The 288,358-nt window shown below is 42.6% G+C and overlaps 1 protein-coding gene across 11 annotated transcripts; it reads left to right on the top strand.

Annotated features, from left to right (window-relative positions):
- Positions 1–60,117: 60,117 nt before the first annotated feature.
- SGMS2 (sphingomyelin synthase 2) lies at positions 60,118–281,596 on the top strand. 11 transcript variants are annotated; one of them, XM_033956396.1, is made up of 9 exons: positions 60,248–60,370; positions 151,198–151,289; positions 155,110–155,152; positions 212,824–212,972; positions 225,936–226,638; positions 239,939–240,056; positions 257,869–258,022; positions 270,895–271,061; positions 280,740–281,596. In XM_033956396.1, the coding sequence occupies exons 5-9, from the start codon at positions 226,187–226,189 to the stop codon at positions 280,941–280,943; spliced, it is 1,095 nt and encodes a 364-aa protein (XP_033812287.1). In that variant the 5' UTR covers positions 60,248–60,370; positions 151,198–151,289; positions 155,110–155,152; positions 212,824–212,972; positions 225,936–226,186; the 3' UTR covers positions 280,944–281,596. The 11 variants fall into 11 exon arrangements, with proteins under 11 accessions (XP_033812296.1, XP_033812323.1, XP_033812353.1 ...); XM_033956387.1 differs by lacking the exon at positions 212,824–212,972 and adding an exon at positions 64,404–64,671 and having other exon boundaries at positions 60,304–60,370; XM_033956405.1 differs by lacking the exons at positions 60,248–60,370; positions 212,824–212,972 and adding an exon at positions 60,118–60,218.
- Positions 281,597–288,358: the final 6,762 nt, after the last annotated feature.

Genomic DNA, 288,358 nt, shown 5'->3' with positions numbered 1-288,358 from the left:
ATGAGATATAAATGTATTCTTGATCTTTTTGCCAATATTCCAACTCAGGCGATCAATTGGCTGACTATATTATTAAATTACACTTTGGAAACAGGATTTGTTTTGCATGATATGGGTATAATAAGTCTTACTCCCCTTCTGAAAAAATCAGATCTCGATCCAACTGTTACCTCCCACTATAGACCGATTGCTAATATATCTCTCTTAACTAAACTTATAGAATCAAGTGTTGCCACCCAACTCTCAAGTTATCTGGAGAAATTTTCTATTCTTTTGCCTTTTCAGCATGAGTTCCGTCCAAATTTCAGTACAGAAACTCTTCTGGTTTCACTTCTAAGATTCAACAGCTACAGTCTAGAAAGAAGCACGCTATCTTACTTCAGTTCAATCTCTCTGCAGCTTTTGATGCAGTTAATCACAATATTCTGCATTACCTGCTTTCAGAAATCGGCCTTGATCAAATTGTTCTAGACTGGTTTGACAAATTTCTATCTTCTCGCTCTTATTCAGTCACTATGAAAGACTCCAATTCAAAATCATGGAGAGCCCTCTGTAGTGTCCCCCAGGGCTCTCCATTGTCTCCAATCTTATTTAACATCTACATGAGTTCATTGAAATATTAGAATTTGAATACCCGAGAAACTTTACTAACATATGCTGATGATATCTTCATATTACTTGAGGTTGATCCACATCTCGATAATTTGATACCCAATATTAACCATTGTATTACTAAACTTCAGTCCTGGGCGACAATGGTCCAGATGAAATGCTGCAAAGACTAAGCTTTTATGGCTTGGCCCAAAGTCAGATTCTCTCCCTTCTGCTGTGATTTTAGACTCAGGAGAATCTTTGAAAATTGAGTTTTCCTCGTTAATACTAGGTATTGTTATCGATTCTTCACTTACATTTAAGGATCAATCAAACTCGCTTATTAAAAAGTGTTTTTTTAGCCTCCATGCTCTGAGAAGAGTGAGAGCACTTTTTCACCAACAACACTTCTCTGTTTTGGTTCAATCAATCATTTTGTCAAGGTTGGATTACTGCAATTCAATGTATTTGGGGTTTTCAAAGGTAAGTCTACAGAGACTTCAATTAATACAGAACACTGCAGCTAAACTTATTTTCGGTAAGAGTAAATTTGATCACATAACCCCTCTGCTCAAGAAATTACATTGGCTTCCAGTGTATCTCAAAATTCAATTTAAGTGCATTTGTATTGCATTTAAGATCCTATTTGGAATTTTTGCCACCTTGATTACTTTAGACTAGAATGTTCATAGATCTCATCTTGCCAGAAGTTCTCAAAAATTAAAAATTACATTTTCCTCTCTCAGTGGTAAAAACAGAACCTTTAAGAGATTTAGTTATTCTTTTGCTTTTAAATTAATTGAATTCTGGAATGCTTTAATGCTTACATTAAGAACTTTATTCCAGAAAGTTCTGAAAATTTTTTTGTTTGCTAAACATTTTGGAAATTAACTATTTGTCTACTTTTTCTTATCAAATTTATGTATTATGTTTTACATTATTGTAAACCAAGTCGAGCTCCTCTTGGTTGATGACTCAGTCTATAAAACTAAGTTTTAGTTTAGTTTAGTTCAGCACAAACAGTATGTACGTTAACTTTGGTTAAGGGTACGTATTGCACTGTTTAGCATAGGAGTGTCCAACCATGGTCATCGAGAACCTCAGTCCAGTTGGGTTTTCAGGATTTCTGCAATGAATATGTTTGAGATTATTTGTGTGCACTGCCTCCATTGTATGTAAAGAGATCTCATGCATATTCATTGTGGAAATCCTGAAAACCTGACATGGCAAGGGCCAAGGTTGGTCACCCCTGATTTAGCTCAACTTCTAAATCCGTTGCTATAAAATATAACCACTTACCACTGTGCACACCTAACTGCTATTCTATAATTATGCATTAACTTGCATAGCATGTAATCATCAGGGGTCATTTACATTGACAGGCCATAAGCAGGAATGACATTTATGCAGGTGACATTCGTAAATGTCATATCTAGATGCAACCATTTATATGAGCCATATAGACCTCTTGAAACTGTTTGTGTCTACATGTAGGTACACTGATGATTATGATAATAACCTTTAAGAATGCTTATGCATGTAAGTGTCCTTAAAGAATAGGCTGCCTGCCCACATTATTCTAGTGCCTAAATGGCGGATTAATTTAACTAAACAAGAAAAAATTGACAAAAGCTTTAAGCTCCCTGTTAAGAATCAACCAATGTAATAAAGAAAAATATAAACTATAAAGGAACCTCAGCACGGGCTCAGTCAACCCTTTGATTCATTTTTAGCCCCGGGCAAGTGCTTATAGATGACCAGCACCAGACCTATAAAGTCTAAATAAACACTGCCCCATACATCATGATGTCCCTGATGAATTTTTTCAAAAATTAAATATAGGTGCTCATAAACACTAAGGACTTTTTTTACAAAGCTGCGTCACGGCCTTAACGCACGGAATAGCACGCACTAGCTGCTACCACCTTTTTTTAAGCAGGCAGTAATTTTTCGGCTAGCGCATGCGCTAAAAACACTAGCGCACCTTTGTAAAAGGAGCCCTAAAATGTTAAGTATGAATTCAAAAACAGAAGGAAAAACGCTAAGAGGTGTTATAATCCCCCCCTGAAAAAAAGCTTCAAAAACAATCAAAATAATAATAAAGTGCAAAAATCATAATACTGAGAGCAATGTTGCTAAGATATAATTCAATTTAGCTGAGTCCCATCAAGTTCACATCGTCACTCTAGCTCCACTCGACAGAGCCCTGTTTCGGAATTTTCGTCAGGAGTAGGGATGAAATACTGGAGAGACGAAAGAGCAGCTAATCCACTCGATAAAAGCGGACAGCTTGGCACAATCACACTAGAGCTGAAGGCAGTAAGCAGGAATGGCGTCCAGGGCGTTTAAAGACGCCCTGGAGCTCCGCAGAAGGCAACGCACTCTCAACGTGATGACATATGAAATGACCTCAGAACATACACAGCTGAGAGTACGTTGCCTTCCGCAGAGCTCCAGGGCGGAGCTTCAGCTCTAGTGTGATTGTGCCAAGCTGTTATTTGCAGGATACATTATTGTCTGCCTTTATCGAGTGGATTAACTGCTCTTTCATCTCTCCAGTATTTCATCCCTACTCCTGACGAAGATTCCGAAACGGGGCCCTGTCGAGTGGAGATAGGGTGACAATGTGAACTTGATGGGACTCAGCTAAGTTGAATTATATCTTAGCACCATTGCTCTCAGTATTGTTATGATTTTTGCACTTTATTATTATTTTGATTGTTTTTGAAGCTTTTTTTCGGGGGGTGGGAGGGAGGGGGTTAAAACGCCTCTTAGCTTTTTTGCTTCTGTTTTGAATCCATTTTAGTGTTTATTAGCACCTATATTTAATTTTTGAAAAAATTCACCAGGGACATCATGATGTACGGGGCAGTGTTTATTTAGACTTTATAGGTCTGGTGCTGGTCATCTATAAGCACTTGCCCGGGGCTAAAAATGAATCGAAGGGTTGACTGAGCCCGTACTGAGGTTCCTTTATAGTTTATATTTTTCTTTATTACGTTGGTGTTGATTCTTAACAGGGAGCTTAAAGCTTTTGCCAATATTTTCTTGTTTAGTTTTCTCTTTTATTGGTAAAATTTTGTTTTGTTTGTTTGGTTTTTTTAAAGCCTATTTGGATTAATTTAAGAACATAAGAATTGCCATACTGGGACAGACCGAAACTCCATCAAGCCCAGAATTCTGTTTCCAACAGTGGCCAACCCAGGTCCCAAGTACTTAGCAAGATCCAAGTAGTAAACAGATTTCATGTTGCTTATCCTATGAATAAGCGGTGGATTTCCCCAAGCCATCTCAATAACAGCCTTTTAGGAAATTATTCAAATCTTTTTTTTTTTTTTTTTTTTAAATCCTACTAAGCTAACTGATGTCACCACATTCTCCGGCAATGAATTCCAGAGTTTAATTACATGTTGTGTAAAGAAATATTTTCTCTGGTTTGTTTTAAATCTACTACTTAGTAGCTTCATCACATGCCCCCTAGTCCCAGTATTTTTGGAAAGAGTAAACAAGCAATTCGCATCTACCCTTTCCACTCCATTCAGGGATCCTTTTACTAAGGTGCGCTAACGATTAGCCCACGTTAAGCTAAATGCTAATGCATCCACATAGACCAGTGGTTCCCAACCCTGTCCTGGAGGAACACCAGGCCAATTGGGTTTTCAGGCTAGCCCTAATGAATATGCATGAAGCAAATTTGCATGCCTATCACTTCCATCATATGCAAATCTCTCTCATGCATATTCATTAGGGCTAGCCTGAAAACCCGATTGGCCTGGTGTTCCTCCAGGACAGGGTTGGGAATCACTGACATAGACTATAATGAGCACATTAGCATTTAGTGGGCGCTAAATCACTTAGCACGCCTTAGTAAAAGAAGGGGTTCAGTATTTTATAGACCTCTATCATATCATCCTTGAGCCATCTCTTCTCCAAGCTGAAGAGCCCTAGTTGCTTTAGGCTTTCCGTATAGTGAAGTCGTGCCATCCCATTTAGCATTTTTGTCGCCCTTCTCTGTACCTTTTCTCATTCCGCTATATCTTTTTAGAGATACAGCAACCAGAATTGCACACTGAATTTGATGTGCAGCCATACCATAGAGAGATACATGGGCATTATAACATTTTCATCTAAGTTTTCCATTCCTTTCCTAATAATTCCTAACATTCTATTTGCTTTCTTAGCTGCTGCCACACATTGAGCTGAGGGTTTCAGCATATCCTCAAGGATGATCCCTTATCTACCTTTTCACTTAAAATGTGCAATTTGTATCATAGGTTTCTTTATGTCTCTTTTCCAATCTTATTTGTCTACTGAGTATTATAGATGTTTAACTAGCTATTTGCTGTATAACCAAGTGAATTTGGAACTGTGGCACCCTGATATAGAAGTGCCTTCTAAACAACAAAAACGTATGCAAGTAACGCATAGGAACATAAGAATAGCCTTACTGGGTCAGACCCATGGTCCATCAAGCCCAGTAGCCCGTTCTCACGGTGGCCAATCTAGGTCACTAGTACCTGGCCAAAGCCCAAGTAATATTCCATGCTACCGATACAGGGCAAACAATGGCTTCCCCATGTCTTTCTCAATAACAAACTATGGACTTTTCCTCCAGGAACTTGTTCAAACCTTTCTTAAAACCAGCTACGCTATCCGCTCTTACCACATCCTCTGGCAACACATTACAGAGCTCAACTATTCTCTGAGTGGAAAAAAAAAAATTCCTCCTATTGCTTTTAAAAGAATTTCCCTGTAACTTCGAGTGTCTCCTAATCTTTGTAATTTTTGACACAGTGGAAAATCGATTCTACTCCACTCAGGATTTTGTAGACTTCAATCATATCTTAAAATATACAGTTGATCTCTTACCCTCCTATATCACATGGAAAGTGCTGTTTCAATCCTACTGGTTCTCTTTCCCACTTTTCCTTGCTTCCTACACTTTCTTTTCCTGTTGTTCTATTTAGCATTGTGATCCACTATCAAATGCTCTCCTAGGCATCTACAGAGGGCAAATAAGCACCCATAAAACAATAACTGTGCATATACAAATATAAAGCTTTATAATGATAACTTATCCATATAAAGTTATGCAGGAGGCATTCTGTTTGATAAAGCCCTTAGTCAGCCCCTAAACAGTGAGTTAACTACATCAAGCACAACAGAGGATATGTTATTAATTCAAAGGGGCATATCCAGTGTGACTTTAGTGTTCAAGCTAAACCAGTCATATCACATCAGTAGACATGTGCTAAAATGATCAAGTTTATTAAAGTTTCAAGTTTATTAAAATTTTGATATAAACACAATATCATACAGTAAATGAGAGGAAATGGGATGCAAATCAGTTTTAAGTTAATAGTATGGTACACTATCCCTAATTGGCTATTTGTGGGAGAAAATTAACACCTGTCTTGGAATGTGTATTAAAATGTTTTGTGCAAATGCACTTATCGCATTGCATAAAGCCAATGTTGTCTCTTTACGATTTCCGCACAGTAGTTCAGGGAATGGTATTATCTAGACTTATTGCAGTGTCCTGTATCTTGGAATAACGTATGCAAGTTGTGCAGAACACAGCAGCAAGATTGATAACAGGCGTATCTAAATACGATCATCTCGCCCTATCTCCAACAATTGCACTGGCTGCCTGTTGTTTTTAGATCTCAATATAAAGCAATAATGATTTGCCATCAATTCTTGCACGGAATCATACCTTAATTGTTTAAAAGTAAGATGTCAAACTATTTAACATCTAGGTCTCTGTGTTCTGAGAATTTAGCACTATTAAAAACAAATGCTAAACCACAATATGCTGAGACCAGTAAAATGGCCTTTTGCTGTGCAGGGGTCAAATTGTGGAACTCACCTGTCGGTCAATTATGAAAATGTTATGACAAGGGTAATTTCAGAAAATTATTAGAAACGCAGTTATTTGGTTAATGCATTTGTCTAGGAACTGATCTTCGCGACTGTTCTTTTGATGGGCATTTTACGTGATTTTCTGATGATTATATGTTAATGTTTATTTTTTATTAGTCTTACTGAATTATGTATGTAACGATATGTAAACCGTTTAGGTTTAAACAGTATATAAATTTTTAAAATAATTCATAAATAAATAAAATTCTAGCATACATACTGTCTGGAAATCCCCCCTTTGCTAGACGACCCAAAGTGAAAGATGTAGTTAGCATAGGGAATTTCATCCCTCCTCTCACCTTCTCATTAAAATTTCCCTAGTTCTTCCTGATGCAGATCCTAATCCCTTGTTCAAACCCCAAATGCATGCCCAGAATCCTCAACACCAAGACAATCTCTCCCCTTCCCCCAAGACTAAGCCACCTTCCTAAATTCAAAATGGTTCAACTTCATGCCTCCCCTCCCATCCCTCTGCAATGAATCCTTTCCATGCTAGAGTTACAAAGAAAGAAAATCATGGAGGCAAATAAGGTCAAAGTCAAAGAGGCCTTAAAATGTTTTTATTAAACTAAGAGACAGACAAAAAAGGAGTTCAACAGGGTCTGCAGAACAACAAGCGAAGAGCAAAAAGCAAACTGCAGACTAATATGTACAAGATGCAGGCAGTGTGTTTATTATACCAAATATTTAATGCAGTTATTGATACCACCTTATTACAAACCAACTGATCCGACACGGTCCGTGTTTTGGAAAACATGCCTTCTTCAGTGGTCCATGGTTGATAAGGTTTGAAATAAACTGCAATAAAAGGTATAAAACAAACGCCTGTGTGGATTGGGTTCTCAAGCCAGCAGTATGATGCGAAAAAAATGATAACAAAAAATAAATTAAACTAAAATACTACCCAACACAGCTGTGTTTGACCATGCATGGGCTGCCTCAAGTTCGAGTGAAATTAATTTGATATACCGCAAATATAAAACCAAGATTAAAATTTATGCGGTTTACAATAAAAAGTGTATTATGTTACTTTAGTACTTTGTGTGTCTAAGTACTTTGAAAATGAGCCTATTTTTTTCAATAGCCTATTTTGTCATGTCCTCCAGCCTTCAACAAAAGTCTGCTTATTTGGCTTACACCTATATATCCAAACTCAAGTCCAAACCCAGTGTAGTTCTCGTGATCTAAAATCATTTGCACCCACCTGGCTCAGATCCTGGCTATGCCCATGCCCAGTGGTGTACTAAGGGTGGGGCAAGGGTGTGGACCACCCTGGGTACCAGCCTTAGAGGGGGGGATGCACAGCCGGCCGGGTCCAGAACCTCCCTCGCTGTTCTAAATAGCACCTGCACCTCAACGCGGCTGCCATACTGCCATACTGCCATAACCTACAAAATCATTCTACTCTCATTTAAAATTAAACATTCCATCAACCACTATTCCTCGATAAATTACTGATTCCACAATGTTCCCCTCGCACACTTAGATCTACTGACCAAAAACTCCTTTTCATTCCTTCTCTCAAAGATTTCTACTACACCCGAAAAACTAATTTTGCAGTAACCGCTCCTACACTATGGAACTCTCTTCCACAATACCTTCGGGACGAACAAAATCTAATTAATTTCAAGACTGGCTTAAAGACCTTCTTATTCCAAGACGCTTATGACCGTCCCTAGATCCCTTTCTCTCTTTTTTACTTCGTTTTTTTAATGCGAGTAAGTAATCGCTCCAACAATGCTACCATACCCCACTTGTTCAACCCTTCCCCCACCCTTTCCTATCTTAACTAATATATGTAACTTCTCCCTTCCTTCCCCTCCTATCCTCACTTTCCAGTTAGTCTAGTTAATGTCATTTTCGTTCACTTCATTGTATTTAATCATTATTTACTTTTACTATATTTTGTAAACCGGCCAGATATTCATTTGATGGTCGGGATATTAAAAAATTAATAAACTTGGAAACTTGGAGTCAGCAGCCGCACTGAAATGCAGGAAGGTCCCACGATGACTGAATCTGCTGCCTATGCTCCAGAAGACATAAGTGACATCAGAGGGGATGGACCAGCAGCCACAGTCATCGCGGGACCTTGCCGCAACTCCCTGCATCTGACGTCACTTACCTCTTCTGGAGCAGAGGCAGCAGAAGCAGTCATCACGGGACCTTGCTGGTTTGGAGGGAGAGAGGAGCATAGAAGGGTGGTGGAGGGAGAGAAAAGGGGGTCAGGATGGTATGGAAGAGTGGTAGAGGGAGAGAAAGGGGGTTAGGGTGGTGGAAGGAGAGAAAGGGGCAGGGTGGTATAGAAGGGTGGTGGAGGGAAAGGGGTCAGGGTGGTATGGAAGGGTGGTGGAGGGAGAGAAAGGGGGTCAGGGTGGTGGAAGGAGAGAAAGGGGGCAGGGTGGTATGGAAAGGTGGTGGAAGGAGAGAAAGAGGGCAGATGCTGATGGAATTGATGTGCAGGGAAAGAGGAGAGAGACATAAGGGGGTAGGATACTGGATGGAATTGGGTTGGAGGGAAAGAAAGGGGGGAGATGCTGATGGAATTGGTGTGCAGGGAAAGATGAAAGAGACATAAGGGGGTAGGATACTGGATGGAATTGGGTTGGAGGGAAAGAAAAGGGGCAGATGCTGATGGAATTAATGTGCAGGAAAGAAGAGAGAGACATAAGAGGGTAGGATACTGGATGGAATTGGGTTGGAGAGAAAGAAAGGGGGCAGATGCTGATGGAATTGGTGTGTGGGGAAAGGATAATGGATGGAATTGGGTTGGATAGAAAGAAAAGGGGCAGATGCTGATGGAAGTGGGGGGAAGGGAAAGAAGAGAGTGAAATGCCAGACCATGGGGGTGTGGGAGAGGGAAGGGAAGAAGAGGTGAGGAGAGAGATTCCAGACCATTGGAGGAGGGAAGGGAAGAAGATGGATGCCAAATCAATGGTGGTGAAGGGAGAGATGGAATGAGGAGACATAAAGTTTCTGGAAGGGGAATAGGAGAGAAGATGCTTTATAGAAGGGGCAGAGAGAGGGTAGACAGTGGATAAAAGGAAGAGAGTGACAAGAAGATGAGGAAAGCAGAAACCAAAGAAGACGGCTGGCTTTTACAGATCAAGATGGCGGCGGAGACGGACGCCTGAACGGGAGTAGCACTCCGAATCGATAGTGATCAGCGCTGCATACCTTCTTTCCCCTAATGAAATGGGGAAAAGAAAAGGGATCTCTCGCCCTAACCCTCCGGCGCTTGGGACCCCACAGCGTCTGGTTCAAACTACGATAACGACTGCCTTTTCCCGTCCATCTGAAGGAACCCTTCCTACCTCGGGGGTGAGCCCGGATTCATCGGGGGAACTCGGCGCAGGAGCTGCACGGGCGATACTGAGCCCGGAGCAGAGGTCGGTCCCTCCCCAACCCGGAAGTACTCAGATGCAGGGAGACACAGGAGTTCAGCTGCCCGAAGAGGAAGGGCTGTGCTCCAGTGAAGGAGGGACACCAGCACGGGAGACTCAGGAGGAAGGTGCAGGTGGAATATGTCAGCTATCTCCCAGCACCATGGAAGGAGAGGTGAGAGGTGCTCCGGGAGGGAATGCCATCTGTTTTGGGGAATTAAAAAGACCGCAGAAAATAGATATGGAGGCGCTCTGGCAGGCAATATCTATCATGGACGCCAACCTTAAGTTGAGTCGTTCAGTTATCAAATCTGACTATGGGACTATTTACTTCAAAGTAGAACAGCAAGGAGTGTGTCTGTCTGATTTAACCAAAAAATTGGAGAAACAAGAAGAAAATTTAAAGGAAATTAAAACTGTACAAATGGAAATGGTTAAAGAAAGATCATTTATTTCTCGTAAGTTGGAGAACTTTGAAAATTCTTTGAGGAAGAATAATTTAAGACTTTTGAATTTTCCTAAATGTCCCGTCATTTCACCTGTTGAGATGGTGAGAAAATATTTTCAAGAGGTTCTTTCCATTCCATTGGAAAATTTACCTCCAATTGTGAGGGCTTATTATCTGACCTTAAAGAAACCTCAAGGGGAATCTACAGCTGTTGAAGATCCGAAAGAAAATTTGGACATGAATTTGTCTTCATTTCTAGAAAGCTCCCTTGAGGTGGTAACCGACAGAACTACTTTGTTGCTGACATTGGCTTTGGAAAGTGATAGGGAATATATTCTTCGTTTGTATTTCCGACATATAAATGATAAGTTTTTGGGCTCTAATGTGAGAATTTTTCCAGACTTGGCTCAGAAAACCCAGAAGCGAAGGAAGGAATTCTTGGCCCTGAGGCCAAGAGTCCTAGCTCTTGGGGTTACTTTTTTGGTTAAATTTCCAGCAAAATGTTATATTACCTATCAGAGTAAGAATTTTCTTTTCTTTGAGCCCAAATAGCTTTTAGATTTTATTGGACCAAAAGAAAAGTTGGAATCTTAGTCCAATGATAAATGACCTACCATCCGGCTGTAGTTAGGGTTACCTAGGCCGTTACTCTAGTAAGAGTTATATTTCTAATTGTGAAAATTTCCTTTCTTGATCTCTATAATTGTGGACTAAATATTAGTTAATGTTTTCATTACATCTGATTGTATAATTAGGTGATTTCTTTTTGTTTGTTTGATTGTTTCCGATCTTTTTCAAGTTATGTATGCTTGATTAAATTTAAAAGGTTATAAATTAAAAAAAAAAAAAACAACAAAGAAGACAAAGTAGAAAAAAAATTCAATTTATTAATTTTTTTGCTTTAGGGAGATGCATCGCTGTTTCTGTGGTGTTGCATTGTATGCAGAGTCCAGCTTCTTGGTGGTTTAATTTAACCTTTGTCTACGTATTTCTATTTTATCCCCCCCTTTTACAAAAGTGTAGAGCATTTTTTAGCGCCGGCCATAGTGGTAACAGCTCTGATGCTCAGAATTCTGTGAGAGTCTGAACTGTTACCACCATGGCTAAAAATCACACAACAGTTTTGTAAAAGAGGGAAGGGTTAGTTTGTGATTACATATTCCATACTAGGTGAAGGTGTTTTCTGTGTGTTCGAAAGACATGGGACTAGATTCACGAACCTGCCTGATCATGAACGATCCATATCTGATCCGAACAGGTCTGATGCATTCATCAAACTTCAATATGCAGATGGGAGCGATCGGAGGAACGCCCCCATCTGCTGGCACGGATTGCTGGTGTGCGATCCCAACGCATGCGCAGACCATCTGTAGATGGTCTGCACATGCCCATCCAAGCCGCAACTTTTTTTTTCCTTTTAACTTTTTAGCCCACAGGCTCGCAAAATGGGGAAGGGCAGGAGAGTTTCGGGATGGCAGGCAGGAGAGAGCCGGGGACGAGCAGGCCAGGGTGGTGATTCAGGGCAGAGCAGGCAGGAGAGATCGGGGAAGAGCAGGGCAGCGATTCTCGGAAGAGCAGGCAGGAGAGATCTGGGGAAGAGCATCGGGGGGAGGGGAGGCAGCAGAGAGCAGGGTAGAGAGCAGGGCTTCAATGGTGCTGGAGAGTCGGAAAGCTGTTTGCGAGTGGTCTCCAGCAGTCGCTTCTTCAGTTGATCGGCCAGCCCAGTCGGTTTCAAAAATTTGTTTGGTGAATCGCGTCCCTGTCTACTTTGCATGCATTTCCCCTCATTTGCATGCACGGATTGGAAGCAGATCGCAGGAGAGGTTAGTGAATTGGGCCGGAGGGAAATTTGGTTGCAAACCGACTGGTACACGATCGGTTTGCTTTGTGAATCTAGCCCATAGTTTTCTGTTAGGATTGATCTGTACTAGTCTGACTTGTTTATTTTTACAATGGGTGTATTGATGTTGTACTGCTTACTGCAGTATGTAAGATGCTGCCTTTTCCTAGGTACACTCTTGTGTGACATGTGGATTGTTACTAAAAATCATGTTTTTCATACAGATGGGGGGGTGTAAAAAACCGATGGGCCCAGGGTGTCACATATGCTAGGTACGCCACTGCCCATGCCCAAACTCAAACCCCATAAAACAATAACTTGTGCATATACAAATGTAAAGCTTTATAATTCCAAAGTGCCCCCCTGACCTTCTTCCAAAGTGCCCTTCTGACCTTCTTCCAGAATAAATCCTTAGCAGCCAGTGCTGGACCTCCACTGGCAGGAGAGCTGCGAGAACCCTTCTCCCAGCACCACTGCATTCGTACAGATGATGCTGCCCAGTGAGGAGTCAAAGTCTGCATTGAAGATCAGGATTCTGAACTGGATGTGTGGGGGGGGGGGGGGGGAAGGGAGTATTGGAATTTGCAAGTGGGATGATGGATGGAACAAACTATGATGGGTCCTTTCACTTTGGACTTTTTAGCATGCATGCACAGTGAACATTTTGGGTTAGCATGTACATTGCTAGCAATCTGGTCTACTTGAGATCTTACCAGGTACTTGTGACCTGGGCTGGCCACTGATGGAAACAGGATACTGGACTTTGGTTGATCTTTGGTCTGTTCCAGTATTTATTTATTTAAAAATGTTCTACCCCGCATCATCTTTTTCATATCAAGGTTCTTCTTTATGGAATTCCCTTCCTACTACTATTTCTGCCCTAAAGGGTTATTTGACATTCCTTAAGATGTTTAAAACCTGCCTTTATTTTATTTTATTATTAATCGTTTACTTCTCACTATGTAAGTTATCTGTGAGTTTGAAAATGTTTACTTTTTTATTGTAAACCGCTCTTAAACTCTGAGTACAGGGTGGCATATAAAGTACCTGAATAGAATAGACTAGACTCTACCATTCTGGCCAGCTTACAATTCAAGCTGTGTCTTGTCAGGTAGAAACCAACGTTTCTGCCACCATGCTACGACTTTCCTCAGAGTATGCTGTGAGGTCTGCTGCAGTTTGTAAATAGTGGGTCTACTGACCTGATTGGGAGCAGAGCAGTCCATTGGGCCACCAATTTGAATTTTGATAGGAAAGTCAGTTGGTCACCAATTTGAATTTTGGTGGAAAAAAATATCTGTGCAACCAACTTCACAGGTTAAGTGTAATATCAGCACTGAACATGAGCGCTGACTGGGAAAAACTCAAGCCACATCCCACGACCATTTCCAAACACACCACTCTGAAATCACCAGGTATAAATTTTGAGTAGTAAATGGGGGCCGGAATTTAACAACAAAGATTTCTCTGAGTAACTCCCATATTACCCAGACAAATCTCTCCAGTCAGTCTTAATGTGTTCGGTATACATGCTTAATAAACATAAGCAAGGCACTCTTGAACCACCCATTTAAGATGTTGCAACACAGGACTCTGTCATTAAGTTGTACCTCTTGGTACAGAAACTTCAGAAACTAACCTTGAGTTTCCATACAACTTACACTTCCTGTTTTTTGTCGAGGTTTAGCAGTTCAGTGGGCACAAATACTCTTTTCCTGTATGCAAAAGTTTGTTCCTTTTTTTTTTTTGTCCCTGGTTTCTAAGGTAACTATATTTGTGAAGTCAAAAAAGAGGACACATGTCCCCACCCCTTACTCTGCCCCTCGCCCAGGCTGGGTCGTAGCAAGTTATAATTGCATTCCGTGCAACTTGCCCTCCATGGTGCCCCCATCCTTTCTTGTGCTGCACCGATGATATATCAGACTTTCAGTTGTGAGTCTATAAAATACTGAGTGGAGTGGACCAACCCTTGAGTTGATAACCATGTGGAAACAACATTAAACAGTTCTCCAGCTGTAACAGATCCAAAACATCAAGGGCAATTGAAACTACCAACCAAACACCAAAACAGCAGATATATATATACCCCCTCCCATTTTATTCAATCGCAAGAGTGGTTTTTAGCGCTGAATGCCCCTCGCAGCTCCTGACTCTCATAGGCTCCCTGCACTAAAAACCACTATCACGGTTTAGTAAAAGGGGGCCAAAGTGCAAAATATAGACAACAGATATCAATTCTCAAAAAGGACACATTTTGATCACTAAATTGAAAATAAAATCATTTTTCCTACCTTTTGTCTGGTGATTTCATGAGTGTCTGGTTGCACTTTCTTCTTCTGTAAATCCAATATTTATTTCTGCCCCTCCCCTTTTCTTTCTGTCTCTTTTTCTCTCTCTTCCTGCCTCCCTCTTTATTTCTATCTTTCTCTCTCCTCCTGCCTGTCTCTTTCTTTCTCTATCCCCTTGCCTGCCTGTCTTTCTTTCTCTCTCCCCCTGCCCCCCCCCAAGCCATTGCACCAATTTCTCCGATTCTTTCTCTCTCCCTGCCTGCCCCCCAACAAGCCACCACACCGATTTCTTCCTGCTTCTCCGAGCCAGGCTTGGCACGTACAAGCACCGGGCCCACAATTCTTCACCTCCGACATCATTGCACATAGATTTTTCCTCTAGAGTATTCAGTATTATCCTTGATTCATCACTTTCATTTTACGAACAGATAAATTCTTTGACAAAAAAGTGTTTTTTAGTCTCCATATGTTGAGGAAAGTTAGATCATTGTTCCATCAAGAACATTTTTCAGGACTGGTACAATCTACAGTGCTTGCCCAGCTAGACTACTGTAATTCAGTCTATCTAGGCATTAAGCAGGGCAGTCTAAAAAGATTTCAGCTGATACAAAATACGGCAGCTAAGCTTATATTCGAGAAGCGAAAAGTACAATCATGTTTCTCCTTTGTTGAGAAAGCTTCACTGGCTTCCAGTCCGCTTCAGGATTCAGTTTAAAAGTGCATGCATGATCTTTAGCTTCTCTATGGAATATTTGATCCTTTAGTTCCCTTACATTGGAACCCCTTCAGATCTTGCCATTGGAGGAATACAGAGAGATATAAACTATCTTTCCCTTCTTTTAAGAGTATTAAATCTATAGGAAAGCTTAGTCAATCTTTTACCTTCAAGCTGGTATAGATGTGGAATGGACTTCCTGACTCTATTAGACTGATAGGCCAGCTACAACAATTTTGTAAAACCCTGAAAACTCTGTTTACACAAAACTTAAATGGCTTAACTATAGTATCAAAGAACTGACGATAATCCAGTTTTTTTCTTCTATGCTCTCTTTCTTATGTACTCTAGTCTTAATTACATGTGAACTGAGTCGAGCTCCATTGGGAGATGACCCGGTATATAAATTGAAGACTAGTTTAGATTATTCAAAGGCCTAGGCCTACAAACTCTTCCATAACATGGTACTGAACTATATGGCCTCCAATTTCCACCCTACGTCCCAAATTGACCGCTTCACTTGAAAGAAGAAAACTGATTACACATGCCCTCGGGACGTGCCCTCTACCTTGAGACTACCTAGAAAAGATCTTACTCGCACTACCTACCGTGCCTCTGGAACAAACTACCTACCCACATACGATCATTAGAAGGTCTACTGAACTTCAGGAAAGCAATAAAAACTCACCTCTTCTCTTGACTCTCTATGAGAGTGCACCAACCCAAATTTCCCAGACTTTATAAAAAAGGGCACTGAGCCTCAAACGCTGATATGCTTCTTCCTACCTTTTTTTGTAAATCTTTATTGGTTTTCAATGCATATAAAAAGTGCAACAATTATACATTCAAAAATATGAAATAACAGCACTTACATTCTTGCAAACAACTGAAACAATTACCCTATCCCTTCCCCTTCCCTCCCCCCACATTCCTTTCATGTGTGTGGAAACCTATGGAACTAAGGAATTAATCATTCCATTGCTTGACAAATGCCTCCAATGATCTCCAAATCTCTGAACCTTTTACTATTTCCAGATTGTTCAGCTATCATCCTTTCATATCTATAGTACAAAGAAAGTGTTTCCCACCCCCAAAAAAATTCAACCTATCCCAATTTTTCAAATTTCTAGTTATTAATTGCATGGCCACCCCCGTCAAAATAATAAGAAGTCTATTTTTATATGTGTCAATTGGACTCTTAAGTTTCAACAATGTCCCAAATAAAACCACGTCATAAGACAATGGAATAGAGACACCTAATACCATATTAATTTTGCCCAAAATTGACTTCCAAAAATTGAGTGTCAACGGACAATAAAATAAGATGATCCAGTGTCCCTACTTCAAGTTGACAGTGCCAACATCTATTAGACTTTGAATTATCCAACTTTTGTAAACGAACTGGGGTCCAAAATCTATATATATAAAATCGGAGGTATGTATGTGTGTATGTATGTGTGTATGTGCCGCGATCACGCAAAAACGGCTTGACCAATTTGAACGAAACTTGGTATGCAGATCCCTCACTACCTGGGGTGATATGTTCTGGGGGTCTCGCGGCCCACCTGCACACGTGGGTGGAGCTACAAACAGAATATTAGATTTCACCCATTCATGTCAATGGAAAAAAGTAAAAAGCTGCCATTCTCACAGTAATTCCAACTATAAAACACTTTCTATGACACTATAACCGCAGATCCCTCACTACCTGGGGTGATATGTTCTGGGGGTCTCGCGCCCCACCTGCACACGTGGGCGGAGCTACAAACAGAAAATCAGATTTCACCCATTCATGTCAATGGAAAAAAGTAAAAAGCTGCCATTCTCACAGTAATTCCAAAACACTGATCCCTCACTACCTGGGGTGATATGTTCTGGGGGTCTCGCGGCCCACCTGCACACGTGGGCGGCCCACCTGCACATGTAGGCGGAGCTACAAACAGAAAATCAGATTTCACCCATTCATGTCAATGGAAAAATGTAAAAAGCTGCCATTCTCACAGCAATTCCAAAACACAGATCCCTCACTACCTGGGGTGATATGTTCTGGGGGTCTCGCGGCCCACCTGCACACGTGGGCGGAGCTAAAAACAGAAAATCAGATTTCACCCATTCATGTCAATGGAAAAAATGTAAAAAGCTGCCATTCTCACAGTACTTCCAACTATAAAACACTTTCTATGACACTATAACCACTAGGGACATCGTTTCTATTCTACCACGGACACCAAACATATAGAGTTTGTATGTTCTAACTGTGTTTGTAACTGTTTCCTTCATGCACCCCAGTTCATAAAGTTATTACATTACATGAGTACTCACATATGCTGAACTAGGAACACAGGTTCCATTCTGAACCGGGAAAAAACTGCATGGAGTTTCTTTTCAACCTGAGTTTCCACATATTGAGTTGTTTAAATCAATATACAAGTCTATTGATACAGTAGTAGATGCTGATGAGGTCATCAATTTCCCAACATAATTCCAAAACTCACTTGATCCAGCTGGATTACCACCACATCGTCTTTTACTTAAAGTGGGATCTCCAGTTATTTTACTTCGCTACCTTGACCCACCAAAACTTTGCAATGGCACAAGGCTTTGTGTAAAGAGGTTACTGGCCAATGTAATTGAAGCAACTATCTTAACCGGAAAGGGACAAGGTGAAACCGTATTTATCCCGCGGATACCACTTATTCCAACAGATCTTCCTTTTCAGTTTAAGAGATTGCAAATTCCAGTGAGACTTGCATTCTCTATCACAATCAACAAATCACAGGGACAGACTATTACATACTGTGGAGTGGATTTAAGATCCCCCTGTTTTTCCCATGGACAACTCTATGTTGCTTGATCAAGGGTGGGTTCACCCAAGAATTTATATGTTCTTGCTCCTGGAGGTGAAACTAAATATGTTGTTTATAATCAAGTTTTGTGTTAGTTGTATTGTATTCATTTTGTCAAATATTTCACATTATAATTTGAATATTGTACTTTTTATACAGCTGTAAAAAAATAATTTCATTCACCACTATAAGGTATCTTTATTTGAATCCATTTACAGTGTTATTGCTATAATTAAATACCCGTGCAACGCTGGGGCATCAGCTAGTATTCTATATAACAGAAAAAACCAAGTTTGTCTCATAGATGCTGAAGCTGTACATCTTGTTCTCCAAGTCCAAATCCGTGGCCATTGCGTAGCAGAAATATGCTGCTTTGTTTCTTAACTCCAAATGTCTCTTCAGCTTGTTTTAGGTTTTTTCGCCAAATATTCAGATATTAATTTATACCACTTGATGGCCTGATGTCTTCGAAAATCTGTCTGGAAACATAGACCCGGCAAACTATACTGATTTTTTAAAGTTGCGCCAGTCTGGGAACCCTTTCTGAATGCTTCAACTGTAACCATTTATAACCTTGAGATTTTGATATATCAAATGATTGTTGTAACTGTAATAAAGATACCATTTTCCCATTAAAAATTACATCATCTAGAGCACTGTTCTTCAACCGCCGGTCCGCAGACTGGTGCCAGTCTGCAGGAAATTTCTGCCGGTCCATGCAGGGCTGGCAAGATTAAGGTGACCATAGGTCCCGTTTTCAGACCTCCTGTCACGTTGTCCCCACACACAGCTTCGCGACAGCTTCCCGAAGCTGTGCTCGGGGACAACGGGACAGGCGATCATTTCCTGTCCCTGCCTGTCACGCAAAAGAAAAAAGCCTCCCTCCTTCCTTTCCCCGGGCCAGCTGCTATCTTACCGCCCTGCTGCTGCTGCTAAAGCCGACAGGAAGTCTTCTTTCTGACGTCAATTCTGACGTCGGAGAGGACGTTCTGGGCCAGCCTATCGCTGACTGGCTGGCCCAGAATTGATGTCGGAAAGAAGACTTTGTGTCGGCTTTAACAGTAGCAGTAGCAGGGCGGTAAAATAGCAGCCGACCCAGGGAAAGGAAGGAGGGAGGCCTTTTTTTTTGAGCAGCAGGGAGGGAAGGAGGTAGGCAGGCAAGCAGGCTGGCTTTGGCCAGGGAGAGAGGGAGAGAGGTAGACAGGCAGGCAGGCTGGCTTCGGGGGTGGGGGTGGGGGTGGGGGTGGGACAAAATGTGGAAGGCAGTGAGAGGGACATAGGAAGGAGGCACTGGGGGTACTAAAGACATGGGAAGGATGCACTGGTGGCACTAAAGACAGGAAGGGGCACTAAGGACATGGGAAGGAGGCACTGAGGGCACTAAAGACATGTGAAGGAGGTACTAAGGACATGGGAAGGAGGCACGGGGGGCACTAAAGACAGGAAGGGGCACTAAGGACATGGGAAGGAGGCACTGGGGGCACTAAAGACATGTGAAGGAGGCACTAAGGACATGGAAAGGAGGCACAGGGGCACTAAAGACAGGAAGGGGCACTAAGGACATGGGAAGGAGGCACTGGGGGCACTAAAGACATGGGAAGGAGGCACTGGGGTACTAAAGACAGGAAGGGGCACTAAGGACATGGGAAGGAGGACTTGGGGGCACTAAAGACATGGGAAGGAGGCACCGGGGGCACTAAGGACATAGGAAGGAAAGAGGGAGGGAATAGAAAGGGACAATCCTTGGACCTGAGTGCAGAAAGAAAGAAATGAAAGAAAGGATACACAGACAGAAGGAAACACAATCAGAGACTCATGAAATCACCAGACAGCAAAGGTAGGAAAAATGATTTTATTTTCAATTTAATGATCAAAACTTGTCAGTTTTGAGAATTTATATCTGCTGTCTATATTTTGCACTATATTTGTCTATTTTTTTATAGTTACTGAGGTGACCGAGCTTGAGGAAATGGGGCGAAAACGGGGTTTTTAAATTTTAGTCCTAGTAGTTTGCCGGTCCACAAAATAATTCTTTTATTTCTGCCAGTCCACGGGTGTAAAAAGGTTGAAAAACACTGATCTAGAGTACGTATGCCTGCCTGCAACCACTGTTTCCATAGGATTTTAGTCTAGCCAATTTGTATCTTGGAGTTCAACCATAGGGACTGACATTTGGTTTGCTGTATCGGAATAGGGGTTAAGGCATCTATAAATTTTAACGTAATCATAGCTGAGTGGAAAATAATATTATCCTTATATATTCTAGGAAGCTTGATACTCAATATATGGCTAAGATGAAGTGGGGCCATAAGATGACTTTCCAAAATCAACCAATCCGGCAGATTCTCCATGAATTCAGGAATGATCCAATACATACCCTGACGCAAAATAAATAAAAGCTTCATCCTACCTTTATATTGCCCATCATATAAGGCTCTACCGTACCAAGTCCCCTCCAGTTGTATAATGTATAGCCTCCACTGCTATGCAAGGTCCCACCATACTATGCACTATGTCTGACCATGTCATATTTTGTCGTGCTATAACCATTTCTCTCAAACTTTACTATACGTCGTATCTTCCACACTTCAAAATACTGATCAAAACAACAGACATTAAAGTGTTCCGAAAAGAAATAAAAACACTTCTATTCAAAAAATACTTCCCATCACTCTAACCACCACCTATTAGCTCATGGTTATTCCCTCGGGAATACCACCCCTATAGTAACACCTAGTCAAATCTTCAAACTAATCATCTCTTAAAACTATATCACCAACATTAAGAAACCTAAATAAGCAACCATCTGTAACTAGAAAACTTCTTCCTTCAATGTTATGTAACCATCTTCTGTAACTTGAATGTGTTATTATTCTCTACCGTAACCTGTAATATACTCACTTCCTATTATGCAATTCTACTGGAAATGCCCAGATATCTTCTAAATTGTAATCCGCCTAGAACCGCAAGGCACAGGCGGAATAGAAATCACTAATGTAATGTAATGTAATATATTTGTCATACTAGGTTTACCATGTTAAGATTTCTGCTACACAATGTTTGCCGTTCTATGTCTAGGTTTTATCATGCTACGTGTCATACTGTCGTGTCATACTAGGTTAGCCATACTTGTAATACTATGGGGTCCTTTTATCAAGCTGCGCTAGCGGGGTTAGCGCGTCGGACATTTCATCACATGCTAACCCCCGCGGCCGGCTAAAAAACTAACGCCTGCTCAATGCAGGCGTTAGCGTCTAGCGCGGCAGGCGGTTTAACACATGGTATTACATGCGTTATACCCCCTACCACAGCTTGATAAAAGGACCCTTATGTTTGCCATGCTACGTCTCACCATACCATGTTTTGTCATATTATGTTTTACCATGCTTTAACTGTTTTGCCATCTTTGTCAGCCAATGTTGTGCCATGTCATGTTTGCCATCACTTTATATAAATACGCTTTATTATGTATGTTACCTTGTGCTCTTCTGGCAGCACTAATGTATATTTTTTTTGTTCTTTTTACGATTTTAGTTTCAGTGTGTACATTTGGTTCAATTTTAGTTTATTTTATTTTGTATATGATCTGTATTTATAGGACTCTACTCTGAACTTTAACACTGCGGATTATAAATGTAATCATGAATGAATAAATTAACCAGGGAAAAGCTTGTGGTGGTCACACCTGAAAGTCATCCACATCTGTTTCACATCTGTCTTATAAAATGAGTGCTGTTAACGTGGAGTCTAGCTGAGCTTGAAGTTCAGCCATGAAAGCAGACAAGTAACAGGAATCTAATTTGAAAAGCAAGCTTTAGAAAAAAAAAAAAAAAATCTTTATTAAGTTTTCAAAGCTAACAAAAAGTGCAAAACAATATACATACATATATAAATAATCATAATAAGCAGTTATAATCCATCAGTAACAATACAGAAAGAATAAAACCCCCTCTCCCATCCAACATTTTCAATTAGGGAATAAAAACAATCAAAAGAGATACCCCCCCACCACCACCATCCCACCCTCCCCTGGATTTATATTAAAACATTAGAAAATAAAGATAAAAGACAACTATAACGAAGCCACAAAAGACGTCAATGGACCCCAAACTAATTTGAATAACTTATTATGCCCCAGCATGTCAGCGTTCATCTTCTCATACTTATAACATAAGCATAAATTTGCCCACCAAAAAGTAAAACTAAGGCGATCCCAGTTTTTCCAATTGCGAGTAACCATTTGCATGGCTATTCCAATCAGAGTAAGGAAAATCCGACATTTATATTTATCCAATGAGGGTTTAAGATGCAATATCATCCCACATATGACATTATATGTCAAGCTTTTGATAGCTCTGTTTTCACTTTGTTACTTTTTGTTGCTTGATGTACTCAGGAGATACTTGAGATCTTTCTCCCAGCTGCTTCACGGTTAGAATAATGTGAATCTCCAATACTGGAACCAGTGTTTTTCTTCCCCTTTGTTATGCTGTTGCTAACTATCCTGGTTGCTTTGCTTCCTTTTTAACTTAGGGCCGGATTCTCTAATATAGCAGGTAAAATCTGACAGGTCGCTGTAGCGGCCAAAGATGTAAAGATTTAAAAAGGATGAGCCATTCACAAAGAACCGTGCATGCAAATGAGGTTCGCGGAGGGTCGCCAAATTTACATGAGATCAGATGCTGGTGATAACGATTGGCACTTGCGCAGGATAGTCCACAGAAAGAGGCATGGGTGGATAGGAGGGGCGGAGAACTACTAGCAAACGTTACGTCATTGTGTCAATTATAGGCGTGCCAGTGTTACTGGATGGAGAGGAAGGGAGGGGTGTTGTAATTGGCGGCTTTCAACAAGCGCGTATAAGATACGCCTTGAATACACACCTTCAAAACATAAGCACGAGATCCATGCTTTTGAGATTTTTTTTCCCATCACTATCTATAATAATAAAACGCTAAGCGCGCATGCGCACTCTCACCGCATGTTCCCTGAGATCTGATCTGTCGGAATGTGCCAGCAAGAGTGCGCATGCGCGCTTACTACGTATCCGAAGGTGCGCTAGAGACACGACAGGCAGACAGCGGGAGGAAGGGAGACAGAAAGAAAAGAAGAAAGACACAGGGGCAGGGAGAGACACAGAAAGACAGACAGACAAAGGGGGCCAGGGACAGAGACAGACAGAAAGAAAGACAGCGGGAGGGAGAGAGAGACAGAAATAAAGACAGACAGACATATATTCTAGCACCCATTAATGTAACGGGCTAAAATACTAGTATTACTATAATTTATGTGAATAGTGTTTTATTTTGTTGGTTTTTTTTTTTTACTTTTTATCATGAACCACAGCCAGAAACATGCACCCGAGAGGTGTTTTTCACAGTACCAGTACTCCCAGACCAGCCGGTAATTTTTGGTTATTAAAAGCCGGCGCTTCATTTGGAGAATCACCCGGAGTGCTCATTTAAATATTAATTTTACTACTATTTTAATATAATGACCTCGTTGTACTACATTTGCATGGCAGTTGGAGGCTGCTAAGAAACTCGGAAAAGACCACAGTGAGCCGTTCTGATAATTGGCAGTAAAATACTGGCACTGTAAACCGGCTGGTAAGTTTTGAGAATCCAGCCCTTAAAGCAGGACTAAGTCTTGACCCTTCACACCTGACAGCACCACAAAGACAGCTCCAACCAGACTTTGATTTGCCATACCATAAGTGGGTGACATTAGACTGCCAATGTGCACCAATAACTCCTCCCTCCTTGTTCGCGGTTTTGGTACCCACAGTTTTGACTATTCGTGGATTTTAAGGTGCTGGCTCCTCCCAACCCCCACACAAATTATATCATCCAGGCCACCAACACCTATTCAAAATCAATTAAAAGGATAAATACCTGTCATTGCAAAGGGATGGGCTAAAGCCTCATTTCCACCTGGCCAAGTGCAACTGGGGATCATCTTCGCCAAGACCCTCGCATGACAGGCGGCGGTAGCCGCCCCCCTCAAACTCCTGTTGCCATGGCCCAGACTGGAGCGCCGCCCAGCCATTGGCTGAGACTGTCACGAGAGCGCCGCTGGAATTTGGGTCCATGGCTCTGAGGAGAGGAGACGGGCTGGGTGCGAGGGGGACCCGGAAGTAAGAGTGGTGGCTTGGTGGGGTGGGAGGGGTTGGAGCGACACGACGGGAGTTGGCAGGAGGCTTCTCTCTCTCTCCCCTGCTCTGTAGACGGGGCCAGGGTTAAGGAGAGACCCGGGCAGGCGGGGGGAGGAGGCAAATAACTTTCTCATGTGTTAGTCGTGGTTTTATCATATTCTCGAGGTTAACAGAAAACTGTGAATAACATATGAGAAAGTTATTTGCAGTTTATCCGTACTCACGGCTATGTTCCGCCCGTAACCACTGCAAATACGGAGGAAGGAATGTACAGTTAAATCATTTATATTCTACTATTGCCAACAAATAGTTCATAGCAGATTACATACAAAGAACAGGATTAATTAACTAGATTGTACATATAGAACAAGATATTATCCCAATCATTAACTTCAGGCAGTCCCTGAATTACAGATGCCTGACTTAAGTACGACTTGTACTTAAGAACGTGGATGCTGCTTCATTTGATTTCACTAAGAAGTATTTCCAGTGGCATAGACTCTTACACTTCTCCTATAGCAGATTCAGGACTGATGCATGGCCACATTAAGAACAGTATGTGGTTGTGCATGCTATACCTTCTTAGAGGGAATACTAGTAGGGGGCAGTTGGCCCTTTTGTCAGCTGGGAGCAGAGGTAAGCAGCAAGAATCTTAAAATTTACAAGTTTTGAGTTACATACAAATCCGACTTAACAGCTTTAGGTTCAAACAATTTTTATTGTTGAAAATGGCAAAACAGCAGAAGCAAACAAACGATAGCAAAGTCGAGTAAGGTACAATGAATCAGCTACCACAACAAAACAAACAGTCTTCAACATTTTGTAGATGCAGAACGCTCTTTCACCTACCTAACTAGATCACCTAAAACCTGGGTCCAATGACATGAGCAACTCTGATGAGCCCTGGTGAAATCCATCTATCGTTCCTTCCCCCGCTCCAACCAAGATTAAGAACAGCTTTCAAAACATAACTCGTTCTTAACCCGGGGACTGCTTGTACTAAGATTGAATTTCTGAAACAACAAAGTTCTGAGTACTTTTTTTAAAGATCATAAGCATTACTATAGATCATATTTGAATTGGCAAGATAGAACACACAGAAATGGCAAAACATCCTGAAAAAGAGAGAGCATACAATTTTTTAGATACAATTCCCTTTAAACTGGGGAATTGTAAAGTCAAAGTATTATGAACATTATAATATTGTCCAACCAATGGCCTGCAAATTAAATTGTTCATATACAGAGGAGTCAAACCATATAATACTTTAAACACCAAACAGCATAACTTAAACATGACTCTGGTTTCGAGTGGCAACCAGGAATATGGGCGTGGCCTATCCAGATGACATCCCACCACCAGCAATTTACTATAATTTCCTGGCTAATCCCTGATAAGTTATAGCTTTATTGACATAATTTAAGAATCATAAGTAATAATCCTCAGATTATATATTTCAGGATGTTACAATTTATATGAGTTATATATTGAGCCAGACATTCAAAGGGATTTAACTGGACAGGAGAGGTAGAACCACCACTCTCTAATTGGTTAGGTTGGTGGTACTCTGAGGGCGGAGTTTGGTTAGAGCTAAGTAACTGCATACCCCCGCCCCCCCTCCCCAAACCACGTAAGCGGTTTTTAGTGCTGACTGGCGCGCTGAATGGTCTGCGCTGCTCCATCGCTCATAGGAACTCTATGACCGTTGGAGCAGCGCAGAGCATTCAGCACGCTGGCCAGTGCTAACAACCTCCTTGCGCAGTTTTGCAAAAGGGGGAGAAAGTTAGTAAAAATACTGTCCTAATTTTATGCACCAAGATAGGCAGGCACATGTCTGAATATCACTGGTACTCTGTTAGAAAAAAAAAAATGAAGGCAGATAAAAACCATATGGCCTATTTAGTCTGCCTAACCATGCCATCTACTTTCCCGTCCTCTCACCCCAGAGAAAACATGTACTCGACCCAAGCTTTCTTTATTCAGATACACCATTTAATCTCTAGCAGGAGGCTGTTCCAAGCATTCGCCACCCTTTCCTTGAAAAATATTTTCTGTGGTTGTTTCTTAGTCTATACCCTTTCACCTTCATCTTGTGCCCCCTCATTCCAGAATTTCCTTTCAATTGAGAAACTTGTCTCATGTGCATTTATGCCATGTGGGTATTTTAAAATCTCTATCATATCTCCCCTCTCCCGCATTTGCTCCAAAGGATACAGACTGAGATCTTTAAATTTATCCTCATACGCTTTATGACAAAGACTACCAACCATTTTAGTAGCCATCCTCTGGACTGACTCTCTCCTGTTTATATTTTTTGATGGTGCAGTCTCCAGAATTGTATACAACAGGGGTGCCCACACTTTTTGGGTTTGCGAGCTACTTTTAAAATGACCAAGTCAAAACGATCTACTAACAATGAAATTTAAAAAAAAAAAACACAAAGTACACTGTACGCAGAGAAAATGTTAATTATCATTTATATTCTGCGGGTTTTCAAAGAAGTCAAGACAGATGACTTTATGCAATGTCACCTCAGTAACAACTATACAAAAATAGACAAATATACCCCCTTCCTTTTTACTAAACCGCGATAGCGTTTTTAGCACAGGGACTGCTCTTGATGCTCATAGGCTCCCTGCGCTAAAAACTACTATTGCGGCTTAGTAAAAGGGGGCCATAGTGCAAAATATAGACAGCAGATATAAATTCTCAAAACAGACACATTTTGATCACTAAATTGAAATAAAATAATTTTTCCTACCTTTGTTGTCTGGTGATTTCATGAGTCTCTGGTTGCACTTTTTTCTTCTGACTGTGCATTAAATATTTCTTCCCTTCTTTCAGCCTCCCATATGCTTCCTCTCCTCCAGATCTCATTCCCTCCCCCAACTTTTTCTTTCACTCTCCCTGCCCCTACCCTTTCTTTCTGTCTTTCTTTCTGTCTCCCTGCCCCCTTTCTTTCTTTCTTTCTCTCTCCAGGCCCCCTTTCTTTCTGTCTCCCTGTCTCTCTCTCCATGCCCCCTTTCTGTCTGTCTCCTTGTCTTTCTCTCTCCGTGCCCTCCCCCAAAGTACCGCCACTGCCATCGGGGAACAGGCCGCTGCCATTTAGAATATTGGAATAGAGGAATGGCCAATAGGAAAAAAGAGGCAATGATGTCCCTCTATAAGACTCTGGTGAGACTCCATTGAGAATATTGTATACTAGGGGTGCCCAAAGCAATGTGAGTCGATCGCGGAGCCCATCCCGGGTTCTGTGCAGTAGCATACCTAGCATATGTGATACTCGGGGCCCATCATTTTTTTTTTTTTTTTTATTTTATATTTATCAAATTTTACATTTTATAAATCAAGTATCCACTTGTACAGAAAGTTGAAGAAAAGCAGAAAAATAATACTCATAGGTAAAATACATAATAATCAACTAAATAGAATAAATGTTTAGCTTAAATTCAGCTCAAGTCCTCAAAATTAGATCCAAGATGGATGAGGCGGACATATTAACAGATGCTAACGAAAATCAAATCAAATATTAGGAAAACAAAGTCCCTTAGCTGAGGAAGGATATCATTTATTCAATTGGACCTCTCTTGATTTCCCTTCATCCAGTCGAGTTCCTGCCAGAAAAGCTGTCAACTGGAATGGCTCAAAGAATACATATTTCTTCATATGGTACTGTATTACACATTTGCAAGGGTGTCGTAGGAAAAAGGTCCCTCCAAGAGATATTACGCCTGGCTTCATCAAAAGAAACTCTCGCCTTCTTCTCTGGGTTTCCCGTGCCAAATCTGGGAACATTAATATTTTATGTCCAAGAAATTCTTTCATTTTATTCCTAAAGTACATTCTAAGCAACCAGTTTTTATCTGGTGCAAGGGCCACCGTAAGAAGCAATGTTGCCGGAGATGCTAGCTCTCTGTCCGAAAGTTCCAAGATTGCAGAAACATTAAGTGGTTGATTATCCTCCTGTTGTTTAGGTGGTAATTTAGTAGTTTTCATTGGTAAGTAATATACTTGAGTAAGTGGTGGTAATGTATCCTCTGGAATACCCAAAATCTCTACCATATAACGTTTCATCATATCTCTAGGTGTCACAGAGGCTATCTTAGGAAAATTAATCAAACGGAGATTATTATTACGAGAAAAGTTCTCCAAATTTTCCAATTTTCTGCGCAAACTTGTGTTATCTTTTACCATTGCTTCATTAAGCTGTTTTGATGCTTTTAACTCCTGTTGTATATTCAGAATTGAGTTCTTGGATTCATCAACTTCAACTTTTATATTTTTTATATCATTTTCTTGAAGAGTAATTTTATTTTCCAGCTGCAAAAGCTGGGGCTTAACAGATTTGGCTAGGTCAGCAACTAAATCCCAGATTGAGTCCAGTGTTACTTCTCTGGGTTTTTCAATAACATATGAAAGATTGGGAATTTGAATAGTCTCACCGGTTATCAGTTGATTCTGGCAATCCTTCTGCTGGGCTGAAATGATCCCTGATGTTTCCAAATCCTCTGTACTTCTTGGACTCACCTGAAAACTCAGGGAGTCCATCTCCACGCTCCCCTCTCTGTTTTTCCTGGCCTCCGAGGGTAGGTGCTTGCTTCCTTCCGGGAGCTCCTCCACTCGTGGGGAGCTGGTAACCTGAGGAGGTGGGGGAGGTGCCCTAGCGTCGGGGCTGAGCGTAGTCTCTAGCCCCAAGGAGATCACCTCGTTTCCGCCTCTCTGAGGCGTCTCCAGCGGGGGGGGTGCCGACGCTGCCGGGATATCCTGCATCCGACGCAGGAGCTCTTCAATATTGCCGAACGAGGGGACCGCCGAACGCCGCGAGGCTCCAGCGGCGCTGCGGCCTCTCCTCTTCGGCATTCTGAGTAAGTAACTCTTTCCTTTCTGAAAAGTTTTCAGAAAATCTCCGGCGTGCTGCTCAGCGTCCGGGACCATCGGCCATCTTCGGCCCATCATTTTTTGACCCCCCCCCCCATCTATATCAAAAATATGATTTTTAGTAACAATCCACATATCGCACAAGAGTGTACCTAGGAAAAGGCAGCATCTTAAACACTGCAGTGAGCACTAGAACATCAACACATACATTGTAAAACTAAACAAGCCAGATCCCACACAGTCAATTGATCCTGTAATCAATGCCAACTGAAAACTATGTCCTTTTCATACACACAGAACAGAGATACACCCTCTCCCAATATGAAATAATCAGAAACTAAAAATAGAAATATGTAGACAAAAGTTAAACTGAACCGCCAAGAAACCAGACTCTGCATACAATGCAACACCACACCACAAAAACAGTGACACATGTCCCCTAATACTGTGCAAAATGTAAAGACAGTAGATGTAAATTTGAAAAAACTGATACATAACAATCACCACTTTACAAATTAACAAATAAAATAAAACAAATAATGAGAAATAAGAAAATACCATTTTATTGGACTAATCCATTTTTCAATTAGCTTACAGAGGCCAAATCTTTCTTCAGAACAGTACAGTATATTGCTGTTATGGTATCCTGGCCTGAGGAAAGGGGTTTAGTCCAAAAAATTGCCTTATTTCCATTTCCTATTTATAAACTTTTATCAATACAGTTACAATACTACTTGATTCTAAGTAAAGCAACAAAAAAATCTTTCTTTCTTTTGTCGTTTCTGCTTTAATCATCTTCTTTGCTCTCTTTTTTCTATACAACATTTGTCCTCTCTCCTTTCCATGCAACATCTGCCCTCTTTTTGCCCCTTCCACCCAGCTTCTGCCCTCTCTCTCTACCACTTCCATCTACTGTCCACCCTCTCTCTTTTCCATATGGCATCTTCCCTCTTTCTATGTCCCTTCAATAAACTGTTTATCTGGGATCCCTTCTCTCCTTTGCACATGATTCATTTCAGCTTCACCCCTCTCCATTTTTCTGTCTCCACCCCCTCCCCTATGCTTTGGCATCTCTCTCTTTCTCTTCTCCTTTCCTTCCTTCCTTCCCACTCCACACCATGGTGTGGTATCTCTATCTCCTTCTCTTCCCTCATGCCATGGCATCTCTTCCTCCCCCTCCATGGTCTGGTATCTCCTTTACCTTTTTTCCTTTCCCTCCCTCCCATGGACTTGACATCTCTGGTTCCTCTCCCTTCTCCCTCCTTCCCTCTCTCTCCCCAATTGGGTGCTGCAGTAGCAGCATGTCTCCCCCCCTTGCCTTTGCAGCATTTCTCCCCCCCTTGCCTGTGCAGTATTTTCTACCCTCCCCCCTTCCCTGTGCAGCATTTCTACCCTCCCTCCTTCCCTGCCCAGCATGTCTGGCCGGCTCCCCTGCTGAAAGCCGCAGGCGTCCACTCCTCGCACGATCCATGGCTGCGTTGGAAGCCTTCTCTCTGACGCCGGTGAGCACCCGCAGACACCCTGTTTACTGCCGCTGCTGCTGCTTAAGGAAAGCAGCAGCGGCAGAATATGGAGGGTGGCCGGCTGTGCATTAGAGATTTGCACAGGGACAGAAGTCCCACCCGTCCCCTTGAGGAATCCTTCCGTCCCCACCCGTCCCCGTGAGGAATCCCTCCATCCCCAACCGTCCCTGCGAGGAATCCCCTCCGTCCCCACCCGTCCCCACGAGGAATCCCCTTTGTCCCTGCCCATCCCTAGAAATTCAGAAATAGTTATTTCATTTAATTATGCTACTGAATTAAAGGCTCTGGTAGAGACCCATTTACAAATAAGCAAAGACACTTTATTAATTTGGAAATATTAATTGGGAAGAATACATACTTTGTAAATGGGTTTCTACCAGAGCCTCTAATGTAAATATAAAATATAAATACTCAGCTGATGAGAACCCCCAAGCTGTCAGCTGAGGACTTCCTTTGCAGTTGGCCGGGGGTCCCTTTTGCCAAGCTTGGCAGGCAGCAGTAGCGTCTCTGAGTCACAGATGCTGGCACCTCAGTGGCTCATGGATGTTACCAGCAACTGCTGTGCTTGGTGGAAGGGAGTTCTGGCTGTCTCTAGAGGAGGTCCTCTGCTGTCAGAGCTTGGGGATTCCCACCAGTCACAGCAAAGGTCAGCAAGTACTTCAACACTGTAGAAATAAAACCAGAAATGCATTTCCTTTTCTTTTGAACACAATACAAAGACATCTGCTATATACATTTCCCAAAGCTAACATATTTTAGTCAATAGATTCTGGGTTTTTTTTACCTTTGTTGTGTGGAAGTGTCAAAGGCTTTGCTAAAATCTAAGTACACCACATCTAGCACTCTCCCTCAATCCAACTCTCTGGTCACCCAGTATAAGAAATTGATCAGGTTTGTATGGCAAGACCTGTCTCTAGTGAATACATATTGTCTCAGGTCCTTTCAAGTCAGCGCACATACATGGATATTCAATGCCAGGAGCTGCACATGTCCCAGCACTGAATATTAATTATTTATTTTATTAACTGCCTTTTTAATGATGAGATTCACCCAAAGCGATTTATAATATACTGAATACTAATCAGGTACTCTTAAGTATTTTCCATATCTGTCCCAGAGAGTTCACAAACTAAGGTGATAAACAGAAAAATAAAAGATGATCCCCTTTTTATTTGGTTTTACATTTTTTACTAGTTTTGAAAGGCCAGAATCCTCTTCCTCAGGTTAGGAATGAGTAAAAGAAGACTATCAGACTATGGGGCTCATCTAAAAAAAAAAAGATAAATGTCCAAAAGGCAGCATAAACCAGCACTTACTAGTCAAAATGTCCAAGTGGGTAGACTTTCTAGACATCTTTCTGGTTGTTTCTTCAGTGCGTCTAAATCTTAAGGGGGCATGTTAGAGGGTATTTTGGGCAGGCTTAGGACTTGGAAGCTTTATCGGGCATAATCAAACCGGTCCTGAGCTTTTTTCAGACAGCTGGAGCTAGACTTGTTTTAAAAACATCTAAATGCTAAAAAGGTGTCCAAATTGACCAGATGACTACTGGAGAGTAGTGCTGCCCGATTCAGGAAAAAAAGATTCAGCCTATATAATTGGTTTTTCAATTCAATTCGATTTTCCTGCCCAATTGGGTGTTGTTTTTTTTTCAAACATCCTGGTGGGTTTATTTTATAGCCTCTTCACTCCTTTTACCTTCTCCTAACCACACTGGCGCTGTGGTGTAAACAAAATAAACAAACAAAAAAAGACTTTTCCTCTCTCTCTTAAATCCTAGCTCACGTTTGCGGTCTAACATCAGCTTTGGCAGGATACACGTTTCAAATCTGACATATTGTAATCACAAAATGGAAAATAACATTAGTTTTTCTACCTTTTATTGTCTGGTCATTATACAAATCTTGTTGGTCCCAAGCTCTGGTTGTCTTCTGATAACTTGCTTGCCAGGGTCTCCTTCTTTCTCCGTTCTAACCATCCATCTGCCATCTCTGTCCTCCCCTTCCGTTTCCCTTCCCTCCCCCGGAGGTGTGGCATCTTTCTTTTTTTTTCGTCTCCATCCACAGATCCACCTTTTCTTAACTACCCTTTCATCCAGCATCTCTCTCTCCTTCCCCACCACCCCAGGATCCACCATCTCTCCCTTTATTTTCCCAACTACCCTCCTATCCAGTATCTCTATCCCCCCCTCCACACCATCCCTTGTGTCCAACTTCTCTCCCTTTCTGTTCCTTCCCTCCCTAAATCCCATTGTCCATCATCTCTCTCCCTCTCCTCTAATTTTAGACCCATTATTTCTTCCCCCCCCAAAGTCCGGCATATGCACGTCTCTTTGAACCCCCTTCCTTCCCTCCGTGTACTTCTACACCAGGGCCCCCCTCCCCTGAAGGTCTGTCCCCCCTGAAGGCCTGCACCTCCCCCCTGAAGGCCTGCCCCCTGAAGGCCTATGCCACCATCCCTGGCCTGTCCCCCCTTTGAAGACCTGTCTCTCCCTTTGAGACCTGTCCCCCCTTAAAGGCCTTTCCTCCCCTTGAAGGCCTATGCCACCATCCCTGGCCTGTCCTTCTCTTGAAGGCCTGTCCCCCCCTTAAAGGCCTGTATGTCCCCCCCTTAAAGGCCTGCCTGTCCCCCATTAAAGGCTTGTCCCCCCCTTGAAGGCCTGTCCCCCCATCCCTGGCCTGTCCCCCCTTAAAGGTCTGCACCCCCCCTTAAAGGCCTGTTCCCCCTTGAAGGCCTGCACCCCCCCAAGGCCTGTCTCACCCCCCACCCCCCGGGAAGGCCTCCGTGTTCCCTCTGGCCTCCCCACAGCATTTACCTTATAGCTGCAGCCTGCAGCGAAGATCGCGGTTACAGCGTCTTTGTAAACTTGCTTTCAGCTGTTTCCTCTGCTGCGGTCCCGCCCCTCCTCTGATGTCAGAGGCAGGATCGGGGCAGAAAGCAAGTTTACAAAGACGCTGTAACCGCGATCTTCGCTGCAGGCTGCAGCTATAAGGTAAACGCTGCGGGGTGGCCAGAGGGAACACGGATGCCTTCCGGGGGGGGGGGGGGGGTGCGTTGGGATGTGCAGTCCTTTGGGGAGCCAAGGGGGAATCCGACAGCAGCACTTCCCGATTGACCCTCCATCCTGCCCTCTAAAGCAGATGCAGCAGCGGCTGGCCAGCTCCTGCTTTAGGGGGTGAGGGGGGAGGGTTCGAATCGGGAAGCCAATTTTTTAAAAATTTAAATCGATTTGTCGATTCACCCGAAGTGAATCGGTGAACCGATTCGAATCGCAAATCGGGCAGCACTACTGAAGGGATTAAGGCATGACCCCCCCACCCCCAACATACACACACACACTTCCTTACTCCCCCAGTGGTCACTGACCCCCTCATACCACCCAAAGATGTTAAAACAAACAAACAAAAAAAACCCACAGTACCTTCTAGCCCAGGGGTGGGCAACTCGGTCCTCGAGGGCCGGAATCCAGTCGGGTTTTCAGGATTTCCCCAATGAATATGCATGGGATCTATTTGCATGCACTGCTTTCAATGCATATTCAGTGGGGAAATCCTGAAAACCTGACTGGATTCCGGCCCTCGAGGACCGGAGTTGCCCACCCCTGCTCTAGCCTGTATTAGGAGGGTGTGCTGAAAAGTTCTCAACCCAAGCAGCTTCAGATGTTCACACAGACATTTGAGCCCAGAGAACAGACGGGTAGTAAATTTCACATTAAAAGTACCAGGTACAGATGTCACCATATCATGCTTATATTGCATGATATGCCCCCAAAAACCTACTGTATCTACAATAAGATGATACCTGTAGGCATAAGGGCTATTGTTGTGGTGTACAGGTGATTACAGTAAGTTTTGGGCAGGCTTTGGAGGGCTCACCATCAATGTTCCCTCTAAGGATTGATGAGCTGTGTGCAAAAAAAAATATGCATGAGCGACAAGTTACATACTCCACAAATTTATGAGCAGGCGCGGAGGACGCATTTTTAAACAAATGTAGTTTATCCTTGTACTCCTTATGTATTTTTAATCATCTATGGATATGTTTGTATGTTTATTGTTCAAATGGTTTTATTTATTTCCCTAAATTTATTTTTGTTATACGCATTGAAAATATTTGATATTGCGTTTAAATCAAAATCTCAATAAACTTGAAACTTGAAACGAGTGCCCGTGAGATTGTGGGAGGGTTAAATACTCAAAGCTTAGAAGAATAACAATTTACTTAAAGTTTTTGCTATGCCAGCTTTCTGGTATCTTTACATACAGTGGCGTACCTAGCATATGTAACACCCGGGGCCCATCATTTTTTGGCACGCCCCCCCCCCCCAACATCTGTAAGAAAAACATGATTTTTAGTAACAAACCACGTCACACATGAGTACCTAGGAAAAGGCAGCATCTTACATATTGCAGTGAGCAGTACATCAATACACCCATTGTAAAACTAAACAAGCCAGACCAGCATAGATCAATCCTACACCGTCAATCCTAACAGAAAACCATGTCTTTCGAACACACAGAACACAGAAAACACCTTCGCCTAGTATGGAATATGTCATCACAAACTAACTAACCCCTCACTCTTTTACAAAACTGTAGTGTGGATTTTAGCCACAGTGGTAACAGCCCTGACGCTCCTAGAATTCTGAGCATCAGATCTGCTACCACTACGGCTGGCGCTAAAAAGCGCTCCACAGTTTTGTAAAAGGGGGGATAAAATAGAAATACACAGCTTCAACGCTCTAGCTCAGAGGTGCCCAAACTTTTTGGGCTTGCGAGCTACTTTAAAATGACCAAGTCAAAATGATCTACCAACAATAAAATAAAAAAACACAAAGCACACTATACGCTGAGAAAATGTTAATTATCATTCCTATTCTGGGTTTTTTTCAAAGAGGTCAAGGCAGATGACTCTATGCATTGTCACCTCAGTAACAACCATACATAAATAGACAAATAAACTCCCCATCCTTTTTATTAAACCACAATAGCAGTTTTTAGCACAGGGAACTGCGCTAAATGCCCAGCGCTGCTCTCGACGCTCATAGGCTCCCTGCGCTAAAAAACACTATTGCGATTTAGTAAAAGGGGGCCATAGTGCAAAATATAGACAGCATATATAAATTCAGACACATTTTGATCACTAAATTTAAAATAAAATCATTTTTCCTACCTTGTCTGGTGATTTCATGAGTCTCTGGTTGCACTTTCATCTTCTGACTGTGCATCCAATCTTTCTTCCCTTCTTTCAGCTTGTATGCTTCCTCTCCTCCAGACCTCATTCCCTCCCCTAATTTTTTCTTCCTCTCTCCTTGCCCTTTCTTTCTTTTTTTTCCTCTTGATGCCCCCTTTCTTTTTTTCTGTTTCCCTTCTGTCTCCCTGCCTGCCCCCTTTCTTTCTCCCTACCCTCCACAAAGCCACTGCTGCCACAGTCAATTCTGCCGTCGGAGAGGAAGTTCCGCCCTGCCAGGCAGTGATTGGCTGGCCCAAACTTCCTCTCCGACTGCAGCCTTAGGGCGGGTGCACAGCCGGGGCGGACCGCCCCCCCCCCCCTTGGTACGACACGGAAGACGTGGCAGCGGTTCCTCGCACGAATCCCCACCTGCGTCGGAAGTCCGATGCAGTCGGGGATCTTGAGAGGAGCCGCCGCTGCATCTTTTAACTTTAAAATACAGGCCGCCGCCGCTTCCTCTCACCTCCTCCCGCCCTCGAGTGAGCGACAGAGGAAAGCGTATGAGCGACGCCACTGAAAATAGTGAGCGATCGCTCATGCGCTCACCTTAGAGGGAACACTGCTCACCATACAATATAAGCAAGATATAGTGACATCTGTACCTGGTACTTTTAATGAGAAATTCACTACATTACTTCTTAGAATATATGGATTAGAATTTTAACATTTGTGAAATTATTTGTAAAGAATATTTTTCTGTATAATATAAATGTATTTTTACTTTATTCTTTAATAGTTGAACATTACTTCTTAGAAGAGCCTCTCTGCTATGTTCAGCTGTCTGAACAGTTTGCTAACAATACTGACTGCCTAGACGAAAACTTGCTTTTTGTGCATTTTTCATGTGGACATATTTATATTTGAGAATGGCCAAAAAATATAGACGTATTAAGGACCAAAACGTTTCCATAGGTCATTTAATAATTAAAAAAAAAAAAAAAAGATAGACATCCTGCTGTTATGAGAATGGACATATTCTCTACTCTGGATTTCTGGATATCTTTCCCAAAACGTTCAAACTCAAGACGTCGTATTGAAAATGCCTCTCCACATAAGTAGACTGAAGAAGTAAATGGAAACTTCTTAAGTGTCCAAATTGAGAAACTCAATCGATGAACGTGGAACACTTGTGTATATTGTATAATGTATTTAAAACAGAGGAAAAAGGACCTCAAAAAACCCCTAGATCACAATCAATAAAGTTATGAACAATCGGGGTTAGGTTTTCATCACTGGTCCAAAAACTCTGTATAAATCTTTTAAATATTTTTATCTTAATTTTTTCTTTTTATAAATTTTTTAATGCAATAAAATCATAAATAATGTATGTGAATATATTCTCTATATCACTTGAAGAGCAAGTATAAGTTTAAAGCCGGCAGGTTAATTTAAGGCTTTCTATGATGTAAGATAAATCAGGCACTTATCTCAATTGCCCAACGGAGGCCCAACCGTTTCGCTCTACGGGCTTCTTCAGGGGTAATGATAAGATACAACTCTGTGCCGGTACTGACTTTGCTCAAAATGTTCTTAAAGAAAAAGAGAAATAGAGAAAATAACATTATAACATTATTTTAACGACAAATAAGGACTATTTATTTAAGCAATATGCTATTATAGTGGCTGCTGGAACTTAACATAGAGTATTTTATATATCTCAATAGGACCATAGGCAACAAAAATAAATACTAATGGTGAAACATACATCATATCACCCATATAACTGCATGTTATTTATTGCTAACTGCATTTTAAATGGCATATATCACCCATATTTAGATAGAACCTAGTAACTATTTCTGTTAGTTTTCTAAGTTTTAAAAGTAATCTTGTGTAGTTTTGAAAAATACATAACTTGCCTGTGGTTTAGCTGCGCGTTTCCTTACTGACAACAATTTTGTAAACAAAATGGCGCCTGTATTTAAATGGGACGCCAAGACTAACTTAGCCAATCAAATTGTGAAATGACATCAGCAATTGTGGCACTACTTTTGCCTCACAAAATTAAATTATATTGTTGCTAACTCGCTCAAATGTGAACAATATATTTAAAGTATTCAAATGATCTTAGATGGCTTTAAGAAATATATATAGCTTGCCTGTGGTATAGCTGCATGTTCCTTTGCTAGCAACAATTTTGTGATCAAAATGGCGCCCGTATTTAAACAGGACGCCAAGATTATCTTAGCCAATTGAATTATAGAGTGACGTCATAGTTTGTGGCGCTGCATATGACTCATAGAATTAAAAATGAGATATATTTGTTTTAATCAAAACATTAAGACATTGTTAACTTATTTAAATGATAAATGAAATATTGATGCTGAAAAAGAACTTATAAAATTAAAATGTTACTGCTGACAAAAACGGAAGAACCAAAATCAGAAAAAAGCATGCCATTCGATATGGCTGTTTAAACCAATGGGTTCTAGTGAATGTAATCTGGATATCCACAGTTGTTCACGGCGTAAAAGTTGTTTATTTCGATCTCCTCCCCTGATGGACTTGGGAATATGGTCAATAACCCAACATTTGAATTGATGAAATTTATGTTGAAAATCAGAACAGTGAGCAACTAAAGGTGCTTCAGCTCTTATCCTTTTTAGGTTGGAACGATGTTCAGTTAATCTTATCTTGAGACTTCTAATGGTTTTCCCTACATATATTTTGTTGCAGGGACATATAAGGAGATAAACAATATAAGTACTATTGCAATTGCTAAAAAAATGTGTAGTATAAAGTTTACTATCAAAAGGATTGGAGAAATGATCAGATTGTAACATGATCTCACAATTTAAACAGTGGCCACATTTATAGTGTCCTTTTAGAATTGGTGTCTTTGATTTGATTGTCTTTAATTCTGATGGACTCAACATCTCTTTGAGATTCCTCCCCCGCGAATATGAACTACGTAAAGATGTGTTTTTAAATATATCCAATGTTTTGATGATTTGCCAATGTTTTTTGATGGTACGAGTAATTCTTGGACTAGCGTTGTTATATTTAGAAACAAAAGTACAAATGTCATGAGTCTCTTGTTGTTTTGATGAAGGATTAAGTAATAAAGCACGATTGTTGTATTTTGCCCTCCTGTATGCTGATTTCAAATTCTTCTTATTGTAGCCTCGTCTAATGAATTTATCCTTTAACGTTTTTGATTGAATTTTGAAATCTTGATTAGTGCTACAAATACGTTTGTACCGTAAAAACTGTGAATAAGGTAAACTTGATATACATCCCGATGGATGACAACTTGTTGAATGTAGAAGAGAATTTCGGTCAGTGGTTTTTTGATGTACTTTAGTGTTAAAACCCAGTTCTGTTTGGGTAATATTGACATCTAGAAAATTGATGTTATGATATGAAAAAGTATAAGTAAATTGGATATGATCATTGCATGTATTCAACCATTGGAAGAAATTTAAAAATTCTTCAACATTGCCAGACCACAAAAGAAAAACATCGTCGATGTATCGATGCCAGGATTTAATCTTTGAAACAAACGGAGATGACCAAATCCATTCATTTTCAAACTGATTCATAAAAATGCATGCAATGGAAGGCGCAAAAGTGGCCCCCATTGCAACACCAGACAATTGAACATACATTTTGTCTAAAAACAAAAAATAGTTTTCTGTTTTAAATACATTATACAATATACACAAGTGTTCCACGTTCATCGATTGAGTTTCTCCACATAAGTGAAACATTCAAGCTTTCCCACAAGAAATAGCAGAGATAGGGGTGAGAAACAGAGAGAAATGGATGGATGCCAGAAGGTGACAAAAAAGTATAATTTTAAGAACATAAGAATTGCTGCTGCTGGGTCAGACCAGTGGTCCGTCATGCCCACTGGTCAAAGACCAGTGCCTAACTGAAACTAGCTTTACTTGTGTACGTTCTTGTTCAGCAGGAACTTGTCTAACTTTATCTTGAATCCCTGGAGAGTGTTTTCCCCTATAACAGCCTCCGGAAGAGCGTTCCAGTTTTCCACCACTCTCTGGGTGAAGAAGAACTTCCTTATGTTTGTATGGAATCTATCCCCTTTTAACTTTAGACAGTGCACTCTCGTTCTCTCTACCTTGGAGAGGGTGAACAACCTGTCTCTATCTACTAAGTCCAGTGGCGTACCTAGGGTATGTGGCACCCGGGGCCCATCATTTTTTGACACCCCCCCCCCCCCTCATGGAAAAAATTTTTTTTTTTTTTTTTTTGCAATAACCATGAAATGGAATAAATGGTCAGAATAGAAACAGGCAGTGAAAATTTTCTTTTATTGAACCTCATTTATGTAACCATTATTCCAAACATAACATAACATAAATTATGTCGGAATTGTCATGACATCAGAAGTACATATGGAGTAGTTGCAGGTGATGCTTGGGACAGTTCTGATTATGTTAGTTTGGTTTTATGTGTTTTTTGAATAGAAGGGTTTTTATTTCTTTTTTTAAGGTTTTGTAGTTTGTGGTCGAGGTCAATAGGTTGTAGAGTTGGGGGTCAAGTGTTGCAGCTCGAATGGCTAGGAGGTTGTCGAACAGTTTTTTTCTTTTGACGTTTTTGGTTGGAGGGTGTGTGAATGGTGCGTGAGTTCTCCTATGTCTGTTTGAAGTGGATTGAATTATTTAGCTGAAGAAATTAGTTACCCCCCCATTCCACACACATTAATTCTCTTCCATTTTTGTTCCTATTATAAAAAAACACTGATAAGTTCCCAGGAAAAAAATACATTAAAATAAGAAGTGAAAACAAAGGCCCCTACAGATGAGAACATAACATAAGAATAGCCTAACTGGGTCACACCAATGGTCCATCATGCCCAGTAGCCCATTCTCATGGTAGCCAATAGTGCTGCCCGATTCAGAGAAAAATATTTCATTCGATTCGATTCACCCTGTTGAATCGATTTTTCGATTAGATTCACTGTTAATGACACCGCTTTTTAAGTTTAAACAAAGTATAACAATAAATTTCACAACAACAATAAATTTCACAAAGTACTTAAAAAAAAAAAATCACATTTTTCCATTAAAGCAGTTCTGGAGACATTTGCTTGAACAGTCTTTTTTCCCAGTCCATAAGCAAGCAATATGAAAAAGATTTCCTTAATTATCTACTCAAACATTTTTGCTATTTACTTTCATTGTACCTAGACTATTATTCAGTAGAAAAATTTAGTTTGTTCAATCAAGCAGAACATTCACTCATAGAAGTCCAATGTCCACACAGGATTTGATTGAACAAACCATATTTTTTCTACTGAATAATAGTTTAGGTATACTGAATAGCAAAAATGTTAAAGCCACACAGAAAAGCAGTAAAAGTCAATAGGTTCTCCAAGTGGGAACAACCTGATGTCTCAGCACTTGAGGAAAAGACCACGTAATAATGTTTATAAGATAAATCATATAAATGATTATACTGAAGCAGGGTGTCCTCAGCGTGAGAGGTAAGCGAGAGGAGAGAATTCTCCAGTGCTTTACACAATAAGGCTCCTCTGCCTGCAGTGCACACCATCATAGGACACCTCAGGTGTGCTCAAATTAATCAATGTGATAAATTAAACAGTGATAAACAATTGGTCAATCACAAGAGTGCAAGATCAAACAGGTTGTTCCCACTCAGAGAACCTATTGACTTTACTGCTTTTCTGTGTGAGTAGATAATTAAGCAAATTTCTGATAGCCTACAGAACTGATTCTCACCTTCCATCCCCAGCCCCCAAGACTTACCAGACCCCCCCTGCCGATGCATTTACTTACTGCCTGAACTGGATATTAAATCGTGGGGAAGAGAGGAGAAATGCGGGGAAAGAGCCAGCCAAAACTAGTATTTGTTGCTGCTGAGTGCACCAATCCAGGGCAAGCAGACGCTTCCCCCATGTCTTAATAACAGACAATGGACTTTTCCTCCAGGAATTTGTCCAAACCTTTCTTAAAACCAGCTACGCTATCTACTTTTAACATAACTTCTGGCCACTTCATTTTTAAGCTTAGATCTTTCCTTCCAAACAGAGACCTTGCTAGATGTCAAATACAGCACAAGGTAACTTCACATGGACTTAACTGTGCAGGAAATGAATCTCCTCATACACCCACCATATAGTGCAAAAATGTGCAAAGGTCTGTTTTTTTCTTTCGATCACTACATAGCCTAATGCCACACAAGCAGCGCTGTTACAAACATATTCTGAAGGTCAATGCTAAGGTTGACAAAGTTTCCTTCCTTGGACCAGAAGGAGATACTGACAAACCACTGGAAGAGATTCTAAAACAACTACCCAGAAATAACACCCAAAGACCCACTCAGTGTGTGAACCAGTTGAGTGGAGTGGACTAACTGGGGGTGGAAATGGGCCCAGAGTTTGCTCAGCAGAATTTCCCAGACTACCTCTTCCTCTCAACACACTGACATGCTACCACCACCACCAACACTAGGAACACCTCACCGAGTATGCCAGCAATGCTTATAAACTTTATAAAACACATTATTATATTTTCTTATAAAGCATATATTTTAACTGAACTCAGCCTTGCCATTCACAAAAATAGAAAAGTTCCCATTTCAAGCTGTCTCATGTACACTTTTCAAATCTAACATATTGTAATCACAAAACAGAAAATAAAATTATTTTTTCTACCTTTTGTTCTCTGATCAATATTCAAATCTTGTTGGTCCCAGGCTCTTGTTGTCTTGCTTGCCAGGGTCTCCTTTCTCCGTGCTAACCATCCGTCTGCCATCTCTGTTCTCCCCTTCCGTTTCCCTTCCCTCTCCCAGAGATCTGGCATCTTTCCTTTTTTTTGTCTCCATCCACAGATTCACCTTTTCTCAACTCCCCACCACCCCAGGATCCACCATCTCTCCCTTTCTGTTCCCAACTATCCTCCTATCCAGTATCTCTATCCCCCCTCCACACCATCCCCTGTTTCCAAGTTCTCTCCCTTTCTGTTCCTTCCCTCCCTAAATCCCATTATGCACCATCTCTCTCCCACTCCTCTGTTTTTAGACCCATTATTTCTAACCCCCAAAGTCTGGCATATGCACGTATCTTTGAACCCCCCCTTCCCTCTCTCCCTCTGTGTACTTTTACACCAGGACCCCCCTCCCCCGAAGGTCTGTCCCCCCTCAGAAGGGCTACACCCCACCCCTGAAGACCTGCACCCCCCGAAGGACTTTACCTCCCACCCGAAGGTCTGTCCCCCCCTGAAGGCCTGCACCCATCCCGAAGGCCTGCACCCACCCCGAATGCCTGCACCCACCCCGAAGGCCTGCACCCACCCCGAAGGCCTGCACCCCCGAAGGCCTGTCCCCCCCCTTGAAGGCCTGACCCCCCCTTGAAGGCCTGCCTGCTTGTCCCCCTTGAAGGCCTATCCCCCCTTAAAGGTCTGCCTGTCCCACCCCCTTGTAGGCCTGTCCCCCCTTAAAGGTCTGCCTGTCCCACCCCCTTGTAGGCCTGTCCCCCCCTTGAAGGCCTGACCCCCCCTTGAAGGCCTGCCTGCTTGTCCCCCCTTGAAGGCCTGTCCCCCCCTTGAAGGTTGGCACCCCCCCAAAGGCCTGCACCCCCTTGAAGGCCTGTCCCACCCCCTTGTAGGCCTGTCCCCCCCTTGAAGGCCTGCCTGCTTGTCCCCCCTTGAAGGCCTGTCCCCCCTCTTGAAGGCCTGCACCCCCCCTTGAAGGTTGGCACCCCCCCAAAGGCCTGCACCCCCTTGAAGGCCTGTCCCACCCCCTTGTAGGCCTGTCCCCCCCTTGAAGGCCTGCCTGCCTGTCCCCCCCTTGAAGGCCTGCACCCCCTTGAAGGTCTGCACCCCCCCCCGAAGGCCTGCACCCCCCCCGAAGGCCTGTCCCCCCACTTGAAGGCCTGCCTGCCTGTCCCCCCCTTGAAGGCCTGCACCCCCTTGAAGGTCGGCACCCCCCCTGAAGGCATGCACCCCCCCTGAAGGCCTGTCCCCCCTTGAAGGCCTGTCCCCCCCTTGTAGGCCTGCACCCCCTTGTAGGCCTGTCCCCCCCCCTTGTAGGCCTGTCCCCCCCTTGAAGGCCTGCCTGCCTGTCCCCCCCTTGAAGGCCTGCACCCCCTTGAAGGTCTGCACCCCCCCCGAAGACCTGCACCCCCCCTTGAAGGCCTGCCTGCCTGCCTGTCACCCCCCCTCCCCCTTGAAAGTCTGCCTGCCCGCCCGCCCGCCCCACCCTGAAGGCCTGATGCCCCGACCCACCCCGAAGGACCATTCGCCCCCCTGGCCTCCCCGCACTACCTATGAAGCAGCCGCAGCAGGATCGCGACGTCAGCTATCTTTGCGCTGCTTAGGAGCTGCTTCCTGCGCCGGGCTACCTTAAGCTACTGCCCCCCCCCCCACGCCCGAAGGACCGCTCGCCCCACTGACCTTCCAGCACACCTATGAAGCAGCCCGCAGCAGGATCGCGACGTCAGCAATCCCTCAGCTGCTTGGGCGCTGCTTCCTGCGCCGCGGTCCCGCCCCCTCCTCTGACGTCAGAGGAGGGACGGGACCGCGGCGCAGGAAGCAGCGCCCAAGCAGCTGAGGGATTGCTGACGTCGCGATCCTGCTGCGGGCTGCTTCATAGGTGTGCTGGAAGGTCAGTGGGGCGAGCGGTCCTTCGGGCGTGGGGGGGGGCTGAGCGGCAAGGCCGGGAACACCCCCTCAGGGCTGGTACCCGGGGCGGCCCGCCCCCCCCCCCCCCCCCCCCCCCTAGGTACGCCACTGACTAAGTCTATTCCCTTCATTATCTTGAATGTTTTGATCATGTCCCCTCTCAGTCTCCTCTTTTCAAGGGAGAAGAGGCCCAGTTTCTCTAATTTATCACTGTACAGCAACTCCTCCAGCCCCTTAACCATTTTAGTCGCTCTTCTCTGGACCCTTTCGAGTAGAACCGTGTCCTTCTTCATCTACGGCGACCAGTGCTGGATGCAGTATTCTAGGTGAGGGCGTATCATGGCCCGGTACAGTGGCATGATAATCTTCTCTGATCTGTTCATGATCCCCTTCTTAATCATTCCCAGCATTCTGTTTGCCCTTTTTGTCGCCACCACACATTGTGCGGACGGCCTCATCGACTTGTCGACCAGTACTCCCAAGTTTCTTTCCTGGGGGTCTCTCCAAGTACTGCTCCGGACATCCTGTATTCGTGAATAAGATTTTTATTACCGACATGCATCACCTTACATTTATCCACGTTAAATCTCATTTGCCATGCTGCGGCCCATTTCTCGAGCGTGTTTATGTCACATTGCAGGTCTTCGCAATCCTCCTGCGTCTTCACTACTCTGAATAACTTCATATCATCTGCAAATTTAATCATCTCACTCGTCGTACCAATTTCCAGGTCATTTATAAATATGTCCAAGCACCGAATCCTGCGGCACTCCATTTGTGATGCTTTTCCAGTCTGAGTATTGTCCATTTACCCCCACTCCTGTTTCCATTTATGTCCACTCTCTGGTTTATAATGTGATAGGAAACGCAGATTTCTAATAAGACCCGTTTTAAGATTACTCTTCAGTAAGCATCTGAACTGAGTTGTTGAAGTAATATACCTGGAAGCCTGGACATCATTAACTAAAACAATAAATAATGTTTAATGATGATTCATAGTCGGAAGAATGTGATTAGAGAAATCTTTAGAGCAGGACGACTCTGTGTTTGAGAAAAGTCTATACATAAAACTGCTGTTGCAACATTCCACTTAACTGTCCTGTCTTTGCCTCTGATGAATCAGGGACTTGAAGTGTCACTGCATAATCACCAAATCTTGATCCCATTGTATGAGCCTTGCAACATTTAAAGGTCAGAAGATGCCAAGAGATAAGATCTAAAAAAGGTAAGCATTTATGAGTAAACGGATAAAACATTTCCTTCTTTGGGCTAGATTCACAAAGCAAACTGATCAGTTTGCGACCCCTTAGCGACCAAATTCCCCTCTGGCCCGATTCACTTACCTCTCTGCCGACCATCCTCCGATCCGCGCATGCAAATGAGGGGAGGGACATTCAAAAGTAGGGAAGGCAGTGATTCACAAACCAAAATTCTCGATCCAACTGGGCTGGCCGATCAACTCCTAAAGCGACTGCTGGGGACCAGTCACACACCTCTCTACCAACTCTCCTGCTCTGTTGCCGCCCTGCATTCTGCCCAGCTCTCTGCTGCCCCGACCTCACTGCCTTTTCCAGGGGCTGCAGAAGCCCTGGGGCAGGGGGGAGAGCAGTGCCTGTTGGCTCCCTGACTTCCAATTATGCTGCATCTAGCAGAAATCGGTATTAGCAGCCTTCCCTGCAGTGCGAGCCCGCAGGTTTAAAGTGGGGCTGCACGCCGCAGTCCCGCTTTAAATCCGTGGGCTCGCACTGCAGGGAATTAGGGAAGAGGCTGCCACCGGCAGAGATAGGAGCAGGAGAGTCAGGCTCGAAAACCTGTTAAAAAAAAAAAAAGACACAAAATGCATGTGCAGACCCTGCGCATGCGAGGGGATCGCACACCAGCAATCCGGGCAGGCAGATGGGGGTGTTCCTCCGATCACCCCCATATGCATATTTGTCTTTTGTGAATTCGTCGGACCTGCCCAGATTGGGCAGGTTAGTGAATCTGGCCCAAATTGTTAGCATGTCAGTCTCTCAGCACTATAAGACTTGACATTAGCTTTGACCTTGAGGGATGGGGGGGAATCCTTCTACCAGAGCAGGCCTCAACTTTTGCGCAGCATGGATACTGGCATCGTATGGGCCACTACTATTCCAGTCCTCCTTAATGATGTGCGATGTCCGGCCAGAGCTATAGTGACAGTAGAGGACCACCATAAAAGCAAGAATGGCTCAATCACCTCAACTGTCCCCAAGGAATAGTCTTGTGGGGAACTTATCAATTTACTGTATTTTCTAAACTGTAGGATCTCATTTTACCAAGCAGAGCAATTTGTAATATCTTCTGTACCAAGAGGTCATGGTGAATTTATTCCCATGGCTTCCATCCCAGAAAATTCCTTGCACTTTCCCTTGCTATTTACTGACCTCAGTATACTGCATTTGGTACACTGTACCTTGCCTTGAGTTACTGAAATTGGGCATTTTCATTTTGGATTACAATGATTTAGTTCAAATTTAAACATTAAAGGGGAGGGGGGTGTTACACTAACTGCCAACATTTTAACTATACTATCTGTATTACACAAAGGGATTGAGGGGTACAGATAAGAGGAGAGGTAGGTACAGGGATAGGAGTGAGAGGCAAGTTATAGGAATAGACAGGGACCACAGATCAGGCAATGGGCCTGATGGGCCGTCACGGGAGCGGGCCGCTGGGCGAGATGGACCTCTGGTCTGACTCAGCGGAGGCAACTTCTTATGTTCTTATATGATATCCAGACTCTACTATACTTCTCTCCAGAAGGCAAGCATTGAAGGAAGTTGCTATCCCAGGTGGAGAATGCTTTAAGTCTCTGCTGCAAGATAAAGTATTTCAGAATTACAGAAGGATGCTATTAGATTTGCATGAAGTAGAGTGGAGGGGAAGATAAGAGACCAGGGAAGATTCTCAAAACTTTAATGTGGTTGCAGACCCTATTGTAGAAGTATAGAGCAGATCCAGATGATCTGGCTTTTAATAAGTCCTGATGAATGAAGATGCACATGGATGGAGGGAAACAAGGAAAAAGAGAAGGAGAATGAGAGGGGAAGGGAAGAGGATACAAATGGATTGGGTGAAGGGAACAGATGGAAAACTAGAATTGACAGAGGGTCAGAAAAATGGAAGAAAACTGAATCTGAAAGATCAGTGCCAAAGATCGTCCAATTATATAAGGTGGTTCTACAGTATTTCAAATGCTAAACAATATTCCCAACTGTTCACAATTATATTTATACAATTATGAACCAAACCTACATTGATTTAAATTTTTTGTATGGATCTTCAGAATGCCATCGGGGATAGAATACATCCGACTGCTTAAGACTCCATCGATCCAATTAATGTGCTTATTAATATATTTTCTTCTTATACATATATTTCCTTTTCTTTGTGGAAAAAAATAAAACATCTACACCACTTATCTTGTGTGTTTTTTCAGGTGCGTTAAATCTTCAAATTGCCATCTCTTAGGTAAACCTGGCCCTCAGTAAGCCTGACTTAGACCGGCAGAGGGCCTGGTGGAGAGAGACTGAGCAACTGGGAGAGTAGTGCTGTTAGAGCTTGGAGTGACCAGAGAGTAATCAAGCTTGACAATTGGCCATGACCAGTGGAGAGTTTGGCTGACACTGACTGGCAAGTAACCAGCAGAGTGACCAGAGGAAGTGGCCAAAAGCCCCAGAGAGAAGCAACCAGAAGAGTCAAAGATCCTAAGCTGATGGGGACTGGTGAGTGACTAGCAGAGGGACTGGCAGGGCCATTGGCAACCAGCAGAGAAACTGGTAATGGTAGCAGGAGTGGTCAGAAGACCCAGAAGGAAGCAGCCTTTAGAACCAGAGAGCATTGGCCAAAGGTGACTGGCGAGTGACCTTCAGGGGGAGCATTGGCCAAAGGTGACTGGCGAGTGACCTTCAGGGGGACCAGTCTGGCTGGTGGCGACCAGTGAAGAAACTAGCAATGGTACAGGAAGCAGCCCAAAGACTCGGAGGTCCAATGAGGGTTAGAGAGGACCTGGTGAAGAACGAGAGACCCTGGACTGACAGTGACTGGCAAGTGACCGGCGGGGCTGGTGACGATCAGTGGAGAGACTGGTAATGGTACCGGAAACTGCCTGAAAACCCTGAAGTCCAAGGGAGGGTTTGGAGAACCCGATGGTGACCAAGGAAGAGCTCGGAGGAGCCTGGTTGGGTTTTAGAAGTGTGTGAATGAGAAAAAAGACCTGAAGTGCCTGGAGGTGATGAAATGATGGGTAACGGCCGCTCGGCCCGATCACAATCGTCATCGCCATCCTTAATATGACTAACACTGGTCATAAGTGCTTTTGAAAATAAGCCCCCTAGTGTCAGATTCTAGTTGGACAAACTGAGTGCAAGTGCTTCAAACACTCTTATCTTTCTCATTTTTAGTATGGTTCCATCTGAGAAACAGACAAAATCAGTGACTAGTTATTTTCCTTTACATGTCTGTTCAGAGTCATGCCTCCTTTACCACATTCCTAGAGTGTTAGCTCCTTCTACTGCCATCCTTTCATTAAGCATCTATTCAGCTTATAATACACCGCAGATTCCAAGAGATGGTGCTAGGACAAAGCTTTGTGAGGGTGAAAGTCGGTGGAGATATTTAGCACTCCTTGCTTAGTGAACACTGCTATTTATTTAACCAAATAAACAATGGGGGGGATATGAATTCATAAAGCAGACAGTTTTGGCTGAGTGCCTTGCTCATAGCTGTTATGTAAGCGAGAAGTTTCCTTAATAGTCTGAAGCAGTGTTTCTCAAGTCGGTCCTGGAGCACCCCCCCCCCCCCTTGCCAGTCAGGTTTTCAGGATATCCACAATGACTATGTATTAGATCAGTGGTCTCAAACTCGCGGCCCACCAGGTACTATTTTGAGGCCCTCAGTATGTTTATCATAATCATAAAAGTAAAATAAAACAGTTTCTTGATCATATGTCTCTTTAGTTATAAATTACAATATTATTATTAAGACTTAGTCAAAAGGAAAGATTTATAAACTATAAAGAATTTTACCTCATGCAAAATTGTCATTTCTTTAATAAGACATTAACTATTTTTGCTGAGGCCCTCCAAGTACCTACAAATCCAAATTGTGGCCCTACAAAGGGTTTGAGTTTGAGACCACTGCATTAGATTTGCATATATTGGAAACCATTGTATGTAAATCTATTTCATGCATAGTCATTGAGGTAATCCTGAAAACCAAATTGACTAGGGGTGCCTCCAAAATGTGTAGTGCCTGATCCTGCCATTGAAATCAGTTCTGCAAGTCCTATAATGCACCAGGATGAGCTGTGCACAAATCCAGAACTGTCCCATAATCTCCAGACTGGAACTGGGTAACTTTAACATCTTAGGACGGGGTTGAGAAGCACTTGACAAGCAAAATAATAATAATAATACAAGGTTGTTGAAATACTTGATCTTCTGAAATTAGCCAGGCCCCTTTTTTCAGATTTCATAAATGAATTAGGAAATACATCCACTTAAGCTTATTTTTCCATATTATAAAGCTGTGTTCAGCCATCTCATACTATGGCTTTGACTGATGATTAAAGCAAAGCAGTGGTCAACGTGTGTTACACAGTGTTCCAAATGTGGTTCACGATGCACACTTTGTACTGATTCCCAAATAAACCCTTACTCTGGTGTTTTGTTCTTCTCTTTAATCATGAGTGTTATTTCTGAAAAGCAATACACTATGCTCTAATTTCATATATGTAATTATTTGGGGGTTGTGAATTTTCTCCTCCTATATTAAGTAACTGTGTAATATTAAGTAAAGTTTTAAACTTTATGCCAGCCACAGCCTCCCAGAGCTGCCAAGTTGCCCAGTTCCACAAAGGAGATTTTAGGCCAATCCTGGCTTTCTCACAAGCCTATGATGTTGCATCTTGGGAGCTACAGCACAGATTTCAATGGGTAGAATCAGGAACTGCAAATCCCACAGTTCTTCGGGAATTACTTCACAATCAAGACTAGCCAAAGTCTCCCTAATGGATTAGAAACTTGTCAATCCTGGACTCCTTCAGACAGTTCATGTCCTGCCTGCATTAACTGGTTCAAAGAGGGCAATAACTCCTTGTAAATACCTGTTTAGAAAGTATTATCTGTTATAATATTCAGTTTTGATCGGTCTAGAAAACGCTGCCGTACTAGCAGTGATCACAAGACATCAGTGTAACACAGGGGTTCTTAAGCCAGGCCTCAAGACATACCCAGCCAGCCTGATTTTCAGGATATCCACAATGAATATGCATGGCATAGATTTGCATACAGTGGAAGCAGTGCATGCAAATTTTATTATTTTATTATATGAAAACCTGACTGAGAACCCCTGGTATAACAGATTGGGAGGCTAGAGGCTGACTGAATTTCCGTTTCGGTTGTGGTTCCGAAGCTGGCCCAAATTCCTTTTCTGCCTGTTTCAGTTTCAGCAAAAGGTTGCAGCCATGGTTTTGGTTCTTGCAGAAAACTGACATACAAATGGAAGTAAAACCCAGATGTCTCAATCTGTCTTCCTTACTTCCATTGCTTTCAATGGAAGTAAAACCTAGATGTTTCAATCTGTCCTTTTTCTGGAGCCATATGGTAACCCTAAACTTACATTGTATTTTCAGTAAAAGCTCAAAATTTGTGATTTAAGAACATAAGAATTTCTGCTGTTGGGTCAGACCAGTGGTCCATCGTGCCCAGCTGTCCGTTCACATGGTGGCCCTTAGGTCAAAGACCAGTGCCCTATTTGAGTCTAGCCTTACCTGCGTACATTCTGGTTCAGTAGGAACTAGTCTAACCTTGTCTTGAATCCCTGGAGGGTGCTTTTCCCTATAACATCCTCTGGAAGAGCGTTCCAGATTTCTACCACTCTCTAGGTGAAGAAGAACTTCGTTACGTTTGTACGGCATCTATCCCCTTTTAACTTTAGAGAGTGCCCTCTTGTTCCCTTCACCTTGGAGAGGGTGAACAATCTCTCTTTCTCTATTAAGTCTATTCCCTTTATTATCTTTAATGTTTTGATCACGTCCCCTCTCAGTCTTCTCTTTTCAAGGGAGAAGAGGCCCAGTTTCTCTAACCTCTCATTGTACGGCAACTCCTCCAGTCTCATAACCATTTTTGTCACTCTCTCTGGACCCTTTTGAGTAGTACTTTGTCCTTTTTCATGTACAACAACCAGTGTTAGACGCAGTATTCCAGGTGGCGGGCGTACCATAGCCCAATACAACGGCATGATAACCTTTTCAGATCTGTTTGATCCCCTTCTTTTGTTACCGACATGCATCACCTTGCACTTATTCACATTGAACCTCATTTGCCATTTCGTGGCCCATTCCTCTAGTGTGTTTAGGTCTTCGCAATCCTTCTGTGTCCTCATTACTCTGAATAACTTTGTATCATCTGCAAATTTAATCACCTGATTCGTCCTATTTGTCCCTTCCCAGCAGGAGTTGCCCTCAGGCCTGTCTTACAATCCCTGGCAATCTAGGTTTAGTCAGGGCAGGAGTTTATCCCCAGTCACTCCTGCCCTTCCAGGCTCTGCTCTGAAAATGTCTGCTATAATCTCTAGTGGCAATCTTCCAAGACTGCCACAAGAGATCATGGCAGTCATTTTGAGAACAGAGCTGACATGGGTAAAAGCAATGGAAGATCACTCATACTCTGACTACACCAATAGACCACAAGGGATTGAAAGGTAGTCTTGGAGGGGGGAGCTACTCTTTTTGTGTGTGTGTGTGTGTGTGTGTGTGTGTGTTTTAATGCAATTGCAAATGGTTATGGTCTTACATTGTGGTTTATATAGTATCATGTTCCAAATAAATGTTTTTCCTACAAAGGTTTAGCAGAAATTTAAATCCATATATTTGGGATAATAACCTCCTTAGGAATAGCCTGTCTTGGAGATATGACATCAGCTGTCACTCCGAATGTGGCACAAAGTCAGCCATTGTAAAAGTACTGTGGCTTTTAGCTTCAGTTTTCATTAGCTGAGGTCCAGCTGCAGAAACTATTTTGCTACATTTTTCATTATTTATATTCTGGTGTAGATACTATTTGGATGATTAAAGAATTTCCAGGCTTTGTTGGATATGATGACGATACAGTGTTTTAAGCAGACTTGTGCTGTACATAGAGTTACCATATTTGTGAAGACAAAAAAAAGAGGACACATGACCTTACATTACATTCTGACATATTCTGTCAAAGCCCTTACGAATTCATAGCAGATAACAATATATTTCTATTACTGGGAACAAAACCCAATTAAACATAATGCAATGACAAATGTTCAAATATTAATTTCAAAATAATTTAAAAAAAAATAAGAATGTCTTTAAAAGTTTTCTAGAAGCAGTATATTGGCCTACTGATCTTATTCCTTGAAGGATGCCTTCCATTGAACAAATGATCTAATTGTCTTTGGTAAGGGAAATTGAAGATAGAATTGCTTCCGTATAATATGACCTGGTCTTCCTGCTAGTAATGAAATCAATTCAACTAAATATGTAACATGGCACCTGGCCATAGAGAATATTAAAAATTGTAATACAAAGCTTAAAATAAATCCTTGCATTTACTGGCAACCAATGTAATTTAATAAAATATGGTGTAATTCTATCATATTTACACATGGAAAAAATTACCCTCACTGTAGTATTCTGCGCAGTTTGCAATCTTTTCAATGATCTTTTAGTGCATCCTAAATGCACAATATTACAGTAGTCTATCTGGGAAAGAATAAGTGATTGAACCACAAGTGCAAAAACTGACTTATCAAAATATTTCTGAACTACCCGTAATTTCCTTAAAATAAAAAATGATTTTTTACTAACCAGATTAACATGATGCTCCAAGCTCAATTGGTGATCTAATTGAATGCCCAAAACTCTAGTTTGCATATCAAAAGTGTAATTACTTTGGCCAAAGTGTGATAAAAGATCCGATCTTGCCTGATTCTGTGGGCCTAGCCCCACCCATACTCCACCCACAGCTCTGCCAACACTCCACCCATTTCCTAGGTCCCCCTTCCTATCCTCTGTACCCTTTTAATAATAATAATAATAATAATATTTTATTTTGTATACCGCCATACCCAGGGAGTTCAAGGCGGTTCACAACAGATAGATGAATTACATACAGTGCGATTCGAAAAAAGAAGAACATAACAAGGCAATCGTAGGGTCAAACTCGTTTACATAATCGATTTAGGAGGGGGTAGGGCTAAATACGGGATACATACAGTGTGTGCTGCAGTAGGATACAATAGAGTTTAAGAGAGGAAATTAGATAAGAGCATATTAGATGGAAAAAGGGGGGGGCAACAAACTTGGAAGGGGGGGTGGGAAAGTAAGGGGGGGAGAGGGGAGAGGAGGGTTTAGATGGGGGAAGGGGGGGCTAAGGGATAGGTCTGTTGCAAAGGAGGGGTTTCATCAGTTTTCTAAGGTGGAGAGGGGGTAACGTTACGGCGGAAGAGGGGAGCGTTAGGGATTTGGTCCGTTAAAAAGTAGAGTTTTGAGCTTTTTTTCTGAAGGGGAGGTATGAATAGCTGTCAAGTATGATTTGGGCGAGCCATGAGTTTAGTTTGGCCGCTTGGAAAGAGAAGGTTCGTTCGAGGAATCTTTTAAGGTGACACGATTTCACTTTTAGTACTTCTCTCTCTCTCCCTCCCTCCAACCCTCCTCCCACATGGTTGGTTCTCTCTCCCGCCAACCCTCTTCTCCTGTGCATGCTTCTTTCACTCTCTCTGCTTCCAACCCTTCTCTCCTGTAGATGGTTCTTTCTCTATATCTCCTTCCAACCCTCCCCCCCTAAATGGGTGCCCCTCTCTCCTTCCAATCTCCTCTCCTGCTGTTTCTGTCTCTCCCCTCCCAACCAGCACTACCCTACTCTATGCTCTTTACTTCAGCACTCTCTCCTTTCCATAATGCTTCTCCAGCCCTGCCTCCCACATTCCATGCTGTTTCTCCCTCCAGCCCTACCTCCCTTCATGCTGTTTCTCCAACTTCCCCCCATGCTGTTTCTTAAGCACCATCCCCTCCCTCCCTTCTTTGATACTATTTCACCTCAACAACTAAATCTCCTGATTCCCCCACCTACTTCCTCCCTGAGCCCAGACACTGTAATTTAATCTTTGGGCAACTGGCAGCAGCAAAGCCTCTCCCAGAAGCCACCCCTCAGCAGCAACTTCCTGTTCCCATGTAAAGTGGGACCTGCAGAGAGGCAACTTCTGGGCAGGCTGCTGCTGGCTGCCCGAAGATTAAATTACACTGGCCAGACCCAGGTAGGAGGTAGGTGGGGGAGTTGGGGGAGCCAGCTAAACCTGGAAAGACTTCCCCATTTTTAAAAAAAACTATCAGGGCACCCGGATAGTTCTCTAAAAAGAGGAAATGTCTGGATTCTATGAGAAAGGAACCTGTAGTGATTTTTTTCAAGCACAAGTACTAGTCAAACTTATAGTGTTAGTAGGAAAATATTACAATGAAATGAAGTTATATATTAGAAATTAATTTGAAAAATTAATTGCTCTTAACTGTAATTTTTCAGAGCATATGGAGGGGCATAATAATTAAAAAAAAGGTCTAAGTCCCCTTTTGGCCTAGGCCCTAAACGTTGAAAGTAGAAGCAGGGAAAATGTCCATTCTCAAAAAAAAAAAAAAAAAAAAAACCTTCCAAAAGGAGGGTTTTGGTTTTTTTTTTTTAAATAATGGCCTGCCTCTACGTTCAGCTGTTTAAACGCCCAGACCACAACTACGTTTACACTAACAACATATAATCAACCAAAAAAAAGCCTAAGTCCCAAACGTCCAACACAAGAGCTTTTAGGCGAAGGAGGGGCCAGTCCTTCACCTAAAAGCTGGATTCTGTAACCGGTGTCTGTCAAAAAGAACACCAGTTACAGAATCCACCCCCCCCCCCCCCCAGCAATGATTGTGGCTGGAGAGATAGCCAATCTCTCCTGCCGCGATCCAACCCCCCCGCCCCCCGACATGATCGGGGCAGGAGAAAGCCCAACCCCTCCTGCCCCACCAAAACCCCACCCAGCTGACACGATCAGAGAAGGAGGGAGCCCAACCCCTCCTGCCCCACTAAAACCCCCTACCCCCACTAAGATACAGGCAGGAGGGATCCCAGGCCCTCTTGCCCTCAACACCTCCCTCACGATCACACCCCCTGAACCCCCACTCAACCCCCCAAACCCCGCGAACCCCCCACCTTGCGACACCCCTACCACGACACCCCCCCTGTACCTGAACAAAGTTGGACGAACGGGTCCCAAATTTGTCCATCCAGCCCACCATCCTCAGAATGGCAGGCCTTAGGGCCTGATTGGCTGAGGCGGCTCAAGCCCCGCCCAAAGGTGGGGCCTTAGGCGCCTGGGCCAACCGGAATTGGCCCAGTTGCCTTAGTTCCCTCCTGTGGGCAGGGTCTTAGGCACATGGGCTGGGGTGGGGTACTCCTGCCCATATCTTAGTGGGGGTGGGGGATAGGGGAGTTTCGGCGGGGCAGAAGGGGTTGGGCTCCCTCCTGCCTGATCTGATTAGGGGGGGTGGATCACGTCAGGGGAGATGAGCTATCTCTCCTATCGCGAGCATTGCGGTAGGGGGTAGGCAGGTTGCTGGGGCTGCTGAGCTGATCGCAGCAGCCGTAATCAGCTCAGCGGCCCCTTTTTCGGCACTTATACCTATTTTGACTTGGTCTAAATCAAAATGTATAAGTGCTGACTTGAAAACCTGTCAAAAGTTTTGGTTATACCTGTAGTATGCTTATGTCTAGGTCGGCCTACCTCCCGCCCCATTCCCCTCCTCAAAAAATCCTCTCTTCGTTCTATGCATTTAGAGGCAGGGGAAAGGCCTAAGCTGGTTTTAGATACGTCTAAAACTAGCTTTGGTTATGGGTAATTGGATGATCAGGCTATTAGAGTTAAAGTATACTCATCTAAAGTCTATGTGGAAGGGGAGGGGGGGTCAGTCCAACATAGAGCTATGTTTTGCCTATACTAGGCTTTATCAAGGATATCGCCATATAAATTAATAGACTTTATATTAGAAATATTTCTTATTAGTCTTTGCATCTTATCATAACATGTTGAAGAAAATCTGTTAGAAAAAAATACTTTTAGTTCAGCAGATACATATTCTCCGCTTTAGACCAGAAGAACATGGCCGCGGTTTGCTCTAATATAATAGTCCAGCCGGCTTGGACTATTGCTTTTCTGCTACCTATCAAGCAATCATGGGTTCCTGATAAAGGAATTTTGAATTTCTGAAACCGGGCTTGGTTGACCCCCACTTCCAGGGTTGTCTGGATGATTGTGTCACCTCCTTGTTCAGCTACATCTATGGACATATATTTTTTCAGCTAAGTGTAGGGTTTTTGGGGAGTTGGCTGGGGGGTTCTCAGAGTGGTTTCTGATGGTTGATTTCACCTGTTTGATTTTTAGTTCTCACTGTGACTTTTTCACTGTTTGTTTAGCACACGTGAGGTATCCCATGACGGTGTGTAGGCATAGGTTTGTTCACCTTTGCCGTGTTGTGTAGCGCTGGAGATCTTCTCCCTTCGCTGGCTTCTCACGCTGAGGATACCCCCTTCCTTAGTAATAAAATTTAGTATTATAATTCACGTTTTGTGTTGGTTCATCCAGGTTTACCAACCATTGGTTAACCACTCTCAGAACTTTTGACTTTTCTGCCTCTTTTGTCTGTCTAATATACATGTGACATCACTCACAACATACCACTCACTTACGCTAACCTATCTGTAGGCACGGTCATTCACCCATTAAATCAATGTCATCCACTCAATTTCTGCATTAAGCCCTAATGGTTTAACAGGATTTAAACTATAAATCAATTTCTTCTTTTTAAAATTAAGATGCTCTTTATAATTTTGGTGTCTGAGGAACGCCTGCATCAAGGGTCACTAAACATAAAAACATGTTTAGTGACCCCTGATGCAGTCGTTCCTCAGATGCCGAAACACAGTGCTGTGTCGGATCCACAGCTTCTGCTTGTGTCCTTTTAAGAAATAAACAAGTTGGTTTTACATCACTGATCTTCAGTGGAGTGTTCATTGTCCATTCCTACTTCCTTTTGTACTGTTTTATACCTGTGGGTTCTCTGTCCTGTTGGACTTTTTGGTGTTTACTTGGTGTTATTTGGATGACATCCTGTTTTTTGGGATGGGTCCCAGATTGAACTGGAATCTTTTCTGACTTGGATTAATGCCCTTGACCAGCATCTTATCTTCACTGTGACTTCGTGGCAAAATGGGTCCCGTCGGGGCATGCTAGAGATACTGCAATATTAACGATAAATAAAGAAAAGACTTTATGTGGTTATTGATTTAATTTTGAATAAATATTCAGTTAGAAAACAACAGTCAGCAAAAAGCTACATTAAACAAGGAGGCTATTACAAGGACCTAATTGGGACACTATTATCCAATATAATTTGGAAATACATTTTTAGTGTTGATTTAAATAATGAAGAAGGCCCTCTAGCCATCCTTTTATTGAACCCTGAGAAGTGGGGTGCTTTGTTTTTGTGGATATTTCCAGTTTATCTCACTTCATCATCTTCTGCATCCATTTAGTGATTCACCAAGTTTCTAAACCCTTCACTGCCTCAGATACAAAATAAGTACCTGTATCACCTTTTATTGGGGTGTTAACTGATTTGACCCTCTTTACCTACTATTGAAAGTTCTGTTTTTTCTCCCAACTTCATGTTTAACCTGGTTCTAGTTTTTAGGGCTCCTTTTATCGCACGCACCTTTTTAGCGCGTGCTAACCCCTGTGCTAGCCGAAAAACTACCACCTGCCCATGAGGAGACGGTAGCGGCTAGAGCGGCCGGCAAATTAGCGCTCGTTAAACCGCTAACACGGCTTCGTAAAAGGAGCCCTTAGTCTTGGGTGTGAGTAGTAGAGTGGAATGTGCATAGATCTCGTCTTGCAAGAAGTTCTCAAAATTTAAAACTTATTTCCTTTCCCTAGGCTTAGGGGAAATTATAGATCTAACCAGGAAATTCAGTTACTCTTTCGCTTTCAAATTGACTGAGCTATTGAATAACTTACTGCTTCTACTAAGAAGTTTAGGATCCTTCTTCCACTTCCAGAAAGCTCTGAAGACTTTCTTGTTTGTTAAACACTTTAGCCACTTTTGTTAATTTAGATTTTCTGCTTTTGTTCTCTTAAAGTGTTATGTTACCATTTACTGTTAAAAACAAAAGGAATTGACCCCAAAATATCCACAAAGAAGAAAATCCAGAGAAAACCAAAAAGAACTCTGTGGAGTGACGATGTTCCTAAATGGACTTTATTTGAAAGTGTCAAAGTTCCAAAGGTACACTGAAATCATCCACATAAAATAATTCCATCCACATAAAAGTAAATCATCCACATAAGAGCCTTAAAGGACCTAGTCCGCTAGGGATACAGGACCCAACACGGTCCGCGTTTCGACAAAAAGTCTTCTTCAGGGGTCCCTGGGGGTCCTATAAAGGTGAGTACTTTTTGTCGAAACGTGGACCGTGTTGGGTCCTGTATCCCTAGCAAACTAGGTCCTTTAAGGCTCTTATGTGGATGATTTACTTTTATGTGGATGATTTCAGTGTACCTTTGACACTTTCAAATAAAGTCCATTTAGGGTCATCGTCACTCCACACATCATTTACTGTTAACCAAGTCAAGCTCCATTTGGTTGATGACCTGGTCTATAAAACTAAGTTTTAGTTTAGTAACATGCATCCAATGCACTTTTCTTGAGCCCTTTGTGTGTGTGCTTTTACTTTACACATGCTCAAGTGTATGCAGGCATTTCTTTTGCATTTCTATTGATATTTGGAAGTGTAGCCTAATGGTTAAGTAGCAAGCTATAAGCTAGAGACAGGGGTTCAAATCCTACCACAGCTCTCTGTAGTCAAGCCGCTTAACCCTCCATTGCCTCAGGTACAAAATTAGATTAAGCTCTCCGGGACAGGGAAATGGGTACCCTAATCGGCCTTTAAAATCACTACAAAGGTCAGAGCTAAATACTAAAATGAATTATATATTCCAGTTGTAACAACAACTGGAATATTTTCAAAAGCAAGATACCCAGCTATTTTTACATGATTTCTCTGGAAAGAATAGAGTTGGGGTAATCATATTTGAAGAGGGGAGGGGGCAGATACCTTTGCATCGAGCCTGATTACATATACAAAAATAAATCAATAAAAAATAAATAATCGAATCCCTAGCGAGCTGCTGGAGTATTTGTAGGGTCTGGGAAAATCCTGCTTGGTTGGTTTGTTGTTTTTTTTTTTCTTTACCAGGATCTCAATACTATTCAATGAAGATCCTGGAAATCCTGGTTTTTCCCTTGTTCCTTATTTGTATTTCAAGTCCTTCAGGTAGTTCCGGGAACCAAAACATAAACTAATTATAAGGAGAGGAAAAAAAAAAAAAAAAGAGGCATTAATGTGGGAAAGTACACAAAAGCAACTGAAATCAAAGCTTGCACTTGGTAACATCTGGAAGGTTATGGCGCTTGCATGCTTTCTGGCGGGGGTCAGTAAAGGTGGCAGCTAAACGCTCCTTGCGGTAATCCAAAGCGGCCACCGAGAGAGGATGGTGTGAAGCCGGAGCCTTCCTTCCCCTCCAATCACCGTCCGCGTGTCCCTCCTCCCGGGCCCGCTGCCACGCCCCTCCCTTCCTCCACCTTCGGCAGTGTGCAGGAATGCCTCGGACGTCTTGCCGGCTGGGCTTTCACAACCTCGGCAGGCTGGGGTGAGTCAGTGTTTGGCAATAGAGAGAGTGGGAGGAGTAGGAGGGAGGGAGGGGAGGAGAGGCGCGCGTGGCCGAGGGAGTGGATGATGTCAAAAGCAGGACTGAGCATCGGACGGAGAACGGAGAGAGTAGCTGAGAGGGAGCTGTTGCCGGTGAGTGTGTGGCCGCTTTGCTCTTTCGTGGCAGTGCGTGGGGAGGGAGGGGATAACTTTGTCGCTGCCAGGCGGCGATTCGCCGGAGGGGGGGCTCCTGCTATCGGTGGCTGCGGCCGGGGATCGGGATCGGTGCTAGGGCAGAGCCGTTGCTGCGCCCCAGGGCTGGATCCACAAGTGTCGCTGCTTCCTTCCCCCTTCTTCCTGAAGAGGACGTTGGAAGGGAGCGATTTTCTTCTCTTTCCGTGGGCGAGTAACTGGAAGGATGTGGTTAGTGTCTCTTTCTTTCGTTTGTGTGCAGCCTAAGGAGGTCCTTGGGGGGGGGTCGGTGCACGGTTGTGATGTGATCGAAGGGACAAGGAGCAGGGTTACTGGAGGTTAGCTTTGCATAGACTGTTGAAAGAATTGGGCAAGTTAGGTGTGAGACGGCTGCCTCTCTTCCTTAAGAGGTGCATTTGAATCTACTTTTAAGCATGCACAGACCCCCCCCAAAAAAAAACAAACCAAAAAAAAAAACAACCCCCCCACCCAGTTCTTCAAATGCAAAGGTATCGGTATCAATGCTTAAACACTGAGGATGTGGCTGCACATCCTAAACTTTACCAGTTTTAAAAATGATGGCCTAACTTGTTCCCCCATATCAGGATGCTAGTTATACACGCAATAATCTTGGCACCTGTGACCCCCCGCCCCCTTCGCCCTTGCTTTTGCATTACTAAAACAAAGGATAACATCCAATTTGATGCTAACAATTTGTCTGCAGCTTTGATATACTACTACTTATCATTTCTACAGCGCTCTGTACATGGTATTTCTCTATCCCTAGTGGGCTTACAATCTAAATTATGTGTTGTTGTTTTTTTTTGGGGGGGGGGGTTGTACCTGGATCAATGGAAGATTTGTAACTTGCCCAGGGTCAAAAGGAGCTGCGGCAGGAATTGAACACAGTTCCCCAGGATCTCAGTCTAACCATTAGGCTTCTCCTCCACTCCATAACAATCAAAAATTGATACTTAAAAACTGAGAATAACAGCAGCAATGCTAACAGGTTTGGACAATTTCCTGGAGGAAAAGTCCATAGTCTGTTATTAAGACATGGAAGCCACTGCTTGCCCTGGATCGGTAGCATGGAATATTGCTACTCCTTGGGTTTTGGCCAGAGACCTGGATTGGCCACCTTGAGAACGGGCTACTGGACTTGATGGACCATTGGTCTGACCCAGTAAGGCTATTTTTATGTTCTTACACGAGGACTGTCCTCGCCCCATCCTTGCAGGCTCCGTTTCCATCCCTGCCCTATCCCCGTGAGCTCTGGGCCCATCGACTCTGTCCTCATTTGCACAAGCTTCAACCACTTATGATTTTAAAGTATATTTTAAATCTTTTTATTAAAGTATAAAAAGAGACAATATTCTGTCCAGCTGTTTATAAATCACAAAGAGAGCCTTCCATTTTGATCTGGTTTTGGTACAACTTTCCCAAAGATTCAGTTGCCTATGTTTTTACATCACCTGGGAAGGTAACTGGATTGTCTTTCAGACATGGGTGTAAAAGAGAGCCTAAACTGTGTAATGGATGAACATGAAAATAAGTGCCTGTTAAATGTTGGAAATGCTCCTTGATGCCAGCGACAATGGATGAGTCTGTTGCAGTAACAGTAAGATGCTTGAGTAGCTGGGCACATGATGGAAGGTCGTTGCAGATGGTAGGAGTCTGATCAGCCAACAAGACTCTTGTTGCCACATCAAAGACAGGCAAGACACAAATGATGTAGTTCATTTAAATCTGAAAGCAGATTCTACAGGTTTTTTTTAATCATTGAATTCAGTTGCCAGTTGTCTAAGATGTGTTTAGTTTTTACATATTGATACTAGTCTCAAGTTTTTAGAGAATGAGGTGGAGACAAAGTTTGTTCCCGTCCCCATGGGATTTTTTCTCTGTTCTGTCCCCGCTCCATGGGTTCCCTCCCAATCCCCACCTTGGCGGATAGCCATGGGTACCCATCTCTGGGTAATTCTCTAATACTGGAGCCAACCCAAGCTCTTTGCAAGCTGATAACACCTTAAAGTCCGCCACTTTATAAGCAAGACTGTGCCTCATGTGCTTTTCAACAGGGCGCCTCCTGCCATGCAGCAAGGAGGGCCCAACCCAAGGTACATCTAACCCCCAGCTGCTCCTAACATTCTGACAGTGAAACTGGGAACTGCTTTCATGTGGCCTTCCAGGCTCAGGTACTCCCACCAAGCAGGAAAACTGAGAAGATATCAACAGTCATCACAAGGTTGAACTGGAAGGGTAGCAGCTCTTCTGTCCCAAACTGCAAATGGTGCTTCCGGTGGTGGAGAGGCTCTTATTTCCCTGCCTGAAACACCGCCTTCCCCGCCAGGTGCCCAGATCATGGCGGGAAGCTTAGACCAATTGGCCTGGGCCACCCCTTGACCTGGTGCATGGGGCCATGCTGTGGTCAGCTCCTTGCACCCTGTCACTCCGCCTTGTAATTTTTTGAAAAAAAAAATGATTCCTAACACCCCTGAGGGCCTCTTTATTATGAGGCCCACTTAATGCATAGGGTGACCTGAACTTTTTACTAAGGTGTGGTAGCCGTTTTAGGTTTCCATTATCCTAAGTGCTTAAAGAATCATGGACTTGATATTCCGCCTTTCTGTGGGTACAGTCAAGGCGGTTTACATATACTGTATGCAAGTACTTTTTTCTGTCACTAGTGGGCTCACAATCCAAGTTCTGTTGTCCACCCCCAACCTTTATATACAGAGGGGCTGCACACAGAGAATTAACACAGGTGCCATATAATTCACTGCCAGCAAAACTCAGTATGATGATTGGCCTGTTAATATATACTTCTATCTTTCCAACCAATTGCTAATTCTTTTAAAAAAGTCTTGTCCCATTGTATGAGGAGAGACTGGAAGCCCTGAATATGTATACCCTAGAGGAAAGGAGAGACAGGGGAGATATGATTCAGACGTTCAAATACTTGAAGGGTATTAATGTAGAACAAAATCTTTTTCAGAGAAAGGAAAATGGTAAAACCAGAGGACATAATTTGAGGTTGAGGGGTGATAGATTCAGGGGCAATGTTAGGAAATTCTACTTTACGGAGAGGGTAGTGGATGCCTGGAATGCGCTCCCGAGAGAGGTGGTGGAGAGTAAAACTGTGACTGAGTTCAAAGAAGCGTGGGATGAACACAGAGGATTTAGAATCAGAAAATAATATTAAATATTGAACTAAGGCCAGTACTGGGCCTGTGTCTGCATATGGCCATTTGGTGGAGGATGGGCTGGGGAGGGCTTCAATGGCTGGGAGGGTGTAGATGGGCTAGAGTAAGTCTTAACAGAGATTTCGGCAGTTGGAACCCAAGCACAGTACTGGGTAAAGCTAAGAAGAAAAAATTAAAAAATTTAAATTGAATCAGGTTGGGCAGACTGGATGGACCATTCGGGTCTTTATCTGCCGTCATCTACTATGTTACTATGAGGCTGGTTTGAAAAGTTTGGTAAACGAAAAAACCCCCCACAAAAAAACAATTTTTTTTTTTTTTTAAACCAGTTAAATTTCTCAACATAGGGCTCCTTTTACTAAGGTGCGCTACGCGTTTTAGCACGCTCTAAATGCTAACGCGCCCATTGTAACGCGCCCATCTCCCTCAGCTGAACCCATGCTGACTCTGTCTCATTAAATTATGTTTGTCTATGTGTTCCACGATTTTATTTTTTATAATTTTCTACCATTTTGCCTGGCACCGAAGTGAGGCTTACCGGTCTGTAATTTCCCAGATTTAAAAATCATCGTAACATTGGCCACCCTCCAATCAGGTACGGCTAACGCACCTTTATAAAAGAGGAGGGATAGAGGGCGGTATGCTTTATCCAGTGAGTGTCCAGTTCTTTCATCCTGTCGAAAAAAATAGGTTTTGTCAAATTTTAAAAAAATATTTTTTTAACTTGTTTTTGTGGTTTTGGTTTTTTTTTTTTTTTTAACCGAACTTCTCAAATTGCCCCTTATATCTTTCAGTGGCTCCGCTGACGACAAAACTCTGGTTAATGCTGTTTGTGCAGGTCATTTCCTGTCTATACTTCCGCGCAAAATTCAGTGGTGGACTGCAGGTTGCCCAACCCCTGACAAAGCTGAAAGCAGGCAACAGAAATTAATACCATACTGACTTTTCTATAGCGCAGCGGACCATGCCTTTTCTGTGCTAGAGTGGAACTTGTGAGCTGGATTCACTCACCAACAGTAGGAAACAACCCCTCCCCTTTCAAAAATGAAGTTTCTTAAAGAGGTTTGTCTAGACATCTAAAAGCAATTGACATGCTGCCTGTTCATTTAAAATGACAGAAGTTAATTACTGTTAAGCAAAGCATATATATAGTGGGGGGAGGGGGGAAATGCATTCTTAATCATTGACTGCAGGAGATGCCTCCTTTTTTGGATTGGTGGAATAAATTTCATGCCCTGATGAGGTGGGAGGTTCAGAGTGTAAAAGAGGCTTTTTCCTAGTGTGGGAGTGCTCTTCACTACTACAACTTATAATTTCTTTACTGGTGCTAGACGTACGCAGCGCTGTATATTTGTCTCCAAAGACGCATAGTCTAGCCCTGAATGGGGCTTCCGTGGTAGCAGAAGCACAACCAGGTTTTGACATCAGGGGGAGCAGACCTTTTGTAAAAACACATAAGAACATAAGAATAGCCTTACTGGGTCAGACCAGTGGTCCATCAAGCCCAGTAGCTTGTTCTCACGGTGGCCAATCCAGGTCACTAGTACCTGGCCAAAACCCAAGGTGTAGCAATATTCCATGCTACCAATACAGGGCAAGCAGTGGCTTCCCCCATGTCTTTCTCAATAACAGACTATGGACTTTTCCTCCAGGAACTTGTCCAAAACTTTCTTAAAACCAACTACGCTATCTGCTCTTACCACATCCTCTGGCAATGCGTTCCAGAGCTTAACTATTCTCTGAATGAAAAAAAATTTCCTCCTATTGATTTTAAAAGTAACTTCATCTCGTGTCCCCTAGTCTTTGTAATTTTTGACAGAGTGAAAAATCGATTCACTTGTACCCGTTCTACTCCACTCAGGATTTTGTAGACTTCAATCATATCTCCCCTCAGCCATCTCTTTTCCAAGTTGAAAAGCCCTAACTGTTTTAGTCTTTCCTTATACGAAAGGAGATCCATCCCCTTTACCATCTTGGTTGCTCTTCTTTGAACCTTTTCTAGTGATACTATTGGCCTCTTCTATTAAACTGCGCTAGCAGTTTCTAGTGCGGGGAGCCACGCTGAATGGCCGGTGCTGCTTCCGACGCTCTTAGAATTCCTATGAGCGTCGGGAGCAGCGCTAGCCATTCAACACAGCTCTCTGTGCTAAAAGCTGCTACCGCAGTTTAATAGAAGAGAGGGGTATATCTTCCTTGAGATAAGGAGAACAGAATTGAACGCAATACTCCAAATGAGATCACAGCATTATGACATTCTTAGTCCTGTTAACCATCCCTTTTTTAATAATTCCCAGCATCCTGTTTGCTTTTTGGGCCGCCGCCACACATTGGGTGGAAGGTTTCATCGTATTGTCTACAATGATACCCAGATCCTTTTCTTGGGCGCTAACCCCCAAGGTTGGCCCTAGCATCTGGTAACTGTGATTCAGGTTATTCTTCACAATGTGCATCACTTGCATTTGTCCACGTTAAATTTCATCTGACATTTGGACGCCCAGTCTTCCAATTTCCTGCAATTTTTCACAATCCGCATGCGTTTTAACAACTTTGAACAGTTTAGTGTCATCTGCAAATTTAATCACCTCACTTGTTGTTCCAATTTCCAGATCATTTATAAATAAGTTAAATAGCACTGGTCCTAGTACAGACCCCTGTGGCACTCCACTATTTACTCTCCTCCTACCCTCTGTTTTCTATCCGATAACCAATTCCTAATCCACAACTGAACTTTTCCACCTATCCCATGACACTTTAATTTTCTTAGGAGCCTCACATGAGGAACTTTTATCAAAAGCTTTCTGAAAATCTAGATACACTATATCAACAGGCTCACCTTTATCCACATGTTTAGTCGCACCTTCAAAGAAGTCAAGCAAACTTGTGAGGCAAGATCTCCCTCAGCTGAACCCATGCTGACTCTGTCTCATTAAATTATGTTTGTCTATGTGTTCCACAATTTTATTTTTTATAATTTTCTACCATTTTGCCCGGCACTGAAGTGAGGCTTACCGGTCTGTAATTTCCCAGATTTAAAAATCATCGTAACATTGGCCACCCTCCAATCAGGTACTACAGACGATTTTAGCGACAGGTTAAAGATCACTTACAGTAGGTCAGCAATTTCATATTTGAGTTCTTTTAGTACTCTGAGATGTATACCAACCAGTCCTGGAGATTTATCACTTTTTAACTTGTTGATTTGGCTCAGTACATCTTCCAGATTCACCGAGATTTCTTTCATTTCCTCCGCATCATCACCTTTGAAAACCATTTCCAGTTCAGGAAGATCTCTTACATCTTCTTCCTTAAAGACCGAAGCAAAGAATTCATTCAGTCTTTCCGCTGTGGCCTTATCCTCCCTGAGCACCCCTTTTGCTCCTTGCTCATCCAACGGTCCCACAGATTCCCTCACAGGTTTTCTGCTTTTGATGTATCTAAAAAAATTGCTATGAGTTTTTGCCTCTTTTGCTAGTTTCTCTTCATATTCTTTCTTAGTTGTCTTTATCAATGCTTTGCATCTAACTTGCCAGTGCTTGTGTTTCTTCTTATTTTCTTCATTCAGATCCTTTTTCCATTCTTTAAAGGATTTTTTTTGGCTCTAATAGCCTCTTCCACTTTACCTTTTAACCACGCCAGCTCTTGTTTCCACATTTGCTGATACGTGGAATACATCTGGTCTGGGCTTCCAAGATGGTATTTGTAAATAACATCCACGCCTGCTTTACAGTACTAACCTTTGCAACTGATCCTTTTAGCTTCTTTTTAACCATTTTCCCCATTTTATCATAGTCGCCCCTACAGTAGATTTTTTTTTGCGATGTCAATGTGAAGCTGAAGGCCTGATCTGCATAGGCACCATTTTATTAAGAATCTGTTTAGGGGAGTACCTGCTCCCCTTGCACCCCACCTAGTTACACATCTGCATGGTAGGTTTTAATTTTATTCCCTTGGGGAAAAGTACTATTCTGCCAGTATGATATGGGAGGGGTGGAGGGGGGGGAAGTTTGAAGGCTTAGGTCTTTTTATATGTTGGAAGGGATGGTGGCCATAAAAGTCTAGGCTGGCTGGTAGTTCCTGGCATTTTCTCTGGAAGGAGGGAGGAGATAAAACACTGTAACAAATGCCAGTTTTTGTATGGCGCCTACCACACACACAAACACATGCGCACACGTGAGGCATATGACACACACACACATATAACATACCTGGTGCATATACACATGCAATGCACAGAGTTAGTTGAAGTGACTGGATATTTACTTGCTTGCTTGCAGTGCCTGGGGTATTTGGATTGGTTAGGTTGCCTCTTACGAAGGGGAAGGGGTGGATTTTCCTTTATGCTCCTAAATTAGAGCTGCAATTTTATGCTCAACGGATTTATGTTTGATGGTGTGATCTGTGTAATTCTAAGCTTCCTCTGTGGTTTCTCTCTTGTTTGATTGTACTATCGCTTGTGGTTCTGAATAGAAATTGTTTGCACAGCATTACATAATGCTGCCACTTTTGCAGATAAGAGAACAGTTAAGTGTGTAGGTGCCAGCAAGATGCCTAAGCTCTGTTCAACAATGTTGAACATGGGTGACATACCCTCGGATTCTATATAGGGTGCTCAAAATTGGGTGCGCAAATCGCCAATAATTGAGTGCTAAAAATATTGCATGATAATCGGCAACAAATTTAGATTTACACTCGCATCTTGCCAAGTGCTATTCTACAAGGATACACATTGAAATCTTTTAGCGTGCAACTGAAAAGGGGGTGTGGCCATTGGAGAAACAAGGGTAGGTTTACCAGATGTCTGGATTTTTCTGGACATATCCTCCTTTTGAGGACATGTTTGTGGGTCTGGACGGATTTTCAAAGCCCAGGATTTTGTCTGGGTTTTGAAAAGCTTCTATCAAATTTCCCTCCTGCCTGACGAGAGCGGGGGATGGGGCTAGAGTAGGATTGGGGGGCGTAATGGTGTGGGGATGAGTGGGCCTGGGGGCGAGTCTAGAGGGTCCAGAAAATCTGGTAACTCTACTCGCGGGTGTTTACTAAAGATGTGTACAGTATTATAGAATTGGAGGGGATCCATGACTAATTTACTTGCAAAGCTTTACACTTGGTTTCTGTTGGTGTAAATCCCTACACCCAAAGGTAAGCATAAATCTTGGTGCTACGCGCTTTTCTGTAAAGCGTGCCCAACTCGGAGCGTCGTTTATGCAGGGCCTAATAGGGAAACCTAGGCTTTTACTGGAGATGTTTTATTTCTGACTGGAAAACAATGGCAGAGTTTTGCAGTCGTCACTGTCCTCTTGAATGTGTAGAAATAGGGGTCAAGGAACACGCTGAAGAGTTACCTTTCTCTTGGCCTAATGCCTTGTAAACTACTTGCAGTACTGTATAGATCCTCGGTATGTCGGATAAAAACTTATATTGATAACTCTTGCACTGTAACTATGTCAAATTTTTTTTTTTTTTAAATCTTTATTCATTTTTAAACTTATAATAAGTGTGATAACATATCCATACAAATAACCATAAACTGTATATTATGTATATCGGTATTAGATCCCTAGTATGTGTCAAGTTAGGCTAAACACTTGTATAAAAAAAAAAAACAACAAACCTTATACTGTAACTATGGCAGATTGTAACTTGTTAACTGCATATTATGTATGTTAACCTATAACCCCTTCGGAGCTCTTTGGGGAGAACAGGGCAGAAAATGAATCAAATCACTAAATAATATATTGTGGTGTTTTATTTATATTATTGAGGGGCAGCTGAACTTGCTTAGATAGGTAATGGACTTGCAGGCACTGGTGCTGAATCTAATAGTTTCCTTTTTTATTTTTAATTAAAACGTCAAATGAGAATTGCAAACTCAATGGCAAAGTGTTAAGAAAACATATTCCAGAAGTCTATAGACACTGGCCCATTAGTGATCTATCGGAACAAATGTTCTTCCAGTGTATAAGAATGTCAAGTCGTTTTGCTCCAATTCAAAGTGGGAAAACAATCCCCTCCCCCCACCCCCCTGTGTACTGTTACCACAGTGTGTGTCTGCCAAAAAGATTGTACCCCTTGGGACCACAAGTCCAAAGAATTTCTCAGTGTCTCCAGAAAGTCGTAGCTGTGTTATGGGCTTCCTTCTTTTCTACAACCCAAATTCAATAACTCTCCATTTAAATAATTTGCTAAAATTGCTGTCCCACGAGACACCTATTACAGTGAAAGAAAAAAAACCTCAGGTCACTGGTGAGCCATTATAGAATTAGCTGTACCCTATTAGACATTATTGGCATTAAAAAAAAGACTTTTTGCCTATAAGGTAAAAAAATAAATAAATAAATATTAGGGGTGAAACAAACCACAAAAGAAAACAGTGTGTATAACCCATATCCTTCCCATTCCTGCCAATGTTTTGTGGTATTAGACCACTTCTTTAGGGCTCCTGGACCTCTTTGCACCTTAGTTTCTCCCACTTCTGCCTAGCTTTTGTATACTCTGCTAGCAATTTTCCTTGTCAAAAATATGCCATGGTTTATTTAGCCCAGTGACTTGCAACCCAGTCCTGGTCAGTCGGGTTTTCAGGATATCCACAATGAATATGCATGAGAGAGATTTGCATACCTTATTCAAATCTTCATCTCCTCCATCTCCCTCATGCAAATTTTCCTCTCCTCCCTCCCCTGTCTCCTTCCTCCATCTTCCACTCCAAATCTCCCTCCTCCCTCATGCAAATCTCCTGCATGCAAATCTTCCTCTCCTCCAGATCTCATTCCACAACCAACATCTCTCTCTGTCTCTCCATGAGTCCTCTCTCCCTGTCTACCCACCCCACCCCCAAAGCCAACCCTGCCACCCGACATACTCTATTCCCACCCACCCCTGCTGCCGCCACTGCAACAACCACCCAAAACGTTTCATTCTCACCCACCGCTGCCTCAACAGCCACCCGACACGCTGTATTCCCACCTCCCCTGCCACTGCCGCCACAACAGGAATGGGCCAGGTGCATGCAGCAACCGCACGTGGCCAGCTCACAAGCCTTCCCCCAATGCCAATTCTGACATTGGAGAGGTTCCGACACAGCCAATCCTGTATTAATAAGATTATATTGTGTGTATATGAAAAATGGCTGGAAGAAATTGCATTACAATTAGTACTATTATTATGAGAGTGGAGTCAGGGGCGGAGTTTGGGCGGGTCTTTGGTGGAGCTTGGGCGGGGGTACTCGGTTGGTATTTGTTAGGCTTAGGGAGTACTTGGCTTGAAAAATTTGAGAAACACTGCTGTAGAGCATTCAAATATCCATTTAATTTTATTACGGAATGTGTCATTTCTCCTGCAGCAGTATATTTATTTTGTGTGCTTTTCAGCTACATTGGCAGCATAAACAGAAATATAAAAGCATGTAGAAATAGCTAGTTACCGATGGAAAGAATTATCAGCTAAATGTGAATGTTGCATGGGATACCTTAATTTGTGTGTTCCCACAGACCGGTTACAATTTCTCAGGAGTGCCGAGCCTTCTCAAAACTACTTGTTGCTTGGAGAATCTGCTTTTATTTTCTGCTCATCTGCTACCAGATCTAAATTACTCAGATAATTCCAGGTCCAGACTTTGCTCCCATTGTACACATGGGCTTGAAATCTTCTTTCTTAATGACGCCGGAGCTGTGATTGCTGCATACAGTCGGGGAAGCCCTAGGACTTGGGCCGTCTTGCCTCCCCTGAGCCGGACTCATTTGGCAGTCTTGGTGAAAGTTAGCTCAGCACATTTTACCCTCCGAACACTCTATGGAAAATAAAAAAAATACATTTAAGTGGGACGCTTTCTCAAAAAAGTAGCATAGCCCAATGTCCGTAGTTTGCGTTTAAAATGTGAGTTTCCGGTTTGAGCACAGAAGAAATCCATTTGCTTCAAGTGTAAAGATTGCCCGGTAATTGTTCTGAATCACCTGCTTGTGATAATTAGAAGACAATGTGCGTTCTGTTGTGCTGTGTTGCTTTGATGCCTTTGAGCTCCAGCCTGGTAGAATTGTGTCATGCCTGTACTGCAAAGTCATCCTGTGGTAAATGGTGTTCAGACAGATGTTCCACCAAGTCTTATAAACATAGAGATCTATCTATGTAATATAGGGGAGTGTGTGTCGCAGTGGTTAAAGCTACAGCCTCAGCACCCTGGGGTTGTGGGTTCAAACCCACGCTGCTCCTTGTGACCCTGGGCAAGTCACTTAATCCCCCCTTTGCCCCAGATACATTAGATAGATTGTGAGCCCGCCAGGGAAAAATGCTTGAGTACCTGAATAAATTCATGTAAACTATTCTGAGCTCCCCTGGGAAAATGGTATAGAAAATTGAATAAATAAATAGTGTGAAAAGCTTCAGCCTCTGATAACCAGTACTGTGACATCAGAATGCCTCATTCTATCAGTGCTTAAGAGCCAACCTCTTCAGTGATGTCACAAAGACTTGATTGTCCTGTACTTGGCTACTTTTACTACATTTTGATTTCTAGAGTGGGGCAGTGGTTAAAGCTACAGCCTCAGTGCTCTGAGGTTATGAGTTCAAACCCACGCTGCTCCTTGTGACCCTGGGCAAGTCACTTAATCCCCCCATTGCCCCAGGTACATTAGATAGATTGTGAGCCCACCAGAACAGATAGAGAAAAATGCTTGAGTACCTGAATAAACTCATGTAAACAGTTCTGAACTCTCCAGGTAGAACGTATAGAAAATTAAATAAATAATAATTAAAAAAATATGTATTAGACTGAAGGGACCAGACAAACCAGACACCCTGTGGTTGATCGGTTGCCGCAGGGCATTGCAGTAATCCCCCCCTGCGGCTTATTTGTTTCTGGGTTTCTTTTTAGGGGGGAGAGAGAGAGGGTGCTAGAAGTTTCCCCCTGCTCCTTTTGGGGGGGGTCTCCAGCTCAGTCAGAATCAGACTGTGATCTGGTCTCATCAACTTTCATTTGTGACTAGCCGGGGATCTTTTGCTTACAATTCATATAGTCCCGACGAGGCAGTGAGACTTTTCAACCAGAGGCTGTTAAAACGCACGCAGGCTCTGAAAAATTGCAGGCCGACCTTTGGAAATTGGAAGATTGGGCATCCAAATAGCAGATGAAAATTTACCTCCTCTCCTACTAAGGCATGCTAGTTGATTTAGCGCACGCTATGCTAACGTGCCCATTATATTCTATGAATGTGTTTCGCATTTAACGTGCGCTAAATCAGTTAGCGAGCCTTAGTAAAAGGACCCCTTAATGTGGACAAATACAAAGTGATGCACATTGGGAAGAATAATTCAAACCATAGTTATCAGATCCTAGGGTCCGCCTTAGAAGTCAGCATCCAAGAAAAAGATCTAGGTGTCATTGTAGATAATACACTAAAAATCTTCCACCCAGTGTGTGGTGATGGCCAAAAAAGCAAACGGGATGCTAGGAGTTTATTAGGAAAGGGGCAGTAAATAAGACCAAGAATACTATAATGCCTCTGTATTGCTTCATGATGCTACATCACCTTGAGCATTGTGCTCAGTTCTGGTTGCCATATCTCAAAAAAGATACAGCGGAATTAGAAAAAGCTGAAAGAAGAGCTACTAAAATGATAAAGGGAATGGATCTGTTTTCATCTGTAGCAGGCTAAAGAGGTTAGGGCTCTTCAGCTTGGAAAAGAAAAGGCTATAAAAACCTGAGTAGTACAGGACAGAAAACAGTGAATTGATTGTAATTTTTGAAAAGAATAAAAAATAGATTAGGAAGTGCTCAATAAAGTTACAATAAAGTCTACAAAATCCTGAGTGGAGTAGAACGGGTACAAGTGGATCGATTTTTTTTTATTTTTTATTTTTTCCTCACTCCGTCAAAAATTACAAAGGCTAGGGGACCCTTGATTAAGTTACAGGGAAATACTTTTAAAACCAATAGGAGGAAATTTTTTTTTAACTCGGAGAATAGTTAAGCTCTGGAACGCATTTGCCAGAGGATGTGGTAAGAGGGGATAGCGTAGCTGGTTTTAAGAAAGGTTTGGACAAGTTCCTGGAGGAAAAATGCATAGTCTGTTATTGAAAAAGACATGGGGGAAGCCACTGCTTGCCCTGGATTAATAGTATGGAATGTTGTTACTCTTTGAGATTCCATAATCTTGCTATTCTTTAGGATTCTGAATGGAATGTTGCTACTCCTTGGGTTTTGGCCAGGTACTAGAGACCTGGATTGGCCACCATGAGAACAGGCTACTGGGCTTGATAGACCACCTGTCTGACCCAGTAAGGCTATTCTTATGTTCTTAAGTACATGGAAATACCTGTAAAACAAATAAGAGGAAATGCTTTTTCATTCAACGAATAGTTAAGCTCTGGAGTTTGTTGCCAGAGGATGTGGTTACAGTGGTTAAAAAAAAAAAAAAAAAAGGTTTGGGCAAGTTCCTGAAGGAAAAGTCTATAGTCTGTTATTGAGACAGACATGGAGGGAAGGCACTGCTAGCCCTGGGATTGGTAGATTTGAATGTTGCTACTACAGTGGTACCTTGGAATACGAGCATAATCCGTTCCAGGAGCATGCTCGTAATCCAAAATGCTCATTTATCAAACCGAGTTTCCCCATAGGAAATAATGGAAACTCGCTTTGATACGTTCCCCTCCCCCCACGAGAACCAGCATTGCTCCCCCCTGTGATCCGCTCCCCCCCCCTGTGATCCACCCCCTTGATCTGGCACCCTCCCCCCCGTGATCCGGCACCCACCCCCCGTGATTGGGCACCCCCCAACGCGATTGGGCTCCCCCCGCCACTTCTTACCGTCATCTGGGCACCGGCACCGGCATGTCCTGTGCTTGATGCCGGTGCCCGCAGATCGGCCTCCTCTTCTGCTGGGCACTGTATTTGGGTTTCTGCCAGGTGCTTGTGATTATCTATTGTTGGAAACGGGATACTGGGCTAAATGGACCATTGGTCTGATCCAGTATGGCTATTTTTATGTTCTTAGGCTAAGCCTTGGAGCTCTCTTTTCTTTTCTTTTTTTTTTAATTTTATTGTAAATCAAGTCAAGCTTTATTATATGAAAATGACCCGGTCTATAAATTCAAGTTTTAGTTTAGATTATGTGATGATCATAACTTCCCTTTTCCTCCAAAGGGTTATGTGTAGATTATGTGATAGTCATAACTTCCCTTTTCCTCCGAAGGGTTGTGTATGTACTACCTGTGCAACATCCCCAGCTGCAGCTATCCTGAACCAGAAGAGGAGCCCAGGTCCTCCACCTGACACCATGAGCCATTAGACTGGGCCCCACATGCATTCATCAATTGGCCTACCTGCCAAATTACCTAAATCTCGTACCACCTGTTGCAACTTATTGTAGAAGTGTAGATAAGGGTATTCTTGCCTCATTATACTATAAGAACATAAGAATAACCATATTGGGTCAGACCAATGGTCCATCTAGCCCAATATTGTGATCAGTCCAGGTCACAAGAACCTGGCAGAAATCCTAATAGTAGCAACGTTCCAAGTTACCGATCCCAGGACAAGCAGTGACTTCCCCTATGTGACTATGGACTTTTTCTCTATGAACTTGTCCAAACCTTTTTTTAAACCCAGATAGGATAACCACTGTTTCCACATCCTCTGGCAATGAGTTCCAGAGCTTAACTGTTTGTGTAAAGAGACATTCAGTGTATGACTCACAAAAAGCTCTAATGTGGTTCTTGGAATCATTGTAAAGAATACATTGAAATCCCCAGCTTATGGTGGCCACAAAAAGTAAAGAAAATAAAATTCAGTATATCTCAAATATAAGAGAACTAGCAAACCTTTCTGGTGGGCGAACTTATGCTCCAGCTACAAATATGAAAAAATGAATGCTGAAATTTTGGGGCAAAGTAATGTATTTAATTTGGTGGGGGTCCATTGGCATCTTTTATTGCTTCTATATAGTTGTCATTTCTCTTTTATTTTTGTCTGATTTCCTTATACATCCAGGGGGGGAATGTGGTATTATTTTAAATAAGAATGGGTTATTGGAAGAATAATTGTATTTATATTATTAAGTAAAAGGGGTGTGGGGAAATATTACTTTCAATTATTTGTATGTTCAAAGTGCTTTTCTTGATTTGTTATATGTTTGGATTCATATGTATTGCACTGTTACTATTCGAAAATCAATAAAGATTAAAAAAAAAAAGAAAACTAGCAAAGGTCCAGAGAAGGCAGCAAAATAATAAAAGGGATAGAATAGCTCCATTATGAAGAAAAATAGGAAGCAAAGAATAGAATGAAATGGTTAACTATACCATTGAAGGAAGCTGAATGCTCCAAGGATCTTAATAGGGCTGATGCTGTATTTTTTTATTAAATAATTTTTCCAGTTCAAAGATTTTCTATTGATTTTAATAAAATACAAAAATACAATAAATGTTAACAAGGCAAGATACAGACAAGTTGTACGAAGCAGAAAATTCATAAAATATTATCTATGCAATACAACAAGCTGTCCCCTGCCTATCCAAAAAGAGTGTCAGCACAACCTGCAGCCATAACCATATACAATATCCAAAGCACAGAGGAACACCGGAGTTATTATACCCCCGTATAAATATGGATAGCAACCCATGATATAATGCATAAGTTCTGTTGTAGATATCTATATCCTAGCACAATAACTGAATGCCATCAGTCTGTATTGCAATAGGAGTTGACTGGACTCCAGATTTTGATAAATGAGCTCATAGACTTGTGCCTTTCCGCTATGGCACTTTCATATTTTACTGTAAGGCAGAACGTATTCCACCAATTAATATAATTCACCATAGATAGGTCTTTCCAACAATGTAAGATATTTTTAAGGGCCAAAAATAGCAAGACGTTAAGCAGCCTTGCATGATGATGACTCAGTATGAAAATGCGCAAATTTAAGGGCTCTTGTATACTCGAGATTGTAGAAATGGTTTCCCAGACTTTGCTCCAATAGACTGATAGATGTGAACAGTCATAGATCGTATGAGTTAGCGTGCCTTCCTGTGAGTTACAAGACGAACACATTGTGGAAAGTCCATTTGAAATCTTAGCTACCTTAATTGTAGTCCAGTGCGCTCTATGCGTAAGGAAGAACAGAGATTGACTTACCTCACAAATTACCTAACTCTCGTACCACCTGTTGCAACATATTGTAAAAATGCAGATAACGGTATTCTTGCACAGTTATACTGTAAGAACATAAGAATAACCATATTGGTCCATAAAATTAGAAATAAAGGCCCCGCTTTTAAGGGTTTTTTATTGCTGGCTGTTGCGGTGAAAGCTGCTCATAGGAATTTCTATGAATATTGGAGCTTTTACTGCAATGGCCGGCGATAAAAACAATAACCCTAACACAGCTTCATAAAAGAGGGCCAAAGCTAGGTACAAAGTAAACTAGAATAATAAGCATTCTCGTATTAAAAGACAAGAAACCTACAAGCCCACGTCAAGGGAAAGAGAGCACACTTGAGCAAGGGAAAACATACAAAAATAAGAAATAAGACAAAATTGTCTAATTTTAAGTAGCTTAACATTTAATTTACTCCTAACACTGCTCAAGGTAATTTCTCATGACCCTTAAGAAAACCTTCTAATTGTAAAGAATCAGGCTGATGCTGTGTAACATACCTCCTAAAATGATCTGGAAAAGGGAACAAGTGAGATGATTAAACATGCAGAAAGCCCCAAATAGGTGTTAAATCGTGAGTAGGTGAAGAAGGATTTGGTGAAACTGCAGAATTGGGCATCTAAATGGCAGATGAACTATAACGAGGACAATTGTAAAGTGATGCTTGTAAGGACAAATTAGTCTTAGCTGTCCAGTGCTGGGCTCCATAATAAGAGCTGACATCCAGAAAAAGGATTTTGGGTCATATGGTCCACAAGAGCCATCCCTGTGGGTGCTGAGCACCCTCCGAGCAGATTCCTTCATGTTGTCCAGGGAGGGGGTAATTTTGTGTTGTTTGGCATCCCCAGTCTTTCCGAAATGTTGTCTGCTGTGTTTTGGACAATAAATTGACGTCCAATGTGTGCAGCAGGGGTAAAATAAACCCAAATAATCAGAACATTAGGAATTGCGAATAAAACAGAGATTATACTGTCCTATTTGTGCACTGATTCACAGCAGTGAGCTAAACACACTGGCTGTTCTATCAGCATACTCTGCACTGGGTGTTTGAGTGCAGTGGTCAGCTGCAGAAAGATATGGGATTTGAAGACTGAAACTGCGATTTTCTGTAAAAGGGTTTCCTAAATATACAAAACAGCAGAACAATTTCAGTAGCCCTTGAGAGGTAACTACGGGGAAATTACTTTAGATGGATGACTCCATGGAAGTATGGTACAAACTAAGAATGAGAAGTAACACTGATGTGCAATTGGTGAGATTGGTTTTCAGGATGGTGATGTTTGCTGGCTTCCCTGCAATTTCTTCTATAAAAACACTGGCATTTCTTTATTGCTTTGTGGAATACTGTAACAGCTTGTCTCTGGCAAGAAATATGTGTGTGTGTTTAAGAATGACAGTGTTTTAACTTTACAGTCATTTAGCTGTTTTAGTAGAGAATTAAAACCAAATAAACAGAAACCCAAGAATGTAACCAGGCTCAGAAAAATGATGCATGCATTAAAATGTATTAACTCAGCTGTCTTTTATTTGTAGCTATCTGTCCAACAGTACTCAGAAAAAGCAAGGCTCCTGTTTGTTTACTTTCAGCTTTCTTCCTCTGTATTTTGTTCAAAGTTGTGAATTTAGACAGTGGTTCCCAATCGCATATTTGCCTGGACATGGCCCAGGAGCCTGTGAGGCTCATTGTCGAAAAAGATAAATGTTCAAAAGACAGCATAAACTGGCACTTGGACATCTTACTAGTCAAAACGTCCAAGTGGCCATTTTCAAAACTGACTTTCTAGATGTCTTTCTGGTTGTTTTGTCTCCAGTGCATCTAAATCTGGGGTTTGACAGAGGCATCTTTTGGGTGGGATTAGCACCTGGACATTTTACAACAATAATCAAAACATTTTATAAAATGTCCTGACACCCTTTATGTGAAGTTCACCGCAGTGCCTTCTAATGTGCCCCACTGCTCTGCTGTCACCGGTCCATTAAAAATGCTGGCCCCTCCTGTATGCAAATGGTTTGTTTTGGGCATGTTTCATCTTGACGTTCTATTTTTCGATTATGGCCAAATAAAGATAGATGTTTTGCTAGGCTAAGACATCTAGCAGGTCAGTTTTGGGGGAAAAAATATTTGGATGTCTTGCGGGAAACGTCCAAAGTCAAACTTAGGGCTCCTTTTATGAAGCCGCACTAGTGGTTTAATAGCGCACGCTAAACCGCCGGCCACACTAGCCGCTACCGCCTCCTCTTGAGCAGGCGGTAGTTTTCGGCCAGCGCGGGGGTTAGCACGTGATGAAAAGTCACGCGCGTTACACCCGTTAGCGCGGCTTTGTAAAAGGAGCCCTTAGACTTTCTATTGAAAATGCCCCTCTGTATCAGTTACATTCTACCTATTACCAAATCTGCAGCCTAGGGGGGAGATGCACAAACCTTGCTGTGCTTGAAGCATTTCATCTAGACTGGTTTTAATCAGTGTGGATTTATAAACTTACCACCCTAACCAAGGGCAGTGGTATCCCATTCTAGGGTTAGCCCAAGGGTATCTAGTGCTGTCGGCAAACCTTCAGCCATGTGTCCCCCACTGTATAGTAGTCCAGCATGTAATCTTCCTTTCCCATCCCATATGTCCAGCATCTTCTCTTCCTTCTTCTCAACCCTCCGTGAGCTTTAGACCTGCAGCATCCTGCTCCTCTGGCACAAATCTCTTTTGGGAGGAGGTGTCAGATGCTGCCAGTCTACTGCTGCTTTCTGGCTTCTCTTGTTGACTTTGTGGGCACTAGGCTGCTGCCCTAGGCAGATACCCGATACTCCTATTGGCAGGGTCAGTCCAACCCCATTCAAAGCTAATTTCTCGGGGAAATCCAGATTCTCTTTACCTACCCATAGTGCCTCAGTCTTACAAGGATTTAATTTTAGATAATGGTCAGAGCCTTCGCACAATATTTTCGTAGCCACCTTGGAGTGTCCTAAATTCATACGGCCAGAAATGTTGTTGGTATCAACCTCCTCTGCCTCCAAAGACATAAAACCCAAAAGAAATTCCACATTGAACTAAACAAGATCCACCTCCCACCAACCTTGAGCATACGCGTCTACAGAAGTTGTCCATTGATATTTGTCTGGCTTCACTGATGCGCCTTCTTGCTTCATCGAGTGGGTACTGTAATCCCATAAATGTTTTGCAAAGTTTGTCATATCAGGTGCAAGTGATTAAGAAAAATTTCCAACATACTTTTACCTTGTTTGTGCAAGTGTGCCAGGACGCAGCGGCCTCATTTCAGATCCACTCGGGCAGTACATCACATGGTGCTCCATTCTTACATTGACATTTTTTCTGTACAGTTCTTTTGTATTTTGTTAATCTGCTCTACAACATTGTTTGCTTTCTTGGCACTTGGCAGCATTGCTCATTTTAAAATAGGTTCCAGGAGGTAACCCTATCAAAATCTAGTACTTATGTGTACATACCAGTTCAATCCTTCAGCTTTCTATGTGGTTTTCTTGTGTACAAAAAAAAAAAAAAGACAAAATGAAAATGCTACTATCTTATCCATATAACATCTCTCTCCTTCTGGGTTTTCTAGCCCCCCAAGTGTTCCCTCATTCTGTATACACATTGATAATGACTTCTAGTTGTTAAACCATTTTAATTTGAGCCCCAGATGCCATAATTAAAGTGAGTCCCTGGAAGACCAGCCCCCAAGTGTCCCCTCATTCGGTATACACATTGATAATGACTTCTAGTTAAAACATTTTTGATTTCAGTCCCAAATGCCATAATTAAAGTGGGTCCCTGGAAGGCCCTACACAGTTGGATCTCCTGCTCCTTTCTTGAGTTGCTGAACAGGTAGGTCTTGGGTATTTGTAGCCTGAAATGCACGTGGGCTCAGGGATACATGTTCTTAGGAGGTGCAGATGGAACACAGTTATCCCCTTGGGCACAGACTGAACAGATGCTCACACAGGTGTGGCACAAACTATTGCCAAACATTCCCAAGAGACCTAGCTTAGGGCAGATCTTCCCACAAGGCGAGATATGGAGTGACTCCCCCCCCCCCCCCCTCCCATGGTGCATACTCAGACAGATATTTCCATGATGCACATTTGGTTCAGACGTTCCCATGAGACATTCTTGGAGCAGATGTTCCCACCCATTTTGTTTGGGTGCATTTGCATCAGTTTTGGTTTGGACCTTTGCCTCACAGGCTATAAAAGTATGAACAAAATGGCACAGCTCATCCTGCTGTGGCTCTGTGTGCAGTTGGAGGTTTTCTGTAACCAAGTGACTTCAGCATGGCAATCCCATGAGGTATGCAATGTGCTAATTTCACTGATAAAGGCTCTGGGAGAAGACAAACAGATGCTTCATACTGCATATCAGATGTTACAGCATGCCAATTTAGTTTCAAGAAAACAAATATAATTTGCAGTCATGGACCTGTTTTGTCCAAATAACCTGGACCTACTTACCTGAGCATTGTTCCTTGGCATTCAAGCTAGGCTATATTAATTTCCCTCCAAAACCATAAATGATTTAGCACGCACCTTTTTTCTTTAGTAGCTCCAGGTGAAATACATTCAAGGTGCAGGAAGTATTTCCCTGTCACTGGTGGGCTCAACAGTCTAGGGATCCGATTATTCAGCCTGTGGCAAGCGGTATTTTGCTGACTCGGCCCGCCCGCATTTTAAGGGGAAATTCAATGCCAGGCCTGGCTGGGTACTAGCATTGACTATCCAGGTTTCCGGAACAGCTAACACACAGCTGGTTAACCCCCCCTTTTACTAAACTGTGCAAGAGGTTTTTAGCGCCGGCTGGCGTTCTGAATGCTCTGCGCTGCTCCGACGGTTATAGAGTTCCTATGAGCATTGGAGCAGCGCAGAGCATTCAGTGCGCTGGCCAGCACTAAAATCTTCTTGTGTGGTTTTGTAAGACGGGGAGTAAGCGTGATATTCAGCACTTAACTGGCAGTGGGTCATCACATAAAGATAGGACCCATTTTCATATGGTTCACCGCTTTTTGAAAATGGCTCGGCATTTTTAAGAATCCACCGGAGGGCTCATTTCAGTGTCGAAGAGCCCATTTGCATGGCAGTGTCGGAGACTGTGAGAAACCTGCGAGAAAGACAGAGTTAATCCGTTTTGATAATCCGCCACTAAACTGCATACAGGCTAAACCGCCGGAAAATAGTTTAGCGACAGTGTTAAAGTTTTGAGAATCTGGACCTGAGTACCTAAATGTAAAACTGCTTAGCCAACCTCCCTTGACAGTTGGTATATAAATAACTAAAGTTAAAAAAATAAACTTAACCAGCCAAGTGCTGGCTCCGCCCCTGGAACGCTCCCCAAATAACTGGTTTTCAGTTTGGTGCTAACCAGTTATTTTCAGTGACACTAACTGGTTAAATGCCATTGAAAATTAGTAGTTAGCCCCACACGGGCGATTTAACTGGATGGTTAAATCGCTTTGAATATCGACCCCCTAAGTTTGTACCTGAGGCAGTGGAGGATTTCGTGATTTGCCCAGGATCACAAGTTTATTAAAAGTTTGATATTCACCTAATTAGGCTTCAAGGCGGTTTACATATTAAAAACAAAGGGCGATACATGAAGTATTAAAATTAGTAAATGAACAACTGGAACAGGAACAAAAGGGAAAGAGGGGAAGAACTATAATCATTGGATAGAAAAAGTATAATGGGGAAGAACGATAGGGAGGGGAGACTTTTTTTTTTTTAAGTTCAATCATCTTTTTATTAAAGTTTTTTAAACATACAAAAAGTCATTGAACAAATGCAGATACAGATACATAACATAATGCAATTAAATGTGGTCAAGAACTTAGAGAGAAGAACAAAGAAATCAGAATAAATCCTAGAAACAAACAACCTTGTCAGTCGTATGTAATAGTATATAATAAAATAGTAGCACAAATGACAGAGTATCTTAAGCTAGTTTTACATAGTACATGTAAACATATTAGATTCATAACATAGCTCAAATACTGTGAATGATTATTTATGAGGGGAGACTTAAAGGGTGGCATTGGTGCCGGTCAAAAAAGCATGTACAGTATCCTTAAAAGGATGATCTTGCTAAGTTATGCTAACTTATCTGGGTGACCTACCAGAAGCTATCAGGAAAGAGACAAACTACACCACATTCAGAAAAATATATGAAGACTCACCTCTTTGACAATTAAGGCCCAAATTCACTAAGCAAACCGATCGTGTATCGATCGGTATGGGAGCCCTTTGCAACCAAATTTCCCTCCAACCCCGTTCACTAAAGCCTGTAGCAATCCTCCCATGCAAATTAGCAAAACCCCATGCAAAATAGCCAAGCAATTGATTCACTATTTTGAATTGGCTTGGCTGTTTTGAATCGGGTTTTACTATTAGCAAACCTGACTGCTGCAGACCTGTCGGTAACTGAGTTACTGTCAGGTCTGCAGGTATTTTTTGACAGGCCTTCCAGGCTTTTTTATTCATTTTTTTCCATGGCACAGATATTTTGTGCAAAATATCTGCCACATTAAAAAAAAAAAAAAATTAATAAAAGACAGGCAGGCCTGTCAAAAAAATGTACCCCCCACACACACAAACGTACCCCTCCCCGAAGAAAATGCACCCCCCAAGCATGGCCGCCCCCCCACCCCCGACCAGCATGGCCCTCGCCCTCCCTCCCTACGACCAGCACAGCATGGCCCTCGCCCCCCTTCATGGCATGGCCCATCCACCCCTGGCACCAAAAAGTTGGGAGCAGGAGGGGTGCTCAGTTCCTCCTGCTCCTAGGCCTCCCACCCCCGGCCGGCCCAGGTGGTCGGGCCCTGCCCAACCACCCACCCTGGTACCTTTAAAATAGGCTCCCAGGCTCCCTCCATCTTCAGGAGTAGGAGGGGGTGCCCGGACCCTCCTGCTCCTAAGCCAATCTTTGGGAGCAGGAGGAAAGTCCTCCTGCTCCTCCATCCGGCCGCCGCCCAATAGCAGCCTTAGGCATCGCCCCGGTGCATCATCTAATGTGCCAGGAGGGGCCTACGGCACTGATTGGCTGAGGCACCTCCTTGGGAGGAGCCTGAGGTGCCTCAGCCAATCAGTGCTGTAGGCCCCTCCTGGCGCATCAGATGATGCACTGGGGCAGGGCCTAAGGCTGCTATTGGGCGGCGGCCGGATACAGGAGCAGGAGGCTTTTCCTCCTGCTCCCGAAGATTGGCGTAGGAGCAGGAGGGTCCGGGCACCCCTCCTGCTTCCAACTATTTTAAAGGTACTGGGGTAGGTGAGCTGGGCCTGACCTGCTGGGGTAGGCCAGGGGTAGGCCGGGGGGTGGGAGACCTAGGAGCAGGAGGGACTGAGCACCCCTCCTGCTCCCAACTTTTTGGTGCCGGGGGTGGGTAGGCCGTGCCGGGAGGGGGGCGAGAGCTGTGCTGGGAGGGCCGTGCCAGGAGGGGGGCGAGGGCCGTGCCATTCTGGTCACAGGGAGGGAGGGCGAGGGAGATATCGGGGCAGAGCAGGGCAGGCAGGAGAGATCGGGGGTGTTGGACAGGGCCGGTGTGTAGGGCCGGTAGGTGCCATTCCCCGCAGTACAGGCCCGCTTTAAAACCACGGGCTTGCACTGCAGGGAATGGTGGCAGAGAGCAGGAGAGTCCGGTGAGCAGGCAAGAGAGATCGGGGCAGAGCTCTGACAGCAGTGACAGGAGGCTGCTTCTCCTGTCACTATTGTCAGGGTGTGCGCATGAGCAGGGATTGCTCTCTAGTGATCCTGGCCATGGGTAGGGGGCGTGTTAATGATCGTCCCCATTTGCATGCAGGCCATTAGTGAATTTGTCAGCCTGCATGCAAATGGAAACGGATCGCACATGGTTTGGAGGGTTAGTGAATCTAGGCCTTAGTTTCTGTATAGCACCCCCTCTTCTAAGTCCCTCCTCCTCCTGCTTCTCCATGCCCCCTTCCCCTACTACTTTCCCCTTCCTCTTTGAATTGATCTGTCACCTTAAGCCTGTATAGGTATGTACGACTCACAAATGGAAGATTAGATTATAGGTCAAAGGCGTCTGAACAGGAATGTTTTAAAATTAGATTTGAAGGTGTTTAGTTAAGAAGCAGCAGCGGTATTTGAAAAAAAACACACAAAACAACTCAACAGGAGCTCTTCATGGAGTCTGAACCTGCCAAAAGATCACAGCGCTTTCATTTTAGCACATACTGGTTCCCTTTTTTTTATGCTTTAAATGTTTAATCACCATAATCACTATTGCTACCTGTCTAAGTCCTTTCTAAATATTGACATTGTGGTTTCTGGAGCAACTTGAAAGCTCATGAGTGTCTTTTGAGTGTGTTTAGTTTATATATTTTACTAGTAAATGGTCCTGCCCAAAAAAAAAAAAAAAGATAAGGATAAAAAAAAGCATATAGGAACATTTAACCACTGCCGCAGCCTCTCTCTGCCAGCGGAAGAACCCCTTCTCTCTGTGACAGACAATGTAAAAGTGGGTACAGAGTTATGTAAGGAGATGCCAGATAGAGCAGAAGCATAGCTTATGCACGTATACATATGGGCACCCATGGGAAACAAGTAGAAAGCAAAAACACATTTTAATTATATTTCTTCAGTGTGAATTCCCAAGGGACTCTCTTTTTCAGTGCAATAACAAAAGCACAACCTATTCAAACAAGTTGTTCATTAAATGGCCCAAGAAAGCATCACAAATATGCTTTTTTTTTTTAGCACAACTAACAGAATAACCAAACCACATATGTAACAAATTATACGGAGAGGGTTTAAAATGTGTCGAAATAGGACAAACACAGAAAAAGGAATCGAATAAAAACCATATAGCCTATCCAGGTTGCCCATCCATACCAAATACTAAGCTTTACAATGTCTTCCTCTCCTGCAGAGATTCTCTATGCTTGTCCCATGCGCGTCTCTTCCTCCCCCACTGGGAGACCATTCCACGAATCCACCTGTAAAGAAATATTTTCTTAAGATTACTCCAGAGTCTGTCCCCTTTCACCCTAAACCACCTCATTGCAGAGTTTCCTTTCAGTTGAGAAAAGTTTGCTTCCTCTGCATTTATAACACAGAGGTATTTAAATGTCTAGCATATCTACCCTCTCTCTCTTATCATTTTCTTCCAAAGTATATATATATATATTGAGATCTCCTATATGTCCCCATCTGCTTTATGATTAAGACCACTAACCATTGTAGTAACCGCCTTCTGGGCTAACTCTTTGTGTTGTTTAGAATTGTGATTCTAAATGAGGTCTCACCAGAGACTTGTACAAAGGAATTATCAATTTATTTTTCCTTTTCCCTCTGGCCCCAAGCATCCCTCTGGCTTTTTGTGTCACCTTTTCTACTTATTTGGCCACCTTAAGATCTTCAGATACCAACATCCCCAAATCCTGTTCCTGTTTCATATACAGAAGTACATCATCCCCCGCACTGTACCACTACCTTGTGTTTTTGCAACCCAAATACACAACCTTGCACTTCATAGCATTAAAACTTAGCTGTCGGGTTTTAGACCAGTGTTTTTCAACCTTTTTACACCTATGGACCGGCAGAAATAAAATAATTATTCTGTGGACCGGCGGTTGAAGAACATGGGGCTAAGTCGTGGGCCAGACCCTGCCCATCTCTACTCAATCTCCACCCCAGACCCCGCCCCCATAATAGTACTAATTGCACCTTGCACATCCTGTGCCTCATCTGGAAACCTTCCCTCTGACGTTGCAATGTCAGAGAGAAGGCTTCTGGTTCAGGCGCAGGATGCCTGTAGGAGCCACTGCCCGTGGCTTTGTGCACTGAATCAGTTAGGAAGAGGGAGCTGGCTCGAAGATAACGCCGCATCGATCGCACCGTGGACCGGTGGTTGAAGAACACCGTTTTGGGCCTGATGTACGTGCTGGCCCTGTGGACCGGCAGGAAATTTCTGTGGACCGGCACTGGTCCATGGACCGGTGGTTGAAGAACACTGTTTTAGACCATTCTTCACTAAAATCCTCTTCACGTTGTCCATACTTTCCAAGGTGTCTGCCCAATTGCAGATTTGGATATCGTCTACAACAGCTGTCCTACAATTTTGTTTATGAAAATAAAAAAAGAACAGTATTGAGGACTGATCCCTTGCCCTGCCTTCACACTGAACTCCATTTATCAGTACATTCTGTCTCCTCCTATTCAACTAGTTTCTAACACAGATAGTTGCTTTAGGGCCCATATCGATGGCAGAACCATGTAATCTAATCTTTGCTTTTATATATCGATTCAAACCAGCAGGAGGGCTTGACTAAGTTAACAAAATATTAATAAATTATACAAGAGATTAGAACAGAAGTTATATCTTTTATGCCAAAATTTTATCTTTTATGGTTGATTATTTGAACCATGACAAAGGCCTTGCTGAAATAGGAGGAAGGTATGGCACTGTGGGTTCAAAACTCCATGCTGCTCCTTGTGACCCTGGGCAAGCCACTTAATCCTCCACTGCCCCAGGCACATTCATTGTATGCTAATAGATCTCATGCATATTCATTGGGGAAATCCTGAAAACCCGACTGGATTGCGGCCCTCGAGGAAGGACTTTGACACCCCTGGGTTAGAGGTACACGTACATTGAAGAAAGCCACATTTAACAACTCGGAGAAGAATTTGAAATGGTCAACTCGAATTGGGGTTGGTTTTGCTTTATATACACTTCCCCCTCTGTATTCGCGAATTCCATATCTACGAATTCGCTTATTTGCAGTTTTATACCACAAAATTCATTTTAATTTTTCGGGCTATTTTAAGCCCTGTAAGCCCCCCCTTAAGTTTTACCTGGTGGTCTAGCAGGGATCCCTGACCCCACTCCCCTTCCCGCGTTCTACCTTTCCAACATATCACTTGGCTCTTCCAAGACCGGCCTCGCACTTTTTGCTCTCTGCTGCCTCAGACACAATGCCCTTCCCTCAGCTTCTGCTTACCTTTACCAACTGGGAGCCTCCAGTTTAGGTGTCCCGAGGCTGCAAGTGGAAGGCTAATCTATAACAGAATCAGCTGCTTACAGAATTATCTATAAGATGAGGCTTTTGTTCTTGGATATTTATAAATCCCATTACCCTTACCCTTAAAAAATATGTAAAGGTAGAGACGAGAAATGAGGGTGAAAGGACGGAGGGAGAGCTAGGATATATGGGATATGGGATTTTAGCTGCAATATTATTTCTATTTATAATATGAGGAGGTCTGTTATTTTATTGCATGAGAGGGAACATTTGTAAAGCATTTGAAAACAGAAACTGTTAATAAAAATTAAGAAAGAAATGTAAATGTAGGGAAGAGGGAAAAGGTTTGTTCCCACCTTTTTCAGTAACAGCTCAAAGTAGTTTACATTCAGGTACACTTGGTATTCTCTGTTCCCAGAGGTCTTACGGAGAAATCTATAAATGGTCCTCAAAGTTAGATGCTGGAAACATCTGTGATAAAACTGCCATTCTGCAAAGGGTGCTCTATGTAGTGCACCATTTGTAGAATACTAATTTGGCATAGATCCCTAACTTTGGGAGCAGTTCCTATACCTGTTGAAAACTTGGACAGCATATATACTCAAATATAAACAGAGATTTTTGGACAAAAAAATGGGGGTCTCGGTTCATATTCGAGTTCCCTCCTAAAGCCCCTTTCCTATTGCCCTCTCTCCCACTAGTGTTCCTTCTCCTCTGCTATCATCAACCCCTGCTGTAGGTGCCCCCCCCGTGCCCTCCCCCCCGCCAAAAAAGGCAGTGCTCCCCATCCATCCCTGAACAGACACCACCAACCCTCCTCCCGGACCCAGAGGAAGGACCCTAGGCCTACCTTGTTTCCCTGATGGTCTAGCTCCTGCCCATGCTCTTTCAATGATGAAAATGGCAGCCATAAGAAGATTGCCATATTGGGTCAGGCCGGTGGGCCATCTTGCCCAGTATCCTGTTTCCAGCAGTGGCCATAGTACCTGATAGAAACCCAAGTACTATCAACATTCTATACTACCTACCCCAGGAGAAGCAGTGGCTTCCCCCATGTCTTGTCTCAATGGCAGATTATGGACTTTTCTTTCAGGAACTTACCCAAACCTTTTGTAAGCCCATTACGCTAACCCCTGTTACCACATCCTCTGGCAAGAGTTTGAGCTTTACTATTCTTTAAGTGAAAACATATTTCATAAGAACATAAAAATTGCCTTACTGGGACAGATCAAAGGTCCATCAAGCCCATTATCCTGTTTCCAACAGTGGCCAACCCAGGACCCAAGTATCTAGCTAGATCCCATGTAAATCCATTGAGTGTCCCTGGTCTTTATACTTTTTGAAAGAGAGAAAAATGTATTCACTTGTACCTGTTCCTATACCACTCTAGTTGATGGACTCTTTGATAATAAAAATATAATAGTGTTTATCAGCTTTTTCATGTCACAGATAATATTTCTGGGCTCCTTTTCCAGTGGAATAAATATGTATGTGAGTTTTTGAGGCACTATCAGCACAGAAAAAGTACAAAAACTGAGGGGGGAGGGAAAATATAAGACAAGCAAGAGAAGGGCTTATTTCCTAGTGTTTATCCAATAAACAGCTATTTTAATATTCCTGCATCCTGGACATTTTATCTGTATTCATTGGTTAAAACCTAAAATCAGGGACTCTACCCAGAGGACATCAAGTCGATATTCTTAGAACATGAAAATGGATGATGAAGCACGTTGCAGTGCATTGGGAAATTACCTTTCTAGAATAATGGAGGTAGTCCTAAAAAAAACATTTTGACAAATACTAAAGTGCTTTCCATGTAGGCTTTAATACAACATGTAAATTTGTGCATATACCACCTGCACATAAGTCTACCCAGACTGAGCAGAAGAAGCATTCTCAAGGTGGAGTAGCTGCATTTACATGTTTGTAAAATAAGCCAGGAAATTTTGTACGTACTAAATAGCAGGTGTAAATAACTGTGGGTGCTTTCTGTGAGATATTTTTTTTAGAACAAAAGTATACTTTCCTTTTAAAACTGACGTTCAAATTCGATGCGTACATTTGGGAGCCTATTATGTTTAAATTTGTTTATTGAAAATTATAAAGAAAGAACGGGTACTATTGTATCTTAAAGCTTCAAAAATACAACTTGGCTAAAGTTCAAATAGAAGCTGAGCGGTGTCATCCAATTCCCCACCCTCACCACTATCATGTCTGGTTCTCTCATTGGTAGGAGGAGCCCCTGGCTGTATTAGCAGTGGTTTTTGACCATTTGTAAGTGCTGTGAAAACCAAATCAAGCCAGCTTTGTTACTCAGTATCAGTACTACCTGTTATTATGCAGACTTTTCACACATTTCATCTTGCACGTTCTTGGATGGTTAGAGATGCTGTAAAAGCAAAACTCTCAGTCCTTGATGGGGAGTGAGTTGCAGGCATTGAACAAGAGTGACACCTGGTGGCTGGAGGGTAAAGGCTATGACCCAGGGTTCTGGAATGAACCCTGGTAGATGGCTACTGGCCTCAGGACCCTTATTGCAGCACCAAATTAGGAACATTCATTGGGAGAGAGGAGAGAAGGTGGGGATATTAAAACAGAAGCAGCAATTACATTACATTAGTGATTTCTATTCCGCCTCAACCTTGCAGTTCTGGGTGGATTACAAAAGAGACATCTGGACATTTCCAGGATGATTACAAAGATACTTCTGGACTTTTCCAGAAGAGTTACAAGAAGAAGAACATTTCCAGAGGAGTTACAAGAAGAATGGTGTAGTATAGTTTAGGGAATGGGATACGGCAAGGAGGATTGGGCTATTCCAGTGGATATACAATTCGGGATGCTGTACAGATAGGATATAGTGCAGTTTCAGTATATATGCAGTTAGGGAAGCAGTTGACAAGCTTGGGCTTTGAGGGGAAGGGTAACTGGGGAAGAAGGGAGGATGGGGGAGTCACACTGAGGGGAATCCAGGTTGGAGTTATGACATCTGTATAAATTTTTTGAATAGATGGGTTTTGATTTCTTTGCGAAAAGATTTGAATCTTTGGTGTTTGCAAAAGCTCATGGATCCCAGCCCTGGTTGCAACTGACGTGGAAGAGGAAGAAATTCTGTGGTCAGCATAAGAAAAAAAAAAAAAAAAAGACAGGAGCTCTGCTACAACATCATCAAATTCTGGAACCATTTATATTATTTTGGATCATGTCCAGTAAAGCAGGGAGCATACACTCAGTTTACATTCATTACCAGTAATTTTACTGTATTGGCAGCCACATTTATAAATTAGCCCTATAAGAAAGATTTTTAAACAAGCAGTGCTAAAGGAATGCCTACACAAGTATAATACATTTTAAAAGATCTGCTGTTGTAGTTTGAAATTAAATTGATTTGTGTGGGTATATCCTGTGAAGAGTGATGAGATAGCATGCCAATGTGGCTGTTTTCTTTGGTATTGGAGTGGCAGACATGAACATTCCCATAGGCATTACTGTTTGAGGATGCTTGTGTTCTTGTTTTACAGTTTTGGGGTAGTCTTTTAGGCCTCCTTTTACGAAACTGCGATAGCAGTTTCTAGCGCGGGGATCCGCGTTGCTCCCGATGCTCATAGAGTTCCTATGAGCATCAGGAGCTGTGCGGGCCACTCAGCGCGGCTCTCTGCGCTAGAAACTGCTATCGCAGTTTCGTAAAAGAGGGGGTTAGGGTCTGAAATTTTTAAAAAAGTCTGAGTTTGCATGTTGTGCCTTATTTCTGCCAAATGTAAGGAAGAGACTTAGATCTGAACTATGGGCAGGAATGGACAGACCGGATAGGCCAGTGGCAGATTTAATCGTCTATCATGTTCTCTGTTTTCTGTGTTTAGAGTAATCTTTGTTTATGTTAAGTTGAAAACATTATCACTAAAAGGTATTTCGACTTTTATTTGAGGGAAAAGTTTGTTCAAGATCAAATCAACTTGTTTGTAGTAAATTAGAATACTTGCTGTAGCAATCCCCGTGGATGCTTGCTTAATTACTTTTTTATTCAGATAACATAACTATGCCATGCTATGTCAACACAATAAAACATCTTAACTGATTAAGGCCTGGATTCTCAAAAACCTGCAATGCACACATGCAAGAAAAAACGTGTCAAGAACTCCCCCCCCCCCAAAAAAAAGAACCCCAACAACAGCAGGACGCCTAAGGCTCCTCCTTTGGGGCATCTGAGCCAATCGGAGCCTTAGGCCCCCTTCCCGTTGCATCCCAAGATGCACCGGGGAGGGGAAGGGACGCCGCATCCCTCCGGGTCATCTATTTTGAGGTAAGGGGAGATGGAGACAGAAGAGGGTGTCACATGTTAGTGGGGGAGAGTGGGCATCTCTCCTGCTGCGAGGGATTTTAGGGCAGCGAGAGAGTGTGGGCATCTCTCCTGCTGCGGGGGTGGGGGTAGGGGTCGTAGCCGGGATTTTAGAGCAGCAGGAGACTATGGGCATCTCTTCCGCTGCAGGGGGGGGTCGCGGTCGGGATTTTAGGGCAGCGGGAGAGTGTGGGCATCTCTCCTGCTGCAGTGGGGTGTTCGCCTCTGTTTCGGGAGGTGTGGGGTGTTTGCCGCTGCTGCAGGGAAGGGGTGTTGTGATGCAGTGGAGAGAATAGGCATCTCTCCCGTTGCATCACAACACAGGGGCTTTCTAACAGTCTCTAACACTGACCGGCATCCCTGGACCCAAAAGCCGACGTCCACTTTTGAAAATGGCTTGGCATTTTCTAAGAATCCATCGGAGGGCTCCTTTCAATGTTTTAGAGCCCATTTGCATGTCAATGTCGGAGTCTGCTAGAAACATCTCTAAAGACAGAGCTAATCTGTTTTGATAATCCGCCGCTAAACTGCATACAGGCTAATCCGCCGGAAAACAGTTTAGCAACGGCGTTAAAGTTTTGAGAATCTGGGCCTAAGTCTTCACCACTCTTTTTCTAAACTTTGGCAAGTTCACTAAAGCTAAACTTCCTCTCTGAGCCTACTGCTTGAGCCATGAGTCATAAGTCTTCAGGATTCCTGGTAATTGTCATGCACATTTCCTGCAGGCATGCCCTATCAGTGTACATGCTTAGCACAAACTTTTAACCAGCCAGAATATTTACAGATTTTAAACAAATCACTACTATTTGTTTTCATTACTTCTCAGTCTTATTTGCCACCTTCTCGCAGTTGCTCTCTCTAAATTAAGAGTTCTTCCCACAAGAGGGACATAAATAGCACTAACTCTATTCAGTTCACTTTGGTCAGATATTGTCTAAAGTAACTTCAGCATAGCCAGCTTCTGTTTTACTGTACTTCCAAGTAGCTAACATTAGCAAGAGTGCTATGGTACAGATAAGAATGACTCGTGATTCATAAATAAGATGACCCTGGTTTATTGATGAGATGGTAAAGTCAAATTTCTTGACTTTTAGATAAGTTTGTAGACCAGTATATACCATAATTCAGCAAATAAAATCTCAAAAATTGTTGGTGATATCTTAATCCTTTTGAACTAGCCTACGCTGCTTATTTCTCAATATAAAAATTTTTGTGGGGGCTCCCATGTCATAACCAACTTTTTTCTAAAAGTTTCTCTCATATTTCCATAACAGTAGAATTATAATTTATTATATCAGGAGGGTTTCAAGGATGTTTGATGCAACACCTCATTCAACACTAAGAACTGAAAGTATGTGATTAATCAGAAAGACTTTCCCTCCAACACCTGGGGATCTCTCTGGATCTGATGTTCAATTTTATATACGTTTTTCTCAATTCCAAGCCCTCTTTTTTTTTTTTTTTGGGGGGGGGCATAGAATAAACGATTGCTTCTCCTCTCAGCACCAACTTTGCTGTTTTCCAAAAGAAAATATGCTCAGTCCTACATAATCTTTCTATTTCTGGAATATACATTCTCTAAATTTCATCACGGTATATAAACCTTAGGGAAATTTCCACAGATATGGGCCTGGTGAATCTATTCCCAGTGTGATGTCAATTCACACTATTGCATGTTTTTCTTTTTTTGTATTTGTACTGAAGGGTGCTCAGTTTTGGGGAATTGATAACCACATTGATCTGTGTGGTGTATTGCCGTATATAAATGTTTGTTATGTTATGTTCCTAGATATTTTTTCACAGAATGCACAGTGGAACTCCAGCTAAAAGCTGCTTTTCACTAAATTTTAAGTTGCTTTCTGTATCTTTGCTCCACCCGGGTTCTGTAAGTAAACTTTGATTTCCTGCTTTTAAGAAATCATTATTTTCTCAGACGTGTTGAAGGTGGGTGTTGTGGAATTCATTGTGTGCTGCACAGTTGGGGTTCTGGTCGGCCTTACTTCCTACCCATCAAAACAACCCACACGCCCTTCCTTATTTTGCATAGAATAGCAGTATTCATTTCTAAACCTCTAAGGCTGCAAACAGGTCAGCTTTTCATGAGAGATTTGCATATAGCGGAGGTATGGTCTAACTTATTTATAGGTCCACTATATGCAAATCTCTAACATTCATTAGGAGTTATTCATTAGGAGTATCCTGAGCACTCATCATGTTTACAGCACCCCTCCCCCAGGACTGTTGATGAATAGCATGGATATAAAGACTGAACCTTTATTAGAATTGGGAATCTCTGGTTTGCCTTCCCATTTAGGCCCCGAAGTTCTAAACTTACCATGCCTTTAATTATAAATGCTAAACCATTTCTAACCGGTTTAGCACCAAAGCATTTTAGCGTCTGATGCAAATAATGGCCTTGCACGGTCTTCTCTGTGCTTCTTAGCATCCTTTGATAATACTACTTAAATGTAGTACGACGAGGTCATTAATAAAATGAGCACCCTGGGCAATGCCCAGACATTGCCTGCAGGTGCACGAAATGAAGTGCTGAACTTTAATTTTTTGCTCCAAAATTACTGGCAGGTTTGGAGGTGCTGGTAGTGTTGAACCATGTGTATTCAAAGTGTGTCTCAGGTGCATGTGTTGAAGGCGGGTCTCATGCACGCGCATCAAAAGTGTAGACCGGCAGGTCTAGGCTGCCAATTGCATGAGAGATGAAGATACATTTATCATACATGATGAGGGGTGCCATATATGCATGTCTTAAAAGCGTATCTCATGAGAGGTTTTTAAAAGCTTATATGCAAGCAGGTCAGGGGCTGTCAATTGCAAGAGAAATGGAAGTTTAAAAAAAAAAAAAAATATATATATATATATATATGGGGACAGAGCATATAAGTCCCGCAGAAGCAGCATAGAAAAAAAGCATTTGCATGGTTTTCTGGTAGTTCTCCGCCCCTCCCCTCTGCCTATGGCATCGACGGACACTTATTACGTGCACCTATGATGCGCTACAATAAGGCATGCCTATGGTTGACGCTCATGCGTTCCTACGATGTAGCATTTCCTGGCACATGCACACATATATGCCTCTTTTCCGCACACATGTCAAGTCGCTTTCTCCAACGACTGATCTGATGGAATTTCCATGGACCTCTGTGGCGTTCATTTGCATGCAAAGTTTTTGCAGCATCACTTGTCTTTTTTTGAAATTGAAAAATTTACCGGCACGATAACGAAATGGTAAGTTTAGTTGTTGAAGTTAGGTTAGTGAAATAACTCAAAACAGGCCACTGCATAAACATATAAGAACATAAGAAGTTGCCTCTGCCGGGTCAGACCAGGGGTCCATCGCGCCCAGCAGTCCGCTCCCGCGGCGGCCCATGATCTATAAGTGATCTTTTGTCTATAACCCTTTAATCCCCATTTTTCTTCTATCTATACCCTTTCATGATGTTAATTAAAGAGAGAGCAACCTTTACTATATAAATAAAATATATGACTGTCACATTACGTTAAATGTCAACTGTCTCTGTGAATATGCAGCCTATTGAACTTGGTGCACAGTTTCCTCCTGGATCACTTGACCCAATACTTCATGTCCCTAAAAATCAAAGGAATATTGGTTGAAAAGCACACGTAGAGGCTAAATGCACAGTAGTAGCTTCTCAGCATATTTCTTTTTTCAAGTAACCTACTGGGACATGTTCCCAGGCATAGGCGTCCAAACGGGGGTCATGCCCCCCCCCCCCAAAAAAAAAATGCAGTCACCATGTTCCCTCTAAAGTGCATGGCTGCACACCTCTTTTCACATCCTTGCACAGCCAAGAGCAGCACTTTCACTCCCTTCTGCTGACATCCAGCCGCTGCTGCTACTTCTTCATTCTCCAAAACAGCCTGCCTCATTCTACTGTGGGGTCACACTGGCAGCCTCTGTATGCTCAGCAGCCGGCTCTGCCCCGAAACCGGAAGAGAACATCAGAGGGGCATGACCAGCAGCAGTGTGTATGGAGGCTGTGAGTGTGACCCCACAAGAGAATAAGATAGATTGTTTTGCTGCTGCTGCAGCTCGTTTGGAAGAGAATCTGTAACAACAGCCAGGGTGACGGTGGGAGGGAGATGGGGGAAGTGCTGTTCTTGGTGCGCAGCAGCAGCCAGGTGTCAGGTGGGGGGAAGAAGAGACCCGGGGAGGGGGGGGGAGGAAAGGAGAGAGAATAGAAGATGCTGGATTGAAAGAGAGGGGGTTTGATGTTATATGGAAGGAGGGGAGAGAGATGCAAGGAGATACTGATGGAAAGGGAAAGAGAGGGCAGACACAGGAGATGATTGAAGGGGAGGACTGAAAGGGGAAACTCTGAATGGAAAGGATAGACGGGGAAAATGCTGTTTGAAAATGGAGGGACAGACAGGTGGCCAATACTGGATGGAAGGGGAGACAGACAGAGGAGGAAGATACTGATGGAAGGGGAGAGGGAGGGGTGCAGATGCTGTATAGAAGTGGGGAAGACAGATGTTGGGGAGGGGAACAGAGAGGAGAGAGAAGATGTAAGGAGGAAGTGAAAGAGGAGATGCAGGATGGAAAGGTGAGGAGGGGGGCAGACATTGTATGGAAGGGGAAAGACCAAACAAGATCGAAATGAAAGGTCTTTATTAAAAATACTCCCACACGAATATTAGGACCAGTTTTTAGATATAAATATATTGTAGTTCATGTACTCATTTTATATATGTGATATATGTTTTTATGATTTTTGGTGATTTTATTGGTTTTACTTAATAAATTCCTGTACCTGTACATTGCCCTGCAGTTTGGTTTGGTTTTTAGCTTTGCATTTTTCACTGCAGTTCTTGTTGGTTGTTTTTTTGTTTTATAATCTTTTACTGCACCTAAGAATAGACGTATCCCAGCAAACCATAAACGCAGATTGTTGTGTGAGGTCATTTTTTTAAAGAGTTTAACAAAGAGCAGGAAGTGGTCCAAGGGGAGGATAAACACACAAGAAAACAAAAATATATTAGATCACAGGAGAGAGTAAGATGAAAGGTGGAAAGACAGAAGAGGCTGGTGAATAGCAAATATTACAAAAACAAAATGGATTAAAATGGTACTGGAGGGGAATGAGGGAGAGCAGAAGAATCATAATTATATTTAATATTGTAAGAAAAATTAACAAGGTAGGAAGTAAGGGGGACCCTTTACAGGAAGATACTGGAGCATGGAAAAACGTGGAAAGTCGTGTGACCTTTCTTTCATTAGCAGACTTAGAAGTTCTAGAACAAAGGGGCATGCATCTGAGTTACAGATAACCATACACTGCAGTCACTAGTTCCTCCAAAACTAGGCAGAAGGGAAAGCATTTTCTCCACACTTGAAGCCGCCTCTTTATTAATGACTGCCAGATGTCTCTTGAAGTGGCTGAGGAGGCTCTTCCGTAAGAGGCCTACTAGAGTTTGAAGCTATCATGTTTTAATAGTAAGTCTCAATTTACTTGCCCATCCTTGGGAAGAGGGGAAGCCTACTCCATGCTTTCTCTTTGTCACAACACAGAAGTAAGTGTCTCTTTCTCTTGTTCACTCCCAGCTGAGTAGCACAGAAGTTCTGTAGTAACATGCAGTATGGAAATGCGTTTTGGTCTAAGAAAATTCATAGCTCTGAACATCTGCTCTGACTTGGACTAGTCCAACAAACAGACAAACAAGTTAATCCACGCATTTCTCTTTTCCTCATCTTTGCCAGGGTCACAGGGGACATCTTTATTTAAAAAAAACCAGTGGAAGTTGTACATTTTGCAAGATGTTCCAGAAATATATCCACAGTGGGGGTGGGGACAGCAGTGAAGCAGAATTTTGATACATCTGTTGTTCCTTGGCTTTCCAAAGAGCTTTGTCTGAATTTGAGCCAAGGCATTACATTATTATATTCCTGGCAAATCTAATCGAGCTCTTACTTGAAAACCAAAGACTGAAAGTATCAGCTCTCATTCAGAAAGGTTCCTGAAAGTGAAAATTACTATGGTGCAGATGGCAAATCTTAACAAGGGATCACCTGTCAAACATCAGTAACAAGCTGCAGAAAATACATTAATGCATCTTTGCATAGTACATGTACTCCAAATTGTTTTACATTCCTCCATCACTTCCAGAGGGTTCACTAGTGTGAAAAGCCCTGAAAAGTGGATAAAGAAAAACAAGGCCCTACTGTGTGCTGGTGAAACACAAACGTTAGGCATCCAACTCAGAGAAAAACCAAGGCTTGTACTGAACAAATGTTTGTCAGGTAATTAGCAGGAGAGATAAATGAGGATCTATAGAAAGATGATAGAATAAAAAAAAAATATCATAAGCTACTCTGAGGGAAACCACACTAAAAAGAGGTTCTCACATTCTTGAGCTGTATTTAGCTCACCAGATTTTTGGAATGCGCATAATAAAACATACATAATATTAAAAGAGGCAAGAAAATCCCCAAAATACAAAATCTAATGCTAATATTATTACATCCAAAATACAGCTCCTAACATATTAAACCTCGCAATCCTAAGGGACATAGCATAGCCTCAGAGAATAGTTAAGCTCTGGAACGCGTTGCCAGAGGATGTGGTAAGAGCGGATAGTGTAGCTGGTTTTAAGAAAGGTTTGGACAAGTTCCTGGAGGAAAAGTCCGTAGTCTGTTATTGAGAAAGACATGGGGGAAGCCACTGCTTGCCCTGTATTGGTAGCATGGAATATTGCTACACCTTGGGTTTTGGCCAGGTACTAGTGACCTGGATTGGCCACTACTGTGAGAATGGGCTACTGGGCTTGATGGACCATTGATCCGGCCCAGTAAGGCTATTCTTATGTTCAACCATCACACAAATAGTTGCGTTTTTAGTTGTTTTTTAAACCTAAAGCGCCCACATAGGCACAGTTCACGACAAAGGTGGGCACCGGGAATGTAGGCCTGGAAAACCATGGCCTACATTTCCAGCGCCTATCTTTCGCACAGGCGTCATTCTCTAGAGGGCACTGTTGTATGATTGACACATGATCGGCAGCCGCTTTTGAGGCTGCCACCAATATCGTCGCCCTACAGAGAATCCGGGCCAAAGTGCATTTACTCATTTTTTTCTGAAATTCTTTTTGGCTCCCAGCTCTTGCAGTGGGATCAAATGCTGCCATGCTAGTGTACTTCTATACTGAAACTGATCTTTATGCTTTTGTGCCAATGTCTTTAATTATCTGTGTATATCCTTGCAGACCCTTTTGCTGTACTACTGTGTACATTGAAGTTATTAAATATATTATAGTAAAGTTGTTTGTTGTTGAATGTAGTCTGTTCTTTGGTATATCCTGCAAAGGCATGATTCACAGAGCTCATGAAACTGTTCTCTCTTTTGAAACTAGCCATACACATTTTAACCAGCACAGGTCCTAAAACCCTGATTTCCAGATTCAGGAGAGCTCATGCCTGCATACCCAAACTCCCCATAACTGAGAACATAGTCTCCTGCATGGCATAAGCCAGGGGTGCCCAATATATCGATTGCGATCGACCGGTGGATCGCGAAGGCAAAGTGAGTCGATCGCGGAGCCCATCCCGAGCTCCATGATAGACTCGCGTTGCCTTCACAATCTACCGGAACTTCCTCTCTGACAGCAGAATTGACGTCGGGGAGAGGAACGCTGGTCGGCCCGAAGCAGGGAGAGCTTGGGGCGGCGATGGCTTTGGGGCTGTTCCCCGATGGCGGTAGCAGTTTGAGGGCCTGTTCCCCAATGGCGGCGGCAGTGGCTTGGGGGAGGGCAGGGAGAAAGAAAGAAAGGGGGCAGGCAGGGAGACAGAAGGGAAATAGAAAGAAAAAAAGGGGGCATGAAGAGAGAAAAAAGAAAGGGAGGCAGGGAGAGAGGAAGAGAAAGTTGGGGGAGGGAATGAGGTCTGGAGGAGAGGAAGCATACAGGCTGAAAGAAGGGAAAAAAGATTGGATGCACAGTCAGAAGAAGAAAGTGCAACCAGAGACTCATGAAATCACCAGACAACAAAGGTAGGAAAAATGATTTTATTTTCAATTTAGTGATCAAAATGTGTCCGTTTTGAGAATTTATATCTACTGTCTTTATTTTGCACTATGGCCCCCTTTTACTAAACTGTAATAGCGGTTTTTAGCGCAGGGAACCTATGAGCGTTGAGAGCAGCGCGGGGCATTCAGTGCAGCTCCCTGCGCTAAAAACTGCTATTGTGGTTTAGTAAAAAGGGAGGGGGTATATTTGTCTATTTTTGTATGGTTGTTACTGAGGTGACATTGCATAGAGTCATCTGCCTTGACCTCTTTGAAAAAAAAACCGGAATATAAATGATAATTAATATTTTCTCTGCGTACAGTGTGCTTTGTGGGTTTTTAAAAAATTTTATTGTTGGTAGATCATTTTGACTTGGTCGTTTTAAAAGTAGCTCGCAAGCCCAAAAAGTGTGGGCACCCTTGGCATAAGCGGTTGCAAGGTTTAACAAAAAAGGGAGCTGCAGGCCCAAGCTACAATAGAGAGTACGCTTAAATGAAGGTCCACAGTTCGCATATTTTCATAGGTGATACGAATGCAGATCCTCATTTTGAATTGCTGGATTTAATTTCTTGTCTAGGCTTTAACCTAGTCGCCGAATACTTTGCTCCAGTGTGTAGATATTTGAAAAATTTCGTATGAATCAAGTTCCACATATTAGGGTGACTAGCAGTCAAATGCAAGTTTAAAGGGACATTACAGAGCATGTGTCTGGAAATGAGGGTTATGCCATCAAGGAACATAAAACATGATAACTGAATGGCATTTTTAAACGAGAGGAAATTAAGGGTCATATTTTTTTTAAACTTAGATTTTCCGTTCACAAGCAGGACAGTTAGCCAGCCTACTACACATTGGCTCAGCCGATGCTCTATTTAGTCACGGCATTCAAAATTAAAGAGTGAAAACATTTTTTCCTTCTACAAAGTGGTTTCAGAATTCTGTGCAAATGTGTTCTGGGTGGGGATCTGGCTTGCCTTTGTCATCCTTTTTAGAAACGGTGAGGTTTCTTGGCACATAACTCATTTTTATTTTAATGAGAAAGCTGTGTTTTTGAGGGAGTTCCCCTTAGTAAAGTGTCAATTAGGGCATTCATCTACTCTGTTCTTAGCTAACCCCTTCAAAAAAAGGTTTATGTTATACTTCTAGCAACATAACTGTGGTAAAAAAAACAAAAACCTGTTTACTGTGATGTGGGTACATTTTTAACTAAGAGTAGAAAGCAATGCATATTTGTCTATAGGCAACTCCTCATAATGTCAAATCCATGACTAAATTGCATAGCTCCTAGAATTTAGATGTTCACTCCCCTGCAGATCTCACCCTAGCCTTGGCCAGCTCTGTTTTACAGTTGAATAGTTTAGGAGAGGCATCAGAAGACTGATTTCTTACAGACCCAGAGGTTTCCTCCCAGTCCTTTGGGCTTTCAGCTGAACTTGAACAAAAAGACTCCACTGTCTGGCTATTTCCCCTGCTCTTTTCATAGCCTCTCCCGATTTCATGTAGCCCATTCTTTACAGTGACAGTCCTTGGCCAAAGGTCCTGCAGTCAGGGGCTCCCCCGAATCTGGGATGCGCAGTGTAGGCCCTGGATGTGGTGCCTATTTTAAACCTATTTTGAAATAGAATAGTAGCCATCTAGGGATCGATATTCAAAGCTATTCAGTCTGCCAGAAGAAGCTCCTGCCTGTTTAAATTGCATGTAAAGGGCTATTGGGGATAATCAGCTGCACTTAACTGCTGCTACTCATTTCTATAACGCTACTAGACATACACAGCGCTGTACATCAAAACACAGACGAGACAGTCCCTGCTCACAAGAGCTTACAATCTAGTCAAGACAGACATATCCCTTCTGACTGTCTATGCCAAAAGCACCTAGTTTGTGGGTGGTCTGGGGGCAGTTATAGGGCGGAGTGGAAATGTAGCCAGTTAGTGGTGGTTTTAAGTTCACTGTCTGGCAAAAAAAATCACATAATTTGATATTCCTCCCTAATGTGGTAAATCAAAGAAATTTACATATATTATATGCAGGTACAGCTGTCCGAACTAGAGAGTTGTGCGGGGACAGAAATCCCACCCGTCCACGCCAAAATCCCACCCATCCCCATGAGGAATTCCATCCCTGCAAGGAATCCCCCCCGTCCCCACTCATCCCCGCGAGGAATCCCCTCCATCCCCACCCGTCCCCGCGAGGAATCCCCTCTGTCCCCGCCCATCCCTAGAAACTTCAGAAATAGTTATTTCATTTAATTATGCTACTGAATTAAAAGCTCTGGTAGAGACCCATTTACAAATAAGCAAAGACACTTTATTAATTTGGAAATATTAATTGGGAAGAATACATACTTTGTAAACGGGTTTCTACCAGAGCCTCTAATGTAAATATAAAATATAAATACTCAGCTGATGAGAACCCCCTAGCTGTCAGCTGAGGACTTCCTTTGCAGTTGGCCGGGGGTCCCTTTTGCCAAGCTTGGCAGGCAGCAGTAGCATCCCCGAATCACAGATGCTTGCACCTCAGTGGTTCATGGATGTTGCCAGCGACTGCTGTGCTTGGTGGAGGGGAGTTCTGGCCATCTCTAGAGGAGGTCCTCTTCTGACAGTGCTTGGGGATCCCCACCAGTCACAGCAAGGGGAGACTTTTTTTTCCCCATAAAGTTGGTCCCAGTTTCTTTTTTCCGCTTTCCCATCTTCTGTAAATTCTTCTGTTGTTGTCCATTGATTCCTCCTACCATGGTCCAGCATTTATCCCTTTCTCATCTTTCGGCTCTGCCTACCAGCCCCATGCCCAACATTTCTCCTTCTATCACCCCTCCAGCACCATGCCACATCTCTCCCTCCATTTCCTTCACCACTATGTCCAACATTCCTCCCTCTTGCATCTATTTCAATCAGTCCCATTGTTCCCTTTGCACCACAATATTTCTCCCTCTCATCTGTACCTCACTCCCTCCCTATGACCAAAAATTCAACTTTCTTCCATTCCCCTTGTACACAACCATCTCTTTCCTTCTCACTGACACACCCACGCCCAATTCTCCCTTTCTATTTCCTCCCCACCTCAGCATCTCTTTCCCTCCCTTCCTCCATCCTCTCTCCCAAGTTCATGCCTTGTGTCCAAAAACGCACTCCCTTCCCCCTTTTGTGTTCCGCGTTTGCCTGCCATGTTGACCTCCTTCTATCCCTCATTTGCCTCCCACGTTTGACCCTTTCTGTGTTCTGCGTTGCCTCCCACGTTCGTGCCCAGCCCTCATCTGCCAGCAACTTTCTCATCCAAATGGAGCTCTGGGAGGTAGCTGGAGCCGTAAGGCTCGTCTTCTATTTCCTGCCTGCCCTGCAGCAGCGGACATAGCCGACCAGAAGTCTTCCCCGATGTCAGCGCTGACGAAAGAGGGAGAGAGGGCTTTGCTTAAGCCCTCCCTCCAATGTCAGCGCTGACATCGAGGAAGACTTCCGGTTGGCTATGTGTGCTGCTGAGGGCAGGTAGGAAAAGAAGACAAGCCTCGCTGCTCGAGTTGCATTGAACTCCGCGGGATCCCCAAGACCACAAGGGGTGTCCCCACAGGATCCCCGTGACCCAAAGGGGGAACCCGCGGGATTCCCGTTGTCCCCATTCCCGTGAAGCTCTCTAGTCCGAACTTTATGTGGCAAGTTAACAGGGCACCAGTCTGAATATCAACTGGTGCCCAGTTAACTTCAGGGTCCGTGTTCCCACTCAGGATATTCAATGCTGGGAGCCCCACATGCCCCAGGATTGATTAGCCAGAGCTAGTTCAGCCCACAGTCAGGAGTGGTTTGCAAGCCACTCACCCTCGAGGTCTGAATTTTGATCCCATATTTTTTTTTCTCCCAGAATACTAGTGCAAGCATCAAAAAATGCCTTATATTAGGGTGCAATCGCTTACACCAACCCTGTATTCTGCCCACATTCAAGCCCACTTGAAAAGTGGGCTTGAATACATCAAATTATGGTGTATTTTTTGCTAATTAATATTTTACTAGGTTATCTATCTGCCTTCCCACAGCCTATAATGAGGTGCCACCTTTTAGAATTACCCCCTAGATGTTGTAACTGGTCTGTGACTAGGCTAAACCCCTCCCCCCATGGTGAATGCTATCTTTGCAGCAGTCCCACTATAGTCAATCAGAGGAATAGATGCCCTGAGCTGAGAATTAAACCTGGGTCTTTCTCCATTGCAGTGCACAGAAGTTCATTGGCCCACCAAAGCAGTCCATTGGCCAGTCCGATAATCTTGTTTAATTAGCAACAGGCAGCGGAATGATTTGGGCCATGGCCCTATCATTTTTTTTTTTTTTTAAATCTACACAGAATTAACAGGGAGATGGAGATTGGGACAGAGACAAAACTTGATTTATTTAGACGGCCCCCAATGCAAAAACATGTTCTCTTGCCCTTGAACATTCTCATTGGTAGTTTTTAAGTAAAACTTCTTCAGAACACAGCATCAAAGGCCAAAACTGTTATTTGTGACTCATAGTAATATAGTAAATGATGGCAGATAAAGACCTGAATGATCCATCCAGTCTGCCCAACAGTCGCATGCATTATTAATTCACGATTAAATTGTCTGTCTTTGGTATTTCTGGGACATAGACTATAGAAGTTTGCCTGGCACTGTTCTTAGTTTCTTATAATCTCATTATTATGGACTTCAAGGGACCTGGAAAAACAGTCCATTATATCCAGAGTCACATTTTTAAAAACTTTATTTAGGTCAACTTGAAACAACATACAATCAATGAACAACAATCTCTGCACAAGCATATCAGCAACATCAATAACAAAACTCAGCAAAACATTGGTATGGCACGAAATGATTGCAAAACCAGAACACTAAAAGATGTTCGAAAGCATTATGTCGTATTGTACTGGAAAGAAAAATACTCTTGTTATTTTCTTCTGGGCTGCATTTTGATACTATTTCACCGGCACATCACGTGCCTTGTAGACGGAGCCTGCATGTCTGTTATAGCCGAAGAAAACTACAGCTAAAAGCAGCTCTGGGGACCAAATTGTTTGTCCATTATATGCGAGTCCGCTATATGCAGTGATTTTCTGCATGTTCATAAAGGCGCATGGCCGGGACCAGTGTACCTCGTCCGCTATAAACGATATTCCGTTATAAGCGAGTCCGTTATAACGAGATTATACTGTATTGGAATTGATGTCAAAGCCCACTCCAGCCTATCCAAACTATCTTGTTATTTGTGGGATACAGACCATAGAAGCAAAACCCTTTCCAGCCCATCCTAAACCAAATTTCCATGTATGGGACTAAATCTGTATAAGTCTGCACAGTGCTGCCTCAGTTCTTCAAAGCCAAAGTCACCATCTGAGCACTACTCAACACATCAAACACACATGCAACCATTTAAGTTGTTTTTTCCACCGTTCATTTTCTAATTAGAGATTTTTATGTTTATTCCATGCCTTTTTGAATTCAGTCACCATTTTTGTCTCCACCACCTCCCTCGGGAGGGGATTCCAGGCATCCACCACCATCTCCTTGAAAAAGAATTTCCTGACATTACTCCTACATTTGCAAAAGTGTACAGAACTTAGGATAGATTATAATCAAATGAAAATTTAACCATGGGGTTCCAATATAATGCTTCCATACATTGTCATTTAGGAGAATCATTGCTCACTACTCAACTTAAAAAATACAGAGAGAAACATCAGACTTGTATATTTTTAATGGATCATCGGGCCTCCCTTAATACAAAGTTATTTCAGGTTCTGTTCCGAAGACCCAAGTCTCTAATCATTTCAGCCTTAACCCTTGGTCCTCAAAAAAGCCCTAATTGAGGCAACACGTCAAAATGTTCACAATGGATCATCGGGCCTCCTATAATACAAAGTTATTTCAGGTTCCATTCTGAAGACCCAGGTCTCTAATCATTTGAATCTCAACCTTTGGTCTTAAAAAGTCCTAATCGGAGCAACATGTCAAAATGTCCACAATACCCAAAAACATCACAAAAAGCTTACTTTTAGATGAGAAAAACAGTTACCCAAAACTGCCAAAAAAAACCCTCTTCATATATATCGGGCAAACACTTATCTATGAAGACTCCAGCACTGGTTTTATATACACTCCCGATGCTCACCAATCAGGTGTTTTGGTTTCTGCTTCGGAGAATTCATCACACCAAATAAATCCAAAAAAGAAAATGTACCGAATAAACCATGAACACCACTTAAATGAGCCCCCAACTTAAAAATAAAAAACACTAAATAATGTTTTACAAACTATCAAATTCACGAGTTGATATTGATGATCCCAGCTCCCACTCAACAATGCCAGCAAAATGCCAAAGTACTAAGATGGCGCCTAAGTCTAGCACACCACAACCTCAATTCATGTCCTCTAGTTTTACCATTTTCCCTCCACTGGAAAATATTTTTTCTATATTAATACCTTTCAAGTATTTAAATATCTATATCATATCTCCCCTGTTCCTCCTCTCCTCTATATACAGTACATATTTGGGTCTTCCAGTCTCTTCTCATACATCTTTTGGTGCAAGTCTCTTAGCATTTTTGTTGTCTTCCTCTGGACCGCTACAAGACCTTTACAAGGCCTCCAAAACTGAACACTTTACTCCAAGTGGAGCCTCATTAACATCTTATACGGGGCATCAGCACCTCGTTTCTTCTGCTGGTTAATGCCTCTATACCAGTGGTCTCAAACTCAAACCCTTAGTGGGGCCACATTTTGGATTTGTAGGTACTTCGAGGGCCGCAGAAAAAATAGTTAATGTCTTATTAAAAAAATGACAACTTTGCATGAGGTAAAACTCTTTATAGTTTATAAATCTTTCCTTTAACAGCGATTGGCTGGCCTGGAACTTTCCTCCCCGACGTTAGAATCGACGTCGGGTGGTGAGAATTGGTCGGCTCCGAGCTGGGGAAGATAATCAGGGAGAGCTAAGACCCCGGCGCTGGCCTGTTCCCCGATTCCAGTGGCTTGGGGGAGGGCAGTGAGACGGGAAGGGAAGCAGATTGGGGACCCCTGCTTTAGGTGAGCCGCGAGCCATTTGCCGACATTCCCTCCAGAGAGACTTCTGCAAGTCCAATTACAGCAGTCACGGTCTGTACGCGATTGTCCTCTCCATAATCGGAAAACTTGTGAAGTGGAGAGGACAGATCACGGGCCGCAAAATAGTACCTGGGGGGGCCACATGCGGCCCATGGGTCGCGTGTTTGAGACCGCTGCTCTATACAGCCTAGCATTCTTCTGGCTAGATTCACCACCTTGTCGCACTGTTTTGTTGCCTTCAGATCCCGACACTCTCTCCCTCCCCCCTTTTGCCCTTTCTGTTCATATCAGCCATTCTCATCCTTGCACATACAGCTCCCTTTGATTTCTGCTCCCCATATGCATCACTTGCACTGAATTTTAATTGCCAAACTTTAGACCATGCTTCTAAACAAAAAAAAAAAAAAAAATTACTGAAGATCCTATTAAGAAAACAAATAGTTGATCATAACTTTATTGCATTTGGATTATGTTTCATACACAGAAAGCATACCTACATAGTTCTTGTCAATAACTAGAAAGGATTGATACTAGGACTGATTCTGTTCAATTTATTTGTGAGCAACATTTCTGAAGTTAGAAAAATTTACCCTTCCAGGGATGACACCAAGATTCACATAAGAGTGAACAATGTTCAAGTTTATTGCATTTGATATACCACCTAAGGCCCAGGCGGTTTACATAAAATGAAAACATTTGTACAGATGTTTCAAACAAAGTACTAAAACTTAAAAGGGGGGAACAAATAATAACAACACAATATTAGGAAACATTGGATACAACCCGGAGGGAGTAGACAACATGAGAAGGGATGTACAAAAAATAGAAAAATAGTCTGTCTGGCAGCTAAAATTTTAATGCATAGTGATGTACTTGTGGTATAGAAAGCCAAAAGAGCAGCGTGTGCTAGAGACTGACCAGGATTGGGAGAGGAACCTTGAGTTGATAGTGTGAGAATCTGAAGGTGGCAAAACAACGTGACAAGGCAATAGTTGTAACCCAGGGATCTCAAAGTCCCTCCTTGAGGGCCGGAATCCAGTTGGGTTTTCAGGATTTCCCCAATGAATATGCATGAGATCTATGTGCATGCGCTGCTTTCAATGCATATTCATTGGGGAAATCCTGAAAACCCGACTGGATTGCGGCCCTCAAGGAGGGACTTTGAGATCCCTGTTGTAACCAGAAAGACGCTGGGCTGCATAGAGAGGCGTAACCAGCAAAAGTTATAACTGCAGAAGTTGTTGGCAAGTATTGTGTTCAATACCTGAAACAATTCAAAGGAAGTTGACAAAAATGGTATCAAAGATATATGAGAAGTGACTGGGAGACCTGAATGTGTTTACCCTAGAGCAATTCCGGTCCTCGAGAGCTGGAGCCAAGTCAGGTTTTCAGGATATCCACAATAAATATGCAAGAGATAGATTTGCATCTCAAGGAGGCAGTGCATGCAAATCTATCTCATACATATTCATTGTGGATATCCTGAAAACCTGACCTGGCCCTGGCTCTTGAGGACTGTAATTGCTTACCCCTGCCCTAGAGAAAAGGAGAGATAGGGGAGATATGACATCGACATTTAAGTGCTTGAAAGGTATTATTATACAAAGTCGAACTAGAGGACATGAGTTGAGGTTGCAGGATTGTAGACTTAGGAGTAACAACAGGAATGTCCTCCTGGTAGAGGAGGTGGAGACAAAAACAGTGTCGGAATTCAAAAATGTGTGGAATAAACACAGATAATTCTTAAACAAAAAGAAGATGGAATAAAAACATGGCTGTTGAGGTGTTGTGATGGGCAAGAGTGGTGCTTAATCGGTAGTAGTTGGGAGCTAAGATCAAATGGCAAAAGACAGATAATGGGTCACCCTTACATATTTTACATCACGCTAATATAAATGAGGGCGCTGTGCATCTCAAAGGGGAAGAGAAGGCATCTAGAAATTTAGCAATATTGTTGGCTTTAAACATATGTTGTTCCAATACTATGACATATTTAACTGCCTAGATGTAGATGGCATGATGGCAAATTGCCAACCAGAGTTTAATCATAATTGATCTATTATTAGCTGTAGTTATTATGGGAAATGGTAAGTGGGTCTCTTAGATGCAGCTTGGATATAAATTTATTTGTATTGGACTTGTGGGAAGTTTTAGTTTATTCTTTGATCTTCTTATATCATTGTCTAACTGGTTTCCAGTACCTGCATATATAACACAAAACAAGCATCCAGTAATAAACATATACACAAATTACAATACTATGACATATAAGCAGAAATGTTATATAATATTTCTGCTATTGTCACCCACCGGACATGCCAGACAACCCTGTTGCCCTGAAACAAAGTCCTGAGATATCTCAGAAGGGCTGTAGAGTCATATACACCTAGAAAAGGCCACAATCCTTGCAAGCATGAAGACCTTTTTCCCTTTAGCTCCCATAGGCACGTAAGGAGGAAGGGGAAGACATTGAACCAGGAAGAGGATTACACTCGTGGGGGTTGGGGACAGAGCCGGCCCTCGAATATGGAAAATTCACAAATAACTTTTGAGCTGACTCTGACCCACCCCCGCCTCCCTTCTGCATCCCGGATATTACCTGGTGGTTTAACGGTGACGGTGGGCGATCTTCCTACACTCCTGCCCCGTGCAGAGCCGTCGTCAAAAATGGCTGCGGGGCAGGAGTGTAGGAAAATCGCTCCTGCCCCACGTCACCACCAGGTAAGGTCGATTCACTAGGGAGCGGGGTCTCAGCACCAAATAACGCAAATAGTCGAAACCGCGGGTGCCAAAACCCAGTGGCCACAGGGAGCCCTAAAGCATAGCAGGTGTTCCCTCAGCCTAGAAGTGCAGGGCGGAGCACAAAGAGGGGAGAAGCACTCAGACTTCAAGGGCCTAAAAGGTTCACTGCCAGAGGCCATAGAAGAAATAGAATGCAGTTACCTGGAGAGTCTGAACCCTAAGCAGGAGTTTAGTTTAGAGGAGCCCATGGAACTCGGAGTAGAAACAGATTTCCAGAATGCCCAAACTGAGAGCATGGAAGTTTCCTGAGAAAAAGGCAAGTGAGAGGGTTTTTTTGTTCACCTCTGTTAAGCTAAGGAACCGCTATAGTTTTTCTTGAAATTGTGTTTGTTTTTTTGTGGTTTGAAGAAACTACTGCAATTGTTTTGGAACTGTTTGGTTTTCAAACTTGAAGGAATCGATACTGCTGCCATTTGAGACTGCTTGTCCTGCCAGCTAAAGGGACTGTTGGAACTGTTTGTGGTTTTTTTCCCCTTTTTGGAATTTACTGGACACTTTGAACTGTTTTTTCATTTTTTTATATTTGTTTTGTTTGGGGAGCTAAGTGCTCCAGGTCACTGCCTAAGAGTGGTGTGCACATAGGGTTACCAAATTTTACGTATATAAAATCTGGACTCCTAGACCGGCCCCAGGCATGCTCCAGCCTCGCCCCTAGCCCCAATCCCTCATCCTGCTCGTCTTGGTCAGGATGTGACATGATGATGTCACATGCATGCATGCGTGTGCATGAAGTTACCGCATGCGTGGATGCCACTTCCGATGCAATTTGCTTTTCAAAAAGAGGGCATGTCCGGGTAAATCTGGAAGTCTGGTAAATTGCGCACAGCCTTTCAGCCATTTGCAAGGCGAAAGAAAGGACTGCTCTGGACTGACTATTTTGGGAGTTAAGAAAGTTTTGAGAGTATTCTGACATTGATTGTTTTGTTTTTGAAAAGGGCTGAGAATAAAAGCCAGTATTTTGAAAAGCCACCAGAACTCAAGGGTGTCAGTGAGTTTCTTTAAAACTGAGTTTTGTTTTCCAGAGACCACCAGCAGCCTCTTCGGTTAAGAAGGGCTTATCTATATTGCCACCGACCAGCTCCTGGACATTACTGCCTGGGGTCGCTTGGTGACACTATATAATATTTCTGCTTATGTGTCATGGTATTGTAATCTGTGTGTATGTTTATTACTGGATGTTTGTTTATTTATTTTAAAAATTTCTATACTGTTTTAAAACTAAACAATTTAAATAATTTAGATACATACTTTTAAGCATAATTTGTTTTGTGTTACCGTAGCATGATTATACATATGCTCCAGTTTCTTATAGTAGATAGTGGTGTATATCACTCTGATTTGGTTTTGAAATATAAGGCATAAAACAAATGATAACTCTTGTTTGCCAACAGTTGATACTCAGAAGGGAACTGGGAAGCTTTGGAGTAAAGCCAGATATGATTTGACTAATGGACTTTTTTCACTCGGTTTCTCGAGGCAACACAGGGAGGAGAGCTGACTAAGACTACATGCCTAGCCACGTTCATTCAAGAGCCAGGCAAAGGCTGGACTGTGAAGTATTTTTTTCCCTGCCTGTCTAAAGATAATTTGTGTTTCCATGGTAGAGCTGTTCCTAGTTCTCTTTCAGGTCAGAGAGGAAAAAATTTCTAGCTTTAAAACAGGAGATTAATTTATCAGGGGGCTGAGTTTGTTTTTGAATTTTTCTGCAAGTTCCTAATCAGATAACCATGGAGAGAGCCTTGAGTTCTTGGACCCTGATCAGTTAGCAGACTTCGTAAAGGATAAAGTCAGCCAAGACTGCCTTCCCAGTAATAACATAACATAACTTTATTCTTCTATACCGCCAACAATCAAATGACTTCTAGGCTGTTTACACAGAAGAGAAACTGGACAATCAGTGAAGTACAAAATGTTACCTAGAGTATAGACGATATAAGATTTTTGTTAAGAATAAAACTTCAATTAAGAAATAAATTTATCAAATAGTTCAGTCTTAATCTCTTTTCGAAATGCGCTGTAAGATTGCATGGTTCCACTGATATAATTACCCAACCAGGACTGTTGTTTACTTGCTTGAAATGCTAGCATCCTATCCAAAAAAGACCTGTATCTACAGCCAGTGATCAATCAACTCCTACAGCCAAGAAATCAATCAAATCCTATCTCTTTGACAAATTCCTCAGCCCCCCCCCCCCCCGCCTTGTAACCCTGCCTTGTATCTCCGACATACCTCCGGATTCCCTGACCACTCCCTACTCGCTAAGCTATGCTGACTGACTTATTTGTAACATCACTGTATATGTACAGTCTCTTACTCTGGAAAATGGTGGGAAAGAAACTCAACGGCAACACAAGGAAGATGGAGTCCGTAGAAAAAGCCTGGCCCCTACTCAAGGGCACTGTGCACGAAGCACAGAACCTGTGCATCCCCAAGTTCAGGAAAGGGTGCAAAAAAAAATAGAACAAAAAACCCAGTGTGGATAACAAATGCAGTGAAAAAGGCGATAAGTGACAAGAAAGCATCGTTCAAAAAATGGAAAAAGGACCAAACAAAGGACAACCAAATAGAGCACAAAGAACACCAAAGGGAGTGTCACCGAGTGGTTAGGAAAGCAAAAAGAGAATACGAAGAGAGACTGGCGGGGGAAGCAACAAACTTCAAATCATTCTTCAGGTACGTTAAGGGAAAGCAACCCGCAAGGAGGAAGTGGGACCCTTGGATGATGGAGGCAGAAAGGGAGTGGTAAAAGAGGAAAAAGAGATAGCTGACAAGTTAAATGAGTTCTTCACGTCAGTCTTCACGAGGGAAGACACAACCAACATTCCGGAGCCCGAAGAGATCGTATATGGAGATCAAGAAGATAAGCTGGTCCAACTAGAGGTAAGCCAAGAGGATGTCCTCAGGCAGATAGACAGGCTAAAGAGCGACAAATCGCCAGGTCCAGACGGCATTCACCCTAGGGTACTCAAGGAACTAAGGAACGAAATAGCAGAGCCACTTCGACAAATATACAACCTATCCTTAAAAACTGGAAAGATCCCGGAGGACTGGAAAATAGCAAATGTCACGCCCATCTTCAAGAAGGGTTCAAGGGGTGACCCAGGAAACTACAGGCTGGTGAGCTTGACCTCGGTCCCGGGAAAGATGATAGAAGCGCTGATTAAGGACAACATCTGTGAATACATCGAAAACAATGGACAGCTAAAGCCGAGTCAGCATGGCTTCTGCAAGGGAAGGTCATGCCTCACAAACTTATTGTACTTCTTTGAGGGGGTAAAAAGTCAGGTGGATAAAGGGGAATCCATAGACATCATTTACCTTGACTTCCAAAAAGCCTTCGACAAGGTACCACACGAAAGACTGCTTAAGAAGCTATGGAACCACGGGGTGCAAGGGGAGGTCCACAGATGGATCAAAAACTGGCTGGCAGACAGGAAACAGAGGGTTGAAGTAAAGGGTCATTACTCAGACTGGCAATGGGTCACGAGTGGAGTTCCGCAGGGCTCGGTGCTGGGACCGCTCCTGTTCAATATATTCATTAATGACCTGGAGGCGGGAACAAATTGTGAGTTCATTTGCAGATGACACCAAACTATACAGCAGGGTTAAAACCACGGAAGACTGCGAAGATCTCCAAAAGGATCTAACGACACTGGAGGAGTGGGCCAAAAAGTGGCAAATGAGCTTCAACATAGGGAAATGCAAGGTCATGCATGTAGGGAAAAAGAACCCAATGTTCACTTACAAAATGGGGGGATCACTACTAGGGGTTAGTAACCTTGAAAGAGACCTGGGAGTTATGGTAGACACAACATTGAAGGCGTCGGCACAGTGCGCCACAGCCTCAAGGAAAGCAAACAAAATGTTGGGTATCATTAAAAAGGGTATCACGACCAGGACGAAGGAGGTCATCCAGCCACTGTATCGTGCAATGGTGTGCCCGCATCTGGAGTACTGTATCCAGTGCTGGTTGCCGCACCTCAAGAAGGACATGGCAGTGGTTGAGGGAGTCCAGAGAAGAGCAACTAAGCTGATAAAGGGTATGGAAAATCTCTCATATACTGACAGATTGAAACAGCTAGGGCTGTTCTCCCTGGAGAAGCGGAAACTTAGAGGAGACATGATAGAAACCTTCAAGATCCTGAAGGGCATAGAAAAAGTAGACAGGGACAGATTTTTCAAATTATGGGGAACCACAAGTACAAGGGGGCACTCGGAGAAATTGAAAGGGGATAGGTTTAGAACAAACGCTAGGAAGTTCTTTTTCACCCAGAGGGTGGTGGATACATGGAACGCGCTTCCGGAAGCTGTTGTAAGCAGGAGCACGTTACAGAGCTTCAAAAAAGGTTTGGACAGGTTCCTAGAGGACAAAGGGATTGAGGGGTATAGATAGGAGTAGACGTAGGTTATAGGGATAGGAGTAGAGGTAGGTTATAGAAATAGTCAGGGACCACTGCTCAGGCAATGGCCCTGATGGGCCGCCGCGGGAGCAGGCCGCTGGGCGAGATGGACCTCTGGTCTGCCTCAGCGGAGGCAGCTTCTTATGTTCTTATGTTCTTAACCACTCTGAACTGTTATGGTACTGCGGTATACAAAAATAAAGTTATTACTATTATTAAATAAATTGCAATTCCTGGTTCTTCTATACCGCCATAATCAGATGACTTCTAGGCAGTTCACAACAAAGAGAGCTGGACAATCAGTGAATTACAATAAGCAAATTATTAAAATACAACATTTCACACAAGAGTGTACATAATAGCAGTCTTAGAGTTAGTGAAACTTCTGTTTAGGAGAAAAATTTATTAAACAATGCAGTTTTTATTTCTTTCCTAAAGGCGCCGTAGGTCAGTCTAGCTCTATTAATGTAGTTACTTAACCAAGATTGCTGTTTCACTTGCTTGGTACATAAGAGTCCTATCCAAAAAGGATTTGTATTTACAGCCAGTAATGCTTAGGTATGCAAATAGATTACAGTTTCTGGTTATCCTTGTAGGACTATACAACACGAAATGAGATAGAAGGTAGGTGGGAGCTAGTCCCCAAACCAGCTTGAAACAAACGCAAGAAAACGTAAACATTATTTGTGCCTCCATTGGTAACCAGTGCAGCAATCTGTAGTAGGGAGTAACATGGTCACTTTTTTTCAATCCAAATATCAAGCAGACAGCCGTGTTCTGAACAATTCTTAATTTCCTCACTGCTTTTTTTAGGTATGCCCAAATAGACGATGTTAGATGGCACCAAAGATTGCACCAGTAATCTAAATGATAAAGGGTCAAAGTATTTTTTAATGGTCTTTAATTGCTATAGTGTAAAAAAGCACTTCTTTACCACTATATTTGTGTGTTCAACCATAGAACTGGCTCCTATACACCCTACCAGTTATACTGACCCGCCCAGACCTCCCAGAAGTTCCCAGACAAGAGGGAAGCAATGTGGTTGAGGAAACCACCAAACCTAGTTGTTAAGGCTTACTTAAATCAAGTAACAACCAGATGCAAGTTTGACCATTGTTCAAGGTCAGTGGTTCTCAACCAGTGTGCTAGGATGCATCGATGTGCCGCCAAAAGCTGGGAGGTAAGCCATCAAAAACATGCATAGACAACAAGTCGGTGCTTTTCTTAAGAACTATGTGTGCTTGCAAGCTGGTAAGAGGGGAAAGCCAGGGAGTCAGATATTGGAAATTCATGTAGCTGGTCCCTATTTCTACTTCCCCACTACTCTCAGTGATCACAGCAGCTGCCGGCCCCAATTGGAAATGTTGCATGTCTTTGGACTCTTCCTTCCTCCCCCTACCACTCCACTGGTGACTAACTGGATCTTGTTCCTACCGACACTGTCATATGCAAGAGATAGAATGGAATTGTCCAAACTAGAATGATGTGCACTAACAAAAGTGTCCTCCAACTCATCTGATAGTGTAAAAACCTTTATTCATTCAATAGCACAAAAGTTCATCCAACAACTCAATGACTCAACATGTACACGTTTCGGCCAACGGGCCTGCCTCAGGAGTCTTAAGAGCCTCCAACGCCAATGAAAACTGGCATGGTGTCAACTAACAAAGGTGTTGCCAAACTATGACAAAGACAAATAAGGAAAAAACAAGCAGAAAATGCTTGTGACGATTTCTGGAAACCAAGCCAGGTACCGGCGTACTACTGACACTGTCACCATAATTGCTTCTACCAGCCTGGCTGGAAAGGCAGTATTTTGATCCCTCCTGTGTGACCATGATCACCATTGATAACGTGAGGTCCCTTCCTTCTCTGTGGCCATAATCACTGCCATTTCTGGCTGCTGAGCAGGAGATGACTTGAGGAAATATCCCTGCTACTACTATTAAGAGCTCTGATTATTGGGCGAATAGGGAGAGCTTTAAAAGGAAAACTGGTGAAGAGGGAGGTATTGAAAGAGGAAATAGGGGATAAGCATGGAGTGTAGAAGTCTAGGAGGTTGAGAAAGAGGATGATTCTGGGGAACATGAGAGTGATGAGCCCGGTGCAATGTTATTGGCACAGGAGGTAAAAACTAGGGGTGGTAAGTGCCTCTCCCCCAGAAAAATGGCTTTCAGCATTAAGATTAGGTAGGGAGCTGGAGATGAGGGAAATAGGGATTCAGGGATTAGTTGAGGACTCATGGATTGGGTACTTGGCAACTGAATGAAGACTTGGGAGTTATGGGAGTGGGAATTCAGAAAATGAATGGTAGTGAGAGCGAGCAAGTGAGTGTGAGAATGAGTGAGATAGGTATGAGAGAAAAGAACAGTAAGGTGAGATGAAGTGATGTGAAAGATTTAGAGGTGCTGAAAAAGGGCTAAGAGACAGAGGAAAGGGACAGCTCAGAATGAGAGAAGGTGGGACATGGAGGAATTCTGGGTGGAGGTAAGAAAGGGGAGGAGGAAAACTGGGTGGTGGTAAGAAAGGGGAGGAGGTGAGTGACAGACGGCCATTTTACAACTGCAATAAAAATGGCCTGAGTGCATTTGAAGCATAAGGATATGCAAAGGTCACTTTCTACCGAAGCTTAGTAAAAGGACCCCTTGATTTGCTTTACTTATATAATTGCTGATATATTTTATTTTAACTCTAGATTTATTTTGTTATGCTTTATGCTTTATTTTATTTCATTTATATAAATTTTCAACATACTCGTCACTATGATTGTAGGTAACCTGTGCCATACTTAAGAGGAGATGTCTTAGCATGTAGTTTAGTTTAGCTGATTGATTTATGTTTGATATAACGCTCAATATCTAATCTAATCTGAATTTCTGTATAGCACGTATCTAGAATATGTTCAAAGCGATTGACAAGTGAAACAGAGAACATAGAAACATGATGGCAGAGGCCCATATATTATAATTTGTTTATTCTTTTGTACACCTCCATGAACTGAAAGGCATATGTGCGGTATAAAAATAAAGAATTAGGTTATGTTATACATTATAATGGAGAATTACAGTGACAGTGACCTTTTGATTACAATTTTTTTAAAGGCTTATAATAATGCATAGGGATAGTTTTGGCATACAGGTTTTAATTTTGAAAGGATTTCCATGGTGTATTTATAGTGTCTGAGATAATTTGTTGGTGTGGTACTAATAATGTTTTTCTTGGGATAGCAGCAGTGATTACGTTGTGGGTTATCGAGGTCTGTCATAAAGATGAGTTTTCAGATTTTTTCAAGATCTGAGGTAGTTCAGTTCACTCCTAATTTAAGAAATAACTCAATAAATTGGTAACAAGTAAAGACATGTAAAGCAGCTTCTGAAGATGGTTAAGCCTCTACGTGCAGGGGAGTTTCCATGGTTAGATCAAGGGAGTGAATATCCTCGTGGAGACTTGATTTGAAAATCTGTATGCGTACTTTTCCCTGTGTGCTCTTCCCTGGCCAGAAAAAAACACAGTCCTTTTCGTATCCACAGATTATACAGGATGGATTTGGTTTGGTTTGGTTTTTTTTAATATAATTTAGCAACAGGTATAACACCTAATCAAAAAATATTAACGTAATTACAAGAGATCCAGCATGGAAATCATGCATCACAGCAAAATTTTTAAAAGGCGAACTTAATTTTAAAACCCTGTGGACTTCGGCAGTGATTTTCAAGTGTACTCCTAATGTGAATGGAAATGAATATGCATGAGATCTATTTGCATACAATAGAAGCACTGCGTGCAAATAGATCTCATGCAAATTCATTGAGAAAATCTGACTAGATTGCGGCCCTCAAGGACCCACATTGGGCAACCCTGTTCTAAAATCTTGTCATCATTTTATTGGCTTGTTCTTTAAAATCATGTCATTCTGAGCATATTTTAGTTGATTCTCGGTAGATTATTTTTCAGGCTTTTATTATGAAAACCACTGTAATGAAGATATTTTTTGTCTGTTGGTTTTTGGAATGGTGTAATAAACCTGTATCTTGTTTTCTTAATTAGGATATCGAAATAAGGAATCTCTTGAAAGATATACTGCATTTTAAATGTGAGGTTCTCATTTCTGGTGTTTAACCAAAAATGAAATTCATTGAATCTATCTAGACTTCACATCCAAAGTAGAAAAATTCCATCAATGTAGTGCTGCTTATAAAACCTGATTTCCTTACTAAAAGGATGTTCTTTGAAGTTTTTTTTCAAAATAAATAACAAAGTTTAGTAATATTGGGTGCCCTGGAGGTTCCCATGGCAGTGCCTGTAATTTGATGGAAAAAATATTTTGAAAACAAAAATAGTTCTTAACATGAAGAGAGGATAAAGTAATTCTGTGGTGAATAGTTCTGTCCCTAAGTGAGTTTTTATATGATGGTTAATGCCTCGGTCTGCGGAATGTTTGTGTATAGGGAATCTATATCTACAGAGAATAGTTAAGCTCTGGAATGCATTGCCAGAGGTTGTGGTAAGAATGGATAGCGTATCTGGTTTTAAGAAAGGTTTGGACAATTTCCTGGAGGAAAAGTCCATAGTCTGTTATTAAGACATGGGGGAAGCCATTACTTGCCCTGGATCAGTAGCGTGGAATGTTGCTACTCTTTGGGTTTTGGCCACCATGAGAACGGGCTACTGGGCTTGTTGGACCATTGGTCTTACCCAGTAAGGCTATTCGTATGTTCTACATAAGAACATAAGAATCGCCTTCACCGGATCAGACCAAGGTCCATCTAGTCCGACGATCCGCACACGCGGAGGCCCATTTAGGTTCTCCTTTTTGGAGACCCGGTTTTCCCGTATCCCTCAATATGATCTGCAAGAAGGTGTGCATCCAACATGCGTTTGAAACCCAGCACAGTATTTTCTGCCACCACCTCCTCCTGGAGAGCATTCCAAGCGCCCACCACTCTTTGTGTGAAACAGAACTTCCTGACATTTGTCCTGAACCTGCTGCCATTCAGTTTTAAGCTATGACCTCTTGTCCGCGTCACATCTGAAAATGTCAGTAATGCTGCTTCCTGGTCAATTTGATCAAATCCCTTTAATATTTTAAAAGTCTCTATTAGATCCCCACGCAGTCTTCTCTTTTCTAGGGTGAACAGTCCCAGTTTTCCGAGGCGTTCCATGTAGCTTAAATTCTCCATGCCTTTGACTAGTTTCGTAGCTCGCCTCTGTACCCTCTCCAACAGAATTTTGTCCTTCTTAAGGTATGGAGACCAGTGTTGGACACAGTATTCTAAGTGTGGTCTGACCATTGTTCTGTAAAGTGGCATTATAACATCTTGCGACCTACTCGTGATCCCCTTCTTAATCATGCCTAACATCCTATTTGCTTTCTTCGCCGCCGCCGCACATTGAGCCGATGGTTTTAGGGTTCTGTCTATCAGCACCCCCAAATCCCTTTCCTGTTCGCATTTGGCTAATGTCACCCCCGACATCTTATATTCATGTTCTTTGTTTTTCTTTCCCAGATGCATCACCTTGCATTTGTCTATGTTAAAACTCATCTGCCACTTTATCGCCCACGTTTCCAGCTGATTTAGATCTTTCTGAAGATCCTCACAGTCCCATTGAGAGCCAACCGCCCGACATAGTTTCGTATCATCCGCAAACTTGATTATATTACAGGTTGTTTCTTCTTCCATGTCATTTATAAAAATATTGAACAAAATGGGACCAAGAACCGAGCCCTGGGGCACGCCGCTGGTCACCTTTTCCCATTCCAAGAATTTCCCATTTATGGTTACCCTCTGCGTTCTGTTCTCTAACCAATTTCCGATCCATCCGTGCACTTCTCCTCCTATTCCATGACTTAATAGTTTACTCATAAGCCTTGCGTGCGGAACCTTGTCAAACGCTTTTTGGAAATCCAAGTAAATTATGTCCACTGGATCTCCACTATCTATTTGCTTGTTAACCTTCTCAAAAAATTGAAGTAAATTTGTCAAACATGACCTTCCTTTCCTGAAGCCGTGTTGACTATCTCTCATTAGGTTGTGCTTATCCAAGTGTTGTACAATGGGTTCCTTAATTAGTGTTTCGATTATCTTCCCAGGAACCGATGCGAGACTCACCGGTCTGTAGTTTCCTGGTTCACCTCTTGATCCTTTTTTGAAAATTGGGATGACATTTGCTATCCTCCAGTCATCTGGTACTTGCCCGGTTCCAATTGACATGTTCTTATTTATTTATATATTAAATTTTCTGTATCATTTTCCCAGGGGAGCTCAGAACAGTGTACGTGAATTTATTCAGTTACTCGAGCATTTGTCCCTGTCTATCCTAGTAGGTTCACAATCTATCTAATGTACTTGGGATAATGGGGGGGGGGGTTAAGTGACTTGCCCAGGGTCACAAGGAGCATCGTGGGTTTGAACCTACAACCTCAGCTGTAGCTTTAACCACTGCACCATCAAAACTGTCTGTGTCCAAAAGGTTAATCATACTGGTAGAGTCAGGATTCTATCCATAGTACAAAGGGTCTTAGAACACAACAGAATTAGAAAGTGGTTCTTAAATAGACCCATTTCTACTATGCTGCTACTTATCATTTCTGTAGTGGTACTAGACATATATTGAGGGACATTAAAAACAAAACAAAACCATCTAAGTCTAACTTGGACATTTCCAGTGATTGCCCAAAGTTGGGGGAAGAAAAATGGCCATTTTCGAACAGCAAACTACTATATATATATATATTTTTTTTGTTTTTTGTTTTTTTTTTTAATCATCTACTTAGATGTCTTGGCCACCTGGATGTCTTAACTTTATACCCCATTTTTGATGAGAAAAATATCCATGTTGAAAATGTTCTTATCCTGACCATTTGGATGTGGATGGAGCCAGCATAGTAATGGATTGGCCACACAGACTTCCCGATAGAGCCAGGGTCTCTTTTCCCTGGAGAAGAGGAGACTTAGAGGGGATATGATAGAGACTTACAGGATCATGAAGGGTATAGAGAGAGTAGAGAGGGACAGATTCTTCAAACTTTCAGAAAATAAAAAAACAAGAGGGCATTCGGAAAAGTTGAAAGGGGACAGATTCAAAACGAATCCTAGGAAGTTCTTCTTTACCCAACGTGTGGTGGACACCTGGAATGCGCTTCCAGAGGACGTTATAGGGCAGAGTACGGTACTGGGGTTTAAGAAAGGATTGGACAATTTCCTGCTAGAAAAGGGGATAGAGGAGTATAGATAGAGGTTTACTGCACAGGTCCTGGAACTATTGGGCCGCCGCGTGAGTGGACTGATGGGCGCGATGGACCTCAGGTCTGACCCAGCAGAGGCAATGCTTATGTTCTTAGAGAGGGCAGTGCTGTGAATGTCACATAAAGGGTGACAGCTGTATATCTTACCATAACCCCTTATAATTTAGGGTGATCCCGCCATCCCCCCCAAAAAAAACCAAACAAACCACCTATTAAACCCTCCTGTGTACCACCCCAGTGCACTTATGGCTGCAGTTGGCACCTATATGCAGTATAATAGGGTATGAGTGGTCTCACACGTTCTACTATAAATGTAGTGGTTAGAGTGGCTTTTGGGTCTGTGTTCTCCTCTCTATGGTTCATTGGCCCACCCATAATGCTACTTAAGACACCTATGTACAGCTCTACTAGGCTTTCTCATACCAGATTCTGCTGTTTTAGAGATGGGTATGTACCTTTTTGTTCTCATTTCTGTGTGGTGGAAGGGGGTCTTTGAGCACTGTGGGGGTGTCTTACCTTGATGCATGCAGTAGTCATCTGGTCAGTTTTGGGCACCTTTGTGACACTTAGACCCTTCTAAAAAAGGTCTAGTTCCAAACGTATAAGTTCCATCCAGGATGTCTTGCAAAATGTTTGATTATCGCTGCAAGATATCCATGTCTAACCCACCCTTGAGACTGCCCAAATCCCACCCATAACATGCCTCCACCATGCCCATCTCATGCTCTGAATGTACAGAGGCTGGAATTCCTCGCTAGATGTACTGAAAGACGGTTTTGATTATCAGCATTTGGATGTCTTGGCGATTAGGACGTCCAAGTGCCAATTTAGAATGCTTTATGGACATCTGTTTTTTTGATTATGAATCTGATTACTTCTGGCAGAGTTGCCTGAGGTGCCTGAGCCAATCAGGGCCTTAGGCCCCTCCCCGTGCATCATATGATGCACGGGTTGGGGGGGGCCTAAGGCCTGCATTGCGCAGACAGTGGCCGGAGGAGCAGGAGGGTGTGACTGGGCACCCCTCTTGGTTTCAACTTAAAGGTATGGGGGGGGGGCCGGCAGCAGGAGGGAGTGGGCATCAATCCTGCCATATTTAAAAGTTTGGTGCGAGGGGGCCGATGGCAGGAGGGAGTAGGCATCCCTCCTACTATATTTAAAAGTTCAGCGTCAGGGGAGCGTCTGGTGGCAGGAGGGAGTGGGCATCCCTCCTGCCATTTGTGGGTCACCATGTGTCGTGTCGGGGGGGGGGTGCGCGTGTGTTTGTCGGGGGTTGTTGGGGGAGGGCTGGTGGTGGGGATTAAAAACTTTTTATTATGGGACGGATTTTTGCTTGTGTAATACATGCAAAATATCTTTGCCATTAAAAAAAAAACCCAGCAGACCTGTTATCAACAGGTCTATAGCAGTCTGGTTTTTAGGATTGTAAAACCCAATGGAAAATAGCCAAGCAATATAATTGAATAAATCACTTGGTTATTTTGCATGGGGTTTTACTAATTTGCATGACTGGATTGGAAAATGGGCAATTGAGGGGGAAAACACGCGGTGGGCCATTTTGTGAATCAGGTCGGTTAGCAGTGATCGTTGACTTTAGTGAATCAGGGTCAAAGTGGTTCTGTGATAATGGTTGAATGGTCTTATTTACAGTTTACAATACTCAAAAAACAAGGAATGGAGGGATAAATAAACAAGCAGCAAAAAAAAAAAAAAAATCACTCCATTAAAGACAAACTGTTATGTGCCCAGAATGATTATAACAAGCGAAAGAAAAGGCCTCAGATTATCGGAGAGGTGTACTCGCACTCTTCCACCCAAGCATCATATTTAAATCATTTTTGTTGATTTACAGAGAGTAAAAATGCAAGATACACAACACATATGCAAATAACTCCAAGGAAACAACAATAACTAACCCACCCATTCCCACCCCTACAAGAATTTGTAGTTCCGTTCCTTTTCTGTCGCTTGGAAAATATATTTAATCCCAAGTCGTATACCCAGTTTAATCATTTCGATGGTGATAGGAACGTGTAAATCCTGTGTCCACTTACGAGCAAGTTCCACATAATCCTGCTGTTTCCTCTAAATACTTATGATGAAATCTCTGCGGGATTGGAACCTGAGCTGTGGGACATAATGCTTCCGACATCTTTTCCTGTATCTCTTCATTCAACACAGCAGGTGATAAAGCCACCAGGTAATGATGCAGCTATCTATAAGCATACCAATCAGTAGCTGGTATCCGATATGTCCTTTGTAACTGTTCAAATCCAAGTGGTGCTCCCTCAGATGATACCACCTGTGACACATAATGAAGTCCATGGCATGCCCATGTGGTAAAAGTCATTTGAAGCAAGCTTGGACAAAAGTTACCATTTCCCAATAGAGGTTTGCAAGGTGTGGTATATGGGGAGATGTGTAAGAGTTTGCAAAGTCTTTTCCATGTTAATCACATAGCTGGTAAGAATAAATCATTCTGTAGGTGAGGTAAGTCTGGAAGTTTCTTAGCATGAAACAAATAACTAAGATAAGGGCTATGGGTAATACATTCTACCTCGGGTACTGAGAAATGTACTGTTACAAAACCAATCATTAATGTGTCTGAGTTGACAAGCTATATTAAATCTGGAAATACTCAGTAAACCCAAATCTCCCTAATCTTTAGGTAGCATCAAAATGGGCATGGGTATACGACTACATCTGCCCCGCCACAAGAAAGCAGACAGGGAAGTTACATGTTGAGCAGCATGGTAGTTGGTCAACATTAGGGGAAGCATTTGCAATAAATAAAGCCACTGAGGCACCACCATCATATTTTAAAGGGCTATGTGTCCCAATAAAGAAAGTGGGTAATCCCGCCAGGCCCACAATTTAGCCGCTGTATTATCCAATAAAGGAAGCACGTTCAACTTATACAATGTTGTCATGTCCTGTGGAATTTTAACCCCCTACATATACCAAATACTGATTTGCCCACTGTAAAAGGAATGTCCCCACCTACCTGTCTTGAATTGATGGATCTGTGGGACGCACCAGGGACTTCTGCATATTCAGAGTCAGCCCAGAATAAATATGAAATTCATCTAGAATTTCCAATGCCCTTAAGGATCATTGAGGGTTCCCCAGAGTGAGTAAAAGATCATCTGCAAAGGCCAACACAGAGTTGGGAGTTACCCTTCAGCAAGCCCTCAAGTTCATCATCCTGTTGTAAAGTGTGAAGAAGTGGATATAGGTACAGTATGAACAATAGAGGCGATAACGAGCAGCCTTGTCTCGTGCCCCTGCCAATGGGGAATTTATCCGTAAACACCCCATTGATTAATACCTAGGCCATAGGTTCCCTATATAAAGTCCCAGTGATCCCTAAATATTGTAGCAAGTGAAATAAGTAATGCCAATTAACCTTATCAAAGGCTTTAGCAGCATCAAGCCCTACCAAGAGACCAGGTTGACCACTGCTCTGTGCCCAGGAATAAGCCATAAGCACCCTTTGAACGTTAATGACTGAGTGACGTGTCTTCACAAACCCCGCTTGTTCAGGAGTCACTAAAGTGGGTAAAATGGGTGCCAAATGCTCTGCCAGCATACGAGCAAAAATTTTTATATCTACATTAAGGAATGATATTGGTCGATATGGCTCTGTCTGTTTTCGGCTTAGCTGGTTTTGGGATCGGGGATATCAAGGCTTCATTGGCCTATCGTGGCAATGTGCATTTTTTCTGTATGTTCTCATAATATGCCAAAAGGGGACCCACGATGGAAAGGGACAATATTTAATAAAACTCAGGTGAGTATCCATCCAGCCCCGGTACCTTGCAAGCTCTTTCAGACTTTATTGCCTTCAGCACTTCCTGTAACCTTAAAGGTCTATTCAAAAGAGCCATTTGAGCAGTCATTCATTTCAGCACACCAGCATCTTCTAAATAGTCTGATAACATCAGGACCGTTATAAGTATCTGAGGCCGCATAAAAAGTTTTAAAATATTGATAAAAACAAGTAGAAATGTCCACCTGTTTAGTCATATGCTGGCCTTCTCCATCCCGTAAAGCCGAAATATACCTTGACCCTTGCCAATTTTTTGTGATGGAAGCAAGCAACTTTCCTTCCTTCTTACCATATTTGTAATAATGAAATTTTCAATAAAACAAAGACTTTTTCGTCCATTCGTGTATCAAGGCATTAAGGGCGTCTGCGCTGCCAAATATGCTTCCACCCAAGCATCATAGGCAAAAAAACTTTCTCACGTGGTAAGTATTAGCAGGTAGGAGCTTAACAAAAAATAGTCAAATGGAATACTGTTGTGGAAAAGCCACTATTAGCAAAAAAGCACAGCTGGGCCAACGATAGTTTTGTGGCCAAACGCCACTGCCTCAGGGCCTTGACAAAACACCAGGCTATCCTACAATGACAAATATAAATAGGAAATTATTTTCGCTCCCCCGCAAAATGTAGAAAAAAAAGTAGGAAAACTTTCCTTTACTCTCTATTTGCAGGTCAAAACCACTGCATGCAACCACAAGTTGAAAGGCACTGGCAAGCGGCTTAAGAAGAACGCAAACGCCTGTCAGGTGCAAACGTCACGTGACAGGTTCAATGAGCTTGAGGCTGGCCAATCAGGGCAGGTCTGAGAAAATCATTCATTAAAAAGGAAGTATAGTAATGTCAAGGAATTGTGTAATGTTGGAATGCATAGGCAAACCGCATGCTAGAGAACTGCAAGAATTAGAGCACATTCTTAATAAAAATAAAACCAGTCAATGCTGGCATTCAATCTATGGGGTTGGATGGCACAAAGATTAAAAATCCAATATTGCTCCCTTTATTGTAGCAAAAGCCGTCTGTCACCCTTCCAATCCCCCACCCCACCCCCGTGGACTAGTTGGAATATGATCTAAAACCAAGCATTGAAGTTGAAAAAAAATAATGATTATATAGACTGCATTGCTGTACTAGGGGAGCAGAATCCACTCCACTATGCAGCACACTCCTATGCTCATTGAGAGTGAGACACAAACATAGTGGGCGTGAAGTTTGGCCCACATATAAGAGATTTCAAGGACAAATGATGCAATAAATGACATAATCAGATTCACATGTTTTCTGATATCTTAACCAGTACTGTATCCTATCTCTCAGGTTGACAAATTCCGTACATCTAGGCATAATGTCACAGTTAATGCACCTGCTACACAGACCATGATTTCCCACATCCCGAGAGTCCCTCCTGCTGTGTCGTGGCATTGCAGGACTTAACATTTGCTTGAGATTCAAAGTTCTTTTGTAAGCAAACATGATCCTGTGTTGAGAAATCGCGGGCAACATCTTGACTATGTCCCAGTGTCTCTGAATACTTCTCCTAATGTGATGGACTTTAGAGTCATAGCTCAATACGCAAGTAACAGTATCTTTATCTACTTGAGAAGGTGTTGAATCCAGTAACAGATAGTTGCAATTAGCATACAATGCTCGCTTGAAAGCCTTGCGAATAACCGAAGTAGGGTACCCTTTCTCCTCAACATGTCGGTTCTGAGAATTTATTTCTGCTGTCTACATTTGCCACTGTAAGAGTATAGAAGGAAATGTGAGGGGAGGAGGGTACGCTTTATAAGATTAAAAATTTTAATTGCGATTAATCAACATGCAGCTCTCATTTTTATATTTTGTGTCTTTTTTAAAATTGATTAATACATGGGTTTCTTTGCTTGCATTTTGTTTGACAGAGGGTTTTGACCCCTAATATAGGCATATTTTTTGCCAAAACATGCCCCCTCTTCTACGAAACCGCACTAGCAGTTTCTAGAATGGGGAGCCGTGCTTAATGGTTCGCACTGCTCCCAACGCTCATAGGAACTCAATGAGCATCGGGAGCAGCGCGGGCCATACAGCGCGGATCCCCCATGCTAGGAACTGCTAGCGCGGTTTCGTAGAAGAGGGAGATGGTGTCATGTCAGATCTCTCATATCTGTTTTTGTGGATTTGTGCAATAAACTTGTTACCTGGCTACTCTCCTGGCTCCTGTTGGAAGTCCATTCAACCCTACTTTTTTCACTAAAGCAAAATAGATGCAAGCTAGTTTGAAAGGCGTTATGGACCAGATTCTGTAAACGGCACCGTTATCAACAGCTACTTAAAAAAAACCAGCCGCCAGTCACATTTCAATTGTGCAATGGCGCCGTTTACAGAATCATGGCTTTCATCAAAGGTAGGCACCAGAAACATAGGGCTCCTTTTATCAAGGCGCGCTACGGGGATTAGCGTGTCAGACATTTCATCACGTGCTAATCCCCGCAGCAGCCTAAAATCCTAACGCCTCGTCAATGAAGGCATTAGGTATTAGCGCGGCAGGCGGTTTAACACGCGGTATTCCACCTTTGATGAGAATCATGTCTGCAGAGGCGCCTTAGAATGCCTAAGGTCGTTTCCTTCGTTAACCATGCCTACTTCAGCTTTAGGAATTCGAAAGGCACCTCCGTAGATGTGATGAAGGCACCTACATTTTTGTTTTAAAAGGATTCTTAATTTGCTTTTAAATTACTTTACCTATTGTTGTGGGCCTATAGCCCATAGAAGGTACACATGACAACCTTTTTAAGAAGACTAACTTCAGAATCAGAAAGTTTCATAGTTGACAAATTAATGATGGAGATATCTATCTATTTTGTTCAGCAAATTTTTTTTAACATTTTTGCTGCCTCCTACAAGTTTTTAAAAAGTTTTATTATGGTTTTTGTTGATCCTAATGCTCTTTCATAGTAATTTTGTTTGTTCTTAGTCAGCTGCTTCACATTACTAAATACTAAATAACTTTTGTCACACCCTTTTCATTGCAGGCCATCATAATCCCACCTATAATTTTTAAAAATTTCTTTAGAAATAATTTTTTTCTTAATATAAGTATGATGTTGCGGGTTACTTGTTGGGTAAAGTTTGCTTATATCGAGCAAGAGATAATCTGCTTTTTCTGTTTTATCAGATTGGTAATATTTATTTTATTGCAATTTAAGGTGATGTATGTTGATAAAGTGCTGTATGTTTATTTTTATAGTGCATGTGATTCAAATCAGATACATTTTGCTTTTCAATTGTTCTACGGTTGGCTGTATTCCACCAGGTTTGGGTTTCTTTTATATATTTCACATTGTCATTCATTCTACCTCAAAATATTACAATATATGTTTTATATATATTTTAGGTTTTTTTTATATGCTTGTTATCCTTTTTCATTTACCTCTTTTCATGTTTATTGGATTTTTGAGATGATTGGTTCATTTACCCCCTCTTTTGGTTCATTGACCCCCTCTTTTATTAACGTGTAGTGCGGGTTTTAGCGCCAGCAGCAGCGGTAACTGCTCCAATGCTCATAGAATTCCTATAATCGTCTGAGTAGTTACTGCCACGCCGGCGTTAAAACCCATGCTACGTGTTAGTAATAGAAGGAGTTAGTGTTATTTATTATCATATCCATTTTTTATATTGCCTTATCCGTGAATGTCTTGTAATTTACTACGAGTGTCCTTTTGTAACCTGTTCTGAGCTCCCAGGAGAGCGGGATAGAAATCAAAGTAAATAAATAAATAAATCCTTTATCGCAGGGGTGCCCACACTTTTGGGCTTGCAAGCTACTTTTAAAATGACCAAGTCAAAATGATCTACCAACAATAAAATTTAAAAAAACACAAAACACTGCGCAGAGAAAATGTTAATTATCATTTATAGTCTGGTTTTTTTTTCAGAAATCAAGGCAGATGACTTTATGCAATGTCACTTCAGTAACAACTATACAAAAATAGACAAATACCCCCTCCCTTTTTACTAAATCGCGATAGCGGGTTTTAGCGCAGGGAGCTGTGCTGAATGCCCTGCGCTGCTCTCAATGCTCAAAGGCTCCCTGCGCTAAAAACCGCTATTGCGGTTTAGTAAAAGGGGGCCATAGTGCAAAATATAGACAGCAGATATAAATCCTCAAAACGGCCACATTTTGATCACTAAATTGAAAATAAAATCATTTTTCCTACCTTTGTTGTCTGATCATTATTCAAATCTTGTTGGTCCCAGGCTCTGGTTGTCTTCTGATAACTTGCTTGCGCAGGGTCTCCTTTCTTCTTTCTCCGTGCTAACCATCCATCTTCTATCTCTGTCCTCCTCTTCCGTTTCCCTTCCCTCCCCTGGACGTCTGGCATCTTTCCTTTTTTTCGTCTCCATCCATATATCCACCTTTTCTCAACTACCCTTTCATCCAGCATCTCTCCCTCCTTCCCACCACCCCAGGGTCCACCATCTCTCCCTTTTTTTCCATATTCCCCTCCTATCCAGTATCTCAATCCCCCTCCCACACACACCATCCCTTGTGTCCAACTTCTCTCCCTTTCTGTTCCTTCCCTCCCTAAATCCTGTTGTCCACCATCTCTTTCCCACTCCTGTTTTTAGACCCATTATTTCTTCCCCCCAAAGTCCGGCATATGCACGTCTCTTTGAAACCCCCTTCCCTCCCTCCCTTCTACACCAGGGCCCTCCTCCCCCAAAGGCCTGCCCCCCTGAAGGCCTGCACCATCCCCCCTGAAGGCCTGCACTACCCCCCTGAAGGTCTGCACCCCACCCCTGAAGGCCTTCCTGTCCCCCCTGAAATCCTGCTTGTCCCCTCTGAAGTCCTGCACCCCGATCCTGCTATAGGGGCGAGGGGGGAGGGTCAATCACTGAATTGGGAGGCCGATTTTTGGGGGGAGGGTTTAAATCGTATTGATTCACCCAATGTGAATCGATTCGAATCGGGAAGCACTAAGTCCTCAGCTCTTACCACAACAGGCGCTTCTGTCTTCTGTAGTGCCCTAAGCTCCATCCCCTGCCGACCTTCTAAGCCCGCCCTGTCAGCACTCTGATTGGCCAGCGTTCTTCAAGAGGCGGATTAATTGGGCGCCAGTCAGGAGGGGAAAAAAAAGAGAAGGGAAACCGCGTGACTCTGCGATCGGGTTGCCTGAGCGATCGACCGGTTGATTGCGATCAATATATTGGGCTTCCCCTGCTTTATCGCATATGTTACTTTCTTGTTTGTTTTTTTTTATTATGTTCTCATTTATTATTGCAATGCAAATTAGGAAAATAAAGGTAATATTCATGCACAGTTAGTCCACATACTTATTATTGGCAGAATTAAGAAAGGACAGTCCAAATAATAATAATAATAATAATAATAACAACAGCTTATATACCACAATACCGTGAAGTTCTATGCAGTTTACAAAGATTAAGCAAAGGTACAAATTGATTGACTTTAAGAGGGGAGGAAGAAAGAGGGTTAATAGGACAGGAAATCCATTTTTGAGGAGAGAGTGATCAATAGAACAAGTTAATCGCTATAGAGGGGAGAGAAAAGAGAGGATCAGTTGTCTAGATACTTTAGGAACAGGTGTGTTTTCAGACGTTTCCTAAATTCCCCATAAGTAGTGGGCTACACCCAGGTCACAGATTCCTATCCTGTTGTCCCTTTCTCACCTCTGTTCTGATGGGACTGTTCTCAGAGCAGAGTGGAAGCACACACACACACACACACACACACACACACACACCCCACACACACCCCCCCCCCCACACACACACCTCCCCCACACACACCTCCACACACATACACACACACACCTCCACACCCCCACACACCCCCATACACCCCCCCCACACACACACCCCACACACATACACACACACCCCCCACATACACACACACCCACACACATACACCCCCCCCCACACACACACCTCTACACACACCCACCCCCCCCACACACCCACACCCACACACACCCACACCCCCCCACACACACATACACACCCCCACCCCCACCCCACCCCACCGAATCCCTTAACTTCTGAGAAGCCTCCCCCACCTTCCATGGGCAAGCAGAAACAAGAAAGAAATGTTAAGCAATTTCTCTTAGCACTAATTATAAAAGTACAGGGTCCAAGCTCAAAACTGGAGCTGAAATAAACAATAAACAGTGCTGCAGTGTTGTTATAGATTATGGTACACCATGTCCCCAAAACAACTTGGAGCTGAAGTTCACTTCTTACATGTCAAAACAGTTCAAACACGGTTCCAAAAATAAACTGCCAAGAATACCTCAGGTGAGTTGTAGCAGCCGGCGTCCCAGTCGGCTTCCTAGTTCCTCCTGCACTTCACCTCATGCCATTTCTTTCCTCCTTCCTGTTCCACTTGCTGATTGAGTTCACCTGGAACTCTTTTCTGACTCCAGCTGCTCTGAGAAGGCTATACTCCTCTCTCCTTCCAGCGAATGTTGCAAGCATATAGTCTATTCCCCTCCCCCCACTAACCAAGTAGGCTTTGTTAAAAAGTGACATGCAATTTTAGCTGCAAAGGAGTACTGTAAAGCTAAGAATATCAAAGCAATTGTGATCAGTAGACAATGACACAGCCCCCATATACCGGTACTTTCAACTCTTCATCACTCTGTGCCCATAAACTCAAACTCTGTTGCATTAGCTTCATTTTCAATAAAAGACAATCGCTCACTTTTTGTATAAATGGAATTTTGTATTGCTGCGGGATGGGGTGAGGACGGGGACAAACTTTGTCTCCATGTTGTGGGTTCAAGACCAAGCTGCTCCTTATGACCCTGGGCAAGTCACTTAATTCCCCCTTGCCCCAGGTACATTAGATAGATTGTGAGCCCACCAGGACAGACAGGGAAAATGCTTGAATACCTGAATAAATTCATGTAAACTTTTCATAGTATGAAATGCTGCTACTCTTTGGGTTTTGGCCAGGTACTAGTGACCTAGATTGGCCACTGTGAGAACGGGCTACTGGGATTGATGGACCCTGATCCAGTAAGGCTATTCTTATGTTCTAACATCATCTTTTAAGTTGCAGGCTGACATGAGTCTGGGATGTTCTCTATACCCCATATTTTTCATAGTTTTGATGTTTTTATTGCAAAAGATAACACTATATAATAAGAGTAGTTAAATCAGCTTTTCCACATATCTACCACCATAGGACTTTTAGGGACCCCTGAAGAAGACATGTTGTCGAAACGTGGACCGTGTTGAGTCCTACAATACCAGCGAACTAGGCCCTTTAGGTCTTTATGTGGATTATTTTATTTTCATGTGAATTGTTTTATTGTATATTTGGAACTTTGATTCTTTCATTAAAGTCCATCTCAGGATCGTCATCACTCCACAGTGTTTTCCTGGTGTCTCTTGGACTTTCTTCTCTGTGGATTCCCTGGGGTCAATTCTGTTTGATTTGTCTGAAATACAAGAAGCATTTAACAGAGCTATTATGCCACTTTCTATGGAAAGGAGGTATTACAACTTCTCTAATTTTCTTGGAGAAAAGTTGGTCTGGGCAGTCCCTGATAGACCTCTGCAAACAGGTCAAATGTACCATATAAGAGATTGGTGGTGGTGGGAGGGGGGGGGGGGTTGGTGACTGTATATCCCCTTATTATTTGAACATGAACTAGTTAGATATTTTTATTTTTATTTTTTTAGTATTTATATACCACTTATAGACTAAGGGTTCGTTTTACTAAAGTGCGCTAACGTTTTTAGTGTGCGCTGAAGATTAGCACACGCTAACCATGCGCTAAATGAAAAATACTAACGCAAGCTCTATGGAGGTGTTAGCGTTTAGCATGTGCGGTGTTGTAGCGCACGCTAAAACCACTAGCACACCTTAGTAAAAGGAGCCCTAAGTGGTTTACATTCAGGTACTCGAGCATGTTTCCCTATCTGTCCCGGTGGGCTCATACTCTATCTAATGTACCTGGGGCAATGGGCGGATTAAGTGACTTGCCCAGGGTCACAAGGAGCAACGTGGGATTTGAACCCGCAACCTCAGGGTGCTGAGGCTGTAGCTCTAACCCAGGGATCTCAAAGTCCCTCCTTGAGGGCCGCAGTCCAGTCGAGGTTTCAGGATTTCCCCAATGAATATGCACTGAAAGCAGTGCATGCGCATAGATCTCATGCATATTCATTGGGGAAATCCCGAAAACCCAACTGGATTGAGGCCCTCAAGGAGGGACTTTGAGACCCCTGCTCTAACCCCTGCGTCACACTATATAAGCTGTATAGTGCATGCAAACAGTAGTCAGTTACCCCTATAAATGCTGTAAAAAGTCTGGTAATGGCTTTGCAAGAAAAAGGACTTTAAACATAATGTGACGCTGTGGTTACCCCTTTTAGGTAATGCTGATTTCAATGGGGGACTAACAACACACAATTTCTAAGCTGGACATAAAAGGGAGTACAAATTTAAGTGCATAGGAAATCAGTGCTGAGGGTTAGCTCTTACCCTTTACGTAATTGCTAGGTAAATATGGTGTGTCCACAAAAGATTGGTATGGTTACAGACAAGTCTGTCACTATGTAGTAATTTTAGGAGTTACGGGTATTGATGGAAGATTATCTCAAAGGCATGGAGCAGATGTTAGAGCTTCAAACAAATGGTGGATATTAGGTTTTATTTTTATTTATTTATTCAATTTTCTATACCGTTCTCCCAGGAGAGCTCAGGTTTACATTAATTTATTCAGGTACTCAAGCATTTTTCCCTGTCTGTCCTGGTGGGCTCACAATCTGTCTAGTGCAGTGTTTTTCAACCTTTTTACACCCGTGGACCGGCAGAAATAAAAGAATTATTTTATGGACCGGCAAACTACTAGGACTAAAATTTTAAAACCCCATTTCCGCCCCATCTCCGCGAGCTCGGTCACCTCAGTAACTATAGAAAAATAGACAAATATAGTGCAAAATATAGACAGCAGATATAAATTCTCAAAACTGACATGTTTTGATCACTAAATTGAAAATAAAATCATTTTTCCTACCTTTGCTGTCTGCTGATTGATTTCATGAATCTCTGGTTGCGTTTCCTTCTGTCTGTGTATCCTTTCTTTCATTTCTTTCTTTCTGCACTCAAGCCCAAGAATTGTCTCTTTCTATTCCTTCCCTCTTTCCTTCCTTAGTGCCCCCGGTGCCTCATTCCCATGTCCTTAGTGCCCCTTCCTGTCTTTAGTGCCCCCAGTGCCTCCTTCCCATGTCTTTAGTGCCCCCAGTGCCTCCTTCCCAAGTCCTTAGTGTCCCTTCCTAAGTCTTTAGTGTCCCCAGTGCCTCCTTCCTATGTCCCTCTCACTGCTTTCCACACTTTGTCCCACCCCCGAAGCCTGCCTGCCTGCCTGTCTACCTCTCTCCCTCCCTCCCTAGCCAAAGCCAGCCTGCTGCCTCCCTGCCGCTCAAAAAAAAAAAAAAGCTTCCCTCCTTCCTTTCCCCTGCTCTTTCCGCCATGCTGCAGCTGCTAAAACCGACAGGAAGTCTTCTTTCTGACGTCAATTCTGAAGTTGGAGAGGACGTTCTGGGCCAGCCAGGCAGTGATTGGCTGGCCCAGAACGTCCTCTTCGACGTCAGAATTGATGTCGGAAAGAAGACTTCCTGTCGGCTTTTTTTTTTTTTTTTTTTTTTTTTTGCGCCTGTCCCTTAATCTTGCCGGCCCTACGCGGACCGGCAGAAATTTCCTGCGGACCGGTCCGCGGACTGGCGGTTGAATAACAGTGGTCTAGTGTACCTAGGGCAATGGAGAGATTAAGTGACTTGACCAGGGTCACAAGGTGCAGCGTGGGTTTGAACCCACAACCTCAGGGTGCTGAGGCTGTAGTTCTAACCACTACAATAGAAGTTCTTGCTGAGGGCCTATATATCTTCCAGAAGGGAGAAAAAAAAATCAGTATCTCAGCATATGAGAAATGTATTAAGTGTGGAATGGATGAAGCCTCCTTGGGCTATTTATTTTGGAGTTGTTGATTAATTCAGTACTTTTGAGCTCAAGAAATGTGCTTTCTGGAATGAAGACTACAACTTTCCTTATCTAGGCAAGCACAATTTATACTTTTTTTGATGATAACTCTGACGCCATCCATGTGAACAGGACAGAGAATGTTACTTATGAAAGAATCACTGTTACTATATATATTCAGTATGAACATATACAAAGTATCCAAAGCTTATAAGGTATTTTAACGAATCTCAGAACACCATTCCAGGCTCACTATGCTCATAACCTTAAGCTTGAAAAGCTTGTACAACTAATTTAAAGCTAGATAGTGTGCATGATCCCCCAAAGTGCCCTAGCACAGAAAAAAAACCCCAAAAACCAACCAACAACCGTCAGGGGCATAAAAAAAAAAAAAATACCCCATACCTTTTAAAATCCCTCCCGTCTTCACTAGACGGCTCTTGTACTCAGGTTAGGGGCGCGGATATGAGGAGCAAGCATTACGCGTTCCCGCTTGGGCCCGTCTTTGCATTCCGAATGGCTGGCATCGGTTCTCGCGACTCATGCGAGAAATGACGCCACCATTCAGAAAGCAGCGGCAGGCCCAATTGTAACGTTTGCTCCTCACATCCGTGCTCCTGACTTGAGTACAAGAGCCGTCTAGCGAGAAAGGGATACCGCTGGACCACCAGGCTGTTTAGAAAAGGTACCAATGATGATGACGATGGGGGTGGGGATGGTTTGAAAAGGTGCGACGGTGGTGCTAAGAGGCAGAGGGGTGTTTTGAAAAAGTGTGGCAGCAGTGCTGAGAGGCGGAGGGGAGGAGTGTTTTTGAAAAGGTGCGGCAGCAGTGTTGAGAGGCAGATGGGAGGGGTGTTTTGAAAAGGTGCGGTGGTGGGAGGGTGTTTTACAACATTAAGGGGGGTTACAAATTTTGTATCTTTGGTACATAAGGCACACCAATATTTTCACCCACTTTTGGGTGGAAAAAACGTACGTCTTATGGAATGAAAAATACGGTATCTATTTATTCTTATGCAGATTGTATTTTTCTGCTATACTCTGCAAGGGATAGTTCTGAACATGCTTTAAGCTTCCTATAGGAAATAGTTGAAGAACTGAGCCCATGCTCATTTTTTAAATTGAATAAGCTTATATATTGAATATGCTTATGATATGCTGCCAAGAAAAGATATGTTGACTTCTGGGGAACTAAAGCAAATAGGAAATATTATGAAAATACTTGGGATTATTGTTGATTCCAGTTAGAGAGCTGCACGGGAACGGGGATGATGGGAATCCCGCGGGACCCGCGGGGATCCCGCGGGTTCCCCCTTTGGGTCACGGGGATCCCATGGGGACGCCCCCTAGGGTCACGGGGATCCCGTGGGGACGCCCCCTAGGGTCGCGGGGATCCCGTGGGGACGTCTCCGAGGGTCGAGGGGTTCCTGCGGGGTTGGATCGCAGTGCACTCGAGCCGCAAGGGTAGTCTCCTCCTCCTTACCTGCTCTGTCGCAGCACACAGCCGAACGGAAGTCTTCCCGATGTCAGTGCTGACATCAGGAAGACTTCCGGTCGGCTGTGTGCGGCAGGGCAGGTAGGAAGAAGGCAATGGCGTACGAAAGAGGGGAGGGGGAGGTCCGCCCCGGAGAATGTGCACAGCCGGTCAGGTCCCCCGATCGATCGACAACAGGTCCGGCCGACAAATCTCCCTGCCCTGTAGCCGCGAATCTAAATTACCTCTTACAGCAGCTTCACTACTACAGGGAGATTTGTCCGACCGGGCCTGTTCTGTTGTCGGTCGGGTGCGGAAACGCCACAAAGGTAAGGGGCAGGGAGGGAGGAAAGGTGGAGTGGAGAAGAAAAGACGCTTAAGGGGGGAGAAGGCCGCTGAAAGCACTGGGGAAGACAAAGGGGTGGAGAAGGACGCTGAAAGGACATGGGGAAGACAGAGGGGGGTAAAGGACCCTGAAAGCACTGGGGAAGACAAAGGGGTGGAGAATGCCACTGAAAGGACATGGGGAAAACAGGGGTGGAGAAGGCCGCTGAAAGGACATGGGGAAAACAGGGGGGGAGAAGGCCGCTGAAAGGACATGGGGAAGACAGAGGGGGGAGAAGGCCGCTGAAAGGACATGGGGAAGACAGAGGGGGGAGAAGGATGCTGAAAGGACATGGGGAAGGCAGAGGGGGGAAAAGGATGCTGCCTGACAGGACATGGGGAAGATGGTGGGGGAGAAGGACACTGAAAGGAAATGGGGAAGAGGGAATGGGGAGAAGACGCTGGCAGGGGAGAAGACAGAGGTGCCAGACTATGGGGGGAGCGGAGGGAAAAAGATGGGTGCCAGAACAATTTGGGAGGGGGGAGAAAGGGAGAGGCACAGTAACAGAGCAAATGGAAGACACAGAGAGAAGAGAGGCAGTGGATGGAAGGAATTGAATGAGAACATGAAGAAAGCAGAAACCAGGCAACAAAGGTAAGAAAAAAATTCTTTTTTTTTTTTTTTTTGCTTAAGGATAAAGTAGTATATTAGTTGTGTTGATAAAAATTTATAAACATTAGAGGCTCTGGTAGAAACCCGTTTACAAAGTATATATTCTTCCCAATTAATATTTCCAAATTAATAAAGTCTTTTTGCTTATTTTTAAATGGGTTTCTACCAGAGCCTTTAATTCAGTAGCATAATTAAATGAAATAACTATTTCTGTAGTTTATAGGGACGGGCGGGGACGTAGGGGATTCCTCGCGGGGACGTAGGGGATTCCTCACGGGGACGGAGGGGATTCCTCGCGGGGACGGGTGAGGACGGAGGGATTCCTCGCGGGGACGGGTGGGGTTGAGTGGGAGTCCTCACGGGGACGGGTGGGACTTTGGCGGGGACGGGTGAGATTTCTGTCCCCGCGCAACTCTCTAATTCCAGTCTTAGTTTTGAACATCAGATTAATGCTTTGGTTAAAAAAAAAAAAAAAAACACTTTTTTTTGGGGGGGTGGGGGGGAATGAGGTAGTTAAGAGTAATGTGATCTGTTTTAAGTCCTTGTAATTTCAGGAATGTTGCCCAAGCTATTTTGCTTCCCTAGCTGGATTCCTGGAACTCTTTATTGTGGTATAACTGAGAAACTGTATAAAATGCTATGGTTATTGTAAAATACAGTGGCAAAACTGGTTTACGCTTTGAACATTTCAGTCATTTGTTTCTGCTAGAAGTATAAAGCATTTCAAACTAAGCATAAGAATAGTCTTACTGGGGTCAGACCAATGGTCCATCTAGCCCAGTTTTCTGTTTCCAACAGTGGCTAATCCAGGTAATGAGTATCTGGCAAAAACCCAGTTAGTAGCAACAATCCATGCTACCGATTCAGGTCAAGTAGTGGCTTCCCCTATGTCTGTCTCAAAAGTAGACTATGGGCTTTTTTTTTCCTTGAACTTGTCCAAACTTTTTTTTTTTTTTTTTTTTAAACATCTACGTTAACTGCTCTTACCCTATCCTTTGGCAACATTTTCCAGAGCTTAACTATTTTCTGAGTTAAAAAAATATTTCCTCTTATTGGTTTCAAAAGTATTGCCTTGTAACTTCATCGAGGATCCCCCTAGTCTTTTTTATTATTATTAATCATACTTTAAATGAAATAAAGTAAATAAAATGCATTGTGCACATCAATGAGAAGAGACAGCAAAAAATTATTTAACAATTATTAATGACTTAGAAATATGGACCCTGTCTCCTTTTCACACCAGAACTTCCTTTTATATTTAACACATCCCCTAAATCCCCTACCCCACTGCAGAAACTTCTTTTTCAATCATTAGTCTCTCAAGCTGAGAAGAGTCAAAGTAAGTATATCTACATATTGTAAAGTTATTACACATTTGCAGGGAAATTGAAGAAAAAAAATTGCCTCCGAAGGACATAACTCTATCCTTCAATTTCAAAAATTCATGGTTATGTAGTTGTGTGGACCTAGCCACATCTGGAAAAATCCTGGATGGACTGACCACAAAACTGATCATTTTTATTCTGTAAATATATATTTTAAAACATTTATTTTCTCCTGTTCTGTTGAAATGGTTGCAAGGAGGGTTGCTCTAGTGCAGAGGTCTCAAAGTCCCTCCTTGAGGGCCGCAATCCAGTCAGGTTTTCAGTATTTCCCCAATGAATATGCATGAGATCTATGTGCATGTTCTGCTTTCAGTGCATATTCATTGAGGAAATCCCGAAAACCCGACTGGATTGCGGCCCTCAAGGAGGGACTTTGAGATCCTTGCTCTAGTAGTAAGTTCCTTCTGAGAGGATTCAAGGAAATCTGTTAAATTGATTCTTTGGCACCCTCCTTTGCATTGCCTTCATCGGTCTCAGCTTTTGGCACAGAAACATACGTAAAATCGGAAATACTTAATTCTTCAACTTTATCCCAAAGCAATACCTCATTCAAATATCTGCGTAACAAAATCTCAGGTGACAGTAGATAACAAATAAGAAAATTCAATAAGCATAATGTTTTATCTCTCATTCGATTTTCTTTAAATTCTAATTGCCTATGTATAATCAGACTGTCTTCAACAAAAGTTGAGGAAACTGAGTGATAGGCAAATTTGAAGAAATCTGAGTCAGTCAGGTATCCAACTTTACTGTTTTAGTATCAATTTCATGAAATTTCTCTACTGTTTGTTGAGAAAAGGTATACAACTTCGGTATATTAGACTTTATGCATTCTTCAGTTCTAACAACTACTTGCCAAATATCTTTCAAAGTAATTTCTTGAGGTTGGTCCAACGTTTTAGACAAGTTAGGAGAAATTACGGCTACTGGAAAATTGTCATTAGCGCTAGGTTGTACCTGAGGAGATGCATCCAAACCAGTAGATACTTTGTTTCAAGTTTATTAGGATTTTAAATACCACCTATCAAAGTTATCTAAGCGGTTTTTACAATCAGGTACTCAAGCATTTTCCCTCTCTGTCCCGGTGGGCTCACAATCTATCTAACGTACCTGGAGCTATGGAGGATTAAGTGACTTGCCCAGGGTCACAAGGAGCAGCGCGGGGTTTGAACCCACAACCCCAGGGTGCTGAGGCTGTAGATCCAACCACTGCACCACACACTCCACCTTAAGAGATCACAGACTCCAGAGGTGACCCTTAAGGGGAAGAATGCTGGCTTAGGGCCTAACCCTTAGTAAGCCTGGTTCTAAGAGAGAGGTTGTAAAGGCTGAACATTAAACCTGTGAACTACTGTCTGCCTCTGCCCACCTACCCCTAGGCTCAAATTACTCTTACACTAACTACTCTTAAATAACTCTTTTTCATTTCTCCAGCTGATCTTAACAAGGATAATCTGCACAAACCTGAAACACCTAACCCCCAAACCTCTTACCAGGTCTGGAAACTCACCCTTTTCCCCACACCTTACAAGGTACTGATGGAGGATCTGCTCTGCTAAGAAGAAAAATGAATCCATTGTTATATCTTGCCTGCTGACATTCAAACTTGGGAAAAGTAAACTTGGATTTCAGTAGGTTATATCATTTTTGTAGCTCAGCAAAATCAGTTATGCAATAGTGTAGCCTTTAGAGTCTTTGTTAGGGTTTAATACAAAACAGTGTTTTAGCCTAGATTAGGGTTTTAGGTTGTATTTCAGGGCATAATATCAGATTAGGGCACAAATAGCTGTTGAGGAAAGGCTCTGGTATTAATTTAATTCCCTCTCGCCCACCCCAATGCAGAGCTTTTTGATTGATAGGCTCTTCAGCCAACCAGGAACAGGGCATTACGTTGGTAGGATTTTTCTGCCCTTTATTCTTCCACTTGTAAGTACTTCACCACAGTATGGCTGGGAAACATCATATCACCAAAGCTGCTGCTCAGGTTACAACTTCTGTCTCTGTGCAGACAGAAAATGTTACCCAGGCAGAGAGAGTAGTTCCATGTGCAAGCTGTCTTCAGCTTGAATCTCTTATGAAGGAAGTAAAGAAACAGAGAGAAGGAGGCAAGACTGAGAAGCATCTGTGAGAATGAGAGGTACATTGATGAAATGGTTCATGAGGCGTCAAAGATTTTCATCAGTGGGGAAGAAGAGGCTATGTTGAGGGAAGACAGCTGGACTCAGATTATGAAACACTGCAAGATTGGTACTGTGACTCCCCTCACCCCTGAACTGAAGAACTGGTATGCTGCCCTGGAAGTGGAGAAGATGAGAGCATCCCAAGGAGAGGAAGGACTCAAACTTCAAATCCCCCAAAATTACTGGATCCATAACCACTAGAAGGTGTAAGGTAGAGGTAGTTAGCGATTCCCTTCTGAGAGGTACAGATCATCCATCTGCAGACCGGACATGATGTCACAAGAAGCATGCTGTTTGCCTGGTGCCAAAATCCAAGATATTACGGAGAGCTTGCTGAGACTCATCAAGCCTTTTATCCGATGCTGCTCATCCACGTTGGCACTAACAATACTGCCAGGTACCCTTGCGAACATATGAAAAGTAACTTTGTGGCTCTGGGAGAGAAGGTGAAGCAGTCAGGTGCGCAGGTGGTATTCTCATCCATTCTCCCTGTCAAGGGTAAAGTCCAGGGCATAGAAGTTTGTATCCTAGATGAATACATGGTTACGTGGATGGTGTTATCAAGAGCGTTTTGGCTATCAAGAGCGTTTTGGGATGATTTTCCAAGGGCTGCTGAGCAGGAATGGTGTGCATCCATCAAAGAGGGGAAGAAGTGTCTTCGGCTAATCTATTGAAGAGGGCTGTTGGGGCAGGGTGATCAAAGCCCCTGGGTGAGTTTAAGGCCTGCGGTAATTAAATCACTGACTACCTCTACACGGATGGGACAAGGAAGCAGTACAGCATATACTAATTCTTGAAGTATGGGAAACAAGATTCTGGATCTAAAAGCTATGATGGTAGAAGATGAATTAGATATAGTGGCGATCACGGAGAACCATGACTGGGATGTAGTTATACCGGGCTATAATCTGTTCAGGAAGGACAGGATAGGAAGAAAAGATCATATTAAAGCCACACAATTGCAGGATCTGCAGCGCAAGGAAGAGGCATTGTGGATTAGTTTGGAACGAGGGAATGATGAATATATTTACATTGGTGTGATATACAGGCCTCCTTCACAGATGAAAGAAGTGACAGAGACACTGTGGGAGTTTATGGTGCAGGGGTTAGAGCTATAGCCTCAGCACCCTGAGGCTGTGGGTTCAAATCCTTCACTGCTCCTTGTGACCCTGAGCAAGTCATTTAATCCCCTCATTGCCCCAGGTACACTAGAAAGAGTTTGAGCCTACCAGGACAGATAGAGAAATATGATAAAAGTACCTGAATGTAAACCACTTAGGATATAAGTGGTATATAAATAATAATTAAATAGACATTCAGAATATATCTTAAAAAAGGGGATGTTTTACTACCCTGTTTCTACAAAAATAAGACCTATACCAAAAATAAGCCCTAGCATGATTTGTAAAGATGCTCCTAATATAAGCCCTACTCCAAAAATAAACCCTAGTTAAGATCGACCCCCGAAGCCCCCACCAAATGTTCCCGACACTCCCCAACTTCATCCGTAACACTAGTGCTGCCCAATTTGCCAAAAAAAATTGGACTCAGCAATTTAGTGACCTCTACCCCGGTGAAACCTGACATACCTCCGCTCTGAGGCCTCCTAAAGTAGCAGGAGCGGTGGCAGCATTCTGAATGGGCTGTTTTGCGGCCTTCCTAACCAGGGCCTTCCTTCTGTCATGTCATCAGGGATGCGACAGAGGGAAAGCCCCGGGGGGGGGGGGGGAAGGCTACGAAGCAGCTCGTTCAGAGCGCTGCTGTTTTTAGAGGTCTCGGAGCGGAGGTAATGTCAATCTTTTGGTGGAAGAGTCAGTTCAGTTCTGTTGTACAAGTGGATGGGAGGGATAGAAAGATGCTGCACAAGGGGATGGGTGAAAGGGGAGTAAAGAATCTACACAAGGGGGAAGGAAAGAAGAATTGGGGTAGAGGAGAGGAAGGGAGAGATGATTGTTGCACATGAAAAAAAATAAGACTCCCCATCCCCCCCAATAAGCCCTAATATGTTTCTTGGACCCAAAATGAATATAAGACCCTGTCTTATTTTCGGGGACACACGGTAATAGGTGATTTTAACATGCCGGATATTGATTGGGGTGTCCCTATTACTGGATCTTCTAGAAATAGGGAGATCCTGGATTCTCAATAAGGAGAACTGTTCCAGCAGTTAGTAATGGAACCCATGCGATATGGGGTCATACTGAAAGTGCTTACAAATGGAGAAAATGTTTCTGATGTTACAGTGGGTGATCATGGTATGTTTTAATATTAAGATGGGTATAGAGAGGGCTCATTCAAAAATAAAGATTCTAGACTTTTAAAAAACTAATTTTGTTCGAATGGGGGATTACGTCAAGGAATTGTTGTCTGGATGGGAACGTCTGGAAGGAATGAAAATGCAGTGGGCAAAACTGAAAGGAGTAATTGTAAGAGCGACAAACCTTTTTGTAAGGCAAGTAAATAAAAGTAAAAGGAAATGAAGGCTGCTCTAGTTCTCAAAAGTAGAAGCTGAGAAGGTAAGGAATAAGAAGTTAGCTTTCATAAACTACAAAAGATCCCAGAAAAAAGAAGACAGGCAAAAATATCTGGAAAATTTAAGAGAGGCTGGTTGTGTAGTCAGGAAAGCAAAGATGTACCGTATTTTTTTGGACCATAAGATGCACCCACCTGTAGAGGAGGAAAACCCAAGAAAAAAAAATTTTGGTTCAGAATTTTTTTTCCTGGTTTTTCCTCTTCCACAAGTAGGTGCATCTGGTGGTAGGCAGCTCTATGTCCTGCCCTCAAAGTTGATGCCTTAGTAGGAAGCAACAACTTCCTTTGAGGACAGGTTGCTACAGAACCATCAACACGCTGCAGCTGGGAGGTCCCATGCTGCCTTAGGGAGACCAGATTCATGCTGCAGTAGCAGCACAAGATGGACAGGTATTTACTTTGGGAGGGAGCAAGATGAGATTAAATTTTTTAGACTCACTCAGTTTGTACTTGTGCCAGCACTAGATCAACTGTCTGGCTACACCCCTGTCTTCTGGCCAGAGACTTTTCACACTGCACAGATGTTGAGGTGTGCAGATGTTGTGATGATGAGGTGCGCAGATGTGATGTTGCGCAGATGTGCTGTGCGTAGATGTGATGTTGCACAGATGTTGTGATGATGAGGTGTGCAGATGTTGAGGTTTGCGCTAAACATGTCCATAAAAAGTTTGGGTGGCTTTTTTTTTTTTTTTTTTTTTTACATTATGATCTTCTGGTCCTGGCTTTTTAAGCATCGGCCTCTTAGGTTCACTGAATTCTACAGGCTCGCACGTGACCTGTCCCATCCCTCTAAGTCAGCAATCTCAAATATGCGGCCCACGGGCCGCATGTGGCTCTCCAGGTTTTATTTGCGGCCCGCAGTCTGGACTGGATCATTCTCTTCCTTTTGGAGCAGCAGTGTGTCTGGCCGGCTCGTTCTGTTCAAAGCTGCGGGTTGGCGGCTCCTTGCGCTTTCCACTCCTGCATCAGAAGCCTCTCTGACATCACAACATCAGAGAGGCTTCAGACGCAGGCGCGGATCTCGCAAGGAGCCACCACCCGCAGCTTTGAACGGAACAAGCCGGCCAGACACGCTGCTGCTCCAGTGGCATACCAAGGGGGGGGGGGGGCGGTCCGCCCCGGGTGCACGCCCCAAGGGGGTGCACAGCTGGCCACCCTCCACTGTTCTCCCTAGAGTGCGGCTCGTGGCTCATCTAGAGAAGTGGTGCCCAACCTGCTTCCCTTCCCTTCTCACCGCTGCCATCGGGGAACAGGCTGGCACCGTGTTCTTTGATCTCCCTGCTTCTCTTCCCTGCGGGGCCGACCAACTCTCGCCGCCCGACGTCAATTCTGACGTCGAGAGGACTTTCTGGCTAGCCAATCACTGCCTGGCTGCCCGGAACATCCTTTCCGACGTTAGAATTGACGTTGGGTGGCGATAGTTGGTCGGCCCCATGGAGAAGAGAAGCAGGGAGATCTCAGCCTGTTTCCAATGGCAGCAGCGACAGCAGCCTATTCCCCGGTGGCGGTGGCATGGGGGAGAGCAGGACGGAAGAAAGAAAGAAGGGGGAGGGACAGGGAGCCAGAAACAGCAAAAAATGGGACACGGAATCAGAGAAAGACAGACATAGAGAAAGAAAGAAAAAGTTGGGGGAGGGAATGAGGTCTGGAGGAAAGGAAGCAAACAGGAGGCTGAAAGAAGAGAAGAAATATTGGATGCACAGTCAGAAGAATAAAGTGCAACCAGAGACTGATGAAATTACCAAACAAAGGTAGGAAAATGATTTTATTTTCAATTTAGTGATTGAAATGTGCCAGTTTTGAGAAAGAAAAGATATTAAACTTTAAATGTGAGTGCTTTGGGAGTACTTAGAGGGCCGCAGAAAAAATAGTTAATGTCTTATTAAAGAAATGACAATTTTGCATGAGGTAAAACTCTTTATAGTTTATATATCTTTCCTTTTAACTGTTAAAGGAAAGTTTTATAAACTATAAAGAGTTTAACCTCATGCAAAATTGTCATTTCTTTAATAAGACATAACTATTTTTTTATGCGTCCCTCCAAGTACCTACAAATCCAAAATGTAGCCCCGCAAAGGGTTTGAGTTTGATGCCACTGCTCTAAGTCAACAAGGTTACTGGGCAGGCCTAAGGGGAGAAAAAATGCAGTGTGTGCTGCCAGCCAATGAACACAGGATGGCTGGGTGTTTTTTCCTTGCTTTCGAACCAATGAGTGATGAGTGGGCGAGACGAAAGAATCTGTGCATGCGGCACTGTGGCACGTTGGTCGGCTTTGTAGAAGTGAGGACTCGGTTAGGTGCGGAGAACTGGATAACAGAGCAGAGGGAGGCACAAGGTGAGCACACAATTATGGAGGGTGATGGGTAGGAATGAGGTAAATAGATCAGGGTGAGCGAGACTGCGCTGGACCACTGGCAAAAAAACGTTACCGGGGTGGGGTGTTAAAAAAAAAAAAAAAATTGTATTTGCTCCATAAGATGCACCCACTTTTTTTGGAGAAAAAAGTACATCTTATGGAGCGAAAAATAAGGTAAATGGAAAAAAAAAAAATAGCTGACACGGTAAAACAGGGAGACAAGACATTCTTTAGATATATTGGTGATAGAAAGAAGTGCAAAAGTGGCATTGTGAGACTCAAAGGTGAAAGGGAAGAAATATGTAGAAACTTTCCCTGGGAAACCAATTATAAACTCTACTCATTGTGCAGGGATACTTTCTGAGACTTTAAAATTGCAAAAGAAAAGTGGGAAAATTGGAGGAAAAATCATTAGAACATGAAAGAAAATTCACTACTACCTCTCACCCAGAAGAAGGAGAACACAGAACCTTTTCACCTACCCACCTCTCAACGGTACTCGTTGTAAGAAACTTTACGACAACCTTCTGGGGACACAGGCAGCTAAAACTGACGCTGACATCTCAAAACTACTGACCAAAACAACAGACATAAAAGAGTTCCGTAAAGAAATAAAAACACTACTGTTCAAAAAATATCTCCCATCACTCTAACCACCATCCAATGAGTTCCCAATCAACGCCTTTGGAAACACCCACCTATAGTATCTCTTTGTCTGTGATCTAGAATTACTGTAACTCTTTTACACCCCACCTGACTTAACTTGTTTCAGTTGATATGTATTATCTTCTGTGATATGTATTATCTACGGTGATATGTATTATCTACGGTGATATAAATTATCTTCTGTGATATGTATTATCTTCTGTGACATGTATTATCTCTGTGATATGTATTATCTTCCGTGAAATTGAAGTATCATAATTCTTTACGGTTCCTGTAACTTACTCTTATCCTGTAATGTAATTCTACTGGAAATGCCCAGATATCTTCTATATTGTAATCCGCCTAGAACCGCAAGGCACAGGCGGAATAGAAATCCCTAATGTAATGTAATGTAATGTAATGGAAGTTATGGTGAATATTGAGAAAAAATCACTTGAGCAGGAAAAAAAATTTTAAATATTGGGAGCACAAAATCAGCTCCTTATGAGGGATAACGATAATATCAATTTCAAGCTGGGGGTTCTTGAAAACGTAGTACGGAGACAAAATTTGAGATTGATTAATTTTCCTAAGTTAATATCCACTACAGCTCTTGATATGTTTAAACGGTATCTTTCGGAGATTCTAAAAGTCCCACAGAGTTCTTTTCCACCAATTTCAAAATTTTACTATATTTCCTTGGGAAAGAAGAAGACCCCGGAGGACAAGCAAGAACCAGTAATAGATGAGTTGGACTTAACAAACCTATTAGAGAAGTCAGAATCAGAGGAATTAACGGTTGCCACACTTTTTGTTCAACTAGCATTAGATTCAGATAGAGAATGACTTCTGAAGTTGTTTTTTAAATATAAAGGTGCTTTGTTTTTGAATCAAAAAATAAGAATGTATCCAGATGTTTCTAGGATAACAAAAAAAAGGAAACAGTTTTTGCTCTTGAGACCACAGGTGTTAAAAATTGGAGCTACGTTTATGCTGAGATACCCCTGTAAATGTTTAGTTAATTTTAGGGGAGCTAAATATACATTTTTTGAATCTGCACAGTTATCGAGGTTTATATTAGATAAGGAGGTGATGTTTGCAAGTACCCCTATTTGTAACCAAGAAAATGTTCCTAGTTAGTTAATTGGGTCCACTTCAGTCAGCCTAAATTTCTTATAAACGGTTGGATTAATTACTCTTCGATTTATGATACTTCTCCCTCAATATTTGTGGACTAAAATAACAGTAGAAAGAATGTTTATTTTTCTTATATTGTTTTATGGTATGTATTGTAAGGTGGATACTGTTTTATTTCATTATGATTGCGTTATCATATAATTTAAACTCAATAAAGATAAAGTAAAAAAAAAGAGATAAGTAGAAACTGATAAAAAAAAAGGCTGAATTGCTTAACAAATATTTATGTTCTGTGTTCACGACTGAAGCGCTGGGAGCAGGACTGCAGAAGACAAACATGAATAGGGATGGAGGACTGGTAGATCTTTATTGATTTTCAGAGGATTGTGTTCATGAGGAGTTAACTAAAATAAAGGTAGTCAAAGTGATAGGGCCGGATAGTGTACATCTGAGAATGCTGAAGGAACTTAGGGAAGTTCTGGTAGCTCACTGATTGGCCTTTTTAATGAGTCTCTAGAGTTGGGAGTGATACTGGAGGACTGGAGAAGGGCAGATGTGGTCCCTCTCTACAAAAGTGGAAGTAAGGAAGAAGTAGGGAATTACAGGCGAGTAAGTCTGACTTCTTTGGTAAGCAAATTAATGGAAACACTTTTTTAAAACAGAGAATGGTGAAGTTTTTGGAATCCTGTGGATTACAGGACCGGAGGCAACGTGGATTCACTAGAGGTAAGTCTTGTCAGACAAATCTGATCAATTTCTTTGACTGGGTGACCAGAGAATTTGATAGAGGAAATGCACTAGATGTGGTGTATTTAGATTTTAGCAAAGCTTTTGACAGTGTTCCACACAAATGTTTAATAAATAAACTGAGTGCCCTTGGGATGGGTCCCAAAGTGACGAGCTGGGTCAAGATCTTGGAAAAGAGATATTCTTGAATTCTATAAAATCCTGAATGGTTTAGAATGGTTACTAGTGGATCAACTTTTTACTCCATCAAAATTACAAAGACTAGGAGGGAAGAGACAGTATACCGGAGGATCCTGGGTAGCACCAGATTGAAGCAGAGGGCTGCGGCGGCTGACGTCACATGCTGCCACAGGGACCAACAGCTCAAGAGAGCACTGCGCCAGTATCCCGGCGGAGGAGACATCATACCAGAGGATCCTGGGCGGCACCAGATTGAAGTAGAGGGCAGTGGCATCTGACGTCACGCCGCTGCCGGGACCAACAGCTCAAGAGAACACCATGCCAGTGGTATGCGGCCATTGGGTGCAAGGCCAGTGGCATGCCACAAGGGGCGTAACATTTTAACTGTTCAAAGTTGTTAAAATTCATGCGGATTGTGAAAAATTTCAAGTAGACCTTTGGAAATTGGAAGTCTGGGCGTCCAAATGGCAGATGAAATTTAATGTTGACAAATGCAAAGTGATGCACATTGAGAAGAATAGCCCAAATCACAAGTTACCGGATGCTAGGATCCACCTTGGGGGTTAGCGCCCAAGAGAAGAATCTGGGAGTTGTCGTAGACAATATGATGAAACCTTCTGCCCAATCTGTGATGGCAGCCAATAAAGCAAACAGGATGCTAGGAATTATTAAAAAAGGGATGGTTAACAAGACTAAGAATGTTCTAATGTCCCTGTATCGTTCCATGGTGCGACCTCATCTGGAGAATTGCGTTCAATTCTGGTCTCCTTATCTCAAGAAAGATATAGTGGCACTAGAAAAGGTTCAAAGAAGAGCAACCAAGATGATAAAGGGGATGGAACTCCTCTCATATGAGGAAAGACTAAAATGATTAGGGTTCTTCAGCTTGGAAAAGAGACGGCTGAGGGGAGATTTGATTGAAGTCTACAAAACCCTGAGTGGAGTAGAACAGGTACAAGTGGATCAATTTTTTACTCCGTCAAAAATTACAAAGACTAGGGGACACTCAATGAAGTTACAGGGAACTACTTTTAAAACCAATAGGAGGAAATTTTTTTTCACTCCAAGAATAGTTAAGCTCTGGAAAGCATTGCCAGAGGTTGTGGTAAGAGCGGATAGTGTAGCTAGTTTTAAGAAAGGTTTGGACAATTTCCTGGAGGAAAAGTCCATAGTCTGTTATTGAGAAAGACATGGGGGAAGCCACTGCTTGCCCTGGATCGGTAGCATGAAATATTGCTGCTCTTTGGGTTTTTGCTAGGTACTAGTGTCCTGGATTGGCCACCGTGAGAACAGGCTCCTAGGCTGATGGACCATTGGTCTGACCCAGTAAGGCTATTCTTATGTTCCGAGCTTATCACCTCCTTAACTTCAACCTATGCCCTCTCATTCAAGAGCTTCCTTTCAAATGAAAGAGACTCGACTCGTGCATATTTACATCACATAGATATTTAAACGTCTTTATCATATCTCCCCTCTCCCGCCTTTCCTCCAAAGTATACAGATTGAGATCTTTGAGTCTGTCCCCATATGCCTTAATACAAAGACCACACACCATTTTAGTAGCCTTTTTCTGGACCAATTCCATCTTTTTTTATATCTTTTTGAAGGTGGTTTACATGAATTTATTCAGGTACTCAAGCATTTTTCCCTGTCTTTCCCAGCGGGCTCACAATTTATCTAATGTACCAGGGGCAATGGGTGGGATTAAGTGACTTTCCCTGGGTCACAAGGAGCAGTGTGGGTTTGAACCCACAACCTCAGAATATGTCCTGGTTTTCCTGGACCTCTAATAATCCTAAATAAGTCTATAATCCGTCTTCTCTTAAAATGCATAGTGGCAGAACAAGATTGGCAGAATTTGGCAATGAAGGGAATCAGCAGCAATAATTATAATATTCCCCCAGCACTGCCTCCTGCATTCTGCAGATTAGCTACTTAATTGTGTCACTTTGCAAATGCTCCCTGTGCTTTCAGACCCAGCAGTGTCAAGAGGAGACTTGTCAGGCTTCAATTGTGCTTAAAGAGGAAGAACGTACAAACGGATATACCGTGTCCATGCTCCATTATTGGGATGGGAAAGTAGGAGCACAAGGAACTTATTGAACTATATTTTATTTTCGTTGTCTCTTTTATGCAGCTTGTCGGAGTTACCCTATGATCTCGTACTGTGGTAGTCTTGCTACTGATGTGACTCACTTTGACTGAACTTTTTATCTACATGACACACAGGTATTTACCATCTTCCCCTCACCCCCATTGAATATCTTGTTTCCTTCTAAATATCTGTATGCAAGTTGTATGCTGGGAAGGAGACTCATCTGAGCTTTAAATCTTTTCATCTGAACTGAGGACAGGATGCACAAAGCTCTGACACTATGGTAAAAAAATTCTGTGGCAGGAGCATTTTTTTTTTTTTTATTGGCGATGCTCAGCACAATAGCATGTAGATTCTGTGTATGCTATTTATGCAGAGCATCAGTCAGTCAGTAAAAGGGGGAAGAAATGTTTCTAGCATTTGCTCAGAAGAGCAATCACTAGCACAGCTCCTCCTTCTGCCTGCCCAAACTGCCCAAAAATAAAAAAGTCCCTACTCTCCCTGCTTGCTGGTTCATCTGATTTAGGCGGGGGAATCCCTGATCAGTTGAGCCGGCAAGACTCCCCGAAACCATGGCGGCTTCAGGGAGTCCTGCTGGCTCAGCTGCTCAGGGATTCTCCTGCCCCGATCAGCTCAACTGGCAGGCAGGGAGAGAAGGGGCTGCTTTTTATTTTTAATGGACGCAGCTGTTGTGCGTGTGTTGTGTGAACAGAACAGTTGCAACCACCCCACTGTTCCCCCCCCCTCCCCCGGTACATTTATTTTTTTTATTGGCAGGAGGGATGCCTACTCCCTCCTGCCACAGGGTCAAGCCCCCCCCCCCTCCCATGCTGGAACCCCTACAACAATCCCTCAACCCCACCTGACAAGTCTCTGACCCACCCTCTCTGTACCTTAAAATTGAAGATAAGCAGGAGGAATGTGCACTCCCTCCTGCCAGCAAGTATGCCTCTTCAAAATGGCATGCCTTCTCCTTCCCGGTGCATCCTGGGATGCACTGGGAGCACAGTCTAAGGCCCTGATTGGCTCGGGTGCCTAAGGCCCCTCACCTGAATATACCGGGAAGGGGAAAACCCACCATTTTGAAGAGGTTGGCCTTTCTACAGGAGGGAGTGGGCATCCCTCCTGCCTATCTTCAATTTTAAGGTATGGGGTATGAGAGGTATGAGAGGTTATTGGGGGCAGGCCCTGGCGACAGGAGGGAGTGGACATTCTTCCTGCCTATGTTCAATTCAAAGGTAAGGGGGTTGTCATGGATGTCTGGGGTGATGGTATCCTGGCTTGCTGGGGAGCCAGCCAAGCCTTCTAGACCAGCAGGGAGTGGGAGAGGGGAATGAGGGGGGTTATCTGTGGACTTCTTTTGTTGTAATGGGTGGGGGGGCTCAACGGGAGGGTGAAACCTTTACCGTGGGGTCTGCTCTAGCCTTATTTTCCTGTCCGTGTTTAAGCCAATCAGTGTTCAGGCACTGATAAGAAGGTAAGGCAATGACAGCTCAGACCCTGCCATAAAAGTTTGCACGGTAAACTGAGCATTCCTTGCTGTGCATTACACAGAGAGCTCCTTGTAATTCATTAGCATAAGATTCTCGGTGGCTGCTTTCTGTGCCACTAAGAGTGCTTTAACGACTCTTACTGCCACAGAAAGCTTTTGAGCATTATGGCCTGAGCTCTTTAGGTTTCCTTTAAAAAGAGAACAGACATCTTCCTTATCTGCGGCCTCGGAGAAAAAAAATGGATTACTGATTATTTCATTGATTATTTTGGACTCTTGTAAATGTTTGCTATCTTTTGAAGAGTATGAACCTCAAAGAGAGAAATTATTATTTTTTTTGTGTGTGGAATTCAGGCCACTGTCTTACAAATTGCTATGTACTAAGTATTTTTCCATGGATACAGGAGATAAATACTTTCAGTGTATCAGGCCTATTGTGAGTTAAAAATACTTTTGTGCAGAATAATGCCCCACATCAGAAATGTAAGTCAGAAAGTCTCCCAAAGCTTCAGGCACCATCTTCAGATGCCCCAAGTATACAAATCAAGCTGGAAACAGAACATGTATTGAGAATGCAAAGTGGTTGGCTTAGGCGTAATGTCACAAAGTTCTTTTTCATGGAGATAGTGGCATAGTAAGGGAGGGGAGAGGGGGGTGATCTGCCCCAGGCGCCATCTTGCTCGCGATGCCATCACCCTTCTTCTCTGCCTCCCTCTGCCCCCCACCCCCCGGGATGGCATTCCAAGTATCTACCACCCTCTCCATGCAGTGGTGTAGCAAGGATGAGTGGCGGCTGGGGCGGGGGTGACCCTCCCCCCGACATGAGTGCACCCCTTCCCTTCTCCTGTACCTTTTTAACTGTGGCGCAAGCAGCCACCAACTTGCTTCCTGCGTTGGCTTCGGCGCTCGCTCTGACGTCGCTTCTGGGACCCGCATCCAGAAAGTGACATCAGAGAGGGCGCCGAAGCTGACGCGGGCAGTAATATGGTGGCTGCGTGCGCCAATGTTTAAAAGGTACAGGGAAAGGGCGCACGTGCATAGCAGGGGGGGCTGGGAGGGGACGCCACTGCCCCTGGTGCCGCTCACCCTTGCTCTGCCACTGCACGGAGAGGGAGGTAGCAACTGGAATGCCGTCCCCAGGGAGGTGAGGGTGGTGTTGGGGAGAGTCGGAAATGGTGACGGAATTCAAAAATGTATGGGATAAGCACAAAGAGAATGGAATCAAAACAAACGTAGTGGTGCATAGGCAACTCCAGCAACTAGGAAATAAGGTCAGAGCTAGGCAGATTTCTATGGTCTGTGTCCCGAATATGGCTAGACAGATCTCGATGGGCTGGAGTGGGGCTTTGATGGCAACTCCACTAGTTAAGAACATAAGAGCATAAGAATTGCCGCTGCTGGGTCAGACCAGTAGTCCATCGTGCCCAGCAGACCGCTCACTCGGCGGCCCTTAAGTCAAAGACCAGCGCCCTAACTGAGACTAGCCTTACCTGCGTACGTTCTGGTTCAGCAAGAACTTGTCTAACTTTGTCTTGAATCCCTGGAGGTTGTTTTCCCCTACGACAGACTCCGGAAGAGCGTTCCAGTTTTCCACCACTCTCTGGGTGAAGAAGAACTTTCTTACATTTGTACGGAATCTATCCCCTTTCAATTTTAGAGAGTGCCCTCTCGTTCTCCCTATCTTGGAGAGGGTGAACAACCTGTCCTTATCTACTAAGTCTATACCAGTGGTCTCAAACTCGCGGCCTGGGGTCCACATGTGGCCCGCCAGGGACTATTTTGAGGCCCTCGGTATGTGTATCATAATCACAAAAGTAAAATAAAATAGTTTCTTGATCATATGTCTCTTTAGCTATAAATTACAATATTATTATTCAGACTTAGTTAAAAGGAAAGATTTATAAACTATAAAGAGTTTTACCTCATGCAAAATTGTCATTTCTTTAATAAGACATTAACTATTTTTTCTGCAGCCCTCCAAGCACCTACAAATCCAAAATGTGGCCCTGCAAAGGGTTTGAGTTTGAGACCACTGGTCTATACCCTTCAGTACCTTGAATGTTTCAATCATGTCCCTCTCTCAATCTCCTCTGTTCGAGGGAGAAAAGGCCCAGTTTCTCTAATCTTTCACTGTACGGCAACTCCTCTAGCTCCTTAAGCATCTTAATAAGGCCAGTGCTGGGAAGACTTTTATGGCCTGTGCCCTGAAAATGGCACGGACAGATCAAGATTAATTATGCATATCATATATCATATCATCATCATGCTATGAGTTCATCTTGTTGGGCAGACTAGACGGACTGTGCAGATCTTTATCTGCCATCACCTGCTATTTTACCTAAAGAAATTTAGAAAGACAGCTTTTGTTTGTATTTTTCCACAGCTGATGTTCCAGGATGGTGGCTGTAAATTCATTGCGAGTGACGGTTCGTTGTGTTTTGTTTTGGGTTTTTTTTTTGCAGTGGAGAGCTTTGGTTCATGGATGAAGAAAAGATTTACAAGAAAGTAAGGAAATTAAAAGTAAAACATTGCAGTGGTAAAAGATGTATATGTACTGAATGGCTGCCAGCCAATCAGAAAGGTTCCATGGGCTGTTCAAGGTGCATCACTCTTAAAAGAAGCCCTTGAAAGGTACACTTGAAGACCAGATACGCAGAATTGTTAAGATGTTCAGGTGTGTGGATGAGTCCAGAGGGGTGGCCTAGTGGTTAGAGCTGCCGCCTGGGCACTCCGAAGTTGTGAGTTCAATCCCGGCCTGCTCCTTGTGACTCTGGGCAATTCACTTAGCAGTCCATTGCCCCCGGTATCACAGCCGGATTGTGAGTCCGCCAGGACAGATAAGGAAAATACTTGAGTACCCGATTGCTATTCAGTGTATTGCAAACCGCTTTGGGTAAATCTCTTCACGAAAAGGCAATTAATAATATCCCACCCTTCGTCATCGGCTGCTGATCTGCCTTCCCCTACTTCCCTTTTAACTCCATTCTCCTCCCACCAATGTCATGGCAGATTGGCTTGAAACATCAGGTGCTCTTAAAAGATCCAAATAAAAGGGTCATAGCTTTGAGAGCTCCTTCAGAACAGATAAGTTACACTGCCCTCTTCTGTGCAGATGGTAATGTGTGTGTGTGTGGGGGGGGGGGGGGTTTTGAAGTCCTTTCTATTGTGAGCAAAATGTGATTCTCAGGTTATGATACTATTTTAAAATGTCTTTTTATATTCATGCAATTTTTGATTGACGTACTACTGTGCTGTTGGAACACATCAATGAAAATGAATAGAATGGGATAAAACAAATTTGAAAATCAAAAATTCAAAATAAACTAAGCTGAGCTACAATTGTAACTAAACAGTGGCAGCAAGCAGTGCTTCTGAAGTTAACGTGTTCACACCAGTAGTGGATTGGAAGCCTGCACACCACCATTTGTGTCGCAAATCTGTGAAAAGATGCCAAGTCTTAGGGCTCCTTTTTAAAAGCCGCGCTAGCGGTTTTATCGCACGCACCGGATTAGCGCACGCTAGCTGGCAATCTACCACCTGCTCCAAAGGAGGCGGTAGCGGCTAGCGCCTGCGGCAATTTAGCGCACGCTACTCCGCGTGTGAAGGCCCTAACGCGGCTTTGTAAAAGGATCTCTTAGTGCACGCTTACATGAGAAACAAGGCAATAATATCAGTTGGGTTCTATTTATAAGATACAACAATTTGTTAATTGAAACAGGATATCTCTGGCAAATGAAATGATAGAAAGATGTGGTTTGTTGCATTTGAATTGGCATCTTCTTGATTACTTAGCCAGCTGAATAACTCAATTTCTAAGACTTTTATTTTATTTTTTCTTTACTAGTGCACAAATGCCTGATAAATAAAAGTGTCGAGGCAAGACAACAGATGACTTATTTTAGACCAGGGATTCTCAACTCAGTACTCGAGAGAGGTGTCAGGTCAAAACCGTGGAAGACAAAGGCGCACGCCGACAACTGAGCGCAGCGTGGAGACGCGCGCCAAAGAAAATAACTGTTTTTAGGGGCTCCGACGGGGGTGTGTGGGGGGGAGAACCCCCCCACTTTACTTTATACAGATCGCGCCGCGTTGTGGGGGCATTGTGGGGGGTTTGGGGGGGTTGTAACCCCCCACATTTTACTGAAAACTTCACTTTTTCCCTAAAAGCAGGGAAAAAGTTAAGTTTACAGTATAATGACAATCCAGCGCTGACAATTCAGCGCAAGCAGAAGCGCGCGGGGGGAAAAATAATTTTTAAAGAGCTCCGACTGGGGGTTTGGGGTGGCAACCCCCCACTTTATTGGTTAGTGTTCCCGCTGCAGTTGCAGGGTGGTGGGGGGTGAAACCCCCCACATTATAGAGAAAACGGAACTTTTCCCGAAAAAAATCAGAAAAAGTTCTGTCTTCGCTATAATGGAGGTTTCCAACCCCTGAACCCCCCCTCCAACAGCAGCGCGAACACTAGCCAATAAAGTGGGGGGGTTGCCACCCCAAACCCCCCGTCGGAGCTCTTTAAAAATTACTTTTTCCCCCGCGCGCTGTCTGTCTTGTCGGCGCTGGATTGTCAGCGCACTGGCGTCTTGCGCGCCACTGACTATGAACCTAGAATTCAATCTGCTTTTATTATCATTCAAAAACATTTAGGGCTCCTTTTATCAAGCTGCGCGCGACGTTTCATCACGAGTGAACCCCACGCTGGCCTAAAAATTACCGCCTGCTCAAGGGAGGCGGTAGCGGCTGGCGCGGCCGGAGGTTTAGCGCGCAGTATTACACACGTTAAACCGCTAGCGCGGCTTGATAAAAGGAGTCCTTAGTTGAAGATTAGTCCACGATGCTTCTGAAAGTATTTGATGGTCCTCAAAAGTATTTTGTGATCCTCGAGTATGTCACTGTAGCATGACTTAAAGCACTAACAATTCTGTCAGAGCAGGAGCAGTGACAATTCGGGGTGCCACTCCGCCACAGAATCATTCACTTTCAAGCAGGCTGAGGTGTTTCCCTTGTAGTGGTAATAGGGGATCGCTGCTTATTCACTACAAAATGATATCCTGCAGCTATCAGTCTCAACCAAGATCTAGAAGACTTTGGCTGAAGAAGCCTTCTAGAACTGAAATGTTATAAAAACATGCATAGAAAAAAGATAGACTTTTTATTTTTTTTGCTTTGCTTTTGAAATTTTGCTCTAAACCAATAGGGAATTCATGACTTGAAAGGGGCAGTTTTGTAACTTGGTGCTTCCAGTTAGCAGGCTGATGCCGAATGCTGAACGCCAAGTCTATAATGTAATGTAATGTAATGTAATTTATTTCTTATATACCGCTAAACTCCGTTAGGATTCTAAGCGGTTTACAGAAAATAGACAATAGTGTGCATTAAAATTATAAGTAATATAGGTTTACAGAGAAATATACATTAAAGGATACAATAAAAATAAGATAAATAAATAAAGAATAGGTACTTAGAAATTCTCTTACTGTCCCGAAGGCTCACAATCTAACTGAAGTACCTGGAAAAATAACAATTAGTTGAGTAATAAAAGTAAGAAATAGAAATAGAAGAAAAAATAAGAAAATAAACATTCTAACAAGACTACATTGATCTAATGACTTTGAAAGGTAGAAAAGAAGAGAGATAGGAATAGCTGCAGAAAGGAGGAACCGTTGAGCAATAGAATTTTGGAGAAATTTAAATGTTAAAAATAAAACAAAACAAGGGGCAAATCAATGAATGAAATTAACAATAAAACATAAACTGGAAAAAAAAGTGAACATATAAATCAGAACAGTCGGATTAAAGTCCAGATTGAGATGACTTCACTGCTGGCATCTGTGCACTAGGATAGTACCTATATGCTAACGTATTTATTTATTTATTCATTTTTCTACACCATTCTCCCCTGTCTGTCCTGGTGGGTTCACAATCTATCTAATGTACCTGGGGCAATGGGGGGATTAGGTGACTTGCCCAGGGTCACAAGGAGCAGTGTGGGTTTGAACCTACAACCCCAAAGCGCTGAGGGTGTAGCTTTAACCCAGGGGTGTCAAAGTCTCTCCTCGAGGGCCGCAATCCAGTCGGGTTTTCAGGATTTTCCCAATGAATATGCATGAGATCTATTAGCATACAATGAAAGCAGTGCATGCATATAGATCTCATGCATATTCATTGGGGAAATTCTGAAAACCCGACTGGATTGCGGCCCTCGAGGAGGGACTTTGACACCCCTGCCTTAACCACTGTGCCACACTCTCCCCCTGACTTGGTGCACCAACGTTTAGACATGATCATTTATGCCAGGTTAGTGGCAGGTGTAAATGAATGTGTCTAAATCAGTGGTCTCAAACATGCGGCCCGGGGGCCACATGCGGCCCGCCAGGTCCTATCTTGAGGCCCTTGGTATGTGTGATCATAATCACAAAAGTAAAATATAACAGTTTCTTGATCATATGTCTCTTTAACTATAATTTACAATATTATTATTAAGACTTATCTAAAAGGAAAGATTTATAAACTATAAAGAGTTTTACCTCATGCAAAATTGTCATTTCTTTAATAAGACAGTAACTATTTTTTCTGAGGCCCTCCAAGTACCTACAAATCCAAAATGTGGCCCTGCAAAGGGTTTGAGTTTGAGACCACTGGTCTAAATGCTCCATGCATCATGTATAATTTATAGTATTCTGTAACATGCATATGCATTGGAGACATTCCTGTGCCCCTCCTGTGCTCTACCCACATGTACACCCCTTCCCAGCTTTATGGATGGAAGCGATTAATTGCAGGGATGGGTGGGGCTGGAATGGATCCTAGCAGGTATGGGTGGGTATGGGTTGGATTCCAATGGGAATGAGTTAGGATAGGTCAAATTTCTGTCCCTGTGCAACTCTCTGATAGCATCTGCTTCTAGCAGAGTTAGAAGTTCATCATGAAGTTCGTCATGATGTCCGCCGGATTTACTTAAACATGTTTGCACTTCGTCTGTGTTTTGAAAAGCGTCGAGATCGGGGCTGCATCTGGAGGGCATCTGCGCTTGCAAGGATTTGTCACTGTGATGTCACACACATGCATATAATGTAATTGTGTCGCATCTGTGCATTGCCAGATGCTCTCCAAACACAGCCCCAAAGAGACGAGGTTTGTGTGGGGCCAGAGTTGGGGGGAAGAACAAAGCAGGGCTGGGGGTAGAATGGGGCGGGGCCACATGTCTTCTTTATTTCCTGCAAAAATCTGGTAATTCTATTTTACAAACCAAAGCCCACCCACAGGCTGGTGGCAAACCTCACAGTGCCTTGCAATACACTTGAGCCCAGGAGGTTTCAATAAAAGTCAGTACATCATATGAGAGAAAAGGACAACTTTAGCTGAGAAAACCATGGCTGATTGCTTTTCTACAAGACGTAACTTTTTTCCAATCCCAGCACAAGGACAGCTTCTACCAAAGAGCATAGCTTTGCACCTTCACACGCCTAATAAGTTGCTAAAAAGCCAGATAATCTCTCTCTCCCTTTCCCAGCTTTAGAGCTGCATTTATCTTTGCACTTTTTTTTTTTTTTTTGGGGGGGGGCAGTAAGGAGAATTTAAAGCTGATAATAAATGTATGCAACCAAAGAATTGAGTATTCACATATCACATATCCAAAAAGCTGTGGTTTGGGCTCGAGTTGTGGGCCTCCAAGTTTTATCTAACATCCAATCCTGTTAGCACATTACACTGTGGCAGCTGAAGTGTGTCTCTTAGATTTTGCTTTCCAAATATGTATTTACAATATACAGTATATCATAGTTTTGTGTTTGCTTTTCCTCTATGAGATCATTAAAAAATTAAAAAAAAATTAAATTAAATTAAATTAAAAAAATTAAAAAAAAAAATACTGGATTTCTGTATTTACTAAAAAAGAGAGAACATATGCTAATAACCATTTTGTGAAACTCAGAGACTTGTGGGGCATCAAACACAGTCATAATCCCACCTATATAATATTATTGAGCACACAATGCTGTTTGGATTTATTAAATTCTATTCATGGTAACTGTAAATAGTGGCTTGAAGCCAAAGAAAGCATGTACTGCAACACACAGCTTACTGTCCCTCCTCTTATCTCTCTCTCTCTTTTTTTTTTTTTTTTTTGTTTTCTCTCTCGCTTCTCGCTCTCTCTCACTTTTCACAGCCAGTAGGTGGGGGAGGAAGGGAAGGTGCAGGGGCCCAAGTCTTAACAGTTTCTTTTGCATGGCATTTATTTATTTAATTTGCTTTCTATCATACATAATGCACAGTTACAGGTTATGATTTGCCATAAGTAAAGTACAAGTTTACGATACAAGTTTTTATCCTAACATGACACATACTATTTATTTATTTAAAAATTTATATACCGCATACAACTGTGCGGTTTCCATGCCCACATACATAAAATCCTGTTTCCCTCCGATTATCACAAATAACCAAGACATGTCTAAACATCGCTAATCGTCCCTGTTATGATAGATAGAGCACAAATTCAATCACTTCAGAAATACAAGCAAGCTTTAAATCATACATTGATGTCAGAAAAATTCTAAAAGACAATGATCAACTGAAATATATCTTAGGGGTCTAATACATAATATACAGTAACTGGGACGAAGTTAAATAAATTGTAGGGAATTCAAACTGGCAGGAAACAGCGAATCCAAGCGGTGAATGCCATTCCTTATCCTAAAGTAAATGTTTCCTATCCATTTAAAGCAGTCCTCAAGGGCCACAACCCAATTGGGTTTTCAGCATTTCCACAACATAGTAAATGACGGCAGATAAAGACCTGAACGGTCCATCCAGTCTGCCCATAAGTTATAATCATTATAAAATACATGATTAGATTAACTTGTCTCTTAATATGCACAAGATGGATCTGCATACAAAGAAAGCAGATAATACAGACAAATCAACCTCATGCACATTCATTGCGGAAATCTTGAAAACCTGACTGGATTGAGGCCCTCAAGGGTCGTGGTTGCCCACTCCTGATTTAAGATGTATTATTAGTTATATAATTAGTTAACTAATTATAACTAATAATTTTTGGTGAAAGAGGAGGAGAGACAGGGCAAGAGAAAGAAGTACTAGGAAGAACAAAGGGACAGATTCACTAAACGCACTGATCGTGCTCCGACCAGTTTGCGATCGTTCCCCGACTCGATTTTTCCCCGACCCGATTCACTAACCTTGTGGCCGATAAATCGCCCACCCGATCTGATCCGCCCATTCAAATAAGGGGAAATTGCATGCATAAGTAGGAAGGCAGCGATTCACTAAACAGAAGAAGGGTCACCGATTGGGCTTGCCGATCCGAAGTGAAGCGACTGCTGAGGATCAGTCACTTCACTTCCTTACCGACTCTCCTGCCCTTTAAAACCACAGGCTCACAATGCTTTTAGCAGAATATATAAAAAAAGCGAGCCCGTGATTTTAACCCAACAGTGCCCCTCCCCAAACCCAAAAAATGCCCCCTGCACCAACGCCCGTCACTGTCGCAGCTGCCATCAGGCCCGGTTCCCCCGAAAAAAACCAAGAAAACAAAAACAAACTCTGGGCAAGACACTACCCACCCACCCCCCCCACTTCCCCACACGAGCAAATGAAGTCAGGAGGGATGCCAACTCCCTCCTGCCATCGCAAACCCCCCATCACCATCAGCCGGACCTGGCCCAGCTAGGCCCACCCACCTGCACAAACCTTTAAAAAGTTGGGAGCAGGAGGGGTGCTCAGTCCCTCTTGATCCAGGCCTCCTCCTCCGAACTGCGGTCCAGCCGATGGCGGTGGGGGGTTGGCATCCCTCCTGCCTTTGGCATAGATTTTGTCTTCGGCGGGGCTGCGTTTGTGTGGAGGAGGGGGCATTTTTTTTGGGGGGAGGGGGTTCTGGGAGGGAGGGGGCTTTTCTTTTTTTTTTAATCGAGCAGTTATTTTGCATGCGTAATACATGCAAAATATCTGCCCAATTTAAAAAATAAAAAAAGCCAGCAGAAGCCCTGACAGCAGTAACAGGAGGCTGCTTCTCATATCACTACTGTCAGGGCTCTGCCCTGACTCAATCACTTTTGAGTCGGAGTTTGCATGCAAATGATTTGCACCTCCGTGCAAATCATTTGCATGCAAACTTGATAGTGAATCAATTGCTGTTTTAAAATCAACCAGGAATTGGCCAACAGCAATTGACTCCCTATCCTTTAGTGAATCTAGGCCAAAGAATGCAAATACAATTAGAAACATGCTTTACAGACCTAGAATTGCTTGGGGTATATGAGTGCATTAACAAGCACATAAACATAACACCTGTATGTATGGAATATGAGGGTAATTCTATAAAACGGGTGCTAGCCAGGGCTGTAGTAAATTACAGATGCACCATGTGTAACTTGTCCACCATCCCACCAAAAGAAGGAACCCCTCAAGTGCACCCACCTCCCTCCCTTCCAAGCTCCCCCCCCCCTCACACACACACACACCTCCCCTTAGGCCTCTTAGGTATAACTGATGGATGCCCTGGTGACCTAGGGTAGAACGGGCAGTAGCAATCCCCAGTCACTGATGCTCATTCCAGCTCCTGGTTCAAAATGGTGACCGCAAAAAGCATACACCTACTTTTGGAGGAGTGGGGTGCATCTAAGGGACAGGTTCCTTGCACTACAGCACTAGGTCATCATGGAGGCCCAGCAGTGATCCTGGGCCTCCATGCTGTAGGGGGTCCCAAGCCTGCCTAATTCTGGGGGACCTAAAACCTCCTGGTGGCCCCCTTCCAAATTTCTAGCTTGGATCTCATCGTGTTTAACCATTCCAGGTCTTCTCAGTCATGCAGGTTACCAGTCTCACTTCCTGCTCTAAAGTACTCTCTCCTGAGCACTGGATCTGAACCACCTCTTCTCCTCGTAGGAAACTTGTAGCTTTTCCATTAAGCTTAGCTAGCTGCCAACAAGGAGGGGTGCACCCCGGATTGTCCCTGTCTGAGTCCCTTTTTGAGCTCCTACAGCCCTTCCTGCTTCCTTGGACTCCTTTGGAGGAAGGAAGATGCCCAGTCACTGCTTGCAACTTTCCAAAATCCAGGAAAACACCCTCCCCCCCTTCTGTCCAAGACTGGCAGGCTGGTCCATCAATCCCTGCATGACTTTCCAAATGGAAGGCAAAATTAGGAACAGGGAGTCCTGAATGTTCCCCTGGGTGGATACAGAGCAGTGGTCTCAAACGTAAACCCTTCGCAGGGCCACATTTTGGATTTGTAGGTACTTGGAGGGCCTCAGAAAAAAAAGTTAATGTCTTATTAAAGAAATGACAATTTTGATGAGGTAAAACTCTTCATAGTTTATAAATCTTTCCTTTTGGCTAAGTCTTAATAATAATTTTGTAATTTATAGCTAAAGAGGCATATGATCAAGAAAATGTTTTATTTTACTTTTGTGATTATCATATATAATAAAACGCTAAGCGCGCATGCACACTTACGCCGCGTGTTCCCTGATCTGTTGTGGCGGCACGAGTGCGCAAGCACGCCAGACAAGCTTCCCTGCTCTCCACCTCACAATACGGCGCTATGGGTCGAAGTGTCTTTAGACGCTGCCGCGGCAAGGCAGTGCGGAGCGGCGGCTGCCGGGAGGAGGCCGCGGCTGCTTGAGGCGAAAGGCGGTGCGGAGCGGCGGCTGCCAGCCACTAGCACCCCCTGCCCTCTTCGTCGTGGCTCAGGAGAGACGTGGCAGTGCAAGGCCTGGACGTCACCGCTGCACGATGCGACGCCTGCACGCTGCAGTAGGGACTCTAGAGGAAGTGGCTTTAAGTGCAGACACCAGCTCCCCGTGACACGGCAGAGGCCCCGCACCAGAGTGAACTCATGCTGCCACCCAGAACTCCCCCACCTCTGCTGACCCTTGCCCCTGCCTGTCCCACAAGGCACCCCTGGCAATCCTGGCCCACAATAGTCGGCCCAGACCCAAGGCAGAGGAGACACTGGAACACCAACAATGCAACAGGTACTCTAATGATGCTGGATGGGGTGGAAAAAGGTGGAAATAGGAAAGTGAAAATGGGAATATTGGTAGGTAAAAAGAAGGCAGAAGGGCTACTGCTGGACAGGGGGGAGAGACAGAAAGAAAAGACAGAAAGAAAGGGGGGCTGGGAGAAAGAAAAAAAGACACACATACAGAAAGAGAGAAAGAAATGCCTAAGTCTACACATCTATTCTAGCACCCGTTAATGTAACGGGCTAAAAAACTAGTGATAAATTTACCGAGGGCCTCAAAATAGTATGTGGTGGGCCGCGAGTTTGAGACCACTGACATAGAGGGATCACTGTGGTGTTACACTTGTCTTCATGCTTAGGCTACTTACTTGAATTTCTCATGAGCATCAATACTACAGCACTCATCCCGTCCCCCAATTTACACTGATTGATAATGATGAGAGGGAGGAGGCAAACACGCTTTAAAAAACAAAAAAAAACCCCAACTTGAAACACTTAATATCTTGTTAGAAATAACATTTTAAATTGTTGCAGAGGCTTAGGTTTGGAAGTCTAAATATGGCTTAATTGATGGAAAGCGCACAATTTAACTAATTAGGGAAAGCTGCAGAAAATTAAAACTTATAATAATGCATCAAATAGAAACGAGACAAGAGGTGGGTGGAAAAGGGGCAGGGAAGGTGGCACGCAAAATAAAACAAAGGCTTTCTCAATTGTATTCTGAAATCACACATATGACAACCAGCTGCCAGCCTAACTTAAACCGAGAAATAAGCAACGTTTAAAAATAAAAATTCCTCAGAATTAGCAGACTGCATTATCTGATCAGGCTGTGCAGGGACAAGCCTGTTCCTGACATTGATGCTGGAGAAAACTGGACACTGAACAATAGACCTCTGTGATTTTAAAAGCTCACATGTTGCACCACTCTTTTGATAAAATTATGCCGGTCCATTGAAAAGGATTATAATGTGAGAAGTGGCTTTTTTGCTTGTATAACCTGTATTGTACAAAAAGGTATTCTATTAGGTCTTAAGGTACCTTCTTTGTCTCTGTAGCTTTACTTGTTGGTTCAGGGGTCTGTTCAAAATTATGGATTATGAAAACTGGCAGTGATAGGTCCCGAGGTTCTTGCATCACCCCTGTTCAGAGAATTTCCCTAGCCTACTGTCACAGAGTTTGAGAGAGATAGTGAGTGGACAGAGTCCTTTTATCAGCTTTTATTTCCTTAAACGTAAACAGAATGCACAAGTTTTTATTTTTTTAATCTGGGAAAATATATTTTGACTCAATTATACTGTATGTGTGACACACAGTGGCAGAAACTAAAAGTGTGCTTGAAGAGGGCAAATGCAAATGGTGTGGTGCATCATCCCTCCTGTTGCTTTACCACTTTTGTCCTTCCCACTTCCATGATTCCTTTCCATCTCTACCCCCTTTTACAGATTCTTTTCCATCTGTCTCCCCCACCCCACCCCCAACTAATGTCTGGCTTACCTCTCTTCCCTCTAGGAATTTTCTGGCTCTACTTCCTGTCCCTCAGGTGACTTGTTCTCCATATCTCATCTTCTTAAATTCATATCGGCCTCCTTGTTTAGTTTCTCTGCATCTTCTCCTCCCCTACCAGGCTCCTCTTCATGTCTCCCTCTACCTCTTCTTTCTCCCATTTCCCAGCATTCCTTCCCATGTCCTCTTCTGCTCAGATTCCTCTTGATCTCCCTATTCCCAGAGAAACCCCCCCCCCCCCCCCCCCGGTTCCATTCAGTCTCTTGGGATAGAGTAATGTCAGGCCTAGGATTACCATATGGCTCCAGAGAAAGGAGGATGGATTGAGACATCCGGGTTTTACTGCCGTTGCTTTCAGTGGGAATAAAACCTGGATATCTCAATCTGTCCTCCTTTTTCTGGAGCCATATGATAACCCTAGTCAGGCCAGTAGGGCAAGGACATGATGCTCTCTGTCCCCCTGCTGTTCAATCCTTGGTAACCAATAAAAGCATTGGAGACAAGGGGGCACCACTGTAGAGATCGTTGTGTGTGCTTGGAGTGCTTCCACATTGCTGCTGAGGTGACTGCCAGGGAGGGGTGGAGGAGTTCTGGCCTTTTAAATGTGGTAGTGTTTGGTATAGCTCTTAACAAGGAGGTATGTAAGTGGCTGCTCTAAATGCAAGACATCTTTGTAATATAGGGAAAGCCACTTCTGCCAGTATGTGTTCAGTATGATCCTGAAACATATGGATGCAGATTATAGAGGCAGAGAGACATGTTAAAACTGTGTGCATTGGGTCTAGGTCTGCAGGTCCATTTAGCTCGCAATAATTTTGCTTTAAAACTTGTCATGCTACAAAATATTTGCACCCGACTTTTCTACAGGTGCTTCTGTGCTGAAAAGGGCACCGAACATTGAAAAAAAAATAAATCAGTCTCTGTTATTTTCCTGTCTCAGCCTGAAGAAGCCTCTAGAAATGCAGAAAGCTACACAAACTTTTAGCCACATGGAGCCAGAGCAGTTCTCAGAAACCTCTTTACGTGGTTTGAAAGGTGCCATTAGGCAAGGATATGAAATAGTCTAGGCCAGTAGTTCTCAAACCATTGCTGTAGGGAATCCTTCAACCTTGTTCTCCTTATCCTTTAGGCCTCTTGCCCCACCCCCAAATCACGATCACCCCTCTCAAAATAATTTGGGTACATGGGCCATTTGGAAACTGCTTACCGTCCCTACTTGTTAAAGTACTTCCTCCTACTTCTCTGAACCGGAAGTTGCGTCAGAGGAGAAGCTTCCGCCCACACATGCGACTGCAGGCAGGCAGGCTTCGTCGGCTTCAGTAAGTTTTTTTATGAAAGCGCCATGAAGGTAAAGGGAAGGAAGGGAGGGAGATAGATTTGGCCAGAGGGAGGGAGGGGACTGCGCACGATCAGTGACTGCGTGCCTTCCCTCCCTTAACTGCGGAGACAAGGCCATTCACCGCTCCATGGGGTGGTGGATGGTCTTGTCCCCGTGCCCGCAGTGAGCACTTTTTCCCCCCACCATTTTGGCAGGTTACCCGCTTGCTACCCACGGGTAACTGCCATCGTGTCATTCTCTAATTCAGATCAGTACTGCCAGAGCCTTCATGAGGTTTGGAGAATCCCCAGCCCAAGAGCTCTGCTTTTTTCTTCTTTTCTTTTGATGCAGTTTGACTGGTTGAGCAGGCTGCCTACTCGACAAATCAAACTGCATCAAGCAAAAAGTAAACATAAAAATAAAAAAGCAGGCTGTAGAGCTGGGGATTCACTGAATCCCCTGAAAGCTCTCACCGCACACCATTGGAACTCTTTATTATACTACCAGCTATGGACTTTCAGGTCTTAGAACCTTGAAACAAAGGAAGGCCCACTGTGTACAGTGAAACTCAGGCTTGGTCAACCTTGCTCCAGGAGTGTGTGACTCCTGTGAAAAGTTTAGCTTAAAAGTGAACTGCCCATCTTCATTTTCTGCAGACATGCATGCACTCTGCCGTTTTAGGACAAGGAAATATCTGAGCTTAGGCTGCAGCCCTGTTGCAGCTTGGAAAAACAAAAGCACCTTGGAAGGTGTAAAGAAATGATAAGGTATTAGTTTCTCTAGATTGCTCTGGGTTTTGATGTGGTTTGCTGGAGCCTGTTATGTAAGCAGGTTTCATTTTACATTGAAAAACCAGTTGGGACAGGCTCGTTGAAAAATCAGAATACAGGATGTGGCTGAGAAAGGGTTAATGTTTTCATGCCAGGAGTACTGTGCACTATTGCTTTACACCTTTTCCAGTGAAATCAAAAAAGCACGTTTGTTTCACTCAGGAGTCAGTGCCAAAAAAGGCACAAAAGCTGGAAGATAGAAGATGAGTTGGGGAAAGGGCAAGAGAGCGCTGGTGGTTATGATCATTTTTGAGTGTTTATTGGATAAACACCTATTTTCAATATTTTTTTTCATCAGGGTGTGTGATCAGGGTTTATTGGCTAAAATCTCTAGGTATGTTACATTACATTACATTAGTGTCTTTTATTCCACCATTATCTTGCAGTTCAAGGCGGATTACATAAGAGGTTATCTGAACATTTCCAGAAGAGTTACATAGTTGAGCGGGTTACTTCGGGGGATTGAAATGCTTCCTGCGGAGTTAGTTTGTCTTGATGGATTTCTTGAATAGCAGGGTTTTTCTTTCTTTTCTGAAAGTTTTGTAGTCTGGTGTTGTAATCAGTAGATTGGATAGTTGGTGGTCAGGTTTTGCTGCCTGTCTGGACAGTAGGCCATCGTACATTTTTTTTTTGCATTTGACGCCTCTGATTGGGGGGGATGCGTGAATGGTGTCTGGGTTCTCTTTTGTCTGGTTGTGGTAGTTCGGATAAGGCGGTTGTTCAAGTAGACTGGGCTGTCTCCATTCATGGCTTTAAATAGTAGACAGTAAAATTTGGAAAGTATTCTTGCTTGTATTGGGAGCCAGTGTGAGTCGAGGTATGCAGCGGTAATGTGGTCGTATGTCTTCAGCGAATAGATCAGTCTCAGGGCTGTGTTTTGTACTGTTTTATCATGACTGTGGGGCAGGGGAGAAAGAGGATGTTGCAGTGGTCTATGTTATATTTGTCCCTCAAACTCAGTATTGATAGGGCATTATTTTATGAATCAGAGTTGTTGACCAAACAGCCATATACAACAAGGCTTTCCAAACCATCAGTCCCAAACCAGCCCAGAAGTATATACGGTAGGTATGTTATTTTTATGCACCTTGATGGGGTCACCGGCATCACTGTAGCCATGACCAAGTGGTCACATCCTCAAAAGATTTACTGTATTTTCTCGCATATAACGCGCGCGTTATACGTGGTTTTTACAAACCGCGCATACCCTTGCGCGTTATACGTGTGAGCGCGTTGTATAAAATTTTTTTTACATAGTTTCCCCCCCCGACGCCCGATTCATCACCCGGAAGGAGCGCTCGCACTCCCACCCCGAAGGACCGCTCGCACCCCCACCCGAAGGACCGCTCGCACCCCCACAGCCTCCCCCCTTCCCCCATGGAGAAGCTGTCTACCTTGTTTCCGGATGCCAGCCCAGCTGCTTCCTCTGCCGGCGGTCCTGCCCCTTCTCAGAGCCCTGTGCTGCGCTGCTTCCTCTTCAGGCTGTCCCGCCCTTTCTCTGATGTCAGAGAAAGGGCGGGACCGCCGGAAGAAAAAGCAGCACAGCAGGGCTCAGAGAAGGGGCGGGACCGCCGGCAGAGGAAACAGCTGGGCTCGCTGGCATCCGGAAACAAGGTAGACAGCTTCTCCATGGGGGAGGGGGGTGAGGCTGTGGGGGTGCGAGCAGTTCTTCGGGTGGGGGTGCGAGCGGTCCTTCGGGGTGGGAGTGCAGCGCTCCTTCGGGGTGGGGGTGCGAGCGGTCCTTCAGGGTGGGGGTGCGGGTGCGTGCGAGCGGTCCTTCGGGGTGGGGGTGCGAGCGGTCCTGCGGGGGGGGGTGAATCGGACGTCGGGGGGTGGGGGGGCATCAGGCTTTCAGGGTAGGGACAGGACTTCAAGGAGGAAAGGAGAGTCGGGGCGGGCGAAAACAGAGTCAGTGTCTCCAGAGGAGAGTCGGGGCGGGCGAAAGGAGAGTCGGGCAGCATGCGCGGTATACGGGTGTGCACGGTATATAAAAATGTATGTACATAAATATGTGTTTTTTGCACGCTATACCCGTGTGCGCGTTTTACACGGGTGTGCGTTATCTATGTGAAAATACGGTAGTAAGCTCTGATTATACAATGCACAACAGCTAGGGCCAGCCTTATGTACCAACGAATGATTGTGTTTCTATGTAAAAAGCCTCACTGTGGCCCAGCATTCCATCTCCAATCTTGGGCCTACGTGGGCTTTCTCTATTCTTCAGAGTAGTTGAGAGTCTAGGTGTATGGCTGATATTTCAAAAGGTTATTTAGCATCAGATTCATCTTCTCATAAACACAGAATAGAAGAAAAGACTGAATGAATGGAGCCCTGCACAGGATATGTATATGGCTGTTTGATCAACAGCTCTAAAAGATACTACTTCTAACACTAGGGGTGTCTAGACATGGGATCCAACTCACCATTGCGATGTAGTCACTCTTCCAATTGCAATAGCAACAGAAGTCAAGGTGGATTGGCACTGAGCTACAAGAAAAAAACATCCTTAACAAACTTTGGGAGATTTCAGTTACTCTTATTAGTCTGTCATATAACATTTGTAGGTATTATATTTTTCCATTCTATTCCTCCCCCTGAAAAAAAAATCAGTTATTAAATTATTAGAAGCATTGCAAAACTTGTTAAGAAATTTTTTTTGTGTGGTAGCCTTATAATTATAGTATAGCTGAAAGCAAAAGATTGATTGGTGGGTGATGAGTGGGATATTCCAGACAGGAACCTTGTCAAGGCTTGAACATGTTTTGAGTATTTTGCAACATGTTTGCAAAAAAACTTCCCTGTCAGATTTTTGCCAAACAGTTGTCTCTCTTCCCTGTGTACTGCTAAGTCATTTAGGAGGAATACAGAAGGCTGGCTTTTATTTTATGCCTTTCACTGAAGGTATAGGTAGAGAATGAATGAGGTAAATTTTCAGTGAGAAGCAGTTCAAAAGGTTATAAGAATATTTTATTCATATAACGTTGTTGATTTTCAGCAGACTATTCATTCAAGGCCTTGTGCTCAAAATGCCACCAAAACCTTGTAGCACACAAAGCAAAAGCCCAATTGTTCCACAGTCAGAGAACGGAGATAAAAAAAACAAAAGAAAAACAGACTGTGGAAAGCAATGATCTTGATGAGGCGTTTATTGTGACAAAAATAAAAGTATCCAGCCCACCACTAATCCCATCATGTATTGAACATACCAGGATCCAATTGTTTGCACGTTACTCTTATTCTCCTGTATGATTGTACTTTCTTTTAGGACTGTCCTATTTTTTTATAGTGTTCCTTTCTTTTGTTTTATTGAATTTTGTGATGTAAAATCGCTGATAACTGTTATAAGATTTGGCAGGATATCAGATTTTAATAAACATAAACATATTAATTTTAGATATGCTGTGACTGAACGGGCTAGAATTCATATGTATAAGTGCTGCTAGGTTTATTAAAGAAGCACTGAACATGCATAGCAGCTGCTGCCAGCTGCATAAGTGCTTTTAAATATTAGGCCCAATGTTTCTGAAGTCTTTACAAACCTTAGGCCAAAGGGACACCTGGTGGGCCAGTCAGGGCCTTGGAGCACAATATGCATGGATTGTGCAGCTCTGCTTGTCTACCTATAAAGGAGATCAGCAAAAACAATGAAGTCAGCCAAAAAATGGGATGAAGAAATAACTTTATTGAACCAACTAAGAAGCAGGGAGAAATCTGGGGCAGTGGCTTGGGGGGCAGGGAAAGAGAGAGAAAGAAAGGGGGGCAGGGAGAGAGAGAAAGAAAGGGGGGCAGGGAGAAAGGAAGAAAAAGTTAGACTCATGGAGGGACAGAGAGAGATGTTGGGTGGGGAATGGATTGAGGTCTGGAGGAGAGGAAGCATGAAGGAGACAGAAAGAAGGGAAAAATATTGGATGCAGTCAGAAGGAAGTGCAACCAGAGATTCATGAAATCACCAGCCAAAAAGGTAGGAAAAATGATTTTATTTTATTTTCAATTTAGTGATCAAAATGTGTCTGTTTTGAGAATTTATATCTGCTGTCTATATTTTGCACTATGGCCCCCTTATACTAAACCGCGATAGTGTTTTTTAGCGTCGGGAGCAGTGTGGGGCATTCAGTGCAGCTCCCTGTGCTAAAAAATGCTATCGCGGTTTGGTAAAAGGGGAGGGGGTATATTTGTATATTTTTGTATAGTTGCTATTGAGGTGACATTGCGTATTTTAAGTCATCTGCCTTGTCCTCTTTGAAAACCCCCCTGAATATAAATGATAACATTTTCTCTCTGTACAGTGTGCTTTTTTTAATTTTATTGTTGGTTGATCATTTTGATTTGGTCATTTTAAAAGTACTGTATATACTCGAATATAAACCGGGATTTTTGGTCCAAAAAATGAGCCCAAAACTGGGAGTCCTGGTTTATATCTGGGTCAACACCCCCTTCCAGAATTTTTTTTAAGGCTGCTGCCGCCGCCAGGCTCTTCCCCCCTTCTCCTCCCTGCCATATCATACCTCTGCTGATCTGTGGTGGAGGTGGAGGTGCAGCGGGTCCTCTGCTGATCCTTGGTGGAGGTGCAGCGGGCAGGGGCAAGCTTTTCAAACTCCTGCTCCGCTGCTAACCGGCTGCGCGATCAAATTTCCTCATCTGAGCGGCACGAGCAGCAGCGTGATTTGGTGCTGCTTCTCGGCGCTCAGCAGCTTCCTTACTGGCTCCGCGAATTCTCGGTTAGCAGGCAGGAGTTTGAAAAGCTTGTGCCTGCCTGCTGCACCTCCACCATGGATCGACAGAGGTTTGAAGATAGGGGGGGGGGCAGAGGGCAGAGTCTGACAGGGGAAGGAAGGAAAGGTGCTGGGTGCAGAGCCTGATAGGGGAGGGGAGGAAGGAAGGGTGCTGGGTGCAGTGCCGAGGAGGGGAGGAAGAAAGGATGATGGGTGCAGTGCCTGACAATAGATGAGAGGAAGGAAGGGTACTGGGTGCAGAGCCTGACAGGGAAGGAAGGAAAGGGGCTGGGTGCAGAGCCTGACAGGGGAGGGGAGGAAGGAAGAGTGCTGGGTGCAGTGCCTGACAGGGGAGGGGTGGAGGGAAGGGGGCTGGGTGCAAAGCTTGGCAGGGAGGAGCTGGGTGCAGAGCCTGAGAGGGCAGGACACTTATATTTGAGTCAACCATTTTTCCTGCTTTTGGGGGAGGAAAGGGGGTCTCGACTTATATTCGGATCGACTTATATTCGAGTATATATGGTAGCTCACAAGCCAAAAAAGTATTGGCACCCCTGTTCTAAAGCATAAGCAGGGAATTGAAGAGTATCACTTTGCTTCTTTTATAATATACAAATATCATCCTAAACAACAGTGTCAAATATTTAGGGAAAAAAAGACGATATTGTAAAACTCGGTCCATATTGGGTCTTCTAATCTAATCTTGTATTTGTGAGTCGCACAAACCTATACAAGCTCTAGGCGACTTGAGGAAAGGAAAGGGAAAAGGAAGGGAAGGGTTAGGGTGGAAGGAAGGAGAGGAGGGACGAAGAAGGGACAGGAAACTTAAAACTTGAGTGAGTTAAATCGGGTCAGATGCTTAAGAAGATATTAGGGGGATTAATTGTCAGAGTGAAATTTTCAGTTTCTTTTGGAATTGAGTATGGTTGGTTTCCGTTCTTATAGTCTCTGTGAGGTTGTTCCAGATTGTGACTCTGAGGAAGGTGAACATGGATTGGAAGATTCTTTTGTACTTGAGATTTTTTGTCGAGGGGAGGCTCAGTTGGATCCTTTTGAGAATTCTGCTTGAGCTGGTCCATGCGTCAGTTTGATGAGAGGGACTGCTGAGTTGCTGTAGATGATGCGATGTATGATGCTGGCAAATTTGAATTTTATACGAGCCGTGATGGGTAGCCAGTGGAGTTTGCGGTATGTTGAGATGGAGTCGTATTTTTTCAGACTGAAATTGAGTCTTACTGCAGTGTTTTGAATGAGTTGCATTTTGTAGGAGAGGGTGGTGTTGATTCCCAGGTAGGCAGAGTTGCATAATCCAGTTGGGATAGAATCATCATCTGGACTAGTGATGCTGGTGGAAGTATGGCCTGATGAGTCTTAGTTGTTTCATGGTGAAGAGGGCTTTCTTTCGAAGATGGACTACTTGAGATTCCATGGATAGTGTGGAGTCTAGTATGCAGCCTAGTATTTTTGAGGTTTTTTCAACAGTAAGTATGCTGCCCGATTGGAGCGTGATGCTTGTTGACGCTGTTTGTTGGGTATTGTGGAAACAGAGGACTTTGGTTTTGGCGGTATTTAGTTTCAGTTTCTGAGCGGTTGCCCATGTTGGATTTTCTCTATATTATCACAGATTTTCTTGGAGGTGTTAGCATGATTTTCTGCCACGGGAATGAGGAGTAAGATATCATCCGCATATGACATTATGCTTTCATCTTCAAGAGAAAGCCTCACTCTGTTGAAGAGAATAGGTGAAAGCGGTGATCTTTGCGGAACTCCACAGAAGGCCCTCCGGGTGTTGGAGTAAGTGCCGTCTTTTTTGACAGTGAGGAAGTCTGTGAACCAGCGCAGTACTGTATCTGTTGCCCCTATGTCAGAGAGTTTTGTTAGGAGTAGTTGATGATCAACAGAGTCAAATGCTGCAGATATGTCGAATTGAAGGTCTTAGTTGGTTTTACTAAAGTTGCTCCCTCACCCCACATTTTGGCTGACGACATAGTTTTTGATTGTCTTCTTGACATTGTGCTGATCATTCCCTCTCCTGATTTACCTGTAAAGGAGAGCCATTCTGAAATGCCTATGCAATGACATAAATAACTCTCACCTTCTGCTAGGACAAATTATTGGAGGAAAAGTCCATAATTGTTGTTAAGACATGGGGGGAAGCCTCTGTTTTCCCTGAATCGGTAGCATGGAATGTTGCTACTCTTTGGGTTTTGGCCAGGTGCTGGTGACCTGGTTTGGCCACTGTGAGAACAGGCTACTGGGCTTGATGGACCATTGGTCTGACCCACTAAGGCTATTCTTATATTCTTGTGACGTATCCATAAAACAGCAAGAACCAGATTTACTAACAGCTGCAGGATAGAAGTGAGTCAATTGATAGAGCTTATTTAGATTTTCAGGAGGAGTGTGTGGCGCAGTGGTTGAAGCTACAGCCTCAGCACCCTGGGGTTGTGGGTTCAAACCCCGTGCTGCTCCTTGTGACTCTGGGCAAGTCACTTAATCCTCCATAGCCCCAGGTACGTTAGATAGATTGTGAGCCCACCGGGACAGATAGGTAAAATTCTTGAGTACCTGATTATAAAACCGCTTAGATAACCTTGATAGGCGGTATATAAAATCCTAATAATTTAAAAAAAAAAGTCCTTCTGAAAGACTCCTGAAAAAATAAAAATCTCTTAAAATAGGAGACAACTTAGGCGCCTGTATTTCAAAATGATTGGTGGTGCCAAATACAATTCAAATGACCTCTATCTAGACTCAGTGAAGGAGCAGTAGGCTAATGTGGACAGGAAACTAATTAGAGGATAAGAAACAGTAGAGCTAAATGATCAATATTTCTCAATGGAGAAAGCCAAATAGTGCAGTTCCACAGGGATCTGCACTGGGTCTGGTGCTTTTTAACATATTTATAAATGATCTGGAAATGGGAACAACAAGTAAAGTAATTATATTTGCAGATGGCACAAAACTATTCAAAGTTAAATCACATGTAGATTGTGAGGAATTTCAGGTGGTCCTTGGGAGGCTAGAAGACTGGGCATCAAATTTTAATGTAGACAAGTTCAAAGTGATGCACATTAGAAAGAAAAATCCAAACGATAGCTCCATGATGCCAGATTCCACATTAGGAATTGCCTTCCAGGGAAAGGATCTCGTTGTCATTGTGAAGAACGTGTTGAAATCCTCAGCTAAATGTGAGACGATGGCCAAAAAAAGCAAAAAGAATGTTAGGAGGTCTTAGTAAAAGAACAGAGAACAAAATGGGACACCCTTTTATCTATTCTGTTAACCACCTCTGGCTTCTTTCCTGGCCATCTGTACTGGCACTAAGCTAGGAATGGCATTAAATTGAAACCCTAAAGCCCAAGGCAAAGTGGATTGTGAGGAAACCTCTTTTTCCTTTAGAGCTGTGGTCTCAAACTCAAACCCTTTGCAGGGCCACATTTCGGATTTGTCGGTACTTGGAGGACCTCCGAAAAAATAGTTAATGTCTTATTAAAGAAATGCAACAAGCAAAAAAACAAAAGGAATTGACCTTTCCAATGCAAGCAGTGTCTCACTTCTGGTTCACCACACAATTGTTTCCCACGTACTCACCTTTATAGGGCCCCCAGGGACCCCTGAAGAAGACTTTTTGTCGAAACGCGGACCGTGTTGGGTCCTGTATCCCTAGCGGACTAGGTCCTTTAAGGCTCTTATGTGGATGATTTACTTTTATGTGGATGGAATTATTTTATGTGGATGATTTTAGTGTACCTTTGGAACTTTGATACTTTCAAATAAAGTCCATTTGGGAACATCGTCACTCCACAGAGTTTTTTTGGTTTTCTCTTTTATTAAAGAAATTACAATTTTGCATGAGGTAAAACTTTATAGTTTATAAATCTTTCTTTTGGCTAAGTCTTAATAATAATATTGTCATTTATAGCTAAGGAGACATGTGATCAAGAAGCTGTTTTATTTTACTTTTGTGATTATGATAAACATACCGAGGGCCTCAAAATAGTACCTGGCGGGCCGCATGTGGCCCCCTGGGCCACGAGTTTGAGACCACTGCTTTAGAGGCTTTGGGATATTAGAAGGTGCTTGATGGGGGTGGTGGGGAGAAGGGGAGGCGAGTTGCAAGTAGCCTGCTGACTTGTACTCCTTAGTTTATCTTCTTTCACTATTGTAGGATTTTATTTAAATTGTAAAGTGCTTATCTGCACTGTGCAACTGAGAGAAGAAACAGCAAGTGAATAACCTTTTAGATCAGTTCAGTTTATACTTTTAGCCTAACGGTGGAGCAGGTGTAATTTGGGAAAACAGCAGGTTCTATTTATGCCTCATATTTTCAGGACTGCGAAGAAGCTGCATATATGGGTTTCTTCTATATGAATTGTTTATGGCTTTGCTTCATGATTATGTATACTTCATTGCTTATTTAAATTTGTTCTATATGTGCAGAGTATTGGGAGTATTGGTTCTGATTTAAGTTTTTATTTTGAATTTTTCTCTTATATGATGCTTTGCATTTTTTTACCGTATTATGTATTACACCAATTCTTTTCTCTCTGCTTTAGCTTCTAATTGAGAAATGTTGAATCTTTAAAATGCTGCTGTTAGCCTTTAGGGTTTTCCCATAGGATAGCACCAAAATATATTTCAGGCAAATTGCCAATCTATGTCTCTGGATGTTTGTTGCTTTCTTAGAGTGAGAGAAACTTTCTATTTTGCCTTTCCATCCTCAGAGTGCTCATTCTCAAGTCTCCTATTATTCTGTGACCTGGCTGTGGAATTAAGTCCCTCCCTCAATAAGACTAATATATGATTTATTTGGGCTCCATTGAGTTATAATAACTAATTTCTTAATATTTTATATTACGAGAGTCATTTCATAAATAATGCACACTGGGTTTTTTTAAATTTACATGTTTTATTTTTTTTTAAGTATTTCTTTACAGTCCTTCAATATAGTCTCCCTGCTTTGCAATTACAGAGTCCCAACGTCTGGGAAGCTTCATTATTCCATCTAAGACGCCGTTTTAGTTCAGTTGCCGAATGGCTCGGGTACCGGCAGAAGAAAGCTCTTCCAGAGATGCAAAACGATGCCCACGCATAGGTTGTTTCAACTTTGGAAAAAGGTCGAAGTCTGGTGGACTCGTGTCTGGACTGTAGGGAGCATGAGGTAACACCTCTCAGCTGTATTCACACAGTTTTTCAATGACGAGTGGAGAGCTCCATCTTCCCCACGACCCAAAAAAATTTCAACGAGCTCAATCAAAAAAGTCAAACAAATGATGATTTTTGCTTATGATCATGAAGGCATCATCATCACAGACAAAGTTCCATGTGGAAGAAGTGTCACAGCAGTGTATTATCGTGATTTTTTGTAAAAAATACGCAGAAAAATGCACAAAACCCGACCTCAATTGCTCTTGGCTGAGCCACACATTCTTCACAACAACGCTTCCTGCACATAGGGAATGTCATTGAAAAACTACACGAATACGGTTGGGAGGTGTTACCTCATGCTTTCTTCCGCCTGTACCCGAGCTATTCAGCAACTGAACAAAAATGGTGTTTTGGATGGAATAATGAAGATTCCCAGACGTTGGGACTCGGTCATTGCAAAGTAGGGAGACTATATTGAAGGATTGTAAAGAAATACTTAAAAAAAATAAAACATGTAAATTAAAAAAAAACAACTAGTGTGCATTGTTTATGAAATGACCCTTGAATATTGAATATGTGATGTTTCATTTTTATTTAGGTTTATATTAGTTATGCTGTTGGTTTTTATGTTTTATGTATTCCCCCTTTTACAAAACCAGCTGCCGCACAGCAAACATTCCAATTCACATTAAATCCCTGTGGCGTTGGAGCAATTACTGCAGCAGCAGTCACGGCTTTGTAAAGGAGCCCTATGTATGTGGGTGTTATTGGGAGGATGGGCTGAATAATGGAACAAATAAATAAGCTGCCCAGGATTGGAGTAGGGCGGGATATAAGATTTTATAATTAATTTATTATATGGGACAACTTCCATTGCAAGCAGAATGTCTGCTAGCCTTGCAGTGCTTGTGGATTCTTTTGATACAGGGACTTTAGACAGGTAGTTCTGGCTGAAATGACTGAACTAAAGACACATAACTTATTGGCTATACAGTGATACCTTGGAATCCGAACTTAATCCGTTCCAGAACCCCGTTCGAGTTCCAAGACAATTTTTTCCATTGAAAATAATAGAAACAGGATTAATCTGTTCCTGGGTCCCACAAACTCAAATTTTAACAATAAATACACTGGATTTTAAGGTAAAATATTAACAAATATTCCAAAGCAACATTCAGATTCTGGGGCACAAACACACACACACACACACAATGTGCAGGGTGTTCAGATTCCAAAGCAGAGTTCAGATTCTGGGGCACAAACATATATATACAATGTGCAGGACGTTTGGATTCTGGGGCAAAATTTGCTTGAATTTTTAGTTTGGATTCCAAGTTGTTCGAGTACTGGGAGAGAAGCGAGATTTGCCTGATGAACGGAATTCCAGGGGAGGAGCATAGGGAGAGATATTGAGGAGCTAAAGAGTGAATACACTTGTAGGTCAATAAAAGAAGTTTGAACTGTATGCAAAAGTGGATGGGGAGCCAGTGAAGTGACTTGAGGAAAGGGGTGATGTGAATATAAGTCATGCCGCAGCATTCTGAACCGATTGAAGGGGAGAGAGATGGGTTATGCTGTTGCCAGTGAGAAGCGTTGTGTAGGTGAGAGGTGATGAGGGAGTGGATAAGGATTTTGGTAGTGTGCTCAGAGAGGAAAGGTCGGATTTTGCTGGTGATACAGAGAAATAAGCAACAGGTTTTGTTGGTCTGTTGGATGTGCACAGAGAAGAAGAAAGAAGAGTCAAAGATGACACCAAGGTTACGAGATGATGAGACAGAGAGAATGAGAGTGTAGGTACTTATTTTGTATCTGGGGCAATGAAGGGTCACAAGAAGCTGCAGTGGAAATCGAACCTGGTTATCCAGGTTCTCAGGTTACTGTACTAACCATTAGGCTCAGGGCTGTCTTTTGTGGATGCCCCTCCCCCCAACCCCAATCCGGTAGTGCCATTTCTCCCTAACAAAGAAAAATGGGGAGACCCAATAATCCACAATGAAAACAATCCACCAATGAAAACAAAAAACTGTGGATACAGATGTTCTGGAGATAATTTATTAAACACTGACATATAAAAACATGAAAATTCAATTAAAAAAAGTACAATGATAAAAAAATACAGTGATAAAAATCCAACCGGACCATTTCTCCCTAAGCTAGCATGTATTATTCCATATTCTCTTCCCTCCCATTTATCGGCATAATCCCTCTCTCTGCCCCCCTGGTCCATAATTATTCTCCCTTCTCACCCCCCCAAGCATTCCCCCTCAAACCTACCTCTTCCACAGCTCACTCCTGCCATACCTCCATACCGCAGCAGCAATAAATGGTACCAGTGAGAAGCATGATGGAGCCTTCAAACCCATGTACTCATTAAGGCCTTGCTGGTCCCATCCCCTCTCACATATTCCATATGTATCAGGAGGTATTAATCGGTATTCTAAGCGGTGTACACTCTAAAATTATTTAAATACATGTTAAAACAAGGGATGCTAGGTAAAAACCAAGCGTCATAACCAAACACTGATAGACATATGGACTTATTTCAAACAATAGGAGAGTGGGGAAGAACTACAATCATGAAAGAAAAGTTCAACATAAAAGGAAAGTACAATAGGGTAGGGAAAAATTATCAATTTAATCTAAATGATGTCCTTAAAAGGACAGTTGTTATCCAAAGGCGTCTTTTTCTGCAGCCTTAAGTTCGTATTTATAGATGAGACAAATTGTATGCCTCCAAAAGATATCATTCAGAGTTGTGGCAGTCTTCCAACAACAACGAATCATTTGGATTGCAAGTGCTATTAATATGTCAAATAAAGATTGTTGTGTATCATCTAATTGTAATTGTAAAGAAGGATGTGCTGAATGTAAGATGATGATGGGTAGCGAAATCGAATTGTTGATTTTTAGAAATATTTGGATAGTTCACCATATCTTTTGCCAGAAAGTATTAATACATGAGCATTTGAAGATCATATGCTCTAAGATGCCATCATGTTGATTATATTGCCAGCAAAATTTGGCATCGGCAATGTTTGCGCTCCACTTTTTAACCAGAGTCCATATTGCCCTGTGCATGAGAAATATAGAGATTGAGATAGACTAACCTATTATGTAGGTCTGTTGATTTTATACCAAGGGCTCCTTTTACTAAGGTGCGCTAGCGTTTTTAGCGCACGCAGGGAATTACCGCGCGCTATGCTTCTAGAACGTAACGCCAGCTCAGTGCTGGCTTTAAGGTCTAGCGCGCGGGGCAATGTAGCGCGCGCTATTCTGCGCGTTAAAGCCCTAGCGCACCTTCGTAAAAGGAGCCCCAAAAGTATTCCCAGTCTACAGTTTGATCAGTAATTTCCAGATCTTGATCCCAAACTTTTGTAAGTCCAAGATGTGCATGAAAAGAGAAATTATTAAGAATTTTGTAGATGGGTGAGACAAACTTGCCTTCCACTAACAATTTTTTACATAGATCATAGATAGAAGATGTTTCTTGTAAGTTATCTGCTCCTGTACTTAGCGAGCCTTTATGAGTGTCCCTCCCTGACGAAGAAACGAAATCCGGGTCGGAGGGACGGGAATTTAGTTAAGAAAAGAAAAAAACATTCAGGATATTACTGAAGCACCTGCACTTTAATTTTTATAAGTCACCAATGAGAGTCAACATCTAATCGCTCCCCAACACAGATAAGTACCACAAGCTGAATGTACTTATTAGAAAGGTTTTAGTATATAGGGAGGGCAGGGGACTTATGAAGGCAATGATGGTCCCCTTGTAAACCTCAATGTAGTGACATCACTACAATGGGTTTCCTGGTCTGAGCACTTCACAAATATATTTTAAATAACGTATTTTGCACAATTATAAAAGAAAAATTTCTAATTGGACCATAGCTGTGATTATAAGAATATATAGTAATCAGTGTCACAGATTGCAAAGAAACTTATCTCTCTAATTTGTAGTTAATCTTGTAAGTTATCAACATTTATGGAGCTCTTTTTTATTGTTTGTACAAGGGGTAACCAATTAAAGTATTAGTTTTTAGGTAAGTTATGTTTTTGTGAAAGTTCTTCAAAAGAGTAAAAGATATGGTTAGAGCAAAGTTGCTTCAAGGACCAAATGCCATGAGAATGCCAAAGGGGCCAGAATATAATCTCTTGTCTGCGGTGTTCTTTGCTCACATGTTTAAAGACAATAGACTGTTTTCAGTCCAATTCTTTATATGTGAGGTTGCAAACCATTGGACCCCTGAGGAAGGCGTGTTCGCCGAAACACGGACCGTGTAGGGTCCTGTTGGATTTTTATCACAGTATTTTTTATCATTGTACTTTTTTTAATTTAATGTTCATGGTTTTATATGTCAGTGTTTAATAAATTATCTCCAGAACATCTGTATCCACAGTTTTTGTTTTTGTTTTCATCAGTGGATTGTTTTCGCTATGGATCATATGGTCGCCCCATTTTTCTTTGTTGTATTATACCAAAGTGACATATTAAAGGAGTTCCAAAAACCAATTTTCAGACATTTGTCTAATAACAGTAAAGCTTTATGAGTGTCTAATAAAAGTTACAATCTATGATCTTGGGAAGTATTATACAAATTGGGATTAAATGTAAAGTAATTGGAAACAACACTACCCTTTCAAGTTGTATCTCATGGTAACCAATAGAAGCAGTATGATATAAAAATCAGGAAAGTTAACGCTACCCTTATCCTTAGTAACTTTGTTTTCATGGCTATCCTTGGAGGTTTGTTTTTCCAAAGGAATTTAGGCAATTTTGAATCAATTTGTTTGTAAAAATCTCTAGAGCAGTATCTGGCTAGCAAGAACAGCTTTACTGGGTCAGACCAATGGTCCATCAAACCCAGTAACCCGTTCTCACGGTGGCCAATCCAGGTCACTAGTACCTGGTCAAAACCCAAGGTGTAGCAATATTCCATGCTACCAATACAGGGCAAGTAATGGCTTCCCCCTTTTCTTTCTCAATAACAGACTATGGACTTTTCCTCCAGGAACTTGTCCAAACTTCTTTACAAAACTGCATTAGCGTTTTTAGCTCTTGTCGCTGCAATAACTACTCCGATGCTCAGAATTCTTATGAGCATCTGAGATGTTACTGCGGCGGCCGGCGCTAAAAACGCTAGCATGGCTTTGTAATGGAGGGGGTTAGTTATTCATTTTGATTTATTTCCCGCCCTCCCAGAAAGTTCAGGATGGGTAACAGGAAAACAAACACAGTTTCTGAGAACGGGGTAACAGAGAAACCGGGAGGGTGATAGAAACAGAGGGAACGTAGGTACAATAATTAAGGCTAACAAATAATAGTCAAGGAACAGTGTACACATACCATAAGCAAGGATCCAAGTGAAAGGAGAAGTTAATATGGTATCATGTATAGAGGGGAACCAGGTGGAACAGAGACTTATTCATAAATCTATTCATAATGCTTGAGGATTTCACTGTCCCAGTTCCTCAAAACTCATTTCAGGTCTGGAGCAGTTAGCAGAAGAGGAAGGTCTTTACTGCCTTCTGGAAGGTTGTCAGGGAGTCCAGGGGTCTGATCTGTGTGGGCAAATGATTCCAAAGGTTAGTGGCTGTAGGAGTGTTTATGTGCAGTTTCCAGTTGAAGGTCTCTTCTTGGGGGAATTCTGAGTCGTTTCTCTGTTTCAGAGTGGAGGGGCGGTTGGGCATTTAGGGGTGCAATTTAGCAACTACATAGTAGAGTGCTTTGTTGTGGAGGTTTTTATGGGCTAGTATGAGGCCCTTGAAGGCACAGCATTTGTTGATTGGTAGCCAGTTCACTGTACACAGTGCAGGTGAGGCAGGGTTGTGGAAACTGAGATTTTTTTTTTTAGGATTTTTATTTTTATTATTATTGTATCCAGTCTGCTCCACCAAGACAGGTTCAATTTTGTGGTAGCTTCATTAATGATGGTCAAATTTGTTTTAGTATTAATATACATTGGAACCTTGGTTTACGAGCATAATTTGTTCCAGAAGCATGCTCGTAAACCAAAGTACTCATATATCAAAGCAAGTTTCCCATAGGAACTAAGGGAAACTCCTTGATACGTTACCACCCACCCCTACCCCCTGAGGCTAGCGGCGCTGCTGTAGCTTACTCCCCCCTCCCCCCCGAGGCCACTGGCGCTGCTCCACACCCTCCCCCCCTCGTCTTGCAAAACACTCGCAAACCAGTGCACTCATAAACTGAGGTTTGACTGTATATAGTTTGTTCTAAATCTTTATTAAGCCACATTCCTAGATATTTTAATTGAATTGGGGAGTATTTCAAGTTGTATGTTCCAATATTATGTTGATTCATTGGCATGAACTCAGATTTTTTTTTTTCCCTAGTTTATTTTGTATCCTGAGAAAGTGGAGAAACTATTCACTGTAATCATTAAGTGATGGATAATTCTGGCTGGGATAGGAACAGAAGTAGATTGTATAAGCAGCAACTTTTATCTCGGTATTACTAGTACCTATCCCCATAATATTAGAATTCTGTCTGATTGCTAACAGTGGTGGTTCCAAAGCCAGATTAACAAGTAGTAGACAACCCTGTCTTGTGCTTTTAAATTGTATTGGATTAGTAATGTTATTATCAATCATGATTCTTGAGGTTGATGAATGATAAAGGATTTTAAACCAATTTGAAAAATCATCTCCCATATTGAACCAGTTTATGATCTTACAAAGATAAGTTCTCACAAAGATGATAATATTTACTATTGATGTATACTTGGAGACAATAAATAAAGAATAATTATTTATGTTTCTCACCAAGCCCAATTTCTTCCCGGACCTCAGCGATGCCATGCACCGCTCAACAATAGCTCATAGCGGTAAAACTTCACGTGGCCTCTCGTCACAGGTCCGTATTATATTTAGATACTATATTTATTTAAATTTTCAATTTATAACCAAGCTTATAGACATTTAAAGGGCTTCACTTATCTTAAAAAGTTTTTCGTTATGATCTACAAGAGCTATAATCCAACATGTTTCACCCAAGACTTTTTCAAGGATCCTCCCCAGAACCGCCCATTGCCAGCAGACACACTAAATTCTTTGTGTCAATGTGACACATGTATGGGCACATGCAAATTTAGTGAATCTTCGCTACTCTCCGCCAACCTCATTTGCATGAGTGGTTTTTTTGGAGCATGACTCACTTTTTAAAAATTGCGTTTGTGTGGAGCGGAGGCAGGAGAGCGAAGCCGGAGGTTTGTTGCTTTGTTCTTCTGTCTCTTCTTCTTTTTTTTTCTTTTTAACAGGGCCAACGGAGGCAGAGAGGAGCGGGTAGCGGCGAGAGAAAGCTCCGCCCACCCCCTCCACGTCATCAGCGTCAGCCCCGACTCCCCCTTAACAGGAAGGGAGCCAGGGCGAAGGCCGCGTTTGTGTGGAGCGGAGGCAGGAGAGCGAAGCCGGAGGTTTGTTGCTTTGTTCTTCTGTCTCTTCTTCTTTTTTTTTCTTTTTAACAGGGCCAACGGAGGCAGAGAGGAGCGGGTAGCGGCGAGAGAAAGCTCCGCCCACCCCCTCCACGTCATCAGCGTCAGCCCCGACTCCCCCTTAACAGGAAGGGAGCCAACGGCGCACGGCCGTTCGGCGCGCGGCGAAGGCGAGCGGCAAAGGCGCTCGCCTTAGCGAGAGCGCCTTTGCGAAGGGCCTCGAAGGGTCGAGCAAAGACAGCCAAAGACTCCAGAACACCAGTTAACTACACACCAGGCGCCACTCCCAAATCACTGAGGCTGCAGGAATGGAGGCTACAGGAACCCAGGGGAGCTACCCAGTTTTCTGCGTCGAGTGTCATATGTATGACTACCTCCCCTCCGGGAGACAGGCATACATATGCAATCGATGTCAGGAACTGGATAGCCTGAAGAAGGAGGTCGGGAGACTGCGGGTTCGAGTACAAGAACTGGAGGGACTGTGCACCATGGAAGAACAGTGTTGGACTACCGAGGACACTACCAGAGAGAGCCACATCGCGGAACAAGTTAGGGAGCTCGAAAAATTCATTGAGGAGGCCTGCTGGAGGATGGCGGCACAGGACCACCAACACACCAGGAGAGAACCGACAGTTGGACGACAGGATCCACCAGACACCATGGAACTAGGACCTTGCGGAGGACCTGGGCAAGCAGAGGAGGAGGAGATCCATCAGAGTCAGGAGAAAGGACTAGCAGACCGCGCAGATGACTCAGACCTGAGACCAGGGGCGGAGACACAGCAGAGCCCAGAGAACGGACAAATGGACTTCACATATGACACAGATCTGAGACCAGAGAGGCAGTTGAAGAAGGGGAGATCGGCTATCGTGGTTGGGGACTCAATCCTGAGAGGAGTAGAAAGTCATATAGCCAGAGGGAGAGAGGACAGACTGGTAACATGTCTCCCGGGGGCAAGAACAAAGGACATCATCGACAATATCGAGAGGATCCTGGAGGGAGCCGAGACGGAGGAGACAGCAGTAGTGATCCACATCGGAACCAACGACATCAGCAGGAGAAACTTCAACAGGACTACACTAACTGACCAGTACAGGACCCTGGGGAGGAAACTGAGACTAAGGACAAGGAAGATAGCCTTCTCAGAGATCCTGCCAGTACCGAGAGCGGACACAAAAAGACAGAGCGAACTACAATCAATTAACGTTTGGCTGAGGAGATGGTGCGAGGAGGAGGGTTTCCACTTTGTTAGGAACTGGACTACTTTCTTGGGGAAGAACAAGCTCTACAGACGAGATGGACTGCACCTTAGCACAGATGGGACGAGGATGCTGGCACGCAACGTCCAGAACGTCATAGACTTGGCTTTAAACTGAGGAGAAGGGGAAAGCCGATAGTCGACCTGACCTTGACACATCGGACATCAGTACCTGACAAGGATACTGAACTGGGACATTGTAAAGGAGGACTCGGGACTGAGCGTCTATGTTTTGAAAAGGGACCTAAAGATGCTTTGCAGGGATCAAGGGTACAAATGGACCTGGTAAGCGGCACCAATACAGAACAACAGGAACCAGAGGGACAAAGACATAGTGTAAAAGAGCCCAGGACTGAGTGGGAATTAGGAGAGCAGGAGATGCAAGGGAAGCAGGCAGAGGACGTCACACACACACACAGCAGGAGGAGGACGAAGCTCAGGGGCTGGTAAACCATGAAGAAAACCGCAAGAGTACCAAAGCACGAGGGAAACAAAATGAGAGGACAAAAAACAGGGTCTTAAACTGCCTATACACAAATGCTAGGAGCCTGAGGGCCAAAATGGGAGAACTGGAATTCACTGCCAGCAATAAGGACCTAGACATAATTGGAGTCACAGAAACGTGGTGGACTGAGGAAAATCAATGGGATGTGGCCATACCAGGGTACAAACTGTACAGGAGAGACAGGACACATAAAAAGGGTGGAGGAATAGCGCTGTACATAAAAGACTCCATACCATCAGCCAAGATGGAAACAACAGTACGGGTGGATGGCTTGGAATCACTATGGGTTAAACTACAGGGAGGAGCAGGGGCAGACATTAAATTGGGTCTGTACTACCGCCCACCTGGACAACCGGAAGAAATCGACCAGGAGCTGGAAGCTGAACTGAGGCAGGTATGCAAAAGCGGAAGTGTGCTGGTGATGTGGGACTTCAACTATCCTGGGATAGACTGGAGTATTGGGCACTCAAACTGCGCAAGAGAGACCAAATTCATAGAGGTCACGAGGGACTGTTTCATGGAGCAACTGGTCACGAAACCAACACGGGGCGATGCCACTCTTGACCTAATCTTCAACGGCCTAGGAGGGCCAGCAAAGGAGGTGGCGGTATTACCCCCGCTAGGTAACAGCGATCACAACACGATCCAGTGCAGGCTTGAAATTGGATCATCAAAGGGGAAAAGAACCACAATGACGGCACTCAATTTCAAAAAAGGAAATTATGATGCCATGAGGAAAATAGTGGGAAAGAAACTCAAAGGCAACATAGGGAAGACGGAATCCGTAGAACAAGCCTGGACCTTACTCAAGGAGACTATGCACGAAGCGCAAAACCTATGCATCCCCAAGTTCAGAAAAGGGTGCAAAAAAAATAGAACGAAAAATCCAGTGTGGATAACAAATGCAGTGAAGAAGGCAATAAGCGACAAGAAGGCATCGTTCAGGAAATGGAAAAAAGACCAAACAGAGGAGAACCAAAGAGTGCACAAACAACACCAGAAGGAGTGTCACCGAGTGGTTAGAAAAGCAAAAAGAGAATACGAAGAGAGACTTGCAGAGGAAGCAACAAACTTCAAGTCGTTCTTCAGATACGTCAAGGGGAAGCAACCAACGAGAGAAGAAGTGGGACCATTGGACGATGGTGACAGAAAGGGAGTAGTAAAAGAAGAGAAAGAGATAGCTGACAGGTTAAATGAGTTCTTCACGTCAGTCTTCACAATGGAAAATATAACTAACATTCCGGAACCCGAGGAGATCGTAATAAGAGACCAAGATGATAAGCTGGTCGATTTAGAAGTAAGCCAAGAGGATGTACTTAAGCAGATTGACAGACTAAAGAACGACAAATCGCCAGGTCCGGACGGCATTCACCCAAGGGTACTCAAGGAGCTAAAAAATGAAATAGCGGAGCCATTTCGACAGATATGCAACCTATCCTTAAAAACCGGTGAGATCCCGGAGGATTGGAAAATAGCAAATGTCACACCCATCTTCAAGAAGGGCGCAAGAGGAGACCCGGGAAACTACAGGCCGGTAAGCCTGACCTCAGTCCCGGGAAAGATGATGGAGGCACTGATCAAAGACAGCATCTGTGAGCACATCGAAAAAAATGGGCAGCTAAAACCGAGTCAACACGGCTTCTGCAAGGGTAGGTCATGCCTCACTAACTTATTGTACTTCTTTGAGGGGGTGAGCAGTCAGGTGGATAAAGGGGAATCTATAGACATCATTTACCTTGACTTCCAAAAAGCCTTCGACAAGGTGCCACACGAGAGACTGCTTAAAAAGATATGGAACCACGGGGTACAAGGGGAGGTCCACCGATGGATCAAGGTCTGGCTGGCAAACAGGAAGCAGAGGGTTGGCGTAAAGGGCCACTACTCAGACTGGAAAGGGGTCACGAGCGGAGTTCCGCAGGGGTCGGTGCTGGGACCGCTCCTGTTCAATATCTACATAAACGACCTAGAGGCGGGAATCAAGTGTGAGGTCATTAAATTTGCAGATGACACCAAACTATGCAGCAGGGCTCAAACCAGGGAAGACTGCGAAGATCTTCAAAAGGATCTAACACAGCTGGAAAAGTGGGCCGAAAAATGGCAGATGAGCTTCAACGTGGGGAAATGCAAGGTCATGCACGTGGGGAAAAAGAACCCGATGTTCACATACAAAATGGGGGGAACATCACTAGGGGTCAGCAACCTGGAGAGAGACCTGGGAGTGATGGTAGATGAAACACTGAAGGCATCAGCACAATGCGCCACGGCCTCAAGGAAAGCAAACAGAATGTTGGGTATCATTAAGAAGGGTATTACAACCAGGACGAAAGAAGTCATCATGCCGCTATATCGTGCAATGGTGCGGCCGCACCTGGAGTACTGCGTCCAGTACTGGTCGCCGTACCTCAAGAAAGACATGGCGGTACTTGAGGGAGTACAAAGAAGAGCAACTAGACTGATAAAGGGAATCGAAAAACTTCCATATACCGAAAGATTGAAGCAGTTGGGACTTTTCTCCCTGGAGAAGCGAAGACTTAGAGGAGACATGATAGAAACCTTCAAGATCCTGAAGGGCATAGAAAAAGTAGACAGGGACAGATTTTTCAAATTAAGGGGCGCCACAAGTACAAGGGGGCACTCGGAGAAATTGAAAGGGGACAGGTTTAGAACAAACGCTAGGAAGTTCTTTTTCACTCAGAGGGTGGTGGATACGTGGAACGCGCTTCCAGAGGCTGTTGTAGACAAGAAAACATTAAATGGTTTCAAAGAAGGTTTGGATAGATTCCTAGAAGAAAAAGGGATTGAGGGGTATAGATAGGTATAGACCATTGCTCAGGAAATGGGCCTGATGGGCCGCCGCGGGAGCGGACCGCTGAGCAGGATGGACCTAGGGTCTGCCTCAGCGGAGGCAACTTCTTATGTTCTTATGTTCTTAATGGCTGCGACAACGGCCCGTCTTGTTTTTAGCACAACTTTTTGAGAATCTAGGCCTCAGTGTCTGCCAAGGCAGAATGGTATCCTGATAAATCAACTGTGGAAGACAATATATTTTTTCAGTTGTCGCTCTACAATTGTGGAACTCCCTTCCAATACACATAAGGGAAGAATGTCTCATCGATAGGTTTAAAAGCAAGTTAAAATGCTTTCTTTTTAAAGATGCTTTTGATTGCCAGCTTTTTATAGTTAGGTCACAACTTTTAACTCCAACCTTTGATCTTTTTTTTCTTTTTATCCCTCCCTATTGACATATCCGTTACCCGTCTCATTTACTATAATACATTGTATTTCTTCCCCCACTTCCCTTTTGATCCTGTTTATGTTATGTATTGTGTCTATGTTATTTGTATTGAAGCCTTGTATTTGTTGATGTATTATTTAAAATTTTTAGACTTGTTCATCGCTTTGTATTACGATTAAGCGATTCATCAAATTTTAAATAAACTTTAAACTTAAAACTTGATTGGAGATTCTACTGTCCACAGAGGCCTGTCTATTCTCACCACCTGCTCTGCATTATGCTACTGTCAGTAAATAGCACTTCTCTGCCATTTCCTCCTTTGCTAGTTTTCTGGTCCCATCTATATAAGTTTTAAAATGTTTTTATATGACCATGAGAGGCCTAGGGTCCACCAAAAGGTTAATCCAGTCCTGATAGTTATACCTGACTGCAGTACTCTCCTTTTGCATGATCTGAATATATTCCCTTTTCTTCCAGTCCCCAGCAACCCCCAATCCACAGGGCATGGGAATACACAACATGTGCAAGGGATCCCATACAACAGAGAATAGGCATCTGGCTTTTATTTCAGTGCTTCCGGGTTGGGGTGGTGCCAAGGCTGAAACAGACAGACAAGAATCTCTGTTTCTTCACCTAGCCCCCACCTTCCTGTCAAGAAGGAAACAGAAGGGAAGGGACAAGGTAGTAGTGACAGAGCAGTGCAGAACCTTAGCTGTCCTCTCCAGTTGTTCTCCCTCACTCCCATGCAGTCTGAAGAAACAAAAGAGGATCTAATACCCTGAGATTTTCTAGTTATTTCCAGCAATGTTTAGATGTCATTGAAATCTTTAAATCGTTTGCTCAAATATGGAAAACTCCCAGGTTGTGTGTATATGTGTTTTTTAGGGCCATACGTATGTTTGTGTGTGAGTGAGGGGGATGGGTGATGGGTCAACCGTCTCTCTCCCTTTTAATCAATTCAAACTCCTCTTACTGACTTACAAATGCATTCACTCTGTAGCCCCCCAATATCTCTCCTCATTTATCTCAGGTCAATTCATTGGTTCCTCATCCGTTTCCGAATACAATTCAGACTCCTCTTACTGACTTACAAGTGCATTCAATATTTCTCCTCACAGGGGCAGGAAAAGAACTCACAGGGATGGGACAGGAAAAATTTGTCCCCATGTCATTCTCTAATTCTGAGGTATAAGAATGTACGGGGGTGAAATTTATTTATTTATTTTTTGAAAGATATTTTCCTTTAGTTCCTTAGATTTTTGGCTAATTTGAGGTTGATGAATGATCTCACTGATGACTGTCAACTGCCTAGTAGCAAACATTACTGAAGTAAAGAGCATTAAAGTTCAAACAAAATGAATCAGGACATGTAGGTTTAAAACACTGTTCCTTTGTTATTTAATTTAAGAGGACTAATCCGTTTGGAAATTCTGTATGGGATTTGCATTAGTTCTTTTTTTAAAATATTTTTATTCATTTTAAAGCCAAAAATAAGTGCAACATATTGTACAGACATTTTACACTTTAACAACACTTAAATTCTATCAAATTATATTTATGGCAAATATATATATCAGCCTCCCCCTTTATACATACCCAACAATTGCACTCTAAATAAAAATAACTCCCCATCCCCCTCCCTAGACGTGCATGATCAAAGGGCCAAATCAACAATCACTCCTTGCAGAATTCTGTCAATGGCTCCCAAACATCCATAAATTTCTTATAATGTCCCTGTTGTATGGCCATCATACGTTCCATTTTAAAAGTATAACAAAGAGATTCCCACTAGAAAGTGTAATTTAATCTATCACGGTTCTTCCAATTCCTCAAAATAATTTGTATGGCAACCTCTGTCATTATAAAGAGAAGTTTGTTATTTCGGACAGATATTTGGCTTTTGCATTAGATCTGCTGTACACAAATACCTAACAGTACCAGCATTCAGACTCTGTGGCACCTCGTGAACTCGCCAGCCTTTAACTCTGTGTGTGCAGAGCTGAAGTCGGGCTCTTCACCACATCCTTTTGTGTATTTGCTGCGTTGTGCAAGGGGAGTTGACTAACCTTTATTCTGTCCATTTCCAGTACTAGGAAGGAAATGATTACATTACATTAGTGATTTCCATTCTCTCTCAAGTATATAGAATATGAGAGCTACATGCTTGAAAACAGACAAATCAACAATAACGATTATGAATATTCAATTAGTATACGAGGGGGTGCTGAAAAGTTCTCTGCACAACCAGGCCAACTTCCTAAATTCTGAGTGTTATTTTACCACCATAGCCGAAAAGAGTGTTATCTTATTTTGTCAAGTGCCAAAATTCTGTGTTTTTGACATTGCTTCAGATCATTGATTGAACTACATCTACTTCATTCTCTTCTTGCTTGGGCTGAGAACTTTTCAGCGCCCCCCTCCATAATAATCCATTAAACATAAATTAGTGTTGCTTTTAACCATTGCAGGGAGAACCTGGAGACCAGTCAGTTCATTTAGCTGTTCTCATATTTTTCTGTTTCATGTTTTGGTACCTATTTGCTTAGCAAACTGGCCTGTCCAATATAAAATGAGTAAATGTACTTCTACAGCGTGAGTACCTTTTGGGTGTTATGAAGAGGTGCACCTTCTCCTCCAGCTAATGAAAAACTAGAGTGCTTTGCATCTGATTTTAGTGTTGGGTTCCCTATAATGTCCCTTGGGATTGTTTTGATACAGCCTACTCAGCAGACTTCCACAGATCCTGGAGGAAAAGTCTATAGTCTGCTATTGAAGGAGACATGGGGGAAGCCAATACTATTCCTGGGATTGGTAGCCTGGAATTTTGCTCCTGTTTTTTGTTGTTTTTTTTTGCCAGGTATTTGTGATATGGATTGGCCACTGCAGAAACAGGATACTGGGCTAGATGGACCATTGTTTATTCTTATGTATTTGACCCCTTTACTTCTGGCTGTAGGGCTGTTTGGTGGGATCCCATCTTTTCCGAGGTTTCTTGTGTAGTTATCTGGAAAACTGTGGCCCAAATTGAGTATGTTTTTCAAGGAGGCATTGCCGTGCATGAAGATTTGAAAAAGAGAAGATCAAGTGGAGGCTTGTTTGGTTAGGAACAAGCAACACTGTGGAGAGGATGATGTTCAAGATGCAGGCTTTATTAAAAATACAATCCAATAATCGACATGAATAAACATCTGGGACCCAAACCGTTGGGGACTTTGGACCCAACATGGTCCGTGTTTCGACAGAAACTGTCTTCCTCAGGGATCCTATGAATGATGATATGATAAATTGAATGTCTACTAGAGTACATCATTCATAGGACCCCTGAGGAAGACAATTTCTGTCGAAACACGGACCGTGTTGGGTCCCAAGTCCCCAACGGTTTGGGTCCCAGATGTTTATTCATGTGGATTATTGGATTGTATTTTTAATAAAGCCTGCATCTTGAACATCATCCTCTCCACAGTGTTGCTTGTTCCTGTTTGGATTTTTATTTCTGTGGAGCATCAAGGGTCAGCCTTTTGTTTGGGTTTGTTTGGTTAACCAGGAATCCATGTAACCTCTTAACAGACTTCCAATCTAACTAATATCAAGAGCAGCTTGGTTCTTCACCATCAGATTAAGTCTATGGCGAATGCTCCTAAACTAGAAATGCTTACATTTTCCAAAATTTTTGTTTTATTTGGAATTGCTTAGAAAATATTTTGCTAATGTACAGTCTCTTTGGCATTTCTAGATTGCAAAATGTAATCTTCCCATGCCTTTTTAATGAATGAGACTGAGGGCAGGCTCATAATGGGATCCCTTGACAGTTTGAAACGATCAGCTATTTTAAAATGAAATTCCCAAAAGAGCTACCCCCATTGCAGAATCTAATAAAATTATGGTTCTGAAATCTGTTTTCCAAAGAAGGAGCTTGCCTTTTGAGGGAAGACAGTATATGTAATCTCCTAATGTATCAAAAGCTACCCAAATTCAGAGGAGTTTTCTCCAGCTAAGATTTTGGGTACTTGCAACTGGTACATTATTCTTGGTATTTCCCTGTAAATGTTTGGTAAAATATAGGGAGAATACCTTAGACCTAATATGCATTTACCTCCCTTTTTTTTATTTTACTTAGATGTATTAAGAAACCGTCCCTCCCCCACTTCCCTTTTGTCCCTTGTACATCAGTGTGAACTTGTCCAATACTTTTAACATTTGATAAGATATTTATTTTAATTTGACACTTATTTCTTTTTAATTTCATTTTATTGTACACTGTTTAGACACTTGTTTGATAGAAGGTATATCAAAAATAAAGAAACTTGAAACTTAATATTCTTGTGAGATAGAGCAGTGTTCTTCAACCGCCGGTCCTTAGACCAATGTTAGTCCGCAGAAATTTCCTGCCGGTCCACAGGGCCGGCACGTGCATCGGGCCCGAGACACTACAGCCACCGGTCTACGTTATCTTTGGGCCGGCTCCTTCTTCCTCAGTGCTGCAGTACTCAAAGCCACGGGCAGCGGCTCCTACGCATGTCCTGCACCTGCACCGGAAGCCTTCTCTCTGATATTGCAGCGTCAGAGGGAAGGCTTCCAGATGAGGCGCAGGACACGCGAGGAGCCGCTGCCCGCATCTTTGTGCACTGCATCAGTGAGGAAGAGGGAGCCGGCCCAAAGATAACACCAGAGGCAGCATAAAATGGCCAGGTGGGAGCAGGCCAGAAGGTAAGGCACAGAATAGAGGGAGGGAGACAACAAAGGTAGGGGGAATGATTTTAGTTTAAAATTTAGTGATTGAATTGTGTCAATTTTGAGAATTTACATCTGCTGTCTGTATTTTGCATTGTTCAGGAAGAAATTCATTTGTTTCTTTTCCTCTGGGGTTGTACTACATGCAGAGTCTTGAATCTTAGGGTTTCGTTTGTATATATTAGTATTTAAAGTTTTTGGTCCCGTATTTGCATGGGGTTATCTGTTTTCTGGTAGAAATGAATGTTGGGAAGCATACAGTGTGCTCTGTGTAGTTTAATTTTGTGGTTAACCATTATGTATTGTTAAGATTATATTGTGTGTGTGTGTGTGTGTATATGAAAAATGAATGGAAAAAATGGTGTAAAAATTAGTACTATTATGGGGGCGGGGTCTGGGGGTGGAGATTGAGCGGATATGGGCGGGGTCTGGCCCATGACTTAGCCCAGTGTTCTTAAACTGCCGGTCTGCAGACCGGTGCCAATCCACAAAATAATTATTTTTATCTCCGCCGGTTCATAGGTGTCAAAAGGTTAAAGAACACTGAGATAGAGAATGGTTAGATATAGTCTTGTCAGGCCGAGATGGGGTTTTCAGGGTACCATCGCATTTGGGTAGTTTTGACTTTTTTTGTAATACGGTTCTCTAGGTCCTCTCTCATTTGGATTATATTTTTTTCTTTGTATTTCTTGGTGTATGTTGCGATCTTGGTTTGCGTGTTCTTACTGATTTACTCTTGTAAGTTTGGCAAATTCTAATGGAGTGTATTTAGATCAGTGGAAGAACACAGCCTGAGTATATTTAATTTTCAAAAACCATGGGGTCCTTTTGCTAAGGCGCGCTAACCGATTTAGCACACACTAAGAAGCAGCGCGTGCTAAATGCTAACGCGTCCATAGAATATAGAAAGAATAAACACTGTCCAATAATCTGCATGTTAGCATTTTGCGCGCACTAATCATTAGCATGCGCTAAACTGGCTAGCGCGCCTTAGTAAAAGAGAGGGGTATATGTGCTCCTTAGCCTCCAACTTATAAGCCTTAACCTTTTCCTATCGTAATACATTTTTCGTTATGCTGGTTCCAATCGTAATTATTTTAGCAAAGTTTTGTATTATTCACCGTTATCATTTACGACTATTGTAAACATAATGTAAATAAGTCATAAATCTGTAAATTCAAATATTTTGTGTTCCTGGCTCTTTATTAGTATGGTTCATACGATGGCAGCGCCATTTTTGGAATGTTCCGTCATCCGGGACACATGATAGGAAAAGGTTAAGGGTGAACTACAGTTGAGAAGGGTGTCTGTGTTACAAACTAATGTAGAAGTTGAAGATAATACGTGAACTGAAATTGATCTTTTTGCCTGCCTGCTGTAATTTAGTAATTTTGTTTAAAGGAACAAGATTAGCCCCAAATAACGTGGACTAAAATAATGAGGGGAAAAAATATGTAAGAATTTGCTGTATTTTCTTTTTATTTCCCTGTGTATTGTTATGTCATGTAAACAAATGGAAAAGAAAAAAAAAAGAGAAGGGTGTCTGTGAAATTCAAAAGCTGTATTGTTTAAAATTTGTCTAGCAAATTGTTAAAGAACATTCAGAAAACTTACTGATCCTGTAATGATGGTCGCAAAAACCAGTTTTACTGGTTTTGCGATTGTTCCTGTTCCCTGACCCGATTCACCAAACTGCTGTCCGGTTGAATCTCCTATCCGATCTGATTTACCCATGCAAATGAGTAAAACCCCATGCAAAATAGCCAAGCGATTAATTCACTAACAATTGCTTGGCTATTTTGCATCGGGTTTTACAATTGTAAAACCCAACTGCTGTAGACCTTCCTGGGTATATTTTTTTTTCCATTTTTTATTTAATGGCACTGATATTTTGTGTGTATTACACACGTAAAATATCTGGCCAAAAAGCTTTCTGTACAAGTTTTTATCTTGAATTGCATTTCTGAAAATTAATAAATAAATTAAAAAAAAAAAAATATCTGGCCAATAAAAAAAAAAAAGCCTCGCCCACAAAAAAGCACTCCCTCCCTTCCCCCCTCCCCGAACCCCCCAAAATGGCAGGAGGGATGCTGACTCCCTCCTGCCATTGGCGCTCCCCCCACTGCACTCAAAAATATGACAGGAGGGTTGCCCCTCCCTCCTGCCACCGGACGCGGATGCCCCCTCCCCATATCTTTAAATGTTGGGAGCAGGAGGGGTGTTCAGTCCCTCCTGCTCCGGAGGCCTTAATTGATGAACTGCAGGCCTTAGGCCCAGCCTGGTGCATAATGTGATATACGGGGAGGGGCCTAAGGCCCTGATTGGCAAAAGCACCTCGGGCTCCTTCCTTGGGAGGGGCCTGAGGCACCCGAGCTAACAGGGACTTCCTTAGGCTACTTCCTAAGGAAGTCCCGGATTGGCCATTGTTTTGCCCAAGCAAGTCCGCAGTTCGTCGATGGAGGCCTCTGGAGCAGGAGGTACTGAGCACTCCTCCTGCTCCCAACTTTTAAAGGTACGGGGAGGGAAAGGGGGATGGGGGAGGGGCATCAGCATCCGGTGGCAGGAGGGAGTGGGCATCCCTCCTGCTGTTTGTTTTTTTGGGGGGGAGGAGAGAGTCAGCCCGATGGCAGGAGGGAGTTGACAACCCTCCTGCCATATTTTTGAGTGTGGTGCAGGGACCGCTAATGGCAGAAGAGAGTCGGCATCCCTCCTGCTATTTTTTGGGGTTCAGGGAGGGGGGGAGGGATCACTTTGTCAGGGGGGGAGGCTTTTTGTTTTAATTTTTTTTTTATTATCCAGATATTTTGCGTGTGTAATACACGCAAAATATCTGGCCCATTAAAAAAAAAAAGGAAAAAAGCCAGCAGAAGCCCTGACACAGTGACAGGAGGCTGCTTCTCCTGTCACTACTATCAGGGCTCTGCCTCGACTCAATTGCATGCAAAAAAGATAGTGAATCAATCACTGTTTAAAAATCGGCCAGAGTATCGGCCAACAGCGATTGAGTCACTATCTTTAGTGAATCTGGGCAATGGTGGGTAGTTTGTCTGGTCACAGTTAGCTAAATAATATGATTTAATATATTAATAATTGGGAGGAGGGGGGAAAATGGATGTTTTCTTTAATAATGTGTGTAATATGGTATATTTTATGCAGTCTGTTAAAGTTATATTAATTGTAATACACTGTCGAAACTTGAAAATTAATAAAGAATACAAAAAAAAAACCCCACCTCTGAATAAGAGCAAATGGGGAAGCTGGGGGAGAGGTGGAAGTACCTCACCTCATAACAATTATTAGTCCCAATTATCACTGCAAATTCTGGGAGCTCTTCAAACTGCAAAACACTCCCTAGAGGTTCTCCGAGAAGGTAAATTCTTACCAAAGAAAGCCACCGTGTTTTCATTCAATTCCTATGAACCTCAGTGTATTTGCCACAGGAGAATTGCTACTGTAGCTCTATAAAAGGGGACCTCAGTTAGTGCCACTGAAAATCTGGCACTTAGTGGCACCCATTATTCTATTATCTGGATAAGTACATTTGAGTATTGAGCTCAATGTGTGTTTTTGTTTTTTAGTGCCTTGTCTGTGGTGAAAGAAGGAAGGGTATGACTTGACCATTTTGGTTGAAAATCTATCTAGTTAGTTGTAATTTTTGGGGTACAATGTACTTTAAAAGTGCTGTGCTCTGGAGGGATATAAAAGAGAACTTTTAACATAGGCTCATGGTCATAAGAACATAAAAGTTGCCGTACTATGACAGAGCGAAGGTCCATCAAGCCTAGTATCCTGTTTCCAACAGGACCAATTCAGTTCACAAGTACCTGGCAAGATCCCAAAAGAAGTATAACAGGTTTTATGCTGCCCATCCTAGAAATAAGCAGTGGATTTTCCCAAGTCTTTCTTAATAATGACTTATGGACTTTTAGGAAATTATTCAAACCTTTTTAAAACCGTGCTAAGCTAACTACTTTCACCAAATTCTCTGGCAAGAAATTCCAGAGTAAAGAAATTATTTCTCTGGTTTGTTTTAAATCTACTGTTTAGTAGCTTCATTGTTTGTCCCCTAGTCTTAGTCTTTTTGGAAAGGGTAAACAAACCAATCACCTCTATCAGTTCTATTACACTTTGTATTTTATAAACTTCTATTATATCCCCCCGAAGCCATCTCTTCTCCAAGCTGAGGAGCCCTGGCCATTTTAGCCTTTTCAGTGGATTCTAGAGTACAAATTTGAAATGATCAGGGATTTGGACTTCCAGGGACGAGAACAGAGCCACAGGTTTTATATTTTTCCAACAAACATGAACATTAGAAACAATTATACTAAAAGGGAAAAATAACTGAACTAGGTTTTTAACAGTAACCACTGATGGAAAAAATGGACTATTGAATGCCTCACCTTCTTGAACAGTTCATTTGAGAAATGACATTAGATCTAATTAATTTTTCCAAGTGGATTGTATTACTGAATGAAAGAAGCATGACTGCTCATAGCAATTATCTAGGCTTTTTAACCATAATGTTGGAACTTGATCAAAGCAGGCTATTTACAGACTGTCACCTGCACAAAGTATGGGCCCATATTTGCAAATATAGCTTTTGGCATGTTGATGAATGCTACATCCCAGACCAACCCTTCCCCCCTACTACTACTTCACAGCCTGCTATTCCCCCCACAGGACACAAGGATTAGAGGGGGAGTGTATAAATTCCTCCAAGCTCCTAACGTTGAAGGGGATATCCCATAATTTCTTTCTCTCGCTCAGAAAACGTATTTCCTTACCTATAGAATTACCAGATTTCCTTGTTAAAAAAAAAGAGGACACGTGGCCCCTGCCCCGTTCTGTCCCCAGTCATACCCCCGTTCCTCCCCAGCTCTGCCTCCACATGAACCTTGTCTCTTCTTCCCCGAGCACGACGATGTCTCGTGAATCCCGTTGCATCCACGCATGCTCAGAGTCCCTCCAGACATGGCCCCGAGCTCGAGACATTCCAAAACCTGGACAAACTGCTGCGTTTTGGAAATCCACCCGGGCACCCAGACAGTCATTTAAAAAGAGGACATGTCTGAGTCAAGACAGCTTAAGAACATAAGAATAGTCGTACTTGGTCAAACCAATGGTCTATCTAGTTTAGTATCCTGTTTCTTACAGGGATCAATCCCGGTTACAAGTTCCTGGCAAAAAAAAAAATCTCCAAATAGTTCAAGGTTCAAGGGTTCATAGACAAGTCGGCAAAAGACAAAGGCGCGCGCCAACAACTGAGCGCAAGACGGAGGCGCGCGCCGAAGAAAATTACAGTTTTTAGGGGCTCCGACAGGGGTTTTTGTTGGGGAGCCCCCCCAGTTTACTTAATGGAGATCGCGCCGGTGTTGTAGGGGGTTTGGGGGTTATAACCCTTCACATTTTACTGTAAACTTAACTTTTTCCCTAAAAACAGGGAAAAAGTGAAGTTTTCAGTAAAATGTGGGGGGTTACAACCCCCCACAACGCCCCCACAACGCGGCGCGATCTCTATTAAGTAAAGTGTGGGGGTTCCCCCCCACGCCCTCCCCTGTCGGAGCCGTAAAAACAGTAATTTTGTGCGGCATGCACCTCCGCGCTGCGCTCAATTATCTGCGCGGGCCTTTGTCCTGCCGCGCTTTTGACCTGACACCAGGTTCAAGTTTATTAGGTTTTTTTAATACCATCTACCAAATAGTAGCAACATTCCATGCTATTGATCCCAGGGCAAGCAGTGGCTTCCCCCATGTCTGTCTCATGCTTCCTTCTATATCTTTTTGGTTTCTGATGCCATGCTTCAGTTTGTTTTTACCACTTGTTGCAATTTTTATGGGGTGTGTGTTTGCATGTGTGTGTGTGCAAATGCATTGGGGGGAGCTTCTGGAACAGAGCTTGGGAAATGTTGCATTCTCCAAAAAGTACTTACCTAATGTTGTAGGGGTTTCTGAATATCTCAAATGAGGTCATTTTCTTCCACCATATTAAATTTGACTGTTGCCAATAGATGGTTAAACAGCTACAAGGCCCTTTTATACGTATAATTGCTTTTCAGCATTCTAATGGTTGGAAAGTATTTAAAAAAAAAAAAAAAAGGGATATTTACTTACCACAAAAATATTTTCTTTTACATAAGAATAGCCATACTGGGTCAGACCCATGGTCCATCTTGCCCAGTATCCTGTTTCCACAGTGAGCAATCCAGGTCACAAGTACCTGGCGAAAACTCAAAAAATAGCAACATTCCATGCTACTGATCCCAGGGCAAACAGTGGCTTCCCCTGTGTCTGTCTCAATAGCAGACTATGGGCTTTTCCTCCAGGAACATGTCCAAACATTTTTTTAAACCGATCTATGTTAACCACTGTTACCACATCCTCTGGCAACATGTTCCAAAGCTGACTATTCTCTGAGTGGAAAAAAAATATTTCCTCCTATTGGTTTTAAAAGTATTTCCCTGTAACTTCATTGAGTGTCCCCTAGTCTTTGTAATTTTTGATGGACTAAAAAAATCAATTCACTTGTACCCATTCTACACCACTCAGAATTTTGTAGACTTTAATCATATCTCCCCTCAGCCAACTCTTTTCCAAGCTGGAGCCCTAACCTCTTTAGTCTTTCCTTACACAAAAGAAGTTCCATCCCCTTTGTCATCTTGGTCGCTTTTCTTTTAACCATTTCAAATTCCGCTATATCTTTTTTGAGATATGGCGACCAGAATTGAATGCATTACTTGAGGTGAGGTTGCACCATGAAGCAATACAGAGGCATTATAATATTTTAGTCTTATTTACCATCCCTTTTCTAATAATTCCTAGCATCTTGTTTGGTTTTTGGTCACAGCTGCACATTGAGTAGAAGGTTTCAGCGTATTGTCTATGATGAGATCCATCGGTGACTGTTTTTATTGTCTCCTCCTTCTCATGTTCCTTTATGAGGCTTAGAACATAAGAACTGCCCTATTTGGTCCATCTAGTCCAGTATCCTGTTTCCTAACCATGGCCATTCCAGGTCACAGAGATCTGGTAGAGCCTCAAAACCCACAGTAGCAACATTCTATAATATTTATCCTCAAGGATCAGCAGTGGTTTTCCCCAGTTCTTCCTTAATAACGGTGTATGAACTTTTCATCCAGCAAAGAATTCAAGAGCTTAACTATCCCCTCTTTTACGAACCCATAGCAAGGGTTTTAGCGCAGGAAGCGGCGGTAACTGCTCTGATGCACATAGGAATTCTTTGAGCGTCGGAGCAGTTACCGCTAAAACCCGTGCTATGTGTTCGTAAAAGTTGGGGGTATATGTTAAGTGATAAAATATTTTCTCCTATTTGTTTTAAATATGCCACTATGTAACTTCATGGGATGTCCTCTAGTCTTTGGGCTCCTTTTACAACAGTGCGCTGGCGGTTTTAGCGCACGCCAGCCACTATCGCCTCCTTTTAAGCAGAGGGAAGGCTTCCGGGTCAGCTGTGGGCCACACGCAGCAGCTGCTGATCGCTGCTTTGTGAAAAGAAGTGCAGCTGGGAGGAGGCAGCTGGCCAGCGGAGGTAAACACCCGCAGGACGGAGGCACAGATTTTGGGCACAGAACAGAAGGAAGGACAATGAAGGACGTGTTGGGACATGGAAGGGAGGAGGAGGGTCGCATTTGGAAAGGAAGGGAGGAATAGACTAAACTAAACTAAACCTTAAGTTTATATACCGCATCATCTCCACGGAAGTAGAGCTCGGCACGGTTTACAAGAACTTAAAAATGAGAAAGGGTAGGAAAAGGTTTACATAAGTTTATAAATCGAGTGGAAAAGTAAGGGGAAAGAAATTACATGTTAGAGAAGAGCCAGGTTTTTAGTTGCTTGCGGAATAAATGGAGGGAGCTCAGGTTCCGCAGCGGGATAGTAAGGTCATTCCAGAGACCTGTGATTTTGAAAAGAAGTGATTTTCCCAGTTTACCTGTGTGGAGAATACCATGTAGGGAGGGGAAGGATAGTTTTAATTTATGGACGGTCCTGGTGGAGTCAGGGCACGAGGAGTTGAAAGAAAGTGGGATTAGGGAAGGAAGGATGCCATGAATAATCTTAAAAGCCAGGCAAGAGCATTTGAATTGGACTCTGGAAATCACTGGGAGCCAATGAAGATTGGCCAGGAGTGGGGAGACGTGGTCAGATTTACGTTTTCCAAAAATCAGCTTGGCTGCCGTGTTCTGAATAAGCTGGAGTCTTTGGAGGCTTTTTTTTGTTCAGCAGAGGTAAATGGCATTACAATAGTCAAGTTTGGAGAGGATGATGGATTGGACAAGGACAGCAAAATGTTTTTGACGGAAGAAGGGTCTTGCTTTCCTTAGCATGTGGGCGTGTTGGCCCAAGAAGGGAGAGGCAGGACCCCGGTTCGTAAGTACAAGTCCGATGTAAGTTGCACATTCTTAACTTGGGGACTGTCTGTAGCTCCCTTATATCTTCCTCAGTAAAGACTGGCGTAGGAATTTATTTATCCTCTATGGTCTTGTCCTCCTTAAGTGCTCCTTTTACACTTTTTTGATCTAATGGCCAAATAACCCCCTCACAGGCTTTTTACCATTAAAAAAATGATACCCCCCTCCCCCGGCAGACCTGTTGGTAACACAGTTGCCACCAAGATATTAGTTGACATTACAGATCAGCATTGATTGTGGGACAGTCCCACTCAGATAAGTGTTGCCTTTTATGATATAAGACTTTTTAAGGCATTTTTGAAATTATGGAACACATATGTAAGATTTGTATTGGTACGAAGAGAGAGGGGAGACATGATTGAAAATTTCAAGTACATCACGGGCCGTGTCGAGTCGGAGGATGATATCTTCTGCCTCATGGGGCCCTCGACCACCAGAGGGCATCCGCTGAAAATCAGGGGAGGGAAGTTTCATAGCGACTCTAGAAAGTACTTTTTCACCAAAAGAGTGGTGGATCATTGGAACAAACTCCCACTGCAGGTGATTGATGCCAGCAGCGTGTCAGATTTTAAGAGAAAATGGGATATTCACATGGGATCTCTAAGAGAGTGAAATCAGGGGGGTGGGTATTTGGAATGGGCAGACTTGGTGGGCTATAGCCCTTTTCTGCCATCATTTTCTATGTTTCTAACGCATATAAATTAATTTTTTTAAAAAATGTTAAACAAATTTTAGGCACCACACTATAGGGTGCACATAGAAAGTATTGGTAGGAGGCGGTGGGCATAAATGATTATAAATCATCGATACAGGATGTGGACCTGAAATGTTATAGATCATATGAGGTCCTAAGATCTGATATCTGTGTTAGATATGCCCATCACCTTTAATGATGAGACAATTCAGAAAGAAATAAGGAAATGTGATTAATTTTTGTAGAAGGAAATTTAAATTATAATGTGGAAGCAGGAGATAGCATCTGAATAGGTTATAATGACATTGAATATATGATATATTGATAATAAAAGATTTGTTATAATCATTTAAACAACCTCTTTAACATAACATAACTTTATTTTTCTATACCACCACAATCAGATGATTTCTAGGTGGTTTACGCTGAAGAGAGCTAGACAATCAGCGAATTACAAAATACAAATAGTAAAAATACAACATATTTCTCAAGAATAGTCTGAATAAAATTATTAAATTTAGTATGACTTCTGTTTAGGAAATAGATCTGTCAAACAATACAGTCTTAATTTCTTTCTGAAATGCACCATAGGTCAGTTTGACTCCATTGATGTAATTACCTAACCAAGACTGCTGTTTACTTGCTTGAAACATGAAAGTTCTATTGTTTCTATATGAGTTATGGTAACACAGTTACCGACAAGTCTGCAGCAGTCAGCTCTTAGGATAGAAAAGCCTGATTCAGAATAGCCAAGCAATTGTTAGTGAATCAGTCTCTCGGCTATTTTGCATGGGATTTTACTAATTTGCATGGATTGGAGTGCCACAGGATTCGGTGCTCGGGCCTGTGCTCTTCAACATATTTATAATGACCTAGAAATTGGCACGACGATACAAAATCATTCAGAGTAGTGAGGACACAGAAGGATTGCGAAGACCTACAACGAGACATAAACACACTTGAGGAAAGGGCAGTGAAATGGCAAATGAGGTTCAATGTGGATAAGTGCATGGTGATGCATGTCGGTGACAAAAATCATATGCACGAATACAGGATGTCTGGTGCTATACTCGGAGAGAGCCCCCAGGAAAAAGACTTGGGAGTACTTGTAGACAAGTCAATGTAACCGTCCACGCAATGCGTAATGGCGACGAAGAGAGCAAATAGAATGCTAGGAATGATTAAAAAGGGGATCACAAACAGATCTGAGAAGGTTATCATGCCACTGGTATGCCCCCACCTGGAATACTGCGTCCAACATTGGTCGCCGTACATGAAAAAGGACATAGTACTACTCGAAAGGGTCCAGAGAAGAGCGACAAAAATGATTAAGGGACTGGAGGAGTTGCCGTACAATGAGACGCTAGAGAAACTGGGCCTCTTCTCACTTGAAAAGAGAAGACTGAGAGGGGACATGATCAAAACATTCAAGATATTGAAGGGAATTGATTTAGTAGAGAAAGAGAGATTGTTCATCCTTTCCACGGTGAAGAGAATGAGAGGGCACTCGCTAAAGTTAAAAGGGGATAGATTCCGTACAAACATAAGGAAGTTCTTCTTTACCCAGAGAGTGGTAGAAATCTGGAACACTCTTCCAGAGGCTGCTATAGGGGAAAAGCACACTTCAGGATGCAAGAAAATGTTAGATAAGTTCCTGCTGGACCAGAACATATGCAGGTAAGGCTAGACTCAAATAAGGCACTGGTCTTTAATCTAAGGCCGCCGCATGAGCGGATTGCTGGGCACGATTGACCACTGGTCTGACCCAGCAGCAGCAAATCTTATGTTCTTATGTACCTGAAAAAGATTTCACTGTGAGTTTTTGTCTCTGTCAAGCTTGTTTTCAAATTCTCTTTTAGTCTTCCTTATCAATGTTTTGCATCTAACTTGCCAGTGCGTGTATACTGCTTCCTGTTATCTCCTTGTCATCAGAGAAAACAAAATTACTTAACTTTAAAGGGTACACTCTGATGACACTAGGTCAACCAGACCCACACCCTTCCTGCATCCATATTAGGAATGTTCTTTGCTTCTCTGATCTTAGTTAAATAAGAAACAAGGGATTGTGTAGCTACTATTACATCAGGTTTCAGGTTTATTTAAAAATTTGATACACCGCCTTATTAAAAATTCAAAGTGGTTTTACAAAATATAAAAACAAAGTATAATAAGAACGTACATTAAAAACAAATTACAAACAATGCTACAAACAATCAAACGCACTGACAAAACATACAAGATGGAGAAGGGCAGAAATACAATTTGTATAAAGAGAAAGAGAGGGGAAGAGGGATCAAGATAGAAAGTTCTGGAACACATACTGGGAAAGCCCCAGGTCCATCAAGCTCAGTATCCTGTTTCCAACAGTGGCCAATCCGGTTCACAAGTACCTGGCAAGATCCCAGAAAATAAGCAGTGGATTTTCCCAAGTCCATCTTAATAATGATTTATGAACTTTTTCTTTTAGGAAATTACTCAAACTTTTTAAAAACCCTGCTAAGCTACCTTCTTTCACCACATTCTCCAGCAACAAATTCCAGAGTTTAATTACCCACTGAATGAATAAATATTTTCTCTGGTTTGTTTTAAATCTACTACTTAGTAGCTTCATCGTATGCCCCCCTAGTCCTAGTATTTTAAGAGTAAAATAAGGGATTCACATCTACCTTTTCCACTCCACTCAGTATTTTATGGACCTCTACGATATCACCCCTGAGCCATCTCTTCTCCAAGCTGAAGAGCCCTTTAGCCTTTCCTCATAGGGATGTCATCCCATCCCTTTTATCATTTCTGTTGCCCTTCTTGGTGCCTTTTCTAATTCCACACAATCGACACATATGATGGCAGTCATGTTACCGATCTCTGGCTTATTCTTCTGCTATCATCAGTGAACATCCTATATAACTGAGTCTTTTTATTTTAATTTTAAATGCATATTGCCATATAAACATGTTTTTAAGAGAATGAATTATGTTATGTTATGTTATTCAGGTTTTCTATTGCACATTTACCTATTCAGTTCAAGGTCAGATTACATTGCAAGAGGTTGAATCAGTTACCCATTCAATAGAGTTGTTAGTACAGGTAAATCAGTACAGTTATTAATATAAGTTACAAATATATAGTTACAAGTTCGAGTGGGTCACCATTGGCTCATTGTTATGTCCCACGAGTTGCATTAGAGTAGGGGTGCCCACACTTTTTTGGCTTGCGAACTACTTTTAAAATGACCAAGTCAAAATGATCTACCAACAATAAAATTTTAAAAAACACAAAGCACACTGTACGCAGAGAAAGTGTTAATTATCATTTGTATTCGGGGGTTTTATCAGAGGTCAAGGTAGATAACTTTAAAATATGCAATGTCACCTCAGTAACAATTATACAAAACTAGACAAATATACCCCCTCCCCTATTACTAAACCGTGATAGCGTTTTTTAGTACAGGGAGGTTTGCTGAATGCCCCTCGCAGCTCCCAACGCTTATAGGCTCCCTGCGCTAAAAAACACTATTGCGGTTTAGTAAAGGCCCATAATGCGAAATATAGACAGCAGATATAGATTCTCAAAATGGACACATTTTGATTGCTAAATTGAAAATAAAATCATTTTTCCTACCTTTTTGTCTGGTGATTTCATGAGTCTCTGGTTGCACTTCCTTCTTCTGTAAAGCCAATATTTATTTATTTCTGCCTTTCTTTCTCTCTCTCTCTCTGCCCCCCCCCCAAGCCACCAACGCGATTTCTCCCTGTTGCTTCCCCAAGCCAGGCCTAGCGCGTACAAGCACCAGGCCCACAAGACTTCACTTCCGACGTCAATTCTAACGTCGGAGAGGAAGTTCCAGGCCAGCCAGGCAGCGATTGGCTGGCCCAGAACTTCCTCTCCGACATCAGAATTGACGTCGGAGGTGAAGTTTTGTAAGTCCGGCGCTTGTATGCGCCAGGCCTGGCTTGGGGAAGCAGCAGGGAGAAAAAGATCAGAAAGGCAATGCGATTGACTCGCGTTGCCTTTGCAATCTACTGGCCGATCGCGATCGACCATTTGGGCACCCCTGCATTAGAGATTAGATAGTTTAGAAATGGGCTTTTACAATTACCATTTCAGTTACTTCAAGTTTGGCTCCCTGTCTTGGTACATTATATTTTAATTAAATACTGAACACAGTTGTTCCAGTACAGTCATCAATGATACAGCAGTTTTTCCTTTTTTTTTATATTCCACCAGCCAGCCTTCAACAGTTCCACTAAAAACTCAAGGTCTTTTTACACCAGTGTCCCGCAAACTTTTCTGGCCGGCGGCACACTAAATGCAGTGCCCAGGCCAGAAGGCACCCTGGAGTCGACACAATGACATCATGCACATGCATGATGTCATCATGTTGACATCCACGTATGCATGGAGGCCTGTCTTGCCACGATTCCGCCATTACAGGGATCCAGGAGGTGCAGGGAGAAAAGGAGAGACGCCGATCAGGAGGAGAGTCATCCATGCCGGCTGACTTCCTACAGGACAAGCCTCTCGCCGCAACAGGCACGTCCTGTAGTCCTGTAGGTAGGCAGCTGGCGTGGACGACTCTCCTCGTCGCCAGTGTGTCGCGGCACACCAGAAATCTCAGGAGGCACACTGGTGTGCTGTGGCACACAGTTTGCGATATACTGTCTTACATATTCCCCTGATAAAATGGAGCTTCTACTTCTTTTGATCCCTGAAATACACATTTCTTCAGGACAGGATATTTCTCAGATCCTTCTTCCTCATCTATTGCCTCTACAATTCACTCAAATGCCCATCTTTTTATCCCTCAAGTTTTGGTCTCCACTTATTTATTTTTAAAATTTCTATACTGTTTAAACCTAAACAGTTTACATATCTTTACATAATTCAATAAAACAAATAAGAATGAACAAACATGAACAAATAATCCTCAGAAGATCATATAAAAATTGTTCAGCAAAAAAAACCAATCACGAGGGTTCAGTATCTGGAAAAATGCATTTACAAATAACTGTGTTTTGAGTAATTTTCTAAAACTGCTCTTATCACAGCATTTTCGTAACTGACTGACAAGTGAGTTCCACAGTTTAACCCCTGCACAGCATTCTCCATCCCTTCCATCTGTCCCCCTCATCTTCTACTCCCACGAACCTCATTAATCCTCTTCTTGCTTTCTTTATCTTAAAAATGCCTACCACGCTACTGTCTGGGGGTTTTGGTGTAACTCCTTTTGGTATATAACTTAGCCTAGTCATTCTCTGATCCATGGTGCTGGAGAAGACTTCTATGAATCCTTCAAACAGCTAGGATCATCAACAAAGATGTTCTTGATCATGTATATCCAGAGTTGTCCCTGGAAGTCAAGATTACCAGACAGAAACTGACCTATTTGGGACATATGATGAGGGCGAATTCACTAGAAAAGGAGGTGCTACTCGGAATGTTCAGTGGTAAAAAGAAGCGGGGGAGACCAAAGGCTCGTTGGCTGGATACCATCAAGAATGACACGGGAATGAACATCAAGCAATTGAAAGAAGCCGGAAGCATGGCGAGTATCCAAGGGTCGGACACGACTGGATGGATAGTAGTAGTAGAAGTGGTCATTCTCTGCTCTAAGATTTCCTCTGACAATTTGCCTTTGAACACAGTCTGGCAGAACCTCTTTAACTGCAGACAGGCATTACACAAGCCTATATTTCCATTTCTCCATAAAATTCAGTAAAAATAATAATAATAACTTTATTTTGTATACCTCAATACCAGAAGCAGTTCAGAGCAGTTTACAGAGGAAGAGACTGTACATATACAGCGAAATTACAGAGACTAATGTCAATTACATTGGTGGGGTGATTCGATTCTATTAGTGAGTCGAGAATGGTTAGATATGGCTGGAAATAGGTCGGTTATGCAATAAGTATATCAGAGATACAACAAGGCAAGGAGGAGTCAGAGAAATTTGTCAAAGATATAGGTTTTGATTGATTTCCTGAAGGCTTGGTAGGAGGGCGTATTTGAAATGAGGGTGATTAGACATTTATTCCATTTGCCAGCTTGGAATGACAATGTTCTATCAAGGAATCTCTTGTAGATACAGCCCTTCAGGGAGGGGAAGGCAAACAGATAGGTATTACGTGTGCGAGAGGTGCCTGGAAATATAAAATGGTGCGAGAGGTAGATCGGGGATGAGCCAGTTATGGTTTTGAAGCATAGGCAGGCAAACATGAAGATGACCCTTGCCTCGATTGGTAACCAGTGAAATTTTCTGTTTAACGGGCTAACGTGGTCTGACTTTTTTAGTTCATAGTTGAGACGGACAGCAGTATTCTGTATGATTCTCAGACGTTTTATGGTTTTCTTAAAGGATCCCTAGTATAAGATATTACAGTAGTCTAAGGTGCTTAAAATAAGTAACTGAACCAGTAATTGGAAGGAGAGAAGTCAAAATAGTGTTTGATGGTACGCAGTTTCCAGAGAGTACAAAAACATTTTTTAATCTGGGCATTGGTATGGTCTTCGAATGTTAGGCATCGATCCAGGATGACTCCTAGGATTTTGATGGTGGAATTGATTGGGTAAGTAAGCCCGTTTAATTTCAGAGAGGTATTCGTTAGCTTGTGGCTGGGACTTGCCAGGAAAAGTTTGTTTTTTTTCTGGATTTAGTTTTAGTTTGAATTGAGTGGCCCATTGTTCTACCTTAGTGAGAACAGAAGACGTGAGTTGTTCAGTCTCTTGTGTCAGTGAAGTTATGGGGATGCTGATTGTAATGTCATCTGCATAAATGTATGATTTTAGTTTTGAGTTGGATAGCATACAAGCCAATGGTTTTCATGTACACGTTAAACAGAGAAGGAGAGAGAGGGGAGCCTTGTGGGACTCCGCAGGGGTTGCTCCAGGGTTGGGAGAAGGTGCCATCACTGTGGACTTGGTAGGTGCGGTTTTTTAAGAAGCCTGTGAATCAGGTTAGTACCTGTCCCGAGATGCCAATAGAATCGAGACATCTAATCAGAATGTCATGGTCGACAAGGTCGAAGGCACTACTTAGGTCGAATTGAAGTACCAGTGCGCTTTTTCCCAGGGAAAACATATGGAAGAGGTGGTCAGTCAGTGATACTAGGACAGTTTGTGTGCTGTAGTTTGTGCGAAATCCTGATTGAGAGTCGTGTAGAATGTTAAACTTCTGTAGGTGTTTCACAAGGTCATGGCTAACTAGACCTTCCATTAGTTTAAGGAAGAGAGAAATGTTGGCAATGGGTCTGTAGTTGGCAGCTGAAGAAACTGGTTCTTTGGGGTTTTTGATGATGGGAGTCACAAGAATGTGGTCGAGTTCTAGCCTGTATCAGGAATCTACAAAAGTTAAAAGTAACAACAGAAAGAACGGAAACCATATACATCGATTAGTAATCAATAATAAATAATTACTTGCCATAATTTTTAGTTAAAGCAACAGTTGATTAAATCCATATCAATCACATTTATAGAAAAGTACAAACATATACTCCATGGCAGCTGATAAAAATATAAATAAATAAATACAAGCAAATGTATTAAAACTAAAATGAACTAATTAAAAGATGCACTCAATTCTAACAAATCAAATTTTAAAAAGGCAAAATAGCTGCACAGATAGAATATGAAATAACAAAAATTAGAAGTAAAAAATCACAAAGACCATATGAAAAAAATATGACACATCCTGTCCCAGATTAAAATGTTGTATTTTTTTTTTTTAACTATCTCAATTACTTTGTGAAAATCCGAACACTAGAAAAGTAATCACCGTGTTCCTATGGTTTTTATTTTTATTTTTTTAATAAATTTTGTGCATACTCCCTTCACCAAATGTAAATCTCTCTCATTAGAGATACCCTGAAAATCTTGCCTATTTGCAGCCCTCAGGAACTGAACTTGTAGAAGTCTGGGTGACCTGTTCTTGGATTCCAGTTTGTGCTATAACTTTTAAGCTCTGGCTGACAACTTGCCAGTTCCCCTCTGTAAATCAGAGAGGAGAAATGCCTTAATGACCTGCTAGTGCTAACCTTCCTCCAGCACAGCCACCACCTCCCCTCCCTTGAGGCAAAGATCATTCTTTACAGTCTGCAGGAGTTCTGCTGCTTTACCCTTTAGTGCTTACACACTGTTAACAATTGTCAGAAATTACCTTTCCTCAAGGGGGGTTTTAGGGAGTTGGTTTAATAACAGAGGCTCACTGAAATATTGAGAAACGTGAAATTCTTCATTTTCTCAAAATGTTAAATATAATCATTCTCTGGCGGGCTGTACCAGTTTTCTTAACCTCCCGTGGAGCTAAATGACCCCACCCATCTCACAGTGCCCAGCAGGCAGTTTGAAGACAAAGAAAGGTTCACCTTCGATTTTGGTTGGTTTTTAGAGTACTATCTTGTGATCAAAGATCTGGAAACAGAGGAGTGGCCCGACACAGCTCATCCAGTGACCAGAAACCCAAAGCAATTCAGCAAGTGGTTTTCTGTGCAGGAGGGCAGCTAGTGGCCGTGTGCGCTGGATTTGTGTACCTGCTGGGTAGGTATTATTTTATTTTGCAACTTCTTTATTGCTAATTTTGACTCCCTTTGCTTCTTTCTTGCATCTATATATTTCATAGCGAAAAGCACTGTCAGTGGATGAAAAGGCTCTTTGTAAACAGCCTACTGTGTAATTAGATTGTAAGCTCTTTTAAGCAGGCAGTGGCATAGTAAGGGGGACAGGGGGGTGCACCTATCCGCCCCCCCTCCCCCACATCACACTCATGCCCTCCCTTCCCAGTTTCTAGGGTTACCAGACATCTGGATTTCCCCGGACATGTCCGGGTATCTGGATAGATTTTCAAAGCATGGCACTTTGTCCGGGTTTAGAAAAGCTTCCAGACAAAATCGCGTCAAGCAGGGGCCTGCGCGGACGCAATGAGGTTACGTCATGGTGTCATGTCCGCACATGCGTGGATGCCGTCTGGGGAGCAGGGCTGGGGGAGTGGAACAGGGCATGACGGAGGCGAAACTGGGCGGTTCAGGGGGGGCGTGGCCATAGGTCCGGGTTTTCCCAAAGGAAAATCTGGTAACCCACCCACCCTCCCCCTCCCCCTCACGTAACTCTTTAAATCTTCGCCAGCACAAACAACTTCTCTGGCCTGCTGCTCGTGCCAGCCTGGCTCCCTCTGAAATCACTTACGGGTCATAGGGCCAGGAAGTGGTGTCGGAGGGAAAGCTAATGCAGCGACGAGCAGCAGGCCGGAAAAGCTGCTTGCGCTGGTGAAGAAGGAAGGAAGGGCGGGCGTGTGGGAAGGAAGGGCGTGAGTGTGCCGTGGGGGACATGGAAGGGCATGGGAGGTGGTCCACCGTCCCTCGCTAAGAACATAAGAATTGCCGCTGCTGGGTCAGACCAGTGGTCCATCATGCCCAGCAGTCCGCTCATGCGGCAGCCCCTCTGGTCAAAGACCAGCGCCCCTAACCGAGACTAGCCCTACCTGCGTACGTTCTTGTTCATCAGGAACTTGTCTAACTTTGTCTTGAATTCCTGGAGGGTGTTTTCCCCTATGACAGACTCCGGAAGAGCGTTCCAGTTTTCTATCACTCTCTGGGTGAAGAAGAACTTCCTTACGTTATGCCACTTTGAATAGGGACTGTCTCTTGCGTGTTTAATGTACAGCACTGCGTGTGTCTGGTAGCACTATAGAAATAATAAATAGTAGTAGTATGCATGGGAAAGTGTGTGTGGTATGGAATAAGAGGGTGGATACTTCTTATCTGCTTCTATTTTTCTCTGTTTTCATGTTTCATTTGCCAGAAAAAGTGCTTACGGAAAGAGGAGATGCTAGTCTCGGAAGGTACACTCTACTCAATCAGCTTTCTAAGTGAAAGGTGCTGTATGTGCAAATAAAGGCATTCACAGACTTTCTTAATTCCTCCTCCTCCCATTCCACAACTGTGGCCACAGGTTTGAAAAATTAACTTTCCGTTCAACAGTGCAGTGTGGAGGAATATTTATTTTAGCAGCGCATAAAGTGTTTTAAGAGATTTAATTTGACAGGTAAAATATACAGAATCTTTGGAGTTTTGGTCTCAATTTCTAATTTATTTCCACTGGTAAATCAGGGTGCTGTACTATTGCTTCACATCAGAACTCCCATGTAGGTATCTCGTGGACACACGAGTATAACATCTATATCCAGAAACTCTGACAGCAGATGAGGAATGTGAGGCCCACAAAGTCCGCCCTGGTTCATTCCTGGTGCAGGGCCAAAGAATGATGCCAGGTGCCTGAATGATGGGCTCCCCCTCTGCAGGCAGAAGTATCCAGTCCGCCTGCTTTCATGGGAAGGATGAAGTTGGAAAGCAATACTTGGACATGTTTAAAACTTCCCTCCCCTAACTATGAGAGTGTTTTATATATGTAAAAACAATTTTACATGTGGACAAAGCCTTTTACAACATTCCATGCTGCATAAATGTTCCCTGGGGTAGTATTTTGGTCAGAGTGGAGGTGAAGTTGTGGTGTATAGAGCAGGTGTGAATATGTCTGCCTGCATTTGCGCGTTATTGGGGCTGGTTCTAAGGTATGTTGAAAAATATTGCCACTTGTTAGCAAATTACCCCCAGGTGTACAGCATGCCATGGTGAACATGGATCAAATATGACAGTGCAAGGACATCTCGGTCACCATCAAACAAAGACTGATCACTGCTATTGTGTTCCCTATCATGACATATGGCTGTGAGATATGGACACTCATGAAAGCCCAGATGGAAGAAAAATCGACGCCTTCGAACTCTGGTGCTGGAGAAGACTTCTACGAATCCTATAGACAGCTAGGATCACCAACAAAGATGATCATATAACTCCAGAGTTGTCCCAGTAAGGCACGATTACCAGACCAATGACTCGACATGTACATGTTTCATACAAACAGGCCTGCCTCAGGAATCTTAAGAGCCTTCAACAGTAATATTAAATAACGTAATGTCTGAAAATGCTTCCACTCTAAAAGTTGTTACCGAGTAAAAGCTTGTAAACCAGTACTTGAGGCCAGGATGAAATAATTAAATAATTATTATGCTAGTTCCCAGATAATTTGATCTAATATTCTTATACAAGGGTCATTTCATTAATAATGCGCACTATTTTTTTATTTACATGTTTTTTGGTTGGTTTTTTTTAAATATCATTTTTATTGATGAAGCAATAAGAGAAACACGCTTAAACAATGGCAATGTGGTTTAAGTAAATGTTTTATCCAGTCCAAAAGCACTATCAATAAATGTTCAAAAAGTATGTCTGGATCAATATAAGATTTTAATAACTTGTGATAAGTTCAAAAAGGACACCTCAGCCCCACCACTCCACCGCATGTAATATTTTCTATAGTGGGAAGCAAATTGTGGTGCTTCATCATTGGCCGTCACTTTTTGTTTTTGCACTGTTGTTTTTTGTTATTTTTTATATATATATATATATGTGTATTTTCTTTTTAATCTCAATAATTTAAAGAAATAAATATTTCCTTAACACTAAACATTCTCAGTGTCATAGTGTATAGTTTAAAAGTAAGTAGTACTTATCTCAGCCAACACCTAGGGAGTCTGACATTTATAAGCAATAAGAGAAACAGGCATGTTTTATTTTTTTTCAAGTACGTATTTCTTTACAATCCTTCAATATAGTCTCCCTGCTTTGCAATGACCGAGTCCCAATGTCCAGGAAGTTTCATTATTCCATCCAAGACACCGTTTTAGTTCAGTTGCCAAATGGCTCGGGTATCTGCGGAAGAAAGCTCTTCCAGAGAGGCAAAACGATGTCCACGCATAGATTGTTTCAACTTTGGAAAAAGGTCGAAATTTGATGGACTTATGTCTGGACTGTAGGGAGCTTGAGGTAACACCTCCCAGCTGTATTCGCGTAGTATTGATGAGTGGAGAGCTCCATCTTCCTCACGACCAAAAAAATTTTGACAAGCTCAATCAAATGTCAAACAAATGATGATTTTTGCTTATGATCTTGAAGGTATCATCATCACAGACAAAGTTCCATGTGGAAGAAGTGTCACAGCAATGTATTATCATGAGTTTTTGCAAAAAATGCACAAAACCCAACCTCAGTTGCTCTTGGCTGAGCCAATCATTCTCCATGACAATGCTCGCCCGAAAATAGGGAATGTCATCATTGAAAAACTATGTGAATACGGCTGGGAGGTGTTTCCTCATGCTCCCTATAGTCCAGACATGAGTTCACCAGACTTTGACCTTTTTCCAAAGTTAAAACAACCTATGTGTGGACATCGTTGTGCATCTCTGGAAGAGCTTTCTTCCACTGGTACCCAAGCCATTCGGCAACTGAACTAAAACGGTGTCTTGGATGGAATAATGAAGCTTACCAGACATTGAGACTCGGTCATTGCAAAGCAGGGAGACTATATTGAAGGATTGTAAAGAAATACTTGAAAAAACAAACAATAGTGTGCATTATTTATGAAATGACCCTCCTATGATCTGCTTAAAACTAAATTTGGTACAAGTGGAATAGGAATATTGTAACTACAACTGTAACCTACTCTTGGGAGAACAGAACAAGCTGGACTGTTACTGATCCCTGTACAGGAATTACACACTAACACAGTGGTCTCAAACTGAAACCCTTTGCAGGGCCACATTTGGATTTGAAGGTACTTGGAGGGCCATAGAAAAAATAGTTAATGTCTTAAAGAAATGACAATTTTGCATGAGGAAAAACTCTTTATAGTTTATAAATCTTTCCTTTTGGCTAAGTTTTAATAATAATATTGTAATTTATAGCTAAAGAGACATGATAAAGAAACTGTTTTATTTTACTTTTGTGATTATGATAAAATACCGAGGGCCTCAAAATAGTACTTGGTGGGCCGCATGTGGCTCTCGGGCCGCAAGTTTGAGACCACTGCAGTAACAGAAGCCCTCAACTTGATCATATGTGTGGAATATAGACTGGCCCTCACAAAATGCAGGCTGCTAATAGAAATCAGTGTTCAGAAACTGAACTGGAAACCCAAAGAAACCAAACTTCACATGAGGTGCAGGACCAGAGAAAGAGAAACAAAAGCACATTTCTTCTTGTACCAAGTAAACTACAGATACATTAGAGATGAACATTTCTCCCAGACTGACAAAGAACATCAAATTAAATTGCATTTTGAATGTGTTTTGTCATCCAAAACCTACCTAAGGCGGTACATAAATATAAATAGAAAATCAAAGACTTCACATGAAAGAACAAGCAGGAGGAGAGCTGTATAATTCTTACAGGAAACGGGAGCATCAGCAAATACAGCAGCTAAATAAATTGTCCTCTATGACTGGCAATGTGACCTGACCAGGTCAATATAGACCAGCATTAGAATGTATATGCTCTAATTTTTATCTTATCGTTCGCCTTACGTTGTAGCTTTCTCTCTCATTTTATTTTTAGAACACTGATGACAATTGTCAAAAGACTTTACACGATTATAAAATCCATTGAATGCAGCTAAGTATATGTTGCATTTGTAGCTATGCCGGTAAGGAATGACGCTTGGGCAGAGAGAGCAAAATGTACATGCACTAGTAAATGCCTCCAGTTTTCCAAAGGTAAACGCTGCTGGGGGAGGGGGCGTGGAATCACTTTGTGTCAAGCAGCTGAAGCCAGTAGTATAGTAAGGGAGGGGGTGGAGGGGGGAGTCCACCCTGGGCACCATCTTGGTGGGGGTGCCGGCACCTGTCGTCCTCTCCACCCTCCCCTGCTCCTTCCCTGCCCCTCCCCCTACTACCGTGCACGCCCGCCCCTTCCCCCATACCTTTTTAACTTTTCCCAGCGCAAGCAGCAACCCCCACCTGGTGCTTGCTCCAACGTCAGCTCTTCCTCTGATGTCATTTCCTGGACCCACGCCTAGGAAATGACGTTGGAGGAAGAGCTAATTGGGGTTGGGGTTGTTGCTCATGCTGGGAAACGTTACAGAGTTAGGGGGGAAGGGATGTATGTGGCAGGAGGGGGCGGGGTGCCTCTCACCCTCACTATGTACAGGCTGAAGTCAAAGGGCTGGTCAAACTTGGTCTGAACGAAAGGCAAATATACTAAGGTTCCATTCATCTCTTTTACAAGGGTAGCAGTTGCTGCAGGTAGGTATGGACAGGTATATGTGAATTTATTTATTCATTCAATTTTCTATAACGTTCTCCCAGGGGAGCTCAGAACAGTTTACATGAAATTATTCAGGTACGCAAGCATTTTTCTCTTGTCTGTCCCGGTGGACTCACAATCGTATCCAGTGTACCTGGGGCAATTGGGGGATTAAGTGACTTGCCCAGGGTCACAAGGAGCAGCGTGGGTTTGAACCCACAAGTCAGGGAGCTGAGGCTGTAGCTTTAACCACACTGCACCACTCTAGAAATCAAAATGTAGTAAAAGTGAGCCAAGTACAGGACAATCAAGTCTTTGTGACATCACTGATGAGGTTGGCTCTTAAGCACTGGTAGAATGAGGCATTCTGATGTCACAGTACCAGCTCTGGTTATCATAGGCTGAAGCTTTTCACACTATTTATTTATTCAATTTTCTATACCATTTTCCCAGGGGAGCTCAGAATGGTTTACATGAATTTATTCATGTACTCAAGCATTTTTCCCTGTCTATCCTGGCGGACTTACAATCTATCTAATGTGCCTGGGACCATGGGGTGATTAAGTGACTTGCCCAGGGTCACAAGGAGCAGCGTGGGTTTGAACCCACAAGTCAGGGTGCTGAGGCTATAGCTTTAACCAGTACGCCACAGTCTTCTTATTTTTACGAAGTATATCAACTTACAGACAGCCCAAGTGTTCATGATCTTTAAAAATACTGCCTTCCTCTTGGATCTGCTGTTGGGTCTCCTGGATCATCATTTGTGGAGGTGTCGCGCTGAGGAGCAAGTCAGAAGTGCAGAGATCAGCAAAAGCAGAGCATATGTGATCACTGTCATCTTGGCAGAACCTCCTTTTGCACTTCATCATTGATGTTCAGAAAGGAAACCCACTGCAGGGAGAAGGAAGAACAGGAGGTGCAGCAGCCATAGAGGTCAGTGAGCTGTTTACTTATTTGCAAGCATTGTACCTCTGTTGTACTGTTGCATTGAATGACTCGGGCTCAATCTGCTCACTGAGGTCAGAAATTTAAATAGTTGAAGTTAAGGGAGAGAGAAGGGTTGAAGGAATGTTTTTGGACTAGTATGGGCAAGGATGCTGAGAGGGATGATAAAGGGGGGAACAGGGGAGGGGGAGGGCTGAAGGCAATCCAGTGGGCTAAGAGAAAGGAGAACAAGAGGACAGGAAGATAATTGGAGGGCACATATTGAGAATATGGTAAGAGCTGCCTTTTCCTGTTTGTGTATAATCTGTGAGCAGTGGCCTGACTCAAATATGAAAGATTTGTGTTTAGTGAGACAAGTGATTATTGTTTTGTGCTACAATTACTATAATTCATTTATATGTGACTCGGTGAGCGAAAGATGCCAAAAGTGGGTTACAAAAAACAAAGATAATGGCTATAAAAAGGCAATTTGTCTGTGTCTTATGTTATGGGAACAGGGTTTGTTTTTGAGACTGTGTGTATTTTTGTGTTTTGTAATATGTTTTATTATATATGTAATGACTTTGTTACCCGCTTAGAATTGTGGATTTGCGGGTTATAAATATTTAAATAAATTAAAATAAATAAAGTTGAGGGAGGTAAATTTGGGCAGCTTTCATTTTTGAAAATTTTGTATACTATAGGGTCTGTAGAAAGGGACTATGCCATTTTTTCCTATGGATTACAGATGTTTGTAAGTATACATTTTTGGGGTTAAAATAGACTTTTTTGTTGATAGGTTTTTAATTTTTTTCCCCCCCCCCCCTTTTACTAAACCGCGATAGCAGTTATTAGCGCAGGGAGCTGTACTTGAATGCTCTGCACTGCTCCCGACACGGTTTAGTAAAAGGGTGGGTTATAGATGTAATTAGGCCATACCTAATTTGGCAGGATTATGCAGTTGGTTTAAATAAGTCGTATACTCCACATGTTAGGTTACTTAGATGTTTTATCGTGTATTGTGCTATTGTGTTGACATTGTAAGTAGCATACTATGTCATACTATGTACTATTGTTTGAATATTTTTACTGCTGTAATTGTCTTTTATTGCTTATGTTCAGCTTATTTTTGCTGTACATGACCTTAAGTGAATTTCTTTAAAAACATGGTAAATAATTCCTAATAAGCAAATAAAATAAACTTGGCTGCGCGGTTAGTTTAGCATCTGAAACCTTGGGACCATAATTTAATAGTGTTAAAAGAATTGCAGTGGATACCAGTATCTTTTAGAGTGCAATTGAAAATTTAAGCCTGGAGTCTAAAAACGGCATTGATGCCTAAGTAAATTGTTTTAATTCACTAATTCCTAATAAGCAAATAAGATAAACTTGGCTGCGCGGGTAGTTTAGCATCTGAAACCTTGGGACCATAATTTAATAGTGTTAAAAGAATTGCAGTGGATACCAGTATCTTTTAGAGTGCAATTGAAAATTTAAGCCTGGAGTCTAAAAACGGCATTGATGCCTAAGTAAATTGTTTTAATTCACTATTAATGGTGTGGTGTTTGACCGCGCTGTTAAAAAAATCAATTATAAACAAATTAAAAGAAAAAAATGTAGGCCCCACAAGGTGGTGTCAGCGCAGGAATCGTATCTACGCAGACACTTAGCAGCGCTGAACGTCAAGGGAGGTGTGGTTATGGGCGGGTTTTAAGTTCGACACCTCTAAGCGTGATTCTGTGTCAAAGGTGGGTGCCAGAAATGTAGGCCTGTAAAAACCCTGGCCTACATTTCTGGCGCCTACCTTCGACGGAGGCTATGATTCTGAAAATGGTGCTGTCATTTGCAAGTGATTAGTGTAGCACAGTGGTTCCCAAACCTGTCCTGGGGGACCCCCAGCCAGTCAGGTTTTCAAGATATCCCTAATGAATATGCATGAGAGAGATTTGCATACCTGCCACTTCCATTATATGCAAATCTCTCTCATGCATATTCATTAGGGATATCTTGAAAACCTGACTGGCTGGGGGGCCCCCAGATCAGGTTTGGGAACCACTGGTGTAGTATATTCCAGCCCACTCCCACTGCTAATTACGTGATCTTTTGCTATGCTTAAGAAAGCATTTTTGTTCCCTAGTCTCTGACTGATCCTTTTCCTCCTCCTCCTCCTTTCTTCCAGACTATTTTCTATGCATTTCCCCATCTTCTTTAACATACTGCTCTGCCTTCTGATGGCATTGGTCTTCCAGAGAGCTATCTTTGGCTATGTCATGGGTTTGCTGCTTTCAACCAAGCATTCTGTGACTTTTTAAAGACTGTTCAACTTCACCCTAAGAAGTATGCTTTCACTCATCCCTTTTCACTGTTCCATTGAACTTCCCTGCATTGGGAGTTGTGCTTTGTGTTTGAGAATTAGCTTGCTATTGCTTGCTTTGAATCTACATATCACAGTTATTTTTTTCCTTTCTAGCACCAGCCATCAGGAATAGGTTACCTCATGATTCAAAATAGGCTTAAAAAGTGTTTTGTTTTGTTTTTATGGGCGAGGTGAGGCCACGTCGGCAACATGTTGCATTTAATTTCTTTTTGCTCAAAAAAAAAAAAAAAGGCAAATTTTTTTTGAACAGGCCTACATGGATTCTGGTGAAACCAGTTATGTAAAATCCTTTATTTGATGAGGATGTCTGAGTAGGGGTTTGAAGCTTTGAGGTGCACCTGTTTCTGTTCATCCTCCGATTTATTCTCATTTCTGCTGTGATGTTTTTTCTAACCTAACTAGTATGCATTTATACTGATATTTGAAGTACACTTCCAGTGTGTTTATTGTCATGGTCTTTTAGCCTGTAGCTGACTTACTTCTGATTATAACTTAGAGTGCTTTTGTGTTTTCTCGTATAAACTGCTCTGTTGGCCTGGCTGAAAGGTTATATGTAAGTAAAGACTTAATGGCATTAGCAGCTTATCTTCTGACTGCAATTAATATTTTTTTCACCATGATTTTTTTTTTTTTTTTATGTAGCTGAGTCGTAGCCATTGGTATAGCGAGGATGAGCGGGGCCTTGGGGCAGTGGCACCCCTCCCCTCTTCTCTGCCTCCCCTGCTCCTTCCTGCTACCCCCCTCTGCTGTGTGTGTGCCTCCCTTCCCTTCCTGCAAACCTTTTTAATTTTCTAGGAACAAGCAACATCATGAATTTACTGCCCGTGTTGGGTCGGCTATCCTTCCGATGTCACTTCCTAGGTGCGGGGCCTGGAAGTGACGTCAGAGAGAGGCGAACCGACGCAGGCAGCAAGTTCATAATACTGCTCACGCAGGGAAAATTAAAAAGGTATGAGGGAAGGGGTGCACACATGTGATGGGGAAGGGGTGGAGAAGAGGACATTTGCCGGTGCCCTTACCAAGACTGCACCCAGGGCAGAAACCCCTCCCCCCCCCTTTACTATGCCACTGGTCGGAGCTCAGGGTGAGTTACATTCAGGTACCTCCTGTCCCTGAAAGGTTTGTACCTAAGGCAATGGAGGGTTACGTGACTTGCCCAAGATTACAAGGAGCAGTGGGAGGATTTAAAGCAGACTTTCCTGGTTCTCAGCCTGCTGTTCTCTGCATCTGTTTTTATGGAGTTAGAGTGAAAAAGTGTTTTATTTATTCCCCCCCTTTTACAAAAGTATAGCGTGGTTTTTAGTGCCGGCCACAGCGGTAACAGCTCCAATGCTCAAAGAATTCTATGTGCATAGTAGCTGTTACCGCCCCGGCTGGCGCTAAAAACTGCACTACGCTTTTGTAAAAGGGGTTATTTATTTATTCAGTTTTCTATACCGTTTTCTCAAGGGAGCTCAGAATGGTTTACATTAATTTATTCAGGTACTTAAGCATTTTTCACTTTCTGTCCCGGTGGGCTCACCATCTATTTAATGTACCTGGGACAAGTCTGACAGAGATGGAAAAACAAAGTTTGCAAAGCATGGTAAAAATATAAAAATCAATAACCAAACAACCGTGTTTGCGAGAGATTCCCAAGAGATATATAACAAATATCAATGTTCAAAACAGTAGTCAGTTAAATTATATTATAGCAGAGAATGTCAATAGTGGGAACTTACCTCACCAAGGTAAAGTATCCCGGTGGTACCACATATTTAACGTGATACAGCTAAGTTTATACGGGTCCACCACTACATCATTTCCTCTCTTTATTCTAAAATATTTAAAAAAATATTTTTGATTTGATATAAATCTTGGAAATCTTTCATTATAAGTATATATAAATTTTCAGTGCAGAAATTCAATTAACTCCTCACTTGTTCACAAGTTTTTTAATCAAGGATTTAAAGGAGATCACTTAGCTGTTTTTTTTAAGAAAGTGCAGTGTGACTTCAGGGTAGCCAACGGAGTTCTCCGCTTCGTCCCTTTATCAGGGGTAGACGCCCGCTTTTTTTTTTTTTAGTAAGCTGCTAGCTCATTTCAAAATCCGGTTGACTCTCCTTTCTGATGTGACAATAATATGACAAAACATTTACAGCAGCAGTTCTCAACCCAGTGATGGAAGCTAGTATACTATAAAAACAAAAACGCTGTGGAGAAGATGTCCAAGTTTCAGGCTTTATTGAAGATACAGTAATAAACTCAACCACTCTAAAAGGCAAAAAGTCCTCTTCTACAAGACAATATCAACCGCAATAGGTGAGGACTCCAGTAGAAATCAATCCTTGCTGATTATAATACCGCTCTCAGAACCCTGTGATGTCCTAACACAATAGTGTTTGGAACCATATTACCAGGTAAATGATGTCTTTCATTGAGTCGGTAAGTTGTGTGCAAAAAACCACAAACATGCAGCAAGCTCATAAAAAGTGCTAAATGTAAATATAATAAATATGCTAAAAGTTATATCAAAACATTTTTTTGCACTTATCTTTCCCAGAGCTGGCTTGTAGTGCATAATTGTTCGTGCATGGCTAAACGCCCAACGGGACCCGTTTCACCACAAATAAAGGGCTTCTTCAGGGGTCATGCGTTTAGAAATGTGCAATCGTATTGACGTTGACACAAATGGCCAGCGCCATTTTTGTGTCAACGTCAATACGATTGCACATTTCTAAACGCATGACCCCTGAAGAAGCCCTTTATTTGTGGTGAAACGGGTCCCGTTGGGTGTTTAGCCATGCACGAACAATTATGCACTACAAGCCAGCTCTGGGAAAGATAAGTGCAAAAAAATGTTTTGATATAACTTTTAGCATATTTATTATATTTACATTTAGCACTTTTTATGAGCTTGCTGCATGTTTGTGGTTTTTTGCACACAACTTACCGACTCAATGAAAGACATCATTTACCTGGTAATATGGTTCCAAACACTATTGTGTTAGGACATCACAGGGTTCTGAGAGCGGTATTATAATCAGAAAGGATTGATTTCTACTGGAGTCCTCATTTATTGAAGATACAGTCATAAAATCCACATAATAAAATGTCTAGGACTCGTAAGATGGGGACTGTGGACCCAACACGGTCTGTGTTTTGACGACCCTGTCTTCCTCAGGGGTCCCTAAGAGTTCTAAGTCAAAGAACTTGGATCAAAGGCTGAGAACAAACCTGCTCGACAGGGTCGTCGAAACACGGACCGTGTTGGGTCCACAGTTCCCATCTTATGGGTCCTAGACATTTTATTATGTGGATTTTATGACTGTATCTTCAATAAAGCCAGAATCTTGGACATTTTCTCCACAGCATTTTTGTTTTTGGTTGCTCTTTGATTCTGTGGAGTATCAAGGGTCAATTTCTGTTTGTTTGTAACTAGTATACTATGCCTCTCCAGCACCCAGTGGCCACTGTTTATATTTGCACTTCCCACTAACCATATCACACATGTAGTTCTGTGTTTTGACATCCCTGTCAGTGTTGCCCCTGAGGGCCATGGCTATCTCTAGGCCCCTTGTCATTATGCCTCTAATGGAGGCACAGCTAACTGGTTATGTTTTTCAGGATATACTGAATGAATATACATGAGGCATATATTCAAATACTAACTGGGTCTCCAATGTATACAACCTATCTCATATATATTCTCTGTTTATGCCCATTACTGCTCATCTTCAGGTAGAAAATATACGGTAATATTTTTTTCCTGTGCTTTAAGCAGCCTCCTTTTTTATTGGCAATGAAAATATTTTTTTTGATCCATGCATTCATTGTAATCCCTAACCCAGTGTAAAAGGTTGACTTTAGAACCATCGTATACAAGATTAGGGGAATGTTTGTGTTAAATTCATATGAAAATAGGTGCCTAACTTTGTAAATCTAAAGTAAGGGCCTAAATGAGCTATAGGGGCTCAGCATTGTCTTGACTATCAACCTCCGAATATATTGAAAGATGTCACTTCTGTTAAAACAAAGATTTGACATAAAATCAGTGTTGCTAAATAGTATTTGGTTGTCTTACAGATAACAAGATAACGGATCTTCACAAGCAAGAAGACAAATTCTTTGCCACTGCTGCTATTCCTTTTATTGCCGCCAATGGCTGCAAATGAATAACTGTTGTACAAAGATGCTGAACAGAGAGTGATGTTGATGTTTTGGGGTTTCCTTTTGACCATGCAATATTAAAAGGAAAACAAATCTGCCATATCAGTATATAATTAGCTTCGAGTAACACAACTGAAAGAGAACTAGAAACATTTATTCTCTAAGCAATGGAAGTCATCGAGACAGCAAAGCTGGAAGAACACATGGAGGCTCCACACGACATTCCAAATGGTTTCCCCAGGTCAACATCCTCAGCGAGCGAAGACGAGAAAACCACAAACGGCAAGCCAAAAAACTTACCCAATGGCCTGAGAAAAAGTGCAAAGACATTTCCAGATTACATCAAAATTTCCATGTCGGTGGATCCCAGGAACAGGTTTCCTATGGAATGGTGGAAAACGGGCATCGCTTTTGTGTATGCACTCTTCAATTTAGTTCTAACGACTGTCATGATCACAGTTGTACACGAACGAGTGCCTGCCAAGGAGCTCAACCCCCCTCTGCCAGACAAGTTCTTTGATTATATTAGTCGAGTGGCATGGGCCTTTTCTGTATCAGAAATAAATGGGATGATACTGGTTGGATTATGGTTAACTCAGTGGTTGTTTCTCAGATACAAGTAAGTACAGCATTTGCATTTTTACTTTCTTCAGCTCTCCAGGTTTTTTGTTTATAATTACAGAGGTCTTTAGTGAATAGTTTGTCAACAGTATAGACCGAGTTCTCAACCCATTCCTTAGGAAATACCCCACCAGTCAGATTTTTAGAATGCCTGTGGTGAATATTTATGAGATAGATTTGCATAAAATGGTGGTAGCACATGCATATTTATCTTGTGCATTATTATAGATATCCTGAAAACCTGACTGTCCCAAGGATGGGTTGCAAACCCCTGGGGTAGACAATGAACAGCAAATCAGTACAACTGAAGTAAGTAGTGTTTTAACAGAACAAACTTAGAATAAATTATCCCTTTAACTGGAAAAGCATGCTTTTGTTACAATGAAAAGTGTTCCAAGTAATAGGACAACATACCCCCTAGGACAAGCCTTCTCAACCCAGGCTACAGGGCACACCAAGTCCCATTGGATTTTCTGGATATCCACAGTTAATATGCATGGATAGATTTGCATACCAAGGAGGAAGTGCATGCCAGTCTATCTAACGCATATTCTTTGTGGATATCCAGACAACCCAATGGGATTCAAGTGTGCCCTGAGAACTAGACATTTTTTGGGTTTGGCCCCCCTCCATAAGTATGAAGAAGCCTTGACACAGTCAATAATTTTAACGACCCCCTCTCACTAGCAGCAAGTAAGCATTAGTACACTTTAGGTATCTGCCTTCCCTGATTTTAACAGTCATTAGTTAAAGTACATTATCAATGAGTGCCTTGCCTTATGGACAATTCAGCAAAAATATTTCCCAAATCTTTTCCCACTTACACAGTGTTGTCCTACTCTCAGCCATCAGTCTTTCCATTTCACAGACTCTGTATAATGTAGTTTATTCAACCATTTAAGAACTAATGAGAATGCTCAGTCTTCCAACATGTAGAAATAATCCTTTTAGCCATGTTCACACTATGCTTTATCAACTTTTGTTAGACTGTAGGTATATGAGGTCTGTTTAAAAAATAAGTGTGTTTTCGTGATCGGCTATTTTTCATCATGTGTAACCTCAATCAGCAGCGCTACAGCGAGAAGTTCTGTTTTAAATTGGGTAAGACCGTTACAGAAACTTATGAGATGTGGAAAGTGGCTTATGGGGAACATGTCATGAGTCGTGGAAGGTGTGTTACATGGTATTCACGCTTCAACAGTGATTGTGAATCAGTAGAAGACGATTCACGAACTAGAAGACCATCAACGTCAACTGATGATGATCATGTTGATCAAATGAGAGTTCTTGTGCACACTAATCAGCGATTAACTGTTAAAGAATTGGCAGAGGAATTCAGCATCTCCACTCATGCCGCAACATTTTTTTTTTTTTGTCATCAGCAAATTTTTAATGTATATTTTATTACCATTTAACCATAATTCACAAGAATGCTCTCACTTCAAAAATACAGAAAGCAACATCTGAAAAAAGAAAGTACAGTACTCCCCCGGAACTCCCGCAAATTTTGAAAAACCGTGAATGCGGTTAAAAGGCAGGAGAGGACAGCTGGGGCACCGGCGGATGCAAAAACACTCGCTGTATGCTCTGACCGCCTCTTCCTGTTACTAAAATCAGGCTACACCAATCAGGAGCTGCTTTGACACGCAGCTCCTGACTGGTGTAGCCTGAATTTAGTACAGGAAGAGGCGGTTGGAGAATACCGCGAATTAGTGAGTCTGCGAACCGCGAATTCGCAGGGGACCACTGTACAAAGGTAAAAAAATACATAATCTTTCTTAAACCACAATAATAGGAGGAAGGCCCAGGTAAAAGGAAGAGACACTTTTTACATGAAATAATACAAGAATTGGACTAACAGTTAGTCTCACTATCCCAACAGCTGTTCATAATAGTTAGACAGTACCGGTTACCAACTTCTTCAAATCTATAAATGCTCTCAACTGTTCTGGTGTATAAAATACATATTTTACTCCCAAATATTTAAACATACAGTTCACTTACAAGGACAGATCAAAAGAAATGAAGCCTCCAAAGTCATTGTTTCAGTTCTCATTGCCAAAAACAATTTCCTCCGTTCCTGTGTTTGTCTAGTCACATCCGGGAACATCCAAACCCTTTTCCCATAGAATAATACTTGAGAATTACAAAAGTATAATCTAAATATAACATTAGCATCTTGCTCAAAGACAAATGATACTAGTAAAGTAGCTCTTTCAGAATTTTCAGATAAGGTCATTTCAAGCAAATCCATAACGTTAAGAGCTTCTTTTCCACTTATTCTAGGTTAGCTCCTATTTCTTTCTTTACTGGTAAATAATATTTTCGATTCACTGGGGGAATATTTTCAGGGAAAAATCTTAGAAACCTCAATTAAGCATTTTTTAAATATTTCCATAGGAGTTATTCCCAGAGATTTTAGAAGTTCAAAAAACACAAATTCAATCTGCAGCTATAATTTTCTAGCTGCTCAAATCTTTTTATTAAGTAAAATTTTATCTTACAATCCCAGACATTAAATCTTGAAGGTTTTTCACTCTAACTTGCTTCAATTCTGAAGAAAACTCCTCTTTTGTGCCATTCAATGTTTTACCCAAAACATCCACAGTATGTAAGAGCCCAGCAGCATCTTGCGAAGACTTTGCAACTGTCGTGTTCAACTTCAGGAGAGATTCCCATATGCTCTCCAGTGTCACCACCGCAGGTCTTACCAGTTGGGAGCAAACTTCCACTCCAGCTCCAAGCTTTCCCTGCTCTCTTGAACTTCTTGCGGCAACAGCCCCTCGAGTTGGGGTTTCCCCTGCAAGAGAATCTTCGCAGGGGTCCTCCAGCCAGGCCGCAGATCAGTATCCGGAAGGGAGAGAGATATCTCGAAATCCAGTTCGTCATCATCTCTTCTCATCAAAGAAACAGTAGACAATTCTCCGGACACACCATGTGGGAGAGAGGCAGCGGCGAACTCACAAATAGACCTCTGAGCAGGGGAGGAAGTCCTTGCTGCCAAGGGATTGGCTCAGATATTCCCCTTTCGTTTACAATGAGGCATGTCCAAAAGGTAATATTTTTAGGAATCTTCTGCAGGGCTAAATTGGAGATGCCATCACCTTGCCGCCACCATCTTGAACCCTCCCCTAAGGTCCATGACACAACATTTCTAACAGAGAAGTTGGAGATGTCTCACGTTGTGACAAAGTTTGTTCCAAGGTCGATGACCAGAAGGACAACCACGTCATGATCTGTCAGAATCTTCTTGAACAGGCAAATGAAGATGAAACATTTCTTGATAAAGTGATAACTGGTGATGAGACATGGGTTTACGATTATGACATGGAAAACAAAACTCAATCATCTCAATGGAGAACCAAAACATCGCCAAGACTGATAAAAGCTTGGACAGTTTGGTCAAATGTCAAAGTGATATTAACAGGGTTTTTTTTACAGTTGCGGCGTTGTTCACTATGAATTTCTGCCACAAGGACAAACTATCAACCAAAATTACTATCTGAAAGTGCTGAAACAACTTTGTGAGAGAATCAGGAGGAAGCGGCCCGAACTTTGGAGGGAGCAGTTGTGGTTTCTTGTGGTTTCTGAATCACAACAACATGCCTGTTCATGCCGTCATCAAAATTCGTGATGATAGTTCTTCCCCAGCCACCTTACTCTCCTGACTTGGCCCCTGCTGACTTCTTGTTTCCTAAACTTAAATCCATGCTGAAAGGAAAGCGATTCAACACCATTGAAGACATAAAGCAAAATTTCATGCAGCAACTTTTGGCAATTCCTAAAGATGTGTTTAAGGACTGTTTCCAGAAGTGGAAACAACCTTGGGAAAAGTGTATACATAGGGAAGGGAAGTACTTTGAAGGAGATCCAATGGAATAAGTTATAAGATTGTTTAATACATTTTTATAAAATCAGTCCTGAAACTTTTTGAACAGACCTCATATCGTCCAGTTGTTTATTTAAAAAGATAAATACCTGAATCCCATGGAATTGAAATGCTCACCCAATGCTGCAAACAGTAACTAGATTTCATTCCAAAAGATGCTCGCTTTCCTACAGGACCACCAAATATGGCCAATACGTCCCCCACACCAATCTCTTATTACAGTTTTTACTAGCGTAGGCCCCGATGCTTAAAGCTTATCCTGCCAGCAACGTTTGATTTAGACTGGTTGTAGCCAGAGTCTAATGCACAAATGGATTCTGTGTGGCTTTTATCATTCACTTTAGCAGTTTCCGATAAGCCTATGGAAATGTATTAGAAAGAGCTCATTAGTGTTAAAATGAGTATTCCATGTAATGCACAGAGAGGAGCACCTACCTTAAGTGTTCAAAATTTTGGGGCAGGTCTGGAGCAGTCGTTGCATGAGGGTGGCTTGGTGGAGCAGTCTGCATTTTTAAAAAATCTGCACTTGTGTAGAATATGTGCCATGTGCATGTATTGTATATATGTGTGTGTGTGTGTGTCCCATGCGTAACAGTTGTGTCAAAAGTTGTGGAACAAAAAACCCCTCAAAACAAAAGAATTTCCAAACTACTATCATGGCAAGAGGCTTCAACGGCAACATTGTGCAGGGTTGTTTGGATTTTGGGGGGTTTTGGGTGGGGGGTGTTTGCATACTGCTTCTACCTTGTAGTCCAAAACTCTGGAGACCACAGCCATATACTCTACTGGGCATGATGTGCACAAGAGCTATGCCTACTGCCCCTCTCTTGTGGACATGCACCAGGCATCCCCCTTTTACCTCATAAGAACATAAGAATTGCCATACTGGGACAGACTGAAGGTCCATCGAGCCCAGTATCCTGTTTCCAACAGTGGCCAACCCAGGTCCCAAGTACCTAGCTAGATCTCTAGTAGTGAAACAGATTGCTGCCTATCCTAGGAATAAGAAATGGATTTCCAAAGCCATCTCAATAATGGCCTAGGGACTTCCCTTTTAGGAATTTATCCAAATCTTTTTAAAACCCCACTAAACTAACTGATTTCACCACATTCTCTGGCAACGAATTCCAGTAATTACATGTTGTATGAAGAAATATTTTCTCCAGTTTGTTTTAAATCTACTACTTAGTAACTTCATCGCATGCCCTCTAGTCCTAGTGTTTCTGGATAGAGTAAACAAGTGATTCACATCTACTCTTTCCGCTCAGTATTTTATAGACCTCTATCATATCACCCCTGAGGTATATCTTCTCCAAGCTGGTAGTGTTGAGCATTGGTCAGTAATATAGAATTTCTGGAGATTACAAGTCTGATCCTTGGTGATGTTAGTGTAGGTAGACTGAATGTCTCTTACCTTTTGGGGTTAGTTTACATGTTTTAAGACCAGTTCTCAAAATAATTCTGGGTATCTCCCCCTTAGTCATAATCTTATCTTGTGTCAAGCTTATCCTATTCATTTTCAGTAGTGCTGTGCAAAGTAATTTTATAGCATAGCACCTGGTTTAAGAGGTCAAGGAGGCACTTCCTAGGCACTATTTTATAAAGACATATAGGCGTCCTACTTTCTTTGTAAACTACTAGCAGATATCATACCTTGCAAGTACCTACATCAACTTTGTAGGTAATGTTCAGAAGTATGCACACTGATTAAAGCATTTGAGTCCGTATACATATTTGTGAACTTCATCTATGCTCCATCCAGACTGTGCTCCCGGCTACACTTGCCAGCAAAGGAGTGGGTCAGGTGTTAGGATCTTGAGCCTGGATGGACAACTTTGTGCACATTGGGAATTGAAGGTTGCTGTTGGCTATCTTGTTATCCTCAAGTGTTATGGACTGGACAAATTGGTCACACATCTCCTCATTACTGAAGAGGGGACATGATAATAAAGGGAATAGACTTAGTAGAGAAAGAGAGATTGTTCACCCTCTCCAAGGTAGAGAGAACGAGAGGGCACTCTCTAAAGTTAAAAGGGGATAGATTCTGTACAAACGTAAGGAAGTTCTTCTTCACCCAGAGAGTGGTAGAAATCTGGAACGCTCTTCCAGGGGCTGTTATAGGGGATAACACCCTCCAGGGATTCAAGACAAAGTTAGACAAGTTCCTGCTGAACCAAAATGTACACAGGTAAGGCTAGACTCAGTTAGGGCACTGGTCTTTGACCTAAGAGCCACCACATGAGCGGACTTCTGGTCACGATGGACCACTGGTCTGACCCAGCAGTGGCAATTCTTATGTTCATTGGCTTCCAGTTTCATGGTAGGTGAAATGTACCGTAATGTTCTCTGTCTAGCCGATTCATAAAGTTTTGAACAATGAAGCTCCTATCAGTCTAGCAACTTGTTTAACAATATATTGAACATGTACTTTATGTTCAGATGATAAATATTGTTGTATGTTTCATCTTTTAAAATTGTCAAACTGAACACTTACCATTCTTCTTTTGTTTTACATGGGGTGTTATATTGTGGCCTTCACTTCCAGCAGAAATCAGACAAATTACTCGTACTTCTGCTTTTTCAGTTTATGGAACAACTGAAGGCATAGAGGCTCATTTTCAAAAGCACTTAGACACACAATGTGCCATAGGTTTTTGTGTCTTAAGTGCTTTGAAAATGATCCCCATATTTTTTGCAAAGGCTTTTGATATCTAATGAAGTTGATATCTTATTCAACTTATTTACTGCAGAACTCGGACAAATTGTTTTTGTTGTGTAGTTCAAGAGATATTTGAAAGCACACTTTTTTGTAGAGGCTCTTGATATTTGTTGGTCAGCATCTTGCCTGTTTTTAGTTTGTTTTAATAATGATTATATTTTAAGTGGAACCTGCTTAGTGCTGTAAGATTATGTATGTTTTGAGTGTAATCACAAAACCCTATAATAGTAGAGGGACTGGAGTACCAAAATACAGTTTGGATTTATTAATTGTGTTTTGAGCATAATACACCTAGAATTGTTAGGTAGTGTGGGTTAGAAATGTTTTAAATAAATAAAACAGAATGCAAGCCCCCTTGACTAGGCACATACATTTAAGTCAGTATATATTTTAAGTCTTTTACACATGTACGTGGACATGTTTGATGAAATCTCTCCCCTAATGTGATCACTTTTGTGTTCTCAACTGTGATCTGTCTGGATTTATTATAAACTACTTTGCTGTTGAGCATGAAAGACAGTATAGCAAAACTATAAACTAAATTAGGACTAAACATTTTAAAAACTGCCCAGAGCAAGGTGCCTGATCTGATGCATAGGGGCAGTGGTGTAGCGAGGTTAAGAGGTGCCCTTGGCAGTGGTGCCCGCTTTTCCACCGCTTTTCTCCCCGTACCTCTTGAACTCTTCACCGGCGCAAACAGCATCTCCAAAACTGTTGCCCACGCCAGCCTCTGCTCTCCCTATGACATCACTTACTGGTCCTGAGGTGCCTACTGGCAGTAGACATGGTTAGGGGCAGATTCAGGGTGGATCCAAGGCAGAGTTAGGTACACTTATTTAGGCAAGAAAACCCTGACCCAAACGGCAGTGCACCTAAGGATTTAACCACAAATGGCACCTAGGAGTCGGACACCGTTTATAGCAGGGGTGTCAAATGTCTGTCCTCGAGGGCCGCAATCCAGTTGGGCTTTCAGGATTTCCCCAATGAATATGCATGAGATCTATTTGCATGCACTGAAACCAACTGGATTGCGGCCCTTGAGGCCCAACATTTGACACCCCTGGTTTATAGAATCGGGGGGGGGGGGGGGTCAGAATGTTTTGCACAGATACAGTTTTATTGTGTACAAGTTATACCTGCCACTGCAGCAGACCTGTGTGCTCTCCAGTGTTAGTTTTTGGTCTCCAGTTTTTGTGTTTGGTCTATCTGTATACGATGTGCTGACAGTACTGAGGATCACAGTTATGGTGTTGCACGTGTTAGAAAATCATGTGCTGAGCTTTAGTGCAGGTTCTAATGCAGTGTCTTGCAAGCTTTATGAGCTGTGGCACACTGAACTGGCGGCTGCGGCTCAAGGGCACGGATGTCACTGCCATGACGTTGCTCGCATGCGTGATGGTGTCACATCAACATCCACGCATGAGTGGAGGCCCTCCAGATGGGGCTCCGAGCCGCCAGTGGGGGGGGGGGGTGCTGAAAAAGAAGAGGTGCAGAAAGGAGGAGAGGCCGCTGGCAGCGCTGCAAGAGGCACGTCCTGTAGGCAGTCAGCCGGCGCTGGCGCCACTCCTTCTCCCCGGTGTCTCGCGGCACACAGTTTGCGATACACTGTTCTAATGCAAGGTTATTGCATCAATCTACTGACCAGAGGTGGCCTTGGGGGAGGGGGTTAAGCGGGGGTTGCACTTAGACGTGAATTCTATAAAAGGGTACATGATAATAGGCAAATCACAAATTTTTCATCCAAGCCACGAAACACAGTCTTCGCTCTCACGCTCAGATGACCTTTATTGTACAGATAATTCTAAATTCAAATTAATTCTATATTCCACCAGACCTCAGTGGTACCATTCCAGCAGTTCACAATCTGATTTCTGGATTGTGAAACTTTGGATTAAAATAAGCTATGTAAAAAATTTTTTTACTATTGAATGAATAAGATGAGCACCAATTTGGAGCTAATAAAACATTGGATGAGCTTTTAGAAAATTTTCAGCAAATTATAGACCAATGATTATGTGGTTCATGGCTTAGGCAGTGATGAGATTGTGAACTGCTAGAGCTGTACCACTGAGCTCTGATGAAATATAGAGTGAAATTGAGCTAAGAATTATTTGCAGAATAAGGTCATCTGAGTTTGATAATGAAGATTAAATTCTATAAAACACATATAACATTGAAACATAAAATGGCAAATGCATGGATCTTCAAGAGCGCATATAAATGTGCACAGGTACTTTTCCATGGGGTAATTTTAAATGGTGTATATGCACATTCCTGCTACCCGAGCTCAGCGGCCCTGTTACAAGAAAACCCCAAGCTGGACCATTCAAAAGGTCTGGTAACATTCTGGTCAATATTCAGCCAGCAGCAGTCAGCATTTTTTAAAGTGCTGATTGCTGCCAGCTAAATTAGACCTGGATATTCAGTGCTGAGCCAGATTCCAGCAGTTTATATCAGGGCATGTACTGGCTGCCTCACTTAGGTGGCTTCCAGCCAATATTCAACTGGGTCCCGCATAAAGACTCTTAGAAAGAAACAGTAAAACTTGATAAAAGGCCAAATAGCCCATCCAATAAGCCCATTCGCAGCAACCATTGTCTCTTCCTCTCCCTAAGCAATCCCATGTGCTTGATGCATGCTTTTTTGAATTCAGATACAGTCCTTGTCTCCACCACCTCCACCGGGAGGCTATTTAATGCACACATCACCCTTAAAATTAAGTATTTCCTTAGATTACTCCTGAGCATATCACCTCTTAATTTCATCCTTCTTATTGCAGTTTTCCTTCATTTCAAAAAGGCTCACCTCCTAAGCGTTAATATCACAGAGATATTTAAGCTTCTCTATCATATCCCTTCTCCCACCTTTCTTCCAGGGTATACTTCTGCAGATCCTAGCTGGAATCGACTTTTCTATCAGGGCCTCCAAAAGCTCTCCTGATTCTGAATCCCCTGCTACAACCCAGCACTCCTCAAGTTCAATCCTCTTGCCTGCCTAGCCCCTCCAAGAACCCCCCAGGGGCTATCCCTGGTGGTCTAGTGCAGTGTTTCTCAACCTTTTCAAGCAAAGTACTCTCTAAGCCTAACAAATACCAACTGGGTACCCCCGCCCAAGCTCTGCCCCAGACCCGCCCAGACTCCGCCCCTGACTCCAACCCCATAATAATAGTACTAATTGTAATGCAACAAAGCACACTGTACACAGAGAAAATGTTAATTATCATTTATATTTGGGGGGTTTTCAAAGAGTTCAAGGCAGATGGCATTAAAATATGCAATGTTACCTCAGTAACAACTATAGAAAAATAGACAAATATAGTGCAAAATATAGACAGCAGATATAAATCCTCAAAACTGACATATTTTGATCACTAAATTGAAAATAAAATCATTTTTCCTACCTTTTGTCTGGAGATTTCATGAGTCTCTGGTTGCACTTCCTTCTGACTGTGTATCCAATATTTCTTTCTTTCTGCCTCCTGCATGCTTCCTCTCCTCCAGTCCTCATTCCATTCCCCAACCAACATCTCTCTCTCTCTGTCCCTTCATGAGTCCAACTTTTCTTCCTCTCTCCTCCACCCCTATTGGCAACAAGTCTTCCTCTCTCTGAAGACATATTTATTTCAGAAATTTACTAATGATCCTTCTTTTTCAAATAATCAATCATAAAAGATAAAATTTTGGCCTAAAAGAGATAGTTTCTGTTCTAATCTCCTATATAATTTTTAAAATATTTTATTAACTGAGTCGAGCCCTCCTGTTGTGATGAATCGGTATAAAAAATCAAAGATTAGATTAGATTGTCCATCAGTCTTGAGAGATCCAGGCATCTTTTCCACCCCCTCTACTGCCATTTCCAACATTTCTCCCTCTCTCATCCCCCAGATCATGTGCAGCATTTTTCACCACTGCCCACCAGCCCCGTGTCCATTTCTCCTTCTATCACCCCTCTCCAACACCATGCCACATCTTTCCCTCCATCACTATGTCCAACATTCATCCCCCTTGTATCCACTTCAATCTGTCCCTCTGTTCCCTCTCCACCACCATTTCTCCTTTCATCCTTCTCTTCACCTGCATCTCTACCTCTCTCCTCTTTCTCTCAATGCCCAATTTTCCTCTTTCTTCCTTTCCCTCTCACTCACACTCTCCATTTCTATTCCCTCCCTCCTGTCCCAAGTTAGTGCCCTCTTCCTCCTTCCCTTCTGTGTCCCATGTTCATGCCCCTTCCCTTCCTTCTGTGTCGAGTTTGTGCCCCCTCCCCCTCACTGCCTTCTAGTTTTTAACCCAAAATTAAGTTCTGTCACCCACACACATCCTCCCTCCCCCGAAGCTGACCTGCGCTGAAGCCACCGCCGATTCCTCCCTGCCACCCAACACACTCCATCCCCCTCCCTCCGCCGCCACTGTTGCCACTTGACAAGATCCATGCATCCATCCATCCCCTGCTGCAACTCTGGGCAGGTATGGGCAGGCGCATGCAGCAAATGCACGTGGCCGGCCCACAAGCCTTCCCCAAGACGTAAATTCTGATGTCGGAGAGAATGTTCCGGGCCAGTCAAGTAGTGATTGGCTGGCCTAGAACCTTCTCTCCAAAATCAGAATTTACGTTGCGGGAAAGGCTTGTGGGCGGTTGCATGTAGGCACTGCACGCGCCTGGCCCATCCTTGCCCGGAGTTGCGGGGGATGGATGACTGGATCATGTTAGGTGGCAGCAACGGCGGGGGGGGGATGGAAAAGATAGAGCGTGTCGGGTGGCAGGGAGGAATGAGCAGCAGCTTCAAGGGGGGGCAAACAGGGAGAGTTTCAAGGTGGCTGCCAGCCCATGTACCCTCAACAGGCGGCCCCCGTACCGCGTGAGCAGACTGCTGGGCATGAAGGACTACTGGTCTGACCCAGCAGCAGCAATTCTTATGTTCTTACCAAACAGATGCCCAGATGGATTTCCAAAACCCAGCAGTTTATATGAGTTTTGGGAAGTCCCTGAGCACGGGGTCACGTCTGGAGGCCCTCTGCACTTGTGGATGTTGATGTGATGATGACATACGCACGCTCACATACGCACGCTCATTGCATCGATGTCTGTGCATGCGCAGAGGGCCTCCAGAGCTCAGGGAAGGAGACAGAATGTTCGGCTGGGGGCGGAACAGGACAAAGCTGGAGGTGGAATGTGACAGGGCAGAACAGGAAAGTACCAGGTGTCCTCTTTATTTATTTATTTTTTTTTAAAGAAGAAATCTGGCAAGATTTTGAGAAGTTGAGTTGGGGTAGGGGCCTCGGAATAGGAATGCTGAGTTGAAGTCGACTTAGAACAGGGTTGCTGAGTTGGGGGAGATTAGAGGGAAGGATTGGATGAGTGACTTGCCAGCTGCAACCTGGAAGTTTTGTAAGCAGCCGATTTTCAGTGCTGGTACTTGGATAGCTAAGTGGCCATAGATAGGACAGCCTTTTGTGCTGTGATATCTGGCTGTTTAGTTAAGTGTACCCCAGTACTGAATACAAGTCTGTCCCTTTCATAAATGGCAGCTCCTTTCCAGCACCACCACCACAGATCCCAACTCCACTGCCTGGTTTTAGAGTGGATGGCTAGAGCAAGTATTCAGTCGCACTGCCTGAATATTGCCAGCCATCTGCTCATTGTGGTTTAAGTGGGCTGGAGCCTCTCCTGTCTGCTGAAATCATGCTGAACATTGACTGTACTTTCATTGTCTCAAACATTTAAGGGCAATAAAGGAAAATATTTTAGGGTCATCAGCGCTCAATTTAAAGGTTTCCATTTTTGAAATAGTTTCAAGGAACTTCTCAGGGAGGGAAATTTTCAAAGCCACTTACAAAGCTTAGTGATATGAGTCGACTGAAAAGTGCCTTCCCTCAAGTGTGCACAACGTTCCACAATGTGTGTGTGCATTTAGCCTCATAAAGAAGAGGCATTCCCAGGGTGGGCTTAGGTTGGAAGAGAAAAATAACGTGCCTAGTTTGCATTTTCAACTCTGACAGTTATATTCCAGGGAAGAGGCGGCTGCAGAAAATTAGACGTGGATGCCCACAAGTACAGATTGCCCGTGGCAAGCTCCGTTTATTTTGATATTGAGAAAGCTTGGAGCAGAGCTCATGAGTGAAATGCGTCTGTGGGTTTTGACCCATAGCAGACAGCCTGAAAATTCTTTCCTCACCCCCACCCCCAAAGGAAATAGATTTTGTTTTCTTTTGTTTTGGAGTTTTTACAGTGCATTTCACAGGGGTGCAGCCTCTGGAATTTTTTGGACTTGCTTAGGGTGCAAGAATGTCCGTTTCTGAACTCGGTGTGACTGTACTTATTCTGAGTTCATTAAGCCTGTGTCTTGTAAATTGATCTAGCTATAATGTGGACCAGCACATGTGAAAAATCAAGGCCCACCAAACTTTCCTTGGGCCCCCTTGTAACCTTCTTCATTAAATTTGAGGAAGAGTGTATTATTCTGTCATTAATTTCTACAGAATTCTTAATCACAGCACAAACCAGTTCCTGGTTGTAAGTTGTATGATTTTCATGCTTTCCTGCAATGTGTTATTTTTATATATATATATATATATATATATATATATATATAATGGGTTATGCATTTCTTCAATGTGGTGTAACTTCATGAGATCACTGTGTAAGAAAGTGCATGATTCTGCTTCACCAGCTGAGATTGTTCTTTGTTTTCAGATCTATAGTGGGAAGAAGATACTTTTTTATAGTTGGGACTTTGTACCTCTATCGTTGCATTACCATGTATGTCACCACTTTGCCTGTACCTGGAATGCATTTTCAGTGCGCGCCCAAGGTAAGACCTCACCTTTCAAAAATTTGAATCATCTGTGTTGGGGGAGAGTGGTTGGTAACCATGACTGTGAAAAGTATGGTGTTTTGAACTATATCCATGGCATCCTATTTGTTTGTCTTGTATGTTTAGATTGTAAGCTCATTCGAGCATGGACTTAGCGACGCTTATGTCTGGTAGCGCTATACTTCACTGCCCTGACCTGCTATAACGTATTCATGTGTATGAAGTCTATACCGCTAATATTTCTAATATTATTCATTTCTAATATTATGTAAGCTGCAATGATTCCTAGTTGACATTTGCAGGATACAAGAATCAGTATGGTATGGTATGGTAGTAGTGTTGCAGAAAAGTCTGTATTAGTGACCTTGATTTCACAGGCCAGTATTGTGACTCCTGGCATGTCAACAGAGCATGGGGGAGCACATCCTGACCACAAGTCCTTGGGTTTGGAACCCACACTCCAGATCTCCACGTTCACTAGGGCCCATAGGGATTTGAAAAAGCTGTTGTGTCAGGTAGCACATTAAACATGTGGTATGAGAAGGAGTGGCTGGTGGTAGGAAACAGGTTAAGAGGTCAAGCAAAAGCTATGAGAAATGAGCTGGTGTTGAATTGCATACAAAGATTTCTATGCACTTCAACTCAAAATGGATAAATCTCAAGTATAGGTCAGAATTAACTCTTTGGCAGACCTCAGGAAAACAAGCATATTGGACCCCCCCCCCCCCTCATTGTCATACCATTGTATTTTTAAACTTTTTGAGAAAAGGGGCTCTGGTTAGTTCCCACTGCAGAGGGAGGAGGCAGCAGGTAAGAAGCACCATGCACTCATGCCTCACGCCAACTGTAAATGTTCCACACCCAAGACCACCAAGTTGGCACTAACCACTCTACCCTCCTCCCCCACTCCCCATTAGGCCTTCCTCAGGCCTACCTTCTAAAGGACCTGGTGGTCTAGTGGTGTCTTTGGGTCTCCTGCCTCCATCTGCTGTGCTGTAAAAATAGTGGAAGGCTGCTACAGGAGGTCATGACTGCTATTTTGAAACTGAAAATGGCCTGAGCAGGACCACGTTGCTGCTGCTCAGATCATTCCCAATTTCAAAATGGAGGCCACAGCCTCCCACACCTGCCATAGGAAATTGCTGCCACCGCTGTTACAACACAGCTGATGGGGGCCGAAGCAACTTAATGCTCCTGCCTTGTTCACACCACTAGACCACCAAGGCCAAAGGTCTTGGGGTGGGGGGTTGGAGTGGTGGGTAGCCCAGAGGGGGGGTAGAATTCATTTTCTGTTGTGTGGAGAAGGCTGGTAGGGGAGGGGCCAAAACTGAGTCATGGATTTCAACTCTGGATTTGGTTTTAGTCAACTTCTAGCAGTGACCAGTCCATAGGAGCCAAGCTGCCCAATATCCTCCCTCCCCCAACTACCATCAAAAAACGAAATTGCCTTACATTTTGTTGAACTTGAAGATGTGGAGAGCTCACCTCAGACTGGGATGATACCACAAAAATCCAGTGCACTGAAAAGCAGTAAACTTACACTAACAGCCACAGTGTTCTGCAAAAACAAACTTAGAACCTATAAATCAAGCATGTCATGCTATTACAGAACTAAAAGATCTCAAACAGCAACCCTGTCTATGAAGAAGCAGCACTTCAATGATTATCACACAGAGATCTAGAATGCCAATACACCATCGCCTTCTATAGGGAAAACAGCATAGCCTGCACTGCTACCAAACAAATTCTCAACAAATACAGAATAAGTAGCTAAAAATTATAAATACACTACAGTACCATCAAAACAAAATGAATTCAAAAGTAAGCTTGTTAGCAATTTTTCTTTTTTGAACTCTGCTCAGCAGAGTTCAAAAAAGAAAAATTGCTAACAAGCTTACTTTTGAATTCATTTTGTTTTGATGGTACTGTAGTGACTTTTTCAAGTATCACTATATCTCTTTGGTCACTCTACAATTTACAACGTTGTAGTTTGAAGTATTTACCCCGATTTTTTGGGGAAAAATTATAAATACAGCAGACTCTCAATATTCGCAGGGGTTAAGGACAGAGCTGGCCCGCAAATAAGGAAAATCATGAATAATTTTTTGGGGCCAGCTCTGACCCACCCACGCCTCCCTCCTGCCTCCCCGACCTTACCTGGTGATCTAGCGGCGACGTGGGGCAGGAGCGATCTTCCTATGCTCCTGCCCCGTGCAGAGCCGTGCTTTGCACCCATGCTGTGAGTTCCTGTGGGAGTTTCAGTTGTAGTCTTGTGAGACCACGGGAACTCACAGCACGGGTGCACGGCTCTGCATGGGCAGGAGCGTAGGAAGATTGCTCCTGCCTCGCATCGCCGCTAGACCACCAGGTACAATCTGGAGGATGTCTGGGGCAGCGTTACTCAATGAAAAATCAAGGCTAAAACGAATAACAGAATTCGCGATTGGGGAAACTGTGAATCAGGAGGGGGAGCTGTACAAATACAAATTACAATTACAATCTAGAAAAATCAAAATAGAAAAGGCTTTGTATCTAGCCTTCTTGTCTGAACTTTAATACATTTTTTTCAAATTCAATAAGACTATCAGTGGCATACCTAGTATATTTGACACCCAGGGCTGATTATATTTTTAACACCTCGCCTCCTTATATAAAAAATTATTTTTAAATATAATCCATGAGTCACACAACAAGGGTGTAACAGGAAAAAGGCAGCATCTTAAACACTGCAGTGAGCACTAGAATATCAAGACACCCATTGTAAAACTAAACAAGCCAGATTAGTACAGATTGATCCTGCACAATCAGTGCTAACAGAAAATCATGTCTTTTCCATTCAAGCAGAACACAGATACACCCTTGTCTAGAATGGAATAAATAATCACAAGCTAAAATTAAAAATATGTAGACAAAAGTTAAGCTGAAGTGCCAAAAAGCCAGGCTCTGCATATAGTGCAACACCACTGAAAAATTGATACATGATCCCTTATACTGTGCAAAATATAAAGTTAACAGATGCCTTTTTTTTTTCAAATTTACAACAATCACCATTTTACAAATTAACAAATAGAAATAAAACAAAATATGGAAAATATGAGGGGCGTTCATTAATTTATCTCCTGGAGTATGAAAGAAAGTAGCAAGTGTGTTGAAACAAGTTTGGGCATGTTATGTGACATGTCTTAAGGTTATAGTCAAAACTACTATCTCAGTACAAGCTGAATATCTTCAAAAAGTCATATGCCACACAAAATGATATTCAAAGTTTCAAATACCAGGAACTAAGTACTAATACTCTTTCTTTATGAGGAAATCATTGAAGCAGTAGCTCGTTCTTTAAAAATAATCCCCTGATGCAGCCGTAGGGCGAGGGATATCGTTGAAAGCAAGAGGTTGACTCTGGAAAAGGAGATCGACTTCTTTAAGTGAGATAGTTATTCTACCTCGCTTCTTCTTAAACTGCATTCTGCAGTGATTTTACATTACCAGAAGAAACAATTAAGATAAATGCTTTCTCTTCTCTATATTTTGATTATCCTCGATAATATTTTGAATAACAAAAGAGTGATAATAAGTGAGAAGGAAGTTTTATCAGGCAGTGGAAATAGCTGAGACCAGGGATGTATTTCTCTATGAAAATATATTTATTGCCATAGACAGTTTCACAGGGTATTCCTGAGAAACACTGAGGTCTCTTCTGCTGTCCTGTATTGAAGAGTATTAGTACTTAGTTCCTGGTATTTGAAACTTTGAATATCATTTTGTGTGGCATATGTCTTAAGGTTACTCATGCACAGTTGTGACTCAGTGTGAGTCTAACATTCCAAGAAACAGGATGTCAGGACAGTTTTTGTGCAAATCAATTACGAAACTGCTAAATTTGGAGCACCATTCAGTGATAAAATTTCTCATAAAAGAAGGGTAAAAGCCAAAGGAGATCCATGAACACACGAATCCTCCTCGTGGTCTGGCATCTCTCTCTCCTTACTCTTCTTTTCCCTTTTCTTTTCTTCCCTGCCTCTACCCCATGGTCTGTCTCCTTCTGTCTCTCCTTCCCTTCTTCCTCCCCTCTCCATGCTCTGGCATCTCTATCCTCTGCTTTCCTTCTCTCCCTTCCCTCCCCCATGGTCTGGCATCTCCCTCTTCTCTCCCTTCCCCTCGCTGGTAGCCTCCTTCTTTCTTCCTTCCTTCTGATTTGGCAGCTTTCTCTTTTATTCCTCCCTCCCTCCAACCAGGTGCAAAATTTCTCTCTCTCACTCTCTCAGCATTAATGAGCTGAACACACTGCTTTTGGCAGCCCTGGAAGCTTTCCCTCTGCAGGGACAGGAAGTTGAAGCAGAAGGAAAGCTTCTGGAACTACCAAAGGCAGTGTGTTCAGCTCATTAATGCTGCCCAAGCAGCTGTGCAGCAAGCAAGTCTGTGAAAGATTGGCACAAAAAAGATAATGTGTGTGTTTGCTCGGGCACCCACAGATCTGGCGCCTATGCTCTAGTTGCTCTTCTTACCCCCCTCCTAAGTTCATTTTTTCTGCCTGCAGCTAACTTACCAGGACGCAATTCTGCCCTGGGAGCCATTAAATTAGCATAGTGGTGCCCAATACGTCGATCGCGATCGACTGGTAGATCGTGAAGGCAAAGTGAGTCGATCGCGGAGCCCATCCCAGGCTCCGTGATAGACTTACGTTGCCTTCACAATCTACCAGGCTGATCAGCCTTCCTCTCTCCGACGTCAATTCTGCCATCGGAGAGGAAGTTCCGGGCCAGCCAATTGCTGGGGAGAGGAATGCTGGTCGGCCCGACGTAGGGAAGCAGGGAGAGCTTGGGGCGGCAGTGGCTTTGGGGCCTGTTCCCCAATGGCGGCGGCAGCTTGGGGGCCTGTTCCCCGATGGCGATGGCAATGGCTTGGGGGAGGGCAGGGAGACAATAGGAAAGAAGGGAAACAGAAAGAAAGAAAGGGGGCATGAAGAGAGAAAAAAAGAAAGGGAGGCAGGGAGAAAGAAAGGGCAGGGAGCGAGAAAGAAAAAAATTGGGGGAGGGAATGAGGTCTGGAGGAGAGGAAGCATACAGGCTGAAAGAAGGGAAGAAAGATTGGATGCACAGTCAGAAGAAGAAAGTACAACCAGACACTCATGAAATCACCAGACAACGAAGGTAGGAAAAATGATTTTATTTTCAATTTAGTGATCAAAATGTGTCCGTTTTGAGAATTTATATCTGCTGTCTATATTTTACACTATGGCCCCCTTTTACTAAACCGCAATAGCGGTTTTTAGCGCAGGGAGCATATGAGCGTTGAGAGCAACGCGGGGCATTCAGCGCAGCTCCCTGCTCTAGTGAGAGACTAGAGAATGCAATGGGTCGTATAATCTTGCTGAAATAGAGCTCCCAATCCTTGGCCGATCCTTTCCAAGACGTTTCATTAGACCATATGTCAGTGGACCTTTTGGATCTGGGGAAAAGTTTGGAGCGCAGTTCCCTATAGAAAATAGATGTGGAATGACCCAAAGAGAATCCGAGATGTGAGAACGAGAGAAAAGCCAAAGATTTAGGATATTCAGAAATGGAAGGCAAGCATTTTTTAATGCAATGAGAAAGTTGGAGCCATCGAAAAAATTCCGACGAGGGAATGGCAAATTTGCTTATGATTTGGGAGAAGGATTAGAGGGTATTATTTTCGGAAATATGGGCCAGTGACCAAACACCTCTGTCCATCCAAGAGCGCCAATGAATAGGATGGTTGTCAATTTAGATTTGGGTATTGTACCAAAGTGGAGACGAGATAGTATGCCATCTATTTTGATGAGAGATGGATTCAAAGTGTTAGATTGCATGAATAGTATACGGTAAACATGAAAGTGGAATGGGAGAAACCAGGAATTGTTCTATAGAAAACCAGGCAGACCGGCGATCCAGTGGTACGGAATCTTGTACCCAGAAGGAACTGTATTGGAGGAACGTTGCGATATGATAGAGGAAAAAGTCTGGGAATCAGATGCCGCCATTTTCTTTGGGGAATTTTAATATTTTAATAGTAATTCTGGGAGTTTTCTTACACCACAGATATTCAGTAAGCTTACCTTCAATAGATTTATAGAAATCATGTGGAGCTAATTTAGGTAGCATGGATAAATAATAGTTGACAATTGGGGTGATGGTCATCTTAATTGCCTCAATTCGTCCCCACCATGACAAGGATAGGGGAGATCAGCATTTTAATAGGGATTCAACTTAAGAAGAAATGGCGGTTATGTTAAGAGACATCATGACGTTCTTGTCATGATGGAAAAGAGCACCTAAGTATTTCAGTGAAGAATGTGACCACTTAAAGTTAATAGGACCACATTCAGAGATAGATGTATGATCATTTAGGGGCATAATTTCCAATTTATACGATATCCAGCACAATTAAAAAACTGAGATACTATTTGGAGCAAGATTGGTATGGAGGAGGAAGGATTGGAAAGAAATATTAGGAGATCATCCACATAGGCGAGGGTTTTAAAATGTCCCGATCCGACTGGTATTCCAGAGATATTGGGATGCAGTCTAATTGCTATAAGAAGGGGTTCCAGAGCAATATTGAAGAAGAGTGGGGGATAAGGGACAGCTTTGGCGGGTGCCTCTATGTAGAAGAATGGGAGTGGAGATAGAGTCATTGATACGTAATCTGGAAGAAGGTTTGGTGTACAACATTTGAACTCATTTCACAAAACCGTCCCCGCAACCGAACCATCGGAGAGTGTCAACAAGATGGGGCCATTCTACCATGTCAAACGCTTTTTCAGCATCAAGCAAAAGTGCTACCATGGGGAGAGGAAAGGACTGAGCAACATCTATTAGTGAATGAAATGTGCGTGCATTATCACCTATGAAACGATTTTTCATGAACCCTACTTGGTCAGGGTGAACTATGTTGCCCAGAATTGTCTCCAGTCTAGAAGCCAGTATTTTAGCTAGAATTTTACAGTCATTGTTTAATAGCGAGATGGGTCTATAGTTGGCTACATTAGATTCATCCCTACCAGGTTTAGGTAAAACTAAGATGTGAGCTTCCGTGAAACAACCTTGGTCCTCGGGGTGTGAAAAAAAGATATGTAAATAATTGTTTCAGTATAGGTATAAATTCTGAAGAGAGAACTTTAAAAAGTTCTGCTGGGAATCCATCAGGACCAGGTGTTTTGTGTGAAGATAAAGATTTTATGGCTTCTAAAATGTCATCTTCACTAATGGGACTCCAAGTTTTAGTACCTGGGAATGTGATAAGGAAGGATGTGGGAGAACATGTAGGAAACTATCACTCGTTGAAAGTGTGTTAATAGTAGAGGATGAGTATTGGTTTTCATAGAAGGAAGTAAACACTTGGGAGATAGAAGCATCATCTGTGAGAATAGATCCATTTGCTCCACTAAGAGAAGCAATTCTAGCACATTGCTTGCGGTTAGCAAGGTATTTAACAAAAAGTCGACCAGATTTGTTAGAGGACATGTATTTGCTCGATCGTGAAAGCAGAAAGCTTTCCTGAGCTTTATTACGGGATAGAAGATTATATTCAGTTTTATTCTTTATCAATTCAGGAGAAAAGGTTAAAGCCTTAAATTGTTATTGTAAACTGGCCAGATACTTGTTGATGGTCGGTATATTAAAAGTCAATAAACTTGAAACTTGAATTAAGCTGTTGTGATTCCAGAATAGAAATGTCAGCTTCTAAAGAATTTAATCTGGAGGATTCATCTTTTCTTTTCCATGACATATAGCAGAGGATTTCTCCTCTTGAGATTTACTTTGAAAGCTTCCCATATCGTGTTGTATGAAGATACAGAGTCCTGATTGTTAAGGAAAAATTCTGAGATGAAATAGCGCATTCTATCCAGGAAGGTAGAATCGGAAAGGAGGGAAGTATTCAGTCTCCATTGGTGCCTAGGTGTGACATGTTGTAGTTCCAGATGAAGACTAATCGGAGCATGATCTAATAAGATTATAGGGTGTATGATGGAAGCACAAATCTGTGGAAGTAATATTTTTGGACATGAGAAAAAAATCAATTCTGGAGTATGATCGGTGTGGGGGACGAATAAAATGTGAAGGAACTCTCGGCTGGATGGAGAATTCTCCAAGGATCACAAAGTCCTAAATCTTGGATAATATGGTGAAGTTCCTTCCACATTTTAGTAGTACGAATTTGGTAGAAGAATGTTTATCATATGTAGAGTCGAGAGGAAGATTGAAGTCGCCTCCGTTGAGAAGAGGATAATTGGAAAATTTGAGAAGTGTTTCCCTCAGGGTTATCATGAACGGAGGCAAATCAATATTGTGTGCGTAAACATTCATAATGGATAAGCATGTAGAACCCAAACATACTGAAACAATGATCCATCTGCCTTCGTCATCGGATAACTGGTGAAGAATCTGTACATTAGTGATGTTTTTGAACAATATTGAGACACCTCTCTTCTTTTGGGCAGGAGAAAATAAATGTGTGTTATATCCAGGTGGTTTAAAGAGAGAACATTCCTTTGAATTAAGATAAGTCTCTTGTAGAATAAGGATATCATAATCCTTCAGCCGAAGGTGGTCCATTTTTTTTTTTTTTTACATTTGAGAGCTTGATTAATGCCATTGACATTCCACGAGGCAAATTTAAGGGAAGTCATATTAATTAATAAGAAGACTTAGAGCAAGTTATGATATTGGAAATACATATACCTTATGAGATGAGCAAGGTACAGGAGTGTCAAAGGAGTGATATCTTGAGGAGAAGAGCACAAACCAGTTGGTTAAACATGTGACCAACAGGGCCAGGAAAACCCACTTCCAATAATACTGGAAATTTAAGTTGGGGGGAAATAAAAAAGGCATATATTTTAAGTAAGTACACTGTGCAGGTAAAACATCAACCATAGTAATGGAATAATATAGACAAGCTATAAACATGAGATAAACGCAGTATTGCTAGTAAGGATATTTCACTTAATTTTAACTTGATATATAAGCAATGTCTTGCAATACAAGTACATACAGTTTACACACATCACAACTGAGCCGACGGTTCCCCTCTCTCCGACACTGCAGGAGTGCAGCGACTATTCCAAACAAGCAAAGTCTTGCAACACAAGCACATACAGTATACACGCACCACATCATCACAACTGAGCTGATGGTTCCCCTCTCTCTGATGCTGCAGGAGTGCAGCGACTGCTTCAAACGAGTGAGGTCTTGCAATACAAGTACGCATAATATTTTGTATTAAAGTTCCTGGGCTGTGGAACGAATCATCTGAGTCTCCATATTTCCTATGGGGAAATTTGCTTTGATATACAAGTGTTTTGGATTACAAGCATGTTTTTGGAATGAATTAAGATCGCAAACCAAGATCTCACTGCATTTGTACCTGTAGTCTAAATGATTTCACAGCTAATGCATTAAAACAGTAATGTAAGGGCATATTAAGGACAACCCATGTAAAGTTGTATCATAGAAAACAGGCAACAGAGAAAAGACTTTACTGTCATACTTTGGTATAGACCCGGTGAGAGAATAAGTGGTATATAGTGAGGTGAATATGAGAAAGGCACAGTTTGGAGAGCAATTACGTACACAAGATGTATAGAGATAAATATGAAGAAGGAAATAGGAGATAGAGGGCATATTATAGGCAAGAAATGAATGTTAAGAAATCATACAGTCCCAAATATGGTGAGAAACCTGTTTGAGTTAGAAAAAAAATATAATAATACAAATTATCTAGAAACTAGTAGCATTAGCTTAGAATCGATGAAAGCATGTTATAATCCCACATGTAAAAGCCAGTTGTAGTGGTACACTTTGTGATGGTTAATTGAACTAATACAAAGATGTTACCAACATAAGAGGTATAGAACATAGGCAAACATAGATCTTGAAGAATACAACAGGGTAAGCACAAATTATAATTACTTACATAGGAAGGAGAAAAGTGAACCTAAGAGATGATTAAAGAAATCAATAGCAACAGTGAGAAAGCAACAGGTCATACATAATTACAATCATTGTTCAAGTGGAGAAATATAAAAGTAGTATAAAAATTACAAGGGAAGGGAATAATTTGTCAATATCAGGACAAACAAAGAAAAAAAAAAAGTAAACCTACAGCGAGAGACATATACAATGACATGTAAAGAATACTGAAAAATGTGGCCGCGGTCAGCATGAAACAGGCAATAAATACGCTCAATTATTCAGTGCACAGTAAGATTAGTTGCATGAGCCAGAAAGAGAAAAGAAAAAGGTAGCACATTCCACTCCTGGTACACAAAATATATAAGTCATTATTAACTACATGAAAAGAACAGATAGTTATTCTAAGGTGTTTCTAAAAAGATCAGTAGAAATAGCAAGAGAGCAGCCAGTCAGGTATAACCACATGTAATACTCGAAGGAATAAATTAAAAAAAACATCAGCAGGGGTGTAAGGAAAATTTGTTACCTCTTTATACCAGGATAGGGAGAGTAATCTTATTGTTAAAGCTATATTATTAGATATATAGAGGTTACCCTGAGAAACTGCTGTAATTAACATGTAAAGAGCGAAAAGTACAAGTAAAGGAGTGTTATACTTGGAAAATGGCCGCGTTTGCAGGAGAGGGAAAGGGCGGGAACATGTTTAATTTATATAAAAAATTCATAGCCACAAATTTCAGTATTTTATGAGGTGTAAACTTTGCGAAAGACAAGGACTAATGCACCTTCCTGAAAAGTATATACTCAGCTCTATCTACTAGGAAAGGGGAGACGGTAAAACGAATTGTCTTAACTAAAGCCGACGGAGAAATCAACAAGTTAGAGAGATTCTCAACCATTACACAAAAAAAGCAATAGAAAGACAAGCAGGGAGTGCATTTGAGATATAGTGCCAGTTAAAACAGGACTCGTAAAGTAATCATACTGAGGAAAAATTAAACAAGAAGAAAATATAGTTACCCTGTGAATTAGTGGTGATTCTAGAGGAAATGAGAGGTAATGAAAAAGTAATTAAGCAGAGTAAATACAGCAAGGTTCGTTCCTTAAGAGATGAAGACCAGAGAGGGAGGGGAGCGGACTCCGATCAAGGGAGAATAGATTGTGAAAAGATATCAGACAGCATTACTTTACAGCAAATAGGAGAGTACAGCTGCAATATAAGGAGGTCTTAGTTATAGGATTAGCAAGATGACAAAACGAGCAGTACCTCGGAGAAAATAAGGAGAAAAGGGATAGAACCAGTAGAAATACATAAACCCCAGGTAGTGCTCAGAACGTTAGAGAGATTAGCACAGGGAGTACGGTCTTAAAGACTGTTAATTAAGCGTGAAAGGAAACAGCTCAAGAGAGAAGAAAAGATAGTAAATACTAACAAGGGTCATATATGCATATCAAACAACAAAGATTCACATAAGCCAAGAGAGATTAAGCCAATATGCCCTTGCGAGTGAAGCCAGTATAGTGGAGAGATAAGTTGGAGCGGAAGCACATGCATAGAATTACCAGCAAAACCGGTGAAAGAAAAAAGAAGCATAACCATTGTGAAGAACACAGTTGTCACAAAGTAGTGAATTTGAAAAAAACAGTTAACAGTTAATCTCTGCTATAGTTGAGACATTCGGCAGGGCAAAGTTACTCAGGAACAAACTTGCAAGAAAAACTGGTATACAGTCACCCCATCTTAGTTTGGTGGATCCACTTTTTCAGTATCTCAGGATCGGAGTAGTTGTCGGTGTGATTTCGGTATGTAACTCTGAAGCGTGCTGGGTAGAAAAGTCCATACTGAGCCCCCAGGTCTTTAAGCTCTTGTCTGAGAGCTAGGAAGGATTTTCTTTTTGCAGCTGCGGAAGGTGCCAGATCCAGCACAATGAGGATTTTACCCTAGTGTAACATGGAGGCTTTTCCCTTGGCAGCTGTGAGGATCTGGAGTGCTTGCTGGAACCGAAGATGTTTAACAATAATGGGTCTGGGATGCTTGCTGCCCAGGATGGGCTTGGAGGGTGTACGGTGAGCACGTTCCAGTTCGAGAGCAGGAGAGAATTCAATGTCAAGGAACTTCGGCAGCCAAGATGCGATGAAAGCCATGGTATCTGCACCCTCTGTAGTTTCAGGCATTCCTAATATACGAATATTGCTCCTTCTAGAGCGATTTGCCATGTCTTCCAGGTCAAGCATGAGTTTCTGAACAGCGGTGGAACTGGCGCGAATAGCTGGTATTTCTGTTTCCACTGCAGAGACACGGAGAGAAAGCTGTTCAAAATGCTATTGTGAAGTAGGGAGCTGAGAGTGAACTGATTTAAGCTCTGTTCTCACGTCTTTGGAGATTTCCAGATGAGTTTTCATCATAGTTTCGATGCTTTGTAATTCAGCCAAAATGAGGTCATTGTCAGCCTCATGGTCTTCACTCCTGCCCAGTTTCTCTAGTGAGGGAGGTGTAGATTTCAGCCGTTTATTTGCTAGTTGCTATTTGCTAGTTGAGGGTCCGGTTTGCCTTTTTTTGTAGCCATTTAGTAAAGATTATGTTGTACAAAAGAAAACTGCAAGATTTCTGCACAAAGATCTGCTAGAAAAATGTTATTAGAGAGATGATCAGCAATTGGAAGTGGGAGCTCCTAGCTCATGCTGCCATCATGTCCAAGCGTCAACCAGAAGTCAATTATTAAGGAAACTGAGGATAATTCAGAATATGGCTGTCCGATTGATTTTTGGTTTGAAGAAGAATGACCACATTAGTCCTTACTATCATTTGCTGCACTGGCTGCTGTTGGAGGCATGAATATTATTTAAATTTTCTTGGATTTGTTTTAAGCTGATCTTGGGGCTATCTCCAACTTACCTTCTCTCACACTTTGTGCTGTATAATCCGACGAGGGAAACTAGAAGTTTACACTTATTCGCTTACCAAAAAACTAATGGTTGTAGATACAAGACTTTTTTGGACAGGACCCTAGCGTTTCAAGCAGGTAAACATCAGTCTGGGTTAGGTAAATGCATTTGTCAAGCTATGTCGTCTTACTACTGTTTTCGGAAAGCAATTAAGACGACAGTGTTTGATAAATTCATCTCCTAACACAGGTCATCATTACTAAAAATTGTATTTTAAATAAATGTTTGTATTTTGTATCCTTTTATGAAACACATTGTATTTCTATATCATTTCTGTATTTTGCTGATTGTCCAGCTTTCTTTGGTGTAAACTGCCTAGAAATCTTTTTGGTTATGGCAGTATAGAAGAATAAATTTATGTTATGGTATGTTATATACAGGTACTTATTTTGTACCTGGGACAGTGGAGGATTACGTGACTTGCCCAGATCGCAAGGAGCAGCATGGGGTTTGAACCCAGAACCTCAGGATACTGAGGCAGCAGCTCTAACTTTAGGGCCACTCCTCACCTTAAAACCCCTGCCACACTCATGACACATTTCCAGCATTGCTTATTCCATACCATACTGATTCTTGTATCCCATAAATGTTGACTAGGAATCATTGCGGCTTATATAATATTAGAAATGATAGAGAGGTATATACCACATGTACATGAATAAGTTGTAACAGGTAGTGCAGTGAAGAGAACAGATGTGTTTTCAGCACCTTCCTGAATTGGAAGTATGTGGTAAGTCATCGTAAGTTTGCTTGGGAGTTCGTTCTAGACTTTGGGTGCTTGGAATTCAAAGGTGGTCTCGAAGAGAGCTTTTCTCCAGACCTGGCATAGGGAGGGGAATGGTAGCTTCCAGCGTTGAATTGTCCTTAAGTCATTGAAGGACTGTAAGACCGGGATGGCAGAAGTGAGTCCAGCAGAGTTTTCTCCATATATGGCTTTATGGACCATACATTCAATTTTGAACTGAACCCTGCTTTTGACTGGTAGCCAGTGCAATTCCTTAAGCAGTGGACTTGCCCTCTCATATTTGGTTTTGTGAAGGATGAGCCTTGCTGCTGTGTTTTGGAGTACCTGCAGTTTCTTAAGAACAGAAAGAGAAAGGAGAAGGAGAAGGAGAAGGAGGGGAGGACACAGAGCAGGGTACGGGGGGGGGGGGGAGAGAAAAGATGAATGTGATGGGTGTGCAGTTGAATGTGGAAAGGTAGGAGATGGTATTAGGAGAGTGCTTAGATGCAGCTTTGACCAAGAGTCACCCGATATCAAAAAAACATTCAGAAAGGGTACGGTCAGTTACATATGTTGTATAGATTAAAGCCGATGTTGGCACCCTATGATTTTCGAACAGTGGTATAAGTGATAGGAAGATTGGATTATTGTAATGTGATGTATTTAGGGGTAACAAATGCAAAATTTAAAGCTTTACAACTTTTGATGAATTCAGCGGCGAGATTACTAACTGGAGCATCACAGACAGCCCATGTGATGCCTCTTTTGAGACAATTGCATTGGCTGCCAATTCAACAGAGGGTACTGTACAAAGTACTGTCAATCCATCTTGTAGCTTCAGTTTATTTTCATGGTTTGTTAAAAGTATATCAGCCAAGGAAGGGTGCTAAGATCTAAAGGTAGAATGAGATTATCAGAAGACAAAATAGTAAAGGTATGTCATGTAAACATAAGTGATTCCATGTTCTCTACAGCCGGGATGAAACTTTGGAATGCCTTGCCAGGGCAAATACGTTTAATTGCAGGTAGAGCAGTTTTTAAAAAACAAACAGCTGTGTTTAATAGTTGTATTTAGAATTCAATACAAAGCAATTATTTTATGTCACCAATTTCTATATGGTTGATTCCTGAATTTTTTTAAGAGTCTGATGTCTAAGTATCAACCATTAAGAATTGCATTCTGAGAATTCGGCATTATTGAAAACGAATGCTAATCCTAAATATGCAGAAACAAATGCCATGCCTTTTACGTGTACAGGAGTTAAGTTGTGGAATAGCCTTGTTGGCAAATTTGAAAATGTAGAGCTAGGAACTCATTCAGGACAATGTTAAAAACACAACATTTCTTTGAGCAATTGATCTAATGTAAAGATTGAATCTGTCCGTTTCGCTCTTATTTTGTTCTGACTTTTAATTGTTTATGTAAGTAACTTTCTGTAAACTGTTTTTAGAAAAAACGGTATAGAAATTTTAAAAATAAATAAAATAAAAGTGCATTTATGTGAGGGAGCGAGGGGCTGAGTAGTAAGGCAGTGAATAGATAGAATTTTTATACATGTATTTATATTGTTATAAGATGATTATGTACGTTATTTGGAAACCACCTAGATTTTTAGGCGGGGTAAAAATGTTTAAATAAATAAATATCAAATATAAGAGGGGTTCAGAGAGCGGAAAGGAAAAGGGGCATAAAGGGAAATAAATAAAACCAATCGTGGGAGACGTTTGTACAATCCATGAAAATCTGCTGCATCCAAGGATTCCCCCTACCCTCAAGAAAGATCCAGTATCCACAAGCCTACTTGGCATGCTGCTCACTTTCTAATGCTGGCAACAAATTCTCACATGGTGAGTTTAGCACCGTCAGCCTGTGAAGTATGAAAATGATCACTTTGCTAACATGGAAAAAAGGAGCTAAGGGCTGACATGCCAGGGTTCACCAATCCCTGTCACAGATAGTTAAATCATTCGAGGATATAAATGGGACCATGAAGTGCACAATCACTGATGGAAAGTATATTGTGGAATAAGGTATCCTGTTATATAGCTGGGGGAAGGTAGACACAGGCATAAGCACAGAGAGAGTAGTAGATGCATATAGTGGTCTTCCAATGCAAACATGTTAGCAGAATTCAAAAAGGCATGGTGCAGGAGCAGAGAAAGCAACAACCCTGGATGCTGTCCCGATACGGGGCGATGTAACATAAACCAGAGTCAAAAGCAGTGGCATTTTTCTCGACCATCTATAATTTCTTCTTATGGGGGACAAATGGATTTTTATTCATTTCTTGTAGGGCTGAAGGCCCAAGTCACTTAGCCTGTGCACATTGCACAGTTCTCGGGGGGGAAGGAGGGGGAATAAGCCCCTTTGGTTAGTGCAGCAACCGGAGAACCTGCAGAACCTGGTTTGATTCCCTTGGCAGTTCTTTGTGACTCTAGGAAGGTCACATCATCCAAAAATCATATATAGGAATGAGAAAGAAGCAATCAAATTCCAACTCTAATACTTTTCTCAAATTTGTGTAAAAAATTCTTGAAACAGACACAAGCTTATTGAAAACCTTCCTGCTCTTAAGCACTTTAAATTATGCTAAGGGGAGAGCCTCAGATCCCCGTGCGTTGCTGAATTTTATAAATGCACTAGATAGGGAATAAATCCTCACCGGCTCTTAATCCCCCTCCTGTCCCACTACACACAACTTTGCTTCTTCGAAATGCAAGTTTAGAATATGATGGTTTCAAAGAATCAAGTACTTAGCTGCAGGGCAGGGTTCGCTAGTAGTTTAAGAATGTCACTGCATCCCCACCAGTCCTCGCTTAAGAGCAGGAAGGTTTTCAATGAGCTTGTGTCTGTTTCAAGAATTTTTGCACAAATTTGAGAAGGGTATTAGAGTTGGAAGGTCACATCATCCCCCATTGCCCCAGGTACAAAATAAATACTTCTATATAGTATGTAAACTGCTTTGATAGCAACCACAGAAAGGGGGTGTATCAAATCCCATTCCCTTTCATTTAAGCAGTTTCATTTTGGCCATCATATTGCTGAGCTAAACACATGAGGGTAATAGCTGCGGAATGTTTAGAATAATGGCATGGTGAAATGTCCAATGGTGTAATATAAGAACAGCACAAGCTAATAACTGATTCAAACTGAAGGAAAAAGCCTCAGACAAGAGCCCTCCCACCTCCACCGAAGTGTTTTGCTAAAGGTGGTTGAGCGGTCACCTCATTGGCAAAACACCTTCAATGAAAATAAAAAACTTTATGCTGTGCTTTGCTAGTGAAAACAAAATAATAATAAAAACAATAATAACAACAGTTTATATACCGCAGGACCGTGAAGTTCTATGCGGTTTACAATGAATTAGAAAGATTCTACAAATTGAATGGAACATTCATAGTTAGAGATTAGTGGTTAACAGTTTACAAGATCAGATTTGGGGGTGGGATTGTGATGGGGTCTATTGTCCAGATTCGTTACCTAGGTATTTCGAGAACAGGTATGTTTTTAGGTGTTTCCTAAATTCACCATAGTTGTTTGTGTGTGTAATTAGTTTTTCCAGGTCTTTGCCCCATAAGGCTGCTTGATAGAAGAAAAACTGTTTCCACTTATCTTCCGCTGATCGGTATACCGATAGCGGAAGATAAGTGGAAAAGTTCGCTAGCAAAGCACAGCATAAAGCTTTTATTTTCATTGAAGGTTTTTTGCCAATGAAGTGACCGCTCAACCACCTTTAGCAAACCACTTCAGTGGAGGTGGGAGGGCCCTTGTCTGAGGCATTTTTTTCCTTCAGTTTGAATCAGTTATTAGCTTATGCTGTTCTTGTATTACACCATTGGACATTTCAGCATCAATTGAAATTGACAGTGTTATTATATATATTGTTGAATTTTTCATGATATCTGAGTAATTTTTGTTTAGAATAATGGCATGGACACTTGTATGTGTACACAAATGTGTGCAAAAGCAAAATTCCACCTAAGCATTATTCTGTAAATATGCCCATATCTTGCATAGCACATATGTTACAGGGATGCATGTATAGGGGAAGTTGGAGCACTGAATTTTCTGGCTCAGCAAAGTGTCAAAATTAGATTAAATTTTCCCTTTTAATCCGCCTGATTGAGAGTATCGTTGTTTTTTTTCCCCCAAAGTATCACTTAATGTCATTAACGACTTCTAATGTCTGCTTTCTGCTTTCAGCTCAATGGGGACTCTCAAGCAAAAGTACAGAGGATCCTCAGACTGATAACTGGTGGAGGTTTGTCCATAACTGGCTCACACATCTTATGTGGAGACTTCCTCTTCAGCGGTCATACTGTTGTGCTCACACTCACCTACCTGTTTATCAAGGAATGTAAGTTTTTCAAACATTATTGAAATAGCAGTAGCATAAGTTGAAAGTCAAGGTCCTCGGGCAAAATTTGCTGTCTTGCCTCCCTCACCCCCATAGCTGGAGAGAGAATTTCCTCCTTCTCCTCTCCGCTGCTGTTTGCTTTGCTCTTTTCCTAAAACCCATGTAGTTAACACAACACCACTGTAGATACCTTTAACACTGTTGCAATATGTCCACCGTACGTTGTTGTTCAGTTAAATTAGTCCCACAGCACAAAGCTACAGATAAATATGTCCCACAACACAGAGGTACAGAAGCTCACAGCATTTTTCTTTTTCGTACTTGGAACTACGTTGAGCAGCAGGCTCCTAACAGGACACTAAGGCCCGGATTTTATATATAATGCCCGGGACGGGCATCCTATACAGAATCGGGCCTACACCCGCCCAAACTAAACCCAATTCTGTAACCGACGTCCATGTTACAGACACTGGTTACAGAACCGGGTTATTTTAGACATGGCCGCTACACTTATCGCGACAAGGGATCGCCCTGCCGCGATTAGTATAGCGGCCGCAGATTCGGCCACCAGTCTCCCCCCCCATATGATCGCTGGCAGGAGGGTGCTTAACCCTTCCTGCTGGTAGGCCCCCCCCCCCCACTCCTCCACGATGAGCACCCTCTAGCCGGCGATCATTGGGGGGGGTCCGTCAGGAGGGGTTGGGCTCCCTCCTGCCGGCAATCATCAGGGAGAAGTGGGGGGACCTACTGGCAGGAGTGGTTAGGCTCCCTCCTGCCGTGATCGTTTAGAGGAAAGGTGGAGACTGGCGGACACAGCCACGGCCGCTATACTAATCGCGGCAGGGAGATCCATTGCGCGATAAGTATAACGGCCACGTTTACTTACAATGTAGGCCAGCATTTTGCTGGCCTACATTGTAAGCATCTCCCATTCTACTAGAGAGACGCATAGGGCCGCCTAGGTTCGCCTAAGGCTACCACCTAGCCTTAGGTGAGCTTAGGCAGGCTTGCAGGCCTCCCTAGACTCCCAGAGGCACCTTTAATATAGGCGGCCTGCCTGGGGAGCATTTTTATAAAAAACGTGCATCCCGATTGGCTGATTAGACAGCTGCCTACAGTTGGGACACAGTTTACAGAATCAGGGCATATAAGAATACTCATTTTTTATTTTATTGCCTGTAACTTGGCACCATCTACTGGGCCATTTTTATATACCCCTGATGAAGGCTTTCATAGCCGAAACACAGACTGTGTTGGGGTCCATTACAAAAAGGACTGAAAGACTCTTTTGTTAGACCTGCATATTTCTGTGTATTGTTATATATGTACCAGTTCTTTATATATTTTTAATAAATCAATTGTCCCTAGAGGTAGTTGACTGTGTCCCTTCCCCACTCCTTTTTTTTTTCTTTACATTCAGTTAAATTAGCCAGTTCTGTAAGCAGTCAGAAAGATGCTTAAGCACATCACCTCCTGCCATCAGCAAAGTCTTGCCATAAGCTTTCTTAGACCATATTTCATGCTGTCTGCTCCCTCGGAGGGTTCTCTCTGTTATAGACCTTTGCATCATCAGCGAAAAGGCACACTCTTAAGTCCGCTTTTATATTGCTTACAAAGATATTGAACAAAACTGGCCCCAGGAATCAGTGATGTAGTAAGGAGGGGTTGGGGGGCCCAGACCACTCTAGGCGCTGTCTTTGTGGGGGCACTGGCATTACTCTTCTCTGCCCCCCATGTACCTCTTTAAATGTTCGCTAGCACGGGCAGCGTCTTCCACTTGCTGCTTGCGCCATCCTTAGCCCCCTTTCTGATGTCATGTCCTGGTCACAGGAATAGGACGTGACATCAGAAGGGAGCCGAGGTTGGCGCGAGCGGCAGGTGGCAGATGCTGGTTGCGCCGTCCAATATTTCATGAGGTATGCAGGGGATCAGGGGGCACTCGAGCAGCGGGGAAGAGTGGGGGGGTGCATGGCACGGCAATGCCGGGTGCCTCCGCCATGGACGCCGACCTCCCTTGCTCCACTATGACAGGAGTTCTATTTATTTATTTGGATTTATATCCCGTTCTCCCAGAAGAGCTCAGAACTGGTTACAAGCTTACATGCATAATAAAGAATAACAATATATATAGTCATGCAGAGCATGACTGTATATCATGATACGATGAGAAATAGTGGAACGTGATCGTACTTAATTGAGCATAGCAATATGTAGTAGGATGTGGCAGAGCATGACTCGGTCAGAAATTACAAAGACTTGATGAAGTTACAGGGAAATACCAATAAGAGGAAATATTTTTTTCACTCATAGAATAGTTAAGCCAAAGGTTGTGGTAAGAGCGTAGCTGGTTTTAAGAAGGGTTTGAACAATTTCCTGGAGGAAAAGTCTGTAGTCTGTTACTGAGCAAGACATGGGGGAAGCCACTACTTGCCCTGGATCGGTAGCATGGAATGTTGCTACTCTTTGGGTTTTGGCCAGGTACCAGTGACCTGGATTGGCCATCGTGAGAACGGGCTACTGGGCTTGATGGACCATTGGTCTGACCCAGTAAGGCTATTCTTATATTCTATATCATGATATGACAAGACATAGCGAAGCGCAATAGTAGTTAATTGAGCATTGTACTAGAGAATGGCATGGGGACAAATTTGTCCCCGTCCCCATGAGTTTGATTTATTTATTTATTTAATTAATTTTCTATACCAAGAGAGCTCAGAACGATTTACATAGTAACATAGTAAATGAGGGCAGATAAAGACCTGAACGGTCTATCCAGTCTGTTCATTAGTTATACCCATTAAAAATACATGATTAAATTAACTTGTCTCTTCTTTGATATTTCTGGGTCATAGACTGTAAAGTCTAACTGGTATTGTCCTAGGTTCCAAATGCTGAAGTTGCCATCCAAGCTCACTGCAGCCTATCCAACCATCCAGTTTGCAGGATATCTGCCATAAAGTCTGGCCAGTAACATCCTCATGTTCCATGTTAGTGGAGTTCCCATTGATGCCCTCCCCAGCCCAATCCTACACCAAATCATCACATATGGGTCACAGACCATGCAAGTCTGTCCAGTACCGGCCTTAGCTCTTTAATTTACATTCTTCATTTTCTAATTAGAGATCCTCTTATGTTTATCCCACGCTTTTTTTTGAATTCCATCACCGTTTTCCTCTCCACTACTTTCCTCGGGAGTGCATTCCATGCATCTACCACCCCTCTCCATGAAAACGAATTTCCTTAACATTGCTCCTGATTCTTCCTCCTTACAACCTCAAATTGTGCCCTCTCGTTTTACCATTTTCTCTTCTCTGGAAAAGATTTGGTTCTATATTAATACCTTTCAAATATTTAAACGTCTTTATCATATCTCCTCTGTCCCTCCTCTCCTCCAGAGTATACATATTTAGGTCTTCCAGTCTCTTCTCATACTTCTTTTGTTTCAAACCCCTTACCATTTTCGTTGCCATCAAACCCCTTACCATTCAGGTACACAAGTATTTTGTTGCTGCCCCTGCCACATTCCTGTAAGCTCTGCCTTAATCGCACAAGCCTCGAACGCTTATGATTTTAAAGTGTTTGAGGCTTGCGCAGATGAAGACAAAGCTTGCAGGAATGGGGCAGGGACAGGAAAAGAACTCACGGAGATGGGATGGGAAAATGAGTTCCCATGAGGAAGGGGAAAAATTTGTCCCCGTATCATTCTCTACATTGCAGTATACAGTAATATATGGCAGATAAGATACGTTGTGTAGAATGAGGTACCGGATGGAATAGAGTATCGCATAGTATTGTAGGACACAGCGGAGGGTGATAGAGCATTGAACACATGGGAGGGCAAAGCATGATAGACTATGACAATATATGGTAGAGCATTGTGACATATAACAGAGCATCTGCTTTTCTTTATAGAATAGTAGTACAACAAGGTACAGTCATGTGAAAAAAATTAGGACACCCCATGAAATATTCAGTTCTTTCTTAAGAAATGTTCATATATCGATGCCAAATCATTTTTTTTAAATTTATCTCTGGAAAAGAAAGTGATGTAATTGCAGGTAAACAACAAAAATGTCCCTTGATTTATTTATTAAACAAAAGATATCCACAAAAATGTGTATTCTAACTGAAGAATAAATTAGGACACCCTAATAGCTAGTGTTACCCCCCTTTGGCTAAAATAACTGCACTGAGATGCTTGTAGCCATCTACCAGTCTCTGACATCGGTTTGAGGAAAGTTTTTGGCCCACTTCTCAATGCAGAATTCTTTCAGCTGTGAGATGTTTGAGGGGTTTCTTGCATGTACAGCCCATTGCAAATATACATATGCATTTGTGCTTTGGCATGAGTGTTTACACCAGCCATAGACCTGGTATAAATGAGCGATGGTGAAATGCAAGTATTTTATAATATTCTGTATGCATGTGCGTAAATGTGAGTTCCATCAGCAAGACTCTACTCATGTAATCTCACCTGTCAAATCCATGCTATGCAGTGCACAGCACTAGTGCCTATTTTATAGCATTGCACCTTATATGCTTTTCTCAGAGTAAATTTCCATTTAAGAACATAAGCATCACAAGGCTGGGATAGACTATAGGTCCATCTAGCCCAGTATCCTGTTTCCAACAGTGGCTAGTCCAGGTCCAAGCACCTGACAAGATCCCAAGTGAAACAGAATTTATGCTGCGTATCCTAGAAATAAGCAGTGGATGTTCCCAAGTCCATCTTAATAATGGCTTATGGACTTTCTTTTAGGAAGTTATCCAAACCTTTTTTAAACCCTGCTAAGCTAACTGCTTTCACCATGTTCTCTGGCAACGAATTCCAGAGTATAATTATATGTTGAGTGAAGAAATATTTTTTCTGGTTTGTTTTAAATCTACTATTTAGTAGCTTCATTGCATGACCCTTAGTCCTAGTATTTTTGGAAAGAGTAAACAAGCAATTCACATCTACCCTTTCCACTCAACTCAGCATTTTATATACCTTTATGATATCTCCCCTAAGAAGTAATGCAACAAAACATAGGCGTGATATGAAACCTAATCAAAAAATATTCCATACAAAACTATTTAAATGTATCAACTCTGTGACAGCTCAATTTTCCATAGGAATTTAATTTTCTAAAAAAGAATTCACCATTGTTATTCATAAAATACTCTTATACTGTTTTCAAGTTTTTTACTTTCAAAAAAGAGGAAAAAGACCTCAGAGCTTTTGGACATTGGTCTCACAATATCTCCCAAAAACAGATCAGTTAGTTTGCCTACAGATATTTAAATCATGGGTCAAAAGAACCCACCATCTACTTAAAGCTTCTCACAAAGTATCTTATGCCTGATTCTAAGGAGGTCAAAAAAGCTGACGGGGAAAGTTTTTGAAATACACATGGGAAGCACACATATATTTGAAAAGTCCACCCACACTGTGCCTCCCGCTGCTAACTTCACTTGAAATATAACAGTTCAGTATTTTGATTTGCTTGTTGCTATGTGGTTTCTTTTCAGATGCCACTGGCTGTCACGTGAGCAACTGGGTCAGTGACTTGAGTCAGAGCTGATCAGATGTCTCCTACTGGTTACTTATTTCCGTAGCACTGCTAGAGATATTGACTGTACTGTACAAATAACAGATTAAAGAGGATCTCCTCTCCATGGAACTTACAATCTAATTGAGACAGATGAGACACACAGGTTTCAGGAAGTTTATTTATCACTGTGAGCACAGTTAAATGTGACACGACTATGGCTGGAAACATTCAGGGATTAAGATTTACAGGCAGCCTCAAAAATGGCCATCCTGGCAATGTATTCCAATTATAAATCAATACTGTGACAAGCAAGCAGGCTCTGCTTGTTAGGAAATAAGAGTAAGGAACAAGCATAATGAAATAGTAGCCTTCTAAAAGTTGGGAGTAGACTTCTATAAGCTGGGAGTAGACATTCTTTAAATGTGAAAAACTACATTTCCCAGAAGGCATTGGAGCTTCAATTCAGAAGAAATGAGCTGAGGAAGCTTTAAGGTGTGGCTGGGACAGGTAGAGAGCCCTTCCACGGCTGGGAGTAATTATCAGCAGTACAGGTTATTAGGAATGAGAGGATAAAACTAGTTGTTCTTGTGAGCAAGAGGGGGAGAGAAACCCAAGCCAAGCTGGAGAGACAGAGCAGAAGCTTAATTGGAAGAGTGGTCATGGACAGCAGAAGAAAGCTTCTTCCACCCTGAGTAACTAAAAGCTCTAAAGATGCTGGGGGTCGAGGCTTTCAGAGCTAGTAGCCAAATGAGGAAAGGAGTTCCAAGGGGATAAGAAGGCTGGAAGGAAAAATATTTGAAAGGCAAGTAGTGTAAAGGAGAGGCGGACATAGCACATCATTGTATAGGGAAGTCTAACAGTAAAACTGGGACGATGAAATGGTACAATGAAACCAGGTATCCCCAAACCCTGATAGTAAGATGGGGTGAGCACAGACCTGGCTTCGGGGGGGATTAAAATTCCACTTTATACTTTGTCCTCCTGCTCATAGTGAAAATATGGAATTTAAGAAAAAGGGGAAAATGAAGTGTATGTAGAAGGCAAGCTAAAGGGAAAACTTAGGGGGAAGGTTGTGAGGATCAGAGGCACAGAGAACCCTTTGGGAATTGCAAGGATAAAGTTTAGTGTAAATTGAAGAGAAGCATATTTTTGTTAAAGGTGATTAAGATTTAAGGCCTTCAAAGCCATTTCCCTCAGTATTTGCATTGCAGTTGAGAAGATGTGAGCCAGGCCTCTTGAATGGTGCTCAAGCAAATTTGAGGATTGAATCAGGTGTGTGAGCGCCCTCTTGTGACAATATATACAATTCTAAATACAAATAACCAAATTTAGGTAACAATTCCTGATACTTTGTGAGATGTTCTTTACAATAATATAAACAACAAAATCCAAATAGCACCAAAAGGTTCCACAAAGGAAATGAAGCAGCCAAACAACCAAAAAGATTGTTGAAAAGAAGATTGGATGTACCAGTTTGTAGTTTAATAAGCATCCAAATAAATTAAAAATAATAATCTTAAAAACAATCCACAAAGGATGTATACAGTGCTCCCCCGGTCATTTGCGGTCCGTGATTCATGGTCCTGGTCATTCATGGTATTTTCCGACCACGAATGACCGGGCAGGAGTGAACAACTGGAGCGCCGGTGAGTGAAGGAAATCACTCGCGGTATGCTCCGACCACCTCTTCCTGTACTAAAATCAGACCTCACCAATAAGGAGCTGCTTTGACTCACATATGGTTTCTTTGCCAGGCATATGGTTTCTTTTGGACTTTGACAGGCATATGATTTCTTTTGGACTTTATTTTGAAAACTGTTTTCTTCTTGTGAAGAGCTGAATGAGTTTTGCTTTGTGCTATACCTTTTTGACCCTGAGGTCAGAATAAAGACTATTATTGACCTTGATAAATTCTGCTTGAGTGTGGTATTTGAATGGTTGAAGCCAGTACTTATTCTTTGCTCCTAGGCCTAGGCAATTACCTAAGGCTCAATAGAAGACCTGAAGATACCTCTGGTAGAAGGGTATACGCCAGATCATAGTTTTTGTCACTGTTCTACTCCGCTCTGGGGAGTGTTTGTGACAAGTTTCAACCTTCTAAACCCACCCCCTGAGGACCGGCTCTGCACATACCCCTGGAAATACAAAGTAGAGAATGACATGGGGACAAATTTTTCCCCATCCCCGCAAGAACTCATTTTCCCGTCCCCGCGAGTTCTTTTCCTGCCCCTGCCCCATTCCTGCAAGCTCTGTCTTCATCTGCATAAGCCTCAAACATTTTAAAATCATAAGTGTTCGAGGCTTGTGCGGACAAGGCAGGGCTTATAGGAATGGGACAGGGACTGCGACAAAACTCATGGGAACAGGAAAATTGAGTTCCTGTGGGGACAGGGACAAATTTATCCCCTTGTCATTTTCTAATACAAAGCAAAGCAATGACCACAGAACAAGGTTAAAGAAAGTTCAGAACCCTGCTTCGTACAACGTGTGGCATGGAGTCCCAGAAAGGTTCCCAAGTCTGTTGAAACAGTTGTCCTTTAGAGGAGGATAGGGATTTAATACCCTGCCACTCCACAATGGTGCATCAGGAGCCAACCAGGCGAACAGGATCACCTTTTTCCCTACTGTCACAGCTGTATGAAGGAACCTTTGCAACCCTTTAGAGAGAGGCTGTGTCCTGCCAGGGACCCCAAACAGGAGAGCAGGGGACTCCACCAGTCTACATTTCCAACTGTCATATAAATACTATGATAACTGACTAAAAGGCCCAAACAGCTGAGCAATGCCAGAACATAAGGACAACGTTGCCCATGCCACTTGACATTTAGGACAAGTGTCACAGGGTCTGTATGAATCCACATATGTTTGGCACGGTGAAATATACAAGTGCAGGAGAAACTTGTATTGTATTTCCCACAGGAGGGAGCCATCCGGGATAGTACAGGAATAAGTAACGTAACCCACCCTCCTGAGAGAGAGACATTGACCTTTAAATCTGTGTAGTCGTGGTTACCGAGGTCTGAGTCAGAGCCTTCACTCAGTAGGGCAGGATTACAGAAAATAAACCTTCTCCCACATAGGCAATGCCAAAAACAGGAGAAATAGTTACCATGTTTCCCAGAAAATAAGACCTACCCTGAAAATAAGCCCTAGCACGATTTTTAAAGATGGTCCTAATATAAGCCCTACCCAAAAAATAAGCCCTAGTTAAAATCGACCCCCGAAGCCACCCCAACACTCCCCGACTGTTCCTGACACTAGTGCAGCCCGATTTGCCAATCATCTGTCCCTTCCTCACCTCCACCCCAATTCTTCCTCTTTCCTTTCTCACCGCCCTCCTGCCCCCCCCCCCCACATGCGCAGCATCTTTCCTCGCCAAGAGCTCAATATGAACTGATCAGAAGCTAAGTACCGCTTAGTTCTATAATTCTTGAATTCTCTTTGCTTAAGTGCTGCTTGTGCTGGGCTGACAGCCAGAGTCTTTAGTAGTGACTTGGTTTTTAAACCAGAGAACTTTTCTCCTTTAGTTTAGGAGTTTTTCTTCTCTGGGGGTTTTCCGGGTTTGGGCCAGTGATTAATTCCCTTTTGTACACTCCAAAACAGAGCTTTCTGATTTATAGGCTCTTCAGCCAGCCAGGATCAGGGCATTACTTTGGTAGGATTTTTCTGCCCTTTATTCTTCCAGGTGTAAGTACTTCGGCACCATAGTATGGATGGAAAACATTGTATCACCAAAGCTGCTGCTCAGGTTACAACTTCTGTCTCTGTGCAGACAGAAAATGTTACCCAGGCAGAGGGAGTGGTTCCATGTGCAAGCTGTCTTCAGCTTGAATCCCTCATGAAGGAAGTAAAGGAACTGAGAGAGGAGGTGGCAAGACTGAGAAGCAGCCGTGAGAATGAGAGGTACATCAATGAAATAGTTCATGAGGCATCAAAGATTTCCAGCAGTGGGGAAGACAGCTGGATTCAGATTACGGAACACTGCAAGATTGGTACTGTGACTCCCCCCGCCCTTGAACTGAAGAACCGATATGCTGTCCTGGAAGTGGAGGAGATGAGAGCATCCCAAGGAGAGGAAGGACCAAAGCTTGAAATCCCCCAAATTACTGGATCTGTGACCAATCAGAGGCATAAGGTAGTAGTAGTTGGCAATTCCCTTCTGAGGAGTACAGAAGTATCCATTCGCAGGCCAGACATGATGTCACAAGAGGTATGCTGTCTGCCTGGTGCCAAAATCCAAGATGTTACAGAGAGCTTGCCAAGACTCATCAAGCCTGATGACTATTATCCAATGCTGCTTATCCACAGTGGCACTAACGATACATTCACAGAGGTATCTGGCAGTATCAAAAGTGACTTTGTGGCTCTGGGAGAGATGGTGAAGCAGACAGGTGCACAGGTGGTATTCTCGTCCATTCTCCCTGTCAAGGGTAAAGGCCAGTGCAAAGAAGCCCGCATCCTGGAGATGAATGCGTGGCGACATGGATGGTGTCATCGAGAGCATATTGGCTACCTGGACCATGAGATGATTTTCCAAGTGCTACTGAACAGGGATGGTGTGCATCTATAAAAAAAGGGAAGCAAGCTAGTTAATCTACTGAAGAGGACTTTAAGCTACAAGTGATGGGGCAGTATGATCAAAACCCCTGGGTGAGTCTAAGCCCTCAGGTAAGTAAATCACTGAATACCTCTACATGGATGGGAAAAGGGGGCAATGTCTGGAAAGCAGTATATACTAATGCTCAAAGTAAGGGAAACAAGATTCTGGATCTAGAAGCCATGATGGAAGAAGATGAGTTGGATATTGTGGTGATCACGGAGACGTGGTTCATGGAGAACTATGACTGAGATGTAGTTATACCAGGCTATAATCTGTTCAGGAAGGGACAGGGTAGGAAGAAAAGGAGGGGAAGTTATATGTTAAAGATCATATTAAAGCCACACAATTACAGGACCTGCAGGGCAAGGAAGAGGCACTGTGGATCAATTTGGAAAGGGGGAATGGCAAATATATTTACATTTGTGTGATTTACAGACCTTCTTCACAGACAGAAGTGGCAGAGATTTAATAGTAGATATTCAGAATCTATCTAAAAAAGGGGAAGTTTTACTAATAGGTCATTTTAATATGCCAGATGTTGATTGGGGTATCCCTATTGTGGGATCTTCTAGAAGTAGGGAGATCCTGAATTCTCTACAACAGTGTATCGCAAACTTTTTTTGAGCCAGGGCAAACTAAACCTAGTGTCCCTGACTCGAGACACCCAGAAGTGCGCTGGCGTCAGTGTGATGATGTCATGCGCATGCGTGATGTCAGCATCCCACCGTCAGCGCATGCACAAAGGCCCTTCAAACGGGCCTTCTGCAGAAAGACCCGCACTGGAGAGAGGACTGGCAGAAAGACCCTGTGAAGAGAAGGCCGGCAGAAAGACCCACGCTGGAGAGAAGGGCTGGCAGAGAGAAGAGGTGCCGGCGTCAGGAGATTGCTTATAGGATGTGCCTCTCTTCGCGAGAGGCACGTCTTGTAGACAGTCATCTGGCGCCGGCACCTCTCCTCTTCCCCTGTGTAACACGACACATCAGAAATCTCAGGAGGCACACAGTTTGCGATACACTGCTCTACAAGGAGAACCGTTCCAGCAATTTGTAATGGAACCCACGCGGGATGGGTAATACTGGTCTTAGTGCTTACAAATGGGGAAAGTGTTTCTGATGTTACAATGAGTGATCTGGCATCCAGTGATCACTGCATGGTATGGTTTAATATTAAGATGGGTATAGAGATGGCTCATTCAAAAGCAAAGATTCTAGACTTTTAAAAAAAGTAACTTTGTTCAGATGGGGGATAATGTTAAGGAATTGTTGTCTGGATGGGAACATCTGGAAGGAGTGGAAATGCAATGGGCAAAACTGAAAGGAGTAATTGTAAGGGCAACAAACCTTTATGTGAGGCAAGTAAGTAAAAGTAAGAGGAAATGAAGACTACTCTAGTTTTCAAAAGTAGTAGCTGAGAAGGTAAGGAATAAGAGGTTAGCTTTCATAAACTACAAAAGATCACAGAAAGAGGAAGACAGGCAAAAATATCTGGAAAAGTTAAGAGAGGCTGGTTGAATAGTCAGGAAAGCAAAGATACAAATGGAAGAAAAAATAGCTGACACGGTAAAATGGAGAGACAACATTTTTTAGATATATTAGTGATAGGAAGAAGTGCAAAAGTGGCATTGTGAGTCTCAAAGGTGAAGGGTAGAAATATGTAGAAGCTGATAAAGAAAAGGCTGAATTGCAGAGCAAATTTTATTCCCTGTTTGAATAGCTGGGTGCAATAAGGGGACCCACATGATGAAAAGTCCTGGAAAAGGAGAAGCTTCTGGCCCTTATATTCCAAAGACCTTCGCTGCCAGTAGCGAGCCATAAGCTGAATCTGAGCATCCGGCTGTAAGGGTTGTCAATTCCCGAGAAATATAATGGAAAAAAGAAGTATCTATGACATGTGGACCATATACAGAAAGAAATGAATAGGTCTGTTGACACATAGATATAGTTACCATAACCCATCTTCCATTCTTGTCTTAGGAATGTGAAAAAATAGTATAATTCAACTTTTAGCAAGTAAATGGCTACACCACCCCTATTGGAATGAGCAGAATAGAAAAGGCAATCGAATATCCAGTCACGCTTAAGCTTTAGAGATTCTAATACATTTAATTTGGTTTCCTGTAGGAAAATTATCTGAGCTTTGAGCCGTTTACAATATAAAAGCATTTTTTCCTGTTTAATAGGCCTTGAATATTGAGAGAAATAACCATTTACATTAGTAAAGGAATAAAAGAAAAAAAGGCATTCCAAAAATAGAAACAATCCCACAGATATAGAATGTCATGATAGGTTTGCACTAGAGATTGTCTGAGATAACCAAGCAAAGCCGAAACTGTTATTTGACTAATATAACACACATACATACCAACAAGCATACACCCCCCCCAAACACCCTGAAACCGCCTCCCCCCATCCCATAAGACTAAAGCCTTTTCCCAAACTCACTTACCCAGCAACAAATGGCTTGGGAGGGGGAGAGGGGAATAAACCTAGCCCAATGAAGGTAGTGAGAGAGCCCATGCCTTCACCAGGATTATCAAGCAAGGATAACCATAAATATTATATGGAACACTTATCCCTTGATATTAAATCAGTAAGTATAAAGTCAGCATTAAAGATACAACAGTAGAAACTGCTCAGCTAGTCATCTGGATAAGCTCCTCTTGCTCTTCAAATGTGATTGTTTATGCTGGTCTCGATCTTGTTCTAAGTTGTTCTTTTTTTGCAATTGCTCTTTCACAGATTCCCCTCGCCACTTCTGGTGGTATCACCTGCTTTGCTGGCTACTGAGCGCTGTCGGGATAGTTTGCATCCTGCTGGCACATGAACACTACACTGTGGATGTAATCATCGCATATTATATCACTACAAGGCTCTTCTGGTGGTACCATGCCATGGCAAATGAGAAGGTGAAAAGTTTAACAATGTATATCCATAGCTTTTGCTTTTTCGTGCAGAAAAGATACAGGGAGAAATAAGCTACAGCTTTTGAGCATCTGTTCTTGTTTGAATTAACATTTATTTGTCCAACTATACAGTACTTGTATATGGAAAGGACTCATTACAGCAGGAGTCTCAACCCAGTGCTCTGGACGCACCCAGTCAGGTTTTCAGGATACCCACAATAAATATGTATAATTAGCAATTCTGTTGAAGCTCTAACTCAGTGTCTCTCAAACTGTGTGCCACAGCACAGTGGTGTGCCACGAGAGATTCCAGAATTTTACTTTATTTTTTAAAATTCCCTTCATAAGTATACACTGGAATTGATCAGTCAGCCTCAGCAAGATGTTATCTTACCGATTTGCCAAACGCAATGGTTGGAGATAGCTGTGTGAATGGGAGAGGGAGCCTTGATAAAGCCCTTTGAATTATACGGGCGAAACATGTTGGCGATTGATGTTTCCACCCTCCTGATTAGCGTCGAATGTATAAGCTAAGTACTTTTAGCATATACTAAAAATAATTCTGAAAAAATTCTGAAAAATATTTATAAAACGTTTATCTGGTCCGATGACGAGTGGGAGCGTAAAGCCCCACACAATGAGATGGTTTGAGTGTGTGGTGGCCCACTGAGGACCTGAAATTGTTATTAAGCCAGATAGAATGAAGTTTGGCAAATCGGTAAGATAACATTTTGCTGAGGCTGACTGATATATGATAATATTCTTCATTCAAATCAACCGTAGTAGTGCCTGGGTTCTCATACACTGGAATTGATGGCATGTACGTCGCATACGCAAGAGTCTGCCAATGTTATGAGTGTCTATGTGTATAAGCAGTGGCGTACCTAGGGGGGGGCGGGGGGGGCGGGCCGCCCCGGGTACCAGCCCTAAGGGGGTGTTCCCGGCCTTGCCGTTCAGTCCCCCGCCACCCCCGAAGGACCGCTCGCCCCACTGACCTTCCTGCACCACCTGTGAAGCAGCCCGCAGCAGGATCGCGAAGTCAGCGTCAGCATCCCTGCGCTGCTTCCTGCGCCGCGATCCCGCCCCTCCTCTGACGTCAGAGGAGGGGCGGGACCGTGGCGCAGGAAGCAGCGCAGGGATCGCTGACGCTGACTTCGCGATCCTGCTGCGGCTGTTCATAGGTGGTGCGGGGAGGCCAGGGGGGCGAGCGGTCCTTCGGGGTGGGTCGGGGCATCAGGCCTTCAGGGCGGGCGGGCAGGCAAGCAGGCTTTCAAGGGGGAGGAGGTGACAGGCAGGCAGGCAGGCCTTCAGGGGGGTGCAGGCCTTCGGGGGGGGTGTAGGCCTTTGGGGGGGTGCAGACCTTCAAGGGGGTGCAGGCCTTCAAGGGGGGGGAACAGGCCTTCAAGGGGGGAAAGGCAGGCAGGCCTTCAAGGGGGGGACAGGCCTACAAGGGGGGGGAAAGGCCTACAAGGGGGGGGGGGACAGGCCTTCAAGGGGGGGGGCAGGCCTTCAAGGGGGGTGCAGGCCTTCAAGGGGGAGACAGGCCTTCAAGGGGGGGAAAGGCAGGCAGGCAGGCCTTAAAGGGGGGACAGGCCTACAAGGGGGGGACAGGCCTACAAGGGGGTGGGACAGGCCTTCAAGGGGGGGACAGGCCTTCGGGGGGGTGCAGACCTTCAAGGGAGTGCAGGCCTTCGGGGGGGGGGTGCAGTCCTTCAAGGGGGTGCAGGCCTTCAAGGGGGGGAAAGGCAGGCAGGCAGGCCTTCAAGGGGGGGACAGGCCTACAAGGGGGGAGAAGCTACAAGGGGGTGGTACAAGCCTTCAAGTGGGGGACAGGCCTTCGGGGGGGGTGCAGACCTTCAAGGGAGTGCAGGCCTTCGAGGGGGGTGGTGCAGGCCTTCAAGGGGGTGCAGGCCTTCAAGGGGGGACAGGCCTTCAAGGGGGGAAAGGCAGGCAGGCAGGCCTTCAAGGGGGGACAGGCCTACAAGGGGGGGGAGAAGCTACAAGGGGGTGGGACAGGCCTTCAAGTGGGGGACAGGCCTTCGGGGGGGTGCAGGCCTTCGGGGGGTGCAGACCTTCAAGGGGGGGACAGGCCTTCGGGGGGGGGCAGGCCTTCGGGGGGTGCAGACCTTCAAGGGGGGGACAGGCAGGCAGGCCTTCAAGGGGGGGACAGGCCTACAAGGGGAAGGGACAGGCCTTCAAGGGGGGTGCAGGCCTTCAAGGTGGGACAGGCAGACCTTTAAGGGGGGACAGGCCTTTGGGGGGGGACCATGATTTAGAAGTACACGGAGGGAAGGGGGTGTTCAAAGAGACATGCATATGCCAAACTTTGGGGGGGGGAAGAAATAATGGGTCTGAAAATAGAGGAGAGGGAGAGAGATGATGGACCATGGGATTTAGGGAGGGAAGGAACAGAAAGGGAGAGAAATTGGACACAAGGGATGGTGTGGAGGAGGGATATAGATACTGGATAGGAGGGTAATTAGGAAAAGAAACGGAGAGATGGTGGACTCTGGGATGGTGGGGAAGGAGGGAGAGATGCCGGATGAAAGGGTATTTAAGAAAAGGTGGATCTGTGGAGGGAGATGAAAAAAAGGAAAGATACCAGACTTCCTGGGAAGGGAAGGGAAATGGAAAGGGAGGACAGAGTTGGCAGATGGATGGTTAGCATGCAGAAAGAAGGAGACCCTGGCAAGCAAGTTATCAGAAGAAAACCAGAGCCTTGGACCAACAAGATTTGAAATATAACCAGACAACAAAAGGTAGAAAAATTAATTTTATTTTCTGTTTTGTGATTATAACATGTCAGATTTGAAATGTGTATCCTGCCAGAGCTGGTGTTGGACTGCAAACGTGAGCTAGGATTTAACAGAAAGAGGAAAAGTCCTTTTTGTTTCTTTATTTTATTTACACCACAGCGCCAGTGTGGTTAGGAGAAGCCAAAGGGGGTGAAAAAGCTATAAAACCCACCAGGAGTTTTGAAAAAAATCACCCAACTGGGCAGGAAAATCGAATTGAAAAACCAATTCAATAGGGCTGAATCGAATCAAAATTTTTTTTTCCTGTATCTGGCAGCATTAGTTTGCGCTACTGTCTTAGACTTTAGGACCTGGGATTGGGGAGAGATGGCATCCTCAGTACTTTATAATGCAAGTGAAACGAGGATTTGGTCAGACTTTTGAAGGGTCTGCAGAAAAAAAATATTGTATAGGCCGGGGACATGAGACAGCAGGAAATGGGAACTTTTCTTCCTTCTATTTTTGTGAATGGAAAGGCTGAGGATGTCAGAGAGGTCAGTTAAAATATGTGCTTTATAAGAAAATATAATAATGTGTTTTATAAAGTTTATAGCATAGCTGGCCTACCCAGTGAGGTGTTCCTAGTGGTGATGGTGGCAGCGTGTCAATGTGTTGAGAGGAAGAGGTGGTCTGGGAAATTCTGCTGAGCAAACTCCGGGCCCATTTCCACCCCCCAGTTAGTCCACTCCACTCAACTGATTCACACACTGAGTGGGTCTTTGGGTGTTGTTTTGGGATCTCTTCCAGTGGTTTATCTCCTTCTGGTCCAAGGAAGGAAACTTTGTTATCCTTAGCATTGACCTACAGAATATGTTTGTAACAGCGCTGCTTGTGGCATTAGGCTATGTAGTGATCGAAAGAAAAAAACAGACCTTTGCACATTTTTGCACTATATGGTGGGTGTATGAGGAGATTCACATTTCCTGCACAGCTAAGTCCATGTGAAGTTACCTTGTGCTGTATTTGACATCTAGCAAGGTCTCTGTTTGAAAGGAAAGATCTAAACTTAAAAATGAAGTGGCCAGAAGTTATGGTAAAAACAGATAGTGTAGCTGGTTTTAAGAAAGATTTGGACAAATTCCTGGAGGAAAAGTCCATAATCTGTTATTAAGACATGGGGGAAGTGTCTGCTTGCCCTGGATCGGTAGCATGGAATGTTGCTACTCTTTGGGTTTTGACCAGGTATTAGTGTCCTGGATTGGCTACCATGAGAATGGGCTACTTGGCATGATGGACCATTGGTCTGACCCAGTTAGGCTATTCTTATGTTATGTTCTCATCTGTAGGGGCCTTTGTTTTCACTTCTTATTTTAATGTATTTTTTTTCTGGGAACTTATCAGTGTTTTTTATAATGGGAACAAAAATGGAAGAGAATTAATGTGTGTGGGATGAGGGGGTAACTAATTTCTTCAGCTAAATAATTCAATCCACTTCAAACAGATATAGGAGAACTCACGCACCATTCACACACCCTCCAACCAAAAACGTCAAAAGAAAAAAACTGTTCGACAACCTCCTAGCCATTCGAGCTGCAACACTCGACCCCCAACTCTACAACCAATTGATATCAACCACAGACTGCAAAACCTTCAAAAAGAAATAAAAACCCTTCTATTCAAAAAACACATAAAACCGAACTAACACAATCAGAACTGTCCCAAGCATCACCTGCAACTACTCCATATGTACTTCTAATGTCATGACAATTTAGACATAATTTATGTTATGTTATGTTTGGAATAATGGTTACATATATGAGGTTCAATAAAAGAAAATTTTCACTGCCTGTTTCTATTCTGACCATTTATTCCATTTCATGGTTATTGCAAAAAAAAAAAAAAAAAATTTTTTTTACATGGGGGGGGGAGGGTGTCAAAAAATGATGGGCCCCGGGTGCCACATACCCTAGGTACGCCACTGTGTATAAGGACATCCCAGACAAGCGTCATTCTTTGACGTGATTAGTTCTTGAAAACTAATGGCAAGTAGTTTTATTTTGTATGCAGTAGTTATCCTAACTTGAGCAACCTGTTACCGTTTGGATCTTTTTATCTTTGTGAACTTGGATCTTCAGCTCTGACAGAAATTAAATTAAAAAAAAAAAAAAGAATGAGTTCAGATGGTGAATACATGTTTGTTATCGACTATTGAGCCACGTTTTGAGTTCATTTGCTCTCAAAAACAAGCACTTTAGTTTCACCAGAGTACAAAACATTCAGGAAAGAAGTAAAGGCACTACTTTTCAAGAAATTCCTGCAAACAGCTTAATACCGGTAGCGCCTTCCCACTTCCCAATTCCCCAAAGCAACCTCATCTACTCTTTATCTCCTCTAGAAATTACCAGATATCTTGTAATGTGTTTTTTGTAATTCTTTTGTAATCTGCCTTGAACCACAAGGCAATGGCGGAATAGAAATCTCTAATGTAATATAATTGTTACAACTACCCATACATAGCTTAAAGAACTTTAAATAAATAAATCTCAAATTTTTTGTTGGATTTGCAATTTTATAATTTTATAATTTCAATTATAATGTGCCATAAAAAACATTTGCTCCATTTAGTGTGTCGAAGCTAAAAAGGTTTGAGAGACACTGCTCTAACTATATAATACCAATGTCATAGATAATATCTATCAAACCAAATTATACTGTATTATTCTTTTTGCAAATAAATTTTTAATAATAAAAATGAATATATATATATAATACATATATATATATATATATATATATATATAATATATATTTCTCTCATCAACATTATGGGCTCCTTTTACGAAGGCGCATTAGGGCCTTAACACGTGGAATAGAGTGCACTAGCCACTACCGCCTCCTCTTGAGCAGGCGGTAGTTTTTCAGCTAGTGCGCACTAATCCGGTGCGTGCGCTAAAAACGCTAGCGCACCTTCATAAAATTAGCCCTATATCTCAATAAATTACAATTTTCTTCAATTTTGTTTTTCCTCTTATTACAGAATATACTAAGTTGTGCAGTGCAATGCAGGTAGATGAAGTCATTTGGTAACATTATCACAGCCTCCACTTCATTTGAAACCAGCGTCCTACTAAAGTTTTAATCCAAACCAATGGTTGGATTGAAACTTTAGTAGGGCATTTTATTTTTTTTTTAAATATAAAAATACAAAAGATTCCTCAATAGAACTCTCTCGTTCCAAGCTGGCAGATAGACAGACTGCCTGACCACCCTCATCTCATCTGCCCCATCTTACCCTTACTTCAGGAAATCCCTCAAATCTTACCTCTATGATAAATTTCTCGAACCCCTCCCCCCGAATAACCAAACTCTATCAGAATAACCAGAATGTAACTATCTTTGCATAGTAATCCATTTCAAACGCATTATACAGTCTCTTGCATCTTATCCTGTTCACTCGCACTGTATTTTCACTGTATAAATATCTCCGCTGAATATGTACAGGCTCTTGCATGGTAAATCTGCATTGTATCTTCGCTATATAATCACCCATGCCGAATATGTACAGTCCCCGGCATTGTAAACTGCGCTCAACTGCATAGCACATTCCCTTGCACTGTATCTTCGCTGTGTATGTACAGTCTCTTACATTGTAAACCGCTCTGAACTGTTTGAGGTACTGCGGTATACAAAAATAAAGTTATTATTATTTATGTACCACTTATAACCTAAGTGGTGTACATTCAGGTACTCAAGCATTTTTCCCTATCTGTCCTGACAGGCTCACACACTATCTAATGTACCTGGGGCAATGGGGGATTAAGTGACTTGCCCAGGGTCACAAGGAGCAGCATGGGTTTGAACCCACAACTTCAGGATGCTAAGGCTGTAGCTCTAACCACTGTGCTATACACTCCCCACACATTGATATCAGATGAACTAGAGGTTATGATAGTGTTATTAAAGGACTACACCTACTTGTATTGAATTGCACAACTTACTGTGGTATATTCTGTAATAAGAGGAAGAACAAAGTCAAAGAAAATTGTAATTTATTGAGATATAATATTGATGAGAGAAATGTGATGTATATTCAATTTTTATTATTAAAAGTTAATATGCAAAAGAATAATATAGTATAATTTGGTTTCTATGACGTTAGTATTATATGATTAGAACTTCAATAAAATTGTTAATTATATTGTATAAATTTGAAGCTATATTGGTATTTACCCACATTGATAGACAGTTTTATTGATCAATGAATGTATATGAGAAAGTGCATGCAAATCTCTCTCTATTGTATGCAATCTATCTCATGTATATTCATTGCGAGTATCCTGAAAACCTGGCTGAGGACTGGGTTGAGAACCCCTACACCAGTGGTTCCCAACCCTGTCCTGGAGGACCACCAGGCCAGTTGGGTTTTTGGGATAGCCCTAATGAATATGCATGAGAGAGATCTGCATTTAATGGAGGTGACAGGCATGCAAATCTGCCCCATGCATATTCATTAAGGCTATCCCAAAAACCCGACTGGCCTGGTGGCCCTCCAGGACAGGGTTGGGAACCATTGCCCTACATACACTATAGCAAATCAGAGGGCAAAAAATAATAAACATTATGATGTTTCACATTTATGTGATATACTGCAAATCAAAAGGGGACATTGGATAGAAATAGAGAAACCAGGAAATGTCAAATACTCATAAATACAGGCAGGGGACCAGCAGGTAACAAAAGGAGAAAAATGAATATGGACATGAACAACAGAAGGCTTAGTGTTACAATATATGAGTTCTAAAACATAAAGATATGGGAGGAGGAAGAACAGAGGCTGAGACACTTCATATTTCGCTTGTAGCAGTCATGTGGCTGCCACCAGCAAAGTTGGGATTGACAGAAAAAGGAGGAGTGATGTTAATTATGCCAGAGGAAGAGTTTGAGGAAAGAAACGGATTTACAGAGAGACACTGAATTTTTTAAAACAGGATTTAGTTCCAATATCTAAAGGATGATTATGCCAGAAGATAAGAGTCAGAACACTAAAGCAAAATAGTCCAGGCAGATCTGACAGTGGGCCATTGTGTTGAGAGAACTGGAATGTTCTCTCTAAGGAATATGCAATTAGCAGGCTGGATAAGAATAGAAGTAAAATGACATAGATGTCCTGATTGGGTGATGGTGAGTGTTTTAGATGACCTGATTGGGTGATGGTGAGTGTCTTGAAGGGAATCCTGTAGGCAAGAGGAAGCCAGTGTTCATTCTGAAATTTGGCTAGTAGGCTAATAGTCATGTCCTGTATCAATTGTTATGTTCTTCTTTGAATAACCTATAAGCTCTGATAAAGGGAGTTGCAATAATCTATGCAGAAGATTACAAGGGCAAGGATAAGGATATAAAGAGAGGGGAATTCCATGATGGAACAGATGGGATGTATTCGTTGTAAAGCAAAGTAGCACTTAGACACAATACTAAAGACTTGGGGACTAAAAAGTGAGTTCTTAATCAAATTCAACTCCATGAATTTTGACTGCATCTCTTAAGGGGAAGTCAATTTATTAATTAAGTTAGGCGCCTCTTATAGAATTTCCCCAATAGAGCCTCTTTTACAAACCCGCACACCAAATGTGACGCAGCCATTTCAATACCTATGGGCTGTGTCGCATTTGCCACATCGGGACTTGCCATTGCAGCTTTGTAAAATGAGCCCTAAAAATGTTACGTTCAAAATCAAATTTGCAAACAAATTTGAATCTAAATTTTTTTTGCACTGCCAGTTTTAAGTGCATGATTGAAATGTCTTGGTGTGGAGTGGATCTGCAGAGTGTCCCAATGGATCTTCACCTTGGTCAATAACATTGGCAGCATATATGCTTTAACGAGCTCATAATTGTAAAAAAAAAAAAATTAATTGGGAGATAAGCGCCTATCTTAGGTATGATTCTACAAAAGATAGGCGCCTGACACCAAAGTAGGCGTGTTTAGGGATGGAGAAAAACTTAGGTGCCTCTAGGCGTGATCCTCTAAAGCAATAGTTCCCAACCCTGTCCTGGAGGACCACCAGGCCAGTCGGGTTTTCAGGATAGCCCTAATGAATATGCATGGAGCAGATTTGCATGCCTGGCACCTCCATTATATGCAGATATCTCCCATGCATATTCATTAGGGCTATCCTGAAAACCCGACTGGCCTGGTGGTCCTCCAGGACAGGGTTGGAAACCACTGCTCTAAAGGACTTAGGGGTCTATGATGCAAGTCTTGAAAACCCTGGCCTACATTACAGGTGGCACTAAGCATGATTCTGTAATGGACGCCTAAGTGTGATTGACATGCAATAGGCACCTAACTTTAGGCGCCTTGTTTTGGGCGCCCATTAGAGAATCTGGCCCTTAGTGTTCACATTTATCATTTTTGTTTGTTCACATGACATTTCAAAGTACCTTTATTAGATGGCTTGCATAGAATATTTATCATGCTACATATTTGTTGCGCAATCATTTTATAGCTCTGTCATAGGCCTATTTGTGAGTCAAGTTTTATTATTGTACACCCAGCCACTTATTTGTTATAGAGAAAAATATGTGGTCCTGTTATTTTGAAACACGGTGTACATGTGTACTTTCAGTTGGTCAAGAATCCAGTAAGCTGGATATGGATGACATAAGGGGTTAACTCTATTTTACCCACATAAAAGATTCATGAGTCTGAAAATGTTCTCCAATCCAGTTGTAGCTGTTAAAATATTGTCGCAACGCATGCTATTAATAACAACTTGCACCAGTCCTTCATTTTTAATTGAATTTATCTATTGACGGCTCCCGCTATACACCTAAGTTTATCCATATCACATCCTGTGTCCTGTTTTTGGTGTATTGACCCTGCAGTCAAAATTGGTGGTACAATGGATGTCTAACTTTGCTTTATTTTCCCTTCTTTTTTGAAACAGAGTTTAAAGGCATCTGCACAGTCAAACTTCCTGTCCCGCTGCTGGTGGTTCCCTGTGTTTTACTTCTTCGAGAAGAATGTCCAAGGCAACGTACCTTGCTCTTTCTCCTGGCCCGTATCCTGGCCTCCAGTCTGCTTTAAATTGTCCTGCAAAAAATATTCACGCGTTCAGAAGATAGGAGAAGACTGTGAAAAATCCACCTGAAAAAAAAAAGTGCAGTTTTCTTTACCCCCAAAAACACCAACCCAACAGTTCATGCTATAACCAAAGGAATAGTTTTTAAAAATGGACACAGTTGCAAATCATGATGATGTGGACCAAATTTTGTATAACCAATTGGACAGCTGGTGGCAGGAAATGGTAGGGGTAGGGAGAAAAGAACGTATTACTCGCCGAAATGTTTACTTCTCCTGATCTGGAGCTGTTTTCCTGCAGTTTGGCTGCTGAGTGCTAGTTTAATGTGCCACGGATTAGAGCTGCCTTCCCTGGGGGAAGAGCACTCAGGACTGTGGTTCGGTAATGGGGCTTCTCATGAGATGCCAAGGAACCCATCAATCTTGTGTTAATGATCATCCAGCCATAAATATGTCCAAAGCTATGACTTGGCTTTGAGCATGGAAGTTTGTTGAGGGTGACAGGCCCTTTAAAGGTAAAGGCTCAGTGCTTGACTGTGCACTGCTCTTTATGGGCCCAGAGTAGAAGATTTTGAAGAGGGGGCTGCATTGGCCCTCCTGGGGTACGGATCATGTAATTTATGGATAGGGAATGCACAAGTAAGCTACCATGTCTGTGCGCCTTATTTGGCTTCCTCCTGTCTACATTATGTATTCTATTTATAAATCACTCAATTATTTAGGTCCCCTTTTATATTTTTTTTTCTGGAAGGCAGAAAAAGGCAGTGCCAACAGACAATACCAAAACAGAGAAAAGAGATCTAGAGATGTCACAAAAGTCTCTACACAGGCAAAGAGAGTCCGATCTACAATTAAATTAAAAACCAATTAAAATGGACAATTTTTGCTATTTCAGCACAATTTACTAAGGTTTTTCTCACATTCTTTGTTGGGGTGGGGGAGTTTAGTGACTTAGGCCCAAAATGTTATCTCTTGTTCATTTAATAATAAGGAGAGGAGTACAGTTGCATTTGGTCCTTCTTTTCTTATTAATCCTGAAAGATTCCTGATATGGAATTTTTATTTTGGGGGGGGGGGGGGAGAGATTTATTTATTTATTTTTTTTTTACTTCAGAATAATATAGGGAATAGATTTAGCTTTGGAACCTGCAGTACAGTCCTTTTTATATGAGTGACTAGTCTCTGACCTTTAATGTCTGTTACTTTTGCCAGTTGAATACATGGGAGAAACAGTGCCAGGGGTACATTTAGAACATGTGCCACCAGGTGGGCACTACAGACCCGCTCTAGGCAGCAGTCTCATCAAACATCCGGATATTGAGGTGGGAAGTTATCAAATTGGGCTAATGTTAAGTTGGGATTTTATTACCACAGGGTCCCATTTTATACAATGAGAGCCTGTGGTAAAATAACCCGACTTAACAGTAGCCCTAGAATAACATCCCCCTCTAGAGGATAGTTTACTAGGGAGCAGGTACTTTTAAGTGGTAATGTACCCACTCACTTTGGAGTATTTTGGGCAGTTATAATGTGGATGTAGCCAACACTGACCAGCAAAACATGACATACTTTGAAATGATAGTGAACACACGGCTTATGGGCATGCATGAGGCAGAGCTTGGGTAGAACATGGGCAGAGCACACAAATGTGCACATAGATTATAAAGTACTATAATTTACATATATACTTAACATATACTAGCATGGCTATGTACACCACCCCTATGGCTTGTGCAAATTGTCTACGCCTGCCATACAATATTAGTATTTTAGACAAGTACAGTATAATCTCGTTATAACGGACTCGCTTATAACGGAACCTTGCCTATAGCGGACGAGGTCTGATGGTCCCGGCCAAGCGCCATTATAAACAAACAGAAAATCATTGGATATAGTGGACTCGCATATAACGGACTTTCTGATATAACGGACAACTATTTTGGTCCCCAGAGCCACTTTTAGCTGTAATTTTCTTTGGCTATAAAGGACACGCAGGCTCCGCCTACAAGGTGCATGGCGTGCCGATGATATAGTATCAAAATGCAGTCCAGAAGAAAATGACAGAGTATTTTTCTTTCCAGTACAGTACGACATAATGCTTTAGAACAGGGATCTCAAAGTCCCTCCTTGAGGGCCGTAATCCAGTCGGGTTTTCAGGATTTCCCCAATGAATATGCATGAGATCTATGTGCATGCACTGCTTTCAATGCATATTCATTGGGGAAATCCTGAAAACCCGACTGGATTGTGGCCCTCAAGGAGGGACTTTGAGACCCCTGCTTTAGAACATCTTTTAGTGTTCTGGTTTGGCAATCATTTTGTGCCATACCAATGTTTTGCTGAGTTTTGTTCTTGCTGTTGCTGAAATGGTTGTGCAGTGACTGTTGTTCATTGACTGAACGTTGTTTCAAGTTGACCTAAATAAAGTTTTTAAAAAATGCAACTCTGGATATAACGGACCGTTTTTCCAGGTCCCTTGAAGTCCGTTATAATGAGATAATACTGTAGATGCCTACTAACCTAGGGTTTTAAAAAAAGAGGACACCTGGCCCACCCCATTCTACCCTCAGTCCTATCCCATTCTACCCCCCAATCCCGACCCAAAACAAACCTCTCGTCTCCTTCCCCGAGCTTGGGGGCCGTGTCTGGCAGGTGTCTGCATATGCGTGGACATTGACACAATGACATCATGTGCATGTTCATGACATCATGACATTGATGTCCGTGCCTGTGCAGACTCCCTCCAGAAGTAGCCCTGAGATCGGGGACTTCCAAACCCTGGACAAACTGCTGAGTTTTGGAAATCCCTCCAAGCACCTGGACAGTCCTTTAAAAATAGGACATGTCCAGGTTTTCCCAGATGTCTGGTAACCCTATAGTAGCCTTTATAAAATAGTCTTAACATAGGCACCTTAAAAGACATTTTAATTAGGTGACTGCTTATCAAATTATCCTCTTGAACGCTGGTCTCCCACAGTGAGGCAGTTGTGCCAGTCCACTTGAAAATGCAGAAATAGGGGTCAACAAATGACCTATACTTGTGCTCTAATTCAGCTCTCCAAATTATCCTCCTTCCATCATGTCAGTGAAGAAACAATGCTGTTACGCTGGGTTTAGACAGTACAGAGCTAGCTAGGCCTTAGATTGCTTGTATATTATGGATGTGCATTGATTAGTGAACCTTAATATGTAGTTTACATTAACCTACAAATTAATGCACAATATTAAAGTTGTACAGATACATGATCTCGTATCCAAAATCTCTGGGACCACACACATTTTGAGTTTTGGAATATTTCAGGATGGTGGTCAGGACAATTTGGAGCTCAGTGAAAGTGTATTGCACAGCTTAACAGTATTTACCAGTTACTGTAGTACTGATCATTTTCTGCTTCTCACTGCTAGTTATAGGGAAGTCTGCAGCTATTTTAGGTTGATCGTGTCACATCGGAGCATGTTTGGTGACAGACAAACTTTAGGGGGGGAAAAAGTTTTTTGGGAGCATTTTGGTTTTCAGAATTTAAGCGACGAGATTGTGTGCCTGTATTTAAATGAATGCATGAAAGAAACTGATAAATCCACTGGGCACATCCTTATTGCATATTCCTTTACAGTTAAATAAAAGAAATCTGGACAAACATGCAGGGAGGCTAAAAATCAGCTATTCTGCAATGGCATAGCTACGGATGGTTCCAGAAGGGCTCAGGCCCTTCCAGCAGTGGCACCTCTCACCTCTCTCCCTCTCCTCTGCTGGTGGCCTAGGATCTGCTCCTCTCTCTAAACTCCCCTCTCCCCCCATGTATGTCAGATGCGTCTGGTGGATGCAGCCAGTGATTTTTTTTTTTTTACTTCCCTCTACCATGTCCTGCTCTCAATGATGTAACTTCCTGTTTCCTCACTAGGGGCACCTAGTGGAAGGAAAGCTGCGGGACCAGCAAAATTGAATCACTGTGGCCACTGGACTCCTCTGAGGTACACTGAGGAGGAGCAGGGGTTTAGAGAGAGGGGTAGTTACCAGGCTGTGGGTGGACAGAGGGGAGAGATATTGGATGCCGGGAGGGGGCTAAGGGGAAAGTTAAAATACTCTATATTTTATATATCTATGGGGGGGGGGGGTAGTTTGTGAAAAGGGCCACACGAAATACCAAGTCTGGCTACACCACTGCTACTGCTACTTTGTACTGTTTAACCCCAGGGCAGATGCACTGTTTCCTTACTAACCTGCCCTGACAAAGGGAGGATAATTCTCAAAAATCTTTATAGATTTTTTGTTAGCCCTTATTGCTATAGTAAAAACTGAAAAGATTTGGCTGGGGGCAAGCGGCAGTCATGGTGGAAGGTTGGATTGATTTTTTTGTAGATTTACAGTGTACAAGCTCATAGCTCTCGAAATCTTTACACCATAAAGTTACTCCAGAGTGTCTCGTGATTGATTTCTGACTCCAGGCTCTGCCGTGATAATGTAAAGAGAGTTATGTCTCTGACTACACCCAAAGGCAGGGAATGAAAGCCCATTTCTCGTTAGTCTTCCCCACTAGTTCAGAAGTAGAAGTGTGACTTTGGCAACATCCTTCAGCTGCACTGAGCTCACATCTGCATAGCAAAAGTAGAAGTCCACAGTTGTGAAATAAAAGAATGATTGAGTAAACAAAGTCTTCAAAGCAGTAGTTTTGGGGGGTTTTTTTGTTCTTTGGATTTGTGCTAAACATGGACCCAGCAAAGAGCCTATAACCCCCAGATAAACCCTGCTTTTGCATGTGACAGCTTGTGATAGAAGGAATCCAGTGGACGCATGAATTAGGAGCTGGAGAAAAAACAAGAACAGACAAAAAGAAAAATTAATTCATGTGGCAATATTGCTACTTACCCGTCCTGCTTCCTAGTGTTCTTTTGTAGTGAGTGTTTTAAGTCACTTACCAGTTATTACTTTCTTTGAACGTTTTTAGGGGTAAGCATTGTCTACCAAATTCTGTATGGGTCACGCAAGTTTGGGTGCGGATCCCAGATCTGTGCGTAAACTAGCCAATCGGGCATTAATGATCAATTATCAGCATTAATGGGCAAGGACCTGTCCTACACCCTATTCTATTACATTGCACATAAATGTCAGAGGCGTTCCTAAAATTTAGGTGCAGTTATAAAATGTCAGCATTTGCGCGCCTAACTCCCATCAGTTGGGCACGAGCACCCGCATCAGTTTTTGGCAGGTATAAATGCTCATCCCCTAGAATGAGATACATATATGTAGAGGGTGTAGATGGGCTGGAGTAGGTTTTGACAGAGATTTCGGCAGTTGGAACCCAAGCACAGTACCGGGTAGAGCTTTGGCTTCTTGCCCCCAAAATAGCTAAGAAGAAAAAAAATTAAAAAATTTAAATTGAATCAGGTTGGGCAGACTGGATGGACTATTCGGGTCTTTATCTGTCGTCATCTACTATGTAAAGGTTATTCTGTGCAGAGCACCTTCTGCAGCATTCTAGTGTAGTGCAGATCATTCCGGAACATAACTTGGGGCGCTATTTGTTGAATCTGTTTCCACGAGTGCATTGTCTTGTGTTTTGTACGTCTAATTGGCGATCACTTAAAAAATGCCCTTTCGGCAAAAGTGCAGCGTCTCACTGGTATGATCTAAGCTGTTACCTTCAGCGCTTAATACATTTTGGTCCCTGTTTGCTAAACCTTTGTAAGGTTTTGCAGTTAATCCGCAGAATCTCTTAACTGCAGGGGATGTTCTGGCGCTGGAGAGAAGGCGGCCAAGCTGCTTATGCCAGGCAGCGCTCCTGCATGTTAACGGTGTGGCTGCTTATGCGGAATACAGTTGAGGACACTTCTGAAGATGTGGTTAACATTTGTGTTATCTGCCATGCTAATGGCTTACTTATATTCACAGCTCTGTTGCCAGCAAAGCCACATGTCCCAGCGCTTCCCTGCTTCTATCCCATGTGGGATCCCTACGAGGTTTCAAGATAAGGAAATTGGGTCATTAGGGCATAGACAGGGGGTGGGTAAGCAGAGTGGGCAGACTTGATGGGCTTGTAGCCCTTTTCTGCCATCATCTTCTATGTTTCTATGTTTCTATCATAAAGTTCAATGAGCATGTTAACGGTCATCACCTCTCAAAATCCACAGTAAAAAGGCAATCCTATAACTGTGCCTACCGTTAGCACCCAGGGAATACCTGGTATGAGCCTGTTTTGCAAAGCAGTGTGGGTGCCTAATTTCCTTTAGCTTAAATCTTTTTATTAGTGAATAAATTCCATAATAATCATTCAGAGTATCGGCAACTGTAGTAACAAAGAAATAAGCTGGATCCAGAACACGGCTTTTTACATAAATTTTTGTCTAGATTCCATTTTGAAACACTTGCTCCCTTACCCTTTTTTTCTTTCAAGTCCACAAAAGAACAGTTAATTAAAGTAAAAGTCACATAACCCAAACTGCATAACATTATCGACTGCAATATTTCCAAACGTGAACCATTAAAACGGTGTATCGCAAACTGTGGGCCTCCCGAGATTTCAGGTGTGCCACAAGACGCCGGGGAGGAGGAGAGTTGCTGACACCGGCTGACTGCCTACAGGCCGTGTCTCTCGTGGCGAGAGGCACATCCTGTAGGCAATCAGCCAGCACCAGTGCCTCTCCTCTCGACACATCTTCCCTTGTGGCACCCCTCACAACAGCTCAAGGCCTGTCTGTAGGGCCTTCATGCATACATGGACATTGACGTGACGACGTCCGCGCACTTCCAGATACCTCAATCCGCAGCCACTACATTTCATGTGCCGCAGCTTGACAAAGTTTGCAAGACATTGCATTAAAAGAATCGTATACCGTACATGTGCATGATTGTGTTGTTAACCTTTTGTGGCGCGCCATTTTGTGTGCTCAATTGTCATTGCGCTCAGTTGTCTTGCGCTGAATTGTGGTTGCGCTGAATTGTCTTGCGCTCAGTTATCTGCGCGCAATTGTCCACGCGCACATTTGACTTGCCACTCTTCTCATGTGCACACCCCTTTTCCAAATGTGTGCAGTATGCAAGATAGGTCTGTATTTACAGAACACTACCTTGATAGATTTGTGGTATAGCATGTGCATAAATTTAGCGTCTATTTAACGGAATTACCTTCTAAACACCTAACACGGATTAGTAAATAGCGGCCATCATGACACAGTGGCACAGTGACATGAAGTCTGATATTTTTCCATTTGCCCTACAGAGACACAGAGCAATGTTTGCTTAATTTTGCTCAAAGCTGAGTGAAGAGGGAAAGAAAAATATTGAATCACCACAGTATAAACAATAATGGGGAGCCAACACACTGATCTGATAGAAAGAATTTTGGTGCAGTAATAACTATTGCATAAGATTTACTTGGAAGGACCAGATTAAAGTTGTTCTTTGTTTTTTTACACCAAAAGTTCTAAAAAGGAACCACTGAATGCAAATAAAACAGGCTCGTCTGCAGGAAATTCCAGAGTGGAAAG

This window comes from Geotrypetes seraphini, chromosome 1 (assembly GCF_902459505.1).
Source record: "Geotrypetes seraphini chromosome 1, aGeoSer1.1, whole genome shotgun sequence".
NCBI lineage: Eukaryota > Metazoa > Chordata > Amphibia > Gymnophiona > Dermophiidae > Geotrypetes > Geotrypetes seraphini.
This window is presented reverse-complemented; position numbering and strand designations above follow the sequence as displayed.

Bases quoted from the DNA above. Each gene is read 5' to 3' on its own strand.
- SGMS2 (XM_033956432.1), top strand. From the start codon at position 226,187: ATGGAAGTCATCGAGACAGCAAAGCTGGAAGAACACATGGAGGCTCCA. The intron at 258,023-270,894 runs GTAAGTTTTTCA...GCTCTTTCACAG, and splicing joins CTACCTGTTTATCAAGGAAT to ATTCCCCTCGCCACTTCTGG. The intron at 271,062-280,739 runs GTGAAAAGTTTA...TTTTTGAAACAG, and splicing joins ATGCCATGGCAAATGAGAAG to AGTTTAAAGGCATCTGCACA.